This window comes from Carassius carassius, chromosome 5 (assembly GCF_963082965.1).
Source record: "Carassius carassius chromosome 5, fCarCar2.1, whole genome shotgun sequence".
NCBI classification, from domain to species: domain Eukaryota; kingdom Metazoa; phylum Chordata; class Actinopteri; order Cypriniformes; family Cyprinidae; genus Carassius; species Carassius carassius.
This window is the reverse complement of record NC_081759.1, coordinates 15,764,074-16,052,431: the sequence shown is the minus strand read 5'-3', so window position 1 is coordinate 16,052,431 and position 288,358 is coordinate 15,764,074. Positions and strand designations below refer to the sequence as shown.

Sequence of the window (288,358 nt, the reverse complement as noted above, 5' to 3'; positions counted from 1 at the left end):
GCTCGCATCCCTCCCTCCCTCCCCATTATAAGCATGAGCATATTACCGTGCACCTTCTGATTGTTGTCTTCTTTGTTTCAGATCACTAAGGCTTTCAAATCTTAGCAGGGCATGGACCTCACTGCTGAGAGACACTCATCTTCATAACCAGGCTACAGGATAGACATCCCACTGCCACATCTACATCTACATGATTGTTATCACTGTTTGCTTTAAAGACATTATTAAGAGTCTTAATTGTAATGCATTTCTAAGCTGATGGTTCCGGGGGGTTAATGTTTAAAGCTCTTGTATGTCCAATTATTCAGGGAGCAAGAACCCCCATAAGGAACCATACCGCCAAAGATAAATTGTATTCAATAAACTCAAGTAAACTTGCCAAAGTGGTTCCTGTCTGAAATGCTGTTGTTCTCTTATTCAAATGATAAATGATATAACTAAACAAATTAATAAATCTTTAGGTGAAGCTGTGTGCTTGAATTTGTCATTGCATCATACTATGCAGTGTGGTGAATTATTCTGGCTCATTATTGTTTATGGTCTATTTTATGGCGCGTTTCCACCGAAATTTCCCGGAACATTTGTACCAGGAACTTTTTTCCCCAGGAACTTTTTCCCCCCCAGACCTGTTGCTTTCTGCGTTTTCACTGCGGTCTAAAGTACCGGGAAGATTAGGCAAATAGTCTGGTGATGTAGGTCTGCGCCCATTTCTCAATACAAAGTACGCTGATTTTGGACAAATTCAGACTTTGCGCATTAAACTCGGGAGTGTGATGTCCGCGACGACACAAAGACCAAAGATTACCTGTTAGATTTACCCAAAATGAATTATATTTTATGTTAACCACTAAAGAGATATCAGAGCCAGCGGCACAAACCAGAAAGTCTAGCCGAGGTGAGGCTGCTCTCGGCGGATACATGATTACTGCACTCCTGCTGATCGTGTGGAGCTCACGTCTCCGAACTCGGCGAAACACATTTTTAAATAGGCGCTGTCTTTATAAATAAACCACAGATTTGAGTTTTAAACAACTACATTCTCGCCTGAAATACTTTTAAAATTACATTTCATGACACAATAATAGTAATATTTTAAAAATGATCCGAATAAATGGTGGTCGAAATCACAATGCTGTGTGAACTCAACCAATCAGGATGTTTAGTGCCCAAGTCCCGCCCCCGAAAGTTCCAGAACTTTAAAAAAGTACTACCTCGCCAGCAGGGACTTTTTGAAGTCCATTATTTTAACCCGGAACTTTATTTAGTTCCTGGTTCCTTTGGTGGAAACACACCGAGTACCGGCCCAAAGTCCCTAGTTCCTGGGTAAAGTTCCTGCGGTGGAAACGCAGCTGTAGTTATTTAAATAGCATGGGTTATCTTAATATATTGATTAAAGACATTGTATAATAATATTACACCACCAAATATTTAGGCTACTACCTTCTAATTTCTGTTGTCAGTGCAGGTACAGTACATTTATTCCTGAGGAAATACACAGAGCCGTAGTTGATCATGTCCTTGTGCATGAGGAGAGCTGACCTACAGGCTCATCTACAGGCTTTTAATACTAATTACAGATAAAATATAATGACAGAACAGTAGAAGTACTTCAGATGAGATAACTTTTACTTTTATATGTATGTACAGTAAATACTGAAGCAAAAGCTGAACACCTTCAAACTCATACTGTAACTGCTGAACTGATTTGTAGACAAGTACTTCTTGCATATACTGTATTTTGCAGAATTACAGTAAGAGATGACTGTATATTCTGTTGTGTTTTCATATGCAATTTCTTTGGTATTTGACATTTTTCTTTCTAGTGCTTTTCATCTACTGTACTGTAAGATCTCTTTACAGCAGTGTAATGAAAATAATCTTTGTTTTTTTACTGAAAAGCTTATTGTTGAATTTCCTTGTATCTGCTATATTTACTGTAACATCTACAGTATCTGCTCTAATAATGTTGCATACTGTAATAGACATTGAGTTGTAAAATGATACCTGATTGCCAAAAGGTTTTTATAACAGTGTTATGAATTTAGTTCATTAGTGTGTAATACTATGTTATAGTGTGTGTATATCTGAGGGCTTGTGTGTCATGTCTGAGGGCGAAGTTCGTTTTTTTTTTTTTCAGCAAGATTGAATAGTTTTGACCTGAAAATAGGAAGTATGGAGAATTGGTTGAGAAGTTATGGATTTGTGTTTAGAGTTTTGAGAAAAGGAGTCACAATTTCAAGAAATGTTGGCAGTTTTTCTTAAATGCTTGATTGAACACATTTTTGGGAGACAACTCTATTCTAGCACAAAACCTTATGGCCATGTCATACCTTTATCACACCTTTTGACAACATGATGGATAAATACTTTTACAAACATTATTGATTTTATGTGAGATATGCAAGTTAGGTAATGTCAGTGTATTTTCTAACATGACAATTATTACCTGTATTACTGTGATTTAAAACATTAATCTTGCATTGTTTGCTCTTTAATTAGCTGATTGTTGTTAAAAGTAAGACAATCATACTGTTGTGTTTTGCTGATTAATTCAAATGTACATATCACCAGGGCCGTCGCTAGTGGGGTGAAAGGTGGTGACGATTATAGGGGCCCAGGCTGAGGGGGGCCCCGGCAATCTCAACCGACTCAGCCAGCCTAAAAAGATGCTCAGGACAGTTGACGTGCCACTGCTGCGCATCGTCACAGAAGCTTATCATTTTCAAGTTTTTTTAAGACTTACACTTGTCAATTTAAACATTAAAGCATCCAAACCACTGATTTACGATATAGAACTGGATTGCTCATGACGTCATGAAAGTGAAGCCGCCGCGCCGCCATATTGGTAATCCCTAGTGTGCGTAAACGTTGTATTGAATTAATAGGAAATTGTATGATTTTAATTAGAAAACATAACCTAACAAGTCAGCGTTTATAAATCTGAAGTATTTCGGTACATTATTACAATGCAAACACCCTAGGCATGTAAACGGTTATTTTTTTAAAGGTCGCGAATTTCCCCTACTTATTAAAAAGCTACGTTCATTACAATAGTGAGCATCATGAACATGATAAACATAAGACGGAGACAACCTCAACATATATGACAAACTACAAACTGCTCAGTCTGAAATCTGAATTTATTCAGAGAAATAACTGACTATATACAGTACGGATTTAAAGACATAGAAGCTCTATTTCCCAGATTCATTTATAGAGCAATATTAACAACATAATTTTATTATCCATTGTAATATATTCAAATCCATTTCTGATATTAATACGTTCATGTTTAACAATTCCTGAAACAAATATGTTCATAAAGAAATAGGCTATATTTTGTGTTGGATCAGTTACCTGTGTCGTCAGTGTGCAGCAGACACACCCACCTAAATGATTTGAATATATCGCTTATACTGCCCCAAAAGACGGTAAACACTGCAGATAACATCTGAAGTAAAGATGAATTTGCATACACATAACATAAAAACGAACCCAATTTGACAGATTTGCTTCAAATAGAGTTAGTTTAGGACAGTGGTTTGAATGTAACTCAATGGTGCTCTCTGCTGGTAGGGATTAGTAAGATGGCGGATCGAACACTTCCGGTGGCTTCACTGTCTGTTGGCAGTTTAGAACGCGATGAGCGATCCAGTCATATATATAGATCAGTGATCCAAACACATGGCGTGGAAAAGCTTAACTGAGTAGCTGGTCACTCGCACGCTGTGTTCGGTGCGCACGCAGAAAGAGAGCCGCATATCACGGACAGCGACACTGAACCAAGCTCTCTTCTGCAAAGTTCTCCTCGAAGTCCCTCCTGCACCCGAACGAATAAATACAAATCGCAGTTTGAACAAAGAAGAAGATGTAAAAGAGCCCAATTCAGTTCCACGCTGTTCAGGTGTTCAGGGCTCACGCAGAGAGAGGCGTCTCAAAACACTTGAACACAGAGTTTGCTTCTTTTTGCTCTTGTGCCGACAAATACATACAAAATATGTCAAAATACCCGCCTTGGAAAGTATGATCGAAAAAACTGTTTTTTTTTTCAGTTATTTGTCAGTTATTTGAAAGTAAACAGTTGAGGGAAAAAAATATATTGGATGCATTCATCGTGTCTTAAAGTGACCGCGCCTAATTTAGCTACTAGCTGCTGTAATGTTAATCCAAGAAAATGAAAGAAAAATCACTCACTGCTCTTGACTGAATTACTATGTAGTTTTAACAAGAATTTATGCACAGTCAAACCAAAAATTATTCCGACTCCAGATATAATTTTTGATATGTATATTTTACTAGGTACAGGACACTAATACATTTATGTAAGTGAGTATAGCAAATTTAAGCGAACTGTGATATATTATACCCAAAGAATCTTCATACAGTGAACTACTAGTCAAATAGATAGATATAAAAAAATTATCTATCTATCTATATATAAAATTGGGACCAAAAATGATTCAGCACCTTATAAAGCACCATGCATTGCTTATGTGTTTTTTTTTTCTCAGAATTGCTAATGCAACCTTTTCACACCACAGTCTGAACAAAATGAAGCATTGCTTGGTAATTGGTCAACAAAGTATTGATATTTGTGTAAATATTGTCATAATAACAGTTGTCTGTAGTTTTGGTTGATTGTAATCCATTAAATAAATTTCCATCAAAGTTATGACATTATTAAGACAAATTTGTTCTGACACAGTTTAACTATAAGTCCTTGTCATATTTTATAACCATTTTAAAAGCAATAGCAAATAAACTGTAATAATGTGAGAAATGTTGAAGGTGTCTGAATTAATTTTGGTTTGATTGTATATTTAATTTTTACATTGAAGACTTCTTCAGTGCTATTTTACATTTAATTATTCAGTTTCTGTACCTGGACACCTACAATCTTGAAAAAAACTTAGACATTGTGTAAATAGCACAAATAAGTAAAAGTGAACGAACATACAAATTAAACAATTTCAAACAGGGCACACTAGTACACCTTCAGTGGGGCCCTGCAAACCCCAGCTACAGCCCTGCATATCACAATGATCTTGTATTTTGAAACAATGATTATAAGGAATGAAAATATACGCAACTACAATGAAATCATGAGATAAGGTTTTGAAAGATTGACTAGTGGTGTAAGTTTTGTACTAAGAGTTAAGAAAATGTACACCTTATATAAAAAGTACCACACCAATTTAAGAAACACTTCACACATGGTTAAATATGCTGAGTTCAATTTGTGATTCTTGAGGCAGTTATATTGTGTGTTGGTGTTTTCTAAATGAGAACATGGTTAAACCTGTGCAAAATTATGGTGTTTTTGTGTAGAGTTTTGCAGGAAACACTGAGCAAACTGGAACGTGTGTGAAAACAGGTAAATTGTGTTAAATGTTTCGTTTCGAACACTGAATGAATGGTTTGAAATACTGGATCAAATGAATCAGTTATAGTGTGTTAGCAATCGAGCATATTATCAATTACACATTTGTAATGATGAAATTGCAATTTTGTAAACTTAATACTTAATACATAATAATACATAAACTCTAAATGTAATTTCAGAAAACACTACAGTTAAATTTAGAATCAAGTACAAGTATATGTGCTGTAGTATGTTATTCAACAGTGTCAATGCTTTTATAAATCATGACAAAATATTATTAAAACATGATTTAAAATGTGCTTAATAAAGTGAAACCTTTAATTTTACATTATTGCAAAGTGCACTTTTGTGCACTTTAAAAAAATAAAGGTTAATTATTGGAATCAGTGGTTCCATGAAGATCCATTAAGATCCATGAAACCTTTTAATTGCACTAATGGTTCTAACAGTTTTTCTCAATCGATTTAACATTTTTCCAAACTCAGGTCATGGTTCTCAAAACAGTTAACACAGTGATCTGAAAACTTTGTAATTATCCTAAACAGATTGTACGTTTTCATGTATGTCCAGGTGGAGTGGGTAGACAAAGGGTTGTAATGAGAGAGAAGAAGAAGAAGAGTGGAACAGGTAGAAAGAGGTGAGAAGAGAGGGAGATGTGAGAAATGAGGAAAGGAGAAGGAAAGGGAGAAGAGATGAGTAGAAAGGAGGGCAATGGTATATATACACTGGGTGTGTGTGTGTGTGTGTGTGTGTGTGTGTTTGCTGTATGCAGTATTACTGATCTGTATTGTCAGTAAAGTATGTTTGCAGTTCTTGCTGATAAAGGTGACACAAACAGATTTTAAGTGATAGTGATAGGTGATTTCATGACAATGTTTATTTAGTTTAGATATACACAATATGTATAAAACAAAAGTCCCTGTTGAAGAATTGAAATAAATGTATTTTCATTAGCATTTGTGCATCTACATCTGAATGGGTTTTATAATCAATATAGAACACACCTATAGATTGGGTGTTAATATTCATTTTTAATAGCTGTATTAATAGAAAAAATTGCAGTGCTTCATTTTCCAGTAAAGTTGAACTGTTTAGTTAAGATAATTTGGTGTTTGGATTGCTTTGTTAAATGTTTTGAGAACAAGAACATTACATTGGAGAAAAGTGTCAAATGGATTGAGAAAAACTAATAGCAGAAAACAAAGGTTCTTTGGATTATTTAAATGTTCTTCACACTAAGACATTTATTTAATTTCAATAAACTGTTCAATAAAAGGTCATTTGGGGAACCCAAAATGGTTCTTTTTTGACATCACTAAGAAAACCCCCTCTTGGAACCATTATTTTTATAAATGTAGGAAAAATGGCCATAACAGTGTACTCATTAAGATTATGCTAGTATATTTTTGTTAATCCACATATAATTAAATACACTTCATTTTCACAAGGGAGTTCCCTTTTAAAATATGACCATGTGCAAAAATCTGAAATATGAAATATTTGTTCTTACTAGCTTTAAGGTTGTTTTTTTTTTTGGGCCACTCAAGTCCTAATTATGTCCTATTTCTCTTCCTATTTAAAGGGTTTGGATATGTTGGTGCAGGTGTACGTCAGCTGTAAACGAATTGATAATTTTGCCAGTATGAGCCTCTTCTGAATGTCATTATAGCCCTAGTGAACTAATATATACAGGGGTGCACATAATTTTTTCAGACTGGTTCTCATAAGAGAACCTGGAGATTTGGTTTGGTCCTCACACTGCATACCATTAAATATAACTATAAAAAATGAGTTAATAATAGTTATAATATTATTGCACTTTATTTAATTAGTTTAAAAAAAAAATAATAATAATAAAAAATAAACTAAATAATAGTGTGTGATAATATTATTAAAAATAAAAGGCAGTCCTAGTATTAAATACAAATACATTTATTTTATAGTAAACTTAAAAATAAAATGCTAATATTTACTACTACTTTCTTTGTTTGCCTTTTTAAGAAGAATCGCTTTATGTATTTCCCTATTTTAAGTAGCTTTGGATAAAAGCATCTACGGTAAAAATAAAAAAAATAAAGCGTTTTCATCATATTCAAACTTAAACTCAGCAGGCTTTTATTTTGGCAGGTTGCCGGCCAGTAAATATACGCGCTTCCGGATTTAGCACTGCTGTTGATTAAAGAGCGCCACTGGATGAATGTCACAGCTTTGCATTTGAAAATGGCATGGCATAGCCTAGATTTATGCTTTCATGTTGAAAATACAACTTATATAGTACAGTTTGTGATCTAAAATGGTAATTGTGTATTAACAGCTGTCAACTCAAATGCGCTGTCAGAACATATTTATATAACGCATTTTTTATTTTGGTTGTGCATGCGGACCTGTGGACCACTTATGTGCACCCCTGAATATATTTATCTTCAGCATTGTAAAACTACAGATACCTTCTAGAAGCTTCTGAAGAGCGCTGAAGATGAAGTTTAGAAGCTCCCAAAATTACATTGTTGTAAAAATGGCTTTATGAAAATCCAAGCAGATGGCATAAAGAATTAGCCAAAGCTCTGATATCTCTAAAGACCACCCTGTCCGAGGTGCTGGAAATTATATTTAAAGATGGAGGGAAATAATTAAAATAGGAACACAATATCTCTTTTGCTTTCACTTGTCAAATTTATCTTCTAAAAGCTTCTTTAAAATCTAAATTTTTAATTAAACTCTATACATTTTGCAGAGGCTTTCATCCAAAGCAAATGAGATTACATTAAAGGTATACAATTTTCCCATGCATTCCCTGGGAATTGAACCCAAGTTTTTAGTTAGTTGGCATTTCATTATGGTGAATTATTCTCCCAGTTTAAACCATCTTAAGTTTGATTTTTTAAATAAATAAATAAATGAATTAAATCCCCCACAACCGATATTTATGAGAAAATTCATACAGTGTAATATATAGGAGGACCGTTTGTAATAATAATAATAATAATAATAATAATAATAATAATAATAATAATAATGTAGCCGCACTGGGTTGTACATTGTAATTATCTCATATGATATATAGGGAATTTTAATAATTAATCAGGAATATGATTAATATATATATATATATATATATCTCATATGACAGTTACATTAAAATTATTGAAGATGAAAAATAGGTCAATTGTATATATCAATAACTCATTACAAGGCACTGTAATTTACTCATTAATATGTCAATATTCCATTCTTCATATCAATTATAGTGATATCTCTTACTGTAAATTACCACAAATCAAACAGGTTTGTCCAGCAAACGGCCATATGATTAACTTATCAACTTTCAATAAAGTCATCAATTTTTATAATTCAAGGAAAAAATATTCTCTGGCCATGAAAACATTATCCTATCATTATGAAATTTCGGTTAATAAAAAATAAAGAGCTTGTAGCTAAAGATCAGACATTTCATTGACTCGTGATGTGAGCGTTTTAGACAGAGGCAATCATGAATATATATTGGTTTTTAATAATTGAACTAATAATACATCAAACTACAAATCACACAGAGTAAATACGCGTATGACAATACAGACAGTAAACTTTGTACAAGACATAACGGAATCCAAATGAGGGAGAGAGAGAGAGAGAGAGAGAGAGAGAGAGAGAGAATGGGTGAGAGAGGATGACAGAGAGAGATGAGAGAATAGGTGCGATCACAGAATAAGCTCAGTTATGCAAACTCACAGACAGTAACCCTTGAAAGACAACAACGAATCAAATCACCTTGAAAAGGTAATAGACAAACTTTAAGCAGCATTTAAATCTCCATAGAAAATGATACTTGCATGTGGTCTTTTCGTGACTCGCCAGACCAGCGTGCGTGTGTGCGTGGTCCTTTGTAGCTAGGCGTGTTCTTTCGTGTCTTCCGGGACTGCTGCGGAATCGCGCAATATTTGAAAGGTCCAACAAACGTAATGATTCAGAATTCGTCTTCCTCGTGTAGAGAGGAACTTAGTAAGTAAAAGAAATCAAAACAACGGAGATGAAAGCTCCTGAAGGAGCCATGAGAATGGCTGTTCTCTCAGCTGCCATGCTGAGAGGGACTAGACAGGGACAAGAGAGTGAAGAAGAGCAAGAATGGCAAGACAGGGAGGAACTTCCTGGGTCAGTTCTACATATGGAGTGACTGGTTCACGCCTCTGTTTGCGCGAACAACCAATGAACGTCCGCGATCTGAAGCGGGAAAAGTTCATTTGTCTATGGGGAAACACCCACTTCTAATAAGTTATGGCTTATCGGATCTCAGCAGTGATATTCTAGCAAATTCGTAATTCCAGATTAATAAATTTTTCATTAATTTCCTTTATATAAGTGAGTCCGTCAAAGAATGTCGATTAAACTGAGACCAAAAATAACACATATAACTAATAGAAACACGACGTTACATTCATATGCAGAATTACACACATTTAAAGTTTGATTAACCACATCAACTCTGGGGACCCACCGGTGGGTCCAATATTGCATATGCCTAATTCTCAAAAAATCAAAATAACAGCTGAAGTGGTTAACACACGATAAACATTGTACTCCAATTTGATTATAGAAAACATCTAATGCACCAAAAAGGCAACACAGTCAATATGTTTAGAAATACGTTTTAAAAAGGCACCAGTGATCTGGCTTTGCTGTTCTGTCAGTTAGGTCATAAATTTTTACGACCTGGTCAGGGGGGTAGGGTTACAACTCATGATTCTATTTGAGAACATTAAAATTAGGAGAAACGTTTCCAATTTACAAGTCAGCAATTTATAATCCTCGCATAACAGGATTAACCACTTTATGCAACACACAAACCTATTCAAAATACATGTTATTAAGGACTTACATAAAGAGCGTAAATTGTGTGTATGTGTGTGTGTGTGTGTGTGTGTGTGTTGTGGAATGTGTTTCGTTTCTCCTTTGAGGCTGCTCACGTGACTGTGGAATTTCTCTTCCAGAGTGTCGTAAATAATTTACATCCAGCCAGGCTGGCGCCAGGCCAGGCATTTAGGTTAGAGAGAGTTGGGTTTATATGCCTGAATTCAAGATCTACAAGCTTTGGGTTTGCATTGTTTTAGATTCACCGAACCGTGATTCATTAGTTCAGAACCAATGAATCGATGAACTGCATATCCATTACAATAATAATGACAATAATAATAAAGCCCAAGTTGCACCCCTATAAACCCACTCCTAAACCCTCAGTGGGGCGAATCATACTAATAATGCAATTGTACAAAATTATATAAATTTGCCACCAATTTGCCAAAACACAAAATCATTATATGTTGTCATGAAACAGTGTTGGAATTCACATTTTGGCATTTTATTTTAAATTAAGCAATTTCAATATTTATTTGCTGAATGTTTTATTATGTTTTTACTGTCTGTATTTTGCTGAAAAGCCTATAGCTCCAATACAACTGAGAAACACCTAAAAAAGCTATTAAGCTAGATTCAGTTACACTCCTCATTTACACTGATATCTCTTCGAAATAAATTCTGGTGCTGTGGATAAAAAATAAAAAAAATCTCTACCTGAATTGTCGGTGAGGTTATATGAGGTGATTTTAAAATGAGGTAAGTAATCACTCTCATTAGTCTTTCTATTATAGAGCAGCAAATCATGCCCACTCACACATGATTGACCACAGTTGAGCATCTAGACCTCCATGTTCATAAACAACCTTTGGCAGCTCCATTTTCTTTACCTGATATGAACTAGATGATATTTCACTCACTTTCTCAAATAAAAATGTACTAAGCTGTCACTGGGGTCGTACACTAAAGTACAAAAGTTAAAATCTTTGCAGCTAATTTTTCCCTTAAATGGTACACATTAGTACCTTAATTGTACATACAGTAATAGTGCTTTAAAAGTACATATTAGTATCTTTTGAAAGTGTACCACCCCAATTACATTTTTGTATCTTTTTTTCCCCTGAAAGATTAGTTGTGAGATTTTGAGATTGAAAATTAAGAACCCTAAAACCTTTTTTAGTCCAAAAGTATGATTGTAGCTTTTAATGTAAGCAGGCCAAGGTTTAGAATCTGCTCTTATTGCTCTTTTTATGTTGTCCCCACATCTACAGCTGGCCTCCTTGAATGATTAATGTTTTCACGCCAGTGGTTGCTACTTTACAGAGTAAAGCATTTCACATATACTTTTTGAACTTTAATACCTTTTTGTCACCTGTGTTGCAATATCTTAAGTTGCCAGATGTGAAATTATGTTGCACTGCACCCTTGCATTAAAAATTAATTGTGTAGCCACATTTAGTGCACTTTCAGTTACACAACCTTGACCGGGGTGATAAAAACCACAGGTCAGATTTAGCAAATGTAATTGGTCACAGATGCCAGCATAAATCAGAATTCTCTCAATAATATATTATTCTGTAAATACCCTTAAATATCCACTGCCAGCACAGATTTCAATTAAATTGATTTGCAGACTTGTCACCTGGCTTTGTACACTGTAAATGGCTAAGATGGGTGGAAGATGGAGTCTTTTACAGACCTGTAATAGGTGGCTGTCGTACGGTGACAGTGATGATGACCTTTAATTCTCCTTGTTAATTCACAATAACATAGTCGCAACCCACTAAATCTAGTACATTTTTACGATCACTGGATTTTTTTCTAATTAGGGTTTGCTCAAATCACACCATGATCTTCACCTCATGCTAACTGGCATCCGAATCACATTAAAGATACCATTTGATTTCATTGTAGCTGTGCAAACACATGCATCTCCTGGAAACAGATTAGAATGGCTTCTTTTGCAGAACACGTCTCGTCATCAATCTTTTCTGTTGGCTGCAATTTGCGCAAGGCCCAGATGGGCAGGAGGGATGGAAACATGGGCTCTATTGACTAGAGTACTGAGTAGAACACCACAGAGATGGAAAAGATCTGTCTGCTGGGTGACACCACATGAATTTGGATTTAGATCAGGAAGCAGGTGAGGCTGGCTCAACAGACATATGGAGTACAGATTGCCAGACAACAGCATAGCCAATATTTTGAAAATCTTCAGTCTAGCTCTGAAAATAGTGTTGTTGTTTTTTCAAACCTGTTCTCTAGGATCCCCACTGCTGCATATTTTGGATATAATCTTACACACCTGACACCTGATTTCAACCTTTAGCTAATTAGTAAAAAGCTCAATGACTTGAAATTTGGTGTGCCTTGTAAGGGACAAAAAATCCAAAAATGTGCATTCAACACAAGTGACTTTTGTTTTGTCTAATTGTTTGGTTCAGTACAGTACGATACGATACGCAGTTATGTCCATTTCCATTGTCAGAAGCTGTGAATGATACCAAAATAGTGAACCGTTCTGTACTACTTTTTTTTACCTTTCCACTGGGGTACCTATCACAGTTCAAGCAAAACATGTGGTAGGGAGAACAAGGGACCATATTTATCAAACCTATGAGAATTACTCTCAAGACTGACTTGTGTAAATAAATTCTTGGCTCAAAGCTACACTTAAAAGGTAGTTGTCAAGCATCTCAGTCGTAATTTAAGACAAGTAAATGTACTGCATTTATATAGCGCTTTCAACAGACCCATGGCCATCCAAAGCGCTTTACAAGTTGCCTCACATTCACCCATTCAGTCACTCATTCATACACCAACAGCTGTGGTGTCAGCCATGCAAGGCTCTATCCAGCTCGTTGGGAGCAGCTGGAGTTAGGTGTCTTGCTCAAGGACACCACGACACTTGGTCAGTTGGAGCCGGGGATTGAACCACCAACCTTCCGGTTTGTAGACAACCTACATGAACCACTATTGTTAACAGAGATCACAGGTATGCCATGTTTAGTATATTTCAGCTGCATTTTTAAGGGTCTAAATGTTCATTTATATTATATGTTGATACCAATGTTAGGAATTAGTGTTACCAGAATCTTTAATAGTTTCTTCGTCAACATTCAATCAAAGTCCATATGCAAAACATATGCCTGAGGACAAAGGGTCATAAACTTTTGCCTCAGAAGGTACACTTTCTCATTGGCTCACTAACCTCCTGAAAGGTGGGACATCCTCACAGTTTAAAAGATCACAAGATCAGAGTTATTCAGAAGAAGTTTTCAGATGCTGAAACTCCAGGGCAAGATGCAGAGCTAAGAGTTCTCAAGAACCCGACCTAAGCTAGTGCCAGGCTTCGGCCTAGTCTATCCACTTCAAGATTCTTTGGTTCTTTTTCATCAGCCAACTTCAACAAAGATCAACTTGAGCCTTCAGATTGCATCAGGACTCTCTTTCAGACAGAAAAGATGTGCAAGTATCAAACTTAGATTTATTAATTGATACATTAAGTACCTTTGGCACCTTTTTAAAAGGTGTGTTTGGACTAAGAAACTGATGTGTCCATCAGGCTGTAGATCTGCTGAATATCAAATTTTACCATAACTTCATACTTTATTTATTTCTCTTTACTGCTTAAAGGAGTAGTTTACCCAAAAATTTAAATTTGATGTTTATCTGCTTACCCCCAGGGCATCCAAGATGTAGATGATTTTGTTTCTTCAGTAGAACACACACAGAGCTTTTCTTTTTAACACTAAACATTGCAGTCTATCAGTCTTATTATTGATGAGAATGGGAATCACAGCTAAAACATAAAAAAAAAAAAAATTAACCCCTGTGGCTCTTGACAATACATTGATGTGTAAAGACACGTTTGGTCTGTGCAAAAAACTGAATATATTTAACATATTTCTCTCAAGTGGACCATTGACACTCCTAATTGAGATTGTAGATAGGGTGTCAATGATCCATTTAAGAGATAGGTGGCAGTAATGCACTTAAAGCAAGAAGAAGAAGATACCTCACACGCCTGCTTTCAGGAGGACGTGCTCAGGAAAGTTGCGTGAATCAGAGTTAATAAACAATATATATACTGTTCAGTGTCTTCTGTTTCTGTTTTTACGCATCAATGTATCATCACAAGCCATGTTTTTTTTTTTTTTATTATTGTATGTTTTAGCCATGATTCCCATTCTCATCCATTATAAGACTGAAAGACTACAACGGTTAGTGTTACAAATCTCTGTTTGTGTTCTACTGAAGAAACAAAGTCACCTACATCTTGGATGCCCTGGGGGTAAGCAGATAAATATACAATTTTCATTTTTGGGTGAACTTTCCCTTTATGCTTTATGCTTTGTGTGTATGTTAGACTAGTTCAAATGTTTCCGTAGTTAACGTACTTGTATCACACTTGAGGTTGTTTATTGTTTGCTCATAACTGGAGTCCCTAATCATGCAGATTTTTGCTACATGCTCTGAGTAGTATTGTACAATAAGAAAACGTCTCGGTTAAGTATGGTAACCACTGTTCCCTGAAGGAGGGAGCAGAGACGTCACGTCAGTGACCGATGAATTGGGATATTGCTTGGATATACCAATCTACTTGAAGTGTAAACTAAATGAGCCAGTGCACATTGGCATGCAATTATTGCATCAAGCTGCTGCTGAGTATAATAAGGCAACAGGTGCAATCCATACCAGGTTTTCGCTGAGTATTTGTACCACATTTTAAGCAAAATTACACCAGTAAATCATGCCTGCCATAAAGCATGCAAATGAGGTGTCACAGGGACAAAGAAACACTTTCTCACCGAAACTATATGTCTTGTTACTGGTCAATCCATCCAAAATGGGTGTTACAAGGAAACCATAAAAAACTTCTTCCACACCCGAAAAGGAGGCTTTTCTTAACTTGTGGGTCCCTAGAGGCACCCATCACCTTGGAAACCTTGTGACTCTCCTTCCGGGGGAGTCCTATCTTCAGGCAGTTTTCACTCTCTCTCTCTCTCTCTCTCTCTCTCTATATATATATATATATATATATATATATATATATATCCAAATCTTGTGTTGGCATTTATGTTTAATGTGTGTATGTTTGTGTCTAGTCAAATGTTGCATGTTCCCCTGTAGTGTAGTTTAATAAACATCCATATGTATTCACACTTGGTTGTCTGTGTTTGCTGCTCATGGGACGAGGTCACTTTAACGATCTGGTTTTGTTACATGCTCTGGGAGCAATGTATTAGTAGTAAAATTATTTTTGGTGGCCAGAGAAATAATTTTACTTAGAGTGAAGAAATGAATAACACTGTCCGCCTTGCGGGCGATCAAATCCCTTTATTGTACTATAAATGCTGTAATGCTACAAGTAATTCCTGAAGATGAATGTTATTAATAAATAATAGATGTTATTAATATATAGTGTGTCTCAATGATTTTAACCACCCTAAATTGAGCGAAGAAACCCTCTTTTAGCAAAAAGAAGATAGCGAATGATGTTCCTTGTTTATCTTAAAATGAAGGCCCTAAGTTATGTATAGCTAGGTTGATGCCATTACCTCTTCCAGTGTCATACAACTAGACTTAAGTCTGACGAAGAAACCTCAGATTAGCAGCATGGATTAAACTGCATGGCAAAGAAACCCCACTGGCATTGATATTAAAACTGGGTGACGAAGAAATCTCGCTGCAGTATGTTGACTTTTAATAGTGATTTGAGTGATGTTCCTCATCTCCCTAAATTAAGGCTTTCCTTTAACCATCGCATGTCATTGAAGTCATTGAAGTGATGTAATAGTGAATAGTGAAGTAATGGTTTAATTCTAGACTATCTAACTAGTAACTTGACATTGTCTGTGAAGTGAATGTGCTGTTTTGATTTGTGAATTAAGTGATATGCGATACGTCATAACTGACAGCGAGTGAGTTTCCCATGCAGATTTACAGCAGTGCAAGTTCTGCTCCACTTGCAAGTGTTGTAAGCTTGCATCGGTCTCTTAGCAAACATCTTATCCGGAAGTTGAGAGCAGCCTCTTCTGGTTTAATCTGATAACACCACCCAAGTCACAGTCCCTTGTGTAAACAAACAACTGAGTGTAGCCAAAGCTAACTCAACTGTTAGCTGTTAGCATCCGACTAACTGACACTGTGAGAGTCTAAAGTGTGAATCACTCTATGACGAGTGGGACGGGGCCGAGAGCCGTGGGAACATAGCGAGGCCGGTGGAGTGATTGGAAATGAGCGACACCTGCTCGACCCACTGGTCTCGAGTCCCATGGAGGAGATGGAAGGATATAAAACAGGATTGACGACAGAAGGACAAGAGAAGACCAGGCCTGGATTTTAGTTTGTGTTTTGGTTTGTTTGTGCACGGCAGTCGTCCGTGAGGGGCTGTCGCGCTGTTTTGTCTTTATTTTATTATTAAAGTCTCATTGGATTGTCCGCCGGTTCCTGCCTCCTTCTTCCCGTAGTTAGTACGTTTGTACTTTGCTACACACTCCTCCCTCTCTCTCTCTCTCTCTCTCTCACTCCTGATTTCACTTCTTGTTTATACTATAACCTTCTGTATAGACTCAGTTAAGTTTGCCCCTCCTCACATACGTTGGTTCTATTTGTGTTATTTCATTTCATTCATTTATTTTTAGCTTGAAGGTACAAATTCAGCTAAGTTGATTTTAATTAAATCTGAGATGTTATTAAATCAATTTGTTTATTTTTATTATTTCTTTTAGTCTCCTAAATTTTCATTTTACCTTTACCCTATTTTAGTTATTTGACCATCACCATCTTCCCTCTCGGTATAGGTTAGAGCAGTTCTAGCAACTGTTGTCCCCTTAATGATACCTTCATAGTGAGTGAACCTGTCTGAACCATCAGAGAATACTTGGTAATAATGTTAATAAACCAAACAGTCTAAGTCATAATTACATACAGAAAATCACAGGAAACCAACAACGATAACATTAATCCAAGAACTGAGAAAACAGGGCAAAATACAGTTCTTAAATAATAGGTAAGGACAATTAGTGAAAAACAATAGGTTTGAAACTAATTCATAACCATGGATACTAATAACAAGAGAACTCAGGTAAATGAAAACACAGAAACTGAACCAAAACAGAATATAACCATGACAGACCAGCCCCTCCCTTGTTACAAGAAGTCCAACAGAGGAGGGAGGTAGTTGGCATGGGACAGGCAAGGATCATGCAATGGGAAAGGGGCATAGTTCATAGAGCCAGGGCGGATTAGATGGAGGGAGGAGCCAAGGAAGAGCCCAGAGAAGGAGGACCAAGTAAATGGTAAGGTAAATCACTGTCATGAATTGATTTGAAATGTTAATGAATCTAACAAGACTAAACCTTCTTAAAATGTATTTCAAGGTCCGATAAGAGTCCTTTGTGCAAACATGAAGATTTTAGATTAAGTCCACATAAGAATTTCTGCCACAAGCTGTTTGTTATATGTAAAAGTACGAGGGGGGGCAAATTTATTCAGAGTGGCTTTATGAAGTGCATCCTACAAAACGTCATTCATGCTCATCAAACAGTGACTGTCCTAAATTGAGAGAAATTTCCACGATGCCTACATTGCCATACTCTGCAGTCACTACAATTACACTAAAGCTAATAAAATGTGCAATTGGAACAGCAGAAAGCATCTCTAACTTCAGCTGTATGCACCTGGCAACCAGATAAAAAAGAAAAAGAATGAAAAGAAAATTAAGAATAATTTGAAAAGTAAAAGGACAATAAATCAGAATGCTGGTCGGTAGCACTCTGTTTCTTAGATAATATTATTCACAGCATGCATGTGAAATAAATTCATTATGTAAATATGACACAGAGGAATAGGAAAGAAAAGATTGATTTTCAACAACAAGTTCTCAGAAAAACAGCAGGGTGCTTTAGATCTTGTTCAGTGAAACAGGCACATATTATTCATGTATTTTCTGCCGTATTTTCCTTGGAGCAAACCCACAAACCATGAACACGGTTTTCTAGTTTATGCTCCAATACCAAATGCGGTCACAGATCCAGCATGGCCATGACTGAGATTTTGGTATAGCTGATTAGCACCATGATGGCAATAACCCTACGATGTTCTGATCTAACTCTGCTGCTGGTCCAAATGTATATCTGTGGTGACAATTGCATATTGACACTCAAATGACACTCAGTGGGGAATCTTACGGTATCATTCTGTGCTACGGGGAATGTCCCGTTCACCTGTTTTGTTTTGTCTAATATTATGCATATAAAATATTAACAATCCTAAATATTATAAAAATGTTGAGTTTAACTGAGGTAACTAAGCTATTATTTCACAAATCACCAGTAATTATTATTATTATTATTATTATAAGTATAGTAAGCAGTAGTACAGGGCCATGTACCTAAAATGCAGCAATTTCAATGCAGAGCTGGAAAGGGCACAAAAAGGAAAAATAAAATGTACATGAATGATAGACATGTTTCTCAATTTCAGGTGAGAACAAAAGAAGCAATTATTTAGTCAGGAGGTTGATTGTTTATAGCATTGCTGATCCAATAAAGAGTGAATTCACAACATGTTCTATTACATTCTATTATGTTCTGTTCTTTTCTATTATGTTAGAAAGACATCTCTTTGGCTTTGGGGAAGTACGATGTTCACACAGTAGAGACAAATTGATCTTTTATTTTCGTCATAAAATGTTATTGTATTACCATCCAAGGGTGTGTTGTCCTCATAACTTTGTAACGCTATGCCATTCTTAAGATAAAATTTAAAAGATAAGTTAACTTCCAAAATAAAAATTTCCTCATAATTTACTCACCCATATGTCATCCAAGATGTTCATGTGTTGTTTTCTTCAGTCAAGAAGAAACCAACAGCTTTGTCCTAAATCACTCACTCATTCACTCATTCACTGATCACTGTTTATAAAATGGTTAGTTCCAGACCTCATTCATGTTCGTCAGCAGCTGTATTGTACTCACACTAAGGCCCTGTCCACACAAACATGGTTATTTTTAAAACCACAGCTTTTTCTATGAGGTTTGACTGTTCGTCCACCAGGTCACTGAAACTGAACATTTTTGGAAACGTTCCTATTTATGGAAGCACATGGGTAGCGATATTCAATTTGGAATGTAATATGCAAAATGACAATGCAATATGTAAAATGACAATGCATTTCTGTATTTACATTTTCATTTTCCAATACATTTGTGCAACGTTTGGTGCAAAAGGAAAATGAAAATTAAATTACATAACTTTCATTTGCCATACACCAGTTTTAATATGTACAATGAAAACTAATTTTAACGCTTTATAAGTTGCAAAATTCAAATGAAAATGTATTACAGAAATGATTAGATATGTATAACATGTTCAAGCAAAAACTGTGACAAAATTATCATTTAAATGCTATTTTTCTTAAATGCATTAACACTCACAGTCAAGACACTTACGATTGCATTTTCATTCAGTGTCCCGCAATGAATGTAGCAAAATTCAATGTGCACATTGAAAATGCATTCCGAGCCGATCACATGTCCCGCCCCTCCCAGCATGTCAATCACTGCGTGAACATGGCGGGGTTTTGCAGAAGGTCTGAGACTCAAATCTTAAGAAGGATTCAAGTGAGAGAACATGGACAAGACCGTTGGTCCGTGTACGTTTTGATCTTTTCAGTTTATGGCTTTAATATTTCATTCGCACTGGTAGGCGGGGCTGAAACGCTGCTTTCATCTGATTGGTCGAATCGCTCCACCTTCAACTCGGTCTTTTCATTCTTTCAGGCAGAATAAGAGTCAGTGCGAGTGCGGCACTGTAATGTCTGAAACCACCGCTCAATGTTAATTAGCATAATATTTGAATCAGATGTAGCTGGGCACATAATTCGTGCTGCTGAGACCTGTAAATTATTTCTAGGTTGTAGTATTGTATGAATATTGTCCCACTGATAAATACAGTGCAAATAGTTCTGTCTCTTTGGAAAAAAGTGAAGTGGAAATAAAAATCAATAATAGACTGAACAGTTCCATGTCTGTAACATTTACCACTCTCATCTTTTAAGTCATAAGGCACTAGGTATGTGTGTGTGACATTAATAAATAATTGTAAAAATTAATATAGTTACATTTCTAAAAAAAAAATATTAAAATTAGCTCTATGCTGCTCAGTGCTCCTGAGCGCCCTCTCGCGGCTGTAGACGGTAATGTTTTCTCTTGGTTCTGAATAAATGCGACTTATATATGTTTTTTTCCTCGTCATGACGTGTTTTTGGACTGATGCAACTTATACCGAAAAATACGGGTAACATTATTATTATTATTTATTATGAGAGTAACTGACACAGACTAGAACTTTAATGTTTCACCAAATTCAGCTCAGATCTTCAGACTCGTCTGACTCGTATTGCTGTATAACTGGCCAGACTTACCTTCCCAAAAAATCCTATTTAATTTTATTTCATAAATTTAACTATATTTATTTCCACTTCACTGTTATCCAAGGAGACAGAACTATTTGCACTGTTTTTATCAGTGGGACAATATTTATACAATACTATAACTTAGAAATAATTTAACGGGGTCTCTTGCAAGTCGCAGCAGCACGAATTATGTGGCCAGCATCATCTTATTCAAATATTATGCTAATTAACAGTGAGCGGTGGTTTCAGACATTACAGTGCTTCACTCGCACTGACTCTTATTCTGCCTGAAAGAATGGAAAGACAGAGCTGAAGCTGGAGCGATTCGACCAATCAGATGAAAGCAAGTGCGAATGAAATATTGAAGCCATAAACCGAAATGATCAAAACGTACACGGACCAACGGTCTTGTCCATGTTCTCTCACTTGAATCCTCTTCTTGAGATTTGAGTCTCAGACCTTCTGCAAGCCCCGCCTTGTTCACGCAGTGATTGACATGGCGGGAGGGGGCGGACACGTGATCGGCACGGAATGCATTTTCAATATGCACATTGAATTTTGCTACATTCATTGCGGGACACTGAATGAAAATGCAATCGTAAGTGTCTTGACTGTGAGTGTTAATGCATTTAAGAAAAATAGCATTTAAATGATAATTTTGCCACAGTTTTTGCTTGAACATGTTATACATATCTAATCATTTCTGTAATACATTTTCATTTGAATTTTGCAACTTATAAAGCGTTAAAATTAGTATTCATTTTACATATTAAAACTGGTGTATGAAATGCCAAATGAAAATTATGTAATTTAATTTTCATTTTCATTTTGCACCAAACGTTGCACAAATGTATTGGAAAATGTAAATGTAAATACAGAAATGCATTGCCATTTTACATATTGCATTGTCATTTTGCATATTACATTGCAAATTGAATATCGCTAGCCATGTGCTTCCATACCTATTCACTGTTTTTATTTGAACTCCATTAGATGAGGCATGTTATATCCAGTGTTGGGGAGTAACTAGTTACATGTAACGGCGTTACGTAATTTAATTACAAAATTAATGTAACTGTAATTAGTTACAGTTACTAAGAGAAAATGAGTAATTAAATTACAGTTACTTATGAAATTTTTAACGATTACAAAGGGGATTACATTTGAATATTTACACACATCCACATACAGATTTAACTGATTTTTTTTCCCAAATTGCACTGACTATTCTGAGACATACCGCCCTAATAATTTCCGGGAAGCGGAAATACAGTCTGGTTCGTAGAATCCAGTCATAAAAACGGAATGCCTAACGCGGACGGAATATGCCACATTTTGGATGACTAAATCAAAAGTAGGTCAGTACACTTGAATCAAAACATGACATGGACTAGTATCTGTGAATATTAAGCCCCAAAAATGCAATATATGACTCCTGCACGTTCTGCGTGTCTGTGGAAATCAGGCGTGGACTGGACACTGGGACAATTCCCGGTGGCCTGGCAGCCGATTTTGCCCGCTATTTTAATATCATTATTGTATAATTGCCTGCCAAATGTACTAAAGCGATCATTTGCGAATCCGCCGTTTGATAATTAAATCTCTAATAAATCAGGAAGTCATGACTCGCGCGCTCTCCGCGCCTCCGCCAAACGGTTTGGATCAGACTCAGAGTAATCAATGCGAGAGAGAGAGAGAGAGTGGACTGTGGAAGCGCACAGCTGGAGCAGAGAAGCAGAACTACTGTTCAGGGTTTCAGGTCAGTTTCATCTGTAAAGATGCTTTTTTTTCTTTGTTTTTTTATTTAAATAATCAAGCAGCAGCACGTTGCTCATCAGTCATCACTCAAAATACTATATAAAGGACATCATTATTATCAGTTGTAATGTTACAGTAGTAATTTAGCTGAAAAACAATCAGATTTTTTTTTATAGGTTTAGGGGGAGCTACGACAGACAACAACACAACCCTTACGAAAATTAACGTTTTAATATATTTCTATAAATCCAGAGAAAATAGTTACTATTGTTTAACTGTGGTAACCAAAAATTTAAAATGATTTTACAAATTGAGTTATTTAAAAATAAATACAAATCCATTTGCAAAAAAACAAAACAAAACAAGGTTATTGTATATAGGCTAAAAAAAGCATGTTCAATTTTTGTAAGGAAAACATGACTCGTGTACAGTATTAGGATTTTTCTATAAAGATATTGTAGTATTGTAGAGTATTGTATTGTAAAGTATAGTTTTGTTCAATCTTGAGTATTAAAGTCATGAGAGAGATGGATAACAGGGCAAAATAAAGAGACTGAAGAGAAAAATGGAAGTGAAGGTGCAGTTCAGGAGAGAACTTTGAATTATTTAGCATGTCCCCAAATTAAAGATTTAAACCTTTTTTATGTCAGGTCCATACAAAAAATAGTTTTGTCCATGAATTTGTTTGTATGAGTTTGAATTTTCCAGTCTGATTTTTTTTCCCAGTCCGCCCCTCCTGTAAATTAATGGCAAAAACATGGTTTCATTTACTACACATAGGCCTACTGAAGCTCGCAGTGTTTTCAACCTCTGCCGCCTCAATATAGGAGTACACAAGCACATAAACATAATTTCTAGAACTGTTCTGTGTCACTTCATGTGCATTTTACTTATTTTGAGAAAACTATCATCATATCATATACAAAGAGACAGCAGTTTAAAAAAAACACCAATGTTTCAGGAGTTTATTACACAGAATACGTCACATGCTTATTAGATAACTGTATTTGAGTTGATGTATATGCTTTTATTCATTATTCTTTGATTTTCACAAATTTAGAAAAGTAATCAAAAAGTACTCAAAAGTAATTAGTTACATTACTTTAATAAAGTAATTGAAAAAGTTACACTACTATTACATTTTAAACAGGGTAACTTGTAATCTGTAACCTATTACATTTCCAAAGTAACCTTCCCAACACTGGTTATATCAGAACTTTCTCTTGCCTTTAAGTGTTACTGTCGGGGACTATTTTTTAGTGGAAGAACAGCATTTAATAAACTCGCTACAAAAAGTAATGTATCATTGCTTACATTCTTTGGTTGTAATATATTTTATTGTGTGGTAACCATTTCACTTTGTGCCTCACAACACCCGTGACTTATTCACAATACAGCATGGCCTCTTATTACATTATTGCTTATGTATTTGTTTCACGCCAGAGAGCTGGAGCTGTAGCAGAAATATCTTCGTCACATGTTCTACTATATTACATGTACCTTACTTTAGAAAATAAAATGAATAACAATGCTCACAATGACATTATATTATAATTATACATACCTCCGCGCCAGCTTTGTGGTTTCATAGATGGTATTAGACCTAATTAGTTTAATGTGTAAATGTGTAATAGCTTAATATGTTCATTCTTAAATTCTATTAAAATGCTGGCAACAAAAATAAACACATATTACACGTCCACATATAACACACACAATTTCATGTATTTATTATTTTTAGTATCTTGAAACTTTTAGCAGTGCTTAGCGGTCTCAGATGGTTTTAGAGCAGCCTCAGGTGCCTGTTAATTTTACATTATGCTAAATCCTGTGATTAATTAATATTTTTTTAAATCATCCACCAAATTGTCATCACATCTACACCATCTCTTGTGAGGTAACAACAACTCAACCACAGTAAATTAGTAAAACATTAAACTGCTTAAATGGCTATTTAGGCATTAAATGTGGGGTATGTATTTTTTTCAGTAGGGCTGAGTACCAAAACAAACTTGTAGCCAATCAGGAGTAAGGGGCGTGTCTACTCATGTTGGGGACGAGAGAGTGCTCAGTGCATAGGATGGACATTAGCCGAGAAAAGTGATGATAGAAAGATAGAAATGGAGGATTAAAAAACAAAAGAGTAAAATTTCTTCAGAAACAAAAGAAGGCTTACGATAAGGCAAGAAGTAGGACCTGTGTAAATTTCAGATCAGCTTTCCAGCGCTGGAGAGAACTCAAGGAACGTGAAGGCCTGCTATTGGATTCTGAGTTTGCTTTGTTTCTTCAAGATAAGTGAGTAACATTGGTTTTGCCTCGTTTCACAGAACTGTGCGGACTTCTGCTTGAATATGCTTGTGTGTCATGTTGGCTTGTTATTTAATCTGCAATTGTATTGCTGTTTGCTTCAGCTATGATAAAGACACATTAATTTCCACACCCTATACAAGCCTGGAGCATCTAAACCTCCACTGTCTTTTCAAGTGTCAGCTCCAAAAGTGTGTCCGAAAAGTAAGATAATATGTTTAATACAGCAGAAAATAATATAGCAGATTCCACCATAATCATTGCCTGGGTTGTGTACACATGTGTGGGGTGGAGCTATCAAAATAGGGTAGGGACATGTTTGTTTTGGTGATATGAAATATCAACATTGGCTACTAGAAATCACTTAGCTCACCTTTAATGGCTAAAAAATGTATTTTAATTAGTGTTGTCAAATTATTAATTGCATCCAAACGAAAAGCTTGTATGTAATATATGTGTGAGTACTGTATACTTACTATGTATACACACATACTCGTATATATTTAAGAAAAATATGTTATATTTGTATATTGAATATATTTATATATAATATAAATTATCAGTTTACATTTCCAAATATACATTTTTCAATTAATTGTCATAATACAGTGATATTTTTGATTGCATAAGGAGTCTGACAATAGAGATCTGATCCAGATCTGACATCATCCAGTCTGTCTGGACTGACATCAAGAAACAGAAAAAAAGAAAGAAAAGACAGACAGACTAAATTCAGAAGAACTGTGGCAACGTCTTCAAGACACTTAAATAGACCTACCTACAAAGCTACAGTAGTGTTAAAAGTTTCAGACATTTTTGTAAAAATGCTGTAAAATAAAAAGGATGCTGTCAAAAAATAATGTCATAAATAGATTTTATTTATCAATTCACTTGTATTGACTAAAATTAAAGCAACATTTGGTGTGACCATCCTCGCGTTTATAGCAGCTTTTGTTCTGTGTACACTTGCTCATAGTTTTTTAGGTAGCTTTGCAGTCTCTTGAAGCATCTTGGAGATCTTGCCATAGTTCATCAGGATGTAGTCTGTCTCAGTTTGAAAAAGATTAAACTAATCAGAACACAGGAAAACTAGGTCACAGGCAGATAGAACAGAAACACAGGGAAACCAAAACAGAACATAACCGTGACAACAGTACTGTATATAATATTAAAAGCAATGTTAAGGATGGAGGACTTCATCTACATTTTGGATAGTCAGAAGGTGAGAATTTTCATTGATTTTCATTTTATTGCTTTTAAGTTTTAATTTTTTTTTTTTTTTTACATAAATGAACAATTTTTTTTGATAACCTATATCAATATTTTTACTAATAAAAAAAATAAAAAAACACACATCTTCTATTAATACTGTAAAGACAGTTTTGACCACAGATGCAGAAACTGGATATCAAAATCTTACTCCCTGACAGCACAGATTTAAAAAGAGTAAGCTTTTATTTTAATAATCAAAGTTCTCACTTTTAAAATCACCTCTCTTGCAGGCTTTTGGTTCATTTCAACTCAAACATGTCCAAAAGCAGTTATACAGTTCTCAGACAAACACTCCTCTTCTCCATCACTCATACGCCCACTCTGCGTTCCAGTGAAATCATAAAATAATTCTAGCCTACCCAGACGCTTATGGATGCATATAGGTGCAGGGTCTATAGCAGACATTTACAATGTTGTGCCAGAGATACAGTTATGATTTTTTTCTGTGATGTGCTCTGACAGGTTTTGTCGCTAGATGCTTAATCCAGAATTCAAGGATGTCACTCTGTTCTGTATCAAAAGAATGCTGGAAGCTTTGACAGAAAGAGATCTCTTGAATGTAATCCTTTTGTCACTAGCAAGGAGTCATCCGTGACATTTTGGTCTATGCAATAGCTCCCATTTTAAAAGTGATCTCTATCTTGACTCTTGAAAATGAGAGAATGAAAGAGTAACTGTGAAAAACGATAAAATTATCTCCTGCTGCTTACACTGACCTTCACTTCCACATGAAGTGTTTTGTAGCAAGGCAAACTGCATCTACAGTGCAAAGAGTGCCACACCATGCTTAAAAAGGATAATTAAGGATAATTAAGCCAAGAATAAAATTCTGTCATCATTTGTTTTCTTTCATGTCATTCAAACCCTATACGACTACCTTTCTTCTATAGAAAATGAGGTCAAAACAATGAAAAAAGCACAATTAAATTGTCCCATAGGATTCTATATTTCATGGTTTATGAATCCATAGAATAAATAGTTCTTTCCTACAGATAGCTGTTAGCTCAAGAAATGCTTTAACTGGATCATTGAGACGTTGAATATTGGATTGCAAATGAATTAACCAAAAAGAGCAAGCTCAAAAGAACGATTTGTTCATTGATTATCAATTTAAATCAGGGTCTGTTCTTCACACAAATCTATCTTATAATGGTGGATCCATAACCTTGTGTGGAGAGATCCAACATACCGGTATGTTGCAGCTGCAGCCTGGGTGATCCCAGTTTGAGTGCCAACTTGAGGTATTTTCCCAGACCTGTTCTATTCCTTACTCTCTCATGTTTTCCTGCCTTACCTCCTACTCTTCTGTCTAATAAATGTGATAAAGCTTTTTTTTCTGTAATTAATTCTGTAATTAATCTGTTAAACCTGTTAGTCCATGTGTGAATTATTGTGTTTAAAAAAAATATCAAAATAGAGGTTTCAAATGACATGAGAATTAATGTTAACAGTTGTACTTTGTGAAAGGAATGATGGTCTGGTCAGTGCAGGATTATTGATGTATACTAAACTAAAAATATTAAAATATTGGTAAAACTTTGACTATAGAGGGCCCATTAGTTAAAGTTAGGTAATACATTAACATTAAATAACAATGAGCAATTAATTTGTTTATTGTTGATGCATTTTTGCTCCGGTCTATGAAATTATATTTATATAATAGTTTCTCAGGATATTAATTAATTCTTTTTCTAAAAGTTTATGCTTTCCCATTAATCCTCTGGCTCTATAAATTAAAACTTCATCCCTCCCATTTAATATATCCCAATCCAACTTTAAATACTTAGGAGTACATATTACTCAATCTTTTTCTATATAAAAATTACTTTTTACCCCATATAAATAAAATCAAAAGTTATATTTAAATATGGGACACATAATATCTACAGTATCTTTAGCAGGTAGAATAAATTGTATTGAAATGAATGTCCTACCTTAACTTTTAAACTTATTCCAGTTCCTCCCAGTTTTTAACCCAAAAGCCTTTTTTCTTAGATTAAATAAGCTTATAATCATCATAATTTTTATGGAAATGGAAGAATCCAATAATTAATAAAGACCTTTTGGAAAGTTTGCGATTCCAAGGAGGTTTAGCTTGAGTGATTTTTACATTTTTAACACTTTTGCTATTTCAACATCATTCTACAGAATTTTCAGCTGGCACAGTCTAATCCCCCCTTTCCTCAAATCTTGCCCTAGAGGTCTAATGCACTGCAGAGTCTAGCTCCAACCCTGATCAAAATTACCTGGCGGTGATTTCCAATGATCGCAAAGACAATGATTGGCAATGAATAGCATGCTCAGGTGTGTTTGACTAAGATTAGAGCTAAACTCTATAGGAAAGTGGATCTCGAGGTCCAGATTTGAGGGTCCCTGGTCTAACCAGTTTTGTTATTTTCAAATCCGACATTTTATTCAATCTCAAATTTCCACCTTCCCTAACCTACACCCTACCTCACTAATAGATAACATTTTACAGATTCCTGTAATCCCCAAAGGTCACATTTCTGCATCATACAACTGTCTTTTTGACAGTCTATATTTTTGGACAATAATGTTGCTGTATTTAGAGACTGTTTGGTCAACCAGACTGGACTAAATCTATTCATCAGGTATCACTTAGTGAGCTGAAGGTATGAAATCAGAAAAAGACAGACAGTTGGAATCAGCCGGTGAGAGAGGAGCTAGATGGGGACATAAATGGAGCTAAAAGCACTTTCTCTTTTGTGTGATTTTTCCCAAAGAAGGACTGCCACAGGCACAGCTCAGTATGTTGTGGCACAGCAGAATAACTCTCTCTGGATTCCTGCTCCACCTCAGGACACAAAACCCTCTGTGTTTATCTCTGATAGTGTGTGTGTGTGTGTGTGTGTGTGTGTGTGTGTGTGTGTGTGTGTGTGTGTGTGTGTTTACTTGTATTAAGGGATTTATGTCAGCACAGAGAGCAATTAAGAAGAAAGTTTATATGAAAAGTTTTTATTCAAAGTGCTTCCTGAAGGCCAATTTAAAAACATTTATTTTTTATTTAGTTAACATTAATAAATAATAGCTGCCTTTCAGAGCTATGAAAGCATGTTGACAAACTGAATTAATTGGAGTTGCATATTTATAATTTTAATAATTATATAACATTTTTATGTAATTATTTGAAGTAAAAAATTAAATAAAAATAAAAACTGCTTAGTGATTTTAAAATACAAAAACAATAGCACAATAGCCATTATGTAATATTAATATAGGACTTTTGGAACATTGCTCTTTTTTTATTTGACCATTTGAATAGTGCCATCCTCGACTGATTTGGTATTATAGCATTCATATCAGCAGTGAACCATACCGGTGTTCACATGAACTGAACCCTAGACCACTTGGAATCAGGTAGCCTCTGGTTCGTGGGTGTGCACCCAAGATCGGAAGACAGATGTCCACTTTCAGTAGGCTAAACAAGACCAGAAATATACTTCTAAAATGAAGACATCACTGGAGATATTTGTTGTTTTATATTGCTTACATACTGCTTAATTCTGGGTTTTACATTATCTGTTTAAGAAATGCCTACAGACTCTTAACAATGACCTCTATATAAAATGGTTTTGCAGAAGGGGATAACTGAATCACCTTGATGTGCTTCACTTCAACCTTTGCTGAACTCAAACGCTGAATAAAACATTAAAACACAGTGCTCCTCTGTGTGTTTATTGTTAGCGCAAGCATAAATTACCCAGGACAAACATTAGCAGTGTTTTCCCTGATGCTGCACTCACAGATTTTGTGATATACGAACAGTTCACATCAAACCTTACTGCAGGTGTTACACATTGTGTGAAAATGTACAGGCACATTTAGGTCACATTCCCATGTTGGTTGTTCCTTGGAGTTGGATTTGATGTCACAATCCTTACTGTTTTATCCAAGTAAAACAGATTTTTTCGTCTTCAGCCAGCAAATTTTAAACAGTAAATATTTTAATAATAAAAAGGTCAACACATATTGTAATTATATATATATATATATATATATAAAACCTCAGCACCAAAGGACCAGAGAATGATTAGTACAAAAAAAAAGAAAGAAAAAAAACACACACACAAAACAACCTGCCTTGTCTGTAGAAGACAGTCTAATGAAATAATTTGTGTTAAGGAATTAAACAAGCTTTCAAATGTCATTTTTATTCAAGGGATCCTTTCAACATGGAATTTGTTCAAGCTCAAAATATCTGTAAGATACTGAGGTTGTACAGGTCAACCTGACTGTCAGTGAAAGTTTACATAATGTGTATGAACATTTTTCACTGAGAGGAAAAACAAGAAGAATAATTCAACTTTATTTTATTCCAAAAGGGGCTGTAAAAAAAGGAACATAAACAAAATGTCATTGCCATAAAGTACAGCAGAACAAAAATGCAAATAGCTCTCATAAATGACTAGAATTTGGACAGTCGTTTAAACCAACTTTACTGCTGCCATAAATTTGGGATTTGTAAAATTTTTCTAGGTGACAGGTAGGACAAAATAGTTTTTTATTTATTTAGACAACATATATATATATATATATGTCAATGAAGTCAATGATTACAACAATGTATCAAACTATTTAAATTGCATATAAATATCAGTTGTCACTCCACACTGTGGAGTTTGCCTTCACAACAGCCTTAATTCTTTGCAGCATATTCAAGATGCTGAAAACATTTCCCAGAGATTTTGACATGACAGCATAAAAAATTAAAATCACCCATACCCCACAACTTCACCAGCCTAAACTGTTAATACAACGCAAGTGTTACAAACACGCCAGATTCCACCTACACTCACTCACAACGCACGCCCTCACCGGAATACTAATCACTTCCACCTGACCCTCATCACGATCCAATCACAGCAGCACTATAAATACCACACACGCACTCCCCTTACGAAACAAAAATATATTGCAATATACTAGAATTTATATTGCAATACATTAGAAAATATATTTCAATGTATCAAAAAACTTCCTCATATATTTGAAAATATATAGCAATATATGGATGGACAACCAATTGCTATATATTGATTCATATATTAAAATACATTGATATACAAACAAAACTGTATTACATTATTGCATGTATGTTTATTGAAACAAAGTATTTTTTTTATGAGTTAAGCAAGCTCATGGATAGGTTTACAGAGAGGTTGATTAACAATAGTCCAAATAAAATTTTTGCATTCACATTCATTATATTTTACATTATATATCCATATGGATGGACCATATATGGCTATGTATTGATTCATATATTGTAAAATGTAGATGAGAGTATTATAAAATAAATTATCATTAACAGCAGCAATTACAACATTTTTTTTTTTTGAGTCCACTTTTTATTCTCCCACATGACATTTCATCCTCAACATTTTATTCCTCCACATGACATTTCATCATCAACATGACATTTCAGTCCTCCACACTGCAACGTGGAGGTATACATGCATAAAGGTTGGCATAATGTGGCAGATCAACTAACATACATTTCCTGTTGAATTGCATCACATCAAAAACCTTTTTCCTGCCCTGTAACACTCTTTTCAAGCCAACTACATTTTCTAAATTTAGCACTGAACTGTGTGATTTGTCATACTCTCTTCCAACAGCAAAACATTTTCTGTCATCAAGTCTCTCTACCACAATGTAATAATATACAGTGATTATGTGTCCATTATCCAACAAAACAGTGAAGCTGTTCCTTTTCATTACTCTAGTGAACTGCTCTGAGTAATACAGTTCTCCTTTGACGAAAGTTCTACTGAATATTTTCACAATTGTATCCGTGGTAACTGAAAGTTTCTCTCTCATAGCCAGTATCTCTTCGTTAGTAAGTTTTCGTACATAGTGTAAACCAAGGGTCACAACTTGATCTGCTACTCTTTCAAACTGTTTCAGCTTTTTTTCACCAGTCAAGTTGTTATACAGCTGTATACATCTAGGCACAGCATTTCTCAGTGCATTGTTTTTCAAAAGAGGCAACACTTGTCTATATGTGAATTGTTTCATTATTTGTAAGGGAACACACTGGGTGCCATGAAACATCTTCAGTATCTCCCCATTAAAAGACTCAAAAATATATCCTGAATGTGCCCACAAAGGTCCCCAATTTCTCACAGAGTCCAGCAAATGAAGACATAAATGTACGTTAAATGACACATTTTCCTTTCCATACAGTGTTTCAAACTGTTTGACAAACTCAACAACTAGTTTTTCACATCTTTTTAACCCCTCTGATGTGACAGTGTCCTTACATAGCAAGAACATGAAGGTGACAAGGATTAACCAGTGCTGGTAAAATGCATGGGGTAGTATTCCCTTTAGCACAAAGATGCTATAAAAAAGTAACCAGTTCGGCCATTCACTGGCTTTCCAAAACTTCCTTTGCTGAAAAGAGCGGGGCACTCTTGTGATATTGCAAGGTGGTTTAATTCTCAAGAGTTGTTTGTCGAGCTCAGGAACACGATTACCAATATAGTATGGCTCCTCATGGTGTTCACTATCCAGCCACATGCTTGTCATTTGCCGAACAACTCCAAGATGTACATTATGCATATGGTCAGGAGGCATTCCAGATATGAGGTCAAAGTGTGGGATGTTGACAAGACATGTGGGCCCTTTAATGCCCCTCACAGATTGTTTGGTACGCACAGCCTCCCTTGCATCATTTAGGGTTGAAGCATGATCCCTTTTGGGAACTTCTTTGTATGGATAAACCCTAACAGTTCCATTTCCCTTTGGAACTTGTTCACCAGGATGTAGGCAGAGGCTGCACCCATAATGACCATTAAATTGGGTCATGTTTTGCAGAATGGGCCTGGCAACTGAATCACACATCATAACAGCTGCTATCACTCTACAATGATTCACAATGTTGTTGCTGTGTAACTTGAAGCCAACAGTTGACAGTGACTGACACTCTTTTGTGAATGGTTTTAAAAATGTATTAACATTTGGCTTTTTAGTACCAAACCATAGGCCAAAAAGTAAAACATTCTCTTTACAGACAAGATAAGGAAGCTCGTTTACCATCCCTTGTAATGGCCAAATTCCATACTGGGATGATTTGAATACTGGAACTCCATCACAATTTAATGTTAAGGAGAATGCATGAGGACTATCTAGTGGGCCGCCATTTTTGTTCAGATTATGATACATTTTACCACAACATATGTCATCATAATCGTCTGAATTACATGTGCCATTTCCTGACTTAAGACAAGATGCAATATCTTCTCTTTGAAGAAGATGTTCCAGTTGCGTTTGGATGGGTAAGTATAGGAAGAAATTTCCATTCTTCAGTGAGCTGTTTCTATCCCATGTAGAGTGACATATAGAACACTGCCCTTCAGTGACTTGGTCGCCGATGTAATATTCACAGTTGGGACAGTATATGTGACATTCTAGGTGACCTTGTATTGGTTTAAGCTCTTTTAAGAACAGATGCTTTGAAGTTAGAACATTTTCTGGACAGTGGATATTAATCAAATCTAAAAGATCAGACAGGGCCACACCAGTAAGTGAGTGTCTCAAAGCATATGAAAGGATAAGTAAAAAACTCTTTGAAAAAAACTTTGGTTAGTTGTGAGCCTGTGTAAAGTGGCTCATCATTTACTGGAGGAAACCTTTCATTAATGCCTACTCCCAAATGTGATTCTTCATTTACTGACTTGTCTGTGCTGTCTTCCATGGGAAATTCTTCTCCACTGCCAATGGATTCAGAGTCAGTAAAAGACTGCCATAGTGGTTCTAACACACCAAAATCAACACTGTCCTCAAAACTGAAGATTGATGACTCTGTTGTTTGGCTCAAATTTGGTGGTAGTTCATTGGATTCAGGGTCTGCGTGCAGGCTCTGTAATGGGAAAATACAGTAAGTCCAAGGCATAGTTGACAAGCATAAACACTAGGAATTTTGCACAAAATTAAAACTTGACAAAAATATTAAAGATGTGGCATTGTTGTATACAGGGTAAAAATAAGGCTTAGGTTAATTTTAAAAAAGGCTAGGAAAGCGAAATACTTAAAGTTTGAAGACACGAAAATCAGATGATTGCACTGTTAAAATTACTTACTGTAATGTCATCAACATCATGTGCATTTTCAGATCTGTTGTCATAGGAATCCTGATCCAGGTCCTGCTGTGTAAGAATAGAGAAGTCTTAGATGAAGTGCTTTCAGTGAAATAGTCAAACACAGAAAACAGTAGATTAGTAATAGTAGCAAATATTAGTAGATTACTTACAGTAATCCCACCACCATCATGTGCGTCTTCTGAGCCACGGTCAGAGTCGTGGTCGGAGGAATCCTGATCCAGGTCCTGCTGTGTAAGAATAGAGAAGTCTTAGAGGAAGTGCTTTCAGTGAAATAGTCCAACACAGAAAACAGTAGATTAGTAGTAGTAGCAAATATTAGTAGATTACTTACAGTAATCCCACCACCATCATGTGCGTCTTCTGAGCCACTGTCAGAGTCGTGGTCGGAGGAATCCTGATCCAGGTCCTGCTGTGTAAGAATAGAGAAGTCTTAGAGGAAGTGCTTTCAGTGAAATAGTAAAACACAGAAAACAGTAGATTAGTAGTAGTAGCAAATATTAGTAGATTACTTATAGTAATCCCACCACCATCATGTGCGTCTTCTGAGCCAGGGTCAGAGTCGTGGTCGGAGGAATCCTGATCCAGGTCCTGCTGTGTAAGAATAGAGAAGTCTTAGAGGAAGTGCTTTCAGTGAAATAGTCAAACACAGAAAACAGTAGATTAGTAGTAGTAGCAAATATTAGTAGATTACTTACAGTAATCCCACCACCATCATGTGCGTCTTCTGAGCCACGGTCAGAGTCGTGGTCGGAGGAATCCTGATCCAGGTTCTGCTGTGTAAGAATAGAGAAGTCTTAGAGGAAGTGCTTTCAGTGAAATAGTCAAACACAGAAAACAGTAGATTAGTAGTAGTAGCAAATATTAGTAGATTACTTTCAGTAATCCCACCACCATCATGTGCGTCTTCTGAGCCACTGTCAGAGTCGTGGTCGGAGGAATCCAGATCCAGGTTCTGCTGTGTAAGAATGTTATCTGATTTGTCCTTACCCAATTCAGACAACAAAACTTTGCTTTTACTGATATTTACTGAGAAGCACAAAAAACCCCCATCATTTTGGAATATTTTTGAAAATGGAAATATAGTGTTTTGGAAAATAACTCTTCATATTTTATATATTATATATATATATATATATATATATATATATGTGTATTCTGCTGGTGTATGTTTGATATGCATTATAATTAGGCCGTATTTCATATATCAATATTTCATAAATCCTAGCAAAAATGTACTCTAAGGAACTCTCTTAAAAAAGAGAAGACGATAAGTGTCCAATGCTGACCGCCTGCAAAGTGGATGGCAAGATAAGATTTTTCCACCAAATGCCTCAAATGGAGGGCTTTCCAATTATCCCACTCAACATTTGGTCTGACCCAGGACTACTTATTTGCTAAATTTTCTTAACAGATAGTAATCAAGAAGGATTACATTTCAATGAACTGGTTATAAAATGTGGCCATTTAGTGCAGCGTACTGTCTAGGTCTACAAAATACACACAAAAGGTCATGTTCATGACTCACCGTTTCCTGGTTTGACTGATGCATGTTGATGGCCTCAGATAAGAATCAAAGAATGTCCTTATTTTAAATAATATCTATTGTCAGAGGCTGTCCAGGGCGTAGGGTGTGGCAAGCATTTTTTAATTTACAGACATATATATTTTTTCTACTTCACTATAATTTCATTATTTTATTTCGCGACATACTCAAACTCAGCTTGTACTGAATCGTTTCAGAGACTTTGACATGTTTCCCAAATGACATCAGAATAATATCTGAAATTTCACTCACCAAAGCGACATTATCATATAGTCATTTAAAGGAATAGTTCACTTTAAAATGAAAATTCTGAATCATTCTCACCCTCATGTTGTTTCAAACCTGTATGAATTTCTTTCTTCTGCTGAACAGAAAGGAAGATATTTAGAAGAATATCAGTAACCAGACAGTTTCTGTCCCATTGACTTCAATAGTATTCCTACAGGTTTGAAACTCATACAGGTTTGAAACAACATGATGACAGAATTTTCATTTTAAAGTGAACTATCCCTTTAAGGAAGATTGTTCACGGCGCTTCCTCTGACTTTCACTTCACTTCTCTCTCTCCGATGACAACACTCCAGATAACGCATCCAAAGTCCAACTTTCCAAGAAATGCTCCGTGCTGCTGCCAGCTGTTTCATCAGATCTGCTCTCATCTGACTCTCTACCCTGCTCACACTGACAGCGGCGCAGGCGCGATCTGAATGCGCCACTTCTTCTATTGGATCTTACAGGTATCAGACAGTCACTACAGCACAATCAGTGATTGGTTCGGATCATTTTACTGACTCGGATCTTTGAATCTCGTTCAGCAAAATTAACGAATCTTTTTTCAAGTCATTTGGATCATTATAGCTGGATATAAATAAAATGTTACATGATACATTCCCCAACACATCTAGTACCTACCTATGCAAATGTTGATTATATATATATATATATATATATATATATATATATATATATATATATATAAAAAACTATTATGAGAAACAGAAATAATGAATTGCTTGGCTGGGTCTTAAGGCTGCAGATTAGGCCTAACGTAACTTAGTTCACCTCTCGTGTCATCGGGTGATATCGACGTTGATATCGTCCATCGGCACAACCCTATTTGCGAGCCAGTGTGCTACATGCTAGCTACGTTTAGCTAAGCCGCAAGCTTGTAAAAACCCACACGAAACTACAACAGTAAATACAGAACAACTGTTTAATAACGTAACTTAACTAGGCTGGAGTAAAACACAAACCTCCTTTTCCAGTATCTCCTTGTTCTTGATGGAATCTCATATTCTGAACCAGGGGCAGTGTATTTTCTTCTCCTTCCGTCCATGCCTCTCTTCTTCTGGAACGGAACCCTCGATCAATGTCGGTACCACTTTTCTGCTTGCACGATCCGTTATGCGCATGCGCAGAGATGATAATCCGGTTTACGACACTGCACGATCCCACGCTTGCGCGCCTTTGCACCGCACGAACATATTGCGCATGCGCATAACCACCGCTATTCTGCGTCTGTGCGTACGTGCCTCAGCGGTGAGAGGAGAAAAAAAAAAGATGAAGTTTGCGCTAGTGAGCTGGTCAAAGGGGAAGGATAAAGATGCTCTCAGTATAGTCCCCGTAAATTGGATTGTAGACTTCGATCCTGAAAACTCTAAAAAGGAGTATCTTATCGAGTGCCGCAGCATCGGTGGCAAGAGGCCTACAAATGGGTGGCCGGTTGAAACAGCACACATTTTGCAGTTGGCAGGCAAGTACAGTGCTTTTTTATATTGTTTTACTTGGTTAGTCATGCAACATTATTGATAGCAATTATCCTGTTGAGGTTTTGCATTATTGGCCAAGTAACGTTCGCTGTAGGCTAGTAGCTAGCTTCGGGACAGTGACGAGCTAGCTAACGGCCGTCACGTGAGTCCCGCGCTTAATTTGAACTTCCAAAGGGCCATAGTCACATGAGTATGAATTTTTATTTAGAAGTGAAACATTAATTAAACACATACTTTAAAAGTCCTAAATTGAAGATTGTCAGCTGAGATTTGGGTTAATGAGAATACTTAACTGTCAACATTGTCAGGGAAATTCAGTTTAGCGGCTGTAAGTTAAATGACAGCAAAATTTAACGTGTTAAAATGAACAGTCTAAACTTATAAAAAACCAGGGGGAAAACGATACAAAAAACTGTAAAAACAGCACAAAATTTGACAGTAAAATACAGTATTTAATGTAACGTAAGCCACATATTTTTGTTTCTAGCCATTAAATTCTGTCTTGCTACTACTTCTTACTAACAGAAAAGGAGTCTACACTTAAGGTTGCTGAGCAGAAACTCTTGCAAGAGGACCTACCAAAAAGCAAGAAGAGAAAGAGGGTACCCAACAAACTTTACCTTGACACACAGGAAGAAACTGTAGAACAAGTTCCAAAAAAGGTAATAGGGTTCTTTTCATGACAGCTATTTTGATAATATATTTTTACATTTCTGTCCGTATTTGTACATTTCTGACAATGGTTTGCACTGTCGCCTCACAGCAAGAGCCCAGCAAGCAATTTTGTGTTTAAAAGACGTCTAATAGCCATCCAAACACAGCCCAGACGTCTAGGCTAAAACAAGGCAAAATTTGGGCTGTCAGTGAAAATTTAATAGACCAAATGAAACCAAACACCTTGTAATCACTGTTGACTTTGCGTACATAATGGAATATCATACATATCACAAGTTATTTTGGCAGAAGCGACATGTAACCAAATTCAAGGTTATTTTGCCTAGAAGTGTTAATCATTGCCGGACTATATTGGGTCTATAGTTAACCTAGACGGTGAAATGACGGCTATTGCTTGCTGGGAGGGTTCTGGGTTCAAACCCGCTGGCTGGCTGGGGCCTTTCTGTGTGGAGTTTGCTATTCTCTCTGGGTACTCTAGCTTCATCCCACAGGCCAAGGGTTGCATGCATGTTAGGTTAATTGGTGACTCTAAATTGCCCATAGGTGTTTGTGTGTCTGTATATGTTAGCGCTGCTGGGTTGTACAAGAACGTTCCTGGCAAAAAAAAAAAAAAAAAAAAGGGAACTATAGTACTACAGCTATGAATTTAAACAGAGTCTATCCATGGAACCTATTAAACTTAATGATTCATTTTAATCAGTTTTTGGTTTCATTTTCCTAACTTTTGTGTGTATTGTTTCATACATAATTGATTTGATCATTTTTACCCAACAGAAAAACGTCCCAAGGTTACGTATGTAACCCTAGTTCCTTGAAGGAACGAGACACTGCGTCGAAACGCTTTTGGGGAACGTCCCTGACGAGACCGACTCTGAATATCGTATGCAATCAGTCCATCGGAAAGGCGTGACGTCACGGGCGGGGTGACGTAGCGACCAGGAAGCTATAAAAGCACGTGCCGTGCAGCTGGCTTCAGCTTCGAGTAGGGAAGCAAGCGCCGGCAGGGGTGCCGGGAGTATGGCTCTGCGACGCAGCGTCTCGTTCCTTCAAGGAACTAGGGTTACATACGTAACCTTGGGACATTCCTTTTCAGGAACTCGAGCTGCATCGAAACGCTTTTGGGGAACGATGTGCCCACGCTGCCAGACTTCCAAATCCCTGCCTAGTGTGTAGTCAAAGAGCACAGCTAAGACGAGAGAACAGAAGAGCCCGGCGTGGCTCGCATGTCAAGATCGTAAAATCGGACAAATGTGGAGGGCTTGGACCACCCCGCAGTGTTGCAGATGTCCAAGAGGGACACACCTGCTGAGAAGGCCTTGGAGGCCGCCATACCCCGAGTAGAGTGAGCCTTGGCCCCCAAAGGAGGGGGAAGACCAGAGGACTCATAGGAGACGTTGATAGCCTCGACTATCCAACGACTAAGGGTCTGCTTGGTGGCAGGAGAACCATTGTTAGAAGGACCGTAGCAAACAAGCAATTGGTTTGACTTTCTCCACAGGGCAGCTCTGTTCGCACTGGACATATACAGTTTAGCTTCTCTTGGTCTGGCTCCCGAAAGGGAGGAGGACAGAAGGCCTGCAGTACAATAGGTTGTGGTGTAACAGAGGGAACCTTCTGAACATAACCTGCTCGAGGGTATAAGAATGCTTTGGCCATACCAGGGGCAAAGTCTAAATAAGTAGGGGCCACCGAAAGGGCCTGAAGATCTCCAACTCTCTTTAGTGAGGTGATTGCCAGTAACAGGGCAGTTTTAAGTGTCAGATGTCTATCTGAGATATCTTGTATTGGCTCGAATGGAGCTTTACAAAGAGCCTCTAGAACCACAACCAAATCCCAGGGGGGGAACACGGGATCGTACTGGAGGTCTCAGCCTCAGCGCACCGCGGAGGAAACGTGTAACTAGGGGGTGCCTACCCACTGACTGATCATTGAAAGGGACATGGAAAGCAGCTATGGCTGCCACGTACACCTTTAAGGTGGAGTGGGATAACCCCGCAGAGAGCCTGGCTTGTAAAAACTCCAGAACTGTACCAACTGGGCAGTTTGCTGGGTCAAGCTGGCGGTCTCTGCACCATGAAGTGAAGCTTCCACTTCAGGGCGTACAGTTTCCTCGTAGAGGGAGCTCTGGATTGGAGTAGGGCTCAACAACCTCGGTTGAGAGACCAGCTGCTAAGAGTTGTTCCCCCTCAGGGGCCACACCCACAGCTTCCACAACTCCGGGCGAGGGTGAATTATCGTGCCCTGCGCCTGTGAGAGTCGGTCTGTCCTGATCAGTATCTCCCACGGAGAGCCGTCGAGGAGCGAGACTAGATCTGAGAACCATGCTCGGCCCGGCCAGAACGGGGCTACTAATAACAGATGGACCCCGTCCTGGCGTACTCTCGCCAGAACTCCCGTGGGAGCAGAGCGATAGGGGGAAAAGCGTACACACGAAGCCTCGGCCAGGTCTGTACCATAGCGTCCAGTCCCAGAGGAGCTGGATGAACTAGAGAGAACCAGAGGGGACATTGTGATGTCTCCTCAGTCGCAAAGAGGTCCACCTGGGCTGCCAAATACTCTCCATATCTGCTTCACCACCTCGGGGTGAAGCATCCATTCCCCGGGCCTCGGCCCCTGCCTCGACAGTATGTCTGCTCCCACATTCAATCTCCCAGGAATATACACTGCTCTGATCGAGAGGAGTTTGCCCTGGGACCACAGAAGGATCTGGTGTGCCAGCTTGTACAAGGGGCACGAACGCAGACCCCCCTGGTGATTGATATAAGAGACCACTGATGTTTTGTCGGTGCGCACCAACACATGGTGACCTATCAGGTCTGGAAGGAAATATTTCAATGCTCGATAGACTGCTAGCATCTCTTTGCAATTGATGTGCCACGTCAGATGGCGACCACTCCACAGACCGCGGGCAGGGTGTCCACTCATGACCGCACCCCAACCGGTGAGGGACGCGTCTGTCGCTAGCGTTACACGGCGACGAGGAACTCCCAGCACCGGGCCCTGATTCAAGAACCAAGGTTTCTTCCATATGTCTAAGGCACGAAGGCACCGCCGCGTGACCTTGATAACTCGAAGTGGATTTCTCCTCGGGGAAAAACCCTTGGACTTGAGCCACCACTGTAGGGGTCTCATGTGCAGCAGGCCAAAAGGTATCACGTTGGACGCAGCTGCCATCAGCCCTAACAATCTCTGGAATTGTTTGACAGTGAGTGACTGGCCTTCTTTGACTCTCTCGACTGATGTGAGGATCGACTCGATCCGAGCAGGAGACAGACGTGCCTGCATCGTGGTCGAATTCCACACTACGCCTAGATAGGTGGTTCTCTGAACTGGAGAAAGTACACTCTTCTTGGCGTTTAGTCTCAAACCCAGCTCCCCCATGTGTGCGAGAACGACATCTCGATGTCGAACCGCCACCTGCTCTGATTGAGCTAGGATCAACCAATCGTCGATATAGTTCAGAATGCGGATGCCCTGCATACGGAGGGATACCAGAGCCGCATCTACACATTTCGTGAACGTGCGGGGTGAGAGTGCGAGGCCAAAGGGAAGTACTCAATATTGGTAGGCTTTGCCCCCAAAAGCGAATCCTCAGAATCTTCCTGTGTTGTGGAAGGATGGATATGGAAGTATGCGTCTTTGAGATCTATTGTGACAAACCAGTCCTCGGATCTGATTTGAGCTACAATCTGTTTGACAGTGAGCATTTTGAACTTCAGTGACATTACTGAGAGGTTTAGATGACATAAGTCTAAGATCGAACGCAACTCCCCATCCTTCTTTGGAACTATGAAATACCGGCTATAAAACCCGGACTCCCTGACTAGAGGAGGGACCACCTCGATGGCCTCCTTCCTAAAAAGGGTATTCACTTTTTGTTCCATAACCAGAGCCTGCAGGAGGCCGACTATTGTCTTTCCACTGTGCGCAGGACCCATTGAGATACATTGGCAGTAGTTTCCACGCTGCTAGCTAATGTACTAAGGGAATCAGTCTCTCGAGACTGATCTCTGGAGTAAGAGGCCCCCGAAGGGGAGGCGAGCATCCCAGCTCTGCTACGCTCACGGGCGGAAATAACTGAGTAGTGCTCGCTGGAGGCCGCTGCACCCTGAAACTCCGGCAGGGTTGGCAGACCCACCTCCCGAGGGCACTGAGGTGAGACGGGCACCGTGTAATGAGGTGGACACCGCTCTACCCCAGTAGGGGCTGCCCTCTGTAGTCGTGACTGTTTGTACGCGGAGGGGGCTGCTCCCGCCCAGCAGTCCCTCCAGTACATCTAACTTCATGAGTCAAATAACTGTCATTATATTCCTCAGAATTTAATGAAATCAAACAATCAGACAAGTAAATACGGTCTGGATTGTGATACAATACACATTGAAGTGATATATTGAACTTCTCGAAGTTAGATAACAGTCATTAGATTCCTCAGAATCTAATGCAATCCAAATTCCTCAGAATTTAGTGAAATCAAACAATCAGACAAGTAAACACGGTCTAGATTGTGATAAAGTACACATATAGTGATATATTGACTTCTCAGAGTCATATTCCTCAGAATTTAAAAATAATCAAACAATCAGACAAGTAAACACGGTCTAGATTGTGAAAAAGTACACATTGAAGTGATAGAACCAACTCCTGCTTATTAAATGGAGTTAAAATAACCAGACACGCGGTCAGGTATGGAAAAATTCACATCAAAACTGAAAATGATGTAATACACGCGTTGCCTCGACAGCGCGCGAAAAGCTTAGTCACACAAACAATATTAATCCCCTCGGAGATTAAATAGCTGCTCACTAACGCTGCCCGTATAATGACACTGTTTGTTTTATACTGTGCTTATGCAACTTTGTTTGTGCAACTACAAGCTCGCCGACGCCCTCCGTGTCAATCTCCTCGGAGAAAGAAAGGCAGAGCGTCAAGCCCGACGCTCGGGGGGAAGAGCCGAAGCCCGGGCTTCCAAACCCCGGAATCAGGCAGATCTGGTGGGTACGGTAGGAGATAAGGACGTGCCCGTCTCCATACCTTCCAGCAGATCGATCTGCGAACCCAACGAATGCCGGCGCGGCTTCGCCTCGGCGAAAGCGGAACCGGCATCGCGAGGAACGTTTGCGAAGGCTCACTTCTCGAAGAGAGCCCTGCGGGATCGAAGCGTCCGCATTGGCATTCGTTCACAATGCGGGCAGTCGGCCCCCTCGAGAGCCGACTCAGCGTGCTTCGATCCCAGGCAAGCCACGCACAAACTGTGTGTATCCCCACTCGTAATGTAGCGAGGGCAGGGAGGAACACACAATCTATAACGTGGCTTGGAATCGCCCTTCATATGTTAGGTCTTTTGCTTTTGTTTTGGCATATTGAGCCGTTTTAGCGATCTTTTAATGGCTAAGGGACAGACAACAATAAATAGGACCAACAGGACAGACTTTTGACATGCACACACAGAGCGCTTGCTGACAGATTTGAAGCTGAAGCCAGCTGCACGGCACGTGCTTTTATAGCTTCCTGGTCGCTACGTCACCCCGCCCGTGACGTCACGCCTTTCCGATGGACTGATTGCATACGATATTCAGAGTCGGTCTCGTCAGGGACGTTCCCCAAAAGCGTTTCTACGCAGCTCGAGTTCCTGAAAAGGAACTACAGACTCATAGCTGCAAGACAGTCTGAATTAGAGGTTTTTCCTCAAGAAGAACCTATCCTCAGCCCAGTGGGGACTGCTTTAGAGGCACTTGAGGAGGAGATCAGGGCCCTCAGGGAAGAGAATGAAAGACTGCAGGACCAGCAGAGTGTAGGATCTTCTGCAGCCAGTAAAGATCTTGAGACCCAAGTCAAGGCTTTACATAAGGAGAACGCCAGGCTACGCAAAATGGCAGTTAAAGGCAACTATCTCTTGTAGATTAAAATAGTGATTCTTTTAGATTGAATAAATCTCTGTCTCCTTATTTTTGTTGTTATTGTTAGAGATGTAACATTTTTAAGGGATATCTACTGATGTAGTATAGGGTTTCCTGTAGGAAAAATTTAGCCTAGGGCTAAACACTGTAGCGCCACTGAGGCAAAATTGGTCTGGCAGAAACCCTGTAATGCTTTCAGAATTCCTCACTAACTCATTTTGCTACACTTTGAGACACCAAAAAATGAGCGGAGGTGTATTTAGATTTTTACATGTTATGTATTTACAACTTGTTTGGAGTCCTGTTGTGGTAAATTCGGTGGGCCATATTTTCCAGAAATTCCATCACTCTTAGCAGCTGTGAGGACCCTCATTTCGGACAAGATCACAGAGAGCTCAAGCAATGGAGTTGAAAGCGAATTTGAGGCCAGTGTTGCTCTACCATCACCTCCTCAACCCACATCTCCCAAACCAACATCAGTAAGTACATTTTTGTAATGGTCAATTAAAAACATAAAACATTGTGTCACTGGTGATTTTCTTTGTTTTTATTCTGGTTTGTCTTTCCTTCTTACAATTAATTAGGTGCAACTAGGGAATGATGACTCCACCAGAGTGTCTGCCCATTGTTGGGAGACTGCAAGAGCACAACCTACAGCGAAAGGAATGGCCCGCACCCTCCTGCTGGGCCTGTTCAGCATTGATGTCCTACTGAAGTCCAACCTGACGGGAGGGGTCAACAAGGTCAATCCATCTGCAGAAAGACGCCAGCCTCTGGACCCCAAGAAGCTTACAGCTTTACTCAGTAAGACAATAAGTATTTATTTTTAATGGATTAATATATTTTGCAAAGTTATTGTAAAGGGTAACGAACACTTTAGGACTGAAATGTACACAACTAATAGCAAAACAGATGGACGAATAAAAAGCTTTAACAGCTTTGATATTCTTTTAGATATAAAGCGATTTCTCTATCTAGTCAGAACACATCAAACATTTTTTAGCATTAAAATAGATCCCCTGTAGCAGCTTTAAAATCCCAGCACCAGCACCAATTCACCTCCCATAGGCATACGCTTGGCTACGGCAAAGTACAGTTGCTTTCACTGACCACAATCCTTCCTGGAAAACAAAGTGGATACAGTAGTATAACCTCCTCGCTCTAAAAGCCCCTTGGAGAACCTTCCTAACTCCTTCCTTGGTTCCTTGAGAAGCCAATTCTGATTTCAGACTGAACTATTTACAGGTAACCCACTGAAGAGCGAGGACTAGGCATATAAGAAAAATATTACCAGTATTAGGGTCCACCTCATCTTTTGCAACAATCAGAGGCTAACATTATGGATGTCTTTCTTATTTACAGATGCAGTTGTTCAGCAACACCCAGGGGCGAAGATTCCAGACATACGAACGGCCATAAACAAAAGGATCTGTGAGTTAAGACACCAGGAGAAGAAAAAGTCCATGGACAACTGAAGGACTGGCCAAGGCTGGCCAATCAGAGTGGGTCTTGATAAGTTAGCATGCGGGATCCATAACACTGCACTAAAGGATTGTTGTCCTGTTTTTTACCACTGAGGGATTGTTCTGTTTTTGTTGCACTGAAGATTGCACTTTATTTTATTACAATGAAGAACAGTTGTCCTTTAGGAAATGTTTTATTAATTCTTTTAAGTATTTTTGTTCATTTATAGTTATAGTTGTTGTCTATTGGATCTGTTCACATAAAAAAAAAAAGTATAGCCTGGAACTAATTATGATATGGAATATATGGCACATCCCTACCAGCAAACCAGCTTGCCATTTGTCAAGCACATTATGTACAGATGGAACCATGGTGACATGCCTTTCATTCTATTTGTTCTCAGGTCTTTTGAAATAAACCTCATTCAGTTAATGTGAACTATATTGATGTCTTATTCAATCTATTATATTTTAAAATATATGACAGACATTGTACATTAGATTATTTCATATTTACCATGTATACAATATATAATATGATAATTATATATAATATATTAGGTAATATAAATCAGTATATTTTTCAACATATTTAAGACATGTTCCCATATAAATCTGATTATATTATCTTGTACATTGAGGTATATTATCCCATATAATTTTACATATATATTTACATATATATAATGCCTCTTCCAATATATAATTTCATATAATGTGGGATATATTTCAATATACATAACAATATATTAAATAGTATAATAATATGTATTTATTCAATATATGAAAACGGCAATAATTGCAGTATTGTCCCATATATTCCAATATATAACTTGCATATATATAATATATTATTATATAATATATCATATGATATATTACTATGTAAATTTCACAATATATGGAGACACATGAAATATATTGTCACGTAATATATTGAGAAATATATTTTTGTTGCGTAAGGGTCAGTCAGCGTCCGGTCTCGTTCGTGACAAGGTCTTACATGTATGCTAACTCTAAGGACTAACTCTACCTCTACTTACCTCTCTACAGAATTTCCCCGAAGATCCAAGTCTCCATCGTGCATGTGTGTGGTACACCTCCCTCCTCTGATGTCTTCACCCAGCTATCACGGATCCATTCATCACTACCATTCATCACTCTACCCAGCACTACCCGCTCCTCTGCTTGTGCCTTTAATAAACTATCTTTCTATTACTCCTCAGCCTCCCGGGTATTCTGTAACAGAAGACCGGACCAACACCGCTTGGCACAAGCATGAGCCTCACGGACCCCTTTCAAGATCTGGTCGATGCACTCCGTAGGACACTCACAGCTCAACCCGCATCCCCAACACCAGCGAGCACTTCCGTCAACGATGGCAGCACTTCCTCACCTTCCGTTCACGCCAGTCCCATGGCCAGGCCGGCGCCCTACTCTGGTTCGGCGGAGGAGTGCAGCAGATTCCTCCTTCAATGCTCGCTGGTCCTGGAGATGCAACCGCACTTATACCCCACCGAGAGATCCAAGGTAGCATTCGTAATTTCTCAACTGCAACGTAAAGCACTACTGTGGGCAGATTCTATATGGACTCAAAATAACCTAGTTATCCAGTCTTATTCCAGCTTCATCTACCATTTCTGAGAAGATTTTGGTAGACCAGCTTGGGACTCGTCAATTGGTGAGAAGCTGTATAATCTCAAACAGGGGAAAATGTAGGAGATCACGTGACCCATCGACAGCGATGCCAGCATAGGTTTCGGCTCTGCTCGCATAATCTTATTTTTTTCAATAATCCTTTAAAACATTTGAAATACATCGACATCTATCTCATCATGAATCCTTCCCCAAGCAAAGAAACAAGGAAAAGGGAAAATGAACAATCGCCTATAAAGAAAAAATTTAAGGATTCTGCCATCTCCAAGGAAGAACTCGATGCAGCTATTGCTAATGGCATAAAGCTAGCCCTCCAAGAACAACAACGTGGTCTAGATTTGGCCGTAACCTCCGCTGTCAGGGAAGCTGTGGACTCCATTCTGGTCCCAGCACTACGTGACTTGCGAATGGAAATCCAAAAAACTAATGACACCGTGAAGGAAATCAGGAGTGAACTTGAGACGGTAGCCAAATCTAACAAACGGACTCAAGACCGTGTGGAATCTGTTCAGACGGCTGCACGAGAGGACAGGCGATCGGTTATCGAACTAAAGACACAGCTAGACCAGCTCAATACAAAGCTGACAGACCTGGAAGACAGGGGACGAAGAAATAATGTAAGGCTGGTTGGCTTACCAGAAACAGTGGAGGGTTCGGATGCAATCGGCTACTTGAAAGACAATCTTCCCAAGTGGATACCCTCATTGGTTGGCAGAAACATTGACATTGAACGGGCACATCGTGTGTATGATGGAGGAGAGGCTAACTCCAACAAGCCGCGCACCCTCATCTTCAGATTACTGCGTTGGCAAGACAGATCGGCTATCCTTAATGGGGCATGTCAAGTTTATCCAGTAAAGTACGCTGCTAATGGCGCGCGCGCATCATCCACTCACCTGCTCACGCCCCTCGCTCATTCTTCGGCGCCGACAGCCGGTGGTCAGAACACCGGCACTATCCTGTTCTTCCCCCGATTATAGTCCAGCAACAACAGCAAAGAGAAAGAGCTTCAGTTCTACCATGAAGAAGGCTAAGGGCATGGGCCTGGAGCCATTCCTCATTTATCCTGCGCGGATAAAGCTGCAGTATAAAGGCGAAAGGAAGAGGTTCGACTCCCCTCAGGCCGCCGAAGATTTTATCAACTCTCTTCCGCGGAGGTCCTCCCTTACACACGTACAGCGAGACGGTGGTTCTACTGACGCAGCGTCACACCCGACCAAAGAAATCAACAACGGTGATTCTCCTCATGCCAGAGAAGGCAATTTAGTGGACATGGCGGAATAATCTTAGATAACAAACTATGTAGCAATGATCAAACTCCGGGTCTTCGCTACAAGGTACGATCTAAGAACAAGTAATGTTACGCAAAATTGGCCTTATTTACCCAGTTCGAGAGTTGACGAATGTATTCATTCTAGATGTTAGGATTGTGTGGGTTTATCTGATTCTATTGCCATGCGTTGGGGTGGATTGGTCACGTATCAGGCAATGTTTTTGTTCTTACAGACCTACAGATTTCTTCCTGTGCGGTCTGTGTTTGCTTTTGTATAGTTTTTCCCACCCCCTTCCCTTTACAGACATATTCCTACTCCTTGATAGAACAACAGCTTTGGGGTATCCGTACGGTAATTGGCAGGATACGCTTCTGTTATATCTTATACTAGCACGTTCATATTTTAAGACAAATCTTATTGGTATATGTCGATGCAGTCACTGAATATATTATCACTCAATGTGAATGGCCTGAACTCCGCTATCAAGTGCACCCGTGTACTTGAGTATATATATCGTAAAAAGGTAGACATCGCCCTGATACAAGAAACACACCTAAAACAATGCGATGTGGCACAATTTCAAAATAAACATTACAGATTAATTGCATCATCATGCGCCCTAAATAAGACCAAAGGAGTATGCATACTTCTTAACCGAAAAATATCATGCAATATAAATATTACTGGAAATGATGAGAATGGAAGACTTGCTTTTGCCCGTGTTTGTATATTTAATCATAAATTAGCTTTCACATCCATATACTGCCCAAATGAGCCTGACAAAGACTTTTTTTCTTACATTGGAAACGTATTGTTAGAACAAAATGACTTTTCCTTAGTGGTGGGAGGTGACTTCAATGCAGTCCTTAATCCGTCTCTTGATAAATCTAATTCAGATGCAATAGGTAATCCTTCATCTATCTTATTGAAATCGCTTCTCAAAGATTTTAATCTTGTGGATATATGGCGTATACAGAATTCTACTGCTAGAGATTACACATTTTTCTCCAATAGGCATAAAACATTTTCCCGGATAGATTATATCTTTCTTAGCCCAACCCTTATTGAAGGACATACATCCATTAATATTCTACCAATTCTATTATCTTATCACTCTGCACTTTTATGCAACATCGATCTGCCCAACATTAAGACAAAGGCCCCCAGGTGGCGCTTAAATACATCTTTACTAACTAATTCTGGATTCCTTAGTTCATTAAAAGTACAACTAAAGGATTTTTTAGATACTAACACAAAGGAATGCTCTAATCCACAAGTTCTATGGGAGGCCACAAAGTGTTTTATTCGTGGTTTCTGTATTTCATTCTCCTCAGTTTTAGCTAAAACAAAAGTGTTCCAGATCACAACTCTTGAAAACAAAATAGAATCATTAGAGAATCTACAAAAACATAGCTTTTCAGATGACCAGTCTAAACTACTGGCCTCTCTCAAAGATGAATACAATACACTGGCCATATCAAAGGCGGAATTTATTTGGCATAGAACCAGACAAAGGTACTATTTTGAAGCAGAGAGGCCTAGTCACCTACTGGCTCTTATGCTTAAGGAATGTGAAACAAAAGCTCACATTCCAGCAATTAATACACCTGAGGGCAAAATTACCACTAACCCCCAGGCCATTAATAATACATTTTTAACATTTTATGAAAATTTATATAAATCCGAAATCTCTGATGATGATGCTACCAGTAAACATTTTCTTGACAGGCTAGAGCTTCCCTGCCTCAAGCAAACTGAGCAAGATGATCTGGAAGCTGCTTTAGAGCTGAATGAATTACATAGAGCTGCAAAATGTCTTAATAAAGGCAAATCACCCGGCTTGGATGGCCTCCCTCCAGAACTTTATTTAGAATTATGGGACATGGTGGGCAATTAAAAATGGGACATTCCATAGAGATCAAAAAACAGCACTCATCACTTTACTCTTGAAAAAGGGAAAAGATCCCTTCGAGTGCTCTAGTTTTAGACCAATATCTTTTCTTACAAGCGATCTTAAGATATATGCCAAAGTACTCGCTCTACGCCTGGAAAAAGTTATTCAGTCTCTAGTCAATGAGGATCAAACAGGATTTATCAAGGGGCGCTATGCATCTGATAACATGAGAAGGCTGCTACACATTATAGAGGCTGCGGAGACACACCCAAATCCTTGTGCCGTCTTTTCACTCGACGCAGAGAAAGCCTTCGATAGTATAGAGTGGAAGTATATGTGGGCAGTCTTGCAGCATTTTGGTTTCAAGCATAATTTTATAGCAATGATCAAGGCGCTATACCACTCACCCTTAGCATGTATTCTAACAGGTGACATAATCTCCTCTCCTTTTACATTGCAGCGTGGTACAAGACAAGGGTGTCCACTCTCACCACTTTTGTTTTGTCTGTCTCTGGAACCTCTAGCGCAAGCCATTAGGCAATCTACGGCTTCCCCTATGGAAATTGGTCATCATAATCATATTATATCTCTGTATGCAGATGATATAATTTTGTTCTTAGACAACTTTGACACCTCCATTCACCCAATTATTAAGGAATTCGATAATTTTAGCAGCCTGTCAGGCTACAAAATTAATTGGATGAAATCTGCACTTATGCCTTTAAATAATGTACACACTAACGTTCCTGTTCCCATCTATATTCAGCTCAAAAGCTCTTTTACTTATTTGGGCATTACGATATATAAAAACATACATAAAATTACTAGAGACAACTTCAACACTACGCTAAGTAAAATAAAATCAGACATTCATAGATGGAGAAATCTAAAAACATCTCTTCAAGGTAGAATTAATACAGTCAAAATGAACATATTGCCCCGTTTCAATTTCCTTTTCTTTATGTTACCACTCTGCCCCCCTTCAAATTACTTCAAAGACATTTGTTCCATGATTTCCAGTTTTATTTGGGATGGTAGACGGCCCAGGGTTCGTCTGAATACACTGCAACGACCCAAATTGGTGGGTGGTCTAGCAGTACCAAATATTGAGCTTTATTATTGGTCATTTCAGATCAGAGCACTCAGCACATGGTTGGACCCACAGTCTACCACTGCATGGCGATTGATTGAATCTGCTAAGATTTTTCCGCACAAGCTGCAAGAAATACTATTCTCCAGTGTAGCAAACAAAACAATAAAAAACAAATTTGGGCCCATCATTGCTAACTCTATTCAAGTGTGGAAGAAAGCAGAACGGTGGATGGGCGGTTCACCTAAGGTCTCTCAGAACACGCCACTATGGCACAACCGGAATTTATTATGTGGCAACAAACCATTTAACCAACCATCTTGGTCATCCCTTGGGGTGAATACATTAGGTGATATATATGATACTCAAGGTCTTTGCTCCATTCAGGATTTAAGAACACGCTTTTCCCTTCCTGCGTCCTGCTATTTTGTTTATTTTCAACTAAGATCAGCCTTAAAAACATATGGAGTTCCATGGGATTCTCCTCTCCCTGTACATCCCATGTTGCAATGGATTGCACCATTACTGGGTAGACCTTCTGTCTCTCTAATATATAGTATGTTGATTCAGCATAGCGCTAAGGTTTTACCAATTGAATCAATATGGAACAGGGAGTTGGAGAGTTTAAATATAAACTTAGATTGGGAGAGAATATGGTGTAATCTAAGCATGACTTCTAAGAACCTAGCTCACCAGCTAATTCACTTTAAAATCATACATAGAGCCTACATTACACCTTATAAGAGATTTCAGATGAAATTACAACCTACTCACAACTGTCATATATGTAACATTGCTTCACCTGGAACATTTTTGCACATGTTTTGGGAGTGTCCAGTTATCTCCAAGTTCTGGTTGCATGTTAATTCAGTTTAGCAGATATACTTGACATTTTTTATGTTCCCAATCCTGGATTCTGTCTCCTTAATGATAATTCAGATATAGATCTAAAGCAAATTCAGCTCAAAATGGTATATGCCGGGTTTACCTCTGCAAAGAAAACAATTTAGAAAAACTGGTTCTTTCCGGATATGTGTATGAAATCGTTCTGGATCCATAGTCTTGTCAACATTGTCAACCTTGAACATACAACTGCATGACTTAATAAGGCGCGACCAGCAACTGTACAAGCTTGGAACTCCTTTTCATCTAAGATAATCTCTTGGACCAGAGTCAACAGCTAGGCAATCATAGTTGTGATACATCTGCCGAACATGTCTCTGTGATTTTATGCACTGTTTTACCATTGTGATGGTTTTATTTATTTATTTTTTTTCCATATAGTTGCATATGATTTTGGATATGTCTGTAACCCCAACCCCCCCCCCCCCCCCCTTTGGAAAGCAATAAAAATGTTGATCACAAAAAAAAAAAAAAACAGGGGAAAATGTCTGTCAATGAATATGCCCTTCAGTGTAGGACTCTAGCGGCCTCCAGTGGATGGAACGAACAGGGGATTGGAACCTCGAGTGCGGTTGCATCTCCCTGCATACGAGGACACCATCGGGCTTGAACGGTTCATCCATCTTTTCATCCGCTTCGCCACCCGTATGCAGTCGTGCTTAGAAGAGCACCAGGGCCAGGCGTATTCCCCCTCGCCACTCTGCCGACCAGAAGCCGTCAGCTCCCCAGAACCAGCCAATGAACCCATGCTAGTGGACTCTCTTCCAGTCTCCGCCCTCCTCGATTCTGGGTCAGCCGGCAACTTCATCTCTGGCGCCCTCTGCTGTCAACTCAAACTCGCTACCACGGCAATGCCGTCAGCCTACCAAGTCCACACAATTACCGGCAGGCCGTTGACTAGAAGATGTGTGCGTCATAGTGTGGGTCCCATTTCCCTCCAAACCGGACTACTCCACCACGAGGAGATCCATCTGCTGGTTCTGGAGGAATCCACCGCTGACATCATTCTAGGGCGCCCATGGTTGGAGCAGGACAATCCTGTCATCTCCTGGAAAACGGGTGAAGTCCTGAAGTGGGGCGACTCCTGTTTCAAGAGCTGCATCTCTGGTTGACCTGTTCCAGCCAAACCTTCCCCTGCACCTCTTCCAGTTTATTCTACTTCAATAGAGAGCCCAGTCGAAAACCAATCCTTGTTAACGCCCCCTCCGTCTTCCAGGATTTTGTTCATGAGGTGCTCCGGGAGTTCCTCCATAAGTTTGTCCTTGTCTACATTGATGACATCCTCATATACTCCAGGAGCCTAGCGGAACATCGATGCCATGTTGCAGAGGTCCTGCAACGCCTGAGGGCCTTTCAGCTCTACCTCAAGGGCCGAGAAATGCTCATTCCATCAGCCCTCAGTGCAGTTCCTTGGGTACAACATCAGCAGCAGTGGCATCCGGATGGACGAGGGGAAGGTGAAAGCCGTTAGAAATTGGCCCACTCCTACCACCATCAAAGAACTCCAACGATTCCTTGGCTTTGCCAATTTCTATAGGCGGTTCATCCAGTACTACAGTACCATCACCAGCCCTCTCAGTAGTCTCCCCCGAAACAAACCAAAATCACTCTCTTGGACTCCTGCCGCCACAGAGGCCTTCAAACGCCCTCAAAAAGGCCTTTACTCGCTTCCGGCTTTGCTACCATTCGGATGTTCTAGCTTACTGCTCTGCGCTTTGCTTCTTATTTCTGTACTTTTCTCTGATTTTTCTAAGACTTCTACATCAGCAGATCAGCACAGTGCTCAAAAAACAGATTTTTTGGCACAAACGCTAAAACTAAAAACTCTTTGGGACTGGAATAATACTACAAAAAGAAAACTTTGCCTCCCACTGCCAGCAGCTTACATTCCAAAGACGGGAAAACAGCTGCCTACATTCAAACACAAGAGAGAGAAAATGCCTCCTGTTGGATCTACTTGTTGCATGAACTGCTGCAAACTTCTACAAAGGATTGTGATTCTTGAAACAAAGTTACTTGCTGGACTTCCAAAACAGACGGAACACTTAGCAGACCGTCGTCATGGACCCTCTCAGCAAACAGCCGGTGTGTCCCATGAATCTTATGAATCTCAACAATTTATACCACGTGTAGAGGAACAAGCCGAAACTGATCGCCACACTAATCATTGGCACAAACAGGGAGCGAGAACCAAAGGAACACGAAATATCAGATTGTCACGAGTTTCTCATACTGCTGCCGTAGCTTCCTCTACCCCAGATTTGACTATGACAAGGCTTGTGAATACTGGCATTCAACCACCCCCTGTACATCTTGAGAACAGATTTGAAGCATTAATGAATGTGGGTGAGGAAATTCCCAAATGTATTTAAACATGGATCTGATCAGCCAGCAGCTAACATCGCTACTAACAGGCGCTCAAGGACGAGCAGACAGCGGCTTTCAGCTCAGAGCGCAGCCGAGCCAAGGACTCTGATAGTGGGTGAACTTCAGAACATTCTGATGAAGCACAAGACTGCAAATCCTTAAGAAGGACTTCAGTGAACTCTTTGAAACACTTCGAAGACTCAAAGTTCAGTCGTTCATCAGTGGACCACTCCCAGCAAGGGGAACAAATATGTTTTCACGATTGCTTGGGCTGAACACATGGCTACAAAGATCTTGTAATATAAAAGGAGTGAATTTCATTTACAACTTCAATCTTTTCTGGGGCCATAGACAATTGTTTAAACCGGATGGCCTCCACCCAAACAAACTTGGTGCTAGAGTTTTTAAGGACAATATCTACTTTTCCCTCCGTCATCCTTCAGCAGAGTGTGTCAATCCATTCAGCACATACACACCGGGTCCGAGTCATCATGTGGTTGACATATCCCACAAGGAACACAAAGCACAGCCATCAAGTTAGCATCTTTAAACATTCGCTCACTAAAAAATAAATTGTTTCTAATCAATGACTTTATAACCACAAACAATCTGGATTTTATGTTTCTAAACGAAACATGGCTTAAAGACAGCTGCAATGCTACAGTCCTTAATGAAGCAGCCCCTCCTAACTTCACTTACATGAGTGTCTGCAGGACTGTTAGGAGAGGTGGGGGTGTAGCTGCTCAATTTAAAGATGTCTATCAATGCAAGCAAGTGTCATTTGGTCAGTACTTGTCTTTTGAATATCTAGGGATTGTGCTGAAAGGTGCTCCATGAATTCTGTTTAATATTATTTACAGGCCTCCAAAATACTCTCCAGCCTTTGTTGAAGAGGTCACAGAAATGTTATCAATGATTTCCTCAGAGTTTGACTGTTTTGCTATTGCAGGGGATTTTAATAATCACATAGATAATGCAGAAAACAAAACTACAAAAGAAATGATAACGGTTCTAAACACTTTTGACTTGACTCAGCATGTGCATGGACCCACACACAAAGGTGGACACACTCTAGACTTAATCATCAGTAGGGGTCTAAACATTTCATCCATTGTTTTTAAGGACATAGCACTATCTGATCACTTCTGTATTTTCTTTGATATTTTGATGTCTGCTACAACTGAATCTAGATCGGTCTCTGTCAGAAGGAGATGCATTAACGAGAACACAAGTGTACTATTTATGGAGGCTATATCTTTAACACCAAGCATTTCTGCAGACTCTGTTGATATTCTCCTTGATTCCTTCAACTCAAAAGTTAAGAATGTTATTGATGATATTGCTCCAATAATAGTCAGTAAGAAAACAAACAGACAGAAATCAGTTTGGAGAAGATCAACAGCAGTTCAGACTATGAAAAGACAATGCAGAAAAGCAGAGCGGATGTGGCGGAAGACAAAACTTGAAATTCACTATAGCATCTATAAAGACAGCCTTCATGCTTTTAATGTGAAACTAGCCACAGCTAGACAGAATTTCTTCTCAAACCTTATAAACAGTAACTTAAATAACACTCATACTCTTTTTGCCACTGTTGAGAGACTGACAAACCCCCCAAGTCAGATTCCCAGTGAAATGCTCTCAGACAGCAAATGCAATGAGTTTGCATCCTTCTTTTCTGAGAAGATCATCAATATCAGGAAGGCGATTAGCACATCCTCAAATAATGCAGAGGTCAGACAGATTAGGCCACAATATCAAAAAGATACTATGTCTATTTTTGAAGCAATTGATAGCAAAATTCTGGAAGACATAGTGCAGCACCTTAAATCGTCAACCTGCTATCTTGACACACTTCCCACATCTTTTTTCAAAAGTGTGCTTAACTGCTTAGAAGCAGATCTTTTAGAAGTGGTGAACGCTTCACTTCTTTCTGGGACATTTCCAAACTTCTTAAAAACTGCAGTTGTTAAGCCCCTCCTGAAAAAGAGTAATCTTGATAACACCATTTTGAGCAATTTTAGACCAATATCTAATCTTCCTTTTATAGGCAAAATTATAGAAGGTCGTTTTTAATCAGCTGAACAAATACTTAAACTCAAATGGATACCTGGACAATTTTCAATCTGGTTTTCGACCTCATCACAGCACAGAGACAGCATTCATTAAGATAATAAATGATATTCGCTTAAATTGTGACTCTGGCAAAATATCGGTGCTGGTATTGCTAGATCTCAGTGCTGCATTTGACACTGTCGATCATAACATACTACTAGAGAGACTGGAAAACTGGGTCGGGCTTTCTGGGATGGTACTCAAATGGTTCAGGTCATACTTAGAAGGGAGAGGCTATTATGTGAGTATAGGAGAGCATAAGTCTAAGTGGACGTCTATGACATGCGGAGTCCCACAAGGGTCAATTCTTGCACCGCTCTTGTTTAGCCTGTATATGCTCCCACTAAGTCAAATAATGAGAAAGAACCAAATTGCCTATCACAGCTATGCTGATGATACCCAGATTTACCTAGCCTTATCTCCAAATGACTACAGCCCAATTGACTCCCTCTGCCAATGCATTGATGAAATTAATAGTTAGATGTGCCAGAACTTTTTTCAGTTAAACAAGGTAAAAACTGAAGTTTTCAAGGTGAATGCATACCTTGACTCTAGGGGTCAAACAACTAAAAATCAAGTCAGGAATCTTGGTGTGATTCTGGAGACAGACCTTAGTTTCAGTAGTCATGTCAAAGCAGTAACTAAATCAGCATACTATCATTTAAAAAACATTGCAAGAATTAGATGTTTTGTTTCCAGCCAAGACTTGGAGAAACTTGTTCATGCCTTTCAGGGTGGACTATTGTAATGGGCTCCTCACCGGCCTTCCCAAAAAGACCATTAGACAGCTGCAGCTCATCCAGAACGCTGCTGCCAGGATTCTGACTAGAACCAGAAAATCTGAGCATATCACACCAGTCCTCAGGTCCTTACACTGGCTTCCAGTTACATTTAGGATTGATTTTAAAGTACCTTTACTCGTATATAAGTCACTAAATGACCTAGGACTGAAATATATTTCAGATATGCTCACTGAATATAAGCCTAACAGACCACTCAGATCATTAGGATCGAGTCAGTTAGAAATACCAAGGGTTCACACAAAACAAGGGGAGTCCTCCCTTAGTTACTATGCCGCCCGCAGTTGGAATGAGCTTCCAGAAGAGATCAGATGTGCTAAAACACTAGTCACATTTAAATCTAGACTTAAAACTCATCTGTTTAGCTGTGCATTTATTGAATGAGCACTGTGCAATGTCCGAACTGATTGCACTATATTTTCACTGTTTATTTTATTTTATGTAAAATCATTTTCTAACTTTTTTAAATTCATTTTAAATAAGTAAATTTTTTTATAATTTTAAAAGTTTTAAAATTGCTTGTTTTATTCTTGTTATTATTTTTCTTCTTTATTATTTTACTTTCTTTTATGTAAAGCACTTTGAATTACCATTGTGTACGAAATGTGCTATATAAATAAACTTGCCTTGCCTTGCCTTGCCTTTACGACCGCTCCACTCCTGGTCCATCCTGACCCCGACCGACCCTTCGTTGTGGAAGTCGACGCCTCAACTACCGGAGTAGGAGCGGTCCTGTCTCAGCAGCAGGGGAATCCTAGTCGCCTCCACCCATGCGCCTTCTTCTCCCAGAAGCCCAACCCGGCGGAGGTAAACTATGACATCGGCAACCGCTGTTGGCCATCAAGTTTGCCATCAAGTTTGCCATCAAGTTGGCCCTGGAAGAATGGAGGTATTGGCTGGAGGGAGCCAAACACCCCTTTCTGGTTCTCACGGATCACAAAAATCTGGAGTATCTTCGAGTTGCCAAGAGGTTAAACCTGAGACAAGCCCGCTGGGCGCTATTCTTCACCCACTTCCACTTTACCATCTCTTATCGCCCAGGGGTAAAGAACGTGAAGGCTGACGCCCTGTCCTGGTGTCACGCCCCCGAAGAGAATCTCAAAGAACCCGAAACCATTTTCCCAGAAAAGGTCATCATCTGCCCCATTACCTGGTCCGCTGAGACCCTTCCTCCAACCGATCCTGCTACAAACACCCCGCCATTTTGCCCAGTACAAAGCGCCCTCCACTCATTCACTCCGCTCACACATCTCTTGGCACTGGTCACCCGGGGGTCAATGAAACCCTCTCATTGCTTAAGGAACGCTTCTGGTTGCCCAACATGGCCTCGGATGTAAGAAGGTACGTGAACGGATGTACAGACTGCGCCATCTCCAAGAGCCCACGTCATCTTCCATCAGGCAAGCTACATCCTTTGCCCGTCCCCAATCGCCCGTAGTCACACCTAGTGGTGGATTTCATTACTGATCTTCCTCCTTCAGATAATAATACCTGTATTTTTGTCATAGTGGATAGATTTTCTAAATCATGTCGTCTTCTCCCCCTGAAAGGTCTTCCCACGGCCATGGAAACGGCCGAGTTATTATTTAACCATGTCTTCAGGTACTTCGGCATCCTAGAGGACATCGTCTCGGACAGAGGTCCTCATTTCATCTCCCGGGTATGGAAGGCTTTCCACTCACTCCTAGGTGTGGCCATCAGCCTGTCCTCCGGATACCATCCCCAGTCGAACGGGCAGACAGAGAGGAAGGTCCAGGAGATTGGACACTTCCTCCATACCTTCTGTCACGGCCACCAGAACTCCTGGAACCAGTTCCTAGGGTGGGCCGAGTACGCACAAAACTCCCTTTGACAACCTACCACCGGACTCACTCAATTCCAGTGCATACTCGGCTACCAACCTCCACTCTTCCCCTGGTCAGGTGAACCCTCGGATGTCCCCGCCATCAACTATTGGTTCCGGGAGAGCGAGAGGGTCTGGGACGTGGCACACCACCAACTCCAGCGGGCCTTACGCAGACGCAGAACGACAGCCGACCTTCGCCGATCCGAGGCCCCCACTTACCAACCCGGTCAGAAGGTCTGGCTGTCCACCCAGGACATCCGGCTGCACCTGCCCTGCCGCAAGCTAAGTCCCAGATTCATTGGCCCATTCACCATCCTTCAGCAGATCAATCCGGTCACTTACAAACTGCAATTACCTCCTGAGTACCGGATTCACCCCACTTTCCATGTGTCTCTCCTGAAACATCACCATCCCTCTGTCTCTCCTTCCACAGAACCTGGCGAAACCGAAGCCCCCCCTCCACTCCTGCTAGAAGATGGTGCTGCCTATGAAGTGAGAGACATCCTGGACTCCCGGCGGCATGGTGGACAACTGGAATATCTAGTGGACTGGGAAGGATATGGTCCAGAGGATCGTTCATGGGTCCCACGCAACGACATCCTGGATCCGAACTTACTTAACACCTTCCACTCCAATCATCCTGACCGACCAGCTCCCAGGGGAAGAGGACATCCACCACGTCGTCGGGGTCCTCGGCCCTCAGGAGCGGGCCGTGGGGAGGGGGGTACTGTTACAAACACGCCAGGTTCCACCTCCACTCACTCACAATGCACGCCCTCACCGGAATACTAATCACTTCCACCTGACCCTCATCACGATCCAATCACAGCAGCACTATAAATACCACACACACGCACTCAGTCAGCGTCCGGTCTCGTTTGTGACAAGGTCTTACCTGTATGCTAACTCTAAGGACTAACTCTACCTTTACTTACCTCTCTCCAGCGTTTCCCCGAAGATCCAAGTCTCCATCCATGCGTGTGTGTGGTACACCTCCCTCCTCTGACGTCTTCACCCAGCTATCACGGATCCATTCATCACTCTACCCAGCACTACCCGCTCCTCTGCTTGTGCCTTTAATAAACTATCTTTCTTGTGCCTTTAATAAACTAACACAGGCTCTAAGGCTATACCGTGGACTATACGCATACGAGTACCGCTTAGGTCTCAATATGGAACCCAGCTTTCCATGGTTCTCACGGATTCATCATGAAGGCCTGGTGCCAGACGTTCTGCCGTGTCAAGCTTCCTAGGGTGATGGAGGATCTCAACAGTGTCTACAGTATGGACACTCTGGAGCAGTTTTAGCAAGCCGACACTAACCGAGGCCTCTATGTGCCACTACCCATTTGAGGTGAGAAGACAGGAGGATACCAGCTCTACACTAAGGCTATAGAACCAAGCGAATGTGTTAGGGGTCGCCCAGCCCGCAGCTCTACAAATATCTGTCAGCGAGGCACCACGAGCCAGCACCCAGGAGAATGCAACACTTCTAGTTGAGTGAGCTCACAACCTGAACAGGCAGGGCACAACCTGTGCCTGATAAGCTGGGGTTATGGCATCCAGTCCACAATCGTCGACCTTGTCGGTGTCCCTTATGTCTGCCAGACACAGCCTGAGATGGCACTCCTTGACCACTAATGTGGACATCGCACGACCCAGCGAATACACGGTGACCTTTGCCACTCGAAGTGCAAGGTCAATGGCGGTTCGGAATTCTTCCAGAACCGCTGGATCGTGACCACCCTTGTGCAGGTCCTTCAGTGCCTGAGTCTGGTGCACCTGACAATAACGGCATGGCGTGTAAGACGGAAGCTGCTCCCCCGCAAGCCGCATAGGCACAGCCGCTTAGACCCAACGAATGCCTACAGGCCCAGGAAGGCATTATTGGGTCTCCACGCAAGAAGGAGGTGGACTAAGGACACAATTGCATTGCTACTGCACGCTCCACCGGCGGGATTGCCAAATGGTGAGGATGGAAGAGCTCATCGGCCGGTTTCTGGCGGTAAAAGGTGCCTTCCATGACTTGGTGAGTTCATGCACTTCCGGGAAGAAAAGCACTGGGGTAGGGTGCTAAAAACCAGCTCAGGACACCCCGAGAAACCAATCATCCAGCCTTGATGGCTCGGGACACGGTGGAGGATTCCACTCGAGCCCTACCATCTCAGCGGCCTGGGAAAGCATAGCTGGCATCTCTGGATCCGACTCAGGCTTTGCCACCGTCCCGGGGAACTGCAGCACGGCCGAATCTGCATCAGACAGCTCTCCCTCCGATGCTGAGATCGACATCTGGTCAGGGGGAGTCCCACTGGATACCGCTGGTACGCTCTTTAAAGTGGGTTCGCAGCTCCAAAATGGTCATCTTCCCACAGTGGGAACATGACTCATCCACGAAGGTTACCTCAGCGTGCTCGACGCCCAGACACGTGAGGCAGCGATCGTGACCATCACTCATTGCCAGGTTACGACCACACTCAGAAACCCACGGGTGAAATGGCATCCTTATAAGGACGATCCGTCATCTTTACAAAGACGCACCCGTGAAGTGCTCTTTTAGTACTGAGGTGCACAGGGGAATTGACCGCTTGCAACACGACAGGGGGTAGTGCAGCCTGGAGTGCACAATCCACTCGACACATGAACAACCACCGCTGAAGCGCCATCTCGCCAACACACGAAGCTTCCGAGAGCATGCTGAACTCGTAGTTCTCAGCAGACACATTTGAGCAGAACGATACTAACACTCGGCTCCGAAGCAAAAAGCTTCTATGCATTGCATCTGCTGCCTTCTTATAGTCACACTGTGATCAGCGGCAGCTGATAATTGCATGCCAATGTGCATTGGCTCGTTTAGTTTACACTCGAAGTAGATTGGTCTATCGAAGCGATATCCAATTTTCGTCTGTCAACGACGTGGCGTTTGTTTGGAGATGCTCTACTTTTACCTTGGTTATAAGTAACAAGTGTTTATTTGAGTTACTGTTACCTTTCTATCAGCTCAAACCAGTCTTGACATTCTTCTCTGACCTCTGGCACCCACAAGGCACAAAACTGCCTCTCACTGGATATATTTTTATTTTTCAAACCGTTCTCTGTAAAAGCTAGAGATGGTTGTGAGTGTAAAACCCAGCAAATCAGCAGTTTCAGAAATACTCAGACCAGCCTGTCATGGCACCAACAGCCATCACCTTTCTTCTCTGTTCTGATGCTCAGTCTGAACTTCAGCAGGCTTGACCATGTCTATATGCCTAAATGCTGTAATGTATATGCAGCCAAGATTTTAAATCAGATTTTAGGCAACGTAAACAAAGGAATTATGATCCATATTGCAACGTTATTGCTTCATTGAACTAAATGTGCTCCATGGGATGTAGTTTAGTGGACCCTTACCTTTCTAACTAAACCGGGATTTACAGCTGTGGATGTGTTTATGACTCGTTATTACGACGGATCTGGTATGTACCATTATTTATGTTTTTATGTGTACTGCTTACACAAATGCAGCAAATACAGTCTTTATAAGCTTTCCATTGAAAAACAGCGATCTGTCTTCGATGCTTGAGGCTTAGATCTTTATATTGATATATAGTTTGTCAAGATTAAATTTGTCCTGTTTCATTTAATCTATAACACTGACACGTGTGAGTTGAGGGGTGTTGAGGACGCCCGCGTCAGGGTGCTGGCTAACAGCTTTAATGACCGATATCTCACAAATCCCATTTCGTGTTCCGTCCAATTTTTTAAGCATTCCCACATGAAATGCTTTGAGCACATCCCTGACCTTTCTCTTCCTCGAAATGTAAAAATTCGAGCCATCTGGACTTTAATGAGGGAATTTTAGGGAATGGGAAAAGTGTTTCGTGAGTGCCACAACCAGAAATGCACCTCCTCGCCATCTCTCCTTTCACACGCAGTCAATGCTTGCAAACACACAGGCAGCCTGCCTACTGTCAGTTGGAGGGGCGTGGTTACGGATGCTAAGCAGACACCCAAACCATCTTAAGTGCCTAAATGTCAAAATTAGTATAATATATTTATTGAAAATTTTGAATACTGAACACACTATAGCGTTATTAGGCTGTGACTATTTTTGTGTTGCTGTCTGCTCTAGCTCCCTCCCTCCCTGTATAATAAATCTATGTGAATATCTGTCTCTGCTAAAATTCTTAATGTTACTTTACAATCAATATTAATGTCCTTTAGCACAGTTTTCTAAATGATGATAATAATGGGGTGCTATAGCCTACTGATACTAGCAGTTTAATACTCAATTAGGTTAATAAAGACAAAACTATCTAACGTATTTACAGATTAAACTGATCTGCACTTGAAGCCCTGAACAGGTTCGTGATGTTGCTACATTTCACTGCTTCTTCTGGCCACTTTCTCTCTCATTCTCCCGGTGCTCCCGATGGCCATTCCGGGCGTGTAACAAGTCATCTCTACAATTTCTTCATTGCTACAGACTGGTACAAATGTTCTTTGCACATACACACACATGAATTCTTCACTGATACAGACTGAGCTAAACTAAGAACATGAACTAAAAAATTTAACTGGGTTTAGTTTGAAAATTTAATCATCTGATGAATTACAAGAGTTTTTTCTGAGTTTATTTGAAGTGAACCATTGGTGAATTGATTGTTATTCCAAAGTTGTTAAACACAGGTATGCCGGTTAAACAGTTGGTGGTGCACTGCAGGTAAAGATTATTAGTGACAACTTTATTTGAGTAACACTGTTTTATTTTTATTTATTTTTTTTTTTTTTTACATTTCATGTGTTGTTCGGATCTTCTATATCCTGCTAAAATGCTGCAGAAAAAAAAGACATCCTAAAAAAAGAAAAATATATCTGATTAAATTAGGTACCAGGGGGTGGGAATGTGAATTTTTACTGTTATATTGCCTTACATATTTACACTTCAGAAAGCCACCGAATTAATACAAGTATTTGCAAACTTACCTGAAGCCACACTTTCTGGTCCCTTTAGTATATTATACTACAGAGTAAGATAACAACTATACGTAACAAATGCAATGAGACTCAAAGCACTGAGGTGGGGGACCAAGATCCTTTTTTCCTAAAGTCTTCCAAGGTAACATTTATTTCCCCTACTAAGCTGACCCTAATGCTCCCATTATAATTACATACTAGAAAAGTATGAACTATTAATCAACAGACAGAAAGAATGTAAAATATTGTGTACAACAGGTTTTTATAACAAGTGTCATGGGGTGAATGAGAACACAGACTCGGTACTGCTGGTAAGTGCCCTGGAGGTGCAGTTAAACACGTGCTCAGGTGACAGGTGCAGGCTTCCACTGTGTGCTCGTGGGGTGCGGTGCTGTGGTGAATATCGTTCTCCTGGGGTGCCGTCTGAGTCTGTAAGTTAGCAAAAAGAGGTATGTTAGTGCATTCTGGAGCTTCGGTGCAACTCGCCCTGAAAGCCTCTTCTTCTGGCTTTTGTAGCCAGTGGGAACAAGCTCCAGGTGCGCCACTCATCACCCACAGGTGTTGTGACTGTGTGATCAGTGTGTGAGCAGCGTTTCCAGGGCAACAGGTGTCATCCTTGTTCTGTGGGGAAACACAGATCTTGTTGTGGGGGTATTATGGGAGGGGAATTTGATGTTGCCTTGCCGGTCCAGGAGCTCATCCACATTTACATCACATTACATTTATTCATTTAGCTGACGCTTTTATCCAAAGCGACTTACAATTGCTATATATGTCAGAGGTCGCACGCCTCTGGAGCAACTAGGGGTTAAGTGTCTTGCTCAGGGACACACTGGCGGTTCACAGTGGATTCGAACCCGGGTCTCCCACACCACAGGCATGCGTCTTATCCACTGCGCTAACACCACCCCATCCACCCGCGGCATAGGATACCTGTCGAAGGTGGAGACTTGGTTGAGCTTCTGGAAGTCGTTACAGAACTGGAGGGTGTTGTCCGACTTTGGTACCATCACAATTGGGCTGGCCCAGGGGCTACGGGAGAGCTCGATGATTCCTGATGATTCCTAGGTGGAGCATCTTCTTTACCTCCTCCTCTATAGCCGGTCGGTGAGCTTCTGGTATTTGGTATGGACGCTGCAAGATTACGACTCCTGGTGGTGTGCAGATTTCATGCTCAATGGTGGTTCAGCCCGGGGTTTCACTGAACACATTCTTTTGATTGAGCTCCTTTTACATAATAATCCTCTACGTCCACTACGTTCTCAAAACTCAGGCAATTTGATAATACCTAGAATATCAAAATCAACTGCGGGCGGTAGATCCTTTTCCTATTTGGCGTCTAAACTCTGGAATAACCTACCTAACATTGTTCGGGAGGCAGACACACTCTTGCAGTTTAAATCTAGATTAAAGACCCATCTCTTTAACCTGGCGTACACATAACATACTAATATGCTTTTAATATCCAAATCCGTTAAAGGATTTTTAGGCTGCATTAATTAGGTAAACCGGAACCGGGAACACTTCCCATAACACCCGATGTACTTGCTACATCATTAGAAGAATGGCATCTACTCTAATATTAGTCTGTTTCTCTCTTATTCCGAGGTCACCGTAGCCACCAGATCCAGTCTGTATCCAGATCAGAGGGTCACTGCAGTCACCCGGATCCAGTACGTATCCAGACCAGATGGTGGATCAGCACCTAGAAAGGACCTCTACATCCCTGAAAGACAGCGGAGACCAGGACAACTAGAGCCCCAGATACAGATCCCCTGTAAAGACCTTGTCTCAGATGAACACCAGGACAAGACCACAGGAAACAGATGATTCTTCTGCACAATCTGACTTTGCTGCAGCCTGGAATTGAACTACTGGTTTCGTCTGGTCAGAGGAGAACTGGCCCCCCAAATGAGCCTGGTTTCTCCCAAGGTTTTTTTTCTCCATTCTGTCACCGGTGGAGTTTCGGTTCCTTGCCGTTGTCACCTCTAGCTTGCTTAGTTGGGGTCACTTCATCTACAGCGATATCATTGACTTGATTGCAAATAAATGCACAGACACTATTTAAACTGAACAGAGATGACATCACTGAATTCAATGATGAACTGCCTTTAAAGGTGCCATGTGCAAAAATGGAGGTAAAAATATACAAAAATTGACCTACACGCATCAAAAGTATAAGAAATAAGGGCGATGATGTCATTAAAAAAATGTCAAGTTATAGTGCTGCAGAGATATCAACCTTAATTAGCAGTAGCATTACTAGCCCCGGCCCGACAGGTGTCGTAATACCAGTTTCGGCCATGCGAGGCGGTATGCGGGCAACATAACCACCAGCCAACCTGCAATACACGAATAACTCGCACGGCTTGTGGGCGTACCTGAACCTGATGTCAATCGTGTGGAAAGTACAGCCCACTACTTCATTTCAGCTCAGGGAAGAGAGCGGAAGGATGACTTAAGCCTTTGGCAAGAGACCACCACCCGCTACAAGGAAACAACCGCGCTCGGAATCACAAATCAAATCCGATAAGAAAAGGAGCCGAACCAGAGTAAACATCGGCACTGCTTTCAATCGCTGGAGACAACTGATGGACCTGAAAGAAATGAGGTTCGACGCCGAACTTGCAACATTTCTTTTGGATTGGTAAGTTAGATGCTGTTAGTATTTCTATAGAAGTTTGTTTTATATGTTTGTGTATTTTTTTTTCGGGAAGTTATAACATAGAAATGTATCGAAGGCTGTTCTATAAACGTGCTAATGTTAGCGATGGCTAACCGTAGCTGCGTTTGATAATTAGCTAGCTATAACTTACCCATTTTTTTATATCATAAGTTACCTGCTCTGTCTAGTCTGTTGGTCTCCGTGTCCTCTTTGCTTCGTAGTTTTTCTGTACGTGAGAAAATTGATGTGTTGCATGAAAGCGTGTGAAAAGAGTCAATTGCATGTGTCTCACGGTAAATGCTTGAGAGTTGGCAGCTCTGGTTACGTTGGTTGGCGCTAGCTTGGTCAACATCAGCTGTCTGATGTTGACCAATGATGTTGACAGAATGCTGTCTGTCAAATGAATTTAATTCAAATAATGTGTATATACAACTCAATGTAATATGAACAAAAGGAATATGAACATATTCACTTGTAAAGGTGAAGGGAGTAGCTTGAAGGTGTCATGTTTCAAAATCACTTGACATCACCCAACGTTCCTCTGGGGGCAAAACGTCCTCTTATAACAGCGGTTCTCAATTCCAGTCCTCGCGCCCCACTGCTCTGCATATTTTGAAGTGAAGTGACATTCAGCCAAGTATGGTGACCCATACTCAGAATTTGTGCTCTGCATTTAACCCATCCGAAATGCACACACACAGAGCAGTGAACACACACACACACACACACACTGTGAGCACACACCCGGAGCAGTGGGCAGCCATTTATGCTGTGGCGCCCGGGGAGCAGTTGGGGGTTCAATGCCTTGCTCAAGGGCACCTAAGTCGTGGTATTGAGGGTGGAGAGAGAACTGTACATGCACTCCCCCCACCCACAATTCCTGCCGGCCCGGGACTCGAACTCACAACCTTTCGATTGGGAGTCCGACTCTCTAACCATTAGGCCACGACTTCCCCGTTGCACGTTTCTCTTTGTTAACACACCTGATTCAGATAATCAGCTCGTTAGAAATGAACTCCGTGCATGAACTGTTTTTCAAATGTTCATTGCTCCCTACTCTCTGAGCAGGGGAAATCTGTTGAAGGTTACCTCACATCGAAACATTCATTCACTGATTTGTGCTGTGCAGCGTCTTTAAACATGGACAACTGTGACATCATATACCTCTGTAAATCAATACAATTTAAATTCACGTCTTGCACACTTCAATGCACTTTGATTGGAACATATAGCTACGTTCGCTTCGAACTGGAATCATGGCTGAATATCCTGTGATGTCCACTTCGCAGGGCACTTATGTTCGAATAGAACAAATGTCTGAAGCGCTAAGAGAAACGTTCAAAATGTGCAGAGCAGTGGGGCGCGAGGACTGCAATTGAGAACCGCTGTCTTATAGGCTTCAGCTATGCTCTAGGGTTGTTGTGAAGGTAGGGGTGGAGCATAGAGACTGCCGTTTCTCGTTTGTTACTCTAGAGTAGACCAATTCACTTTATTGAGGCATACTGCCCCCATCTGGTATGGAATGTGGAGTATGACTTGATTTTTTTGCCAGATATGACAGATGGCACCTTTAACTGTTATTTTGCATTATTGACACACTGTTTTCCTAATGAATGTTGTTCAGTTGCTTTGACGCAATGTATTTTGTTTAAAGCGCTATATAAATAAAGGTGACTTGATTTGACTTGACTTAAACTGCTGGACCAGGGCTTTGATCTCAGTCTTCTGGGCCGCCGACAGCTGTGGGTCCATGTCCATGACTGGAGGGGGCGAATGCTGTGAGTTGTTCTGGCTGGGGAACCCATTTATTGAGCAGGTTCACGTGGTAGATCTGCTCTGTTCTTCGGCGGCTGGGCTGCTGCACACGGTATGTCACCGGCCCCATTCGTTCCACCACGGTGTAGGGCCCCTGCCAGGTTGCCAGGAACTTGCATGTCGCTGTCGGGACCAGAACTACCACCCTTTCCCCTGATAGGAATTCGCAGGCTTGTTCCTTCACTAAGGGGATGGCTCGGTCGAATCTTTCCATCATTTCCTGCACATGCTTGACCAGGCTGCGCAGTGGGGCTGGCTCGTTCTTCGATGCTTCCCGTTCGACATCAAGAAGGCCTCTGGGTTGCCTTCCAAACAGCAGGTTGAAGGGGGTGAAGCCGGTGGAAGCCTGGGGTACCTCTCGGACTGCAAAGAGCATGTACGGGATCAGGAGGTCCCAGTCGCGCCCATCTTCTGCCACCACTCGTTTCAGCATCCGCTCTAGGGTTTGATTAAACCGCTCCATGAGCCCATCTGTTTGCGTGTGATAGACTGACGTCCTCAGTCTTTCAATCTTGAGGAGGTGGCAGAGGTCCGCCATGACCCGAGACATAAAGGGGGTGCCCTGGTCTGTCAGTATCTCCTTCGTGATCCCAATCCGGCTTGCCAGCAGAAACAGCTCTCGGGCAATGTTCCTGGCATTGGCAGTGCGAAGGGTGATGGCCTCCGGGTGCCAGGTAATCTATGATGACGACGATGTGTTCGTGACCCCGAGCAGACTTTGCAGCGGTCCCACCAGATCCATCCCGATCTGCTCAAAGGGCACATTGATGATGGTGAGTGGAATGAGTGGTCCGGGGGGAGGTCGATGGGGCTCCGTCTTCTGACAGGTAGGGTGGCTTCAGCAGAACCGTTTTACTTCAGCATCCAGGCCTGGCCAGTTGAAACGGTCCTGGATGCGCTGGACTGTGTTTTTAGCTACCAGGTGTCTCGTCATCGGATGGGCTTGTGCTAGTTCCATGACTGTGTCCATCTTGGTCTTTGGCACGAGCAGAAGCAGCCAAGCGCCACAGCACAAGATGGCCGCTAACCCAGCGCCAATGCCCAAATTGGCCACCGTTCCAGCGCCACAGCCCAAGATGGCCGTCAGTCCAGTGCCACAGCACAAGATGGCCGCTAACCAAGCGCCAATGCCCAAATTGGCCACCGGTCCAGCGCCACAGTACAAGATGGCCGCCAGCCCAGCGTCAATGCCCACATTGGCCACCGGTTCAGCGCCACAACCCCAGATGGCCACCAGACCAGCACCACAGTACAAGATGGCCGCCTGTCCAGAGTCATGGCCCAAGATGGCTGCTTGCCCAGCGCCGCTGCACAGGATGAGAGTCTCAGCTGACCCTCCGGAGTCGAGTCAGGTTCCAGTACGTATCCAGACCAGATGGTGGATCAGCACCTAGAAAGGACCTCTACATCCCTGAAAGACAGCGGAGACCAGGACAACTAGAGCCCCAGATACAGATCCCCTGTAAAGACCTTGTCTCAGATGAACACCAGGACAAGACCACAGGAAACAGATGATTCTTCTGCACAATCTGACTTTGCTGCAGCCTGGAATTGAACTACTGGTTTCGTCTGGTCAGAGGAGAACTGGCCCCCCAAATGAGCCTGGTTTCTCCCAAGGTTTTTTTTTCTCCATTCTGTCACCGGTGGAGTTTCGGTTCCTTGCCGTTGTCACCTCTGGCTTGCTTAGTTGGGGTCACTTCATCTACAGCGATATCATTGACTTGATTGCAAATAAATGCACAGACACTATTTAAACTGAACAGAGATGACATCACTGAATTCAATGATGAACTGCCTTTAAAGGTGCCATGTGCAAAAATGGAGGTAGAAATATACAAAAAATGACCTACACGCATCAAAAGTATAAGAAATAAGGGCGATGATGTCATTAAAAAAATGTCAAGTTATAGTGCTGCAGAGATATCAACCTTAATTAGCAGTAGCATTACTAGCCCCGGCCCGACAGGTGTCGTAATACCAGTTTCGGCCATGTGAGGCGGTATGCGGGCAACATAACCACCAGCCAACCTGCAATACACGAATAACTCGCACGGCTTGTGGTCGTACCTGAACCTGATGTCAATCGTGTGGAAAGTACAGCCCACTACTTCATTTCAGCTCAGGGAAGAGAGCGGAAGGATGACTTAAGCCTTTGGCAAGAGACCACCACCCGCTACAGGGAAACAACCGCGCTCGGAATCACAAATCAAATCCGATAAGAAAAGGAGCCGAACCAGAGTAAACATCGGCACTGCTTTCAATCACTGGAGACAACTGATGGACCTGAAAGAAATGAGGTTCGACGCCGAACTTGCAACATTTCTTTTGGATTGGTAAGTTAGATGCTGTTAGTATTTCTATAGAAGTTTGTTTTATATGTTTGTGTATTTTTTTTTCGGGAAGTTATAACATAGAAATGTATCGAAGGCTGTTCTATAAACGTGCTAATGTTAGCGATGGCTAACCGTAGCTGCGTTTGATAATTAGCTAGCTATAACTTACCCATTTTTTTATATCATAAGTTACCTGCTCTGTCTAGTCTGTTGGTCTCCGTGTCCTCTTTGCTTCGTGGTTTTTCTGTACGTGAGAAAATTGATGTGTTGCATGAAAGCGTGTGAAAAGAGTCAATTGCGTGTGTCTCACGGTGAATGCTTGAGAGTTGGCAGCTCTGGTTACGTTGGTTGGCGCTAGCTTGGTCAACATCAGCTGTCTGATGTTGACCAATGATGTTGACAGAATGCTGTCTGTCAAATGAATTTAATTCAAATAATGTGTATATACAACTCAATGTAATATGAACAAAAGGAATATGAACATATTCACTGGTAAAGGTGAAGGGAGTAGCTTGAAGGTGTCATGTTTCAAAATCACTTGACATCACCCAACGTTCCTCTGGGGGCAAAACGTCCTCTTATAACAGCGGTTCTCAATTCCAGTCCTCGCGCCCCACTGCTCTGCATTTTTTGCACGTTTCTCTTTGTTAACACACCTGATTCAGATAATCAGCTCGTTAGAAATGAACTCCGTGCATGAACTGTTTTTCAAATGTTCATTGCTCCCTACTCTCTGAGCAGGGGAAATCTGTTGAAGTTTACCTCACATCGAAACATTCATTCACTGATTTGTGCTGTGCAGCGTCTTTAAACATGGACAACTGTGACATCATATACCTCTGTAAATCAATACAATTTAAATTCACGTCTTGCACACTTCAATGCACTTTGATTGGAACATATAGCTACGTTCGCTTCGAACTGGAATCATGGCTGAATATCCTGTGATGTCCACTTCGCAGGGCACTTATGTTCGAATAGAACAAATGTCTGAAGCGCTAAGAGAAACGTTCAAAATGTGCAGAGCAGTGGGGCGCGAGGACTGCAATTGAGAACCGCTGTCTTATAGGCTTCAGCTATGCTCTAGGGTTGTTGTGAAGGTAGGGGTGGAGCATAGAGACTGCCGTTTCTCGTTTGTTACTCTAGAGTAGACCAATTCACTTTATTGAGGCATACTGCCCCCATCTGGTATGGAATGTGGAGTATGACTTGATTTTTTTGCCAGATATGACAGATGGCACCTTTAACTGTTATTTTGCATTATTGACACACTGTTTTCCTAATGAATGTTGTTCAGTTGCTTTGACGCAATGTATTTTGTTTAAAGCGCTATATAAATAAAGGTGACTTGATTTGACTTGACTTAAACTGCTGGACCAGGGCTTTGATCTCAGTCTTCTGGGCCGCCGACAGCTGTGGGTCCATGTCCATGACTGGAGGGGGCGAATGCTGTGAGTTGTTCTGGCTGGGGAACCCATTTATTGAGCAGGTTCATGTGGTAGATCTGCTCTGTTCTTCGGCGGCTGGGCTGCTGCACACGGTATGTCACCGGCCCCATTCGTTCCACCACGGTGTAGGGCCCCTGCCAGGTTGCCAGGAACTTGCATGTCGCTGTCGGGACCAGAACTACCACCCTTTCCCCTGATAGGAATTCGCAGGCTTGTTCCTTCACTAAGGGGATGGCTCGGTCGAATCTTTCCATTATTTCCTGCACATGCTTGACCAGGCTGCGCAGTGGGGCTGGCTCGTTCTTCGATGCTTCCCGTTCGACATCAAGAAGGCCTCTGGGTTGCCTTCCAAACAGCAGGTTGAAGGGGGTGAAGCCGGTGGAAGCCTGGGGTACCTCTCGGACTGCAAAGAGCATGTACGGGATCAGGAGGTCCCAGTCGCGCCCATCTTCTGCCACCACTCGTTTCAGCATCCGCTCTAGGGTTTGATTAAACCGCTCCATGAGCCCATCTGTTTGCGTGTGATAGACTGACGTCCTCAGTCGTTCAATCTTGAGGAGGTGGCAGAGGTCCACCATGACCCGAGACATAAAGGGGGTGCCCTGGTCTGTCAGTATCTCCTTCGTGATCCCAATCCGGCTTGCCAGCAGAAACAGCTCTCGGGCAATGTTCCTGGCATTGGCAGTGCGAAGGGTGATGGCCTCCGGGTGCCAGGTAATCTATGATGACGACGATGTGTTCGTGACCCCGAGCAGACTTTGCAGCGGTCCCACCAGATCCATCCCGATCTGCTCAAAGGGCACATTGATGATGGTGAGTGGAATGAGTGGTCCGGGGGGAGGTCGATGGGGCTCCGTCTTCTGACAGGTAGGGTGGCTTCAGCAGAACCGTTTTACTTCAGCATCCAGGCCTGGCCAGTTGAAACGGTCCTGGATGCGCTGGACTGTGTTTTTGGCTACCAGGTGTCTCGTCATCGGATGGGCTTGTGCTAGTTCCATGACTGTGTCCATCTTGGTCTTTGGCACGAGCAGAAGCAATTTTTCCTCCCCCCGTCTGTGGGCGACACAGTACAGCAGACCATTTCATATGACAAAGTAAGGGAGGGGATGTGGGCCCAGCAGCGTACTTTGTCTCAACAACACCACAGGCAGTCCTCCTCGCTATGAAGAACAATTATATGAAGGTTGGTTTGATTGTGGAGTACAAATGGGCTTTTTTAAGCTACAGTTTTGTTTCCCTTGCTATGATATCTATGGAAAGGGTCAAATTTTGTGAATCCTCTTTGTCTTTTGGGGGGATTCACATTTTTCTGATGGGCTTGTCATGCATTAGGTTAATGTTTAAATTTTGAATCATTACTTAAAGTTTTAAAGCTGACAATTTGTTTATGTTGTCTAAATGGCTTATAATTTCAAATGGCAGTACAATTGAAATACATTTAAGATTGTTTAAAAGAATGGTTAAAAAAAAAATCCTTTTTAAGGACTCGTCAGCCCCATGCCACTCCAGATTCAACAAGGATCCAGCTGAAGCCCTGTTTACACTACAAGCGACACGCAATGACAAAGCAACACAATCCTATTCATTTCAATGGAGAGCTGGCGTGATCATTCTCCTCTCAGCCATAGATAAACATATGCAGTGGGAAAACATAGGCTCTGCTTCTCATTCATTTTTGTTTGTATCTACGGATTTAATCTGTATTTATGTTATATTTAGTGTTTTGCCTCCAAAATGTTTGTATTTACTGACAAGAAACCTGATTCACTGTGAAGGAAACCAGAAGTAAGAATGCCCACTAGCAGCTTCATCGCCAGCCCCAGTGACTGCAGCTTTACTGGCCATTTGGACGGGAATCGTTCTTTAACTGCTACACTGCACTGTCACTTCTTGTCACAGTGTCTGGGTTGTGTTCCCTGGGTGTCCACTAGATGTCCTCTTTTCCCACGGTGTCTTTCACTTCATTAATCACATTCCTCACATCCCTGCTTAATTATTGCACCTAGCTGTCACTAATTACCTATCATCACACCCTGTCAGTTTCCCATTAGCATTTGTCTCTCCTTGTGTATATAACCCGGTCTGTCTTAGTATGTGTCACGGAGTCGTTGTGAATTCATGTCCGTCAATCTGTCTTGCCCGTGCCTTGTCTTCTTGTTCTTGTTCTTGTTCTTGTTCTTGTTCTGTTTATGTTTGGATGGATGTTTTGGTTTCGACCCCTGCCTGGACTGTTATTCTTTTGGATTAACCCTTGAATAAAGACTTATCTGCAATTGGTTCTATCTCCGTGCCTCATTGGATCCCTGCCATGACAGAACGACTCCGTCATGCAAGCAACCAGCGGTATGTCTTTTTCCAGCTCCCCAGCCAGGATGGCGGAGCGGAGGGCAAAGTATCTGAAGTTGATCGCCCTCCACCAAGAGGGCAATGCGGTGGGTGCCCTGGCACAGGTGTTCTGGTCCCTGGCCGAGGGCATGGGATACAATGACGCAGCCCTTAAAGATTATTTTAACAGCGGGCTGGATGATCCAGTTTCTCAGGAGTAGATGGCGCATTTAGAAACTTTGGAGTTCTGGGAGTTTGTGTACTATTTGCAGCATCGGCTTCTGTGGGATGCCCCAGCCACTCCTGTCTCTTCCGGCGGGGTGGTCGTCAGCCCAGCACCACTGCCCAGGATGGCAACCAGCCAAGCGCCACAACCCAAGATGGCCGTCAGTCCAGCACCACTGCCCAGGATGGCTACCAGCCAAGCGCCACAGCACAAGATGGCCGCTAACCCAGCGCCAATGCCCAAATTGGCCACCGTTCCAGCGCCACAGCCCAAGATGGCCGTCAGTCCAGTGCCACAGCACAAGATGGCCGCTAACCAAGCGCCAATGCCCAAATTGGCCACCGGTCCAGCGCCTCAGTACAAGATGGCCGCCAGCCCAGCGTCAATGCCCACATTGGCCAACGGTTCAGCGCCACAACCCCAGATGGCCGCCAGCCCAGCACCACAGTACAAGATGGCCGCCTGTCCAGAGTCATGGCCCAAGATGGCTGCTTGCCCAGCGCCGCTGCACAGGATGAGAGTCTCAGCTGACCCTCCGGAGTCGAGTCAGGTTCCAGTTGACCCTCCGGAGTCGAGTCAGGTGCCAGTTGACCCTCCAGAGTCGAGTCAGGTGCCAGTTGACCCTCCAGAGTCGAGTCAGGTGCCAGTTGACCCTCCAGAGTCGAGTCAGGTGCCAGTGAACCCTCCAGAGTCGAGTCAGGTGCCAGTGAACTCTCCAGAGTCGATTCAGGTGCCAGTGAACTCTCCAGAGTCGAGTCAGGTGCCAGTGAACTCTCCAGAGTCGAGTCAGGTTCCAGTGAACTCTCCAGAGTCGAGTCAGGTGCCAGTGAACTCTCCAGAGTCGAGTCAGGTGCCTGTGAACTCTCCAGAGTCGAGTCAGGTGCCAGTGAACTCTCCAGAGTCAGGGCTAGTCATCGCTGATCCTCCAGAGTCAGGGCTAGTCACCGCTGATCCTCCAGAGTCAGGGCTAGTCACCGCTGATCCTCCAGAGTCAGGGCTAGTCACCGCTGATCCTCCTGAGTCAGGGCTAGTCACCGCTGATCCTCCTGAGTCAGGGCTAGTCACCGCTGATCCTCCAGAGTCAGGGCTAGTCACCGCTGATCCTCCAGAGTCAAGTCAAGTCACCGGTGATCTTCAAGGACTGAGTCAAGTCACCGGGGACCTTCATGAACAGATGCAAGTCACCAATAATCTTCATGAGCAGAGCCAGGTCAGCACCGATCTTCTGGAGTCCAGTAGAGACACCATGGAATTACCAGAGTCTCGTCCTCCCGTTGATCCGGCCGCAGGAAAGTGGTGGGCTTCTGCTCCGCCCTGGGGAACTCTGGTCTCGACCACAAGGTTGTGGTGGTCTTCTGCTCCGCCCTGGGGGGCTTCCGCCTTGACCACAGGGGTGTGGTGGTCTTCTGCTCCGCCCTGGGGGGCTTCCGCCTTGACCACAGGGTTGTGGTGGTCATCTGCCCCGCCCTGGAGGGCTTCCGCCTTGACCACAGGGGTGTGGTGGTCTTCTGCTCCGCCCTGGGGGGCTTCCGCCCTGACCACACGGTTGTGGTGGTCTTCTGCTCCACCCTGGAGGGACGTGAAGTCCTTCATGGACTTAGGTTTTTCATTTTCTGTTGTGTTTTCTGTCGGTTCCCCTCTGTTAGCCTGGCCCTCTGTCCCTCCCCCTGGACCTCCTCCGGTCCTCCTCCCTCCTGGTCTCCCTGTTTTGTGTTTACACTTCTGGTGTCTGTTTCCTATGTTTCCTTTCTGGACCTCCGTCCCTCCCCCTGAGCCTCCACCTGTCCGCCTCCCTCCTTGTCTTTCTGTGTTGTGTCTTGTCGTGGAGCGTCTGGGAGCCGCTCCGTAGAGGGGGGGGATACTGTCACAGTGTCTGGGTTGTGTTCCCTGGGTGTCCACTAGATGTCCTCTTTTCCCACGGTGTCTTTCACTTCATTAATCACCAGAGATGGGACCAAGTCACACATGTGCAAGTCTCAAGTAAGTCTCAAGTCTTAACCTTCAAGTCTCAAGTAAGTCCCAAGTATTTTTTTCTTGGGCAAGTCAAGTCAAGTCAAGTCACAAGTTATGTCAAGTCAAGTCAAGTCAAGTCCTGTAGTAAGTCAAGTCAAGTCCAAGTCAAGTCACCTTATTATTGTAATTTTACCTGCAGAATCCGATCTTAATAAAGTTAAAGACAAGATATAAGTAACAGTAAATTAAAATAATTTGGATTTGCATTGTAAATACTCATGTTCAGTAAAATACATCATGGAATCAAACAAAATTGTAACCTCATAAAATTATTTATTTTTCACTTCTGCCAACAGAAATTTTCAACATTGAGTCCATAAAACAAATAACAGCTAAACATCCAACAGACTCCTCTCTGAACACCCCCCCCCCTCTCTCTCTCTCTCTCTCTCTCTCTCTCTCAAACGACGTGACGTGACATGACATGACATTCGGCCAAGTATGGTGACCCATACTCAGAATTCGTGCTCTGCATTTAACCCATCCGAAGTGCACACACACAGAGCAGTGAACACACACACACACACACACACACACACACACTGTGAACACACACCCGGAGCAGTGGGCAGCCATTTATGCTGCGGCGCCCGAGGAGCAGTTGGGGGTTCGATGCCTTGCTCAAGGGCACCTAAGTCGTGGTATTGAAGGTGGAGAGAGAGCTGTACATGCACTCCCCCCACCCACAATTCCTGCCGGCCTGAGACTCGAACTCACAACCCTTCGATTGCAAGTCCGACTCTCTAACCATTAGGCCACAACTTCCCCTCAAACACAGTTTACATACAACATTAAACTTTCTTACATTTCTCCTCTCTCTCTCTCTCAAGTTCAAGTTCAAGTTGCTTTATTGGCATGACATTTGAGTTTCAGTCTTGCCAAATTTAGCATTTAGATACAGAATAAAATATGATTACAATAAAATACAATAAAAATAGCAGCAGCAGATAATATTTCTAATATTAATAATAGTAATTATATAGAATTAAGAATATAAAATAAAACAGTTGAATACAATAAATTATCCCTTTCGTATGGTGTGTATGGTGTATAAATATTTAGCAGCTATTGTGACTGCCGTCTCATTCTCTCCAAGTATATAGAGTAGTTTCTCTGAGTCATTTAGAGACAAGAATGAACGATTCAAAGCTTCAAACTGTGGGAAGAATGTTTCTCTTGTAGTGCTGTATTTGGGACAGACAAGAAGGAAGTGTTTCTCATCCTCTGTTTAATTCAGCTCAGTGTTTGCTGTCTCTCTTCTCTCGGTAGCCAGGATCTTTTATGTCTACCAATCTCTATTTCCAAATCATGATCACTGAGTCGATATTTTGAAAGGATTTGTCTTTCTTTTAATTGCTTGAGTGATAAGTAATTTGCCAGTTTTGTGGTTCTGTTTAGGGCCGAATAACACTGGAGTTTGGTTTGGAGCTCAAATTCATTTTTTTTTCATTTTTCATCATAATTATACTTCAGATTTTTGTCAATTAGTTTCTGAATGTTGGGGTTGTGATTGGAGTCAGACTCAGTTTGGGTTTTCTTCATCAGGTGAAGCACGAGTGTGTTTCTCTCTCACTCTCTCTCTCTCTCTCTCTCTCTCTCTCTCACTCTCACACACACACACACACACACACACAATCTCTCTCTCAGAGTACATCCGTAAGTCATTACCTCTATTACAAGGTATTGCACTTGCAAAATATAAGATTTGAGAGTCTTGTCTGAAAGCCGAGCACAATGTGGCCTATCCCACCATGTATGCGCCACCGGTATGCTCGCTCATAATGGAAGCAAGGCGGTCGCGACGCGCACGCGGTGCGACACGCTCGACGCCTCAGGGGCGCAACTGCCCGAGCGCTTTGGAAACAATGAGAAAGCGGCGCGACTAGCGATTTCCACACGTTTTTAGGCGCGAATGTGATATCAGATCTAAGTGGGCGTGGTCTGCGTAAGGTAGAGAGGGCATGACTGATGATGTCATGACATGACAACGCGATTCTCAGCCTGCGCTCCAGCTGAGTAATCAATTTTGTTTTTTAAAAATAATTTATATATTTTATATTCAAACTGAAAACATAATGTGATTAACACTCAAGTCATTCAAGTCATCCTGTCTCAAGTCAAGTCAAGTCCGGAGTCTTTAACTTCCAAGTCCGAGTCAAGTCTCAAGTATTTTATTTTTTGTCAAGTCAAGTCACAAGTCTTAAAAATAGCGACTCGAGTCGACTCGAGTCCAAGTCACCAAGTCACAAGTCCCCATGTCTGTTAAACACATTCCTCACGTCCATGCTTAATTATTGCACCCAGCTGTCACTAATTACCTATCATCACACCCTGTCAGTTTCCCATTAGCATTTGTCTCTCCTTGTGTAAATAACCCGGTCTGTCTTAGTATGTGTCACGGAGTCGATGTGAATTCATGTCCGTCAATCTGTCTTGCCCGTGCCTTGTCTTCTTGTTCTTGTTCTTGTTCTGTTTATGTTTGGATGGATGTTTTGGTTTTGACCCCTGCCTGGACTGTTATTCTTTTGGATTAACCCTTGAATAAAGACTTATCTGCAATTGGTTCTCTCTCCGTGCCTCATTGGATCCCTGCCGTGACACTTCTGGTATGGATTCACTGACCTTTTGCGATATGTGAGATGTTTTGATTTTACTAAATGTAATAATTTTATTTAATTTGTTTTTAAATCATTTACTTAAAGGGACAATTCAGCCCAGAATGAAAGTTATACCATCATTTACCCTTCATCACCCATATGTTTTTCCAAACCTGTATGAATTTTTTTATTCTGTTGGAGACAAAAAGATATTTTGAAGAATGGTGATAACCAAGCAGTTCATAGTAGCTATTAACTTCCTGTCAGGATGACTCGGGAGACAGAGGTAGGTGAATTCAGAACAGTGATTTATTGAGTGATATATATATACAAGTGTGCGGTGAATCCTTATCCTCAAGTGCGCGGTAAATCTCCAATGAAGAGATATGGGTAGTCTGAGAATCACATGGGTTGGTCATGCAAACAGGTGAGTTCGCCGGGTTCTTGTAACGTCAAAACCACAGTCACTGATCGCTCAGTAATGTTCTCTTTCTCCTTGGGTGCCAAAGACAGTATCAACTCAGGGTAATCATAGGAGACTTCAGCGACCATTGAATCACTGGTACTGAACAGGTGATCCGCGGTCCTGAGGGCAGCAGAACAAAGACACAGGTTAGTGTAACACCAAAATGTGAGTATACGTTACGCTTGGCTTGTAGGAGCTCTGGAGACAAGAGGGATGAGACTGTTCCTGTTGGAGGCTTGAACCGGAACTGAGGTACGGATGAGTGTTTTTATACTATGTCTTGATGAGATCGTTGATCAGCAACAGGTGTGGGTGCTTGGCCGGGCAGGATCCTGACACTACAACCTCCCCCCCCCCTCCAAACAACATGGTGGAGCCGACAGTGGGAGGAACCGGGGGGAGCTTTGACAGGGGGATCTTGCGACATCCCAAGGCCGATCCACGGAGATGGAACCAGGGTACACAACGGAACCAGCGGAATGGAGTGCTCGATGGGTCAGGTCGACATCGCCGGTCTGGAAGCCCATGGCGGAGTGGCAGGCTCGCGTGCCTGAAGTGGAGCCGAGGATTCAGCTGACCAGAATCCTCGAAGTGTAGCAGGGGACTCTTCGCAATCTTTAGCTGGTGCACTGAAAACCTCTTCGGGGTCTGACGGGAAATCAGGAGCCTCTTCGGGGCCTAATGGGACATCAGGAGCCTTTTCGGGAACTAACGGGACATATGGAGCCTTTTCGGGGACTGATGGGACATCAGGAGCCTCTTCGGGGCTTAACTGGGTATCGGGAGTCCATCCTGGGCTTAACGGGGAATCGGGAACCCATCCTGGGCTTAACGGAGGATCAGGAACCCATCCTGGGCTTAACGGGGGATCGGGAACCCATCCTGGGCTTAACTGGGGATCGGGAACCCATCCTGGGCTTAACGGGGGATCGGGAACCCATCCCGGGCTTAACGGGGGATCGGGAACACATCCCGGGCTTAACGGGGGATCATCTGTGGAAGAGTCGTCCTTTATAGGTTCCCCAAAAACCCCTCTGAAATGGCGGATGAAGTTCTGGAAGGACGAGGTGACCACAGTTTCTTGGAACCACAATGCTTCAGCCCATCTTAATGCAACCCCCGGATAATTGCAGTATGATAAAAGAGATTTTTGATCTCTCTGTAGGGTATTAGGGTGGGTGGTGCTCCAGGATGAGCAAGCATTGTGACAGAAATTCGTTGCAGTCCTCCTCCAGGCCGGAGAAGGGCGCTGGTCGAGAGACTAGACTTGCCATATACACCATCGTGGAAGCGCTGTCCTCGGGATGTGCTGAATTCCCTTTCGGTTTGCGTCAAGCCTTCTGTCTGGATGACTCGGGAGACAGAGGTAGGTGAATTCAGAACAGTGATTTATTGAGTGATATATATACAAGTGTGCGGTGAATCCTTATCCTCAAGTGCACGGTGAATCTCCAATTAACCAAAGAGATATGGGCAGTCTGAGAGTCACATGGGTTGGTCATGCAAACAGGTGAGTTCGCTGGGTTCTTGCAACGTCAAAGCCACAGTCACTGATTGCTCACTAATGTTCTCTTTCTCCTTAGGTGCCAAAGACAGTATCAACTCAGGGTATTCATAGGAGACTTCAGTGACTATTGAATCACTGGTAGTGAACAGGTGATCTGCGGTCCTGAGGGCAGCAGAACAAAGACACAGGTTAGTGTAACACCAAAAGGTGAGTATACGTTACGCTTGGCTTGTAGGAGCTCTGGAGACAAGAGGGATGAGACTGTTCCTGTTGGAGGCTTGACCCGGAAGTGAGGTACGAATGAGTGCTTTTATACTGTTGTCTTGATGAGATGACAGAATTAAAATTTTTGAGTGAACTATCTATTTAACACAATGTATAATTATGATTCTCAATTAATAGTAGGATTATCCTTGAACAGTCCATTTCATTAAAAGAACCCAACACCGCATTCCACCGTTCAGAACGATTCCCCATCGAACCATTAGTGCATCATAAAACACAGACATGGTGCCAAGATGGCTAAAGGAGATGTCACCTCCCCCCTTCCCTTTTTGTGCCTGTCTAATCTTATACAGGTGATGCCAGGACAGCAAGGAAATAATTCTCGTTGCTCCCGAAACTTAAGACCAAATGGCCAAGAAACCCTGTGGTGACCCCAATGCATAAATCCCCAGCCTTATCAGGAAAGGAAGGATGTTAAGGCATTTCCTTTTGACCAGGATCACCAAAAACCTTAAACCAGGGAACACCTCCTTTCTGCAGCTGTAAATTCCAGAGACTTTGTCTCCAAAACCAATAGACTGAAATTTAACCCACTTGTGGTTTAATACAAACAACGGTCTCAAAATTGCTTCCAATAAGCTGAATTGATTACCAGTATTTACCTCACATATATCTTAAGTATCATGTATGCTTTATATAACCTGTGGAATTATTTCTGTGCGTTTAACTTTCATTACAGCCTATTTGTAGGGTTTTTTACCTCAGTTATAGGAACTAATCACCAGAAGTTGCCTCATACATGTGTATTCCCTGTATTATGCATGCTTTATATTAAGTTTAGTTTGTGTGTTAAACACTTATCACGGCTAAATCCTTATATACTTCCACCTCAACTATGGGAAGTATATGTATTTTGGTACCTACTTAATGGGTAAATTATTTCTAGAATTTTGATATAAAGTACAGTCGTGGCCAAAGGTTTTGAGAATTACATAAATATTGGAAATTGGAAAAGTTGCTGCTTAAGTTTTTATAATAGCAATTTGCATATACTCAAGAATGTTATGAAGAGTGATCAGATGAATTGCATAGTCCTTCTTTGCCATGAAAATTAACTTAATCCCAAAAAAACCTTTCCACTGCATTTCATTGCTGTCATTAAAGGACCTGCTGAGATCATTTCAGTAATCGTCTTGTTAACTTAGGTGAGAATGTTGACGAGCACAAGGCTGGAGATCATTATGTCAGGCTGATTGGGTTAGAATGGCAGACTTGACATGTTAAAAGGAGGGTGATGCTTGAAATCATTGTTCTTCCATTGTTAACCATGGTGACCTGCAAAGAAACGCCTACAGCCATCATTGCGTTGCATAAAAATGACTTCACAGCAGAGATGTATAAAGTACTAGAGACCCAGACTTGAGTAAAAGTACAAGTGCTCTATCAAAAAAATGACTTGAGTAGAAGTTGAAGTGCTCTTTAAGCACCACACTTAAGTAGAAGTACTAAAGTATTCAACATTTTTTGTACTTAAGTATTGCAAGTAGTCTATTTGAAAATTTACTACTCAAGTGCTGAAAGTAAAAGTACAAGTATTGTGTTATGTAGTTATTAAAGAAAGTAGTCCAGAAAGGTAAGAAAAACATTATCATTAAGTAGTCCATGTGACATCAAAGGGTCAGTTAGAATTTTTTGAAGCATCGAAAACACATTTTGGTCCAAAAATAGCAAAAACTACGACTTTATTCAGCACTGTCTTCTCTTCCGTGTCTGTTGTAAGACAGTTCAAAATAAAGCAGTTTGTGATATCCGGTTCGCGAACGAATCATTCGATGTAACCGGATCTTTTGAACCAGTTCACCAAATCGAACTGAATCGTTTTAAACGGTTCGCGTCTCCAATACGCATTAATCCACAAATGACTTAAGCTGTTAACTTGATTAATGTGGCTGACACTCCCTCTGTGTTACAACAAACGAATATTCCGGAGTAATTCATTTACTCAAACAGTACACTGACTGAACTGATGTGAAGAGAGAACTGAAGATGAACACCGAGCCGAGCCAGATAATGAACAACAGACTGACTCGTTCACGAGTCAAGAACACTGATCTATATATATAACTTATATTATAGATCAGTGGTCAAGAACCGTTTCTGTCAGACGCGTCCGATTCGAGAACCGAGGAGCTGATGATACTGCGCATGTGTAATTCAGCGTGAAAGCAAACCGACACACAGAGTGTCTGAACCGAACTGATTCTTTTGGTGATTGATTCTGAACTGATTCTGTGCTAATGTTATGAGCCCAGGTAAACCGAAGGCTTGCAGTCAACGCCAATGACGCCATTACGTAGAGCGCAAAAGAACCGGTGAACTGTTTTCTTCAACTGGTTTATTGAATCGAACTGTCAGAAAGAACTACTGGTGATTTGAAAACCGATGCAACCGGTTCTTGACTCGTGAACGAGTCATTATCTGGCTCGGCTCGGTGTTCATCTCTCTCTTCACAGCAGTTCAGTCAGCACGCGCAGTCTTCTTAATCGCTTTATTCGCTCAATGATGTGCCAGCTTCATCAAACCTGCCATCTACAGTTCTGTTTGTAATGGAATGATTCGTAACATTTTTATAATTGTAACGAGTAACGATGCAGCACATAAAAAAAATATCGGAGTAAAAGTATTAAACTCATCGAAAATATGTACTGAAGTAAAAGTGGAAGTAGGAGAAAAAAATAATACTCTAGTAAAGTACATATACCGCCTTTTAGTACTTAAGTACAGTTGTCTTTTGGAAGACTTCGAAGACTTTTGGAAGATGGCCCGGTGTCAAGAAGGGCAGCAAAGAAGCCACTTCTCTCCAAAAAAAATTATCAGGGACAGATTGATCTTCTGCAGAAAGTATAGTGAATGGACTGCTGAGGACTGGGGCAAAGTCATATTCTCCGATGAAGCCCCTTTCCGATTGTTTGGGGCATCTGGATAAAGGCTTTTCCGGAGAAGAAAAGGTGAGCGCTACCATCAGTCTTGTGTCATGCCAACAGTAAAGCATCCTGACACCATGCATGTGTGGGGTTGCTTCTCATACAAGGGAGTGGGCTCACTCAAATTTCTGCCCAAAAACACAGCCATGAATAAAGAATGGTACCAAAACACCCTCCAACAGCAAATTCTTCCAACAATCCAACAACAGTTTGGTGAAGAACAATGCATTTTCCAGCATGATGGAGCACCGTGCCATAAGGCAAAAGTGATAACTAAGTGGCTCGGGACCAGAATGTTGAAATTTTGGGTCCATGGCCTGGAAACTCCCCAGATCTTAATCCCATTGAGAACTTGTGGTCAATCCTAAAGAGGCGGGTGGACAAACAAAAACCCACTAATTCTGACAAACTCCAAGAAGTGATTATGAAAGAATGGGTTGCTATCAGTCAGGATTTGGCCCAGAAGTTGATTGAGAGCATGCCCAGTTGAATTGCAGAGGTCCTGAAAAAGAAGGGCCAACACTGCAAATACTGACTCTTGGAATTAATGTCATGTAATTGTCAATAAAAGCCTTTGAAACATATGAAGTGTTACGTTTATGAACTTTCTGTTTCCTTATTTGGTCATCTTCCTTTTCTTGTTTTGTTAATTGATTGATCCCCACCTGTCTCCAGTTCCCTCATCACCTGTGTGTTTAAATACCTGGTCTGTTCAGTTCTCCCTTGTCTGTGATTGTATGTTAATGTGAATGTTAATTCTGTTATTTGTTATATTGTATTGTCAGTAAAATCTTCATTTGATCCCGATCCTCCTCTAGCACTTTGTCTTTCGTTTAGCACACACCTATTTGTAACAGAATCACAGACCGAAACAGTTTAGTTAGCGGCGTTTTTTTTTTTCGTTTTGGTTTGTTTTCTTTCCTCTCCCGGAATGGCCATTCCAGTAGTCCATCTCCTGTGCCTGGAGCAACTGGACAGATCGCTGGAGGACCATACCAGGGACTTTTTAGATCTGGCATGCCTTACCCACTTCCCCGACCGCTCGCCCTCAAACTTCTTCTACACCGGCCTGGTGTAAGGCACGCCTACCAGCGAACGGTCCCCGAGAGGATTTCGGCGCTTTCGTGGAGTGGGTGCTGGAGAAAAATGGGTCTTCTTGGACCATCTGCACCGCCGAGGAGAATATCTCCAGCCCTACTCCCGACCCAGAGACCAGCCAGCCACCATCATGCCTCACGGAGCCAGAGCCCACCGCAGCCACAGAGCCCGAGCCAATTACCGATAGGGTGCAGGATGTCGAGAGCGCGACTGACCAGGTGTGTGAGCCGGCAACACCGTGCATCGTGGGAGTCTTAGTGGAGATCGAGGGTGTGGAGGAATGCCCTGCCCACACTTCTGCGACTGAGGGTGAGCTGTTTTCGGTCTCGGGAAAGGATATGGAGCAACTTATGGATCTTATGGACTGGTCTATGGAGGTAATCCCTGAGTTTTCTGTTTCTCCGCTGGTTCCGTCCAGCCCTGTTCCCCCTGTATACCCTCTCAGTCTCCCACTCCCACCTCCTCCAGTCAGTTCCTCTGCTCCATTTCCGCTGGTTCTGTCCAACCCCTAAATCTTCTGTTTCTCCGCTGGTTCCGCCCAGCCCTGAATTTTCTGTTCCTCCGCTGGTTCCACCCAGCCCTGAATTTTCTGTTCCTCCGTTGGTTCCGCCCAGCCCTGAGTTTTCTGTTCCTCCGCTGGTTCCGCCCAGCCCTGAGTTTTCTGTGTCTCTGCTGGTTCTGCCCAGCTCTGAATTTCCTGTATCTCCGCTGGTTCCGCCCAGCTCTGAATTTCCTGTGTCTCCTCTGGTTCCGCCCAGCTCTGAACTTCCTGTGTCTCCGCTGGTTCCTCCCAGCTCTGAATTTCCTGTGTCTCCTGTGTTCCCTCCCAGCCTCCCTCTCCCACCTCCTCCTAGACCTACCAGTCCCTCTGCTCCACTTCCGCTGGTTCCGTCCAGCCCTGATCCTCCTGTGTTTCCTCCCATTCTTCCTCTCTCTCCTCCTCCTAGACCAGCCAGTTCCTCGACGTCATCTCTGCTGGTGCCAGTCAGTCCCGCAGCTCACCCTCAGTCCGCGCCATCTGGGCGTGATGGTTCGCCGCTGGACTGCCAGTCTCCAGCTCCCCCTTGGCGTGTTAAGGCCCTGTCTCCGCCTCCAGTCTCTGAGCCCTGGACTCCTCCTCGGTCCTTCGACCCAGCGGCTCCACCTTGGCTCTTAGCTCCCTCGTCTCCACCGTGGCCTGGCATCCCACCTGCTCCGCCGGGCTCCCTCGTCCCTTCGGCTCCACCTTGGTCAGTCGTCGACCATCCGCCGCCTCGGGACTCTATCCTCTGGTTTCACCTCTTCACTCCATCCCTCCGGCTCTGTCAGGCTCCTCCTTCCCTCTGGTTCCACCTCTATCCTCAGTCACTCCGGCTCCACAGCGGTCTTCCAGGACCTCGCCTCCGCCTTGGTCGCCTGAGCCTTCTGCTCCACCTAGGCCCTCCGGATCCTCGATGTCACCCTGGCTCTGCGGCTGTGCTGCTCCATCTTGGGCTCCTTACCCACCGGTGCAGTCTCCGCCTGTCGGCCCCCTGGTGTCGTCGGCCCATTCTCCACCATGGCTCCTCCTGCCATCGACTCGACCATGGATCTCCGTCCTGGCTGGTCTCTGGAGGACCATCTGGCTCCTCCTGCTCCGGGCTCCTCCCTGGCTCCTCCCTTCATCCACTCCGCCCTGGTCCCTACCTCCATGCTCCCTCTTCACCTGCTCCTTGCCTGCTCCTCGCCCGCCTCCAGAACCCCCACCCTCCCTCTGCTGGTATTCCTCTTGCGGTGCGAGGACGCACCGTTCCGGGAGGGGGCGAACTGTTACGTTTATGAACTTTCTGTTTCCTTATTTGGTCATCTTTCTTTTTTTTGTTTTGTTAATTGATTGATCCCCACCTGTCTCCAGTTCCCTCATCACCTATGTGTTTAAATACCTGGTCTGTTCAGTTCTCCCTTGTCCATGATTGTATGTGAATGTGAATGTTAATGCTGTTATTTGTTATATTGTATTATCAGTAAAATCTTCATTTGATCCCGATCCTCCTCTAGCACTTTGTCTTTCGTTTAGCACACACCTATTTGTAACATGAAGTGCTTGTAATTATATTTCAGTACATCACAGAAACAACTGAAACAAAGATCTAAAAGCAGTTTAGCAGCAAACTTTTTGAAAAGTTATATTTATGTAATTCTCAAAACTTTTGGCCACGACTGTAGATGTGTGTAGGATTCACCATATTTAAACTATTAAGTTTGCTTATTAAAGCGTTTAAACTAAACTCTCAGGACTTTGGACACACGCGATCATATGGACATTACGCTAATTACATGCAAGAAACGGAGAACGGGGCATAGGTCCCACCCAAGACAATATCTGATTGGCTGTCGCATAAAGAAGGACGGGTAAGATGTACACGCTTATAACCCAATGACAAGCTTTTTGCCTTGCTTTTAGTGACTTAGGCTTTTGCCTATGTTTTGTGCTGACCTTTCCATCGTCCAGCGTGTACTCTGGTAACCACCAAGAGCTCACTCAAAACTCATCAACTCTTCCGCAAGATCCTTCGTTGAACTTCGTCAAAGAAAAATCCTCTCAGAGTCGCTCCAGACTGGTGAAAACTCCGTTGCATAGCAACCCGCAATCCAGGAAATCTCGCGAATCAAGTGCTGTTCCTCAGAACGCGTCATCGACCGACTGCCAGCCAATCAGCGGTAGAGATTCCCTCTCCAGCAACTTCGTTACAGAAGGGAACGCACCCAAAGCCATAAGGAGCATCCAAACGCAAGTACACAATATCACCTAATTCTGGCTGAACTTGTGCAAATCTTATTAAGAAAACGAACTAAGATTAAAGTGCTAGTAGATTGATTCTCTCAGGTTGCGGTCAAGAAATAGTGTCTAACACTAGACACTTGGGACTCCATTCACCCATTCACCCATTCCATTCACTTAGGACTCCATTCACCCTCCATCATATTAACTAACTATCTATTTATGTTGTTACTGATGCTTATATGTTTTTAGTTTGTTTGTGTAGGTTGTTGCTTTGTAGGTTGTTGGAGCTTGTATTGCAAGACAAATTTCCCTGTACACGGACAATAAAGTGCTATCAATCAATCAATCAATCAATCAATCAACATCACTTTTCTCTGTCACTGTTTGAATGAATGTTTGTGTGTTTTCGTTAGTTTAGTATGTGTGTATTAGAGTAGCTCAATAAAGCCTTGGTTGATTTTAAATACCAGTGTCTTGTGCTGTGTGCTTACAACTTACGGCCTTAAGCTGTTACCTTGCTCATAATCAGTTATCATAATTTCATGATATTATTACCGTTGGCCAAGGGATAATATTTTGTCCAGAATTGATATAATACCCTAATCTCAATTTATCAGGGGACGAATAGTTGATAAAGTTTTAAATATTAATTCTGAATAATTTGCATAATTCGGTTCTTATTCACTGTAATTCAATCCCCTTTGAGTTATATTGATTTTAATTCCCTTATTAATCTTACAATAGTGTAATGTTTCTCTAAAAACATAATCACAAATATATGGAGACGCATATAATATCAGAAATTAGAGCAGCACTATTAATCATTAAAAGATCATAATCTAGATCCAAATCTCATTTACTCTTATTCCTAAATGACAATGATTGTTGTTGTCGCATACTAACGCCGCGGCACAACAGCTAATGTCTGTCTACACTTGATGCTTCAAAGCGACCGCTGAAAATCATTTAACTATGTGTTAGTACGTCATAAATAGAAAAAAAGCATCCGTTTGCTGTCAGGGATTTATCATGTCATGCCGCATCCAGTGTAGACAAGAGTCACTGATTATAATGGGTTCTATTGTATTTAGGCGCGCCGTGCTGAGCCTGTGCCACACCGCCCTGCTTGCGTCTGGTGTTGACATGGTGTAAACATCTATTTGTTTTAAAAAATAAACTTAACATTCGTCTTTTTCTAAGTTTAATTAGGAGATCACGAGCACACAATGCTTTGTGCTGTGCTGGTCATACTAACCAAGCAATAAACAGCCCTTCCCATGCTTGAAACAAGGTGTCTGCAGATCAGAGTCCGAAACAGTCACTTGTGGGACAACATTGTCCTACACCACTTCACAGTCAATAAGTAGAAAGAGAATTTTAGATAGATACATCAGTCATTTATTATATTCTTTAATATAATATTACAACAACATCGTCTTATTTTGTGCATCAAACATCATTTCTACTTCAATACACATGCGCAAAACCTTTCTAGTTCAGTTTTCAATTTGATCAAGTGTTTACATGTTCTATTTAGTGGATTAGAAAAGGTTTATCCCACATTTCTAAAGAAATTGAAATTGTAATTTGTTTGAGCATTTTTATTTCAATTCATTTGTTTACATGGATCTTTTTCAGAATACTAATGACTCAATGCACTGGTCCAGACAGAGAGGGCAGTTGTCATGTGTATGTATGAAACAGTATCACAAAGATTTTCAACAACACTTATCTTTTTTTTCTTCATTATTCTGTGTTAGAATTACTCAAATGATCACAGAATTACTGTGGTAAAAGTTTAGCTTGGATATAAACACTTATGTCTACAGTAGCAATAAAAATAGAGCAAATCATTTGAAACAAAGTTGACACTTTAGATCAAGATTATATCAGTGATGTTACACCAGTAGTTGCAGACAAGTGACTGTTAAACAAATGTATTTGTCATTAAATCATTCAAGAGATTCATTAAAAAAAAAAAAAAAACAGATTCATCAAGTATTTATTAATGAGTCATTTAATCAATCATTCAGACTTATTTTTTTTTATTAATTCAAGATTAAGCATTTTAAATAGATTGCAGCCATTAACATTTAGTCAACTAAATTTTCTTTTTAGTTGTCTGTTAAGAATTGTGATGTCTGTTTGAAACAACAACAAAAAATGGGATTCTCTATGTATCCAGAATCATGCAGCTAAAACTGTGACTTTTAAAGGAATAGTTGACAAAAATAAAACAATTGTCATGTCATCATTTACTCACCCTCAAGTTGCTCCAAACCTGTATGAATTTCATTATTTTGCTCAACACAAAAGAACATATTTTGAGGAATTTTTGTAACCAAACCAAATTTTTGTCGGTCTGTTCCATCCATGTCAGAGAATCTGAATGTGAGAAACTATAGAATATCTAAAATGAAAAATTCATGGAAATTCATGTCAAACAGCTGCTCCACCAACACTGGTGCCCCTCAGGGATGTGTTCTCTCCCCTCTGCTCTTCTCCCTGTACACCAACGACTGCACCTCTAAAGACCCCTCTGTCAAGCTCCTGAAGTTTGCAGACGACACTACAGTCATCGACCTCATCCAGGATGGTGATGAGTCTGCTTACAGACAAAATCAGACATCAGAAGACTACAGAGAACTGTTCGGACTGCTGAAAGGATTATTGGAGCTCCCCTGCCCACCCTTCAAGAACTGTATACATCCAGAGTGAGGAAAAGGGCTCAGAAAATCACTCTGGATCCCTCACATCCAAGTCACCCCATCTTTGAACTTTTGCCATCTGGCCGGCGCCTCAGAGCCGCAAATACCAGGACGGCAAGGCACAAGAACAGTTTCTTCCCCCAGGCAATCTACCTCATGAACAGTTAAATGCTCCCCACTTATGCGTATGCAAAAAATGTGCAATATCCATATATTTATTTGTTACCCCTCCATCCTAGTACATCCCTGCATCTTACTCAGTCCTATGCCATTATCATTTATAGCACAATTGTTTATACACTTATTTATTTGCCAAATTTTATTTTATTTTTTTGTCTGTGTGTTGTTGTCTCTGTGTACTGGAAGCTTATGTATTTAAATGTTCTTCTATTCTAATGTCATGTATGATTATTTGCATGTACCAAGAGCTCCTGAAAAACCAAAACAAATTCCCTGTGAATTTGCATACACTTGGCAGATAACGCTTTCTGATTCTGATTCTATCATAAAACTGTTGAAAGATTCAAGTGAATTTCTTATTAAATATGAAGTAATGAACAAACTTGATTACTTGACTCACAGAATGACCATAATCAATTTAGCATGCTGTAACTGCAAAAGTAAGAGTTATTTGAAAGCTGTGTAAGTTCAAGAAAAATAGACAAATATGCTTGGGAAGATACTGTCTTCTTTGGTTCCTATATGCTTACCACGTTTACATTTTTCATCTAATATGGATTGAGCTCTCAAAAGAGGCCTCTTTGTGTTTCATCACATTTGATTGAATTGTCACATGCACTGTACACCCATGAATGTATTATTAAATATTCGCGTTTGTACAGAACATGGGCGTCACTAGGCCATTTTTAGGGGGGCTATAGCATAATATAAATGAATACACTCACCAGCCACTTTGTTAGGTATACCTGTTCAATTGCTTGGTAACACAAAATGTCAGCTAAGAACAGGAGACAGAGGCTACAATTCGCACAGGCTCACCAAAATTGGACAATAGAAGATTGGAAAAAACATTGCCTGGTCTGATTAGTCTCGATTTCTGCTGCAATATTCAGATGGTCGGGTCAGAATTTGGCATAAATAACATGAAAGAATGGATCCACCCTGCCTTGTCTCAATGGTTCAGGCTGGTGGTGGTGCTGTAACGGTGTGTGGGATATTTTCTTGGCACACTTTGGGCCCCTTAGTACCAATTGAGCATTGTTTAAATGCCACAGCCTCTCTGATTATTGTTACTGACCATGTCCATCCCTTTATGACTTCAGTGTACCCATCTTCTGAAGGTTACTTCCAGCATGATAATGCACCATGTCACAAAGCTCAAATAATCTCAGACTGGTTTCTTGAACATGACAATGAGTTCACTGTACTCAAATGGCCTCCACAGTCACCAGATCTCAATCCAATAGAGCAGCTTTGGGATGTGGTGGAACTGGAGATTTGCATCATGGAGGTGCAGCTGACAAATCTGCAGCAATTGTGTGATACTATCATGTCAATATGGACCAAAAATCTCTGAGGAATGATTCCAACACCTTGTTGAAGCTATGCCATGAAGAATTAAGGCAGTTATGAAGGCAAAAGGGGGTCCAACCCAGTACAAGCAAGGTGTACCTAATAAAGTGGCCAGTGAGTGTGTATATATACTGTATAGTGTACAGTATATACACTTAGCCACCCTAAAATAAAAAATCCTGTAATTAACCCGGTACAGAACCCCTGTTGTGCACTCCAGTTTTCTTGTAGCTATCCTGCTTGGTCTGGTTTATAGTCAACATTCCAGGACATGTATCATATAAAAATCTTCATTAATTCACAGTGAAGGCTTTTGTGTTTTGGCTTTGAGAGAACAACATGAATAATCTGCAACTGCAAAGCAGTAAATCAGCTCTCCTTAGCATAAAACAAACTTCTAAGTCAATTAAAGTGATTCCTGGAGGGTTTTCTTGATGACTGCCGTGGCAAGGTGGGCGTGGGAAGCCGAAAAAGCTGCAGCGGGAGAAAGAATGTGGGGACGAGCGGTAATAAGGAGGTCAAATGATTAATGATTAACACCTGTTTGTAATTCCAGTGATTGGGGAGAGAGGAGTTATAAGCGCCGAGCAGACCGGCGAAGGGGAGTTCGTTGAGAGAGCCAGAGCTGAGCAGTGTGTGTGTGGATATAGATGTGTGAAGGCAGAGCGCCGAGCCGCAGTTTACTTTTGTTTATTCTGTTTATTTTTGGAGTTAATAAAGAGCCTTTGTTCGCCACCCCTGACTTCCTTGTCCATCATCTTTCCGAACTGTATTACACTGGTGCCGAAACCCGGTACAAGGAAGCCGGCACGCCGCCATGCAGCCAGCAACAGCAACGCCACTTGCGGAGCTGGTGAAGTCACTCGCCGGGCTTCACCAAACCCAACATCAGGCGCTGATGGACCTCAAGTTGGAGCAGGAGGATCGCTTCCGGCTGTTGGTCCAAGCCCAGGATGAAGACCGGCGAGTCCTCCTGAGCTTTCTTGGCCGGGAGGGCACCCCAGCAGCAGTCCCTTCTTTAGCGCACGTCCCACTGATGAAGATGGGTCCACAAGACGATCCGGAGGCATTTGTTGACCTCTTTGAGAGGACAGCGGAGGCGTGTGGCTGGGCGCGCACCCAATGGCCGGTGCGCCTCATCCCGCTGCTGACTGGGGAGGCACAGGTGGCGGCCCAACAGCTGCCTGTGGCGAACCTCCTGGCCTATGACGACCTAAAGCGGGCCATCCTTCAGCGAGTCGGCCGTACCCCCGAACAACATCGACAACGCTTCCGGTCAAGGGAGCTGGGGGACAGCGGCCGGCCCTTCGTGATGGCCCAACAGCACCGGGACGCTTGCCGCAGGTGGTTATTGGCGGAGGATCGCGATGTCGAGGGAGTGGTCGATCTGGTGGTACTGGAACAGTTCATCGCTCGGCTACCTCGGGGGACGGCCGAGTGGGTCCGGTGCCACCGCCCGACATCGCTGACGCAGGCTATCCAGCTGGCTGAAGACCATCTGGTGGCGTGCCCGGGGGGTGGCAAGCCCCTTTCTAACCTCTCGCTCTCTCTCTCTTCTCCTTCCCTTCCCTCTCCCTCTGGCCCTATTCCTGTTCCCAGGTCGCGGAGTAACGTGCCCCCTCGAGTCCCACAGCGGAGTGGGGCCTTCCAGGGGAACAGACCAGGGACACGGGAGGGCGCCGGGGCTACTGGTCCATTCGTCCCTTTTCCCTCTCTCCACCAATCTTTTGGCCATCCTTCTGCCGCTGGGGCGGCGGGAAGGCCTGGGCCGGCCTGCTGGAGATGCGGGGACCCTGGGGCATTTCCTGGACCGCTGCCCAATGATGGAAGTGGGAGCATTGATCCGGGTTCCCGACTCCCCAGCGGCTGCCCCCGATCAAGCTGGGCTGTACCAAATACCTGTGAGTATCGAGGGGGGTACATATCAGGCTTTGGTGGATTCGGGCTTTAACCAAACCTCCATTCATCAAAGCCTGATGCAACAGAGGGCATTGGATACAAGCCGCAAGGTTAAAGTGAGGTGTGTACACAGGGATGTGGTGGACTACCCTCTAGTGCCGGTTAGTACTCAGTTTCGGGGGAAAACGCATAGAATGAAGGTGGCGGTTAATTCCCACCTTAGGCATCCGCTGATTTTGGGGACAGATTGGCCAGCTTTTACACAGTTATTGGGGGTTTTGTGTGCGGATGCTTCTTGGGAGACAGGGCAGGGAAACAGAGAAGCGGTGGCGCAGGCTGGCGATGCAGTTGCGGGACCTTCACAGGCTGACTCAGAGGAAACGAGAGCGAGGGCGGACTTCATGTCCCCTGAGCTAGATGACTTTCCGCTGGAGCAGTCTCGTGATGAGACGCTTAAAAACGCGTATGACCGGGTCCGCACCATCGACGGACGGCTTCTCCAGCCTGATCAACTGCTCTCTTTTCCTTATTTTTCCATGATAAAGGATAGGTTGTATCGGGTGACCCAAGATACCCAGTCAAAAAGGAATATAACCCAGTTATTAGTCCCAAAAAGCCGTCGGGAAATGCTTTTCCAGGCGGCTCACTGTAGTCCCATGGCAGGCCACTTGGGGGAAGCAAAGACACGTGAGCGGCTCATGGCCCGTTTTTTTTGGCCGGGCATTCACGAGCACATCCGCCGGTGGTGTGGGGGGTGTCGGGAATGTCAGCTGGTAAATCCGCCGGCCACTTCTAAAGCGCCATTGCGTCCCTTACCACTGATGGAGGTCCCCTTCGAGAGAATTGGTATGGACCTCATCGGGCCATTAGAACGCTCAGCACGCGGGCATCGTTTTGCATTAGTTCTCGTGGACTATGCAACACGATACCCAGAAGCAGTGCCGCTACGCACAATCTCTGCAAAGAGTGTGGCGGACGCACTGTTTCGAGTGATCTCCCGAGTGGGGATCCCCAAAGAGATCCTCACAGACCAGGGCACGGCGTTTATGTCACGTACAGTAAGCGAGCTATACGAGCTACTGGGCATTAAATCGATTCGCACCAGCGTCTATCACCCACAAACAGATGGCTTGGTGGAACGATTTAATCGCACATTGAAATCCATGGTTCGTAAGTTCGTTAAGGAGGACGCCAAAAATTGGGATAAATGGCTCGAGCCCCTATTGTTCGCAGTGCGGGAGGTTCCACAAGCCTCCACAGGGTTTTCCCCATTCGAGCTTCTCTATGGTTGTCAGCCCCGTGGGGTGCTTGACGTCATTAGGGAGGCTTGGGAGGAGGGGCCTTCAAACAGCCGTAGTGAAATTCAGTATGTCATGGACCTTCGAGCAAAACTTCACACTCTGGGGCGGCTGTCGATGGAGAATTTGCTCCAGGCCCAAGACAAAAAGAGTCGGCTGTACAACAGGGGTACGCGAGCGTGTCAATTTACACCGGGAGAGAAAGTGCTTGTGTTACTTCCAACATGGCAAGGACCGTTTGTGGTTACACGGCGAGTGGGGGATCTCGATTATGAGGTGGTGCGATCGGATAGAGGGAATTCACGTCAAATTTATCATCTCAACCTTCTAAAACGGTGGAATGAGGTGACCTCAGTTGAGTAAGCCGTGACAATTTCGGCAGAGGATGATCTCGGTCGTCCCTATCGTTTACCGGAACACAAAAAAAGGTGGTTCAAGATGAATTAACGGCCATGCTAGAGTTGGGAGTAATAGAAGAATCGCATTGCGACTGGGCGAGTCCGATAGTTTTAGTCCCTAAAACCGACGGCTCGGTCCGTTTCTGTGTTGATTATAGAAAGGTGAATGCAGTGTCGAAATTCGACGCTTATCCAATGCCCCGAGTTGACGAGCTGCTTGATCGGTTAGGTTCGGCTCGCTTTTATTCGACACTGGATTTAACAAAAGGGTATTGGCAGATCCCCTTGTCGCCATTATCCAAAGAAAAAACGGCCTTCACCATGCCGTTTGGGTTGCACCAATTTGTCTCCCTTCTGTTTGGGTTATTCGGGGCTCCCGCCACCTTTCAGCGTCTTATGGACAAAATTCTCCGGCCCCATTGCGCGTACGCCGCTGCCTATCTCGATGACATCATTATACACAGTAATGATTGGCAGCGAGATATGGAACATCTGCGTGCGGTCCTGAGGTCCTTAAGGGCGGCTGGACTCACGGCGAACCCACGGAAGTGTGCAATTGGGCGGGTGGAGGTACGGTATCTGGGCTTCCACTTGGGGCATGGGCAGGTGCGTCCCCAAATTGACAAGACAGCAGCAATTGCAGCTTGCCCAAGCCCCAAGACCAAAAAGGAAGTGAGACAGTTCCTGGGGCTGGCGGGATATTATAGAAGGTTTATTCCTAAATATTCGGAGCTCACCAGCCCGCTGACTGATCTCACCAAAAAGGAAGCACCAGATCCGGTCCAGTGTACGGAGCCGTGCCAACAGGCCCTAACCAAGGTAAAGGCTGCCCTGTGCGGTGGGCCGCTCTTGCACTCTCCTAACTTTAATCTCCCGTTTTTATTGCAGACGGACGCGTCGGACAGGGGGCTGGGTGCAGTCCTGTCTCAGGTGGTCGCAGGAGAGGAGCGGCCGGTGCTGTATCTAAGTCGAAAGCTCTCAAAGAGAGAGACTAGATATAGCACCATTGAAAAATAATGTTTAGCCATTCGGTGGGCAGTCCTCACCCTGCGCTATTACCTCCTGGGATGGGAATTCACCCTTTGTTCGGACCACGCGCCCCTCCAGTGGCTCCACCGCATGAAGGATACCAACGCGCGGATCACCCGTTGGTACCTCGCTTTACAGCCTTTTAAATTCAAGGTGATCCACAGGCCGGGGGCCCAGATGGCGGTGGCCGACTTCCTCTCCAGGAATGGGGGGGGGCTGCTGCAGGCCGGAGTGCTCCCCGGCCTGAGTCGGGCGGTGGGGGTATGTGGCGAGGTCGGCGTGGGAAGCCGAAAAAGCTGCAGCGGGAGAAAGAATGTGGGGACGAGCGGTAATAAGGAGGTCAAATGATTAATGATTAACACCTGTTTGTAATTCCAGTGATTGGGGAGAGAGGAGTTATAAGCGCCGAGCAGACCGGCGAAGGGGAGTTCGTTGAGAGAGCCAGAGCTGAGCAGTGTGTGTGTGGATATAGATGTGTGAAGGCAGAGCGCCGAGCCGCAGTTTACTTTTGTTTATTCTGTTTTTGGAGTTAATAAAGAGCCTTTGTTCGCCACCCCTGACTTCCTTGTCCATTATCTTTCCGAACTGTATTACAACTGCAAAGTAAATTGAAAACAAAACAGCAGCTGTTTGGCAGCTCTTTGTAATTCGATAAAAATCAAAATGAGATAAGAGTGTTAAACAAATATGATAAAACATTTCAGAACAATATGTTCCAACAAGCTGTCCCTATGCAGCTCCTGCGGATTCATCCACAGTGTATCCTTAGCATCTACAGTGTATCCTTAGCATGCAGACAACGGTCGAATTCAGGAGTCGGTATGATCCTGTGTGTCGCAGGCTTTTAAAAAGTTGAGCTCCCTTTTCACTGTCTGGTGCCTGTCCTTGTACAATGACTCATCACTTTGATGACAATGATTAAAGTAGTTTAATAAAGTTATGTTCACACTGTGCTGTGTGAGTTAGGAGCAAACCATCTGCTTATAACATGACCTTTGGCCTAAACACTGGTGCTTTATCTACATTTTCTCACTTCTGTACCTAGTCCTGATGTGTTCCTATGAATTGGGCTGGGGCAACTCATGCTGTGGAAGGTGAACAGTAAAGTTAATACTGCATCATAACCAGGGTTCTAAATTAACACCCTACAAATGCGGGTTAAAATTCATTTTGGCGGGTGTTAATTAAAACTTACTAGCCAGTTTGGCTGGTGATGCATGACATGAGGCTCTGTTCTCGGTCGTTTATCCCCCTGGCAGCACTTCCTACATTTCCCATGAACACTGTGCTGTAATGCTTCGTGATGACGTTTCATATGCCCATTGGCTGCACGCAGTTTGCAGTGAAACCAGCGCGAAAAAACATGGAAACTAATAGAGCGTCCATCAGAAAACACAAGGAAGAAGAACGAATGGAGCCAGAGCAGGGAGCATAGACTGAAAGAGGAGGGAGTTAGCTATTAAAGAAAAAAATTAAGATTAAACTAAATGCGGCAGTGGTTGGGACAGATTTCTGGGGGCGAAAAGAGGAACGAGGCAGGGGATGAGGATATCGACAGAGAAACAAAGAAAATAAAATTTAATGACAAATGGCTGATGGGTCATGAATGGCTTGTGTTTGATCACAAGAATGTCGTAATGCTTTGTCAGGATTGCCGCATGTAAGTTACGCGAAAGAAAAAAACAAAACAAGCAATTTCGTGGTGGGAACTAATAATTTTAAATTTGAGTCAGTGTATATTTTGTTGTATGCATTGTACTTTATATGTGTTTTTCATGCCAACAATGTTAATAAAATGATCAAATGCATTCAGTGGCACTCAAAATTTGTTATTTTTACCGAAAAAAAAAATGGCTAGTGGAAATTCTGATTGGCTGGTAACTTTAGAAAGTTACCAGCCACATTGGCTGGTGATCAAAAAAGTTAATTTAGAACCCTGATCATAACCTCTCATTCCAGCTAACTTCATTATGGTAATTTGCCCGAGTGGACAGTTACTGATAATAACAAGAGTTAAAAACAAAGCCACATTGTCTGTGAAATATGAATCATCAAACTGTGGATTATCCAAATTCTGAAAATGCTGCAGTAGTTTATATTCAAAAGTTTTTTGCAGTGAAAAAGCAACTCTTTGTACTGGAAATGCCTCACAAAAATCAAATCCCAAAATAAGAATTACATAGAAATAAGTGAAGAACAATTTATATTTTGTGTAAATAAAATTCTAATTTTAGGATTATTAGGAGTAAAATCACAGTAAAATGTAATTTTTTTGTTATTAATTAATGAAAATAATTAAAGACAATAATAAACTGCTGTGATTTTTGCATTATTGCAATATGATTTTTGGGGGGTTGCAGGTTTCATTCAAAATGTTATAAACAGACACATGTAAGAATTTGAAACTGTCTTAACATTTTATCCCATCAAATAATACTACGGAAAAAGGTAATATGACTGTGGCCATGTCAGAGTGAAACTTGTAGATTGCATTTGTTCTTCTCCAGTTATCAAACACTTTCTAGTCAAATTTTTCATAGTGTGAAGAAAATGTGAAAAATTACGTGAAGGACAAGAGTATGTGAACAAAACCAAGTAAACATTGCTGTTATATTGCTAATGTTGACAGTAAGGAGCTTAAAAGAATTAGGGAAAACTTTGATAATCCCAAAACAGTTTTAAATATTTAAAGATCCAGGTTTTCAAGCTGTGCAGCTGAATTTGACTGGACGAATGACATCACCCCACTACCACAAAAAAAAAAACTGTCATGTGACATGGATGCAATCCCAGTTGCTAAGACACCTTGAGAGATGGGGTATGTGTAGGCGCTGTCCCTCCATCCAGAACATGTTGTGATCAACAGATAAAGCCTTTCATTATGGAGGGCTCAGTGAGTATCTGATAATGTTTCCCAGGCCAGATGTTCCAGCCACGGCCTGTGCGGAAAATCCAAAAGAGCTTTTTCACACAGTAGGCCTATTGTGCAATCTATTTATACTGTTTAATGTGTTACTTGTTTTTCCTTCCACTATAGGATGAAAAAAATAAAAATAATTTACCAAGCAGCCCATATTCATATAGCTCAGGTAACACTTTAGATTAGGGAACACTACAAACTGTTAACTAGTTGCTTATAAACATACATATTACTAGCATATTGGCTTTTAATAAGTACTTCTAAGGCACAAAGTATTAATGCATTATCCTGCATAACCATATTTTAGATCCCTTAAACCTACCCCATACCTAAACATACAATAACTACAGTACTACAACAACTACTATCAATTAGCAGAAAATTAGTATCTTGAAAAACATTTAAAACGAATAAGAATTCGGTTTTCTAGGTACAACCCTTTGGGGCACATGATTAGGCCCTAACACAATTAAAAAAATACTTCTATAGGTATAGTCAGTATTTACAGCTCTTTTGTTCTGGTTTAGGTATGTAAAAGGAACTGTCAAAAGATTCAAAAATCCTCTGCAGTGTTGCATGAATCTCTTATGATCTGCACTCAGGACATATACACACTGCTGTGTGTCTGTCTGCTGTATGCAGCTCCTCACTGAGTAATTGATGTTATGTATTTATGATTTCTGAATTATACATGGATTTCTCGGCGACGTCATCACTACTTGCGCACGCAACCAAGGGGCAAAAGACCCAAGCTCTTCGTACCGGAGTAAATGGTTTAGGTGGTAGTGTTGTCGCTAGTCAAAATGCCAAGGAGTTGTTGCGTTGTCAATTGTACCAACTGAGCCAGTGCTGGGTGTCAGATGTTCAACGTGCCACAGTATGTCCGGATTTTGATTCGTAAACAGTTGGACGTTTTACATAATGTTATATTAATAATATATTAATATGAAACACAAACAAACAGATCCAACTCTGAAATTGCAATTTATTATTGAGTCAACAAGAAATTACAAACAATGCGAAATCTACGTCAATTACAATGTTCTTTTACTGAACTCGGCATAACAGATAGCGGTTTTCTGCCTCCTGGATGCGCGCGCATCCGGTATTGTTTGTATACAAGAAACCCGTGTATACTTGTCAAATAAAAAGGTATATTGATTTATTCTGTATTCTTCTGAAATCATTATTTCCCGTAGATTAATTTATTGGGTACTGCAAATCTGCATTCAAGAGAGGTCAAACTGAAAGAATGAATGAAGCATGTATTACATCATTTGGACCTTTTGATATTTGTCTAACACTGACTTAGCAAGTTGTATGAACAGGACAAAGCAAATTACACATTATTTTATAAGCAAGCATGTGGCGGCCAAATGAAAGGCCTTAGTTAACCCTGCATCCCTTGACTAAGATCAAAAGTGGCAAGTTTGTGTCTGTGAGATCCATGACCTGGCCAGCATGGGACTGTGTGACATCACGTCACTAATGAACAAATAATTGAAGCGTAAGAGAATACTATAATATTCAGAAATCCAAATTAGAAACAGAACTAAACTGATAAATACATCTAATGCACACCTTAAAATATAACAATCTTAAAAAAAAAAATTTGGATTTTTTTGGAAAGTTATCTTAAAAATCTTTAAAATTTAAACGTCTAGATTTTAGAAAAAAAAAAAATAATAATTGTTTAGTTTTACATTTACAAAATCACTAAATTTGAAATACTTTTTTTCAAGGTTTACAAAGATATGGTTCTCAACCTTTTTGATTTCCCTTTGTTCAAGACAATGTTTTTCTAATTTCTTCCTATCTAACATGATACTGTATGTGCCTTTTGTATTAAATTTGTAATTATAATGTAGCTAAATGTTTATTTTCAAGTATAAATGTTCATGTAAATAAGGCCCACCCTCTGTGAACTGTTGTATATGGATAAGTGAACCTGAAAAATTCTTCAAATTGTATTTTTTTTCTGTGCAGCACAACAGCATATTGAAATAGCTTAAATGTCAGGAAATAAACACTTTTAATTCTGACTTTGAATTTTTTACTTTATTCAGATCTGAATTCCTGTCTTTGAATTGATCTGTATTCAGGTTTCTCTCTGGCTCAACAATGAGTTTACTGACAAGGCTGAGGTTATCTCACTCACTCATCTATGTTTTCCATTAACAAAACCCCCAAGATTTACTCCATCCGACATCTGGATCTATCAAAAACAGTATCTCATTTTTGCTCCTTACCTTTCATTAAATCAAGATGAACTACAGCCAAGGAGTCTTTACTTTGTATTAACCATCTTAGACACGGCTGCTTTATTTTTGTTCTAAGATAATTCCCTGAGCTGCTGCTGTCTGACATGATTGATCTGCTCATTGAGTAGCCTTTGCTGTTTTGAAGGGCAACATAGCTTGCAAGAGAGTTTAGGGGAAACAGTAAATATATTGTACAGATGTGTTAGAAATTATATACAGTTCACATCCTGTCACACATTTGAAAAGTATACATGTTAAGATGAGTGTTGTTACATTATCATCTGCTACTGTCACAGGGTCTTTCTTTTTGTCTTTTTGTTAAGTCTATAAACATTTGGGGAACACCTGCAATAGTGTATTACTATTTGAAGTTTCTCAATGTGTTTCTCAATAGTTGGCTCTGCTATGATACGGTCATAAACAAAACAAAATAAATAAACTAATGAATGAATGAATGTCATGCAATCAATGCAAAACAAATAGGAAATAAAAAATAAGTAAAGATAAGCATACATGTTTTTTTGTATCACTGTTCTAATGACATTCCTTGTTTATTTGACCTCAGGGTCAGACAGAAAAAGTTGTATAAACAGAAAGAGAAGTGTATAGTCTGTTAAAACAACTTGCATTTTAAAATGTGTTCTTCACATTTTTTGAGCAGTGATGTCTTACTTTTATTTCCATATACCATTTTCAGAGGTCTATCGATTGGGATAGGAATAAATATGCGCTGGAAACAGAATCGTTTAAAATTGTCTGCCAAGGGAAAGCAGGAAAAGTTATTTTTAACAGAGTCTCTGCAGTTACTTTGCATCCTCTATGTTTCTGTTTTCAGCTCTTTCAAAAATCTATTACACTCAAGGTCAAAAACTTGATGATGATCATGACTTGGATGAAGAAATTTAGTAAAATGCTGAAGAATAAATTATCATATTAATATATTGTTGTTGGTGTTATTTAATTAATTGCAACTTGAAGCCTGGCTTCAGGCTAATGCAAATTAGCAATAAACCAATAAGTCAATGCTTTTTGGAAATTTGTGAAGATAGCACTGCTTCAAAACTCACACCATCAGTTAAGTCAAATATTGAAAGTGAAAGTGACATGACATTCAGCCAAGTATGGTGACCCATACTCAGAATTTGTGCTTTGCATTTATCCCCTCCAAAGTGCACACACACAGAGCAGTGAACGAATGAATGAACACACACACACACACACACACACACACACACCGAGCAGTGGGCAGCCATTTATGCTGCGGTGCCCAGGGAGCAGTTGGGGGTTCGATGCCTTGCTCAAGGGCACCTAAGTCATGGTATTGCCAGCCCGAGATTCGAACCCACAGGAGTCAAACTCTCTAACCACTAGGCCATGACTTCCTCTATTGCTCTGTCAATTTAGATTGATGCTCAAACAAACAGAGCGATGTTTGATTGGGCCACAGTGTTTAAAATTATCAGGGAATCAAACTTCATTATGGTCTCTGAATATTCAGATGGGACATAACACACTTCACATATAGGCATGAAATATGCTTAATTCCAATAAACTGTCTAGTGCTGCTTGTAGAAGGCTAGTCTATAAAAACATTGTGGTTTTTAATTTCTTTCTAAACATCTTGAAATGTGCCATTGCCTGTTGCTCTGTTGTACTATAATGCACAGTGGGATCTTGTGTTATTTTTGTGCTGTCCCATTCTGGAGAATCCCCAGTGGTGATTCTAAACACCAAACATTCCATACCAAGACACCCCTTTATATATATATATATATATATATATATATATAACACTTGCCACTTGTTGTGACTTCAATTTAATATGACATATTTTAGTATTAATTAATAACTGTAAACTTTGTAATTAGCATTTTTTTTTCTTCTTAAATGACTCACTCTTTCCTTTAATGTGTGATGGTCTGCTATCACCAATCTCTGACTTATTCTTGTTCCACTACCTATTTTTATTATAAATACTGTAATTATATTGTTGTTTTTCTAGAACATACAGTATTAATGTTATTAAAAATAATGTGTTCTGTGAAGGTCCCGGTAAAGCACTTAACATATTCATAATATGTAAGAGTCAACCAATGTACATTTCTTATTATGATCACATCACACTGTTTATATACTGTGCATTTAATCTTAATATTTATATACATTCAGTAAAAGCACAAGCCATTTTTGGAATGTGTGTGCGTGTGTCAATGACCATATTTCTGTGTGTATATATATAGAATAGAAAGATGGTAAGTGACAAAAAGCCTAATCCCACAACATGCTTTTCTGTATTCTGTATATCTACTAATAAAAATAAAATAACGTAGCATCCATATGAACCTGGAATGATTGATTGAGGCCAGGCTGCATTAAGACTGGTGTGTTTGGGGCGCTAGAGAGCAGCACATGGAGTAGGACGCGTTTTCACTTAGCTCCGTCACACTTGGCGAAATAAATCATCTAAAACTTCGTTATCCCTGCTAAATTTGATAGTTGTGCATAATTAACAAGCCAATGATGAATAAATCTAAAAAAGCTATCAAAAAGGCTCCGTCCCCGGCTGCCGATTCCGTGGAAGGCTACCCAGCAAGTCTGAAGTTGGCTGATACAAACACGTACGGTCAAGGTAACGTTAAGGTTACTATGGCCACAGACATCGATGTTTCTCAAACTCTGGAGAGTGAAGACGAGCCTTCGCCTAGGGCTATTCTTTCGGCCATTAGGAAAATGGACAGTTCCATGACTACGCGATTTAATGACTTGGAGGCATCCCTGTCAGGAGTGAAGTCAACACTAGCGGCCAACTCGTCACGTATCGTTGACCTGGAAGAGGCTAGCACTGACTATGAGCGCCGCATCTCTCAGCTGGAGCAGCTTTGCTCCAATTTATCACAGGAGAATACGTCTTTGAAGTCTAAGGTAACGGACTTAAGGCTTAAGGCCAGATCCTGCAGGCAAAATATCAAGATCGCCAGTCTTCCTGAAAACGTTGAGAAGGGTAACCCTACACAGTTTGTATCTGACTTGTTACCTTCGCTGTTGGTTGAAGCTAACTTTCCGCGTGGTGTAAAGGTTGACCGAGCTCACCGCATTGGCCCCGTCGTGAACAACAGGCCGCGAGTTATGATTGCCAGGATTCATCATGATACTGTTAAGACTGAAATACTGCGGCTTGCCCGTAACCAAAGTCCGCTTTCTTTTGACGGGGGTCGAATCAGTATCTTCCCGGATTTTCCAGCAGAGGTGTCCTCCCAACGGAAGCAGTTTGACGGTGCACGGGAGAAACTAAGAGCTAAAGGAATAAAATATGGTCTGTTGTATCCTGCCCGTCTCATCTTCACTCATGAGAAGACGAAGAAAATATTTTCGTCCCCGCAGGAGGCCGAATCATACATTGACAATCTCTCACGGTGATGGATCGCGAAGCAGATTAATGTTACGGTGGTACATCATGGTAAGACACTGTTCCTATAGCTACGTTACCGATAGCTTGCGCAACCCATGGACTTGTTAATTTTGTCATTAAGGAGGACTAAAAAATGACCAGGACAGTAATGTCTGAATATTGTTCAGGTGTTTATGCTTTGGTGTGTGTTTATTGGTAACGTTAACGTTATAATGTGCATTCGTTTATACGCAAAGTCTTTTTTTTCCTTACTATTATGAGTGGAGACGGAGCTTTGTGTTGTTAGGTTAGGTTAAAAGCAGTTAAGTCGTCGATCGATTTTTGTTTACTTTTTCGCTTTATCCTTTTCCCCCTCCTCTTTGTGTCCTGTTCGGCTGTCCCACGTTTAAATGGGGTATTTTGATTCTCACGGGGGTTCGAGATGCGGGTTTATTGGGTTAAACTTATGCCAGTTTATTTTTCTGTTTATTAGTTTTTTTGTTTGTTTTGCACATCTTACAATGCCTATGCCTGTACTTAATTGTCACTTATTTTACCCTGTGGTTTACCACAAACTACACTTAAATGAGCTCCCTTAAGAAGCATTTGAGAATATTCTGAGCTGGAATGTGCGTGGTTTAAATGATATTGATCTAAAGTCTTCACGCATTTAAATTCTTTGCATGCAGACATATTGTTCCTGCAAGAGACTCATATTAAGCATTCCTGTGCTCACAGGCTTAGATGTAGGTGGATAGGCCAAATGTACCACTCTACTTTCTCTTCGAAGGCCCGTGGTGTGTCTATATTAATACGCAAGAATATTCCTTTTCAACATTTGTCCACTAAACAGGATATCAATGGTCGTTATCTCATTGTGACTGGCACAATTTTAGAGAAACATGTTACATTTGTGAACTTGTACGCTCCGAATTTCGATGACCCGCATTTTTTCCGATCTGTTTTTAATATCATTCCTGATGTCAACTCCACTTATCTTATTATTGGAGGGGACTTCAATTGCATCTTGGATCCTTTTATAGATAGGCACTCCCCCAGCCCTCCCAAACCTTCTAATTCAGCTACTGTTCTTAATAATCTCATTCATTCACTTAATATACTTGATATTTGGAGGCTTCAGCACCCTACTGACAAAGATTATTCTTTCTTTTCTAATGTTCATAATTCATACACAAGGATTGACTACTTTTTAACAGATTTTAAGTTAACCTCCAAGATCTTATCCTCTAAATACCATAATATTCTAATATCTGATCACTCCCCGGTTTCTATTGCAGTAGACTTTGGGATTGAAAACTCCCCTTACTCTTGGCGTTTTAGTCCCACTCTATTAAATGAGGACCGTTTTAAGGAAACTTTTGCCACCCATATTACTGAATTTCTTACTTTGAATGATAAGGGGGATGTGTCTGACTCAACATTATGGGAAGCTCTTAAAACTGTCATTAGAGGCCAAATTATAGCTTTTCAAGCAGAATTGAAAAAGCAGAGGGGCAAAAGACTTTCAGAAATTGAGACGGAGCTGCCAGTGCTAGAGCATCAGTTCAAACTCACATCGTCCAATTTAACTTTGGCGAGTATTATGAAGCTAAAATATGAATATAATACACTCTTATCTGCCCAAATTAGTACCCTTTTATCAAAGATAAAGCAGAGACAATTTGAACTAGGTGACAAACCCAACCGCTTGTTAGCTCGTCAACTTAGGGGCATACAAGCTAGTAGAGCCATAAAAACCATCAAGCTTAAATCCGGGGCCTTGACCAACAAACCAACAGAAATAAATAATGTATTCCGTGAATTCTATCAGGAATTATATTCCTCTCAAAGTACTGTAGGCTCAGTTGATATTACAAAATTTCTCCACTCCCTAGGACTTCCTAAAAACAGTGAAAATGCGAGGGAAAACTTAAATTCAGACATCACATTGGAAGAAGTCTTTACAGCCATTAGAAGTTTTCCCAATGGGAAAGCGGCTGGTCCAGATGGTTTCTGCATAGAATTTTATAAAGCTTTTTCTAATCAAATTGGCCCCTTGATGTTAAGGATGTTTAAAAATTCTATTGAAAACAAAAAATTACCAGAAACACTTTACTCGGCCAATATTGCACTGATTTTAAAGAAAGACAAAGATAGTACGGACCCTTCCTCTTATAGACCCATTTCCCTCCTTGGTAATGATCTTAAAATATTTACTAAAATCTTAGCAAACCGGTTAAGTAAATGTATCAGTTCAATAATACATGAAGACCAAACAGGCTTTATTCCTGGGAGATTCTCTTTTCATAATGTACGTAGGCTCATGAACATTGTCTATAGGAGTAAAGGAAAACATGATAAAATAGCCATTCTAGCCTTGGATGCTTATAAAGCATTTGATAGTGTGGAATGGTCCTACATATTAAGCACCATCAAAGAATTTGGACTGGGACAAAATTTTTCTTCGTGGGTTGAGATGTTGTATCTTTGCCCCTCCGCCTCTGTTCTCACAAACAACAACAGATCACCCTCTTTCCGCCTTCATCGTGGTACCCGTCAGGGTTGCCCACTGAGCCCTTTACTTTTTGCTATCGCGATGGAACCCTTAGCGATAAGTATAAGAAATCATCCGCATATTTCTCCTGTTATGATGGGGGGTGTAAAACACCAGATCTCATTATATGCGGATGATGTTCTTCTTTTTCTTTCAGATCCAGAGAGATCTCTGCCTTTCTTGTTCGACCTAATCAGGGAGTTTGGCACCCTCTCTGGATACACAATTAACTGGCAGAAAAGTGAGTTTATGCCATTATATGATACAATGGATCCAGTTTTTGTTAATAACCTCCCCTTTAGAACTGTAAGTGAATTAAAATATCTTGGTATCACTGTTCCTAGACATTTCAAAAGTTTATATGAAACAAATCACAAAGTTATGATAGACAAACTGAAGAGAGATGTAGAGACTTGGCGAGTACTCCCTTTAACAATGATTGGTCGTGTCAACGCAATCAAAATGGTTACCTTACCCAGGTTTCTCTATTTGTTTCAAAATGTCCCAATATTTCTAACCCAATCATTCTTTAAGACACTTGATTCGGTGATCATGCCATTTATTTGGGGGTATAGAGCCCATCGTATATCTAAAGCTCATATCTGTAAAGCGAGAGATGTAGGAGGCTTAGGCCTTCCCTGTTTTCAACACTACTATTGGGCAGCCAACTTAAGGGCCTTAATGTATTGGCGTAGTGCATATCCCTGGGTATTGACTACTACTGTTCCTGCATGGCTCGTTATTGAGCGGGATATTCAGGACTCCTCCCTCCCTGCTTTACTTTTTGCAGAAAATAAACCTATTAGAAAATTTAAGAATTGTAACCCTATCATTGTAAATTCTTTAAAGGTGTGGTATCAGCTTAGGAAGGTCTTTAAACTCCCTCAAACTTGTTCTCTTACTCCTATAGCCTATAACCATGCATTTCCTCCCTCGCAGACGGATACAACTTTTTTATCATGGAAAGAAAAAGGAATTGTATTGATAGGTGATTTATACATTAACAACGTATTTGCTTCTTTTGCTCAGCTCAGACAAAAGTTTGAACTACCCCCCGCTCATTTTTTCAGGTATTTACAAGTACGAAACTATGTTAAAAGTAATATACCTAATTTTGAAACCTATAACCCTCCTGAGCATCTTTATTATTGTATGACCTCTGAACTTGACATAAAGGGTCTGGTTTCTAAATTTGTTGAATGCTTAAATAACTCCAGAGTAGCTCGTACACAATATTTAAAGATATCCTGGGAAAAAGACCTGGGTATAGATATTTCAGAAGATTCCTGGGCCGAGGCCCTCCGAGGTGTTAGATCTTGCTCCATCAGTTCTAATTTTCAACTGATACAATATAAAGTTATACACAGACTGCACTACTCTCGTACAAAATTACATTCTATATATCCCTCTGTCTCACCTTTGTGTATTAAATGCAAGTCTAATGAAGGTACATTGGCTCATTTATTCTGGTTCTGTCCAAAAATATGTAAATTCTGGTCCGAGGTTTTTTGTTTTTACTCAAAAGTACTTAAAACTGATTTTCCTCATGATCCCCTTGTTGCGATATTAGGTTGGGCCCCTTCTTTAGAGATCTATAACCTTAATCAAATTCAGTTGATACAATATGGGATGACAATAGCGAAGAAGACAATCTTGTTGACGTGGAACAAAGAGTTTGTACCTAAATTTGAGTTGTGGCTTACAGAGTTTAGCAGTGTGCTGCATATGGAAAAGATCAGATATGAAATTGCTGGTAAACCAAAGAAATTCTTTCAGATTTGGAAGTCCTTTATGGAATTTCTAGAAGGGGATCATGGAATTTAACAGACTGGACATATATTCTAATAGGCGTGGTACTGTAGATTATATAGCATCTTGCAGGGTGCAATAATTATTTTTTCTTCATAATTGGGTAAACATTTGTATTGGCATTCTCTTTTAAGTATCTTTTAATGTATGTATAGAGGTTTGCAATGTGTTTATGTATACATATATGTATGGATATTGTATGTTTCTGTGTGTATATGCACTTTTGACAGGCATTTATCATTATTGATTTTTTTTTTTTTTTTTTTTTTTTTGCTGGCATGGGGTGGGGGGTTGTTCTGTAAAAAATGTGAAAAGCTTTAAATAAAATATGAAAAAAAAAAAGACTGGTGTGTTTTGCAATGCTTGTTTGAGGGTATTGAAGCTGGCTTGGCATTCGGGTGTCTAGTCCCATCTCACTCCCTTCTTTTTCAGGTGATATCAGCAAAATTGGGTTTGAATTTGTGGTACCACCTCGCCAACCCCAAGAAACGTTGTACGGCTTTCAGGTCATTGGGGGGAGGATATTGGGGGACGGCTTGGTTCTTTGCTGGATCAAAGTCAACTCCTTTTGCTGAAACTATGTGTCCAAGGAATATCAACTGCTGTTTGAAGAAGTGACATTTTTTCATATTCATTGTGAGGTTTGCCTGGGTGAGTCTCTGTAGTATGATGTTTAGATGTTGAATATGTTCGTCTAGGGTTTTTGAGTAGATGATGATGTCAAAACAGAATTCTGCCCTCAATTCTGCCAGGACCCTTTCCATCAGTCTCTGGAAGGTGGCAGCGGCATTCCGTAGCCCGTACGGCATGGATCAGAATTGGAATAGGAGAAAAGGAGGGTTCAATGATGTGGTCTCTGAGCATTTGATCTACTTGGTCTTCAATTATCTTCCTCTTGAATGGTGAGACTCTGTATGCTCTGGATTTAATCGGCATTTCATCAGTCAAGATTATTTTATGTTTTTCTACCGCTGTCTTTCCCAGGACATTTAAGGTGTCCACTACTGCCTCCACCTCCCTACCTTTTATCATTACAGGCACCAAGAGGAGAGATGTCAGTAAGTGAGGTTGCGCAATAGATAACCCAGCCAAGTCCTTGGAGGTAGTGCATTCGGTTGATATCCTATTAACTTTCTCTTTATTGGTTTGACCACCCACCTTCTGCCAGTAATCTTTTGCTCCCATCTAGTCTTTTCAACCATGGAGCCCACTTTCACCAGTTGTTCCACTGTCTTTACAGTTCCGTTTTAAAGTTCAGATCGGTCTCACCGGTAATGTCTTTATATTCCGGCAGCTCTTATCCACCACGTGCTGGCGATGTAGATGATCCTTAGGTAAGTATTCCCATTCACAAAAAAAAAACATCAAAAAGGGAAAAAATATATAAATATTCCCCAAGATGTAATACACTCAAATAGGGAAAACACAGCCAAGCAGAAAGGTAATCCTTTTGTCCGATCGTCAGAAATAAAGAAACTTGTGAGCAACGTCGCTCTCGAACGCCGGTATGCCGGTATGCCGGTGTTGTGCCCAATTCTGACCCCCCGCCAAATAATTACCCCCCTAGTATTGGTAGATTTAGGAGTAGGTTTGGGGGAGGGGTTAGGATTAGGGGTGGGGTTAGGATTAGGCAATCAGGTAGCGATTTGAACGAGGGGGGTGATAATTTGGCAGGGGGTCAAAATTGGGCACAACACCGGCATTCTATAAAGAAAAACAAATTTCCCACTTCCCGTTTGGATGACGCCACATAATGTGATCACGGGGCATGAGATGAATCTCGCAATACAATAGTTCTGGGTCATTCACAGCAATACCACAGAGAGAAAGCAATCAACAAATTACTGGCAGAACACTGCAATTGGCACCTCCAGCCATAAATAAACTTCTCCTTATGTCACAGTGCTACACCATATCTGTTTCATTAGCTCTAATAGAATATGATGCCAACAGATGAGAAATGATCCACAAAGGAAAAGCAAGAGCTGAGAGATTCATGATAAATTTACTCTTAATACAATATTTGTTGGTGCATTCACTCTGTCCTTGAGTTCGCTTTCAGTCGGTCACTCTCGATGTCACGTTGGTGACCGACGAATTGGGATATCACCTCGATAGACCAATCTACTTCGAGTGTAAACTAAATGAGCCAATGCACACTGGCATGCAATTATTTAATCCAGCTGCAGCTTATCACAGTGTGAGTATGAGAAGGCAGCAGTGCATACCAGCTTTTCGCTTCGGAGCCGAGCGACAACATTGTTCTGCTCCATCCAGTATCTTCAAGTGAGCTGCGTGTTCAAAGCACTCTTGGAATCTTCTGGTGTTGGCGGTATGGCGCTTCAGCTATGGTCGTTCTGTGTCTGTACACTTCATGCTGCACTACCCCACTGTTGTGCTGCCAGCAGCCAATTTCACTGTGCGCCTCAGCACTAAAAGAGCAATTCTCTGAAAGAGCAATGTTCTCAAAAAGAGCTTCACGGGAGCATCTTTATAAAGATGACAGATCATCCTTATAAGGATGCTGTTACACCCATGCGTTTCTGAATACAGACATTATCTGGTGCCGGGTTGATGGTCACGATCGCTACCTCACGTGTCTGGGCATTAAACAAACTGAGGTGGCTTTTGTGGATGACTCATGCTCCCACTGCGGGAAGATGACCATCTCAGATCTGCAGACCAGGCTTCGCTACCTCCAGGGGTTCAGAGTTCCACTGCCTCTGCCGTGATCTAAGGTTTGTCCTGGCGGCTGCCAGGTAAGAACTACTTCTGGCAGTAGCACAGGGGGTTTGAGGGTCACAGTGGTGGCTAACCCCTCAGGGAACCAACCCTCAGGGGCACACCACTTCTCTAGCACCTCCGATCCATTTGAGGAGCCAAAGTAACACTCTGGGCCCTCTTCAAAGAGCATACCAGCGTTACCCTGTGAGGCTCATCCCCATGACCAGATGTCGATCACTGCATCAGACGGAAAGCTCTCTGAGGAAGATTCAGCTTCGCTGCCGCCCTCTAGGATGGTGGCAAAGCCTGAATCGGATCCAGAGATGACAGCTATGCTTTTCCAGGCCACCAAGAAGGTAGGGCTCGAGTGGAAACCTCCACCACATCCCGAGGCTTCCAGGCTGGATGAGTTTTTTCTTGTGGTGGACCATGCTGGTTCTCAGCCTTGGCATTACTGGAGGTGCACCAGGCCCAGGCACTGAAGGACCTGCATGAGGATGGTCACAATCCAGCAGTTCTAAAAAGAGCACCGAACTGCCACTGACCTCGCACACTGAGTGACAAAGCTCATCACAAGTTCTCTGGCTGTGTCTGGCTGACATGAGGGACACCGACAAGGTATATACAGACGGAAGTAATCCTACACATCGTGTCTCCACAGCAGCCTCCAACCAAGCAGCATCGTGGAGCCGGGCATAGGCAGGCTGCCCTGTCTGTCCAGCTGTTCACCAACTGGCAACAGAGGGCGGTTCGAGAACGTCAACAAAGGCCCTACTCATGCACCCTCTGCCAATACTGGGGAAGGACACAATAGAGCTTTTCCCTCCTGCAAATATGAGGACGGCGTTTTACAGCTGGATCAATTGGGAAAAGAGCAAACTCTCCCTGAAGCAGATGGTCTCTTTTCTCAGTATGGAGTTGGACAGGACGCCTCACAGAGGAATGTGTGCGGTTGGTGCTAACCTGCTTGAATACATTCAATGGCAGGACAGCGGTCACACTGAAACGATTTCAGAGGCTCCTGGGGCATATGGCAGCTACAGCGGCACTTACTGCTAGGGCTATTGCATATGAGACTGCTTCAGCACTGGCTTCATGGCTGAGTCCCAAGATGCACTAAAGGTCCCATGACATGGATTATTTCCTTTTCTTTAAATGCTTTTTAATGTTTCCTTAGGTGTATATTGTTAGTATGATTTTTACATTTAAAATTTAGAAATAAAAAGCATTTTTATATCCTGATATTAACCCTCTGGCTTGAATGCTCTGTTTGAAGGGGCGTGTCTGCTGTGAAACTCCGAGTAAATGACAACTGTTGTGATTGGCTGACATCTTTGCATTCGAAATACGTATTACATGTGGAACCCCTCTCAAATATATATATATATATATATATATTTTTTTTTACTATTACAGCTGTCGAGAATAACGAATCGTGGAAGTGTTGATTATATAATTATTTTTTCGATCTTTTCACATCACATGAAAGGCTGCGGTGATGAGGATTGAGTAAACAGAGTCTGTTTATCGCGTGAATGCAGTGATCTTGTCATTATTGCAACACGTTTTCTCTCACAAAATGCTTTCACCACAACTAACAGCAAACACATGAATGCACCACATGAATACAGTAAGAGCTTTGTTGTGCAGCATAACAGCGTCATTCATTGTAACGGCAGTTTAGGCAAGAGTGCAGATATACTCGCGATGTGTGACAGCTCCGAAAAAAAAGGAGCGTTCTTTGATCGCTCTCTGTAGTTAAATCACAATTTAAATATCAGATTTGTTTCATGCTAATAAGAGAAACAACGTGAAGTTGATCGTTTAGTCACTGGCTTGATTCACTGATGCATAAACAGTATTAAACGATTTAGAAAGAAAGTCTGTGTGAACTTGAATGATTAGCTACACATTAGAAATCACTGATCACAGATCAGGCATTCATGAACACTGTTAATCACTGTTTGTGGCGGTGCTGTCGAATCCATATCATAAAAGTCTGTTTGTAACGCCTGTGCTGACATTGCGACTGAATTATATGTAAATATTTGGGCGGGCAGAGCAGAGAAAGGGGAGGTAACATTTTCTGTTTATAACGTCACAAGGAGGTGATTCAAGATCAGCCCGTTTGAGCTTCCATTTTCTCAAAGGCAGAGAAAGATAGCAGAATCTCGATTTACACCGATTAAAATTTCTAGAAACTTGGGGACCATATACAGGCTAGGGGAACTCATTATAATGTTAAAAAAACCTCAGAAAGTGAAATTTTCATGTCATAGGACCTTTAAGAGCTGGGGGTGAAAACTTTTGGAATTTGAAGGTTAAGGTAAATTGTACTTAATTTATGTTCCGGGAAGCATACAAGTATCTTCTGTTGTTTACGAAGGGCAGAACTAAACGAAAAAATATATATATATATTTCAACAAAATAAGAAAAAATTCTCCATCTCCAAGTTTCTTGCAACTCTTAATGCATCTTGTTTCCTTCTGAAGCATCAGTGAATGCTTGAATCTTTTTAATAGTTGTGTTTGAGTGCCTGAATTGTCCTCAGTGTGAAAATACGTATCTCAAAATCATACAGTCACTGCTGGAAAGGGTTCAAATATGCAAAGATGCTGGAAAACTGAAGAATCTGCAGGACCTTAAAGTTTTTCTGAAGAACAGTTCTCAGTTTAACTGTTCAGAACAAACAAGGGACTCATGCACAACCATCACAAAACAAAAAGACAGTAGTGGATCATCCAGGTAACAGCACAATGTATTAAGAACCAAGGGTTCCCAAACTTTTGAATGGGGTTATTTTAATAATTTCAGCAATTTTTTTGTCTTGTGGACTAAATGTAAACATCTTTTATGTACAATATCTTACTCAGGACAGTACCAAATAAAAAATAACATGCATTTAGCATGATCTCTTATTTTTTGAAAATTATTCACATTTTCACAGATTCTGCAAGGTGTGCCCAAACTTTTGAGCACTACTGTTTTTCTCTCTACCGCTTTCTCCTTCCTGAATATTATATATATATATATAATCTCTTTTGGTGCACTTTTGTCAAAGTAGACATGGGGCTGTTTTTATGGTGTTGTCTCCAACACCCTCCTCAAAGTACTATACCTCCCTGTCTGTTGATAGATTGAACACAATATGATGAATCACATTTTTTTTTGTGCATGTTATGGAAGGTATTGATACATCACATGGGGGTGTACTGCTGACTGTGAGAACTGATTCACAGCCCTATTATGTGGGTCAAGGGGAAGAAATTGTTCTAAAGGTAGGCAGTTGCATAAAGAGTGATGATGACAATAAAGTGCCATTACATCATTTCAAGAAGCTTTACGCACATGAATACATTCACATGTCTACATGTAGACAATTTGTGTAAATGCCCGCTGATTTAACAAAATGATGATTAATGGGAAGACTAATTAAAAAGAAAGTCAACAATTCACACACTACTTTCTCACTTTAAATAGCTCTTGAAATAATCTGAAAACATGATCTGTGTTTTTTTAGTGAGCAATCAGCTTGGAGAAATTAAAGCTATACCTACAGCTTGTGACTGTATTCTGTGTTAGTTCAATGACAATAAATGACACTAAAACACCAGAACCACACACCAAATCTGCATCTTAACACTAACCAATCATGGCTTTAGAATAGGCCTATAAATACACATCTACACAACTACACATGGTTTATGTATTTATTTTCTTTCATACTGTGTAATACTACATTCACAAACACAAATGCTTACAGTAAAAAAAAAAAAAAAAAAATTGTATTCAATCTTGCTTTTTTGTATACAGTGAATTTTTCAACATTTCTCTGCCAATTACTTTCAATCTTGTACAGAAATGTACATAGGATCTCGCAGATTTTGTGAGGTTTAAGAGCTTTAGGTTTTGAATAACTGTGTATATATGATATTAGATGTGAGACATTTTGCATTTTGTGTGTGCAATTCTTGTATTTGTATGTGAAGTTTTGTAAAAAAAAAAAAAAAAAAGATGCAAAGTTTTGAAAATGTGTGTAAGCAGTTGAAAGAAAACTGTAAAAAAAAATAACAATTTATAAATAAAGTATAATTTAAATTTACTGCCTTGTACTATTATTTTGATATAAATGTTTTTGAAAATCTAAAAATACAGAAAGTTTCCTGTGATGGGTAGGTTTAGGTATAGGGTTGGTGTAGGCAGGGTGATAGAAAAAATAGTTTGTACAATATAAAAACCATTAAACCTATGGAATGTCTCCATAAAACATGGATGAGGACACATCTCTGTATAATGACATGGGTATGACACAGGTTATACGCTGTAACAGCTTTAACTCTGTTACCTTAGTGGTTATATTTTTCCACAACATTAGGGGGCGCTAATCATCTTCATAGATGAGTATTTAGCCAGGTACTATACCTGAAGAAGTAGGCAAGCAGGTGGATAGAGGAAGCAACGGCTTCCTTGAGCTATTCCATTTGACTTTTTAAGGTCCTATGATTGAGGAATGTGTTTCCTTTTTGGTCAATCAGTAAGTAGTGTTTTTTTCTCAATATTACCAAAAACAGAGTGTACATTTATTTAATGTATAGCTATGATATGGAGTGTGTTGAGGGTTGGTCTATTCATGCTAATTGTGAATGTGTCGTCTATTTAGATGGACCTTTTTATTCCTGTGCTTTCTTACATGGGTGAAAGTACTTGCTTCAGCTAACGTTCTGCTTTATGGTTGGATGCTTGAATTATGATGCCTGGACATTTAACGTGAGCACTAGAGGGTTTGGATTGCACTTGTGGAAGACAGGAGGACACTTTTCCTAGTTGCAACATTGGGACTATCTACTTAAACGTGTGGACTTTTGCAAGGACATTTCATCCGTTATCAAGCTTTGTCGGCTTCACCATCAGCTAAGTTTTGTAATTCATTTTTCCAGTCAAGATTCCCAAACGCTTAATTTTCTTGTTAGATGTCTGATGTAACTGATGTTTTCCTGTTTTCTACCTTGTTTATTATTTTGTTTTGTTTTTGTATAATACAAATGTTTGAGATTTTGGGTTGGTGAATACATTATAAGCAAAGTATTTCTGAGTAAACCAGAGCAAACTAGTCTTTCTTTTACCTAAGTTAATATCAAGCCTTGCCATCTTTACTCTGATATATAACTTAAGTCCAAAAAGGGGTAAGGGTTATATAAATGGCGCCCGAACAGGGACCGGGAAGGCTTTAAGGTACTTGTTTGCTACTGATTGGTTTCAATTAAATCATGTCTAGTTCAAAGGCTTTCGAAGGGGATGTTCCTGTACCCGACCCAGACTTTTCAGCATCATCGTTTAGAGCACATCGAGAGCCATTAAAGGAGCTGATCAATACTTTTAGCGATTTATATATTTCAGATGAGCAATATGGAGCTGATGTGGAAGATCCTGAAGTTTTTCAACTACCACCCCCTCCACCCCCAGAGGTCTATGAAGATCCTGAGACTACAGAACCAGAGTCTAAATCAACCATAATTAAGGAGCTTAGAAATCGCATTGATGCTTTGGAAAGAAATGTCAGTAACCTTCAACAGCAGGTGAGAGAGCAAATGTCCGTACAGGATTGTGAGGAACGGTTTAGATCTACTGAGGAAAAAGTGTCATATCATCTTGATCGTGAGTGTGGAAGGGTGAAAAAATATCTAGAGATGCTTGTGCAAGATCTGGGCAAATCTATGGTGGATTGTCTAAAAAGGCGAGACAAGCAGATAGATCGTAAACTACAGATGTACCACCCAACAAGTTCAACCCCTCATCAATGTACGAGTAGACCTGTTATACACAAGCCTGCCAAAGACATCCATTCTCATACCTACTGTACTGCTGATATTATGTCAGGAAGCCAGTTTAATCCACCTGTCAAGCTTGAATTCCCTAAATTCAGCAATCACCCCGAGGAAGACCCACTTGCTTTCATTGAACGCTGTGAGGAGTATTTTGCTGTCCGCCCATTAACAGATGAAGAAACGATAGCTTCCCTTACTGCTGTTTTGAGTCTTACAGCCAAAGATTGGTGGACTGCGGAGAAGAAAAGAGTCCATGATTGGCAGCAGTTTAAAGAGTCTTTTCTTCAAGCCTTCTTAAATGAAGATTATGAGATAGTGGCCATGAGAAACCTCATGGAAAGGAGGCAAGGTGTGAATGAAAGTTTTAGAGACTACGCTTTCCTTTACCGTGCCTTGTGTTTAAGGTGGAAAAAGGGAATGCCTGAAAAGGAGATGATTCAGGCCATATTGAGGAACTGCAACATATCCACATAACATAACATCTGTTATAACATAACAGAGCATATCCACAAACTCATAGAAAATAACCAAAACAATCCAAGGTTTTTATTTAGCACAGTGGCTAAGTTAACAAATTACCAGACGCCACCTGATTCAAATATTCCACCAACGTTAAATAGTAATGACTTTATGAATTTCTTCACTGATAAAATAGATAACATTAGAAATACAATAGCGAATGTAGATTCTACAGCATCTAACACTTCAGTTTCATCCATCGCACCCAAAGATAAACTGCAGTGCTTTACAACTATAGGACAGGAAGAGCTAAATAAACTTATCACTGTATCTAAACCAACAACATGTTTATTAGATCCTGTACCCACTAAATTACTAAAAGAGCTGTTACCTGTAGCCGAAGAACCGCTTCTCAATATCATTAACTCGTCGTTATCTTTAGGTCACGTCCCAAAACCATTCAAGCTGGCGGTTATCAAGCCTCTTATTAAGAAACCAAAACTAGATCCTAGTGTACTGGCAAATTATAGGCCTATTTCAAATCTTCCATTTATGTCTAAAATTTTAGAAAAAGTTGTGTCTGCTCAATTGAGCACCTTCCTGCATAAAAATGATCTGTATGAAGAATTTCAGTCGGGTTTTAGGCCCCACCATAGCACAGAAACTGCACTTGTTAAAATTACAAATGACCTGCTCCTTGCGTCAGATCAAGGCTGCATCTCATTTCTATTCTTACTTGATCTTAGTGCTGCGTTCGACACCATAGATCATGACATACTCATAGATCGATTACAAAACTATACAGGTATTCAAGGGCAGGCTCTAAGATGGTTTAGATCCTACCTGTCCGATCGCTACCATTTTGTTTACTTAAATGGGGTGTCATCTCATTTATCATCAGTAAAATATGGAGTGCCACAAGGATCCGTCCTAGGTCCCCTTCTATTTTCAATATACATGTTGCCCCTTGGTAATATTATTAGAAAATACAGAATTACCTTCCACTGTTATGCTGATGATACTCAGCTATATATCTCAACGAGACCAGATGAAACTTCCCAATTATCTAAGCTAACAGAGTGTGTTAACAATGTAAAAGATTGGATGACAAATAATTTTCTCCAATTAAATTCGGATAAGACCGAGATATTAATTATTGGACCAAAAAACACTACACAGAATCTTGTAGATTACAATCTGCAACTAGACGGATGTACTGTTACTTCCTCTACAGTCAGAAATCTGGGTGTTATATTAGACAGCAATTTGTCTTTTAAAAAGCATATTTCCACGCTGGACTTTTGGTAGTTCCTAGGATAGCAAAGTCCACTAAAGGAGGTAGAGCTTTCTCACATTTGGCTCCAAAACTCTGGAATAGCCTTCCTGATAATGTTCGGGGTTCAGACACACTCTCTCTGTTTAAATCTAGATTAAAAACACATCTCTTTCGCCAAGCATATGAAAAATGTATCTTTTAAATTGTGAATTGCATCTGATCAAATGTTTATTTTTATTCTTTAGCTTGTGTTAAACTAATTTTACTTGTTGGAACATCAGCTATGTTAATGATGTCTCTATTTTGTTTCTATGTTTTGCCACGGGATTTACATCCCGTGGTAACTAGGATTCACACAAGCTCCAGTCTGGATCCAGAACACCTGAGAAGAGATGATGCTGACCCTCAGAGGACCCCAGATGATCCTAACCTTGAATCAACAACAGAACTAAATAATTATTGCTACATCTGTGACTGCATCATATGATAACTATTAATTAATAATATTGATAGTTCATCGTCTAGCTGACTACGTCTTGTATTATTATTATTATTTTTTATTTTTTCTAAAATCCTGTCAAACGTGCACAAACTACTAGCTACTACTAAATATTGTAGAAACATAATTTTCTGTAAAGTTGCTTTGTAACGATTTGTATTGTTAAAAGCGCTATACAAATAAACTTGAATTGAATTGAATTGAATTGCAACCCTCGGCTTGCCAGTCTTTTAAGAGGGAACCTGCAGTCAGTCCACGAACTGGTTCGGGTTGGAATGCAAGTTGAAAGAGACATTGGTGAGTCAAAGAAGTACTGGAACATGATGAACGCTGATGAGCAGCGGAAGAAGAATGTCGTGGGTCAGGAGTCACAAAAGAAACTCTCCATCCTATACTAGAGTGGTGCAAAACATTAAAGAGGATTGGCAACCTAATCCCAGAAATCTCACCATCCCGCTTAACATTCAAGGTAAACGGATAGCTGCACTTGTTGATACTGGAAGTACTTTGTCTTTAATGCAAATGTCCCTTTGGAAGCAGTTGTGTCAGGAGGAAGTTTTGTTATCAAGCGGAGGGCAAACTTTTCTTCTGGCCAATGGCCATCATCAAGCTGCCGTCGGGAAAGTACTCTGGATAACAAAATTGCATGATGTTCCAGTAGAGGTTGAATTCTACATAATGAACGATTCTGACTTGGCAGTACCTGTTATATTGGGAATGGACTTTTTGTTAAAGTCAGGAATGGTGATAGATTTCCAGCTTGTTCAGTATACCTTACCCACAGACAGAGACGTGGTGGTTACCCATCCCTTTATCTGGCAGGATACTCTTCTGACGACCCATACTGTCCATTTCTACCTTGCCCTGTCTTTACCATCACGCAATGAAGAGGATCTTCAGGCTATCCATAGTCTGACTGCCCAAGCAGACACTAGCATACAGGGGCAGATTCAATTGGAAGGTCTGATGTTGGGTTAGCCCACAGTTTGTACTCATGACATCGGTCATACAACATTGGTTAAGCATCGAATCCTTACCACTGATGAGGTGCCTGTAAGGAAAAGAGCTTATCGAGTGTCAAAGGAGAAGCAAGCTTTCATTGATGAACCGGTAAAAGAGATGTTAGATAAACATATCGTACGTCCATCTACCTCGTCTTGGGCTTCACCGGTAGTTGTGGTACCAAAGAAAGACAGTGGGACACGTTTTTGTGTGGACTATCGGGGTCTTAATGCCAAGACACCGTTGGATGCGTACCCAATGCCTCAGATTCAAGACATTCTGGAGTCTATGCATGGGGGCCTCCGTGTTCAGTACCCTTGATCTGAAAAGTGGGTATTGGCAACTAGACATGGATCATGACAGCATTCATAAAACAGCCTTTGTGACTTCATCAGGGTTCTATGAGTTCCAACGTTTACCTTTCGGCCTCAAAAATGCGGCAGCATCTTTCCAAAGATTAATGGAGCATGTGCTTAGAGATCTGAAGGGGAAATGCTGTATGATATACATTGACGATGTGGTTATCTACTCCAAAGACGAACAAGAGCACTTCAAGCACATCCAGCAGGTATTCCATTGCCTATCCAAAGCTGGTCTCACCCTCAATATGAAAAAATGCAATTTTATTCAGAAATCTCTTAAGTTTCTTGGTCACCTAGTTTCAGGAGACGGAATAAGAACTGATCCGGACAAAGTTTCAGCTATTCGATCATTTCCCACGCCTCAATCCCTGAAAGAAGTACAAAGATTCTTAGGATTAGCCGGTTGGTATCATAGATTCATTCCCAACTTCTCAGAAAAAGCAGCACCCCTTCATGCATTAAAACAAAAAAATACAACCTGGATTTGGTCAGAGCAGTGTCAGCAATCGGTGGATCTGCTCAAGATGGATTTAACCCGAGCCCCCATTCTGGCAGCACCTGATCTCGAGAAACCTTTTTGAGTCCAGACGGATGCGAGTGAAGTAGGTTTAGGAGCTGTACTTACCCAGGAGGTAGAGGGAACTGAGCGTGTCATTGCCTATGCCTCACGGTTATTGAGGGGGGCAGAAAAAGCCTATTCAGTGTCAGAAAAAGAGTGTTTGGCAGTTGTGTGGGCTGTTGAAAAGTGGCGACCCTATTTAGAGGGAAGCCTATTTGAAATTATAACTGATCATGCAGCTTTGACGAGGGCCTTTAACCATCCCAAGCCATCATGTCTGATCAGGTGGACCATTCGGCTCCAAGGGATCCACTTTGTTGTTAAGTACAGGAAGGGTCAGTGTAATATAGTACCAGATGTACTTTCCAGAATCTCAAACGTCGACAGCTCACCAAATCTCGTTGCCCTTAATCAAGTACCTCCATCTGCCAGCATGCCAGTCGATCTAACTCAGATTGCTGTTGCCCAAAATAATGATCAAGACATACAAGACATAGTTTCTGCCATTTGTGACCAGTCCCAATCTCCTGATACTTCTAGAGTACATCATATAATTGAAAATGGATTTCTTTTCAGAAGTATTCCTGATGGACAAAACAGGCAGAAGCTTCAACTCATCATTCCACCAATACATCGTCGGGCTTTTATCCAGTATGCACATGATAATACACTTAGTGGTCATCTTGGTAAGCTCAAAACTCAGAAGTAAACTGTGTGCCCCATCGAGATTTTTACTCGATGGGGCACACCAGCATACCTAGTGTCTGATCGGGGCACACAGTTTACTTCTCAACTTCTCAGTTTTGTGTGTAAACAGTGGGGCGTTGTTCAAAAACTAACAACTGCTTACCATCCCCAGACTAACCTTACTGAGCGGGTTAACAGAAATCTGAAGACAATGATTGCCTCATATGTTGGTGACCATCACAAATTATGGGACAGATGGATTCCTGAATTCAGGTTTGCCCTCAATACTGCCTTTCATGAAAGCACTGGATTCACTCCTGCGGAAATAGCACTAGGAAGAAGACTTAAAGGCCCAATGGAGCGTGATCCTAGATCCTAGTCACCCTGCCTATTCCACACTTGACAAACAAAGTGAACTTCTTAACATTGTCAAGTGTAACGTGGAATGAGCTCAGGCAAAACAGAAGAAATACTATGACCAGCGTCACAAGCCAACTCATTTCCAGGAAGGAGATATGGTCTGGGTACGGGCTCATCCCCTATCTGGAGCTGAGGAAGGTGTAATGGCTAAATTATCTGCCAAGTGGAAAGGTCCGGCAAGGGTTAAGAAAAAGTTGGGACCTGTAAACTATGCAGTTGTTTTTATCTCAGATCCTGATAAATGTGACACCTATCATGTACAGAATCTTAAAATTTGCCATGGTTATGACAAATTTTCCTCTGAGCGGAGGGGTATGTAACAGCTTTAACTCTGTTACCTTAGTGGTTATATTTTTCCACACCATTAGGGGGCGCTAATCATCTTCATAGATGAGTATTTAGCCAGGTACTATACCTGAAGAAGTAGACAAGCAGGTTGATAGAGGAAGCAATGGCTTCCTTGAGCTATTCCATTTGACTTTTTAAGGTCCTATGATTGAGGAATGTGTTTCCTTTTTGGTCAATCAGTAAGTAGTGTTTTTTTCTCAATATTACCAAAAACAGAGTGTACATTTATTTAATGTATAGCTATGATATGGAGTGTGTTGAGCGTTGGTCTATTCATGCTAATTGTGAATGTGTCGTCTATTTAGATGGACCTTTTTATTCCTGTGCTTTCTTACATGGGTGAAAGTACTTGCTTCAGCTAACGTTCTGCTTTATGGTTGGATGCTTGAATTATGATGCCTGGACGTTTAACGTGAGCACTAGAGGGTTTGGATTGCACTTGTGGAAGACAGGAGGACACTTTTCCTAGTTGCAACATTGGGACTATCTACTTAAACATGTGGACTTTTGCAAGGACATTTCATCCGTTATCAAGCTTTGTCGGCTTCACCATCAGCTAAGTTTTGTAATTCATTTTTCCAGTCAAGATTCCCAAACACTTAATTTTCTTGTTTGATGTCTGATGTAACTGATGTTTTCCTGTTTTCTACCTTGTTTATTGTTTTGTTTTGTTTTTGTATAATACAAACGTTTGAGATTTTGGGTTGGTGAATACATTATAAGCAAAGTATTTCTGAGTAAACCAGAGCAAACTAGTCTTTCTTTTACCTAAGTTAATATCAAGCCTTGCCATCTCTACTCTGATATATAACTTAAGTCCAAAAAGGGGTAAGGGTTATAACGCTTATACACTTATAAATTACCGTATACAGAATGAGTTTTTTTTTTTCTGAGAAAGTAAAAATTCAAAAAGTTTCCTGTGGGTTAGGTGTAGGGTTGGTGTAGGGCCATAGAATATACAGTTTATACAGTATAAAAACCATTACACCTATGGGATGTCCCCACTTTTAACAAAAAGAAACGTGTGTGTGTGTGTGTGCTTTGCATAAATGGTAGCTTTATTATTTCAGAGAGTGTATGTGGATAAGTGTGTTTGTACTGTCACTTAGTTTGATTTTACCTAATGACATTCATGCATTTAATTTTATGTGTAGCCTATCTTAAAATGTTGAAGGGACACTGTACATTTGAAAGATTTATTTTTTTATTTCCGGAACCGGGTTGTATTGAACTTTGTGTTCGTCTGTCATTGGATCCTCTGGGCATTTTCCCTTGTTGAGATCAGTCAACTCCGCCTCCTACCTGCCACGCGCTCACAGTTACTGCTGGATAAGAGAATCGATGCTCCCGGTATTCGCGCTCTTCTGTTGACAGCACGCACTAACTGGCTTTTAAAGTTAGAAGTAAGACCAGTAATCTAGTATTCTTTGCCAATACAAGAGATACGCTCACGTTTCACGATTCACGATTCAGTCAAGTGATATTCTTTAGCATCGTGAACACTAAACGCTCTGGCAGAAACGAGTATGGACAGTTTGAGACTGTGCGGGGAAAAGATGCTAAACATCAAGAAGTTGTGGATATAAACGGACAGGAGAACAGAGCTTATTCCTAATATCCTATGGCTTGAAGGTGAGGTGCATGTTTTAAACAAATGTATTCAGTTGTTTTTCCTCTAAAACAAGCTCTGCTTGAATAAAACGATGAGAGAGATTAATTGCCTTTTTAGGCAGGTGCTTGCCATTGCTTCTGTATGTACAAAAATAAGTTAGTACAGCTTAACTTTTGGTTGGAATACATAAAAATGCGTTTTCTGATTAGTGCAACTGAAGTAGGCTAGACTGAGCGATTTCATGTCAAATCTACGGGGGAAAACAGCTTCCAGAAATTAAGGTATTATTGTTTGCCATTTGGTGCCTGTATATTTTAAAGGTCAAAACCATATATAACATATAATGTTCATATTTAAACCTACACGAACTACAAAAATATGTTTGTATTTTAAAATACACAGAAAGAACAGTAATAACAGCATTAAAATAATGTAATGAAGACCAACTAAACTTCAGAAAATAAAATGTAATTTAAACACCACAACGTGAAATAAAACAAGCATAAATATAAGCAGCATGTAATAAAATATTATCAGAATAATTTTGTGTTTCACTATAGATTATGACTACTCCTATTTTTGCTGAATGCATTAGAATAAAACATGTATTACCTTTTTGAATATGGTATTGGTTTTTATAGTAGCCTAAATTATAAAATTAATTCGCTATACTTAAAAAAAAATCGAAAAAAATATTTTATTTTACAGTAAAGTTCGATTTAATGTCCTTTGATCTAATGTTTCACAAAAAAAATATTTAACTGTTTTTTTTTTTGTTGTTTTTTTTTATCATGTATTAAGCACATAGTAGGATTGAGTTAATGGATGTGTGAGAAGAGCATAGATTAAACATTGTTCAATAAACAGAGAGGTAAAGAGCAGTTTATATGAACCCAGACATTATTCCAAGAGCTTTTCCAGAGGGAAAAACACATTCAAGTCTGTTTGCTGTATGTTGATTTATTCAATTACATAATCACTTGTTAATTATCTCTATATATTAGCAACTAACACGCAACTGGAGCATAATTTTTCTTGTTTTTTGTTTGTTTGTTTTTTTACATTTTGGGCCCTTTACTAGAGTACACGGACAGACAATCAATGTGTCTTGATGTCCTTCTTTTACTAATCTACTAATCTACAGTAAGTCGCCTAATCTTAGACAGTTGGCAAAGTGAGTCCATTGGCTGCCCAGAAAAATCTGTGCTAAATAATTTACATCCATCCAGTCAGGAGGGATGGTGTTCATATGTTTATATGTGCTGTTCTGTGTACAGATCATAATAATATTCTAGAACCTGCCGATTTTCTGTAATATTCATTTTAGCAAGCGAGGAATGTGTGAAACTGACTTGGTTTGACATGAGGAAGAAAATATGATGAATGCAATTGTTTGCCTCTGCTACAAAAACTGATCTCTCGATTAGAACAGCCTTGCATTGAAGAATTCAAAGCATGCATAAAGCACATGAGAAATACTGTGCTTTTATGTGGAAAAATGAAAGTAAACGAAAATATCTATGGGAGACTGTCTCCCCTGGGGCTTCCTGCGTGGAGAAGTGTGGCTCTGAGAGCATTTTCTTGACATTTCCATGGCGGAAGAGGCAGACACCACAGACTGCCCTTTCGTTATTTAACAGAGCCTGTCTTAGGGGCTTGTAGAACAGGGGGTAGTGTTTTACAACAGCTTTAAACAAGACAATTTTAAACCACTGAGAACAAGAAATGCAGGTAATGAACCACATTCATCTGACAATTAGTTATACTGATTAAAAATATTCCTGGCATTGATGCAAGATTCAGCTAGGATTAAAGACATGGCAACAGATATCAGAGGCTGATGACCATGTTGTGTATCTCCATGCCAGATGCTGGGCTCGGCTCTGACAGCAACATTTAGTATTGAGTTTAGTGTACAGACTGAAAATACAACCTTGAAGGCAAGCCAATAAAATCTCTCATTTTATGTTCTTTCTTTGGAAGTAGTAAACTCAGACAGACTATTGTGGAAAAAAGGCAGATTTTAACATAGCACATTATGATCTAAATATATTTGGTAGCAGATGGTGGAATAGACATTAGAAATGCTAAACACAAGACATCTCAGAAAATTGGTGCCCTGGAAATGCCACTGCTGTGATTTTGGTTATAGCTGTACAGTTCACAGTAGGTTGCAAATTAAGGACTAAAATGAACAAGGATCACAGTGTAATGCAAGATACCTTTAAACCTCTGATTATGACATCTAACTCATGGGAAACCCCATTTTAATAAGTAATTTTTGACTCAGACAAAATCTTTCATGACATTTCTAACTTTATGTTTACCTTGCTGTCTACTATGTGATTTTGTTTAATCAAGAGGACAGGACAGAGACCATGACTAATGTTATGGATCATTATTACCATGGGCAAACTTAAATAAATTGTGCATAAAATGTGCATGCTTCAGCAAGTGCAGGCCCAGCTGGAGAGTCGATTAGTGACGTGACATTTTGCCAAGTATGGTGACCCATACTCAGAATTCGTGATCTGCATTTTACCCATCCGAAGTGCACATACACAGAGCAGTGAACACACACACACACACTGTGAACACACACCCGGACACTGGGGGCTCGATGCCTTGCTCAAGGGAACTAAGTCGTGGTATTGAGGGTGGAGAGAGCACTGTACATGCACTCCCCCCACCCACAATTCCTGCCGGCCCAAGACTCGAATTAGACATTTTACGGCAATGTTAAACTCAAAACTATTATGCACATTTCTGGAAGAAACTTCTCCGCAGGTCAGGTCTAGGACAAACAGCTCTCAAGTTACATCAGAGGAAATTTTGAATTCAAAATAAAGTATGATTATTATTTCAATTAAAATGATAACTATTAAAAGTATTTAATAGTGTGATATATGTCATTTAAGCAAAATCAAATGTCTTTTACATAAGTGACATTTGACATCAGTGCAGATTTTCAGTGAATAACTGCTGAATTTTCATGCTGTTAAGGCCAGTTCACACCAAGGAAGATATCTATAAAGATAACGATAAAGATATAGTTCTAAAAATCATTCTCAATATTAAAGAAAAGCAGAGTACACACCACAGCTATAACAAGTAAGGCACAGAGAAACAATATTGTTGGAATCACTTCTAAAACTATTTTGTTCCAGCTGATGAATGATAAAAACATTGACAGCCAGTCTGAATCCATCCTGCTGTCTTGAGCTGGAGAATTTAAAGCACGCTGAGTGTGCACTGAGAATAAACAGACAATATCGTCAGCTGGTGTGGATGCTAATATTGTTATCTTTATAGTTATTGTTCTTGGTGTGAATAGGGGTTTACTCACAAAAAGCTATAATAAGACCTCAGATGACTTGAAATGCTGTGTATAAGTCATATTGACTAATTTATTTATGATTCAGGTACAGTCACTGTGAGATGAAATAACAGAAAATAAAAAACACACTTTTACACTGTTTGAAAATATTTCATATTTATTTATTATTATTTTACAGCATTAACTTTTTGATGGTAGGTTAATATGGTACATTTGTATAAAGGCATTTTTATAAAATTAAAAAATTGCAAATGTCTTGCAGTATTTAACCATGCATTTACTGTATGCACTGGGGCTTTCATATTTCTGACATTTTATAACAACTGCTATGTTGTATCTCTGAAGAGAGGAAAGATTTTCATCACGCAACTGTACTTAACTTCTGGTTGAATTTGACTTTGAACTAATTTCATGGAGTTGAGAGATTCAAGAGATTTAACAAATGTGGAAAATTTAAAGAAAAAAAAAATAATTTCCTTAATCTTTGAGGATTCATATTTAATGGGAATTTTGGGTAACTACTCCTTAATCCTTATTGGGTTAGTTCACACAAAAATGAAAATTGTATCATAATTGATTATCTCTCATGTGATTCCAAACCCGACAAACGGGAATTAATGTCAAACTATTTCGCGGGGAGCAGGGTTTGGATTGGTTTCCACTGGAAGAGCCCATCTGCAGCCGCCTGGATGAATAGTTCTTGCCGGGGTACCATCAAGCCCCTCGAGAATGAGCTTCACCCAGAGGTCCATGATGAGATCACCATTACTCCTCTTCATCCGTCCTCACAACGGTCGACAGCGCTGAAGAAACAGGGTATGATATCCCCTGGATGAGTCAGTGGCCATGCATCTCTACACACCCACGGCCATTGGCTGGAAGTCAAAGGCCGCCCATCCGTCAAAGCCGTGTAGGATGACTTCAGCGCTCGCTGGACGAGCCTACTCATTAGCGGGACCATCAGCCTCGGCGCTCCACTCTATGTCTGTCCTACAGGTCCTTCTGGCCTAACTTCTCCAGAATATAGATGAGTCTGGACCGGACCCTGCAGCTTTCGAGGATCTAGGATGAGGATAAGGACCCCTTCCTCGACTCCCCGGTCTCCCCCTCTGGCCTGTTTGGATCTGCAGTGGAAGGTTTCTTTGAGTGCTTCACTGCTGCACCGAAGGCAATGTGTGTGTGGTACAAGGCGGCCTGTCACTCAAACCAAACCAAAACAGCATGCATTTCTTTGTTATTCGTTACCTGTCCTTTATTTTGACAGATAATTACTTTGGAAAAATATATTTGTACGCCCATTAGGAAATTGTTTTGTGTTTTATGATTCCTTTCCTTTTTTTTTTGTAAAATGTGAGGCACTGTATAATTTCACTCCCATTATTTAGGCCTAACTAAAACAAGAAAATAATAAATTAAACCTGGTCAAGATTTAGCTAAATCATTGAAACTGAAAAGAAGGGACAGATTAATAAAACATCCTCACATATAAACTTAGGTTCTCTCATTATAATTAACAAAGTGCAATGATGTAAAAAAAAAAAAAAAAAAACTTCATTATTTTTTAGCTTCAGGGGTTTTAAATGGAGCTTTCTTTACATGCTTTCATACAATTTATGTAAAAAATAAATAAATAAATAAATAAATAAATAAATAAATAAATAAATAAATAATAAATAAATAATAAAAAATTGCAGCCGAATTTAAATGTAGGGTGCAAGATTTATGCAGAGCACAAGATGCTGAGTGTGACGCAAACTAACATTGTAATATGCTTTAAGTGTTTTTAATATTAATATTAGCATTGTAATATGCTTTAATCTAGTGCAGATCTAGATCGTTTATTTTAAGTAAATCGGGAGCCCACTCAACAAGAGGCATTCCCTTTTCTTGGACTTGGTCTAGTGGTGTGTCCATTGTAAAAATTTGTGTGGCGGCCGGCTGGGCCTCGCCGTCCACATTTACCAGGTTTTATAATCTGGATATTCCGACTTTACAGGCTCGGGTCCTTTCTGCCTAAACAGACTTACTCTGGTAGTACGGCAAAACCATTGCTTCAGGCATTTGCGTTCCCTACAAAATACTTGGTTCCTTTGGGCCCCATTTGATACTCAAGGCAAGTTGGAAGTATTAGTTGTTCCTCTAGCATAGCACAGTGGGATTATACTGGTTCCCTATAGCGTCTTAGCAGACACAGTATGAGTGAAGTATCGAGAGTGAAAGTACTCGTTTACTAACGTAACCTCGGTTTCCTGGGATATTGGAATGAGTACTGCATTGCTGGCCATGTTATTTAGCTGCACAACTCAGCCGTCGCTTCAGTCGAAGTAACATGAGGATATTATGACAAAGTGCCCACTTATATAGCCAGATGGCCCACCCATTCTGGAGGGCTCTGGCAGGCTTTGTCGCCATAGGCTTGTGCAGATGCACTGTCGAGCCATTGGTTCATTTTTTTATTCACTGCAAGAACCAATGGCCGTGCAGTTACACTCTGATATTGAAAAGGCTTCAGTATTCATAGAAAAGTGAGCTTCCCCACAGCATCTTAGAAGACGCAGTACCCGTTACGATAGTAACCAAGTATGTTTTTATAAATAGATCAAGTTGCTTTACCCATGAAAAAAAAAAACCTTAAAACACTGGCCAGGAAGTCGTCAGGGGTGTTCAAGCCCCATATTATCATTTGTTTCATGCTGTTTCCAATACTCTTGTAGCAAGAGAGGTCTTGGTTGACCCTTGACGCTAGAAGACACCATGCTATATGGGAAACAGTCAGAGGCTGCTCAAGACATGGTTGTTTGGATACAGCATGGGTACACAGTTCTAATGAGCTCATCTGAGGCTTGTTATATTGCTTCTCCTCTGCTGCTCTCCAAGAAGCAGATATATCTACAGTTTCCCCAACGGTTGCTGGTCAGAACTGGAATACTGAAATAATGTAGGTTTGACACACATTGATGTTATCTAACAAATACAGCATTACTCTTAGTGTGTTTATTCAATTCAGATTATGCCTCCTTCATTACATTAAACCTTTGATTACTTGAGGGTGGTGCAGACACTGTGACCTTTGGGATAAATTGATTTTTTCATCATGAAATGCCAAAGTAGTAATTGTAGAATGAAGCATAAAAATTAAATCACAAAACCTTGAAAGTTAATTTTCAATTTAGTCTAAATATAATGACTTTTGTTAATTGCTTTTTACAAAAGCTCTTAATAGAGTTTTTGTGTCACTATAAACTGCAAATGTTTCCATGTGGCTCAACTTATGTATCTTACCCCACTCTACAAACTACATGTACCTTAAAATTACATTATCATGAGCATAATTTGAAGATCTTTTCATGTTAGTGTGAAAAATCTAAAAATAGAGTTTTAAGTTGATTGTGCCCTGCTAATATAACTGCACAATGACCATTATCATAATATCATGCTTCCAACAACCAATTCAATGGAAATAAATTTATTTTAACCTCCGTGTCTAGGTTGCTGAATTGAACCTGGCAAAGCACTATATTTTCTTGGCTAGTAATCCAGCTAGGACATACGGCAAAACAGTGTGGTCAGTGTATTCTTTTTTTTTCTCTTCTTTTTCAGAAGCACTCTGCTACTCATACACAGTATTTATACTGAACTTTTTAAACTAAGAGATGAAGAAAATTCCTTACTGATTTGTACTTTTCAACACTTACAGTGCATGTTTATCTAGCTTCAATTATTTTTTAAGATAAACTGACAACATGAAGTTTAGAAAGTCAGTTGTACCGTTATATAAATGCAGTTTGGTATGTGACTTAGCAGGGTTGTTAACAGAGAGAATAAGTAGAAATTTAAATATTATTTAAAATCACTGAGCCAACCTATATACATACAGTTTTATGAGTAGAACAATTTTTAATACGTTAAATCAGGTATAAATAGCTTTTAATGTAACAATGCTACTTTTTTTGTATACTTTTAATAGTGTAGTTTCTTTTTTTTCTTTTTTTGGACAAAATATGTGTTTTTTTTTTTAGTATTATTAAAACCCTTGTATAGGTGTACAGCATGTTAATATCATGGCACAATGCTCATTATTATAATCTCATTATTCCAACAGCTTGTTAAATGAAAATTCTATTTAAATTAACCTTCTGTGTTGAGGTTGCTTTGTTGTATCTGGCAAATATCTCAACAATTGAAGAGAACTAGAGAGTCATTATGTCTCAGCGTGACGTGCAGGGTCAGCAGCAGAGGTGACATCTCTTACATCGAATGAAACTGACTGGTGACGGTTAAATGTTAAGAGATTTCCACATTTTCACACAGGTCATTGTGCTTCATTGTAGATTGAGGTGCAGCTCCTTGTTCAACATTAACAGTGAAAGATACATATGTCTATGAATTCATCCAGCAGCTTGAATGCAGCCATACCTCTTGCACAGATGCCAAAAGGAATGATCTGATGTCAGAGGTGCAGGTGGTTTTTCAAGTTAAATTTCAATATCAATATGCTGAAAGGAGCCATTTTCAATATGCATTTCTGTTGTAGTGTGTCTCATCATATATTGCTAGTAAGGATATAATATATTTTATCTTTTTCTTGAAATGTATAATGAAAACCCACTTGTTCTAATTGTATTGTTTTTGAAATCCATATGTTTGTTTATTTTTTGTACACAGACCTTTGGGAGTGAATTCATGTATCTGTGTACAGAATATTTTGTATAGATCTAAGTGTTTGAGATACAAAGTATATCAGCTAAATGCAGGAAAACCCATCACTCATGATCTTTCATCAAGGTTTAGCACCTGCAGATTTATCTGCGTATCTTGATTTGAACAGTGAATTTTGCAAAGCCTTGTCATTTTAATTGGAAAGACTGTCAGTCAAGAGCCTTAAATATTGAATGGACTGGCAACTCAATACACCAAAGGAGATACAGAGGAAAATAGTGCTGTCAGTTGTTTTTCAGAAACTCTACACTAATGTCCTATACACAATTTATAAGGATGTTTTTATACTCAAAGTTTAAAAAAATTGCTTACTGATTTTGATTTTGTAGTACTTATAGCCCCCATTCATTTCTAGCTCTATAGAAAACTGAAATGTACTGCAGATTGAAGTCATTTTGTTAGGGTGTAAATCGTCTTCTTTTATCCGAAAAACTCAAAAAGGGAATGTCTAGCAGAATTTTTACGCTGCTCGTTTCCATATAAAGATGCTAAATGCTTGTAATCATTATTGTCCCATTATTCCATTATTATTCTATTATACTAATCTAATTGTCTGCTGTTTAAATAACTAGCATGGTTATTAATTGTAATCCTTACTTGTGAGCTTTAAAGTCATGATGAAACAGAAGCAGCAATCTTTTCTTGGGTATTGTGACATATATCCGAGAGTAACGGATTATCAAAAAATAGGAAGAAATGTAGGGTGAGGACTTGGTTCTATACACCACTTGTACCAACTGTAGGCTGATTTTTTATTTAGTAAGTGAGCATGGACTTTGCTGTTTTATTACTTTCATTTTTATCTTTTTAATGGGATGTTTACATAATTTAACGATATTTGAAGGCTATATGCTAATTAATAATTAACGTTTTAATTATTATATATATATTTTTAAAAATCATTTTTAAAAGCTAAATAAAATAGTTTTACAATAGTTCTTATATGGTACCCAAATTAGTATCAATAACTGTGGAATTTGATAGGTATTTGGTATTCATATTTTACAAAACAAAAGACACATACTTTATTAAAGGGGTCATATGAAATTTCTAAAAAGAACATTATCCCGGCTCGACAAGACAAAAACATTCAAAACAATAAAACCCATTATAAATGAGGATTAAACCATGTCTGCACTTGTGATCGGAGAATGCATCAAGAGCTTTATACACTCCAAAGTAGAGGTTGACCGATACAGGTTTTTCACTGTCCGATGCCAATATTTAGAAATCAGGGCAGCAGATGGCCGATATATAATGCAGATTTTTTTTTTTGCCACTGTGTTTGACCGATTTTCTTTTTCTTTTTCCTTCATCTCAGAAAAGTGAGTTTGAGCATATTATTATTGCAGGGTACAAGATGGTAATAGTAGTGTTAACCCAATTTAGAGTAATAATACATGACTCAAAACTTAAACACCTTCTCAAAACAGTTTTGAAGCACGCATTTTGTTTACGTTTATTGACAGACACCAGTGTTTCCCACAGACTGCAAATTAATTCTCTGCCAGCAGGAGGCGCTGTGAGAGCTGTTTCCCCAGTAACGGCTGTAATCAAATAAGCGCAGCTCACAAATGCTACTTTATAAGGCATTACAGGAAAGACAAAATTAAAATGACATCAAAGATTTTCTGAAGACAGTCGGTTCTTTTTAAAGATACATTCATATGCAAACACCCACACTTCATTTTAATTTTGAAACGTGAAGCACTCATTTTATTTAACAAAATATAATCCTTTTGGAAAATCTATTTGTGGTGGTCAGTTTTGATATAGTGACGAGCCGTCACAAATAACTAAATGTATACAATGCTATTAGTCAAATGGCCATAGTGATAACAAAAATAAAAGATGACATCGTGGAGGATAGTGTCGGACATACATACACATTTCAAGTGGAAAGTTAATGTGCATGTTCTAATCAGCCCAGAAGTTTCGTCTGAATTGAACGTGTTTTTACTTTCACATGGAATAACTTGTTGCACTTATGTATATGATAACTTTTCGGCATCAATTCCAGTAGGGTAAGACATATTTTTTTTTTGCCATTAGCTGAAGCTGTGTGTGTGAACAAGCCTCTGCTGCAAAGTATGAGCTGCTCCGTCTCTCACGCAGCCTCAGAAGGAGTTTCGCAACAACGCTTAGCTGCCCACAGGTGCGCCTGCCTATAAATCGGCCTAATTTGCAGCACAGTCCCTCTACTTCAAAGAGAAAGTAAAAATTTAAATAGCATAATTTGACCCCTTTAACATATACGTTGAGACTATGACTAGTGAATCTGGGGTAGACTCAGTGCAGATTACTAGATATCACTAATACAGAACCTGACAAATGGCGGCCATGCAAACTTTTTACTCCAGTGAATTTTATTTTATATGGTGAATGTGCAGTTAATAGCAGTTCTTTCAGTATTAATTGTGTAAATAAATAGTGTTTTATATAGGTATTGAATTTTATATTCATCATTGTGTATTTTATCGTGTATTTTATATTGTGTGCGTGTGTGAAAGCGGTTAATGATAACTTCAGCAACATGGTGCGGTGCTTTGTACCTGACTGCAATCACCACTCAGTCATCAACACATGTCGTTGCCATGAATTATTACACAAATGTTCAGTAAATGCACGAAGAGGTATGCCTAGCCTAAATATTGTTTTGACAGTGGTGTGGCAACAGGAGACCGTACTTTGTGGGGCACTAGGGCCTAGCTATTTAGAATAGAATAACTGCAACTTTAAGAAAACCGACTACGCCACTCTGACATCACAGAGAATGATTGATACCCTTTATCTTAAGGCACACAAGTTCGTTGCACAAGTAAGGAACAGAGACATGCAAATCATACAAAAGAATTCTTTATTAATAAAAGCACACAGGAGTAAACCGGGCGTACCAGGCAAGACTCCTCACGGCATCTGACCATAAAATATATATGTTATAAAGGCAAAGGAGAAATACAGTCATTCAAAAGTCAGTCACTACAAAATGAACATACAATAAAACCTTACACTCAAAAGCTTTTCAGCTGAGGGCTAAAGAACAAGGAACCCAACCACACACTGTAGAGTAAACTCTTATCACTCACACGCAAAATCTGTGAGTCTCACTGCACATAGCACCCAGTGTTCAAACCACTACCAGCACGCTGAGGAAACAAGGGAGGATTCCTGACTGAAGCCCCCGGCATCTAGCAGAAGGGGTTTACAGTTGCTCACACAAACACAAAATCAAGAAAAGGATCACGATAAGAATGAATCACGACTGAATCAAGTCAATATAAACAGCAAAATAAAACAATAATAACAAAAATAATAATACTAACAATAATAACAAGAATAAACCAAAAACACACTTAACTGGAAACTATAATTCACACTAGCACAATCTCAAAACAAAGAAACAAAAGAAAAAAAAGCACATTACTAGCAATGTCATTCAACACACATAACAAACCACACTTACAAATCAGACTAAATAAAACAGACAAGAACCACAAAACCGTAGGTTGTAGGACAACGGCGATTCCTCGCATTAAATACTGACAAAAAGGCAGAGAGGAAAAGATATCAGACACCTTAGAAGGGAAACACAATAGTTAAACTCCCACCCGAATGCCCAATGTTCTCGACCCAATCAGGAAAAGACTCACCCGCCGATAGAACCAGGTCAATCACTTGGAACAAACCACTCTAGATCGCTCGTTGATTCATTTTGATCCTGCAGCGCTGCATTAACTGGTTTGCGTATGCCTGAAACAAGCTAAAAATCATACCCACTTTCCCAATCAATGCTTAAGTACACAGAACCTATAACTTCCGATGATGAAAACTTACCCGACGATAGAATCAATCAAACACTCTGAACCGTATCACTTTTAGATCGCTTGATCTCGTTTTGATCCTGCAGCGTCGCACAAGTTTGTTTACATATGCCTGAAATACACTAAAACCCATACCCACTCGTCAGAATCCTGACCAAACAGTTGGTTCCCACAACTTACTGCAATAACAGCTTACCGAAAGAAATAATTTCAGGAGCACGCAAAAGCTGGCATACAGCCGTAGTCAAATCACCCGCACATTGGGGGCAATGGGAACCCCCGAGTCAATCGGAGGTGACGTATGTCTCGACAGGAATGTAAATATGCTATTTATAGCCTAATCGGAAATGACGCATCACCCCGACTAAAAGGAAATTTGTAGGCGGCAAACTCTAATTAAAGGTGCCATGTGCAAAAATTGAGGTAAAAATATCCAAAAAATGACCTACATGCATAAAAAGAATGAGAAAAAATAAGGGCGATGATGTCATTAAAACAATGTCAAGTTATAGTGCTGCAGAGATATCAACCTTAATTAGCAATACTAGCCCCGGCCCGACAGGTGTCGTAATACCAGTTTCGGCCATGGGAGGCGGTATGTGGGCAACATAACCACCAGCCAACCTGCAATACACGAATAACTCGCATGGCTTGTGGGCGTACTTGAACCTGATGTCAATCGTGTGGAAGGTACAGCCCACTACTTCATTTCAGTTCAGGGAAGAGAGCGAAGGATGGCTGAAGCCCTTGGCAAGAGACCACCACCCGCTACAGGGAGACAACCTCGCTCGGAATCACAAATCAAATCCGATAAGAAAAGGAGCCGAACCAGAGTAAACATCGGCACTGCTTTCAATTGCTGGAGACAACTGATGGACCTGAAAGAAATGAGGTTCGACACCGAACTTGCAACATTTCTTTTGGATTGGTAAGTTAGATGCTGTTAGTATTTCGATAGAAGTTTGTTTTATATGTTTGTGTATTTTTTTTCGGGATGTTATAAAATAGAAATGTATCGAAGGCTGTTCGATAAACGTGTTAATGTTATCGATGGCTAACCGTAGCTGCGTTTGATAATTAGCTAGCTATAACTTATCCATTTTTTTATATCATAACTAACCTGCTCTGTCTAGTCTGTTGGTCTCCGTGTCCTCTTTGCTTCGTGGTTTTTCTGTACGTGAGAAAATTGATGTGTGGCGTGAAAGCGTGTGAAAAGAGTCAATTGCGTGTGTCTCACGGTGAATGCTTGAGAGTTGGCAGCTCTGGTTACATTGGTTGGCGCTAGCTTGGTTAACATCAGCTGTCTGATGTTGACCAATGATGTTGACAGAATGCTGTCTGTCAAATTAATTTAATTCAAATAATGTGTATATACAACTCAAAATGTAATATGAACAAAACGAATAGGAACATATTCACTGGTAAAGGTGAAGGGGAGTAGCTTGAAGATGTCATGTTTCAAAATCACTTGACATCACCCAACGTTCCTCTGGAGGCAAAACGTCCTCTTATGCTTCGGCTATGGCTGTAGGGTTGTTGTGAAGGTAGGGGCGGAGCATAGAGACTATGGCGTTTCTCGTTTGTTACTTTAGAGTAGACCAATTCACTTTATTGAGGCATACTGCCCCCATCTGGTATGTAATGTGGAGTATGACTTGATTTTTTTGCCAGACATGACAGATGGCACCTTTATATAATTACTATTCATACAAACATGGGAGGAGAGCATCTGGTCACAATCTACCCTTGACATTTTCATCGTCGGCCCGACGATGAAAATCGTCGGTCCCCTCCGGCAACTCCTAATGGGGTCTCAACTGGTGGCACTGACCTCCGCCCCTCCTGAGGCGTCTCAGGCACCACTACAAACCAATGTCCAATCTCCTCTTCTTCCTCAGTGGGTGCTATTGGCCCCAACATACTACACTTAGGGGGGTCAACCAAAGGACTTTTACCAACCCATGGCTTTATTGCAGAGCGATGTACTTTTCTCACTTTACCCAGATTATCCACTGACGCAATAGAATATACCTGCTCACGTGCTCTTAAAATCTGGTATACTAATGGGCCCCAGAGATCGTGTATCTTATGTCTACCTCTCACATTAAAAGCTCGAAGGAGCACCAACTGACTCTCCCGTAAGGGTTCCTCCCGGACCTGTCCATCATGACGGGCCTTGCGGCGTTCCACTGCAGTCCTTAGCTGCTCTCTCACCCCCTCGAAAGCTACTTTGAGCCTATTCTGGTGTTCTAAGACCCACCTCTGCACACAGCCAGCCTCCGGCTCCTGGACTCTCCCAAGCAGAAAATCCACTGGGAGCTGAGGTTCCTGGCCAAACATCAAAAAGTGTGGGGATTCCCCTGGTACTGATTCTCTGGTACTATTATATGAAAATAACACCTGGGGAAGACACAGCGGCCAGTCGCCCTTCTGAGAGTCGAGCAGAGAACGCAACAAATCGTGCAAGGTCCTATTAAACCGCTCGCACTGTCCGTTACCAGCCGGATGGTACGGAGTAGTGCGAGACTTCTCAACACCATACAAGCACCGCTGATCTCTGGTAGCCACACCCCACGTATATTTAGAGAATACATCAGTCATGACCATAACGTTCTCAATACCAGACTGGGAAGGCTCCAGAACGGTAAAATCGATGGCCAGACCTTCATTCGGCCGGGAAGCCATCAAGTGCCCCATGAAACTACTGTTTGTTCGAGGGAAGGCCCTTCGCATGCTGGCACCTCTCACATTGCTGGCACCAACGTGCAATCTCAGAAGACATGTCTGGCCAATAGCACCGTTGTCGCACCAGCTGAGTCGTCCGTTCCACACCCTGATGTCCGTGCTGCTGATGTAACTGTGTCAAAACTTCCTCCTTCATAGCCATAGGCAATAAAACCTGCAGGGTTTCTTCCCCACCGTCTGGGCGCCTCACCCGACGGTACATTACACCGTCCCGCTCCACCAATCGGTCCCACTGCCGAAGCATCGTGACCACTGGTTTTGGCAACTGCTTGCGCTCCTCCGGTGTTGGGAGTGCCTGTCGTCGCCAGAACCTTAACAGTTCTGCAATATGTAGATCGGCCCTCTGACCTGAACACATATCTACAAAGGGTGGACCTGGGAACACTGTTACCTGGCTCACCTGGGCCACCGGTCCCCCATGGGCTAATTGAGCTATCCTTTCGGGGATAGCCTGCCCCGGAACTAGACTTTGAATGTTCTCCCTTGTAGGTGGATTCTGTCTAGACAAGGCATCCGCATTTCTATTACAGCGACCGGACCTATACCTAATCTCAAAATCGAAAGCAGCCAACTGAGCAGCCCAATGCTGTTCGGTGGCACCAAGCTTGGCTGTAAGAACATGACTGAGAGGGTTGTTGTCTGTAAATACCAGACATTTATGGCCCAACAGGTACTCCCTAAATTTTTCCGTCATGGCCCACTTGAGCGCCAGAAACTCCAGTTTCATAGAGCTATATTTGTCCATATGGCGCTAAGTGGGCCGAAGACCACGACTAGCATATGCTATCGGTCGTACCTTTCCTCCCTGCTCCTGGGACAGTACTGCCCCCAAACCCCCATAGCTGGCATCAACCTCCAGGAAAAAAGGCAAGGAGAAATCGGCATAGGCCAGCACCGGGGCCACAGACAGTCGCTGCTTCAACTCCTCAATGCTCTGTTGACACTGTATAGACCAGGCGTCGGCAAAGTCCTGCTCCGAACACCTCCGACGTTTTGGATTGGTCAGCCTTGCTACTAGCCCATGTAACGGGGCAGCTACTTTTGCAAACCCCTCCACGAACCGACGGTAGTAGCTGGCAAATCCCAGGAAGGAACGCACCTCACCAGCAGTAGTGGGACAATGCCACTGGGTCACTGCCTCAACCTTACTTGGGTCTGTAGCGACCCCTTCAGACGAGACCACATGACCCAAATACTTTACCTTCCTCTGGAAAAATGAACATTTCCCCAATTTAGCTTTTAATCCCTCCCTCTGCAGGCGATTCAGGACCACCTCCATCCGAGAGAGATGTTGATCTACTGAGGCCGAAAACACAACTATATCATCGAGGTACAAAAGGAGGGCCTGTCCCTGTTGATCACCAAACAGTCTTTGCATCAAACGCTGGAAGGTGCTAGGAGCGTTACACAGCCCAAAGGGCATCCTGTTCCATTCAAACAAGCCAAATGGAGTACAGAAGGCCGTTTTGTATCTATCCCCCTCCATAACAGGTACCTGGTTGTACCCACTGGCGAGGTCCATGGTAGAAAACCATTGGGCACCTGTCAGTGAGTCCAATGTCTCCTCAATACGAGGTAACGGAAAAGCATCCTTCCTTGTGCTCGCATTCAGACGGCGGTAGTCTACACACAAGCGCAGACTACCATCCTTCTTTCTCACGAGCACGATAGGTGATGCATAGGGACTACTGCTCTCCCTAATTATTTGTGCCTCAAGGAGCTGATTTATGTGCGCTATCACTACCTTATACTCGGACGGAGGTATCCGCCGATGTCGCTGCCTAATGGGAGTATGGTCTACAAGGGGTATGTCGTGAGAAATGAGGTCTGTGCACCCAAGGTCCTCCTCATATGTGGAAAACACAGACTCATAGTTCAACAGCAAAGCCCAAACTTTCACCTGGTCTGCCATTGGCAGTACAGACAGATCAAGGGAATCAATCTGATCCCGCACTGGAGTAACTCAAGCCGCCTGTACGCTTGCTGACACTGCCACCGGCTGAACCTCGCTAACCTCAGAAGGCAAACTCACCACATCCACGTATCTTAACGCACCAATAGTAACTCGTGGATACAGAACGATATCAGTTGTACCGACATTTACTACCAGTATATATACTGTTCCTCGGACCACTCTCACCAAGGCAGGGGATGCTAACAAACCTGCTGGGAGACCTACCTCTGGTGGTTCAAATAAGACTGCCCCACTGGAATACTGGGTTGAACAGGTAGCAGCTACTAACTTTAATGTCCCCCCGGGAATACGATTCACATGGCGACCTCGTACCCTGACTTGACCCCTAATAGTTACGACAGGCTTAATGTCGGCCTGATGACAGTGTTGCAGTGCCTGTGTAATGAATGAAGGAGCCTGTGACACAGCCGGTAGCTCGAAGAGAGCGGAGCCATGCCGGCCAAAGAGCTCCCGGTAGCAGCCGCCCAAAACATTCATCCCCAAAACCCCAGGGACTCGGCCGGCCAAACCACCAGGAGGATCCCGGACCACCAAGACCCCACACCCCAAGAGCAACCGACCACAAAGTTCAATAGCTAACTCCAGGTACCCTATATACGGAATCGACAAACCGTTCGCTGCTCGCAATTGCAACCACTGGCATGAAAGGAGACGTTCTGGTCCCCAAGGCTTAAAATAAGTAGTAAAACAACTTTCTGTGACAGTCGTCACCATAGAGCCAGTGTCCACTAGACAAGACACAGGAACACCTCCCATGTGGACAACGAGCTGCGGACAAGACGACACCAGACGAGCAAGTGAGTCTGGGCTAATCAGGTGACTTGAGCCCCTCCCTTCCCCAACCGAGCAGTGGCTCAACTGCTCGGTGGGTATTAGTTTTTCCGGCGACTGGCTGGATGGAGCTGATCCCCCTCCCTGGGTTGGACCTGCCGGCATGGTAGACTGAAAACGGGTAGCTCTACGCTCCCCCTCGCACTCTCTTGCGAAATGTCCCGGTTGGTTACACCGCCTGCAAATAATATGACTAAATCGCTGTACTCCACCCCCCAGTTGAGTTCTCTGAATATGGGCTAAACTTTGAGTAAGTTGATTTAATTGTTGTTGTTGCATTTTCATCATCTCCTTTAATTCACGCAACTCAGATGACCCTCCTGGAAGGTTACTGCCCAGCAGCTTGGAACAGAATAGCTACGTCCCCTTGGGGTCCCCTCTCGCTCCCAACGAATTGCCTCACTACGCACTTCAAGCAACGTACTATCAGGGCTACGTCGAACTAACTGTTTTAACTCACGCCTAAGTGTATTATCGCTTACATTTTCAACGAACTGATCTTGTAACAGGGCACCAGCATTAGACATTTCATGTGGCGCCTGTTCTTTAACTTTTTCCCATAGGCTCATCAGGGCCAGGGAGAATTCCACAAGGGTCTCTCCTTCCTGCTGCCGCCTAGAGAAGACCAGTTCTTGTAACGCTACATACGATCGCGTACAGCCGTACAATTCGCGCAATGCCGCAATAATTTGGTCTGGGTGTCGCCGCTCTGCCCCCGAACGATAACAAAGCTCTTCACGCGCCTCACCCTCTAAATGATCGATTAAAAAGAAGGCTTGGTCAACGGTAGACATATGGCGTGCCCTCATACAAGCACGTGCCTCCTCTACCCATTCATTAACATCAATGCCAGTCCTGCCATTAAATTTTGGGCACTTACGATCCCTCGGAATAAACACAAATCGCTCGGGTGGGCGGGTATCAGGGAATGAGGGACTAACTGCTGGAGGAGTCGCAGCAACGGGTGGATCAGCACTATGAGGTGGCCGCACAGCTGGTGGCCCCTGTCGCAACTGCTCATTATCAGTCCGCAGCTGGGCCACCAACACCCGGAGCTCCTGCAATTCATCCTCCATACCAGAGTTTTTAACTTCTCTCCCACGTTTTTTATTATTTTTTTTACCTGAAAGGGTCAAAGCCAAAATCGAAGAAAGTGGCTACACCGCCCGAGCACTACTGGCCGCGCAGGGTCGCCGTTGTCCTGTTCCTACAAAACGCAAACGAAAAAACACCCTTCCACACAACCAAAGACAAGGGAACAAAGCAAAAATATAACAAAATAAACCCTATATAATTCACATCTCTGTCCTACACCAGTGCAAAGATCCTGCCGACTACGCCACAATGTGGCAACAGGAGACCGTACTTTGTGGGGCACTAGGGCCTAGCTTTTTAGAATAGAATAACTGCAACTTTAAGAAAACCGACTACGCCACTCTGACATCACAGAGAATGATTGATACCCTTTATCTTAAGGCACACAAGTTCGTTGCACTAGTAAGGAACAGAGACATGCAAATCATACAAAAGAAATCTTTATTAATAAAAGCACACAGGAGTAAACCGGGCATACCAGGCAAGACTCCTCACGGCATCTGACCATAAAATATATATGTTATAAAGGCAAAGGAGAAATATAGTCATTCAAAAGTCAGTCACTACATAATAAACATACAATAAAACCTTACACTCAAAAGCTTTTCAGCTGAGGGCTAAAGAACAAGGAACCCAACCACACACTGTAGAGTAAACTCTTATCACTCACATGCAAAATCCGTGCGTCTCACAGCACATAGCACCCAGTGTTCAAACCACCACCAGCATGCTGAGGAAACAAGGGAGGATTCCTGACTGAAGCCCCCGGCATCTAGCAGAAGGGGTTTACAGTTGCTCACACACACCCAAAATCAAGAAAAGGATCACGATTAGAATGAATCACGACTGAATCAAGTCAATATAAACAGCAAAAAAAAAAACAATAATAACAAAAATAATAATACTAACAATAATAACAACAACAAGAATAAACCAAAAACACACTTAACTGGAAACTATAATTCACACTAGCACAATCTCAAAACAAAGAAACAAAAGAAATCAAAGCAAATTACTAGCAGCGTCATTCAACACACATAAAAAACCACACTTACAAATCAGACTAAATAAAACAGACAAGAACCACAAAACCATAGGTTGCAGGACAACGGCGATTCCTCGCATTAAATACTGACAAAAAGGCAGAGAGGAAAAGATCTCAGACACCTTAGAAGGGAAACACAATGGTTAAACGCCCGCCCGAATGCCCAATGTTCTCGACCCAATCAGGAAAAGACTCACCCGCCGAGAGAACCAGGTCAATCACTTGGAACAAACCACTCTAGTTCGCTCGTTGATTCATTTTGATCCTTCAGCGCTGCATTAACTGGTTTGCGTATGCCTGAAACAAGCTAAAAATCATACCCACTTTCCCAATCAATGCTTAAGCACACAGAACCCATAACTTCCGATGATAAAGACTTACCCGACGATAGAATCAATTAGTGTTGTCACGGTACCAAAATTTCAGTATTCGGTACCGATACCAGTGAAAATCCACGGTTCTCGGTACCAATTTCGGTACCAAAGCAAAACACAAAATATGCTAATTAAAAAAAAACTTTTTAGCACTAAAAATAAAACCAATGCCATTCTTTATACTTATTTACAATTGTGTTTAAAGTTTTTCTACAAGTTATATAATTATGAAAAACAGTAAACAAGTTTCACCCAAATTTAATTTGTCTTTTAATTTATGAAATTTAAACACATTTTATTTCTGGTAAATAAAGGGGATTTTCTATTGAAATTAAAACATTTAAGAAATATTGTGATTTATTTCTTTAAAAAATAAAGGTTTATAAATTTTTTCAACAGTAGTAGCAGTATCACAAACATTTTACTAAATAATAGTAATATTTCTAGCACAATGCCTTTATGTAAAAATTAACTTTTAGGCCTAATGAATGCATATTTGTCATTTTAACTGAACTTAAAACTGGTGGTGATGCTTAAGATATTTTTGGTCATTGATGGTTTCTGTAAAAAAAATAGTAATAGATCATATTAATTAGTATTCATATTAATTATTATTAAAAGGTAATACTACTACTAATTCTACTATCATACTAATGTATATACAATGCACTATGAATTGATGCGCTGCTGGGTTCATGAATATTAATCACGTTGTCTGTGGTCGGTCAAACTGATTTGCTGAAATCAAAACAGGGACGGTACAAAATCAGCGCCAGCCAATGAAATTGCCATTTGCGCATTAGCTCCGCCCACTACCAGAGAAACCGGTATGTCTTCTGCTTGTTCAAAAATGAATATGAATAATTCTAAATGAACTCCATTACAGGAAAAGACAATAAAGAATAGTTTACATATAGCGTGTCGATTCAGCGTGGTAAGACTCTCGCTCTCTCTCTCTTTTGCATGTGTGAGAAACTGAAAAGATCGCTTGATGGAGAGAGAACTCTGAAGCTCAGATGCTGAAATTAATGCAAGCGCCATGCGCTTCAGTCTATGTAGTAAACAAACCCGCACGTCTCTGTCATTCATTAATTCACACAGAGACGCGCAGAACACGGATTCATATTTCAAGCAACATTTGCGGCTTAACATTTACAGATACTGGTCCATATGGAGATTTGGTTAATTTATGCTAACTTTGACAAATTCTATGACTGTCCATATTAAAATATAAGTTTCATTTTCATGACTGGATTTTGAGATTCCGTCCTCATTTTCTGCTTCGCGGAAATCATAGCGCTGAACCGGGTTTGAACAGGACCTCGGTACTACCGGTACTTAAAGAAACCTGGTACCGTCACATTTAAAAAATTTTAGTACCGACTTGGCACCGAAGTACCGGGTCTTTTGACAACACTAGAATCAATCAAACACTCTGAACCGTATCACTTTTAGATCGCTTGGTCTCGTTTTGATCCTGCAGCGTCGCACAAGTTTGTTTACATATGCCTGAAATACACTAAAACCCATACCCACTCGTCAGAATCCTGACCAAACAGTTGGTTCCCACAACTTACTGCAATAACAGCTTACCGAAAGAAATCATTTCAGGAGCACGCAAAAGCTGGCATACAGCCGCAATCAAATCACCCGCATGTTGGAGGCAATGGAAACCCCCGAGTCAATCGGAGGTGACGTATGTCTCGACAGGAATGGAAATATGCTATTTATAGCCTAATCGGAAATGACGCGTCACCCCGACTAAAAGGAAATTTGTAGGCGGCAAACTCTTATTAAATAATTACTATTCATAAAACATGGGAGGAGAGCATCTGGTCACAGTGGCATCATAAAATGCTTGATATGACTCATACCATATGAAGGCTACAGTTAGCATAGCTAAAGGGAACAATAATGCTAATTAACGTTACCAACCTTGATCGGATATTGCTTGCCTTAGTTACAGAAACTTCCTTTTTCACTGCCTTGGTAGAATGCTTTAACACTTAGCTAAGTGTTGCAAGCATGTTTTATTATGTTTCTAGCATGTTGCCAGCCTATTTAACACTTTTTGACACTTTTTAATTTGTTCCTAGGAGTCCATAACAGTGTTAACCTTGTCACTTCCTGTTACCAGCAGGTGGCGCTATGACTATAACTGAATTTGGTCATGGGTGTTTGTTCAGAACAGAACACCTATCACACGTGTGAAGATTGGGGAAGATCGGACATTGCTTGCCTGAGTTACAGCAACTTCCTTTTTCAATACATTAGTAGCATGCTTTAACACTTAGCTAAGTGTTGCTAGCATGTATTAATATGTATCTAGTATGTTGCCAGCCTATTTAACACTTGTTGATGATTATTAATTTGTTCCTAGGAGTCCATAACAGTGTTAACCTTGTCACTTCCTGTTACCAGCAGGTGGCGCTACAACTATAACTAAATTTGGTCATGGGTGTTTGTTCAGAACAGAACACATATCACACATGTGAAGTTTGGGGAAGATTGGACATTGCTTGCCTGAGTTACAGCAACTTCCTTTTTCACTACATTATTGGCATGCTTTAACACTTAGCTAAGTGATGCTAGCATGTTTTATTATGCTTCTAGAATGTTGTCAGCCTATTAAATACTTATTGTTGCTTTTTATTATTTTGTAAGGAGTCCATAACAGTATTAGACATGCCACTTCCTGTTGCCATTAGGTGGCGCTATGACTAGAATCGAATACGGGCATATTTATGTGTTCAGGGCAGAACTCTCATCAAACTTGTTCAATTGGGGGCAGATTGGACACTGTATGCCTGAATTACAGTAACTTCCACTGCAGCAATATGATGCTTTAGCATTTAGCCAACTGTTGCTAACATGTTTAAGTATGTTTCTAGCATGCTACCAGTGTATTTATCACTTGCTGGCACTTTTTAATATGTTGCTAGGACTCCATAACATTGTTACACATGCTAGGAGTCCATAAGAGTGTTACACATGACACTTCATGTTGCCAGTAGATGGAGCTATGACTATAACGGAGTACGGGCATGTTGATGTGTTCAGTACAGGACTCTTGTCAAATGTCTGAAGTTTGCAGCAGATCGGACGTTGCTAGCCTGAGTTACAGCAACTTCCTTATTCAATGCATTAGTTGCATTCTTTGACAATTAGCTAAATGTTGATAGCATGTTTTATTATGTTTCTAGAATTTTGCCAGCCTATTTAACTCTTTTTGACACGTTTTAATTTGTCCCTAGGAGTCCATAACAGTGCTAACATTGTCACTTCCTGTTACCAGCAGGTGGCGCTATGACTATAACTGAATTTGGTCATGGGTGTTTGTTTGGAACAAAACACCTATCACACGTGTGAAGTTTGGGCAAGATCGGACATTGCTTGCCTTAGTTACAGCAACTTCCTTATTCAATGCATTAGTTGCATTCTTTGACACTTAGCTAAATGTTGCTAGCATGTTTTATTATGTTTCTAGAATTTTGCCAGCCTATTTAACTCTTTTTGACACGTTTTAATTTGTCCCTAGGAGTCCATAACAGTGCTAACATTGTCACTTCCTGTTACCAGCAGGTGGCGCTATGACTATAACTGAATTTGGTCATGGGTGTTTGTTTGGAACAAAACACCTATCACACGTGTGAAGTTTGGGGAAGATCGGACATTGCTTGCCTTAGTTACAGTAACTTCCTTTTTCACTGACTTAGTAGAATGCTTTAACACTTAGCTAAGTGTTGCTAGCATGTTTTATTATGTTTCTAGTATGTTGCCAGCCTATTTAACACTTGTTTACACTTTTTAATATGTTCCTAGGAGTTTGTAACAGTGTTAACCATGTCACTTCCTGTTACCAGCAGGTTGCGCTATGACTATAACTGAATTTGGTCATGAGTGTTTGTTCAGAACAGAACACCTATCACACGTGTGAAGTTTGGGGAAGATCGGACATTGCTTGTCTGAGTTACAGAAACTGCCTTTTTCACTACATTAGTAGCATGCTTTAGCACTTAGCTAAGTGTTGCTAGCATGTATTAGTATGTATCTAGTATGTTGCCAGCCTATTTAACACTTATTGATGTATTTTAATATGTTCCTAGGAGTCCATAGCAGTGTTAGCCTTGTCACTTCCTGTTACCAGCAGGTTGCGCTATGACTATAAATGAATTTGGTCATGGGTGTTTGTTCAGGACAGAACACCTATCACATGTGTGAAGTTTGGGGAAGATCGGACATTGCTTGCCTGAGTTACAGCAACTTCCTGTTTCACGGCGAAACATCAAACTTTGTCAGGCCGCCAGGGACACACCCCTTGATGAAAACTCAAAACCTTCGCAATTTAACATCACAAAGGTCTTTTGATGACCCATCAAATTTTAAGATAATCCGATTAAAACTGTATGAGGAGTTTGTCCAAGTTTTTCCAAGTACGAGGCATGGAAATGGCAAAAACTGCACAAAAATCATACAGGAAATTAAAAATAACTTACTTCCTGTTGGGTTTTGGATTTTTTACCAAGAGACTTTTTTGTAGGTAATGGTATGTTACATGTGTGTACCGATTTTCATTAATGTACGTGAAACACAGCTCGAGGCGCACTCCGTTGAAATTTAACAGGTGGCGCTATCGAGCCATTTTGCCACACCCACTTCTGAAACCTATATCAGATGTAAATTTTCGCCAGTCCTGATGCGTGTGCAAAGTTTCGTGAGTTTTAGAGCATGTTTAGGCCCTCAAAAATGCAATTCATTTTGGAGAAGAAGAAGAAGAAGACGAAGAAGAAGAAGAAGAATAAACAGAGCAGTTCCAATAGGGTCCTCGCACTGCAGTGCTCGGGCCCTAATAAACGGAGCAATTCCAAGAGGGTCCTCGCACCATCGGTGCTCGGGCCCTAATAAACGGAGCAGATACAATAGGGTCCTTGCACCACGGTGCTCGGGCCCTAATTAAGGCTGCAAGCAGCGATGAACGGGCCCTCGCACCCCGGCTCACCGGCAGCGAGTGGCTTTAGTAAATAGGTGAACGGTGAGAAATATGCGTTTAAACTCATAAATATAAGTAAAATATATCAATGTTTATTCCATATATGTGCCAATCTTCCTGTTGATAGCAGGTGGCGCTATCATTATAATGGAATATTGGCCTTCAGATGTGTTCAGGGCAGGACTCTTATCGGACATGTGAAGTTTGGGGAAGATCGAATATTTTATGCCTGAGTTACAACAACTTCTCTTGCTGTGGCGAGATATCAAATTTGTCATGGCGTTATGGACACGCCCTTTAACAAAAACTCAAGATCTCCACAATTTAACATTGCACAGGCCTTTAGATTAGACTGACCACAAAAAATACATTAATGTCAAAAGATTTCTAGGAGTAGTTTGTCGCAGCGTAAAACACGTCACTTCCTGTTGCCAGCAGGTGGCGCTATGACTATAACTGAATATGGGCATGTAGATCTGTTGAGGGCAGAAGTCTTATCTAACATGTGAAGTTTGAGGCAGATTGGACATTGTATGTCTGAGTTACAGCAACTTCCTTTTTCATGGCGAAACATCGAAATTTGTCAGGCCGCCATGGACACACCCTTTAACAAAACCTCAAGATCTTCGCAATTTAACATCGCAAAGGCCTTTAGATTTAACTGACCAAATTTGGTGTTGATCTGAATAAATCTCTAGGAGGAGTTCGTTAAAGTACAACCCCTGAAAATGGCAAAAACAATGCCAATTTTTGCAGAGAAAATTCAAAATAACCGACTTCCTGTTGGGATTCGGATTTTGTACCAAGAGACTTTTTCATAGGTATTGGTGTGTTACATGTGTGTACCGATTTTCGTACATGTACATGAAAACATAGCTTGAGGCGCACTCCGTTGAAAGTGTATAGGTGGCGCTATCGAGCCATTTTGCCACACCCGATGGAATATTGGCTTCAGATGTGTTCAGGCCAGGACTCTTATCACACATGTGAAGTTTGGGGAAGATCGGCCATTTTATGCCTGAGTTATAACATCTTTTATTCCCATGGCAAGACATCGAACTTTGTAACGGCGACATGGACTCGCCCTTTAACAAAAACTCAAGATCTTCACAATTTAACATCGCACAGGCCTTTAGATTAGACTGACCACAAAAAAGAAATTGATGTCATAAAATTTCTAGGAGTAGTTCGTCGCAGCGTAAAATATGACTATAACTGAATATGGGCATCTCAATCTATTCAGGTCCAGAGTCTTATAAACCATGTGAAGTTTGGGGCAGATTGGACATTGTACGTCTGAGTTATAGCAACTTCATTTTTCATGGCGAATCATCGAAATTCGCCAGGCCCCCACGGACACGCCCTTCGACGAAAACTCAAGATCTTCGCAATTTAACATTGCAAAGGCCTTTAGATTAGGCATACCAAATTTGTTGTTGATCTGAATAAATCTCTAGAAGTTCGTAAAAATACAACGCATGGAAATGGCAAAAATGACACAAAATTTGTTCATAAAATAAAAAATAACTGACTTCCTGTTGGGTTTAGAATTTTACTCCAAGAGACTTTTTTGTAGGTATTGATGTGTTACATGTGTGTACCATTTTCATACATGTACGTGAAATGTAGTTCGAGGCGCACACCGCTGAACGTGTATAGGTGGCGCTGTCGAGCCATTTTGCCACACCCACTTCTGAAACCCATATCAGACGTAAATTTTCACCAGTTCGGAGGCATGTGCAAAATTTTTGACTTTTTGAGTATGTTTAGGCCTTCAAAAATATGATTCATTGGGGAACGGAATAATAATAATAATAATAATAATAATAATAATAATAATAATTATAATAATAAAAAACGGAGCAGATACAATAGCTTAAATATTACATAACATTGTCTTCGAACGAGCGTGTGCCTAGGTTGAGGTCTTATAACAGGCGGGCAATGTCCATACCTGAAAAAGCTGCTGGATCCCTGTGTGGCCGGGTATTCTGTTACAGGGTCGATGAGACAAGAGTTGTTTAGATCCATTTGCGGGCTTTATTGGTAAACAAGGTCAAACACAGGCAGTGTCGAATCAATAGCAAACTGGTATGGCATGGGCAAAACACAAGAATAGTCCTTGGGTGAATGTGGATCGATGATTGGTGAATAGTATCAGGAGGGCAAGACGAAAGGGGAAATCCTGGAACACGAGCAATGGTCAGGGCGGGGTGCAATCACAATCCGAAACAGTAAGCAAAGGGTTAAATCCAAAGTAAACGAACAAGAATCAAAACACGGGAAGACAGGCAAGGCTAGGCTAGGCTAGGCTAAGAACACTGACAATGGCTAAGAAGAATAGCTACACCAGAAGTGTGATACACGGTATACAATACTCAGCCTTGAGTGGGCGAAAGTCCGTTGATTGGCTGCAGCTGTGTGATCAGGTGAGAGTGTGATTAGGGGAGTGGCTGATGGGAAATGTAGTTTGAGGTGATACAGTCTGTGTGTTGTGAGAGTCTGCATAGTGTGAGAGTGTCCATGTGGTGGCTAGTGACCTCTGGTGGTGCCTGGACAGAAAGGCAGGTACCGGATTCCTAACAGATGGGATGAATGATGGAATTTGTTCCCCTTCAAAAGAAGATTAGTATGAGGAAAAATTTGTACAAACACACAGGTAGGCTTACTCTCTCACTCCCATGCTGTCTGCATTCACAGGGAGACTGAGTGCGAATGCTTAAATGAGAGTGATATAAATTGCATATTTGCATGTAGCAACCCTCTACATTGCAAGTAAATCACTCGAATATGTGACAAAATTTTACTCTGGGCGACTTAATGATGTCTATCATTAGCCATTGGCTAATAAACTCGCCAGTGTGTGTGTTCGAGGCTATTATAAGATTAGCACATTTTCACTCGCTGAACACTGACTGAGTGCTTCAGAGTTTCACTCTTTATCAAGTGATCTGTACCTTTTCAATTCATCTAAACTGTTGCTGAATTTGCCGTCACTTTGCTGATAGCGCTGTTTCTCGCACATGCAAAGAGAGAGAGCGAGAGTCTTACCATGCTGAATCAACGCGCTACATGTAAACTAGGGGTGCTCCGATCACGATCGGCCGATCGTTATGCGCATCTTGTCAGTAAAGCCGGTTCTCTAATCAGCGGTAAATTCCATCAGGTGCGTGATTTCACATAGAGCAGCTGTTACTACACAGAGCCATTGTTAACTGAGAAGCTGCGCAAATCCACGTTCATTTACAGCGTTTATTTGCGCATCTTCTCATTTTACAACGGCTCTGTGTAGTAACAGCTGCTCAATGTGAAACCACGCACCTGAGGGAATTTACCGCTGATTAGCGAACGGGCTTTACTGATGAGATGCGCATTAACGATCGGCCGATCGTGATCGGAGCACCCCTAATGTAAACTATATTCTTTGTTGTATTTTCCTGTCAAAATAATGGAGTTCATTTAGAATTATTTAGCTTTTTAGAAGAAGTTGAAGATATGCCGGTTTCTCCTGTAGTGGGCGGAGCTAATGCGCAACTTGGAATTTCATTGGCATGTGCTGATCTATTACCGTCCCTGTTTTGATTTCAGCAAATCAGTTAGACCGAACGCAGACAACGTGCAGACAACGTGATTAATATAACCTTTAACCCTTAAGGAGTGGATTCCAGACACTCCAAAGTTAGAAATCACGGAGGGAGGCAGAACGGAGGTGGATCAGTGGAGGGCCAGGCCTGTGTAGTGGAAGAGGGCTTGGAGAAAGAGGTAGAAAGGTTCGCCCCAGGGGAACCGAGACCACCGCCGCCACCTCGGGTGAACTGAGAGCGAATGCCACGCCACCTCGGGGGAACTGAAAGTGGACGCCGCGGCCGCCTCGGGGGAATTGACATCGGACACCGCCACCTCAGGGGCACTGAGAGCGGACGCCACCACCGCCGCCACCTCGGGTGAACTGAGAGCGGACACCGCTGCCAACTCGGGGGAACTGAAAGCGAATTCCGCTGCGGCCGCCTTGGGGGTACAGAGAGCGGAAGCCGCCACCACCTCGGGGGAACTGTGAGCGGACACCACCGCTGCCTCTGGGGAACTGAGAGTGGACGCCGCAGCCGCCTCGGGAGAACTGAGAGCGGACGCCGCCGCCACCTCGGGAAAACTGAGAGCGGACGCCGCCGCCCGGGAGGGTAGTGAGTGGACGCCGCCACCTCTGGAGCTTTCAAAGTGGCCACCGGCGCCTCCTGGGAATGGTGAGTTGCCACCGCCGCCTCGTGGGAATGGTGAGCGGATACCGCCACCTCGGGGGCATCATGAGTGGACACCGCCACCTCGGGGGTAATCCTCCATGGTCCGATCTCCCTGGCGGACATCAAGAAACCTCCCTGCTGGACCCATGTTGCTGGCTGGATTCTGTCACGGGCCGGCAAAGAATGAACAGGGTCTGGGTCCAAATGCAGGGAAAATATATTTGAATGAAACAAAAGGCCAACACGGCAAAAACAAAACAGATAACCAGGGCAAGGGCAGAAGCAGTAGAAATGCAAGTCATGAGTAACAAGTAACAATTAACATTAATCCAGCCAGACAGAGTGGTTTGAGAGAGGAGAATATATAGCCAAGGGCAATGGGCACCAGGTGTGTGTGTGTGAGTGGGTGAAACAGGTGTGCGGAGTGAAGGTAATGAGTTCGGGAGCAAGGAAGAAACACAGGTGAAGCAACTAAATAATAATGTGGTAACAAGTTGGGCGGGGTCAGAAAAAGACAGGAAAGAGCACATGGCACCAAACAAACACAACACTCACAGAAGACTGTGACACTAGTACTGAGCCTTGAGGTACTCCATACTGCTCTTGTGATCGATATGATACCTCTTCATTCACTGCTACGAATTGATGGCGGTCATATAAGTACGATTTAAACCATGATAATGCACTTCCATTAACGCCAACAAAGTGTTCAAGTCTATGCAAAAGAATGTTGTGGTCAATTGTCAAACGCAGCACTAAGATCCAATAGAACTAACAGAGAGATACAACCACGATCAGATGATAAGAGCAGGTCATTTGTAACTCTAAGGAGAGCAGTCTCAGTACTATGATACAGTCTAAATCCTGACTGGAAATCCTCACATATACCATTTTTCTCAAAGAAGGAATATAATTGTGAGGATACCACCTTTTCTAGTATCTTGGACAGAAAAGGGAGATTCGAGATTGGTCTATAATTAACTAGTTCTTTGGGGTCAAGTTGTGTGGTTTTTGATGAGAGGCTTAATAACAGCCAGTTGAAGGTTTTGGGGACATATCCTAATGACAATGAGGAATTAATAATAGTCAGAATAGGATCTATGACTTCTGGAAGCACCTCTTTTAGGAGCTTAGATGGTATAGGGTCTAACATACATGTTGTTGGTTTAGATGATTTAACAAGTTTATACAATTCTTCCTCTCCTATAGTAGAGAATGAGTGGAACTGTTCCTCAGGGGATTTATTGTGCACTGTCTGATGGGATACTGTAGCTGACGGCTGAATGGTTACAATTTTATCTCTAATAGTATCGATTTTAGAAGTAAAGTTCATAACGTCATTACTGCTGTGATGTTGGGAAATGTCAACACTTGTCGTTAATTTAGCCACTGTATTGAATAAATACCTGGAGTTATGTTTGTTTTCTTCTAAAAGAGAAGAAAAGTATTTTTCTTCATGACGATTTTTAATGCTTTTCTGTAGGATAGGTTACTTTCCCACCAAGCAATATGAAATACCTCTCGTTTTGTTTTCCTCCAGCTGCGCTCCATTATTCGGGCTGCTCTCTTTAGGGTGCGAGTATGCTCATTATACCATGGTGTCATACTGGTTTCCTTAAAATTCCTTAAGCGTAGTGTCGCTAGAAAAGAGAGAGTCCATAGTTTCTGTTACATCATCATGTTGTTCTGAGGTTTTGGATATGCTAAGGAATTTGGATACATCAGGAAGATAACTTAAAAAGCAGTCTTTTGTGGTAGAAGTGATGGTTCTACCATACTTATAACAAAAAGTAGAATTTACAATTTTGGCTATATGAAGTTTCCACAAAACTAAATAATAATCTGAGATATCATCACTTGGCTGCATAATTTCAACACTATCAACATCAATTCCATGTGATAGTATTAAATCTAAAGTATGATTTCAACAATGAGTAGGTCCTGAAATGTGTTGTCTAACCTCATTAGAGTTCAGAATGTCTATAAATGCTGATCCCAATGCATCTTTTTCATTATCGACATGGATATTAAAATCAACAACTATTAAAACTTTATCTGCAGCCAGAACTAACTCGGATGTAAAATCACCAAACTCTTTAATAAAGTCTGTATGGTGGCCTGTATACAGTAGCCAGTACAAACATCACAGGGGATTCTCTGGATAATGTTATATGAAGCACCATTACTTCAAATGAGTTATACTTGAAGCCTGCCCTCTGAGAAATCCTGAAAACGTTGTTATAGATTGAAGCAACACCTCCCCATTTGCCTTTTAGACGCGGCTCATGTTTATAACAGTAATCTTGGGGGGTGGACTCATTTAAACATTTAAATTAACCTGACCTGGGCCCCAGTTAGTCAAGTATAAACTGTAAGACTATTTGCCATATTTCTAGAGAGAAGAGCGGCGCCACCCCAGGAGGGATGAAGACCATCTCTTTTCAACAGGTCAGGTCTTTTCAACAATAATAATAATAATGATAATAATATTAACAATAAATGTTTTTTTTGTAGAAAATAAGATTGTTAAAAGGATTTCTGAAGGATTGTGTGACTGGAGTAATGATGCCAAAAAATTAGTTTGAAAGTCAGCTTCGATTGTTCTAATAAACTGTTTAACTGCTCCCCCAAGTGGATATTAAATTATGTTGTGGGATAATTAAATATATTCTTAATAAACTACAAACATAAAATTATATACATTTATTTTGTTCTCACATTCTTTCTTGTAACTCCTCCCTCACAGTGGCACAGCTGACTGAAAGGCTCATTATGCAGCTCATTATGCAGGCCTTTGTCTATTCAGGTGTAAATCACAATGATATTCATGATAGTTGACGCCTTACTCGCATATGACTTTTACCAACAAAAAGTGTCTTAGAAAATTTAAATCAAAATATTGTTTTCTGTAAGTGAGTTAGAGCTGTAATCGGGCCTTAAAAGTTAGGCCCAACAGGACCCGAGCCCGACAGGTTTTGACCCGAGCCCGACAAGTACATTTTGATTGACAGCTTTTTTAAAGCCCGAATCCGTTTACAGCCCGACATTATTCAAAAGTGCGCACACACACTGCTCTTTTGCCTTTTGTCAAGAATGAGTCATTTATACATGTTTTAACATAATTTATTCATAACTAGACCACTAGACTAGACCACTTGGAAGTTGGAATAAAGAAATTAAATAGAGCTGAAACAACGAATCGATTTAATTGATTAAAATCGATTATTAAAATAGTTGTCAACTAATTTAGTCATCGATTGGTTGCTAAATATCATTTCGTGCGTATTTCAAATCTGCGGTGACCAAAGTGTGGCAGTAATGAGCCACCGGAGGTTTTACTCAGCCAGTACAGCAGGAGAAGTAGCGAATAGCCAATAGCTGGCCTCGTTTTATGTCACGTGCTTCCCGAACAGCGTCTCTGCAGCATTCCGCGTGATGTCGGAGTACTTTACTTTGAGCCTTCAAAAAAGAAGAGTAACCTGTAAACTCTGCACTACTGAACTGTTTAAGGGGCCGCTCACATATCACGTCTTTTGCGCGCTCAAGTTCGTTATTTCCAAGACTGCACCGCATCGAGTTAAAAACATTTAAACTTTTCAGAATGCCGCAAACGCACCGCGGGTCATGTGACAAGAACTAACCAATCAGCTTCATCCTTTCCCGTAACAAAGTTAAAAGCTCAGTCAAGATGAAAGGAACAGCTGATCATAGTTGTATATGGATTTCCATTTTGAAATAAATTTAGTAGCAGAGCTACTGCAAAGCGATTTTTTGAGCTGCAAATCTATTTATCCTTTGCTGAAATTTCCGCGTCTTCAAGGAGAGAGCACATCATGGTTGCTTAGCAAAGGCAGACGCCTCAGGGGCGCTTCTGCCCGAGCGCTTTGGAAAGAAGGAGAAAGCGGTGCGCCTAGCGTTTTCCACGCGTTTTTAGGCGCGATTTGTGAACGGCCCCTAAGACTTTCATTTGTGCAGATTCTCCAGTACAATGTTGTTTGCAAATGTTTAGTCGTAAAAGCTGATAACATTGCTTTTTAACAGTTAACATTTAAAGCTTTACAAACATGTGATCAGTTTGTCGTTTACCAGTTCAAAATTCAGTCGTGCAGCCTAATTATGACTGAATGAGAGGGGTAAATGTTTAAAGATATTTGAAATGCACTTTTTTTCTAAGTATTCACTGCTATTTTTCACACAGCAGGTTTTTTGTGTGTGTCCGATTTTTTTTTTCTGGACAACCTTCTGATGGATTTTACTTTAAATTGTGAGTTCCATTCAGGTTTCATGCCATTGGCACATTTTTCGAAGGATTGTTTACAATTTCACAGCAAAAGCTATAAAGCTGTTTCCCAGTAAATAATAAAATACAATGCACTGCAATCTTATTCTGTTTTATCCTTATTCTTCGTGAAAATATGTTCTGAAAGATTCCTTAATAAGCTTTGTTCGGGATGTTAAACTACTTTAGGAGCTCTAAGGACTGCCATGGTGAAAACATTATTTAAAATCTACTTGTGAAATTTGCTAGAGTATGGGTCAGTGTTCTGATTGCAGAAGAGTTCGACAAAGGATTACTAACACAATAAAACAACTCCAGGTATATTTTTGATGAGGATATGACAGTGCAAAATGGTTAAAATCTCTTAAAAATCTATGCTGAAGGATAAAGACCATTTATTAATAATTTACTTGGGGAGAAAATGGAAAAAACTAAAATATAAGTACATAAACCGATTAATGGATTAATCATAAAAATAATCGACAGATTAATCGATTATCAAAATAATCGTTAGTTGCAGCCCTAAAATTAAATAAGTCCTCTGTAACATCGTAACATCTCAGCATTCTAGACATAGGCTCATTTAGCCTATAAATAGACGCACCTATAAAAACGAGTCATTTTTAACAAATTAAATTAAGATAAATTTGAAATTAAGATGGGTATTTGGCAATAACGAAATTAAGATAAAGGCTCTGCCAGATTTGCTTCGCACTAGCAGCTGACATTTAATAAAAGAATAATGCCAACATTAGCATAAATACTCTGTCCACATTATGCATTTAAGACTCAATGAATATTTAGTTATCATTTAAATAACCTTTACTCACAGAGATTAGGCTAGGTCTACATGTTTTGTGGAGGAAAATGATTGAATCCACTGTAAGATGTCTTCCGCGCGTTCCTGCGCTCACTGATGGTGCGTCATTATTCACTCATTATTCTCATTATAAACATGGTCAAAACTTTTCCACACCTCAGACTTTGCTTTAGTTGCTGGTGCAACCAAAAGTTACACCTACTCCGCATCCTTTTTCGCATCTTTCTTGCACTAACGAAACACATCACATGACCGCTCGTTTACCTCGTAAACCGGAGCGCAAGCCCGAGCCCGGCCCAAGCCCGCGTAAGATGATATAAATTAAGCCCGAACCCGACCGAAACCGTTGGGTCCCATCGGGTCCCATCGGGTCCCGTCGAGTTCGGGCAAAGATCTTCAGCTCTAAAGTGAGTAAACAAGATTATTTGACATAATTTAGAAAGAAAAATTCTAGGCTACAAGCTCCAGTTCTCAAAAATCCCAGGAACCATTGTTCTGTATGTGTTATATTGTCTTATTCAAGTGATTTAACATTTTTAGTTTTTCACTAACCACGCATAACATTTTTTTTCTCAAAAACACAATCATGTACATACATGCATTTCACATATTATTATAGCCCAGTTTGTGCTGATTACAGTGAGATTAGACTTTACCCATTTAGATATTTATAAGAAACTGAAAAAAACTTGTGAAAAATGGAGCTACGATCAGCTGCAGCAAGGCCAGCAGGCCAACAGGAAGCAGAGAAAACACTGTACAACAGCGACACCCGCAGTCAGGGAGGGGTAGAGCAACCTGAAACAGACTGTGTAGAGGGTTGATGTAGGCAACAAAATAATACAGTATTTTACAAAACATAACAATGTAACATAACAGTTAATACAAATAAACACTCAACATACTTGCAACATTCCATCATGCAAATACTTAATGAAAAAAATTTAAATGTGTCAGTATTGTGTCAAAGAAACTTCTTTTGATACAATCATGCTGTGTCACTGAATAAAACTGCACCATATGGTAATTAACAATATCTAATTAATACAGGGTCCTTAGTTATCATATAAGTCACCGCGAGTGTTTATGCCCAATGTAGACCAAGAGGGCTGGACAAATGGCCGATTTCCACATAAAAAATGTAAGTTGTGCCATAAGGGAGTGTTTTTACAAAATTTGAAAGGTCCTCCATCAGACATTCCACCCTTTTCCAGATCCTAATAGAACTGGCCACAACCGGGCCAAATTTATATTTATAATTTGTATTTTTATTTCCTGTGCCAGCAAATAGAATATCTTGGAGGATATGTGGTTTAACTTTGTCAGCTTTGATTACTCTCTATGAAACTTTAGATTGAGGATCGACCCAAGTATGAAAGGCCTTAAAGCGTTAGTTCACCCAAAAATGAAAATTATGTAATTAATAACTCACCCTCATGTCGTTCCAAACCAGTAAGACCTCCATTTATCTTCGGAACACAGTTTACGATATTTTAGATTTAGTCAGAGAGGTCACAGTTCCTCCACATGAATACGGTATACGGTCCATGTCCAGAAAGGTAAGAAAAACATCATCAAAGTAGTCCATGTGACATCAGAGGGTCAGTTAGAATATTTTGAACCATGGAAAATACATGTTGGTCTAAAAATAGCAAAAAATACGACTTTATTCAGCATTGTCTTCTCTTCCGTGTCTGTTGTGAGAGAGTTCAAATCAAAGCAGTTTGTCATATCTGGTTCGCGAATGAATCATTCGATGTAACCGGATCTTTTTGAACCAGTTAACCAAATCGAACTGAATCATTTTAAACGGTTTGCGTATCCAATACGCATTAATCCACAAATGACTTAAGTTGTTAACTATTTTAATGTGGCTGACACTCCCTCTGAGTTCAAACAAACCAATATCCCAGAGTAATTCATGTACACAAACAGTACACTGACTGAACTGCTGTGAAGAGAGAACTGAAGATGAACACCGAGCCGAGCCAGATAATGACTTCTACACGAGTCAAGAACTGGTTGCATCGGTTTAAGGATCACCAGTAGTTCTTTCGGACAGTTCGATTCAATAAACCAGGTGAAGAAAACGATTCACCGGTTCTTTTGCGCTCGACGTAATGGCGTCATTGGCGATGATTGCCCTTCATTCAAGCCTTTGGTTTACCCGTGCTCATAACATTAGCACAGAATCAGTTAAGAATCAATCACCAAAAGAATCAGTTCGGTTCAGACGTTCTGTGTGTCGGCCTGTTTCACGCTGAATCACACATGCGCAGTATCATCAGTTCATCGGTTCTCGAATCGGACACGTCTGACAGAAATGGTTCTTGACTCGTGAACGAGTCATTATCTGGCTCGGCTCGGTGTTCATCTTCAGTTCTCTCTTCACAGCAGTTCAGTCAGTGTACTGTTTGAGTAAATGAATTACTCTGGGATATTGGTGTGTTTCAACTCAGAGGGAGTGTTTGTCACATTAAAAAAGTTAACAGCTTAAGTCATTTGTGGATTAATGTGTATTGGAGACGCGAACCGTTTAAAACGATTCAGTTCGATTTGGTGAACTTGTTCAAAATGATCTGGTTACATCGAATGATTCGTTCGCGAACCGGATATGACAAAATGCTTTGTTTTGAACTCTCTCACAACAGACACGGAAGAGAAGACAATGCTGAATAAAGTCATAATTTTTGCTATTTTTTGGACCTAAATGTATTTTGCATGCTTCAAAATATTCTAACTGACCCTCTGATGTCACATGGATTACTTTGATGATGTTTTTCTTACCTTTCTGGACATGGACAGTATACTGTACACACAGTTTCAATGGAGGGACTGAGAGCTCTCGAACTTAATCTAAAATATCTTAAACTGTGTTCCGAAGATAAATGGAGGTCTTACTGGTTTGGAATGACATGAGGGTGAGTTATTAATGACATAATTTTCATTTTTGGTTGAACCAACCCTTTAAGTTGGAGTGACCAATAATATAATTCAAAATTTGGCACAGCCCATCCTCCTATAAGTATAGGATGCTGCAATGCGACAAGTTTTATTCTGGGTCGCTTATGCGAATAGGCCCTCTGGGAGGCGAAAGTGGTGAAAGTTGTTGAGGAGGAATGTATGTCATTTCTGTCTGCCCACAATCTCTCCTCAGGACCATACCCCTCGCAGTCTATGAGATAGTGAAGCCGGCCAGCTCTCAGCCGGGAGTCCAGGATTTCTTTGACTATGTAGATGGTTTCATTGGAGACAACCTTGGGTGGAGGAGGGGGTACCTCATGTTCTGTGGCGGGAGGGAGAAGAGGATTAGTGAATGGTTTTAGAATGGAAACGTGGAAGGTGGGTAAGTTCCGGTACTGGTCAGGCAGGTGTAACTGGTAGGTGACTTAGAAAGTACAGTGCCCAATACATCCAGCAAAGCATCTGTTGATAGAATGAACAGGCGATTGAATTATTTCTTCCATCATAAGATCTGTTTCAGTCATTGCTTTATCAATATGTACTCCTTTGTCATTGATCACATGACCTAGAAACCGTACACTCCGATGTAACAAAGTGGCATTTCTTTGGAGCAAATTTTAAGCCATGAGCTCTCAGATTGCTGAACAACAGCTCAAGCCTCTTTAATCCCACACTCTCATTCGATCAAGTCAAGTCACAATACAGTACAATACAGATTGTGACAAAGCAACTAAACACCATTAAATAGGAAAATAATGTGTCAATAATGCAAAAAGGCAATTCATGCAAACACTAAAAGGTCATCTAGATAGCAAAGTATGGTCAAGAAGTTCTCCGAAAATGTGCATCATGAGCTGCATAAAACTTGAGGAAGCCTGTTTAATTCATAAAGCCCCATAAGTTTTGTAAATGCAGTATTTTTTTCCTCAGCCATCTCTATATTAAAGAAATCTGAGGTGAGATCCATGGCACTTAATATGGCATTGTCTCCAGGTGCAGCTAGACAATCTGCCTGGTGTGGCTAGGGATGGGCGTCTTTAGTAGTGCGGGCATTCAGCGTCCTATAGTCAACACAGATGCGCAGATCTTCGCTCTTCTTCCAGACGAGCACCAGTGGAGAGGCCCAATCACTGGAGGACTTAAGGATGATCTAACATTCCTCCATCTGTCTGAGAAAGGACCTGTCTGAGCTTGTGGTAATGTGCTGGTGGCATGCGTATTCGATGGAAGAAATCTTTCACACTGCCATACAGTTTGTTCTTCCAGAACACGTCTTTATACTTGCATATAAGCTGCACAAGCTGTTCCTTCTAATGAAGAGACACTTTCACAAAACTAGTCCAAAACAAGCCCAATCATGTTGATTTTTTGCACAGCCCTATGTGGAGGCTAGACAACAAGTCCACTTTGTAATCTCATAATTTTCCGAACTTTCAGTTCGACTCAGGACATGCCAGTTCCCCTTGTACATTCTTCATCTGGCTGATAATGTACTTGACAACATCAGTACCTAGAATCATTTTGTCGCGCTGATCAGGAACAACTAAAGTGGGAACACTGACTGCATGTCCATTCACTTCCATCTCAAATAGTGCATGTAATATAACTTTGGCCCCCTACAATGGAAACATCAATGTAAAACAGACTGTTGGCTCTTTCCAACTTCATCAAATTTTGATATAGGACACTTTTATCGGGAAATGCTAAGGGTTTCACTCTTCCTTCTACATTGTCCCCTCTCCAATGCGAGCATTCTCATTTCCCTGAGAGTAAGATGCACCAGTTGGTTGAGAGCCTGGTTCCACAGCACTAGGACAGTCTTTATGCTGCTGTCCAACCCTCATGCAGATGAGACAATGCTCCTTTCGCATGCTGTGTGAACGGGTGGAATGTGCTTAATCTCCACAAACATGGCAAGATGAGAAGCGAGCCCTGTGTGTCTGAAATAACCCTGAACAACTGTGTGTGGGCTGACTGGTTCGCTCCAACATGCTCTCCAACATGCTAAGGACATACGCCAATGCATCAGAATTAAATGGGACTGTTTTGGCTGCCTCAGCACAGCTACTAAAGATGCATGCTGCGTTAACTACAGTGATTTCACCTTCCACAACTTCCTCTGAGCCTAGCCTTAGCTGTCGATACTTGGAAGATGCGGGGCTTAACTGTACTGGGAGCTCTGCGACATTGACTCTTTCTCTAAAGTTCATCAATAGCCTTCTGAATCTCTTTGATGAACCATCTGCTCATGGGGTTGTACTTAAACATACTGGAGCGTTCAGGGTCAGGACAGTTTCATATAAGCATCATGGACACTTTTGAACTCATGTTCTCCATGTTACTCCCATTGTGTTCTAAAGGACTATTGGCTCGCTCAGTAGCAGAGTTCAATCTCATCCAATAATCTACAGGGTTTTCCTTAGCTTTAGGCTGTGTTGCACAGAAATATGCCAGTGGCTATAGTGACACAGGGTAATCTCTAGAGTAGTGTTTTAGCATGTCATAAATTCTTGCTAAACGAATGGAAGCAGTGATTTTTAACCCAACTTTAATTATAAGCTTAGCTCTTCCCAGGAGATGACTAAAGAGAGTGTCTGCTTTATCCACTTCACGGCAGCTGCTTTTCTGCAAGTACAGTTCTATAACATATATCCACTCTCGGACAGTGTACTTGTCACTATCGTCTCCTCTGAAAATGGGTGGTTCATTGATATCTGACCTCACTATGAAATTGACTTTAGAAGAATCAAGTGCGGGCTCTGACTTGGTTAACCCTGGTGTCATTGCGGGTAATGGGCTGGTCACATTAGCGGCAGACTATGGATTTGCCAATCTAATTACCCAGCTCCCCTATTAATTCTCGTAACTGCTGTGTAGCATTGTTATTACTGTTGGAAGACAGTAATAACAGGTGGGGCGCTTACCTCTGGGGCTGACAAAGTAACTGTCACGGAAAAGAAGACTGGATGCAATTGCAAGTTAATATCTCCTTTAATAGAGCTTAACGCTGAATAAGTCAGATGTACAATAAATGACAAGACAATAAAGCAGCAGGAGAGATGGCAACACAGGGACCTTGATGGGCGATGGTGTCCATGGTGAGTGAAGTCCGTGAAGTAACCGAGGCTGAAGAGATGAACGAGGAAATCCAGAACTAATCCACAGGAACAGACAGGCAACAGGAAACAGCGACGAGAAATCCTGAGCAGGAACAACAACACGAGAGACACGAACAAACACCAGGACTCCAACAAACGATCTGACAAACATGAGACGAAAGACAAGGCGTTAATATAGGCAAGAAGTAATAAGCCGCAGCTGCCGCTGATCAGTAATCAGCGGCGACGCCCACACAGAACAATCAGGTGATACACCCCACAACCTACACACAGACAACAAGATGACACCATATATCTGAGAACCGTGACAGTACCCCTCCTCCTAGGAACGCCTCTCGGCGTTCCCACCACCCCTTACCGGTCGATTGTAATCATCGATAAGGAAGTGATCCAGAATGTCCCGGGCAGGTACCCAACTTCTCTCCTCCGGACCGTAACCTTCCCAGTCCACCAAGTACTGGAATCCACATCCCCTCCGCCTCGAGTCCAGAATACGGTTAAGCGAATAGGTTGGTTCCCCGTCTACGAGTCGCGGCGGTGGAGGAACCGGGGCAGGCGGATTAAGTGGTGAATGAAAAACTGGTTTAATTTTGGAAACATGAAAGGCGGGATGAATCCTCCTGTTCGCTGGAGGCAATTTGAGGCGGACTGCCACCGGACTAATGATTTTGGTGACAGTAAATGGGCCAATGAATTTGGGAGCAAGTTTATTAGCAACGGAGCGGAGCGGAATTTTCTTGGTAGAAAGCCACACTTTTTGACCAACGACGTATACGGGTGGCCTTGACTGGTGGCGATCGGTCTTAGCCTTGGTGCGCGCCCTCACCTGCAACAGAGTCTCACGGGCTCTGTTCCAGGTGCGGCGGCACTTCTGGACAAAGGCGTGGGCAGAGGGAACCACAACTTCGGATTCCAGACTGGGAAAAACAGGTGGCAGGTAACCTAAGCTAGATTCAAACGGGGAGAGGCCCGTAGAAGACACTGGTAACGAGTTATGTGCGTACTCAATCATAGAGAGTTGTTGACTCCAGGAAGAAGGATTCTTGGACGCCAAACATCGCAACATACGCTCTAAATCCTGGTTGGCTCTCTCCGTCTGACCATTGGTCTGGGGATGGAAACCAGAGGAAAGACTAACCGTTGCCCCCAGCAACTAACAAAACTCCTGCCAAAATTTGGATACAAACTGTTGTTTGTGTCTGTTCCCGAGAGGGAGGCCATGGAGAAATACATTTCTGATTCTCTGGCAGCCAAGATCATTCGCCCTTCCTCTTCTCCAGCGGGGGCGGGGTTCTTTTTTGTGGGGAAGAAGGATGGTTCCTTGCGACCTTGTATTGATTACCGGGGGCTGAACAACATCACAGTTAAGAATACCTATCCTTTGCCGTTGATGTCTTCGGCCTTCGAGAGGTTGCAAGGACCATCCGTCTTCACTAAATTGGACTTGCGTAATGCTTATCATTTGGTCCGCATCAGGAAGGGAGATGAGTGGAAGACCGCTTTTAACACCCCCAGAGGGCACTTTGAATACTTGGTTATGCCCTTCGGGCTTTCCAACGCGCCTGTGGTCTTCCAGGCACTCGTCAATGATGTGTTGAGAGACATGGTTGATCAGTTCATATATGTCTACCTGGATGACATATTGATATTTTCTTCGTCTCTCCAGGAACATGTTCAACACATCAGACGAGTACTTCAGCGGCTGTTAGAGAATGGTCTTTTTGTCAAGGCGGAGAAATGCGAATTTCATGCACAATCTGTTTCCTTCCTAGGGTACATCGTCTCGTCTGAGGGAATTCGCATGGATCCTGAAAAGGTTAAGGCTGTTGTGGATTGGCCAAGTCCAGATTCCCGTAAGGCCCTACAGCGGTTTCTGAGGTTCGCCAATTTCTACCGGCGTTTTATTCGCAACTTTATACTCCTTGGGCACGTTAGACAGATCCACAGTCTCATCCTGCAAGACAGAAACAGACACCGTGGAACAAGCAGACAAAAGACAAGACTTATGACAACGGGTGCTCCACTCAGTGACAGTACCCAGAATCCAGTTAATGCGGGGATTGTGCCTCCTGAGCCAGGGGTGGCCCAGGACGATGGGAGCGTGAGGTGAGTCCATAAGAAGGAACTGAGTCTCTTCGGAGTGATTACCAGAGGTGATGAGTGTGATGAAATCTGTGATGTGTGAGAGAGTAGGTAGTGACTGTCCATTGAGTGCGCTGACGGAGATGGGGTGCTCGAGGGAGGAAGTGGAGATGCCATGTTGCTGAGCGAAGTTGTAATCCATGAAACTGCCCTCGGCCCCGGAATCCAGAAGTGCACTGCAGGTGACATCGTTGGTGGCCCATCTCAGTCTTACCGGAAGGAGGGTAGATGGTGAGGATTTCTCGGCAGAGATCCCGCCCGATAGTAGCCTCGAGTTTACTATCGAGCCTGGTCTTTTACCGGGCAGTTTCTAACAAGATGACCAGAGGTTCCACAGTAGAGGGACCTCCGCCGTTCCCTCTCCTCCCGGGAAAGCCGTGCTCTCCCCACCTTCATGGGATCGGGATCGGATGCTGGGCTGACCGCATCCACCGGACTGGCTCGAAGACCGCTGCATCGTTCTCCAAACTCCTCCATAGCCTCCACTCATCGAAGGCGTGAATCCACACGTAATGCCAGCTCTACCAGGCCATTAAAAGTCTCAGGTAAGTCCAGGGTGTAGATTTCATGGTGGATGCGATCAGCCAGCCCATGCAGGAAAACGTCCCACTGCGCCTCCTCGTTCCACCGACACTCCGCCGCGAGGGTGCGGAACTCGATGGCGTAATCAGCGTAAACACCCTCCTCATCTCGGTGGCGAGTGCTGTGAACGAGGAGCAGCAAGGATCACGGTTCTCCCAAACTGCCGTTCCCCACAGCGCCGCCCTCCCCGTGAGTAGCGTGAGCACGAATGCTACTTTGGACTCCTCCCTCTCGAACGTACGGGGCTGTAAAGTTAAGTGAAGAGAACACTTGTTGAGGAATGCTCTACAAAAGTCAGGCTCACCGGAATACGTCTGTGGCACGGGGAGGCGGGGCTCCGAGATATCCCGTTGTTCTGAAGGCGGTGGGGAAACGGTCGGCGGGGCTGGCGCAGTGGGAGCACGAAGTTGTTGCATCTGTTGGGAGAGCTCGGACACCTGTGTTACCAGCGCGTGGACGGCGCGTCCGGTGGAAGAGATGCTCTCCTGCTGCTGATCCATTCGAGTTATGCTGTGGCTGATGAAGTCGGTGAGAGCCGCTGAACTCGCTGCATCCATGATGATGGTCAGATCATTCTGTCACGGAAAAGAAGACTGGATGCAATTGCAAGTTAATATCTCCTTTAATAGAGCTTAACGCTGAATAAGTCAGATGTACAATAAATGACAAGACAATAAAGCAGCAGGAGAGATGGCAACACAGGGACCTTGATGGGCGATGGTGTCCGTGGTGAGTGGAGTCCGTGAAGTAACCGAGGCTGAAGAGATGAACGAGGAAATCCAGAACTAATCCACAGGAACAGACAGGCAACAGGAAACAGCAACGAGAAATCCTGAAAAGGAACAACAACACGAGAGTCACGAACAAACACCAGGACTCCAACAAACGATCTGACAAACATGAGACGAAAGACAAGGCGTTAATATAGGCAAGATGTAATAAGCCGCAGCTGCCGCTGATCAGTAATCTGCGGCGACGCCCACACAGAACAATCAGGTGATACACCCCGCAACCTACACACAGACAACAAGATGACACCATATATCTGAGAACCGTGACAGTAACAGTGGCTTTGGTATGGCTGGTGTACTTTCCCCAACTCTGTACAGACCTTTACCCCTCCCAACTAATGGAGTGAATAAATCTGATGTATCTTGATCCCTTTCAGCCATTTTGTATGGTGCCAATTCTTTAATTATGTATAAAACAACTCAAACTAAGAGATATGTAAATATATAAACTACACATATGTACAATGTAGCCTTATGGGGAAAAATAGTCCAAATATCCGATATGTGCAAATATATGAAATGTGTATGAATGTAAAATGTGTGTCATAGTCTATAGCAGTGGTTCCCAACCTTTTTCAACTCGTGGCCCACACAACCAAACACATATGTTTGTGTAGCCTACTGCAAAAAAATTAACTGACCCCGCTATTGTTGGATTAATAACTCAGTACTCAGTAGCTAGATTGTTAACTGTCTTCATTGAATGAACTGGCAATGAACAGAAAATAACTCGGGCTGGCACCACTTGGCACAACTGCTGTTGTTCTGTAGCAAATGCAGCAAAATATATAAGATAAATTAGCGGTTTATTCTTAAACCAATCAGCAAGCTCGATTAGTGGAAGCATAGTTACAGTTTAATATTTAAACAATTTAATATTTTTTTATTTAATTATATATATATATATATGAAATGATGTTATTATGTTATGTCCCGGAGACTTCCCGGAGAGTGATATACATTGCACATTTGCATGTAGGCAACAAAATCATATATTATTACACAAAATATAACAATGTAACATATTAGTTAATACAAATAAACACTCATCATACTTACATTCCATCATGCAAATACTTCATGAAAAGATTAAAATGTGTGTAAATATTGTGTCAAATAAACTTCTTTTGAAACAATAATGCTCTGTCACTGAATAAGACTGCACTATATGGTAATTAACAATGTAAGTTTAACAAATACTACAGCTTAGATCAGTTACGCACTAATTACTGATTACATAAAATAGTTATGCAATCTCAGTCAATGCCATGATTGTTACAGCAGCATTTTGGTTGTTTATAATGTACACAAATTACAATTACAATCCTCAGATGCCATGTTTGTTACAGCAGCATTTTGGTTGTTTATAATGTACATAAATTACAATGTGGAGAAATCTGCTGACTGAATGAACAACATGTAATTTGGAGTAAACCGTACACTAGTTGCATACTGCATGTTAACATGTTTAAAAAATGAATGGCTTTTTGTTATTCAGGATAAATGAATAGAAATAATCTGATATTAATTCCAAAGTTAAATAAATTAATAATCAGAATTTATTACTCCACTACCTCCATGTTACATCAATAACAACAGTTCTATATTGTTGAACCAACAGGGTTAAAAAAAAAAAAACACAGCGGTGTGACCATGCTACTTTGGTTTTGGGATTAAGAGGCATAAGACCGCACACTCATCCATGATACCTTAACAAAGGCGTTGAAATGAAACGAGGATTCAGCCTCCTTGCATCCCTAAGGAACCTGATGATCGTGCTTTCCAACACACTTGCAGCCTACTGCATTGTGATGTGCAATGATAGAGGCAACATACACTTTAAGGGTGGAGGGAGACAGCCTTTGCTCCACCCCTTCTTGCAGAAAAGCATGACGGTAATCAGTCTTCTACGGGGTTCTTCCCGCCTGGAAGAAAACCAATTGAGGAACAGTTTCCATTTAAGCGCGTAGGTGTGCCTCAGAGGGCGCTCTAGCTGAAGTGATGGTATTTACTACCACTAAAGGTAGATCACCTCGAAACTCCATGTCCCATTCAGGAACCACATGTGGAGATTCAACAGGTCTGGGTGCGGGTGCCAGAGGGTGCCCCCTCTCTGAGCCAGCTGTTTGCCATCACGTCCATGCGGAGGTTCCTCTCAGACAGGTAGTAGAACAGCTGGCAGTGGGATGCAAATAGGTCTGGACCATCTCGGGGTGGAGTCGCCATTCTCGAGGAAAAGCGGGCTGGCATGATAGCTCGTCGGCTGCACGATTGAGCCTGCCTGGAATGTAAATGGCACGAAGCGACCTCAGATGCTTGTGACTCCACAAGAGGAAATGGCGAGCGAGTTGCGACATGCTGCGGGAGCGTAGACCACCCTGACGGTTGATCTATGCTACGGTCGCAAACCAATCAGCAAGCTCGATTAGTGGAAGCATAGTTACAGTTTAATATTTAAACAATTTAATATTTTTTTATTTAATTATATATATATATATATGAAATGATGTTATTATGTTATGTCCCGGAGACTTCCCGGAGAGTGATATACATTGCACATTTGCATGTAGGCAACAAAATCATATATCATTACACAAAATATAACAATGTAACATATTAGTTAATACAAATAAACACTCATCATACTTACATTCCATCATGCAAATACTTCATGAAAAGATTAAAATGTGTGTAAATATTGTGTCAAATAAACTTCTTTTGAAACAATAATGCTCTGTCACTGAATAAGACTGCACTATATGGTAATTAACAATGTAAGTTTAACAAATACTACAGCTTAGATCAGTTACGCACTAATTACTAATTACATAAAATAGTTATGCAATCTCAGTCAATGCCATGATTGTTACAGCAGCATTTTGGTTGTTTATAATGTACACAAATTACAATTACAATCCTCAGATGCCATGTTTGTTACAGAAGCATTTTGGTTGTTTATAATGTACATAAATTACAATGTGGAGAAATCTGCTGACTGAATGAACAACATGTAATTTGGAGTAAACCGTACACTAGTTGCATACTGCATGTTAACATGTTTAAAAAATGAATGGCTTTTTGTTATTCAGGATAAATGAATAGAAATAATCTGATATTAATTCCAAAGTTAAATAAATTAATAATCAGAATTTATTACTCCACTACCTCCATGTTACATCAATAACAACAGTTCTATATTGTTGAACCAACAGGGTTAAAAAAAAAAAAAAACACAGCGGTGTGACCATGCTACTTTGGTTTTGGGATAAAGAGGCATAAAACCGCACACTCATCCATGATACCTTAACAAAGGCGTTGAAATGAAACGAGGATTCAGCCTCCTTGCATCCCTAAGGAACCTGATGATCGTGCTTTCCAACACACTTGCAGCCTACTGCATTGTGATGTGCAATGATAGAGGCAACATACACTTTAAGGGTGGAGGGAGACAGCCTTTGCTCCACCCCTTCTTGCAGAAAAGCATGACGGTAATCAGTCTTCTACGGGGTTCTTCCCGCCTGGAAGAAAACCAATTGAGGAACAGTTTCCATTTAAGCGCGTAGGTGTGCCTCAGAGGGCGCTCTAGCTGAAGTGATGGTATTTACTACCACTAAAGGTAGATCACCTCGAACCTCCATGTCCCATTCAGGAACCACATGTGGAGATTCAACAGGTCTGGGTGCGGGTGCCAGAGGGTGCCCCCTCTCTGAGCCAGCTGTTTGCCATCACGTCCATGCGGAGGTTCCTCTCAGACAGGTAGTAGAACAGCTGGCAGTGGGATGCAAATAGGTCTGGACCATCTCGGGGTGGAGTCGCCATTCTCGAGGAAAAGCGGGCTGGCATGATAGCTCGTCGGCTGCACGATTGAGCCTGCCTGGAATGTAAATGGCACGAAGCGACCTCAGATGCTTGTGACTCCACAAGAGGAAATGGCGAGCGAGTTGCGACATGCTGCGGGAGCGTAGACCACCCTGACGGTTGATCTATGCTACGGTCGCAGTGTTGTCCGTACGGACCAGAACGTGCTTGTCCTTCAGCAGGGCCCTGAAGCGGTGCAGAGCAAGCTGTACTGCTAGCAACTCGGGGCAATTGACATGCCACTGAAGTCGGGGTCCTGTCCAGGAGCCCGACGCAGCATGCCCGTTGCACATGGCACCCCAGCCCGTGGCAGAGGCATTTGTTGACACAACAACATGTCTGGACACCGGTTCTAGGGACATGCCGGCCCGTAGAAATGAGGGGTCCAACCACGGGGTGAAATTTCGGCGGCAGGCCGGAGTGATGGTCGCTTGGAGCATGCCCTGTTGCCATGCCCATCTCGGGACTCGGTCGTGAAGCCAGCGCTGAAGCGGTCTCATATGGAGTAACCCGAGCGGTATGACCGCCGCCGCGGACGCCATATGCCCCAGGAGCCTCTGAAACAGTTTCAGTGGAACCGCTCTCTTGCACTCGAATTGTCTCAGGCAATTCAGCAGTGACTGCACGCGCTCATTCGTAAGCCGCGCGAACATGGTGACCGAGTCTATTTCCATACCAAGAAAAGAGATCCTCTGCACAGGGGAGAGCTTGCTCTTTTCCCAGTGGACCTGAAGACCCAGTCGGGCGAGGTGTCTGAGCACCAGATACCTGTGCTCGCACAACCGCTCTCGAGAGTGAGCTAGCATCAGCCAGTAATCGAGGTAGTTGAGGATACGGACACCTTGTTCCCTGAGAGGAGCCAGGGCTCCCTCCGCGACCTTCGTAAAAACGCGGGGAGACAGGGCCAACCCAAATGGGAGAACCTTGTACTGATATGCCTGCCCCTCGAATGCAAACCGAAGAAACGGTCTGTGTCGAGGAAGAATGGAGACAGGAAAGTACGCGTCCTTCAGGTCGATTGCTGCAAACCAATCCATCATACGAATGCATTCGAAAATGCGCTTGGGCGTTAGCATCTTGAATGGGAATCTGTGCAGAGCTCGGTTCAAGGCACGCAAGTCCAGGATTGGCCGTAACCCATCTGTCTTCTTGGGTACTATGAAGTAAGGGCTGTAAAAGCCGGACTTCATGTCGGCTGGAGGGACCGGCTCTATCGCGCCCTTTGCCAGCAGGGTCGCATCCCCCGCGCGCATGACAGGGGCATCTTTGCCTACCATCGTCGCGTGGACACCCCCAAACCTAGAGGGAAGCCAGATGAACTGAATCGCGTAGCCGAGCCTGAGCGTCCGGATGCGCCAGCGGGAAGGCCTGGGGAGCTCTAGCCAGGCTCCCAGAAACCGAACCAGCAGGGTCAAGGGGACTACAGGCGTACCCACGGTGGGGCAGCGTGGTGGAGCAGACAGCCCCGGCATGGGAGGCATAGCGTCCCTTAGCGGGGGCGGAGTGTGGGCACTCGTCTGACTCCAAGTAGCAAAGAGGGCATGAGAAGGCGAAGCGTTCTCGGGCCGGCTTTGCATGGAAACTGGCAAGGGGAGAGGAGAACGAGAGCGGCGAGGAAGCACGTCGCCAACTGTCGTTTGTGGCCTCTTGGGACCCGGAGGTAGAGGAAACTATGCAAGGCCAGTGGCGGAACAAAAAGAAAACGAGAACAAAGGATTCTCCCCCGGCCCTCCTCCGGGGGAAGGAGTGGTCCTGCTACCATCTCCTGACGATCTGACGTCCCCAACTCTGGGTCGCCCATCTCAGTAACGCCGCTTGGCCTGGCATTTGGCAGGCTTAGGGGCAGAGACGGGTTGCGCCGCCCTTCTGCGGAGTGGAGGAAGCCACAGGGGGGCGCCCTCGGCAACAAGCAGGCTGAGGCGGCTGCGCCGGCGGCTTGGTGGAGGCAGCAGTCGGCCGCCTGGGCAGGATGTGTCTGATGGCCTCAGACTGCTTCTGGGCGGCAGAGAACTGATGGGCAAACCTCTCTACCGCGTCGCCGAAGAGGCCATATATATATATATATATATATATATTATATACGCAATGAATCCTCGTAGAGCAGCACGTCCTCTGAGGTAAATATCCTCAAAACAATGTTTATTCATGATTCAGTTATATAAATTATATAACAACAGTTTATATATATTGTATATAACAGTTTTATCTCAAAAATATCTCAGTTTTGTCTCGAAGTAATGGTAGTGCTGAGGTGTCATGTATTGTTTCTGAGGATGCTAGATTTTTCTTTCTGCTAGGTCTAGCATTGGACCGTAGCTATCTTGTTGACTGAAATCTTCCATGGTTTCGTTTTGACGAGGATAATGAATTTAATGCACAAAAATAGCATGATGTTGACTTAGTTAGCCACTCTGCATTGGTTTTGTCATCATGTTTGGTGAGATAGCTAACGTGATTTTCTTAGGGCTTAAAAAAAAAATCTTGACCACCACTATTTCTGGCGCTTGACTGAGGATCTGAACTTAGTTCAAGACAATCCACTTCAATGCAGACTAAACCCTATGCATTGCAGATAAAACAGGATTGTATCTTACAATGTCAAGGCATGCCGTCATGTTCAACAAGTAGCTGCCTTAGCCATGTTGTTCATCACTTTAAGCAAGCTAGCTGGCTTCTTGCCTCGTTATAATTCGTAAACATGCCGTATAATTTAGGGGAATTATTATTTTACTTTTATTAATTTTAATTTTTTGCAGCAACCTTGTCTGTGTCCTTAGAGGAACTCTGTCAAATGTGGCCTCTATTCAGACCACCTAAAGATCAAAGAGCTGAAATTCAAGATTTTATGAAGTTTAGGAAGATTTATGTAACCACAATCATTTGCTTTGATTAGCTCGTAAAGCCTCGTCTCTTGTCAAAAGGCTCAACGTGACCACAGACTTTGATGAACACTGCTGGCAGCAGCGTTGTCTGTGTCCATACCATTCTTATCAATGACGGCGGAAACTCGTATCTCCATGCTTCCAAGTCATAAAACTTGTATCTCCAATACAACATGATTTTGGGGAAATGTTGTGTTAATGTTGGTACACAACAGTATATGATAGCAATATAAGGTATAATACCAGCTTTAACAATACAATGTTGAATAACTAAAAAAATATGCTGTTTTTTTAATATCCTGAAAGTTATTTGGAGATATGAGGATTCCGCCCGACAGTGACAATATACAGTGTCCTCCATAAGTATTGGAACAGTAGTTTGAAGACAAAAATACTTTCTTTGCTGTGGAGTCAAGACATTTGCAAATATAATTAAAATATTAATGTGCGACAAAACTACAGGTCACATTTTATTATTAGGTCTTTCGACACATACATGTTTTACCAAATAAAAAGGACAGCACTTTTAGAGTTCATCCCACTATTTCATGTGAGCATAAGTATTGGAACAGTTGAGTTTAAGGCAGATGTAAAAGATTAAAAGCTAATATTTAGTTGCAGATCACTTGCATGCAATCAGAGCAGTGAGTCTGCAACCCATATACATCACCATACTCTTGGTCTTATGCTTTGTAATGCTTTTCTCCAGCCTTTAAGGCAGCCAATTCCAACTGTTGCTTGTTTTGGGGAGTTTCTGTCTTTAGTCTCCTCTTAAACTGGTGAAATTAATGTTCAATCGGATGTAAATCTGGAGATTGATTGGGCAATCTAAGACTTTACAATTATTTGCCCTGATAAAGTCCTTGACTGAACTGGCAGGATGTTTTGGGTCATTGTCCTGATCCAATATGAAGTGCTTTCTAATGAGTTTGGTGGCATTTTCTTGAATATTGGTAGCCAAGATGATTTTGTACCCTTCCAAATTCATTCTGCTACTGCCATCTTACATTAAGTCATCATTAAAATTAAGAGGTCCTGTTCTAGAGACAGCCATCCATGCCATGACATTACCTCCACCAAGCTTTACAGATAAGGTTGTATGCTTAGGATCATTTGCAGTTCCCTTTTTTCTCCACACTTTTGCTTTCCAATCACTTAGATAAAGGTTAATCTTTGTCTCATCGGTCCATCCAAAACTACTGGCTCACATTTGTGGTGCTGATCAGAGGTTAGCATCTTGCTGTGTGGCTTCTGTAATTCTGCATCAAATTCTCCTGTGGACTGTAGATTGACAGAGCATCACCCCAGCTTTCTGGAGGTTGTTGTGGTGGTTTTACAGACATGTATTTTAGGGTTCATTTTCACAGCTTTTATGATTTGTCTGTCATCAACTACTGTTTTTTTCTCAGCCAATCAGGTCGTCGTTGGTTGCTGATGTCGCCGGTAGTTTCCAAACTTTCGATTTCACCATGCCCTTTGTTTTTCCTATAGTTCTAATTGACTTCCTCTTTACATTTAGCATCCAAATTGCTTGCTTGTCTTTCAGAGTCGGCTTCCTCATCTTTATCCTTGTTTGTGTATGTCATCATCGAATGCAAGACTTAGAATGCAGAAGCAATGGATAAAACTGATAAGACACATTTCCTGCTTTTAATATCTGAAGAATTAATGCAGCAGGTCACAGCTGAACACTTAGAAATACCTGAGGCAACTGTTCTGATACTTATGCTCACATCAGATAGGGAGATGAAACTCTGAAAGTGCTGATCTTCTTAACTGGTAAAACATCTTTGTGTTGAATCACCCAATAATAAAATGTGATGTTCTGTAGTTTTGTCTCATATTCATCTTTTAATCATATTTACAGATTTCTTGACTCCACAGCAAACAGAACAATTTTGTCTTTACTGACTTAGTCAGTACTTAGTTTAAAATGATGACTCTCTTGAGGATTCAGTGCTTTAATCACACGCTAAATATTCTAAAGCTCAACAGCTTTAGACTTAAAGAGGGCAAATGTTAGAAAACCTGTGTAATAGAGTGGATGAGCGTGAGGAGGTTGGTGACATGCTGGATTAGATAAACTGTCATTCACAAGTCCTAAGCATGATTGAGTATGAACACAGATCAGACTTATTTTCCACACCAAAATGCATGTCTGATTCAGGAGGGTGGTGTGTGTTCATTTACACCTTAACCAGCAGCATAGTTTAATACTTTTTATACTCCAATGCATATTTTTCATCATTAGTCTATTTTTGAAATTTAAGAAAGAAAAAGTTAATTAAACATTCATTGACACATTCACAATTTTGTTGTCCCTTTATATGATGTATGGTTTGGTATACTAATAGTCTGTTAGAAGCTTTTCAGAGAAAATATACAGCAATTTGCAAAACAATCCACAAAAAAAAAAACTATATATATATATATATATATATATATATATACAGTGTTGGGGAGTAACTAGTTACATGTAACGGCGTTACGTAATTTAATTACAAAATAAATGTAACAGTAATCAGTTACAGTTACTAAGAAAAAATGAGTAATTAAATTACAGTTACTTATGAAAATTGTAATGATTACAAAGAGGATTACATTTGAATATTTACACACATCCACATACAGCTTATTTCTTTCCCAAATTGCACTAAGACATATGGCCCATAATCTCCGAGACGCGGAAAACACATTCGTAGAATCCAGTCATAAAAATGGAATTCAGCCTATAATGACGCAATATGCCACATTTTGGACGAATAAATCAAAAGTAGGTCAGTACACTTGAATCAAAACCCGATATGGACTAATGTCTGTGAATATTAAGCCGCAAAAAGACTGAATATGAATCCTGCACATTCTGCGTGTCTGTGGAAATCAGGCGCTGACTGGACATCGGGAGAACCGGGACTATTCCCGGTGGCCTGGCAGACGATTTGGCCTTCTACTTTAATATTGTTATTGTATAATTGCAGGCCGAATATACTAAAGCGATTATTTCCAAATCCGCCATTCGATAATTAAATCTCTAATAAATCATGGATCGGTTAGTCGTGACTGGCAATGGTTCTCCGCGCCTCCGCCGAACGGTTTGGATCAGACTCCGAGTAATCAATGCGAGAGAGAGAGACCGGAGTGGACTGTGTAAGCGCACAGCTGGAGCAGAGAAGCGACACTTCTGTTCAGGGTTTCAGGTGCAGGTCAGTTTCATCTGTAAATATGCTAATGTAGTTTTGTCTTTGTTTACTTAGTCAAGCAGCAGCACATTGCTCGCAATCACTCAAAATACTGTATAAACGACGTCATTATTATCTATTGTAATGTTACAGTAGTAAGTTAGCAGACAAATCATCATATGTTATCATAGGTTTAGGGAGAGCTAGTGGATACAAAAACACAACCCTTAGGAAAATTAATATAGCCTATGGTATGGCACTAACCGTGGTTTAACTATGGAATTTGTAGTAAAAATAAATACAAGTGGTAATTAATTTGCCAAAAAAACAAAATTGCACTTACAAAACATGGTAAAAGTCAAATAAAAATCTTCAGTATTAAAGTCATGAGAGAGATGGATGGATAATGGAAGTGAAGGTGCTGTTCAGGAGAGAACTCTTACTTGCGTTGCAAAGTCCCCAACCTAAGGATTCAAATCTTTTTCATGTCAGGTCCAAAAAAATAATAATAGGGTTGTCCATGTTTCAGAATGGGTTGTGGCTGTATGAGTGGGAGATTTCCCAGCCTATTTTTTCCCCAGTCCGCCCCTCATGGAAATTAATCTCTAGAACAGTCACTTCATGAGCATTTTTTACTTATTTTGAGAAACTATCATCATATCATATACAAAGAGACAGCAGTGTTTCAAAAAGACACCAATGTTTCAGGAGTTTAGTACACAAAATAGGACACATGCTTATTAGATAACCGTATTTGAGTTGATGTATATGCTTTTATTTTTTTATTAACTATTTTTCCCCAAACCATTGTTAGATGCAGTTAAATGCTTGTAGTTATGCAAAGATTTGGTTTCAAAAACAGTATCTATAAACTATTTCTTTTGATTTTAAATCTGCATTGAACTTCAGATCAATCTCTAAGTAAAGTCTGATTGTGTGGTGAATGTGTTCAAATGTGATCATCTTAATTTAAGTGATGAAGGATGGTGAAAGTCTGACAGTATTGAGCTCTACTTTAAGGTTAAACCTGCATGGTGTAAAATGGTTGAAGATGATTAACAGTTGCAAATTAATATTCATTAGAAATTTATAAAAGTAATCAAAATGTACTCAAAAGTAATTAGTTACATTACTTTATTAAAGTAATTAAAAAAGTTACACTACTATTACATTTTAAACAAGGTAACTTGTAATCTGTAACCTATTACATTTCCAAAGTAACCTTCCCAACACTGTATATATATATATACAGTACAGACCAAAAGTTTGGACACACCTTTTCTTTATTTTCATGACTTTGAAAATTGTAGAGTCATACTGAAGGCATCAAGGGCTATTTGACCAAGAAGGAGAGTGATGGGGTGCTGCGCCAGATGACCTGGCCTCCACAGTCACCGGACCTGAACCCAATCGAGATGGTTTAGGGGTGAGCTGGACCGCAGACAGAAGGCAAAAGGGCCAACAAGTGCTAAGCATCTCTCGGGGAACTCCTTCAAGACTGTTGGAAGACCATTTCAGGTGACTACCTCTTGAAGCTCATCAAGAGAATGCCAAGAGTGTGCAAAGCAGTAATCAAAGCAAAAGGTGGCTACTTTGAAGAACCTAGAATATGACATATTTTCAGTTGTTTCACACTTTTTTGTTATGTATATAATTCCATATATAATTCCACATGTGTTAATTCATAGTTTTGATGCCTTCAGTGTGAATCTACAATTTTCATAGTCATGAAAATAAAGAAAACTCTTTGAATGAGAAGGTGTGTCCAAACTTTTGGTCTGTACTGTATACAAATATATATATATATATATATATATATATATATATATATATATATATATATATATATATATATATATACACAGAAATTTTATTTTTAAATAAGACAATACTGTAATTTTATATTTCGATTTGAGCAAAGAATTTAGAAACCAACATACCAACATACAAAATAATAATTTATTTAATTAGATTTCTGACTTTATAAATACGGAAATGTCAATACTTACCTTTTGATACTTTTGAACTCACCTAAAGGATTATTAGGAACACCTGTTCAATTTTTCATTAATGCAATTATCTAATCACAACTAATCACATGGCAGTTGCTTCAATGCATTTAGGGGTGTGGTCCTGGTCAAGACAATCTCCTGAACTCCAAACTGAATGTCAGAATGGGAAAGAAAGGTGATTTAAGCAATTTTGAGCGTTGCATGGTTGTTGATGCCAGACGGGCCGGTCTGAGTATTTCACAATCTGCTCAGTTACTGGGATTTTCACGCATAACCATTTCTAGGGTTTACAAAGGATGGTGTGAAAAATGAAAAACATCCAATATGCGGCAGTCCTTTGGGCGAAAATGCCTTGTTGATGCTAGAGGTGAGAGGAGGATGGGCCGACTGATTCAAGCTGATAGAAGAGCAACTTTGACTGAAATAACCACTCGCTACAACCGAGGTATGCAGCAAAGCATTTGTGAAGCCACAACACGCACAACCTTGAGGCGGATGGGCTACAACAGCAGAAGACCCCACCAGTTACCACTCATCTCCACTACAAATAGGAAAAAGAGGCTACAATTTGCACGAGCTCACCAAAATTGGACAGTTGAAGACTGGAAAAATGTTGCCTGGTCTGATGAGTCTCGATTTCTGTTCAAACATTCAGATGGTAGAGTCAGAATTTGGCGTAAACAGAATTAGAACATGGATCCACCATGCCTTGTTTCCAGCAGGATAATGCACCATCACAAAGCTCGAATCATTTAAAATTGGTTTCTTGAACATGACAATGAGTTCATTGTACTAAAATGGCCCCCAGAGTCACCAGATCTCAACCCAATAGAGCATCTTTGGGATGTGGTGGAACGGGAGCTTCGTGCCCTGGATGTGCATCCCACAAATCTCCATCAACTGCAAGATGCTATTTCTAAAGAATGCTTTCAGCACCTTGTTGAATCAATGCCACGTAGAATTAAGGCAGTTCTGAAGGCGAAAGGGGGGTCAAACACAGAATTAGTATGGTGTTCCTAATAATCCTTTAGGTGAGTGTGTAAATATATATATATATTAGGGATGTGAGATCTCGCGAGATCCAATGTGTCAGTCAGATCTCGCGAGAACGTGACGATATCCTTTACAGTTTTACAACCGCACATCATTTCTGTGTTACAGACATTTAGATAACAGAAGTACTGATTTAAAAGTTTATAGTTTGGGTATAAAAACTTATTCTCTCTACACTAGTGATCAAACAAAAGTATCTAAAGTATCTAATCCATTTAAAAAAGTATTTGTCATTGAATCGTTCATTCAAAAGATTCTAATTGAGAAACAGGTCTTTATTAATTGAGACATTGACTCAATTTTTATTTTCAAATGAATATATATTTTTTTAAAGTATATATTATTTCATGGAGGAATTGAATTTGAATAAATATTGTATATTTTTATAATATATGATAATTTCCTTAAACTTTAGTAGCTTGTATTCTCAGTATCACTGCTATTCCCTGTTGGTTTGAGATGTCGATTGTTTTAATAGATCTTGCTGTGTAAATTCCAAATCGATACAAGATAGCTATTATGCCACTATTAACACAGAAAAAGATCAATCATGTTTCAGCAGCTATACAATGTTCTGGAGCTTAGAGGAGAAATTGGAGAAAGGATAGAAGATATTTTCTGTAATGTGTGTCTTTCAAATATTGTACATAGCAAATGAAGATGGGTGTGATTGTGTGAGGATCAGGTGAATGCCGTGATTGTGCTTATAGTTCTTTTACAATGCTCAGTGTCACCCATAGTGTGCAAGAATGTTAATGATTCCCCATCGCCTCTTTTGTAACTGTATCAATTTTAATCTGTCCTCATACAGTCACAAATGACCTTTTACTAAATGACTGTTTAATCCATTAATTCTGTTAAGATTATTACTGTTCCAATTCCACAGTTTAAACAGAGATTGCAGTAGAAAGAAAAAAAAGAAGAAAAAACATAAATGAAATCTTTTTAATATCTCAATTATTTTTCTTAGACACTGTGAGAATAAATGCAAATGAAGACTTTTGTTTCTCATTTTTGTCCTGAGAAATATAATGCCTCTTTTTTTCAGGGTTTTTGAAAATATCACAAACTTGAAGTGCTATGATGCTAATAAAAGTCTGAGATGTGTACAGTGTTTAAACTCAATCCTTTCTTAAGTTAAGAAAGGTAACTGCAACTTTAAAAACTCATAATTGTTAGAAATACATTCTAAATTGTGAGATATAAATGTGCAATTGCTATTTTTGGTTCACTTTATTTTGATTGTCCACATTCTACTAACAGTGTAACTTTGCAACTAGATGTCAACCCGCAGTCATTAGAGTATATTTGTGTCTCAAGTCTAATATACATTTGTATTTGGTAAGTTGTGGCCTAATGGTTAGAGAGTTGAACTTGCAATCTAAAGGTCGCGAGTTCAAGTCTTAGGCCAGCAGGGATTGTAGGTGGGGGGAGTGGATGTACTGTACAGTGCTCTCTCCAACCTCAATACCATGACTGAGGTGCCTTTGATCAAAGCATAAATGGCTGCCCACTGCTCCGTGTGTGTGTACTTTGGATGGGTTAAATGCAGAGCACGAACTCAGAGTATGGGTCACCATACTTGGCTGTATAACACGTATTTGCAAGTATATAGCTTATTCTACTAACCCTAAACCTAACGTAACAGTCTACTCTGAGTTAATAGACATGTAGTATCAAATTAATGAGAAATAGTTGGCATATAGTTGCAAAGGTATTTATAGTTAGTAAAATGGACTAATTAGTAGTGGATTATCAAAATAAAGTGTAACCCTATTTATTATGGCAGAAACTAAAAAAAAAAAAAAAGAATTGCAAGATGCAAACTAATATGAGATGTACTGTAGGTTCAGAATTCTCATGGGGAAAAAGTCAAAATTGTAAGATATAAACTCTGTGTTTGGGAAAGCTGTTTGAAAACAATCCTAATTTTCGTTCTATTTGGTGATGAACATGGGCTATAAATTACACACGTCTGCTATGAATGAAACATAACTGAAAACTCTGCTGAGATATGATAGAGCAACATCTGATCAATAACATTTTCTTGTTGGCATATTGCTTGGTTTCGTTCCATGTTTGCAGCTTCACTGACAGTGAATTATGTCTCTCAGTTTCAGGCTTCTTTCCTGGCACATGGAATTCCTCACAGAGTATCCCTACAATGACACTTATTATGACAATGGGACCGGGTCCCTCAACAGCACAAGCTGTGAGGCCAAGCATCAGTATAACTACTATGCCCTGCTCCTGACTCTCCTCATCTTTGTCATTGTCTTCGGCAATGTGTTGGTGTGTATGGCAGTCTCTCGAGAGAAAGCGCTGCAGACCACCACTAATTACCTCATTGTCAGCCTGGCGGTGGCAGATCTTCTCGTGGCCACATTAGTTATGCCCTGGGTGGTGTACCTTGAGGTAAGAAACATTAATTGTGTCATATGGAGCCACATTTCTGTATGTCTAAAAATGACAACCTTTACTTTTAAACACTTTAAGGATATGAGGCATGATTCAAAGTGCCTCGCTATTGTTTAAATATATGCTATTGAATTAATTTAATTGGATAACCAGCTAACAACACCTTCGGGACATGTCCCAGGGGCTTCTGTAAGCTGGCACCTTACAGCTTTTGGGTTTATAATGCACTCGGCCCCACACAGCTTCAGTGTCGGCTGTGTGATTTCCAACTCCCAGATAGCAAATTGATCTTAGCTGTTACAATCTGTATAAGACCACAAATAGAACCCTGCAAGTGCTATTTTGGAATTTTGATACAAGATATTTTAACCTTTGACCCAAGCATCACATACAGATAAAATTATTAACTTTAGTATAATAATTATTATTATTATTATTAGTAGTAGTAGTAGTAGTAGTATTTAAATAAATAAATAAATAAAAGGGTCACACTTCAGTTTGGAGATCAATTCGCACTATTAACTATGGATTTTCCCGGGGGGCGCTGCTAAGGTGCACATGGAGTAGACGTGTTTTATCGAGCTCCTCCACACCAAGTTTCTTCAACGAGTGAAACTAAATGCCGTCTTCATTTTTATTTCATATACGTGTGTTGTAAACTTTATTTAGTTTGTATCTCTCAATTAGTAAACACCTGGATGCGCAAAATGCCTTTAAAATCGGCAAAAGCCTCAAAAAGTTCCGGCCCTCAGCCGTCGGCTAGTTGTGACGAAGCTAATCCCGCCGCTAGCCAAGCCTCTGTCGACGACGATACACCGTCGATGTGGGAAAAGATATCAAACAGGATTCTTGCGACAATAAATGAAAGATTTGACAAGTTTGAGGAAGACTTTAGGTCTCTACAGACATCGGTACGGGATTTCGCGGAGAGAGTGGAGACTGTTGAGGGTCAAACACGAGACCACGAGGACCGCCTGTGCTCTCTCGAAGCGACTTTGACTGATTTGCAAAAGACCAATAAAGCTCTTAAAGCGAAGGTCAACGACTTAGAAGGGTGATCTCGGTGCAACAACATAAAAATAATTGGTATCCCGGAGGGAGAGGAGAAAGGGAGACCGACCGAGTTTGTCGCGGCGCTAATTCCAAAACTACTGGGAGAGACTCACTTTCAAAGACCGCCGGTCAGAGTGTTTGCACATTTGAAATCACTTAAGGCTGATATAATATTTCTCCAGGAAAGCCACCTCAGTATAACTCATCAATGCAGACTCAGGACCAACTCGATATCACAAGTCTACCAGGCTCCATTCAATGCCAAAGCAAGAGGTGTAGCTATTCTTTTTCGTAAGAATGTTCCTTTTCGACTTTCATCCATGGTTGCTGATCCCCAGGGTAGATATATAATGGTATATGGGCATATTAATGCTTTCCCAATAACTTTGCTTAATATATATGGCCCCAATTTTGATGACTCTGACTTTTTCCACAAAATCTTTAGTGTAATCCCTGATGCAAATTCTTCAAATGTCATAATAGGTGGAGATTTCAACTGTTATTTAGATCCTTATACCACCACCTACAACCACCTCCATACAAACACTTAACAATTTAATCAAATCTAGAAACATGGTTGACATTTGGAGGCTTCAACATCCGAACGATAGGGATTATTCCTTTTACTCCCATGTTCACAAATCATACACTAGAATTGATTACTTTTTGGTAACATCTGAATTGATTTCCAATATTAATAATACTAAATATCACAATATATTAATATCTGATCATAGCCCAGTTACACTCCAAATTAAAAGTGTTTTGCCAAAAGGAAACTACTCGTGGCATTTCAACCCAATGCTAATCAAAGATTCAACTTTTATTTTACATTTAAATGAAAAAATGGATGAGTTTTTTGCGACTAACGACAATGGCGAGGTTTCAGATTCAATTTTGTGGGATACCTTTAAGGTCGTAATGCGAGGCCATATTATATCATTTGAGTCGTCTAAAAAACGGGCTTTAAATAGTAGGCTTCGGAAAATAGAGGAAACTTTGCCGGTACTCGAACAAGCTTATAGAGTGTCACTCTCAAAGTCTGATTATAATAAAATATTAAAACTAAAATATGAATATAATTCTATCTTAAATGGCCAAATAGGTAACCTCCTCCTCAAACTCAAGCAGAAGAATTTTGAGTTAGGGGATAAACCTGGAAAGTTGCTTGCTAGGCAATTGAGGGTTGAACAAGCCAAGAAGGCAATTCACATGGTTAAATCAAAAACAGGCATCCCGATAACTAATCCTAATAAGATAAATTAATGTTTCAGGGAGTTTTATTCTGAACTATATACTTCTAAAATTAAAGATGCTGACCTTAATTATGATAGCTTTTTTTCTAAACTTAATCTTCCAAAACTTAGTAAATCCAATAGGTCTGATCTAGAATCTGAACTTTCAATTGAAGATTTGTTAGAGGCAATTCATGCTTTTCCATCTGGGAAAGCAGCAGGCCCGGATGGGTTTGGCTGTGAATCTTTTAAAGCTGTTAGTAAGAAGCTGGCCCCTTATATGCTGAGAATGCTACAAGATTCAATGCAAAGGAAAAGGCTGCCTGATTCTTTGTATGAAGCAAATATTTGTGTAATTCTGAAAAAAGGAAAAGCTGAAACAGATCCAGCTAACTATAGACCCATTGCTCTTTTAAATTTTGATCAAAAAGTTTTGACTAAAATATTGGCTTCCAGATTAGCACGACATATCTCAACAATTATTCATCCTGACCAAACTGGGTTTATTCCAGGAAGGTTTTCATTCTGTAATGTCCGCCTACTACTTAATATTTTATATTCTGATCATCAGTTAGCCGACAATTCTGCAGCCGTTATTTCACTAGATGCCCAAAAAGCCTTTGATCAGATTGAGTGGCCATATATGTTTGAGACTTTGAAACAGTTCGGATTTGGCGACAAATTTATCAACTGGATCAAAATTGTTTACTTCCATCCGTCCTCATCTGTATTGACCAATGGTATTAGATCCAGCTCTTTTGAACTGAACCGGGGTGTACGACAAGGTGATCCTCTTTCACCTCTACTTTTTAACATTGCGCTCGAGCCATTAGCGGTAGGAATTAGAACTCATCCACATATCCATGGAATCTCTTTGGGCAATGCTGAAATTATGATAAGCTTATATGCAGATGATCTCTTACTGTATATCACAGATCCTGTGGTTTCTGTCCCGAAAATCTTAGATTACATTGACACTTTTAGTAAACTTTCAGGATACACCATAAATTGGAGTAAAAGTGAATTTTTGCCCCTAGCAAATAAATTAAGTGATACTTTTTTGAACAGCATACCATTTAAAATAGTGGATGATCACTTTACATATCTCAGACTGAAAATTTCAAAGAACCCTAAGCAGCTGTTTAATTTAATTTTTTTAGACATGATTACAACGAAGCATTGAAAGCTGGAAACTGCTCCCTTTATCGCTAATTGGCCGTGTGAATGTGATAAAGATGATTACTCTTCCTAAATTTCTATATCTTTTTCAAAATCTCCCAGTTTTTTTGCCGGCAACTTTTTTTAAGCAACTTGATTCAATAATTCTTTCATTTGTATGGAATGGTAAAACACCTCGCATAGCAAAAGCCCACTTGCAAAAACCTTCTGATTGTGGAGGCCTGGGCCTTCACAACTTTAAGCATTATTATTGGGCAGCAAATGCCAGGGCTCTCACTTTCTGGCAAAGGGGTATTCTGGATGATATGCTACCTGAGACTTCTCCTTTTTGGGTACATGCAGAGGCGATGTCAGTGCCAGAGTCTTCTCTCCCAGCTTTACTTTTTACAGAGTGTAAATCTATACATAAATTAGCTAGCAATAATTTTGTATTAAGAAATTCCCTCAAGATTTTGAATCAGATCAAAAAAATCTATAAACTACCAAAAGTCTCAGTCAATACACCAATATCATGCAATCCTTCGATTGAGCCTTCTCGGATTGATGGAGCTTTTTCAGGATGGAGAAAAAAAGGTTTATGCTGTATAGGAGATCTCTATATAGCAGATCAATTTGCATCCTTTTTGCAGCTTAAAAATACATTTGTACCTGCAAATTAGAAATTATGTAAAGAAAAATATTCCACAATTTATAAATAAACCTGAAAGCAATGTTATTCACACGCTTTTCTCCTCTAATCCTGAAACTAGACATTTGGTATGTCGTTTTGTTCATGCTTTTACAACACCTATAAGCACAAAGCACCTTAAAATAGCCTGGTCTACTGAATTAAGCAACGACGTGTCTGATAAGATCTGGGAAGAAGGTCTGTCGAGAATAAAGAGTTGTTCTGTAAATTCAAGATATAAACTAATCCAGTTTAAAGTTATGCATCGTATTCATTACTCCAAAACTAGATTGAACAAAATATTTCCCTCAATTTCTTCTAAATGTGATAGGTGCAAGATGGCAGATGGGACATTGGCACATTTATTTTGGTTTTGCCCTATTCTTTATGATTTTTGGTCTAACGTTTTTGAATTGTTTTCAAGCGCATATGGAATTAACATTCAGCCCGACCACAATCTGGCCATTTTGGGCTATTCTGATGTTATGGATACTATCCCTCATACTCATCAGCACGCGCTAATGGTAGGCTTAATCGCAGCCAAAAAGATTATACTCCTCAATTGGAAAACCTCACAAGCTCCTTGTTTTCAGAGATGGTTAAATGAGATGCTTCATATCATTCAAATGGAACAGCTATGTTTTGGTGAGCTTGGCGCACTAAAAAGATTTGAAGCCACTTGGGGACCTCTCTTGAGTCTTTTGGAAGTTCAAAAATAACATACTCTGTAATCATATCCTTTATTTTATTTATTTATTTATTTTTTTAATTCGTACCAGTTTTATTTACTTCTCTAATGGTGATATTACTTATTTACAACACAACTGTGAATATTGTCACTTATGCCTACTCTCAATAATTATTATGTATATATATTTGCTGACTGAGGCAATCCAGATGTTTTTTTTTTTTCTTTTTCTTTTTTTTTCCTTGTTGTCTACTGTTGGTTGTTTATTTATGTTTCTGTGTTTGTTAATGCAACTTTAAAACTTTAAATAAAATATAAAAAAAAAAAAAAAACTATGGATTTTCCCGTAGTATACTCCTAATTCGCAGCTTATTAATAGTAAGGTAGTTGTTAAATTTAATTATGGGGTAGGATTAAGGGATGTAGAATATGTTAATGCAGAATAAAGCATTAATATGTGCTTTTTAAGTACTAATAAACAGCCAATATGTATGCATCCTAATACATGTTATTAAGTAAATAGTTAATAGTGAGAATTGGTCCCTAAACTAAAACACAAGATCTTGCTTGACATCTTGTAACATAAATACAGTATATCACTTCTAAGGTTTTCTGTAAAAAGACACAGAAATCCATTGTTAATTTTGACAGCAAGTCAAATCAAGTTTAAATTATCATATCCCTTTGACTAAAATGACATTTAGTTGTAGTCATCTGTATGGTTTTTTTTAGTGTACTTTTAGTCGACTAAATATACATTAGATTTAGTCAACTAAAATTTTACAGATTTAGTTAATAAAACTATATATTATAATAATACTTCTAATAATGATATTTCTTCAAGACGCTTCAAGAAACCTGCCTGCAAAGCTACCTGAAAAAACTATGTGCAAGTGTACCTAGAGCAAAAGCTGCTTCAAATGCAAAGGATGGTCACACTAAATGCTTATTTTACATTATACACTATTTTTGAAAGGATCCTCATTTTACAGCATTTTTACACAAGTGCTGAAACTTTAAACAATTCGATAGCTTTGCAAGTAGGTTTCTTGAAGCATTCATATATATAAACTAATATTGTCTATAATTTATGCATGCCTCAGTGCATGCTGGGAACTTAACCATTAACAAATCAGCAACATTGTTCAATATAAAAAAAAGGGAAGCTGGGCCATCATCAGTTAAAATATTATTGTTAGTCTACCATGCATATGTATATATGATGTCAGCTTTCTTCTATGACACAAAATTAAAGTCTCTTCCATGGTTTAAAGTATGAAGCATACATACAAAAGAATGACTTATGTACATGTTTGTAAGTCTAAATAGGCTAAATGCTAGCTCTTGCTGGCCAAACAGTATGAAGTCCCTCCCTTCCCAGAAGGATTGCAACTGCATGTCATAATCTTCCACTCCTGTATTTGCATTTGATTTAATGAGTATTATAGAGATAATGTTATAATTTATATTGACATTATTGATTTTATTTTCTTATTTTTCGTTTCCATTTTAATTTGAATTATTTTTCATAATTTTGATGTTTTCATTATTCTGTACTGTGTATGTTGGTGTGTAAATGTTTCATATAGCACTATGTTAAAGTGACCGTGACCTATGTAATATAAATAAAAATTCTTCTTCTTCTGTTCATTTACTTAATAGGTCTTTATAGCTTCTATAAGATTTTATTTAAATGTTAGTTTTAGTTCATCAGGTTAAACTAAGATAGAAAGATAGAAATGTGGTCTTTGTAAATTTCTGAAATTACAGATGCATCTCAATAAATTAGAATGTTGTGGAAAAGTTCATTTATTTCAGTAATTCAACTCAAATTGTGAAATTTGTGTATTAAATAAATTCAATGCACACAGACTGAAATAGTGTAAGTCTTTGGTTCTTTTAATTTTGATGATTTTGGCTCACATTCAACCAAAACCCAACAGAGAGGATCCAGGGCACCTTGTCTCCAAAAATTTGATTGATGAGGGTCATAAAAGCCATCTGTTCTGGACACCTGTTTTTACACCCCCCTCCCCTCCCTGTACACCCTCCAGTGACCTTAATATGAACTTATGAACCAAGGAGGAATTTCGGAGGAGGGAGAAGTTGTGGGAAGCTATGTGCTTTTTTTAAACTTTGAAAAGGGGCGAAATCATGAAAATGGTGTAAGGGAAGATTTTATTAAGGTTTTAAATAAACAGTGTATTTCAAGAAAAAGGTTATAAACACATAGCAGCAATGGAAACAATGTAATGATCCTTTTCGTAGTTGGAAAAGTGTAACAACGTTGTTAAAGTTACGAGTCAAAACTATCAGATATGTTTTCGTTAAGCAATACGTGAAAAAGATGTGAGAGCTTGTAGCATTACAATTTAAAAATGGTGTTTTGTTACCAGTTAGAAAATAAAGAAAACTAGGTAATAGAGTTTTAGCATTTGTACCTTACCTCAAACTGAAAAAAAGAAACGAATGTAAAGCAGCAATACAACCCAGAAAAGTAGGCGTTTTGTCACGAGGTTAGAGAAAATTTAAAACAAAAGAAAAAAGATGGTAGACATTACGTGGATCTAAAATAAAATACACCAGACCCCGTCTTTAAAACACCAGCACAAGATACTTGTCAAAACTATTCTGTACTTTACCACTAACTAAAATTTTACTGACAAGAGTTAAACAAAAGAAAAAAAAGATCTCACAGCAAAGTGTTATGACGTCTCCGGTAACGTTAGCTCGACTCAAACAAAACAAAAAGAAGCGAACGTAAAGCAATGTTATAAACCAAGAAAGTAGGCGTTTGTCACATCGGGTGAAATGTTAAAACAAAAGAAAAAAATAGGTAACTTAGGCATTTACGCGGATCTAAAAGAAAATAGCCTACATCAGACAAGATACTTGTCAAATCTATGCAGTACTTTACCACTAACTACAATTTTAAAAAGCGAGACTGTTAGACGAAAGAAAAAAAAAAAAGATCCTCCGGCAGAGTTGTGAAGCGTCCGTAAAACAACCTCCCGGCACCGATGAACAGTTAGAATGAGGCTCGGGAATGCTCCGGAAAAAAAACCACGCCTCCAGCGCTAGAGAGGGCCGGGCAGGAGGCGTGATAGCAGCATTAAATAGAATTAAACGTTACAATAATTAAACTAAGTAGTTTTTAATAAATAGACATCAGTCCTTAATTAGTGAAAACTTTATATCCGTTTAAACATATGGTCAATTTTTACTTTTTAAATGATGTAGACCTATACGATTTTTATTTACTTTTAGGCTAGTCTTAAAAAAAAACATAGTTGAAAAAGCGTTATTTGTTTTTAATGTGTTAAGTTAATTACTTTAATCTATGACTAGTCTAAATTTAGACTATCTCCGTCGATATATTTTTTTATTTTTGTCAAGCTTAATTTCTCAAGCTATGTCAATTAACACACACACACACACACACTTTCCTTCTGTCAAGCTTGTGTCGCGTTATCTAGTAAATAAACCAGACGTCATCTCGGTCATCTCAAGCACCGAAACCCGAATGTGTCGGTGTCTGTGTGATTACAGGCGTCTACATATCAGTTAGACATCAAGCGGTTGTAAAAACATCTAACAGGTTTTGAAATGCTTGTAACTGGCTTGTGAAACTAACTAATTTCAAAGGGTGTTTTATATATATATAAAACACACACACACACACACACACACACACACATACTTTCCTTCCCCCATGCTTATTCTGTGAAACATTTCTATAGCCACATCTTTATTTAACAAAATCTAAAATGAGATCTGATTTATTGCTATATTAAATGCTTCTGTAAGTTGTAATCTTTCGTTGTCATATCTTTTACATTTTATTAAAATAGGTTCAACTGTTTCACAATATCGCATTTAACACAAAGTCCAGACACATGTATTTCATCTTATAAATAATGACTGATTAAGTGCAATGTGTCCAATTCTATGGCGAGATCTTCTCTTCTATTCCCAAAAATTCTCCATTCATTTCCAACTGGTCTTTGAATATTATATATATGCTGGCATTTATTCTAACCAACCCATTTAATTTGACACGTATCTTTTTATTTTTATTTATTTTTAATTAGACCTTTTATTTCTAATTTACTCATTGGAGTATTAAATACGATGTCTGACATTTTAATGGTCCACTTTTATCTGGTCCACTACTTTCATTAACTAAATGTGTGGGTATCCATACAAAATAAATCTTTGTTATTGCTTGTATTCTGAACAAACTCTGTAAAATGCCTGACAAAATGCTTTGTCTAGTAGAAGCTTCACCACTCTTTAAACTTGATAGTACTGAAAATGAGTCTGAACATATGACTACTTTAATGTGTTCAACCCAACTGAAGAGCCAAAAATATGACAATCATTTCTGTAGTATAAACGGACGGATGATTAGATGTTCTTTCTGGTATTCCATGCTCTTTATTTTTAATCTAAACAAAAGACCTTGATGTTTTATTTTATTTTAATAAGCCACTCACACTTACTAACTTCTTATTAACTTATTAACTTCTGGCACGAAATTCTAGATTCATAAATGTATGTTTTTCAAAATTCCCCCACGTTTAGTGGCGTTTAAAGTGGAATTTGTGATGTATTTGGGGGGCGTTAAAAGGCATGAAAAGTCCCAAACCAAGACTTTTGTATTCTTCATTAGAGGACTTTGGTTTCTTAATGTGAAAATCTGTTACTCCCCACTACATTTTCTTTATCATTATATTTTTATTTTTTCTTAAGTGTTGTTTTATATATTTTACATTTATTTTGTTTTATGATGTACAGAGTGTGAACAAAAATTGAGTGTAATCTCAGACCGTATTTGTAAATCTACCAGTAATGGACGTCTTTATGTTTTTAATGTTTAAAGCATCGAATAAAAAATAAAAAACACACACTAACACTTCCCCAACCACCCTAATAACGTTGGTCTTAAAGGTTTAAATGTATGTTAAAAGAATTAAACAAAGAAATGTTTTTAATAACAACACATCAGTTCTCATTCGATGAAAACATTCTACCTGGTTTTAATATTAGACCGATGTTTTAACTATAAAATTAGGTTTACATATACGATTTAATTTTTTAATCTCAACAAAATTCCTTGTTGGAAAAAGTGTTGTTTTATTTAATTTTAATAAGTCACTCACACATACTTTAGTAGTCTAAACCCTTGAATACGTCTTTTATGTTGTCAATATTAACTTCTATCATTGCTATATCATTGCTATATCAATTAAAACATGCGTTTAGGCAAACACAAATATTAAACAGGAATGAATGTGATATGTCAAGATGGGCTTTTCTTGCCAAAGAAACTTTTACAACATTACAGGAAAGGCTAAATATTTCATCTCTAGTAGTGCGTAGAAACGCGTCTGGCGTCTTTGTGTTAACTTTTACGACCATGTCAGACTTTAAAACATCTAAAGGTTTTTGGAGGGGAGGGGTGGGGGGTTTGCAACTCAACTGTAATCTAATTAGTTTTCCGGGGGTTCTGGTGTTTTCCGTGATCAAAGGGTGACAATTTCAACTTTATGGGTTAGACCTGGATAGTAAGTTTAGCTGAAAGTTCATCTACTGGTCAAAAGGATGTGAAATCTTTTAACAAGTCAGACCATAGAAAAATGTAGTTTAATTCGAATTAATTTAGTTTATTTTAGTTACATTTATAATTTTATTAACCCCTAGATCTTTCAACCTCAACATAGACGTACTGAGAATGCAAACAAGTACACAAACACAACCATACAATCATAAACACACACACACACACACACACACACACGCACACACACACACACACACAGATACAAATTTAAACATACAGAAAACATGAACATGTAACCAAACAAATACAAATATACACTCAAACAGGTACATAAATACACAAACAAACAAGCGTAGTCTACCTTGCTTTTTTCAAGTCTCAATACACCCACACCCACACCCACACACACACACACATACTTTCCTTCTCCCGCGCTTATGTCGTGTTATCTAGTAAATAAACCAGACATATGTAGTTAAAAGTATCCCCATTTAACAATATAACAGGAAAGAAATATATCGTCTCAAGTCGTGCATCGAAACGTGACTGTGTCCGGCGTCTGGTGTTGTCATTTAACCGCCAAAACCATCCAGTCATACATCCCAATGTTAGGATTAACAAGACAGAGGGTGTTTTATATAAATATATATATATATATATATATATATATATATATATATATATATATATATATATATATATATATATATATATAAGTAGTATATATTCTACTGCTTATGTCATGATGATTTATGACTTTGACCTTTGACCTTTTGACAGGTTGAACTTCCGGTGACCTTATGATGGATGGGTTGAACTTCCGGAATGAGTTCAGGGGCTAACCTATGACCGTTTCCCACGCATCGATCATGTGGTTTTGACAGAAAGTTTTACCCTATTGACCTAGTTAGTTCTAAATCATGGTTTTTGACGGCTAGTTTAAACGGTAAAGGAAACACTCCCCACGCATCGATCAAGTGGTTTTGACAGAAAGTTTTACCCTATTGACCTAGTTAGTACTAAATTATAGTTTTTGACGGCTAGTTTAAACGGTAAAGGAAACACTCCCCACGCATCGATCAAGTGGTTTTGACAGAAAGTTTTACCCTATTGACCTAGTTAGTTCTAAATCATGGTTTTAGGAAACCCTCCCGATGCATCGATCATGTGGTTTTGACAGAAGCTGTTTGAACTTTGTGTCAGTTAGCTTGTTTGAAGTTTGTGCCAGCTAACTTGTTTGAACTTTATCCCAGTTATTATGGCTTCTCCCCCCTCCCATTACATTCCTGAGCAGTGTATAAATGGGATCGGTGTGTTCTACGTTTGTATATAAAACATTCTATAATTTATATGATATAATTAATTATCATGCTAAAGTTGAAAAAGAAAAACATTTAAGTTATTTCACATTTATATATAAAACATTCTATAATTTATATAATATAATAATTATCATGCTAAAGTTGAAAACATTTTAGTTCTCTTACGAGAGCTCTCTCGTACTGCGTCTTAGCTAAGACGCTACGGGAAAAGTCTCTTTTCACGAAATACTGAAGCAAAAAATTATCCTTAATTTTGTATTTTTGTAAAGCGCATTTGCAGCAGTACACAGCCATAGGCGAGACGGCTCGCTCGCTCACTGGCTTGTTCTGCGGCAACTGCACAGCCTATCGAGCGCAGGCTGATGCAACATCAGACCAATAAGGGCGCTTCGCGCCCTTCTTGCCACTTCCCGCCGAAACGGGTGTGGCCCAACCTATAAAAGGAGCTCGAAAAGGCTGACTCACCTGATTTTTCATCTCTTCAGCGAAGCTCACGCATCGCTGGATCACGAGGAAGCAAGCGCCGTCTGGAAGAGCATATCAGCAGGACGAGCCATCCTGAAGCCGCTGGCACCGCCGCCTTCCACTGCCGTTCCTGCTGCGCTATCCGGCGCCCATATCCTTTATAATCCTTGTTCTGTGATACTCTGTGTGTGTGTTCGCCCTGCGACGCACATTCACAAAAGAGCTGCGTCTTTTTAAAGATGCCTTCGTGCGGCTCGTGCAGAACCCCGCTCAGCGAAGGAGATCGTCATGTCATCTGCGTCTCCTGTCTGGGTGAAGACCATGCAGCGCTCGCGCTCACTGATGGCGGATGTCCTCATTGCGAGCTGATGCCTATGGTGACTCTGAGGACTCGCCTGGCATCCTTCTCGAAGCCTGCATCATCCGCTGCGCCGCAGCGCCGTAAGAAGCGCCGCTCGCAGCGCCTACCAGAACCGCCTCCAGCTCGGCCGAGCTCGCCGGTTCCCTCCGCTTCGCCGGTCTCCCCTGCATCGCTTCCCGATGCTCAGTGTCCGCTGCTTGCCGACGCGTCATCGGAGGAAGTGGATCTCAGGCCCGCGTCGGAGGAAGAAGACACGTGCTCTCTGCTTGCTTCGGGCAGTGAGGGTTGGACGAGCTCCGTGGATCTCGCGCCAGCTGCTCAGAGGCCCAGCAGACGGGGGGATATCGATAAGGAGCTGATGCGTGTACTCTCGTTGGCCGCGGCGAGCCTCGGCCTCGAGTGGTCTGCACCAGCGCCCCCTTCGCGTTCCCGGCTGGATGGTAGCTATCTTCCGGATGAGCGCTCTTCCTCAAGCTCAAAACACGCCCCTTTTCTTCCTGAGCTTCACGAAGAAGTGGCGAAGGCTTGGGACGCTCCATTCTCGGCGAGAATCCGCTCATCTGTTTCGCCAGCATTCTCCACACTGGACGGTGCTAAGAACAGAGGCTACCTGTCACTTCCGCCGGTGGAACAGGCTATAGCAGCGCACCTTTGCCCGCCCTCTGCTGGACGGCGGACTAAGGCGGCGTTGCCATCCAAAGCCTGCCGCATGACGTCATCGCTGCTCACACGGATATTCTCTGCTGCTGGGCAGGCTGCGTCTGCGTTACACACCATGGCGACGCTACAGATTTTCCAGGGCGATCTTCTCCGCAAGCTGGATGAGATGGGACCTGAAGCGATCTGTCTCGCGGATCTGAGGAGTGCTTCGGATCTCTCCCTCCGCGCTACTAAGTCCGCTGCACAGGCCATGGGACGGGTTATGGCTTCCGCTACGGTGGCTGAGAGGCATTTGTGGCTGACGCTTTCTGACATCAAGGAGTCTGAGCGCGCTGCGTTTCTTGACGCTCCGCTAACTCCTGCCGGCCTCTTTGGATCTTCCGTAAACGAGTTTGTGGAGAGATTCGCCGAGGACCAGAAAGCTTCACAGGCGTTCAAGCACTTCTTGCCGAAGCGCTCCAGTTCTGCAGCTAGCCGCTCTAGACCGGCCCCACAGAGCTCTCAGTCACGCCCACCGCCTCCTGCTGCGCCATCACGACAGCGTCAGCAACGCAGCTCGGGACCCCGTTCTCGCTCTTCGAGCCGTCGCCCCGCGCCGCGCTGTTTCTGTAAAAACGAAACCCGTGCACGCTCGTCCGGCCACGGCCGATGGTGCTTTAAATGCAGTGACGATGCCCACTACCCAGTGCCCATCCCCGCATGTAAGCACAGCCCTGCACACAGGGCTGGCGCACATAAGATCGACACAGATCGGTCGAGCGAGCCGCATAGTAAACGTGCCCACTTCCCAGTGCCCACATACACTATGTCACTTACGGCGCGGGGCTTCTGTAAAAACGAGGCCCGTGCACGTACATTCTGCACAGGCAGACGGCGAGTTGGAAGTGGTAAAAGTGCACACATGCAGCCCACGGTTACTCGCAGATATATTGAGTCCCACGGGACCCGCTCAGCCTCCCTCCAGTCGGTTAAGCGCCGGAACGGGGTCGAGGATGAGCGATCTGCCCGCTGTGATCAGCGCGCTCCCCGCCTCAGATGCGCAGCACACTCGAGCGCCGCCGTTGCCCAGTCAACAGAGCGCGTGTCACATCCAGCCCTTAGCCATTCATGCAGATGCATGGTCAGCGCTTCCAGGGGTTTCGGATTGGGTGCTAGGCATTATAAAGAGAGGCTACTCGCTACAGTTTTCTCGACGCCCACCGCGCTTCTCAGCGCGCGTCGAAACTACGGTCAAAACAGAAGTAGCACACATACTTCGGGCCGAAATATCGAAACTGTTGAGCAAAGGGGCTGTAGAGCCTGTGTCTCAAGCTCTAAGCGAGGGGGGGCTGTACAGCAGATACTTTCTGGTGCCCAAGAGAGACGGGGGTCTCAGGCCCATACTGGATCTAAGGCAGCTGAACAAGGCATTGATGAAACGCAGTTTCAAAATGCTCACGACCAGGAAGCTCCTCGCGCAGATTCGCGGAGGGGACTGGTTCATGTCAATAGATCGAAGGACGCGTATTTTCAAATACAGATAGCGTCAAACCACAGGCGGTTTTTGAGATTCGCCTTCGAGGGCCAGGCATACCAGTTTGCAGTCCTGCCATTCGGCTTGTCCGTAGCTCCTCGTACGTTTACGGGGTGCATGGATGCAGCGCTCGCTCCTCTCAGACTCAGAGGCATACGAGTGCTGAATTATTTGGACGACTGGCTGGTTCTGGCCCAATCACGAGCGGAGCTCGTGGACCACAGGGCTGTTTTACTCGATCACCTCGAGAAGCTCGGCCTCAGTGTCAATTGGGCGAAGAGTTCGCTGAACCCCAGTCAGACGATCCTGTTTCTGGGTATAGTTCTGAACTCGTGTTCCATGACGGCGCGACTGTCACCACAGCGCACGATGGGCATTCAGCGCGCAGCGAGTTCTTTCCGCTGCGGCGCGACTGTGTCGCTCAAACACTGTCAAAGGATGCTGGGTCTCATGGCCTCAGCATCTCCGGTTCTGCGGCTGGGCCTGCTCCGCATGCGCCCCCTGCAGTTCTGGCTGAAGGCTCGGGTGCCGCGCAGAGCGTGGGCGTCTGGCCGGCTGCATTTCAAGGTCGATCAGAGCTGTGTTGCGGCTCTAGCACCTTGGACAGCGAACGGCTGGTACCGATCAGGTGTAAGCCTGGGGACTTCCCCGAGTGTGAAAATGGTGTCGACAGACGCCTCCACTTCGGGATGGGGAGCGCTGCTCGAAGGCAGACCGTCCTTTGGCCTATGGTCAGAACGGGAAAAGCTCCATCATATCAACTGCCTGGAAATGCTGGCAGTGGAGAATGCGCTGACGCGCTTTTGTCCCCATATCAAGGATCACCACGTCGTAGTCCGTTCGGACAACATGTCCGTGGTGTCCTACATAAATCGCCAGGGCGGTCTCGGGTCCCGAAACCTGTACAGGCTGACGGAACGCCTCCTGATTTGGGCTCAACGCAACGTGCGCTCGCTGAGAGCAGTGCATGTGCCTGGACTGCAGAATCTGGGTCCAGACAGGCTGTCCAGAGGCAATGTCCCTACGGGCGAATGGTCTCTACACCCGCAAACAGTTCGGCTGTTGTGGGAGAGATTTGGCATGGCGGAGGTGGACCTCTTTGCGTCCCACGAAAACGCTCACTGCCCCGCATTCTTTTCCAAGAACGAAAGCGCGCTGTCACGGAAATGGCCGTGCTGCCCGCTTTATGCGTTCCCTCCCGTCTCCCTCCTTCCGCAGGTGATAGAACGGGTGAGAGAAACGAGATGTTCAATACTGCTTGTGGCACCTCTTTGGAAGAACTAACCATGGTTCCCAGATTTGATGCAATTAGCAGATGTCGCCCCATGGCCGGTACCGTTGAGGAGAGATCTCCTCTCGCAGGCCAGGGGCTCGATTTGGCACCCTCAACCGGAGTTGTGGTCCCTCCATGTATGGGCACTCAACGGTTACCCGCTGATCTCGCAGTGGGAGTGCTAAATACCATCACTCAGGCTAGAGCTCCGTCGACACGACGTCTGTATGCCTCGAAGTGGTCGGTGTTCTCCAGCTGGTGCACAGCTCGAGGTTATTCACCCCTTAGTTGTGAGGTGACGGAGGTCCTCTCCTTCCTACAGGAGCTGTTGGATAAGGGCAGAGCCCCATCCACGCTCAAAGTTTATGTGGCGGCCATCGCGGCGTTTTCTGAAACGGCGTCCGGTCAGTCAATAGGAAGGAACGATTTAGTCATCCGGTTCCTCAGAGGAGCTAGGAGGCTGAATCCTCCCAGACCTCCGTCAGTCCCTATGTGGGACCTCGCGGCGGTTTTGGAGGCCTTGAAGGGTCCCCCTTTTGAGCCTATCCAATCGGTTAGCCTTCAGCATCTGTCGTTCAAGACAGTATTCTTGTTGGCTCTCGCTTCTGTGAAGCGTGTGGGTGATTTGCACGCGCTCTCGGTGAGCCAGTCGTGCTTGGAGTTTGGGCCCAATGACTCAAGGGTCATACTCAAACCTAGGCACGGTTATGTGCCGAAATCCCTCAGCACACCGTTTCGGGCTCAGGTTATTGCCCTGTCTGCCCTGCCGGTGTCAGGGGAGGATGGAGACTCGAGTCTTCTTTGCCCTGTCAGGGTTTTAAGAGCTTATGTGTCTCGCTCTGCTGCCTTTCGGCAGACGGAGCAGCTATTTGTCTCATTCGGTGGACGTTCCAAAGGAATGGCTGTTTCGAGACAGACTCTATCCAGATGGATAGTTGACGCCATAGCGTTAGCTTACGCTTCCAGGGGCCTTCAGTGCCCGTTGGGCTTCAGAGCACACTCCACAAGAGGCGTCGCCTCATCGTGGGCGTGGTCTACTGGGATCTCCTTGCAGGATATATGTATGGCGGCGGGTTGGGCCTCGCCGTCTACATTTATCAGGTTCTATAACCTGGAGGTTCCCGCCTTGCAAGCAAGGCTGCTGTCGGTATAGAAGAATCAGGGCCCTGAGGGGAATTCTGAATTCATGAGCGCTAGGCGCTGCCGACTGTTATATGGGCAGTATTGCGTAAGACCCGCATTGCCACATTGGTCAGGCCTTGCCTCGGCTGTGTGATGTCATATTGCCGCATCTACGGATGCTGCTAGATATGGGACGGAGGGTTTTTCCCCCTTTTTTCTGTCCCGGACTCTCTGTGAGTCCCTCAGGTGACTGTGCACTGTAAATCCTGGGCGTTGCTTCAGGTTTATCGGTGTGTGATCCCTGCGCGCACGGCGTTTTACATCGGGTTTCCGTAGCGTCTTAGCTAAGACGCAGTACGAGAGAGCTCTCGTAAGAGAACGTACTCGGTTACTAAACGTAACCTCGGTTCTCTCTAGAAGAGCGAACGAGTACTGCGTTCTCTGCCGTGCGTACGATTCACTCTGGTTCGCTTCGGCGATGAAATAAATCAGGTGAGTCAGCCTTTTCGAGCTCCTTTTATAGGTTGGGCCACACCCGTTTCGGCGGGAAGTGGCAAGAAGGGCGCGAAGCGCCCTTATTGGTCTGATGTTGCATCAGCCTGCGCTCGATAGGCTGTGCAGTTGCCGCAGAACAAGCCAGTGAGCGAGCGAGCCGTCTCGCCTATGGCTGTGTACTGCTGCAAATGCGCTTTACAAAAATACAAAATTAAGGATAATTTTTTGCTTCAGTATTTCGTGAAAAGAGACTTTTCCCGTAGCGTCTTAGCTAAGACGCAGTACTCGTTCGCTCTTCTAGAGAGAACCGAGGTTACGTTTAGTAACCGAGTACGTTATTTCATATATGTGCCATTGTTATTTCACATATATATATATAAAACATTATATAATTTATATGATATAATTAATTATGCTAACGTTGAAAAACATTTCAGTTATTTCACATTTATATATAAAACAGCCTATAATTGATATAATATAATAATTATCATGCTAAAGTTGAAAACATTTTAGTTATTTCACATTTATATATAAAACATGCCGTTCTTTATATTCTATCTTTTATATAATATACATAATCTAAAAGCAATTTAACTAAGGTTGAAAAAAAAACATTCTGTTCTTTTAAAAAGGTTATACATGAAACGTTTATAAACTGAAACCGACTGTTTCAGATAAAACAAGATCCATTTTTTACGGGGCAGAAGAAGCTGTTTTCACATCAGCTTTGATCCTGACCCTCTGTGTCCCACTGTCTACGTCTGCACGCTACAGTGCACACTCGTCCGAATTTACTACAAAATCACAATATCTTCAAAGCCATTGCTAATTAAAACTAACGTATCTCACGCAGGAGTACCGTGTTTTGACAGTTTTCTGACGGTTCACCTATGAATTACGGTTGGTGCGCGGCTAGCATCTCTTGTACCCCTCTCTCTCTCTCCCTCTCATACATTCATTCGTCTCCTAGGCTTATTTTCTTCTTTTAATGAATATAAACACATTATAAATTCGCAAACAATATAAAACAAAACATTTACATTAGTTTTAGTCATCACTAAAAATATACATTTTACCAGGATCGGGGAAAAAATATATAATTAAACAGAACAAAGAATATGGTCTATTGAGGAACCCGGATGTGTCGTTGACACAATTCAGTTAAATTCATTTCACATTAATCGTTGCAAAACATTTTCTATATTATATTTAAAACCTTTTATATCCATCTTCATATCATATCTTTTTCAAAAAGCTGTTTAATTATTTATTTTAACCGTACACCTACAGTACCACCACACACTAAAATGCTGCATGCACGTACATTTTTTTAATTAAATTTAGTTTTTAAGCGATCTGAATTATGACTACCCTATACATTTAATCATAAACCACACGTACCCTGATATATCACTATAATATCCATTCCACTATACAATTTTGTATTCTGATAAACCAAATAAACAAGCGGACATACGCATGAACATATCAAGTTAAAAAGAGACTTGTCTCTATTTTAAAAAATATGAAAAAATAAATAAATACAATTATATATGACAACGTGTTACTAAACCAGAACACACGTTTTAAACAAGTATTCATCGTGTTTATAAAACACATCGCAGTAACAGACATGTTACTAAACCAAACCAAATCATTTATCATACATTTTTAATCATGTATTCAACATATACTTATAACACCAATGTCTGGGGGAGGCCAAAATACCTCCAGTCACCCCAAAACCCACTCTGACTCCAGGGGTTAAAGAATATGGAAATAAATAATTATATAATGACATCATCATCCTAAAGCAATTCATTAAACAAAAAAAAGTATAACTTAAAAAAAAGATTACTTATTTTAAATGTGATAGCATAGTATATAAAATAAACATTTCTGATGATACATATAAAAAATATCCCTTACATTTTTTTAGACCGGGGAGAGATGTCCAAACATGAATGAAATATCCCAAAATAAAATAATACGACTTAAAAAAATAAAGTAAAATGTTTAAATCATAAACAGAATCTCACAGGTCCAAGTTGGGGTATTCTCCTGTATGTGAGACCTGAGGGGGTGCTTCACACACCCCGCGCGCGGCGAGGGTGGAGTTCCAGACCGCATGATCTAAGCCAGAGGGGTACATTATTTCAAAGATAACATTAATGTAATGTTTGAATAATCAGTACCCTCACTACATCTGATGTAATTCATTACATCTGTTTAAATGTTTCTTAATTCAACAAAATGATGATATATATTACCTAAAATATTTAGATTTTTATATAATATTATATAATAATTATTTATATCATATCATATATATAATTATATTATATTAGATGCGTTATGCATTAATCACTTTAGATTCTTTAAAGTTCTTATTTTTTGCATGATCTTCAAAGTTTTTAATACCATCTTTCTCTCTCCCTCTCCCTCTCCCTCTCACACGGACACACACACACACACACACACACACACACACACACACACACACACACACACACACACACAGACAATGAAACATGATGCCAAAGTCTTTCTGTATGTTTTAAAAATAAAGCTAAAAATATTGATTTTGCTTTAAATGTATGCTACATTTGTTTGTCGCAGCATAGACTGTGAAGTTTAGATGAAGTTGATTGATCTTTTAGAAGAATTCTTTCAGAGAAAGACCCTCGATCGTATTCACCCATTAAAGATGGTTCAGGAGAGATGGGCTTCTGGACCCACGCATCCTAGAGATGTAATTTATGTGCGTTGCTACGGTCGTAAACCTTTCACATATCTACGGTACTTTCAGACAAAGAGCAGGAAAGACATTTGCAGGGCCTCTGTTTAACCGTTCCAAAATACCTCCATTTAAAAGCAAAATTAAAATATAAAAATGAGCGCCTGTACAGCTGTAGTTCTATTTTATATTAAAAGTATCCTTACTATCCATATTATATTCTTTATTTAAAACGATATATTTAACCGGCAGTATCCCCCCAACATGTTTTCCATCAGTTGTTTGGCCTTCGGGCTTTTTACGTAGTGTTTTTCAGTTACTGTAAGATCGCTTTACACTAGTGTAATGAAAGTTAACTTTTCTTAAAGTTTATAGTTGTATTTTACTGTATCCGCATCCTTCTATCCTGTAGATTGTATGCGTCCTGTAAAATAACAAATATACATTTTGCTTAAAGTCAGTAAAATAATTACACCTACAATTTAAACACATTGTGTGTCACTAAAGCAAGGCACGCCATCTATCGTCTTATTTTTTTTAAATAACCTGATGACCAGCATTGTTTCTTCATATAATTTATGCCCCCGAGTGCTTTTCTCCCACGAGTAGAAAACTCTTTCTCTTTGGATGTGTTTGGCAGAAACATAATTTCTACATCAGAAAATTTTTTAAATGTACGACTGAACTTTTCTCATTCGAAAGAAATACTATTTTCAAATTATTTACCCGGCCTATGACACTCGGTGTAAATGTTCTTACCTAGAACAGAAAACATCCACTTTGATTATTTTGTAGGCATCGTGTAATGTTAAATGGTTTACTAAAAAAATTAAAGCACCGGCAGCTGTGATTTTCAAAATGAAAGACATGTACGAGCTAAGGATGTGTCAACTATTATCATCATTTCCTTTTGACCCGGATAATACGGTAATTAATTTTCTATGCGAGTGACACAATATACAGTTCTCATACTATTGGTGTAATTAGCCGTGCTAAAACATTTATGACTATTTTTGCAGGCCAGCAGATCATGTCAAGGGTGTTTCACATCTAAGAATCACAATGTTTTGTAAATGACATTTTTCTTACACATCGAGATTTAACCGTATCAAGATTTTGGATGGCCGTTCGCAATTTGTTTGTCGGACCGTACGTTTTTAGGCAATCTTTGTGCGGCGTCATCGTAATAGGAATAAATGAAAATTAAGAAATTAAGTTAAATTTTTTCTCTTCGAGATATTTCTTTTAGCGCAACTTCGTGTCTGTCCAAAAAGTGTGATCGCATGAAACATCGACGCAAAAATGAAGTCTAGCTGTTTTACACTTAAAACTATTACAACATCAAACGTTACACTCGTTTAAGTTTCCACACTCTTGTTGAGATACATTTTTTTATCCATAACCTTTCGTGTATTCGAGCGACCAAATCACTAAGAAAGACAGTATAGCAAGAAAACTAACGTTTACAACGCATATAGAATTCAGAATACAATCGTTAAAGTATTTATTTATTTTTTTTGTTTTGTAAATGATTTTTTTATTACTCCGTTAGATTTAGTCATCGTGTTCGGATAGCCGATGACACAATTCACATTCTGTTTTAAGACTCCTGTAAGTTCATGCTAACTCTCGCATGGGAAAGAGAGCGGGGTGAGCGCATTCTATTCATTTAAGAAAAATTATTAAACATTTGCCCAAACTTTTTTTTTATTTTGACAAAACACAACACGACGACATTAAAGAATGTTATCAGTTCCTACGGCCATCTTCTTTGATTCAAATAAAGCAACATCTCTGGTGTACGTGTGTATGTGCTAAACATCTTTGCTTCTCCACTTCTGACAGATAAAAATATCACCCCTACATCTAGAGCTCTTGTTCATATAGCCGATGACGACGTTCACATTTTACTTGTCGTACTCGTTTCAACATTTCCGCTTGACATTAAAGAGTAGACCTATGCGTACGCCCCTTCGGTCGTAAGCATTATCATCTACCGCGTGCTGAGATTTTTCTGCTTTGTCCACTTTTGACGGATTTGCTAGAGGGACTATGTCACCTCGTTGTAACGTGATTACGTTTAAGATCCATAAGATTGCACTACATTCACCTGAAAAGGTTATAGACATACTCTTTTATACAGGAAACGCGTATCAGAATAACAAATACCTAATAGTGAAATCCAGTATTCTAAACTATTGTGAAAGTTTTAATGCAACTCTGTAAATAGCTTTTTTTTCTACTACTGTATACATTATTGTTTGGTTGTCTTTGTACGGTACTTCAATCAATAAACCACTGTTGATAAGTCGTTCATTTAAGTGAGAGACGGGATGATTTTGACTGTTTCAGTCATTCATCGTGTTTAAGGTCTGATCCGGAAACCGCGCTACGACTGGAACTGCGCTCTGTCACGTCTAAATAACCCGTTGTTCTTTAAGAAAACACGAGGCGAGCAGTTTCTGACATCTATTAATTCACTTCATTTTTTCACAACCGCAAATGTTTTGTTTAGCATACATATTAGTTTTAGTCAGTTACATAGGCATCACGCATTAAGTTTATAGTTATTTTAAATAATTATGATAGAGTTACAGGTTTAGGTTAGTGTGGTGCCTGTAAGCGGTGAAAACTTCAAGCATCGTAGACGACGGTGTTACTCAAACAGCCCATAGCGTTATCTTTTAACAAACTATTGTATTGCGCGTTACTAAGACAAAATCTGTAACAGCGTTCATTAATATGTTGAAATGAAAATAAACATACAAAACTTTATAATGACCGCGAGTTTAGTATAGCCTAACACCGCATAGACAAATGTTTGTTCTAACTCTTTCGCCCTAAAATTGCGAGATTTCTTGACTTTGCCGTGTTTAACGGACTCTAGATCTCATCACGCCGCAGCGAACTGTAAACCACACACTTTCTCATCGCATTACGCTAAGAAACTGCACATGGTTAAAGCTATTACACCATAAACTGTCTAAAGTTGTTAATGTACAAGCCGAGTAAGCTATTTCTACAAAAAATATCATTGCACTACAGTTTTTTTTTTTTTTTTTGCGTATGATACATCGTTCAACAATACTTTTGCACACTCATTCGACTGTATTTATTACCACCGTTCTCACGTTCCTGCTGTTCATAATGTATATATAATCCTTCAATGCATTCATATTTATATACTGTATATACTCCGATCGATATTGTACGTATATAGCAACTACACTGTACTTTCTGTATGTCATAGCTTTACTTACTCTGCACTTTTATGAATATAAAACACTATATTCTCACGCTTCTGGTTAGATGCTAACTGCATTTCATTAGCTCTGTACTTGTACTCTGCATAATGACAATAAAGTCGAATCTAATCTAATCTAAACAAGTACAATCGTACGCTTCCAGGACTTTGCTCATTCTTTCTGTTTAAATTTGTTTAAACGGACTTTCACATTCTTATTTTCACCAACTAAGTGTAATTTCCTAGGCCTCGCGGATTGTTTTTCTAGTTTTGCCGTCAACCCCTTTGTTCATACGCAGCGATATCTCTGTGAATCTGCTTGATTTCATAAAATATTTTATCTCTTACGTTATATCATTATACTATCCTAGTTTATATCATTTTTCTATAAACGTTACAAAAGTGAGAACATCGTAGTTCTCAAATGTGTTTGTATTACAACGGTAGCCCATCTAACAAATCTGTCAGAAGTGGAGAAGCAAAGATGTTTAGCACATACACACGTACACCAGAGATGTTGCTTTATTTGAATCAAAGAAGATGGCCGTAGGAACTGATAACATTCTTTAATGTCGTCGTGTTGTGTTTTGTCAAAATAAAAAAAAAGTTTGGGCAAATGTTTAATAATTTTTCTTAAATGAATAGAATGCGCTCACCCCGCTCTCTTTCCCACGCGAGAGTTAGCATGAACTTACAGGAGTCTTAAAACAGAATGTGAATTGTGTCATCGGCTATCCGAACACGATGACTAAATCTAACGGAGTAATAAAAATATCATTTACAAATCAAAAAAAATAAATAAATACTTTAACGATTGTATTCTGAATTCTATATGCGTTGTAAACGTTAGTTTTCTTGCTATACTGTCTTTCTTAGTGATTTGGTCGCTCGAATACACGAAAGGTTATGGATAAAAAAATGTATCTCAACAAGAGTGTGGAAACTTAAACGAGTGTAACGTTTGATGTTGTAATAGTTTTAAGCGTAAAACAGCTAGACTTCATTTTTGCGTCGATGTTTCATGCGATCACACTTTTTGGACAGACACGAAGTTGCGCTAAAAGAAATATCTCGAAGAGAAAAAATGTAACTTAATTTCTTAATTTTCATTTATTCCTATTACGATGACGCCGCACAAAGATTGCCTAAAAACGTACGGTCCGACAAACAAATTGCGAACGGCCATCCAAAATCTTGATACGGTTAAATCTCGATGTGTAAGAAAAATGTCATTTACAAAACATTGTGATTCTTAGATGTGAAACACCCTTGACATGATCTGCTGGCCTGCAAAAATAGTCATAAATGTTTTAGCACGGCTATTTACACCAATAGTATGAGAACTGTATATTGTGTCACTCGCATAGAAAATTAATTACCGTATTATCCGGGTCAAAAGGAAATGATGATAATAGTTGACACATCCTTAGCTCGTACATGTCTTTCATTTTGAAAATCACAGCTGCCGGTGCTTTAATTTTTTTAGTAAACCATTTAACATTACACGATGCCTACAAAATAATCAAAGCAGATGTTTTCTGTTCTAGGTAAGAACATTTACACCGAGTGTCATAGGCCGGGTAAATAATTTGAAAATAGTATTTCTGTCGAATGAGAAAAGTTCAGTCGTACATTTAAAAAATTTTCTGATGTAGAAATTATGTTTCTGCCAAACACATCCAAAGAGAAAGAGTTTTCTACTCGTGTGAGAAAAGCACTCGGGGGCATAAATTATATGAAGAAACAATGCTGGTCATCAGGTTATTTAAAAAAAATAAGACGATAGATGGCGTGCCTTGCTTTAGTGACACACAATGTGTTTAACACGTTTCAAATTGTAGGTGTAATTATTTTACTGACTTTAAGCAAAATGTATATTTGTTATTTTACAGGACGCATACAATCTACAGGATAGAAGGATGCGGATACAGTAAAATACAACTATAAACTTCAAGAAAAGTTAACTTTCATTACACTAGTGTAAAGCGATCTTACAGTAACTGAAAAACACTACGTAAAAAGCCCGAAGGCCAAACAACTGATGGAAAACACGTTGGGGGGATACTGCCGGTTAAATATATCGTTTTAAATAAAGAATATAATATGGATAGTAAGGAAACTTTTAATATAAAATAGAACTACAGCTGTACAGGCGCTCATTTTTATATTTTAATTTTGCTTTTAAATGGAGGTATTTTGGAACGGTTAAACAGAGGCCCTGCAAATGTCTTTCCTGCTCTTTGTCTGAAAGTACCGTAGATATGTGAAAGGTTTACGACCGTAGCAACGCACATAAATTACATCTCTAGGATGCGTGGGTCCAGAAGCCCATCTCTCCTGAACCATCTTTAATGGGTGAATACGATCGAGGGTCTTTCTCTGAAAGAATTCTTCTAAAAGATCAATCAACTTCATCTAAACTTCACAGTCTATGCTGCGACAAACAAATGTAGCATACATTTAAAGCAAAATCAATATTTTTAGCTTTATTTTTAAAACATACAGAAAGACTTTGGCATCATGTTTCATTGTCTGTGTGTGTGTGTGTGTGTGTGTGTGTGTGTGTGTGTGTGTGTCCGTGTGAGAGGGAGAGGGAGAGAGAAAGATGGTATTAAAAACTTTGAAGATCATGCAAAAAATAAGAACTTTAAAGAATCTAAAGTGATTAATGCATAACGCATCTAATATAATATAATTATATATATGATATGATATAAATAATTATTATATAATATTATATAAAAATCTAAATATTTTAGGTAATATATATCATCATTTTGTTGAATTAAGAAACATTTAAACAGATGTAATGAATTACATCAGATGTAGTGAGGGTACTGATTATTCAAACATTACATTAATGTTATCTTTGAAATAATGTACCCCTCTGGCTTAGATCATGCGGTCTGGAACTCCACCCTCGCCGCGCGCGGGGTGTGTGAAGCACCCCCTCAGGTCTCACATACAGGAGAATACCCCAACTTGGACCTGTGAGATTCTGTTTATGATTTAAACATTTTACTTTATTTTTTAAGTCGTATTATTTTATTTTGGGATATTTCATTCATGTTTGGACATCTCTCCCCGGTCTAAAAAAATGTAAGGGATATTTTTTATATGTATCATCAGAAATGTTTATTTTATATACTATGCTATCACATTTAAAATAAGTAATCTTTTTTTTAAGTTATACTTTTTTTTGTTTAATGAATTGCTTTAGGATGATGATGTCATTATATAATTATTTATTTCCATATTCTTTAACCCCTGGAGTCAGAGTGGGTTTTGGGGTGACTGGAGGTATTTTGGCCTCCCCCAGACATTGGTGTTATAAGTATATGTTGAATACATGATTAAAAATGTATGATAAATGATTTGGTTTGGTTTAGTAACATGTCTGTTACTGCGATGTGTTTTATAAACATGATGAATACTTGTTTAAAACGTGTGTTCTGGTTTAGTAACACGTTGTCATATATAATTGTATTTATTTATTTTTTCATATTTTTTAAAATAGAGATAAGTCTCTTTTTAACTTGATATGTTCATGCGTATGTCCGCTTGTTTATTTGGTTTATCAGAATACAAAATTGTATAGTGGAATGGATATTATAGTGATATATCAGGGTACGTGTGGTTTATGATTAAATGTATAGGGTAGTCATAATTCAGATCGCTTAAAAACTAAATTTAATTAAAAAAATGTACGTGCATGCAGCATTTTAGTGTGTGGTGGTACTGTAGGTGTACGGTTAAAATAAATAATTAAACAGCTTTTTGAAAAAGATATGATATGAAGATGGATATAAAAGGTTTTAAATATAATATAGAAAATGTTTTGCAACGATTAATGTGAAATGAATTTAACTGAATTGTGTCAACGACACATCCGGGTTCCTCAATAGACCATATTCTTTGTTCTGTTTAATTATATATTTTTTCCCCGATCCTGGTAAAATGTATATTTTTAGTGATGACTAAAACTAATGTAAATGTTTTGTTTTATATTGTTTGCGAATTTATAATGTGTTTATATTCATTAAAAGAAGAAAATAAGACTTGGAGACGAATGAATGTATGAGAGGGAGAGAGAGAGAGGGGTACAAGAGATGCTAGCCGCGCACCAACCGTAATTCATAGGTGAACCGTCAGAAAACTGTCAAAACACGGTACTCCTGCGTGAGATACGTTAGTTTTAATTAGCAATGGCTTTGAAGATATTGTGATTTTGTAGTAAATTCGGACGAGTGTGCACTGTAGCGTGCAGACGTAGACAGTGGGACACAGAGGGTCAGGATCAAAGCTGATGTGAAAACAGCTTCTTCTGCCCCGTAAAAAATGGATCTTGTTTTATCTGAAACAGTCGGTTTCAGTTTATAAACGTTTCATGTATAACCTTTTTGAAAGAACAGAATGTTTTTTTTTCAACCTTAGTTAAATTGCTTTTAGATTATGTATATTATATAAAAGATAGAATATAAAGAACGGCATGTTTTATATATAAATGTGAAATAACTAAAATGTTTTCAACTTTAGCATGATAATTATTATATTATATCAATTATAGGCTGTTTTATATATAAATGTGAAATAACTGAAATGTTTTTCAACGTTAGCATAATTAATTATATCATATAAATTATATAATGTTTTTTATATATATATATGTGAAATAACAATGGCACATATATGAAATAACTAAAATGTTTTCAACTTTAGCATGATAATTATTATATTATATAAATTATAGAATGTTTTATATATAAATGTGAAATAACTTAAATGTTTTTCTTTTTCAACTTTAGCATGATAATTAATTATATCATATAAATTATAGAATGTTTTATATACAAACGTAGAACACACCGATCCCATTTATACACTGCTCAGGAATGTAATGGGAGGGGGGAGAAGCCATAATAACTGGGATAAAGTTCAAACAAGTTAGCTGGCACAAACTTCAAACAAGCTAACTGACACAAAGTTCAAACAGCTTCTGTCAAAACCACATGATCGATGCATCGGGAGGGTTTCCTAAAACCATGATTTAGAACTAACTAGGTCAATAGGGTAAAACTTTCTGTCAAAACCACTTGATCGATGCGTGGGGAGTGTTTCCTTTACCGTTTAAACTAGCCGTCAAAAACTATAATTTAGTACTAACTCGGTCAATAGGGTAAAACTTTCTGTCAAAACCACTTGATCGATGCGTGGGGAGTGTTTCCTTTACCGTTTAAACTAGCCGTCAAAAACCATGATTTAGAACTAACTAGGTCAATAGGGTAAAACTTTCTGTCAAAACCACATGATCGATGCGTGGGAAACGGTCATAGGTTAGCCCCTGAACTCATTCCGGAAGTTCAACCCATCCATCATAAGGTCACCGGAAGTTCAACCTGTCAAAAGGTCAAAGGTCAAAGTCATAAATCATCATGACATAAGCAGTAGAATATATACTACTTATATATATATATATATATATATATATATATATATATATATAAAACACCCTCTGTCTTGTTAATCCTAACATTGGGATGTATGACTGGATGGTTTTGGCGGTTAAATGACAACACCAGACGCCGGACACAGTCACGTTTCGATGCACGACTTGAGACGATATATTTCTTTCCTGTTATATTGTTAAATGGGGATACTTTTAACTACATATGTCTGGTTTATTTACTAGATAACACGACATAAGCGCGGGAGAAGGAAAGTATGTGTGTGTGTGTGTGGGTGTGGGTGTGGGTGTATTGAGACTTGAAAAAAGCAAGGTAGACTACGCTTGTTTGTTTGTGTACTTATGTACCTGTTTGAGTGTATATTTGTATTTGTTTGGTTACATATTCATGTTTTCTGTATGTTTAAATTTGTATCTGTGTGTGTGTGTGCGTGTGTGTGTGTGTGTGTGTGTGTGTGTGTGTGTGTGTGTTTATGATTGTATGGTTGTGTTTGTGTACTTGTTTGCATTCTCAGTACGTCTATGTTGAGGTTGAAAGATCTAGGGGTTAATAAAATTATAAATGTAACTAAAATAAACTAAATTAATTCGAATTAAACTACATTTTTCTATGGTCTGACTTGTTAAAAGATTTCACATCCTTTTGACCAGTAGATGAACTTTCAGCTAAACTTACTATCCAGGTCTAACCCATAAAGTTGAAATTGTCACCCTTTGATCACGGAAAACACCAGAACCCCCGGAAAACTAATTAGATTACAGTTGAGTTGCAAACCCCCCACCCCTCCCCTCCAAAAACCTTTAGATGTTTTAAAGTCTGACATGGTCGTAAAAGTTAACACAAAGACACCAGACGCGTTTCTACGCACTACTAGAGATGAAATATTTAGCCTTTCCTGTAATGTTGTAAAAGTTTCTTTGGCAAGAAAAGCCCATCTTGACATATCACATTCATTCCTGTTTAATATTTGTGTTTGCCTAAACGCATGTTTTAATTGATATAGCAATGATATAGCAATGATAGAAGTTAATATTGACAACATAAAAGACGTATTCAAGGGTTTAGACTACTAAAGTATGTGTGAGTGACTTATTAAAATTAAATAAAACAACACTTTTTCCAACAAGGAATTTTGTTGAGATTAAAAAATTAAATCGTATATGTAAACCTAATTTTATAGTTAACACATCGGTCTAATATTAAAACCAGGTAGAATGTTTTCATCGAATGAGAACTGATGTGTTGTTATTAAAAACATTTCTTTGTTTAATTCTTTTAACATACATTTAAACCTTTGCGACCAACATTATTAGGGTGGTTGGGGAAGTGTTAGTGTGTGTTTTTTATTTTTTATTCGATGCTTTAAACATTAAAAACATAAAGACGTCCATTACTGGTAGATTTACAAATACGGTCTGAGATTACACTCAATTTTTGTTCACACTCTGTACATCATAAAACAAAATAAATGTAAAATATATAAAACAACACTTAAGAAAAAATAAAAATATAATGATAAAGAAAATGTAGTGGGGAGTAACAGATTTTCACATTAAGAAACCAAAGTCCTCTAATGAAGAATACAAAAGTCTTGGTTTGGGACTTTTCATGCCTTTTAACGCCCCCCAAATACATCACAAATTCCACTTTAAACGCCACTAAACGTGGGGGAATTTTGAAAAACATACATTTATGAATCTAGAATTTCGTGCCAGAAGTTAATAAGTTAATAAGAAGTTAGTAAGTGTGAGTGGCTTATTAAAATAAAATAAAACATCAAGGTCTTTTGTTTAGATTAAAAATAAAGAGCATAGAATACCAGAAAGAACATCTAATCATCCGTCCGTTTATACTACAGAAATGATTGTCATATTTTTGGCTCTTCAGTTGGGTTGAACACATTAAAGTAGTCATATGTTCAGACTCATTTTCAGTACTATCAAGTTTAAAGAGTGGTGAAGCTTCTACTAGACAAAGCATTTTGTCAGGCATTTTACAGAGTTTGTTCAGAATACAAGCAATAACAAAGATTTATTTTGTATGGATACCCACACATTTAGTTAATGAAAGTAGTGGACCAGATAAAAGTGGACCATTAAAATGTCAGACATCTTATTTAATACTCCAATGAGTAAATTAGAAATAAAAGGTCTAATTAGAAATAAATAAAAATAAAAAGATACGTGTCAAATTAAATGGGTTGGTTAGAATAAATGCCAGCATTTATATAATATTCAAAGACCAGTTGGAAATGAATGGAGAATTTTGGGGAATAGAAGAGAAGATCTCGCCATAGAATTGGACACATTGCACTTAATCAGTCATTATTTATAAGATGAAATACATGTGTCTGGACTTTGTGTTAAATGCGATATTGTGAAACAGTTGAACCTATTTTAATAAAATGTAAAAGATATGACAACGAAAGATTACAACTTACAGAAGCATTTAATATAGCAATAAATCAGATCTCATTTTAGATTTTGTTAAATAAAGATGTGGCTATAGAAATGTTTCACAGAATAAGCATGGGGGAAGGAAAGTATGTGTGTGTGTGTGTGTGTGTGTGTGTGTTTTATATATATATAAAACACCCTTTGAAATTAGTTAGTTTCACAAGCCAGTTACAAGCATTTCAAAACCTGTTAGATGTTTTTACAACCGCTTGATGTCTAACTGATATGTAGACGCCTGTAATCACACAGACACCGACACATTCGGGTTTCGGTGCTTGAGATGACCGAGATGACGTCTGGTTTATTTACTAGATAACGCGACACAAGCTTGACAGAAGGAAAGTGTGTGTGTGTGTGTGTGTGTGTGTGTGTGTGTTAATTGACATAGCTTGAGAAATTAAGCTTGACAAAAATAAAAAAATATATCGACGGAGATAGTCTAAATTTAGACTAGTCATAGATTAAAGTAATTAACTTAACACATTAAAAACAAATAACGCTTTTTCAACTATGTTTTTTTTTAAGACTAGCCTAAAAGTAAATAAAAATCGTATAGGTCTACATCATTTAAAAAGTAAAAATTGACCATATGTTTAAACGGATATAAAGTTTTCACTAATTAAGGACTGATGTCTATTTATTAAAAACTACTTAGTTTAATTATTGTAACGTTTAAATCTATTTAATGCTGCTATCACGCCTCCTGCCCGGCCCTCTCTAGCGCTGGAGGCGTGGTTTTTTTTTCCGGAGCATTCCCGAGCCTCATTCTAACTGTTCATCGGTGCCGGGAGGTTGTTTTACGGAAGCTTCACAACTCTGCCGGAGGATCTTTTTTTTTTTTTCTTTCGTCTAACAGTCTCGCTTTTTAAAATTGTAGTTAGTGGTAAAGTACTGCATAGATTTGACAAGTATCTTGTCTGATGTAGGCTATTTTCTTTTAGATCCGCGTAAATGCCTAAGTTACCTATTTTTTTCTTTTGTTTTAACATTTCACCCGATGTGACAAACGCCTACTTTCTTGGTTTATAACATTGCTTTACGTTCGCTTCTTTTTGTTTTGTTTGAGTCGAGCTAACGTTACCGGAGACGTCATAACACTTTGCTGTGAGATCTTTTTTTTCTTTTGTTTAACTCTTGTCAGTAAAATTTTAGTTAGTGGTAAAGTACAGAATAGTTTTGACAAGTATCTTGTGCTGGTGTTTTAAAGACGGGGTCTGGTGTATTTTATTTTAGATCCACGTAATGTCTACCATCTTTTTTCTTTTGTTTTAAATTTTCTCTAACCTCGTGACAAAACGCCTACTTTTTTGGGTTGTATTGCTGCTTTACATTCGTTTCTTTTTTTCAGTTTGAGGTAAGGTACAAATGCTAAAACTCTATTACCTAGTTTTCTTTATTTTCTAACTGGTAACAAAACACCATTTTTAAATTGTAATGCTACAAGCTCTCACATCTTTTTCACGTATTGCTTAACGAAAACATATCTGATAGTTTTGACTCGTTTGGTTGTATCAGATAAATAACCAGTAACCTAGTTTTATTTCATTTGTAACAACTTTAACAACTTTTTACACTTTTCCAACTATGAAAACGATCATTACATTGTTTCCATTGCTGCTATGTGTTTATAATCTGTTTCTTGAAATACACTGTTTATTTAAAACCTTAATAAAATCTTCCCTTGCACCATTTTCATGATTCCGCCCCTTTTCAAATTAAAAAAAAAAAAGCACATAGCTTCCCACAACTTCTCCCTCCCTCCGAAATTCCTCCTTGGCTCATAAGTTCATATTGAGGTCACTGAAGGGTGTACAGGGAGGGGAGGGGGTGTACAAACAGGTGTCCAGAACAGATGGCTTTTATGACCCTCATCAATCAAATTTTTGGAGACAAGGTGCCCTGGATCCTCTCTCCCAACAATCTCAACAAATTAGAATATGGTAACATGCCAATCAGCTAATCAACTCAAAACACCTGCAAAGGTTTCCTGAGCCTTCAAAATGGTCTCTCACAATCATTGACACCCTTCACAAGGAGGGTAAGCCACAAACATGCATTGCCAAAGAAGCTGGCTGTTCACAGGGCGGTGTGTCCAAGCATCTTAACAGAAAGTTGAGTGGAAGGAAAAAAGTGTGGAAGAAAAAGATGCAAAAGAAAAAGTTACTGCATCCATTTTCCAATAAATTTTGGAGCACTTCATGCTTCCTTTTGCTGACCAGCTTTTTGAAGATGCTGATTTCATTTTCCAGCAGGATGTGGCACTTTCCCACACTGCCGAAAGCACCAAAAGTTGGTTAAATGACTGTGGTGTTGGTGTGCTTGACTGGCCAGCAAACTCACCAGACCTGAACCCCATAGAGAATCTATGGGGTATTGTCAAGAGGAAAATGAGAAACAAGAGACCAAAAAATGCAAAAGAGCTGAAGGCCACTATCAAAGAAACCTGGGCTTCCAGACCACCTCAGCAGTGCCACAAACTGATCACATCGATAGCACTCCGAATTGAGGCAGTAATTAAAGCTAAAGGAGCCCCTACCAAGTATTGATTACATGTACATTAAATTAACATACTTTCCAAAAGGCCAACAATTCACTACAAATGTTTTTTTTTTCCATTGTTCTTATGAAGTATTCTTATTTTTTGAGATAGTGAATTGGTGGGTAAATGTGAGCCAAAATCATCACAATTAAAAGAACCAAAGACTTAACTCTACTTCCATCTGTGTGCATTGAATTTATTTAATACATGAGTTTCACAATTTTGAGTTGAATTACTGAAATAAACTTTTCCACGACATTATAATTTATTGAGATGCACCTGTAGTATTAATATTAGAATTTTTTATTTATTTTATAAGGGGAAGTTGTGGCCTAATGGTTAGAGAGTCGGACTCCCAATCGAAAGGTTGTGAGTTCGAGTCCCGGGCCGGCAGGAATTGTGGGTGGGGGGAGTGCATGTACAGTTCTCTCTCCACCTTCAATACCACGACTTAGGTGCCCTTGAGCAAGGCATCGAACCCCCAACTGCTCCCCGGGCACCGCAGCATAAATGGCTGCCCACTGCTCTGGGTGTGTGCTCACAGTGTGTGTGTTCACTGCTCTGTGTGTGTGCATTTTGGATGGGTTAAATGCAGAGCACAAATTCTGAGTATGGGTCACCATACTTTGCTGAATGTCACTTCACACTTCACTTCTAAAGTATATTTTATTTTGACAAACGCATTTTTATGATTTTAGTTTTAGGTTGGCAGAGACCTGGTGACTCCTGATGTTTGTAGCTGAAGCCAACTGTTGGATTTATTCAAATTCAACAGGCATTCTCTGTCAAATTGCTCTTCAGTTGCACCATTAACCATATATAATGATAATAGTGCTGAGAATGTAGTGGAATTTGTGCTTTTGGTAGCACAAATAGAGAATTTTAATGTACTCTCTTTGAGTCCATTTAGTATTTTTGAGATATCAATGAAACAACCAGCAGGCATTCTGCTATACTGAAAAAAAAAAAAAAAAAACCTTCCAAACTCTCCACAGAAATGTTCATGGAATATCAAACATCAAATATCATCCATATTAAGTTTCAGGGTAACCTCAGATGTGCAAAAAACCTCATTGGTATTTTTAAAGATCCATGAAAAGCCCTATCATGGTTAAAATAAAAGCATGCTGACATTTTCATTCAATGGTAAATTCATGTACGGCAGGTCAGGAGAAAAGGAGAGACCCACTTTGCATCATTGACATGTCTCTAGCCAGTGTTCAGTTACTCCGCCTAACCAGTTACTCCGCCTCAGTCTGTGGAACTTGCCTTTGGCTGCAATTCGCAGGGTCAGCTCTGCTGGTCTTTCAAACTCCTTGAAAAAAAAAATGCGGCCACCATATTTTTCCCCGTGAATGATTAGATTGGTTTATGCAATAAATTATCTTACCATAAAGTAGCTCACATCTCATTCCAGAAGCATAAATGATGTTATCTACCATTCTTGAACAGAAAACTCTTTTTATATATTTACTTAAATAAAAAAATCTATTTAAATTATAATACACAAAGAGAACTAGAAAGGACTGTATAACATTTTGCATGTGTCAACATGTTTATTGTCTTAAGAGAGCCATATATATTATATTATATTATATTATATTATATTATATTATATTATATTATATTATATTATATTATATTATATTATATTATATTATATTATATTATATTATATTATATTATATTATATTATATTAATCATTCAGTATCATGGTAAAAGTACCATGGCATTACTATCTGATTCCAGTACAACACTGCCACAAAATGCACAATGTAATGACAGTTTCAGAAGATCCCAACATAATTGTAAATTATATTGTTTCTAATACATTCAAATATGCAATATTTGTAAGGATGCAGGTAGAGATAATTCATTTTAAACAAATTAATCATTCCACCCCCATTCCAATCCACACTCATCCCAGGCCAGAAGTGAATCCATTAATTGCTCAAATAAATTAATAAATGAAAAATCACCACAGGATTATACTGAAGTAATAAATATCTACACAGCAATCACTGTGTGTTTAAAGTACACATGTATAGTAACATATTAATGATTTTACTTACTTTATGATCCTTACATGATGTACACAGTCGTAGAATTTAACGTGACATTTTAACTTTTAGCTTTAGTTGAAGTTAACTTAATGTTATATCTTTTTGTCTATTACATATTTTTGCATTCTTAAAAATAAAATAATAATAATAATAATTGGCGGGCCCCCTGTAGTACTACCACGGACCCCCTGTCGAATAGCCTGAATTAGGCCCAGCCTACAATGAATGTGGTTACAGCGGCAGCTACTTTAAGACTTAAAGGTAGACAGATCTTAGATCACTGTAGAGTTTCGTGACAGTGTTGCAGACACTGTATTGAGCTGTCGACCGAAATAGAGTGTCTGGACATGTAAAGGAAGTGTCGTCTTGTCACCGTTTACCTGTAAATAATGAATAGCTTTATAAAGACATTATCTCACTGTGATTTCTCCATCTAATGATGGAAAGGATGGAAAAAGGAAAGGCTGATGAATTATGCCAGCACTGATTTATAAAAAAAAAAAAAAAAAAATCACGTTAATAGGATCTATGTTGAGAAGAACCAAAGACATAGCAATGAGGGAAAGAACATTGAGCAAATTTATGCTGAGTTATGTTGACAGTTCCAGTTGACAGGACATGATTTAGTAGGATTTGAATATAGGCTGATTATATTGCACAAATTTTTCTAGAGAGTTTTTGAAGGTCTTGAAGAATGAGTTAATATGATAATATAAGAATATTCATTGCAGTGTATAAAATAATAATAATTAATAATAAAAATAAATAAATAAAGGCCCACGTTTCCTACAGCTAAAATTTTGGAAGACAATACAATGACTAATTTACAACAACAGCTGTGTCATTACTGCATGTATTGGTAGAAAAAAGAAATGTATTCACTAACCACACATGAACGGTCCGTGTACGTTTTGATAGTTTGTTTTCCAATTTGAAATGAAATAAGCAGAAACGAGAAAACGGCACCTTTATCCGTTTTTTTTTTTAAACGAAAAAACGAGATTTCGGCTTGATTTTTTGTTTTTTTAGTTCAGAGGCATAAAACGAATAAATGACTTTTTACAAAATTAGTTTTTCACATGTGGGCAGTCCTGAGACGGCCCCTTCCGCCGATTGGTCAAGCAAATCTGAGCATGTGACGTCATCAGTAGTCGCTCAGGTCTGTTCAACAAAATAATAGTCCTCTAACGTTACTGTGGCTACCAATTCTTAAACTGTACAGGGCAGGTCCTGTTGGGCTTTCTTCTGTGCAACTTTACGCGTTTCACAGAAATCTTTACATCAGAAATATTAAATTAGTCTGCCACCAGCCCGTTTTATTTAGCTGTGCGGAGTTAAATCTGTGTGGTGAAGCTGCGCTAGACAGCGCCGAGCGGGAGAGGATCACCGACCAGTGTTCAGTCAGCAGTCAGAACGTTGGGTACCGATGATGGTCAAATACATTTTTACTGAAAATGACCCACAAGTATGATTGACAGGACGATAGCAGAGGCAATTAAAAGCTCAATATAACTTCTGTTAACAAAAACATAAATATATATTTTTTTTATATAAGTGACTTTGTCTTTGTTTTAATCAAATAATTGTGAACCACAAACCGAGCCTTCGTTTTAAAGGGCGATTTCCAAATATATTTTATTTATTTGTAATAATATTTTATGTCACCCGTCTTATTAGTTTGATTATAGTAGGCTATACGCAAGTTTTTTTTTATTTTTTATTTATTATTGTATTATTTTACTGTTGTTTTTTAATTAACAATATATCATAACAACTTCTAAAGATCAAAACCTACAGAAGAGATTAACAAATAACATTGGTGTTGTCATAAGTTAACTAATCAATGGGAAAATTTCCCCACCGGCACAACCCTATTCTTAATGTTGGCTACATGTTACAGATTTAATGTTGAGCACATAATGTTAAAGGCTTCTTAAATACCATTACACTCGGTTGAAGAGTCAAGAAGGATGTGTTAATTTACTGTAGATTTCAATCTGTCATTAGTTGGTGACCCGGTGTAATTATAATAGCATAAATAAAAACAAATACACGTAATAGGCTATGTATGCCAATAGGCAAAGCACATCTGCTTTTCCTCTAGATCACTTTATAGTGTGATGGAAATAAACTTTTCTTAAAGCGTGTTGTATATCTTCACAGCTTTATTGGCACCCTTTTATATGTGTTGTATACTGTAATAGACAATTGTCCTGCAAAATGATGAGGTTTCGTAAAAAAAACATTGCGAGCAAATGTCGAATTGTGTTTTGAAATTTAAATAAACAACGTAAGAGGCTTCAGGCTGTCGGATGAACTCTGTATGAGCAAACACCCAGCTTTGCAGTATAGGTGGCACAGAAACAGCATCTGACCTGGCATTTAGATGTACTTTACACACTGTTTATTGCAGCTCAAAGGAGGCACTGTGAATTTACATAGCAATTTCATTCTAAGGGACCGTTCAGTATTTATGGAAGGGGCCACCGGAGGAAAATAGGGGAGGGTCATGTCTTTTTATTCTTTGTTGAGGGGAGGGTCATCCAACTTTTTTTAGTCTAGGGGGAGGGTCACCCAACTTTTGTGAAAACAGCAACATTTCAAAGTGGCTTTTTTGGTGCATATTTTTTTTTTACATGTAGCTTCATGTAGCTCTCGCGGTCTCGGCCCCCCATCGCTATCAGATGCGTCTGACCCAACAAAAATCCAGTTTGGCGCTGTTTGACATTGCGCGTGCACTTCAGAGCTCAGAAAAAGTGCATCATGTCAGAACAGAATGCCAATGAAATGTTTTCCCGGCAAAGCTTTAAAGCACGAGCAAATAATGACCTTTTATGATTGCGAATAAGTGCAGTGTCCCGTGAGTGTAACCTTACTGCTGCATTAACATGTGATGTGAATGTACGTTGAGTTTTACAGTATTGGGACTGAGGCGCCAGAACTGCAGCTGATAGAATGTGCGCTGTTGCACGATACTATCATATTTTAGTTTCCATTCTTATTTTGTTTTCACAATAATGTTAGTGAGTAAATCTACTGAAATTACCACCATGACAGTGGAGTGTGATGTGTAAGATGTAGGGCTACCACATCTTTAAATTACTATATTAGTATTATTTGAAGTTAACAATAAAATACGTAGACCTACCAAAAAAAGTTGAGGGTAAATTCGTTAAAATTGGGCAATTCCAGCGTTATGGACGTGACATTTGCAGTCAAAACTTGAAATATAAATTCTCAGAAAATGCATTTAATACCAATATATTGAAACGTCTGTTTATATCATACTCCCTTAATAAAGGAGTCAAGACATTAGAAAAATATCAGTCTACACATGCGTTTTATATTTAATATGAGTGAAATACACATGTGATGTGATGTGACAAAAAAATCTTTAACTTTTAGGTGGCAAAATATTTTTTAGTAATTCTATGAATTACACTGCGCAAACCAAAAGTAATATAGCCACCGGATGAAGAAGGGTCGGCCTCCACAGAACATAAAATATTCTTTTTATTTTATTTTTCGTGTTCCCATTTATGAGGGAAAAAAAACAATGTTATGGACGTGACAGTTCTCCATTACGGACATGACCGTTCTGAGAGCGACTTTAAAACTTTCACCTCAAACAGAAAGCACAAAGCCTTTCTTTAAAGGGAATTTCGTTTTTTCATTAATTGTATCTTAATTTTAATCAATGTTTCATCAACCAATTGCCTGGATTTAATAAATAAGAAGTAAATATAGTAGAAAATAGATAATCATGACACGGAGGTGCCGGCGAGTGAACTGGACTCTCGTCTCATGAACCGAAACTCAGCGTAAGGTACTTGCCTCACAGACCTGAGAAATATATAGAAAGCTTGAAATGTCTACTTTTAAACAGAACAATTCAAAACGAAAGAAAACAGACTGCTCTCTACTTATGTAGGCTACTCCGTATGAAATGTGCATTTCTTTCTGGCGCGTTCACTACTGTGGAGATCGCGAGTCAGCATCGACAGCGGTCGACACAGAAAACACGTGTTTATTAATAAACAATTAAAATGTCTCCTTGCTATATTTGATTCATAATCATCACTTTTGCCGGTTCTTTGTGACAGCTTTTAGATGCTTTATTGGCAGCGTCACACATGTTGAACGAGTCACACCGCATCAGCAAAAACAAGATTTTTTTCAAATCTAAAATCAAAATCGTTATACGAACCGAATCGTAGGTTTGGTCTATCGTTACAGCCCTAGTAAGATGAGAAAGCAGGAGTTTATGGTTGTAAATAAAAAAAACAATGGCTATCTGAACATCTTTGCCAAGCGCAAACCAGAAACAATAAATTATCGGGGAGGGTCATGCCTTTTTTCATAATCATTTTGGAGGGTCATAGAAAAATTTATTGCTGGCGAAGGGAGGGTCATGTATTTTTTTACTACAGATCTCAAAACTCCTCCGGTGGCCCCTTAAAGGGTCATGAAACCCCAGACTGCTTATTCTAAGATTATAGCAGAGGTGTTTGTGTTGTACATCATAGAAGACAATGTTAGCATCCACTAATTTTAACTGTTGGAGAAAATTGGTTAATTTTAATCTTTTTTGCTCTATTTTCATCCTCCGGATTTAAAATCTACATTGTGTTGACGTCACGATTTGTGACGTGGCAATGGACTATAGTACATTGATGAGCGTCAGTCTCTATTCAATTATTAATGAGATTGCATGTTCTTATCCTATGAGAAGACGCTTCGCTTAATTATTCACAACAACATGTGTTGATTTGCTATGAAAGACGCATCAGACTGTGAAATGACATCGCACACATTAACAGAGAAACATTCATGGATCGCAGAGTGTTTTTTCTTTGTAATAAGAGTTCGGCACAAATGCGATTCATTCACTTGGTGAGTGTAACCGTTTTTGTAGCTCTGTGACACAACCTGTCAAAATGCTTATATAAATGCCACAGAATAATATATATGTCTCATTTGTGAGTCGCTTTGAATAAAAGCGTCTGCTAAATGACTGAATGCAAATGTAATATGTTTTCGATGCATGGTGCAAATGGCTGTGCATTTATTTGTGTTTCTAACTCGATGGTAGCGAAATGAAACTGTCTGAACGCAAAGCTGTGTGTGCTGTCTGTCTTCCCTCGTCCCCCTCGCCGCTGCACACCACGCCCACTTTTTTAGCATTTTTTAAAACTGTGGTGAGAACTAACCAGTGCAGAAATGGGGGGTTTCATGACCCTTTAAATAAAAAAACGAACAGTCCCTAAGAGGCTATTAAATGTGAAGTGACAACATGAAACACTACTTTCAATATATTAAAAAAAACACCAGCAGTTGGTGGCAAGTCATCCTGATAATGATTAAATACCAAATACCAATAGGCTCACAATAGGCAGATTACATAATTATACCATGAAAAAAAAAAATATATATATATATATATATGTGTGTGTGTGTGTGTGTGTGTGTGTGTGTGTGTGTGTGTGTGTGTATGTGTAAAAGCAGGATCACCTACTGGCTGGAAACCAAACGGAAGTCCAGTCCTGGCTGTATAATCAAACAATAAAAACGAGAAACAATGCATGCCATCAAGAAGATTTTTTATTCCACAGGAACTTGATCCAGTTCACTTGTTAAAGGATACTCCACTTTAAAATAAATTCTGTCATCATATACTCACCCTCATATTGTTTCAAAACCTGTACGAATTTCTTTCTTCTGCTGAACAGAAAGGAAGATATTTAGGAGAATGTCAGTAACCAGACAGTTTCTGGTCTCATTGACTTCCATAGTATATATTTTCCTACTATGGAAGTCAATTCATTTTTTCGTTTAACAATTTTTTATTGAAATGTTTACATAATAATTCTGCGTTCCAGATAACTCGGATATAATAACAATTATATTATATTATATTATATTATATTATATTATATTATATTATATTATATTATATTATATTATATTATATTATATTATATTATATTATATTATATTATTATGGTATAGTGTATCCCCTCCTTGAACTGCCACCTTAACGTGGTGGAGGGGTTTGAGTACCCGAATGACCCTAGGAGCTATGTTGTCCGGGGCTATATGCCCCTGGTAGGGTCTCCCAAGGCAAACAGGTCCTAGGCGACGGGTCAGACTAAGAGCGGTTCAAAACCCCTTATGAGAAGAATAAATCAAAGGACCGTGACGTCGCCCGGTATGGCGCAGCCGGGGCCCCACCCTGGAGCCAGGCCCGGGGTTGGGGCTCGTATGCGAGCGCCTGGTGGCCGGGCCTCCCCCCACGGGGTCCGGCCGGGCTCAGCCTGAAGGAGCGACGTGGGGCCGCCTTCCCGTGGGCTCACCACCTACAGGAGGGACCGTAAGGGGCCGGTGCTTAGACAATCGGGTGGCAGTCGAAGGCGGGGGCCTCGACAGCCCGATCCCTGGACACGGAAACTAGCTCTAGGGACGTGGAACGTCACCTCACTGGCGGGGAAGGAGCCCGAGATTGTGCGTGAGGTAGAGAGGTTCCGACTAGCGATAGTCGGACTCACCTCTACGCACAGCTTGGGCTCTGGTACCACACTCCTCGAGAGAGGATGGACTCTTCACCACTCTGGAGTTGCCCATGGTGAGAGGCGGCGGGCTGGTGTGGGTTTGCTTATAGCCCCCCAGCTCAGCTGCCATGTGTTGGAGTTTACCCCGGTGAACGAGAGGGTCGCTTCCCTGCGCCTTCGGGTCGGGGATAGGTCTCTCACTGTCGTTTGTGCCTACGGGCCGAACGGCAATGCAGAGTACCCAGCCTTCTTGGAGTCTCTGGGAGGGGTGCTGGAAAGTGCTCCGACTGGGGACTCCGTCGTTTTACTGGGGGACTTCAACGCCCACGTGGGCAACGACAGTGACACCTGGAGGGGCGTGATTGGGAGGAACGGCCCCCCTGATCTGAACCCGAGCGGTGTTCAGTTATTGGACTTCTGTGCTAGTTACAGCTTGTCCATAACGAACACCATGTTCAAGCATAAGGGTGTCCATCAGTACACGTGGCACCAGGACACCCTAGGCCGTAGGTCGATGATCGACTTTGTGGTCGTTTCATCCGACCTCCGGCCGTATGTCTTGGACACTCGGGTGAAGAGAGGGGCGGAGCTGTCAACCGATCACCACCTGGTGGTGAGTTGGATCCGATGGCGGGGGAGGAAGCTGGACAGACTCGGCAGACCCAAACGTACTGTGAGGGTCTGCTGGGAACGTTTGGCCGAGTCTCCTGTCAGAGAGATCTTCAACTCCCACCTCCGGCAGAGCTTCGACTGGATCCCGAGGGAGGCTGGAGATATTGAGTCCGAGTGGACCATGTTCTCCACCTCCATTGTCGAAGCGGCCGCTCGGAGCTGTGGCCGTAAGGTTTCCGGTGCCTGTCGAGGCGGCAATCCCGGAACCCGGTGGTGGACACCGGAAGTAAGGGATGCCGTCAAGCTGAAGAAGGAGTCCTATCGGGCCTGGTTGGCTTGTGGGACTCCAGAGGCAGCTGACAGGTACCGGCAGGCCAAGCGGACTACAGCCCGGGTGGTTGTGGAGGCAAAAACTCGGGCCTGGGAGGAGTTCGGTGAGGCCATGGAGAAGGACTATCGGTCAGCCTCGAAGAGATTCTGGCAAACCGTCCGGCGCCTCAGCAGAGGGAAGCAGTGCCCTACCAACGCTGTTTACAGTAGAGGTGGGGAGCTGTTGACCTCAACTGGGGATGTCGTTGGACGGTGGAAGGAATACTTCGAGGATCTCCTCAATCCCGGTGTCACGTCTTCCATTGAGGAAGCAGAGGCTGAGGGCTCAGATGTGGACTCGTCCATAACCCAAGCTGAAGTCACCGAGGTAGTCAAGAAACTCCTCGGTGGCAAGGCACCGGGGGTGGATGAGATCCGCCCTGAGTACCTCAAGTCTCTGGATGTTGTGGGGCTGTCTTGGCTGACACGCCTCTGCAGCATCGCGTGGCAGTCGGGGACGGTGCCTCTGGGATGGCAGACCGGGGTGGTGGTCCCTCTTTTTAAGAAGGGGGACCGGAGGGTGTGTTCCAACTACAGGGGGATCACACTTCTCAGCCCCCCTGGGAAAGTCTATGCCAGGGTACTGGAGAGGAGAATCCGGCCGATAGTAGAACCTCGGATTCAGGAGGAACAGTGTGGTTTTCGTCCAGGCCGTGGAACACTGGACCAGCTCTATACCCTCTACAGGGTGCTGGAGGGTTCATGGGAGTATGCCCAACCAGTCCACATGTGCTTTGTGGATTTGGAGAAGGCATTCGACTGTGTCCCTCGCGGCGGCCTGTGGAGGGTTCTCCGGGAGTATGGGGTCCGGGGCCCTTTGCTAAGGGCTATCCGGTCCCTGTACGAACGGAGCAGGAGCTTGGTTCGTATTGCCAGCTGTAAGTCAGACTTGTTCCCGGTGCGTGTTGGACTCCAGCAGGGCTGCCCTTTGTCGCCGGTTCTGTTCATGATTTTTATGGACAGAATTTCTAGGCGCAGCCAGGGGCCGGAGGGGGTCAGGTTTGGTGATAACACGATTTCGTCTCTGCTCTTTGCGGATGATGTTGTCGTGTTGGCCTCATCAGGCCAGGACCTTCAGCATGCACTGGGACGGTTTGCAGCCGAGTGTGAAGCGGCTGGGATGAGAATCAGCACCTCCAAATCCGAGGCCATGGTCCTCAGTCGGAAAAGGGTGGCTTGCCCACTTCAGGTTGGTGGAGAGTTCCTGCCTCAAGTGGAGGAGTTTAAGTATCTTGGGGTCTTGTTCACGAGTGAGGGAAGGATGGAACGGGAGATTGACAGACGGATCGGTGCAGCCTCTGCAGTAATGCGGTCGATGTACCGGTCTGTCGTGGTGAAGAAAGAGCTGAGCCGCAAGGCGAAGCTCTCGATTTACCGGTCAATCTACGTTCCTACTCTCACCTATGGTCATGAGCTTTGGGTCATGACCGAAAGGACAAGATCCCGGATACAGGCGGCCGAAATGTGCTTTCTCCGCAGGGTGGCTGGGCGATCCCTTAGAGATAGGGTGAGAAGCTCAGTCACCCGGGAGGAGCTCAGAGTAGAGCCGCTGCTCCTCCACATCGAGAGGGGTCAGCTGAGGTGGCTCGGGCATCTGTTCCGGATGCCTCCTGGACGCCTTCCCGGGAAGGTGTTCCGGGCACATCCCACTGGGAGGAGACCCCGGGGGAGACCTAGGACACGCTGGAGAGACTATGTCTCCCGGCTGGCCTGGGAACGCCTCGGTGTCCCCCCAGAAGAGCTGGAGGAAGTGTCTAGGGAGAGGGAAGTCTGGGGTTCTCTGCTTAGACTGCTGCCCCCGCGACCCGGCCCCGGATAAGCGGTAGAAGATGGATGGATGGATGGTATAGTGTATAATATTATACTTTACATAATAATAATAATAATAATAATACATATATATATAGAGAGAGAGACGTGATTTTCAGGTCCAGTACATATAGCTGTTTTTCTAGCACTTCAGCAAGTTATTGACAGAACGCCCCCCCCCCCCCCCACAAAGCATATTTCCTACATTACTTATTTTATTCATTTTTTGTTCAATCATTTAATTTAGATGTATTTCTATTTTTTCTGCCCTTTTTAATTGTTTAAAGGAGCATTGCGTAGGTTCTGAAGTTTCTAACCGTTACTGACACCAGTGGGCGTTAGAGGAACTGCAGCCAGTCTCATGCTCGTTCTCAGTGTGCACGCTCTTTTTTTTTTTACTTACGAGGAGTGTCCGTGGGTGTCTGAATTGTGCTGGAGGCTGGTCGCTTCTTTCCATCCACAGAGTCCATTTGAAAATACTATTGCCGCTGCTTACTATAATGGCTGGCGTGCCGTACGGTTGTAAGCCCAAGTAGACGAGAACGCGCATGACGTCACATTTTGTGAATTTTTGCGCCAATTCGGGCCCGACTCCTCCACACACAATTGAGCCTACAGGCTGATGGACAGTCGAGGTGTCATTCTTTTTTTTACATCATGGTTGGCTCATACATGTACAAATGAAAACTCTATCTTAAAGATTTTTTTTAAGTTAAAACCTCCCAAAAAAACAAAAAACAAAACAACAAAAAAACACAGTAATAACAGTAATAACATGCATTGTAAGAAGAAAGATGTATGCGGTCGCCTGCAGGCCAATCAGCAGATTAGAAATTAAACTTTATTCAAGTGCAATGTGATTATAAGGATTTGATTGTACTTTATTGTACATTTTATACTCGTTTTTTTTTTATTTTTTTATATGAATTCTTAAATGAAAAAATTTAAAAAGGCAGAAAAAATAAAAATACACATCTAAATTAAATGACTAAACAAAAAACAAAATTAATGAAATAATGTAGGAAATATGCTTCAAAATTATACATTGATAATCTGTAAATGACTTGCTGACTTGCACGGAAACCAGCAACCTATTGGACCCCAAAATAACTCTCTCTCTCTCTCTAGGCTATATATATATATATATATATATATATATATATATATATAATTATTATTATGTAAAGTATAATATTATTCATATAATGCAATATAATATAATAAAAAAATATATTATATTGTATCCGAGTTGTCTGGAACACAGCATAAGGTAAACATTTGGGATAACAACCTATGGTTTCCGAAATGTGCATAAAGTGCTTTATGAATAAAACTCAAAATAGAAAAATAATAAATGATAGATGTGCTGATTTCTGTTCATATCTGTCATTTTATTTAAGTTCCCCCATAGTCCACAATGCAGCATATTGTCTAAAACAAAAGTTATGACTACATGTTCACAAAAATCCCTGTGCTGCAGTGCGTTGCGCAGCTTTGCCAGACAGATTTTGATAGGTGGGTACTATAATATAACAGCCGTGTGCCAAAGGACCAAAAGGCTCTGCCTCTGTATGGTTTGTGTCAAGCTATTCTTTGATCTGGCTGTTTGATGAAGAGAAAGAGATCAAATGTAGTAGAAATAAACACGTTAAGAAACCGTAGAAGCGTAGGACTCTGATTATATTTTTAGGACTATTATTATGTTGTAATGTTTGTTTGACCAATCAGCGGAGAGGGGCGTTTCATTCCCGCCCACATGTAGGGATCGAAAATTCAAATTGTTTATTCGTTTTCTGTCCTTGAACGTAAAAACGAAAAAATGAAGCCGATTTCTTGATTTTTCTTTTGTTTGGACAAATGAAAAAAAGAAAAACAGATTTCAATATTAAATTAAAAAACGAATTATACGAAGGTACACAGACCATGAACCATGAGCTGTATGCATTTTAAGTCAGAATTGACTCCTATTAAATTTAAAGAAATTGTACTATAGGATGTTATTCCACGGTCCGTGTACCTTCGTATAATTCGTTTTTTAATTTAATATTGAAATCTGAAAAATGAAAAAACTGCACGTTTTTCTTTTTTTCATTTGTCCAAACAAAACGAAAAATTAAGACTTCGGCTTCGTTTTTTCGTTTTTATGTTCAGGGACAGAAAACGAATAAACAACTTGAATATCCGATCCCTACATGTGGGCGGGAATGAAACGCCCCTCTCCGCTGATTGGTCAACCAAACATTACAACATAATAATAGTCCTAAAGACATAATAGGAGTCCTACGGATTCTTAACGTGTTTATTTCTACTACATTTGATCTCTTTCTCTTCATCAAACAGCCAGATCAAAGAATAGCTTGACACAAACCATACAGAGGCAGAGCCTTTTGGTCCTTTGGCACACGGATGCTTTATTGTAGTATCCACGTCTATCAAAATCTGTCTGGCAAAGCTGTGCGCCTCTTGTAGCGAAGTGCAGACCGCTTTCAGTTTATGTGAATATCTAGTTATAAATTTAGTTTTAGACAATATACTGCATTTTGAACTATGAGGGAACTTAAATAAAATGACAGATATGAATAGAAATTAGTACATCTATTATTTATTACTTTTCTATTTTGAGTTTTATTCAAAAAGCACTTTATGCAAATTTCAGAAAACATTGGTTGTTGTCCCAAATGTTTACCTTATGCTGTGTTCCAGACAACGCAGATACAATAGTATATTTTTATTATATTATATTGCATTATACGAATAAGATTATACTTTACATAATAATAATAATGATAATAATAATAATTATTATATAGCCTAGAGAGAGAGAGAGAGAGAGAGACATTATTTTGGGGTCCAATAGGTTGCTGGTTTTCGTGCAAATCAGCAAGTCATTTATAGATTATCAGTGTATAATTTTGAAGTATATTTCCTACATTATGTGTATTTTAATTTTTTCTGCCTTTTTAAAACATTTTTCATTTATGAATTCATTTAAAACAACGGCAAAAACGAGTAAAAAATGTACAATAAAGTACAATCAAATCCTTATAATCACATTGCACTTGAATAAAGTTTAATTTCTAATCTGCTGATTTCCCTGCAGGTGACCGCATAAATCTTTCTTCTTACAATGTTTTTTATTACTATTATTAAATAATTAAAAAGTGCAGGAATAAATAAAAATACATTAAATTAAATGATTGAAAAAATAAAAAATAAAATAAGTAATGCAGGAAATATGCTTGGGGGTTGGGGGGCGGTGGGTTCTGTCAATAACTTGCTGACATGCAAGAAAAACAGCTGAAAATCACGTTTCTCTCTCTATATATATATTTATTATTATTATTATTATTATTATTAATATTATTATTATTGTAAAGTAAAATTATACACTATACCATAATAATAATATAATATAATATAATATAATATAATATAATATAATATAATATAATATAATATAATATAATATAATATAATATAATTATATATAGATTGTGTAGGCCTACTACAATTCCGAGCCATTCTATAAGGTGACATTTCATCACTTGAAAAACGGATAGAGACTCCTAAGTAGCACTTAAAGCACAGCTACGTGCGACTGTGTTAACTGTGTAAAGTGCATTTTTGGGAAACGCACATGAAACAATAACGGACGATCGTAAAATGACTCGTAGAAAACGGTCTTCAGCGCTTAAATCGATCGTTATCGAGAAACGCAGCCCAGATTAACGAATGGCTTGACACAAACCGTACCAAGGCAAACCCTACAGAACTTTCTTTTTTGTAGGCATAAATTATGCAACCTACCAGTGAAACATTTAGTTTATCAAGTAAATATCAATTTACTTCGCACCTGCACTATACTTTGTGCACTGCAGCGCGGCGAGAATGTATTAGACAAGCACAGACCACTATTCATTTATGTGAACATAGGTAGTTTTAGACAATAGGCTGAGTTTATTTAATTCATATTGGGTACTGGCCATCTAACTGATAGCATAGATTTTTTTTATTTTCGCTGCCCAAGTAACACAACAGCTGTGTGACTCACAGTAGGAGTAAAGAATGGTATATAGTTCCTTAAAGAATCACAGTCTTTGAAAGATCCATTATTATAGACAACAATTCACTGACCAATTATCATAGACAGCAACTTTTTTTTTTTTATCTGAGACAGATTTTATTTCTGAATCAATGAATGAAGCATTTTGAACGAATAGATGGAATAAAAGGCTTCTTTATTAACACAATGAAATACCGCCACCTAGTGGTGATATTACTTTCATAATTCAAGTATCATTTTCGTTTCATTAAAAAAAAATTGTTCATATTTATGTATTAAAAATGTTGTATTAAACATTAATCTTAAATCATTATACATTTGTAATTGCTATGTAAATGCACGTACAGCTGTCTGATCAGCATTAAACTGTAAATACATCTATAAAAGTATCATCTCTGAATACTGATTTAATTGGTAACAGCCTATTGTTATATTATTCTAATGTTTTTTTATGTAAAAATTTAACATTAAATATGACATACAAAAGGTAAAGTGTAAAAAAAGTAAAAAAAAAAAAAAAAACCCGGAAAATCAGGTGCCCTTTATGGGAATGGTAATATCTGACACTGATCTATGGTTTATTGTTCGAAGTGTTATTTCAGGGTTTTGATATGTTCTTATAACTCAAATGAGTTTACATTCAAATCATGACGTCGAATTCACATTTCACTAAATTCAATCACTGGAACAAGCACTCTGACGAACCATTAGTCCCATGCTAGTGGGAAAACAATTTCCGAAATTTGCATAAAGTGCTCTATGAATAAAACTCAAAATATAAAAATAATATATGTGCTAATTTATATTCATATCTGTCATTTTATTTAAGTTCCCCCATGGTTTAAAGTGCAGCATATTGTCTAAAACAAAAGTTATGACTAACGTTACATGTTGACATAAATCTGCTCTTCGCTACAATAGGCTATATTCTCCCCTGCTGCAGTGAGTCGCGCAGCTTTGCCAGACAGATTTTGATAGGTGGGTACTATAATAAAACAGTCGTGTGCCAAACGACCAAAATGATGAAGAGAAAGAGATAAAATGTGGTAGTAATAAACACGTTAAGAATCCGTAGGACTCCTATTATGTCTTTAGGACTATCATTATGTTGTAATGTTTGGTTGACCAATCAGCGAGGGGGGGCGTTTTATTACCGCCCACATGCAGGGATCGAATATTCAAGTTGTTTATTCGTTTTCTGTCCCTGAACATAAAAACGAAAAAACGAAGCCGAAGTCTTAATTTTTCGTTTTGTTTGGACAAATGAAAAAAAGAAAAACGTGCAGTTTTTTCATTTTTCAGATTTCAATATTAAATTAAAAAACGAATTATACGAAGGTACACGGACCTTCCACCCTGATCTACAAATGTTGTTTTGTTAAATATGATCAAATAAATACACATTTCTATAACATTTCTAATGCCATTCATCCATCCATCAATGGCCAATAAAACAAGGCAAGTCAACATGCAAATTTTGCATTGTCTTTTTGTCTTTTTTTTTAACAATTAAAATTCCAATTCAACATCCTGTTTACTACCTGAATTTAAGATTAATTCTCAGTTCAGTTTTGCATTTTACATAGATTGAGGTAGTCTGCTGAATTCACCCCACAGAGCTTTGCATGAGTTACGATACTCTTTTGATGTATTTGCATGTCTCTAAAAGTATAAAAGTTTGCGGACAAAGCGTACATGAGGACTATAATGAAGTCAACTGTCAATTCCAAAGATTCCTTTCATTTTTGCTGTGTGTTGTCGGTGAAAATGACAGGTAGATCAGATATGACAGGCTGCAGTGATAAGAGATGGATAATTATTCTATATGTCTCCTGAGATAAAGAAGAAAGCAGACAGAATTAGAGGACTCTCATTGTTACTCTATAGAGTTGCTCTTTCTATTAGCTTTCTATTAGCTCATTCTGTCCTGTTCCCTTGGTACCAGCTACTGCTGGCTAATGTGGTGCCAGATGAGTACTAATAAGTTCTGAGTTGTAAAGGGCATCCAACTCTATTAAGAAAAAAAACTGAAAAAGTCTGATGAGGATAATTATTTAATATAAGAAAAATGACATTTTTAGAATAACCTACACAATTTGATTTGTATGGCCAGATTTGTTTTATGTGACATGAGGCAGGCTAATGCTACTGTCATATAGAGGAGTGCGGAGCACAAAACTAATGTGGGGTTAGCTGTAACACACATGGTTTAAATATTTCCACACATTCTAGAATAACAAAATTTATGGTATTTACTAGTTGCCATGTCAACACTATATAGAGGAAAAACATGAATGAACCATCCACAAATGCGTCTTCAGCGTGGCTCAGCATGCAAAATCCACAAACCAATTTTCATTGGCGTTTTCTCTTAAACTCAAGAGACAATTGGCCTCCGAAGTGAGACCCCATAACTACATCACTCGTAGCAACCTAGTTAGGGAACCAAGGTTAACGAATGAAACCTTAATATAAAGTGTTACAGTTTTATATGATACTTCTTTTTCCAGAACCAATTTTGTATTCAGTTTTTATTTTATTCATTTCATTTGCATTCTATTTCTCTATCCCTCATTATTTATTTATTTATTTATCTATCTGCCAGTAAAGTCTTATTGTTGTCCACAGTAAATAACAGAACTTTTCTCAAGAACTCTTTTCAAGTCTGAGTTTGAGTTTGAGTTTATTAGTTTATAATAACGTGGACAATCCCTTTTAATGAAAAGAGCAGCTTTAGCCTCTACGGCTAATTTCCAGCTGTAGTCCCCGGCCAGTTGTTAAAAGGCATACAACAAATAAAAAACAATACAATTATATTTACAACAGGGATAAGCAAGATGGAATAAGACATACAAACATGTGGCACACAAATGAGACAAGCACAAACAAACCAGCAGAAATTGCAAAGGCATATAAGCAGTTCATGCATTAAAACAGTACAAAACAACATACACGATAATAACACAGACAAAACCTAACATTGAAACAGACAGCAGAAAAATCTAATGGCAGCAGCATGACCATGTCACATCAAATACACATCACAACTTTCAGATTAATGTATGCAGTTATAATTGTCGGACAGCCAGTTTTTAAGGTGTGTAGCAAAGGTGGAATATGTATGTATGTCTTTAATTATAGTGGGCAGTGAGTTCGAGTTTTGTATTGCTGTAACAGAAAACGATAATTGACCAAATGTGCTTTTCCTGAATGGGATTAGAAGGTCACCTCGTGTGGTGCTTCTAGTGATCTGACTGCCATTATTACGTCGGATTACAAATGAATTAAACGGAGCAGGAGCGGTATTATGCAAAATTTTGTAGACCAGGCAGATGTTTTTATATTTGATAACATCTTCCCAGCTTAACAGTTTATGGTTTTTAAGAATAATGCAATGATGTGAACTGTTAGGCTTCTGGTCCAGGACTTTGAGAGTTTTTTTTATAAAGAATAGCTAATGGCTTTAGTGATAAACTGTTAGTTTGTCCCCAGCTTGTCAGACAATATGTTAGATGTGACATAATCATGGCATCCATAAATAATTTGGCAGCATTAAAAGTAAGTGCATTTCTAATATATCTAAAATTAGCTAAGCTGAACTTGACCCTATTGCATACTTTCTTAATATGTGCTTTAAAAGAGAGATTAGAGTCAATAATGACGCCCAAATACTTAAATTGTGTCACAATACTAATGTTTTGACCTAAAATCGTTATATTTGGCACAATGTTACATTGTCTCTTTGTAAAAAACATTCCCACAGTTTTGTCTAGATTTAGTTGAAGGCATGAACAATTTAGCCAATTGGTGATCTTATCCTTAGCTATGGTCAGTTTGGCAGCAGCCAGATGTTTTGTCTTGGCATGCGCATTAATTACAGTGTCGTCTGCATACATTAATGTATTGATATCAAGGCAAACTGATGGCAGATCATTGATATATAGACTAAACAAAAGTGGGCTAAGTATCGATCCTTGTGGTACCCCTGTGCATAGATTAAGAGCTAATGAACAATGGTTGTTTACAGAAACATATTGTGTCTGATTGTGTGTTTGTGCATGTGTTGCAGGTGGTGGGGGAGTGGCGTTTCAGTAAAATCCATTGTGATGTGTTCGTCACCCTGGACGTCATGATGTGTACAGCCAGCATTCTTAATCTGTGTGCCATTAGTATTGACAGGTAGGTTCTTCTTTCAGTTCAGGAAAAGTGTAATGATTCTTTTAAATCCCAAGAATACCATATATCAATCACATATTTTTGTGGGCATTGGAATGGTGAGATGTTATACCATATGAAATAGGCATCTTGTTGTTTAGACTACAGTTGTGTTAGTATGAAAAAATAATTTAAACCCAATTGTCAAACCCAATTTGGCAGGTCACTCTGATTTACTGATTACTGATTGTAAATCAACATTCACAAAACACTGTTATTTTTAACTAAAAAGTAAGCAGCTGCTGAGTGCATAATTATAATTAAGTGCATTTTAATGCAGTTGACTGATTTGCTTAATTTTGAAATTACAATGTTTTATTCTGTATGTTATCATTTAACAACTATCATGCAATATTGTATTTATCTTGTTTATCTTGGGTCACATAATATGCTGCCACATCTTTGCCCGATTTGGGCCACATATCACTGGATTGATCTGGGCCACACTCCTCCCACCAACAATCGGCCCTCATATTGTTTGCCGTGATCCACGCCATGCCATCATTGCCACACATGGCCCAGCTCTGGCTGAAAGGGTACATGCCATTGCCGACAAAAGGCCAGCAGTGCCAGTCTGTCTGCTATGTGGGGGGGAGGTAAAATTGAAAGACAAAGAAAAGGGATCGTTAACTCAAAAATGTTTATACTCAAATTTATTTATGAAGCACATTTTAAAACAAACAAGTGTTGACCAAAGTTCTGTACATAGTTAATAGTATAAAATATACAAAAACAGTACAGTAAACATTTAACCCAGCATACTTTTTTTAAATAAATAAGATTTAAGCATTGATTCAAAAACAGACAAGGAAGGTGCTGTTCTAATGGCAACAGGGAGATTGTTGGGCCGTCAATAGCAAAAGCTCGGTGACCACAATGTTATTTTATGGAGCAGGAAGAAAAATGTTTCATCCATATAAGGAAAGTCAAAGGTTACCAACATTCTTCAAAATATCATCTTTTGTGGTCTGCAGAAGAAAGTAAGGTTTGGAATGTCACGAGGGTGAATAACTGATGACAGAATTTTTATTTTTGGGTGAAGGTGCATAACACTAAAGAGTTTAACTTCACTAAAGAGTTTTTTAGGGCAAAAAATGCACGTCTTATTGACTAACCACATGTAATTCAGTTTAATCAGGTGCTAAATTTCCTTCTGCAATTAAAACTGTGCCATTCTCATCCACAGAAAGCAGGTGGTATACTGAATATTAGATTAAAAAAAAAATGTTTATCTACATTTTTATTGATTATGGCGGCAAAAGTTCATCAAATGATGTCCATTTGATGGAGAAGGACATTATGAATGGGTAATTTGGGGATTCTGAAGAGTCCCAGTAAAGCATGTCAGATTACAATATTCCGCTGAAAAGAACAGATAGTTCTGTCATGAATTCAGTCAAACAACGCAGACATCAGAAACAAAAATCACATTCAGTGCAACCCATGCTTAGTGACGTCTCCCAGAATGTAAAAGCTTTTTGTTTGAGTAGGAAGACCACTGAAAGCTTTGGAAATGATAGTGATGATCATGATGAAGTTTAGGTTTATTACAGTTACAAAAGCAAGAGTGTGACCATCATTGTTTACTTCTCTGTTTGTCTGACTGAATGCAAATCCACCCCAACCCATCCACCCCCTCTTCATCTCCTTCCCTCTGGGCTTCTCATGCAGGTACACGGCTGTTGCTATGCCGATGTTGTACAACACACGCTACAGCTCCAAGAGACGAGTCACGGTAATGATCTCGGTGGTTTGGGTGCTTTCATTCGCTATTTCCTGCCCTTTGTTATTTGGATTAAATAACACAGGTAAATGTACGTTTTTTCCTTATATTCATAAAGCAACAGTTTACACAAAAATTTACATAAGGGTATTTACTCACCATCATAGCATTCAAAACAAATATTTTGTGTTTTTGTTTTGAATACATATATTTTTAATACATATATTCTTAAAGTATAAACAAAAGAGACAAAACACCACAATGACAAATAACATTTTATGGCATTCATGACATTATCCCTATGAATTTGTCACATGTATTCCACAATAAAACAACAACATAGAGATTTGCTAAAAATTGAGCTTTGCCATCACAAATTTTTTTATATTAAATTAAATATTTAAATAAATGTTATAAAATTAAATATACACGTCACGTGTAATTTTGATGAATTGGGATCTCGCCAGAGATACCAACTAAACTATATATAGCAAATCCTCCTGGGCCTTCCTCCCTGCCCTCTTGGGATTTGGCATTGGTGCTACAAACTGCCCCCTTCGAGCCTTTGCAGTCAGTCGATTTGAAGTTTCTTTCTATAAAAACCTGCTCCTGACTGCATTGGCCTTGATCAAGAGGGTGGGGGACCTGCAGGCATTTTTCGGTCAATGAATCTTGCCTTCAGTTTGGGCTAGCTGATTCCAGTGCAACACTGAGACCCCGGCCCGGCTATGTGCCCAAGGTTCCTACCACTCCCTTCAGGGACCAGGTGGAAAAATCTTCAAGTGCTGCCCCTGGAGGGTTTAGGATTTAGGGTTTTGAGCTTTAGGACCTCAAAACAGCTCTTTGTCTGTTACGGTGGACAGCAGAAGGGGAAGGCTGTCTTCAAGCAGAGGATGGCTCACTGAATAGTGGATGCCATCACTTTGGCCTACAAAGCACAAGGTGTGCCCTGCCTGCTCAGGTTGCGTGCTCACTCCACATGGGTGTTGCATCATCCTGGGTGCTGGCTCGTGGTGCCTCGCTAGCAGACATTTGTAGAGCTGTGGCCTGGGCAACTCCTAACACATTCACTAGGTTCTATAGCCGGTGTGTCGAACCGGTTTCCTCCTGTGTTGTCAACTCAAATGGGTAGTTGCGCCGAGAGGCCCTGTTCAGAGTTGGCTTGCGGCGCCCTGGACGCCTAGTTCTCCATAAAGCCCCCTGACTGTAGAGTCCTCCAGCACTCTGGTGGCTATATGTGGTGGAGCATCCAGCACCAGGCCTTTCAGCCAGTGAATTCCTGAAATCTGGTATAACCCTCGTTACCTGAAGGAGGGAATGGAGACGTCATGTTTCTTCACAACTGTTGCTGTATCACCGCTGAGTCACCGTCACCGTCTCAGCTCCTCAGCGAGAGCATGAATGAATGCAGTGCACCTACTGCCTCTTATCCTCACGCTGTGATCAACGGCAGCTGGATGCAGTAATCACATGCCAATGTTCATTTGCTCATTTAATTACACTCAAAGTGGATTGGTCTCTCTGGCGAGATCCCAATTTGTCGGTCATCACCAATGTCTCTGTTCCCGCCTTCAGGGAACAAGGGTTACATATGTAACCTAGATGATTTTTTGTATTAAAATATATTAAATTAAAATAGACAACGATGGCTATTTTATTGTTAGCATCATTTAAAATAATTTGATGGCCCAAAGTAGTCGAACACGATGCAATACAATTCCAGCAACAAGCAAATTGTCCATCCACACCAGATGCTATACGGCTATGGGACACAACAAAGTCAATAAAAAAATCACTGCCAATCAGAAATACGCATGGGTGGCCTCTTTCTGCAAGTCGACAAGAACATAATTGAATTAATAAATATTAAACCATTTAAATATGATTAACCCTTATGTGGTCTTCAGGGTCTTTTTGACCTGCAAATGACATTTGCCAAAATTAAAAAAGTGTTCTCTTTGTCCAAAGTGCATATGACTTTGTACAGTGGTCAACACTTTCTAAAATCATGAATCGCCGATCTCGGACAGTAATCGACTTAAAACGCTAAGAATCAAATGAATCACGATTTCTATAGCGATTCAATGCTTTCAAAATATATGCACATTAAGTCACTACATGCACAAATTAATGGAGACCTTGAACAGTGTTTGTGCCTCACATCAATCCTTCACACGCTCCTCTTTTACCGGCCGAGACTGTCACAGGATTGTGCTCGCGCTTCGTTCGTCTCTGACGCAGCTGATGTGTGATCTCTCCTTGGGACTTGTGGCCAGTAATACTAAAGTGAAGTAGCTCTACTTTTCAGTAGTTTGTCAATGGCTCTCTGCATCTTACCATTTCTAAATCATATGCACAGTTCCATTGAATGATAAATGTGTTTTAACAATGCTGATGAACCGAATGTATGAAGGAAACTGTTAAAATAACCACAGCATTAACAATGACCTTGAAATAAGAGCATGGGGTTTATCTGATTATCAGATGCATGAAAGTAGCGTTTGTTGCTTTAGCAAACAGACATCTGGCGCGTTTTCTCTCAGAATCATCATTCGCTGAAGGAGAGGAAAAGTTGAATCGCTACTATAGCATATTATTTTGTATATTATTTTATTTTGTGAAAATGAGATAAAGAAGTTTTCACACTGAAAGTGAAGTGATCTCGCTCTCATAGACGTGCCAGGCTATATCGGCAGCTAAACTGAATAAAAGCAGAATGAACTGATGAAACGTTAAGGGAAAAAAACACAATAAATAAATATAATTTATGAATGATGTAGTGCTAATTGACATCATTTATTACAGAACAGAAAGTATAAAGTATATTTACTACCTTATTCTGTGCACTTATTCTGTGTAATTTGCCCCCTGACTAAGCATGTAAATAATTTAAGGGAAGCATTTAAATAATCCTGTGAATACACTTAAAGAATGCAGAATCAAATTGAATTTTATTGTGAATCGAATAAAATTTAATCATTATAAATGTGCAAAAATCGTTCTTGAATCGATTCGAAAACCTATGAATCGTGAATCGAATTGCTGCTTACCCAAAGAGTCACAGCCCTAACAAACAGCATATAGTGGAGTTCTGCAGCCATCTAGTGGTAAAAGTGATCATTTTTCATTTTTAAAACTAAATTTGCCAAAAGATGAGCAAAAATCTTACACTGAACCATGTCAAATGATCCAGGTTATCCCCATGAATGAAAGTTAGAAATGTGGGTCTTTTATAGGGTGGATTTTACATAAAAACCTATTTGAAAAAATATATTTATTTATATAAATGTAAAAATATCATAAATCCTCCAAAAATTGAACAAATGTGGAGTAAAAAACATTAATAAACAGATAAAAAATGTTTTTGTTTGTTTTTAATAATTATTTTGTCACAAAATTCCATTTTGTTGCCTAGGGTCTCTAGAGACCCCAAAGACCATAAGTGTACACCCCATACAGGCATTTGCCAGTGTGTCAGAAAGCGTATTAGTTTTACACTCATAATTAGTTGTGTAACCATATTTTACTCTCTCTCTCTCTCTCTCTCTCTCTCTCTCTCTTAGCTACACGGGATGATACCATGTGTGAAATTGCCAACCCCGCTTTTGTTGTCTATTCCTCCATCATGTCATTCTACGTGCCCTTCATCATCACCCTTCTTGTGTACGTGCAGATCTATGTGGTTCTTCGTAAGCGTCGAAAACGGGTCAACACTAAACGGAGCTGCCAGAAGACAGACGCTGATGCTAAGCCCCCTCTCAAGGTGATATACACCATGTGAGACAGTAGCCTCAGGGAAAATACCCAGCATTCCCCACTGGACAAGACATGGTGTCAGTGTTGTTTTACAAATCAAGTTGCCCTTTTTCTAGAAAATATGGGAAGCAGCTTTCAGTGTTAATTATAGAATTTGTGGGACCAGGACTGCAGGACACCACCTTAAATATATTGACCCCAAAATCTTTACTCACCCCTGGAATCAGTATTATGTTACAGTGTTGTTAGATTCATTTAATTCTTGTATGTGGCTACTGGTAGACAGATGTCTTAATGATGTTGATGAAAATTATGGTGGTTTTATCTTTAAATAGTCTGATTCCAGCATATCCACTGTATATTTGGTATGTGGTTATGGGGGTACTGCCTTAGCCTTTGTTGAATATGCATTACCTACTGGATAATGTGAAAGTAAAGCCGTTAAAGCAAAAGAAGCCATTGGCATTTTTTTCAGAGCTGTAAGGTTTTTTAAACATAATTCCCTGTGGAATGTATGTGTTAGAAAAGATTGTGAATGCGATATATACCCTTTATTCATATTCTATTTTCATCACAATACTGAAGAGCTACAAATTATTTCTTTTTTTTCTGACATTTGTGCCCGTTCATCATCAATTTCTTGCAACGGCTGTTATTAATGTCCACTCTGGATCAATGGGTTCAGCTGTCTAGTTTTAAAAGGTCCTAAGGACTTTTTGTGGTACTTATAAATTTCTGAAGCAAATTCTTTTTCATTCAGCTTTTAGTACTAGAGAGGCTTTTTTTGTGTTCAGTGGATTTATTTACATTGTGTTTCATCAAGAGGCACCAAATATACCTATGAATGATTTTCAAGGCTCCATGCTATCATTGGAATTTAATGTGGACCACATGCTGAATCAAATTCTTATTACTTTTGCCACAGGAAAAGTGCACACATCCTGAAGATGTGAAACTGTGCACAGTTATCATTAAGACCAATGGAGGTTTACCTGCCAAAAACAAGAAAGCAGTAAGTGCAATTCACTTATAAAACAAGTCATGAATGTTATGTAAAATATAATGTTATTCTGTAGATTCAGTATATGTATGCAGCTGCCTCTACATTTACACTATTACATCCAATATGTAATAGTGTAAATAGTATTACAGAAGCAACTTAAATATAATTTTTGCAAAAAAGTCGTCAAAGGCATGTAAAACAAATGACATAAACATGACATAAAAAAAAAAAATATATATATATATGTATGCCCGCTTAATATACAAAGGCAAGTGAATAATCAACCCAGGATCATGAAATATACATGCCTTTGACGACTTTTTTGCAAAAATTATATTTAAGTTGCTTCTGTAATGTTATACCAAGTGACCTACTGACCAAGCTTACTATGACAGAAAGGCCATTAAATTATGTTTTAATAACAAAGTTTGGGAGGAGCACGTTAAGATAATTAACCCGGCCAATTCATCATCAGCAATTACACCATCTATCCTATCAGTTTGAGAGAGAACTGGCCCAAGCCATCTTACTTTCATTCTCTCTACATTATTTTAGCATTTGTTTTGCTCCTTTTGCCATTTTTATCACAGACCCAATTTTTCCTGTCCAATAATGAGACCTATACTGGGGATTTTTCCGGATCCTCCTCCACAATTTGCCGGCCCCAGGATCACTCCTTCCCCACCAGATACCGCCGCTGAGCACCAGTTTTCATCACAGCTGCCGCTCTGCTCGACCAGCCACTCACTCTCCACAATGCAGAGGCTTAACCTCACCTCCACCGGCAAGACTTCCAACTTCCCCAGCATCCTCATATTGTTTGGTTGTGCCAACAATTCCTCTGATCGGAAAGCAAACAGTATTTAAAGGAAAACGTCACCGTTTTGCCTTGTTCCACTATGTTCTTCCCTTAACTTAGACGAGTTGATACGTACCGCTCCCATCTCAGTGTGTGCACTCAGTTGCTGTAGCGTGCGGCGCCACTATGCTAGTGTTTATCTTATGCTGGATACACACCAAAAGATAATCCGGCTGATTTTGGGGCCCGATTATCTTCATGGTTCTACAGATTATTTTATCAGATTTTTCCCTGGTCTGAGGTGTGTTAAGAGTGTCCGAACATGATCGGAAGATCGTCGGAGCCGCCCCCATCGCGAATTGTAAATATTCAACATGTTTAATATTTACGATCAGAAATCCTGATGTGTGGGAGGAACCCCGAGGAGATTACCATGTGAAACGAAACAATATCCAATCAGAAAGCGAGATGACGGAAGACGGAAGCAATCATGGCGCAGCACAAAGTGAAATTGATGAGGACAGCAGAGATGGAGGATCAGCTTGTTGATTTGTGGCAACAGCACAAATGTTTATATAACGTGTCATGTATAAAATCATTCCAAACAATATCATTGCAATTTCTTCCTGCATATCGTCTGCCATGCTTATTCTGAAGTCTTGCGAGATTTTACAAGATTTCCTGTATTCACAGTCAAGACTCTGGTTGAAAATCTGTTTGTGTGTGGTGTGCTGTCTTTGTCACATCATGGCACAACGGTTAAATCTAGGATTTTTTATCCTCATGTTAGTGGTCTATCACATTTTGAAAATCTTATAAGATGTAAAAAATATTTTGGTGTGTACCCAGCATTAGTACCATTCAATCCTTAGGATCCAAACAGGATGAATTTAGAAGCTACCAAACATTTCCATGTTTTACGTATTTAAAGAGGGTTACATGAGTAGTTACACGAGTAAGTATGGTGACACAAAATAATACGTGGCAATTTTCTAAGCGAATAAAAAATTATAACTATAATGTATGGCGGAAGAGCACTTTGCATCACTCCTGAAACTCCTCACATTGGCTGTATTGACGGAAGTTAGAGGGAGAGGGAGGGGGGGAGTTTTCAGAAGACTGACTCCAAAACTTGCCCATTAACTAACAGTACTGAGATTACAGAAAATATTTTAACATCAAATTAACTTAAACAGTACTATAACTTACAAAATCCATCAAGCAAAGTGACTGCTGCTAACACAGCTGACTGACATTTCGTCCTTATTTTGAGCTGCTCATGTTCATGACAAAGTGTCCTCATACAACTAATGATAATTATATCTTCAACAGCAATTAATAAAGGAAGTCCTGCACCAGGGTGGTGATGTGAGGGTGGACGTTACGCCAGGCACAAGCTCTCCAGAGAAAAAGAAATTGGAATCCACTCTGGTCGTTGACCTGCTGGCCAACCCAAGACCCATCCATGGCCCGCTCTCCCACAGTGAATGTCAGTCAAATGGAGATGATAAAAATGGGCATGCCAAGGAGGTCCACACCCCTAAAGAAGCCAAACTTGTTGAAACACAGGCACTGCACAATGGCAAAACCCAAACTACAGTGACCAAAACCATGAGCAAGAGAAAGATGTACCAGCATAAAGAAAAGAAGGCTACACAAATGCTGGCTATTGTTCTAGGTGAGGTCACGATACTGTCATTTGACAGAAGTATTACTCAGCCATAAGCCCAAGCACAAGTTACATAAAAGTCCTAGATTGAGTTTTTGTCCTCAGAATACCTCTGCTTTATTTTCTCTGTTGCAGGTGTTTTCATTATTTGCTGGCTGCCCTTTTTTATTACTCACATTTTGAAAACTCACTGCACAAGTTGCGTGGTGCCACTGGAAATGTACAATGCCTTCACTTGGCTGGGATATGTGAACAGTGCCGTCAACCCCATCATATATACCACTTTCAATGTGGAGTTCAGAAAGGCTTTCATAAAGATATTGCACTAATGAGGACATTATTCACTGCATGCATATAGGAGGAAAGATGGAGGATTTCACAAGAGGTTAGTGCCATCTTTCACCGCCATGGGAAATGAGGGATTTACAAAGCCATGCTTTTAGGGCAGAACGGATGAATTCATTTGAGAAAATGGAAGTTCAAATTAATGTAAAGTACAGTTTTATTTGTGTGTCTCCATTATTTCTGGCAGTGGAGTGCATGTGCGAATGTGTGTTTATTCTCTCTGGAACTACAGTGTGAATGTAATTAATTGTAGAATTGAAGCAAATTTGAGATGGTGAGTAATTGGATCTCACCACAGAGACTTTATGCAACCAGGGACCTGAATGTCATAATTACATCGTTATGTTAAGTTAGTGGGGAGCATCTGGTAACAGAATGCTTACAGCTCTGTTTGTTCACGTATTTATTTAATCACCAATCTATGTATTTGTTTAAGAACCTGTTAATAAAGAGATATCAACTGTAAAGACAAATAAATAAGGTGAACATGCCATTTACGGTTTTATAAAGCCATACTAAAGGTGCACTCAGTAATGTTTTGTTTATGTTGAACTTGTCATTTTAAACATATATTGACACCCAGGAACTGGATCACAAAATAATACAATTTAAAAGAACAGTAAATCCAAAAGATAACATTCACTGAAAATGTTTTCACCCTCAGGCTATCGGAGATCGGTTCCTATATTGGAACAGATTTGGAGAAGTTTATTAGCATTACATCACTAGCTCATCAATGGATCCTTTGCAGTGAATGGGTGCCATCGGTATGAGAGTATAAACAGCTTACAAAAACTTTATGATAATCCAAAGCAGGACTCCAGTCCATCAATTAATGTCTTGTTCAATTCAAGTTTATTTGTATAGAGCTTTTTCGATACAAATCGTTCTAAAGCAACTTTATAGAAAACTATTTTTATAATATTTAGTAGCTTAGTAGTAATTTCTACATATGGCAGAAATGTATGGAAAAATCAATTAAAGACATTATCAAACAGACAATGAATTCTATTAACAGCAATTATTATATCATGTAATCAAACTTATAGCAAAAAATCTGTAGGGTGTAAAGTTATTTTAAATTAAAACTGCCACTTCTGTCCAAAATACAATAATCTATAATAATGCTTTGTTCAGTTAAAAAGTCTATCCCCTGTTGTCCTCTCACATCAAAATTTTACTGTTCTCCCTTGTGTGTGTGTGTATACACACACACACACACACACATATATACATATATATATGTATATATATATATATATATATATACATATATATATATATCGCCCAAAACAAATAAAAGAAACATACAGCTATTGCTCTTCACAAACTGTTCAAAGTGAGGATTAAAAGAAGATTACTCAAAAAAGCACCCCATCTAATACACATCAGCCATGCCCGCAGCTGCTTACTTCCTGATTTATAAGTCATCTGCAGTTTCTTAAAGAATCCATTAGATGAAAGTTCAACAACAAAATGAACTAAAGTACTATTAAATGGGAACAGAACACTCCCCACCTTATGTCATTAGACATCACTGTAAATAATTACATTTATTCCTTGCAAAATGACCTGTGAGATCGGTATGTAGAACCTTTTGGTTGTACCTTAAGAGGTTCTCAGGGCTCATATGACGTTGTAAAAAAACCCATTATTTTGTGTATTTGGTGTAATGCAATTTGTTTATGCGAAAAAAAAAAAAAAACATTTTACATATATTGTACATTATTGTTTCTCCTCTATGCCCCGCCTATCTGAAACATGTCGATTTTTACAAAGCTCATCGTTCTGAAAAGCGAGGTGTATGCTGATTGGCCAGCAATCCAGTGCATTGTGATTGGCTGAATACCTTGAAGCATTTGACAGAAATGTTACGTTCCTTACCATATTGTGATGCCGTGTCCCAGCGTGATGAGACAAACAATAAGACCCATTATAAACAAGGCATTTGTTGCATCCAGTGGGGACATGATTACTGATTATAATGACTTATAATGTCTTCTATTGGTGATCATGGCCATAGGCCAATCATTGCAAAAAAAGTATACTGTCTTTCAAGAGAACTATACCTCCAGCCTGAAGATTAGCGCATAATTCAGTCCATGTGCACCTTTTTGGCAAGATGAGAAGGTATTCTTATTGCCAGTGGGCCCAAAACTGATTTTCAAGGGCCTGAACTTTTCTCCATTGTCTTTCTCTGAGAAATCGCATGTTGGAACTATAAAGGGAAATCCAGTCTTTTGGGTGAGCACAATGTTAGGGGTTAATAACAGTGGGATTTCTGGATCAGAAGACACTGGAACTAGTGGTCTGGAATTGATTACTGTGGACACTTCAGCCATCAAAGTACACAGAACTTTGTGCGTAAGTTAGATTGATTTTGTTTTGCAGCAACATACTGTCAATGATTCTGTGTCATCATTCTTTCCCATGTGCGATGCATGAGAGGGATTAAATTGCCAAGAACAGCCTTGATCACTTAGATACTTCTGGACTGTATGGTCTGTCAAGAAGAGTTCTTTGCATGCTCTGAAGAATGTTTGGCTGGTCACCTTATAGCAAAGAAGCAATGTAGTGCATTGATGCAGCTGGATGTATCCATGCTCGATTACTTCCATATGTACTGCTCTAGTGCTCGTGCATGTGAAAAGTTTTGCCCAACATTTACTGTTTGCAGAGCCTCCTCTTGTGAATCGAATCACAATGGTCCATGGGCCATATACGTCCAAACCCCAAGCAGTGCAATTGATCTCAGTAGTGCTTTCCAAGAAAAGAAACGTTTAAAGCGTTCTGCAGTAAGATGCCTGTGGCGAGGGGGGCGTGGTTTGGCGGAGTCTGTAGCGGGAGAGAGAGGACGGAGCAGAGCGAGGCGTAAGTAGGTCAAGTGCAGATGATGAACATGTGTGTCTGATTTCAGTAATTGGCTTGGAGAGACCGGATATAAGCCGGAGCACGACAGAGAGAGAGAGAGACAAGCTGGGACCTCGTTGGCGCTGCTGGGAGTGATTGCAAGAAAAGAAGTCTGAGTTATTGGTTATTGATGTGCATGAGCACGCTGATCGCGCTTGGTGCGCACCGTTGATTTTTGGTTAAAGAATAAAAGAGAGATCTTCCAGTCGCTCGCCGGTCTTCACCAGGAACAACATCAACATATGCTGGTGATCAAGGAGGAGCAAGACAAAACGCTCCTCCGAGCCCAGCATGAAGACCGCGAGCTGTTCCGTAGCTGGGTAGACCGGGAGGTTCGGGCCAAGGACAGCACATATCCTCTGCCGCTCAACAAGATGGGGCCTCACGACGATCCGGAGGCCTTCCTGGATCTATTTGAGAAGTCGGCAGAGGCTCGAAGATGGCCCACCGGGGACTGGCCCATGCGGCTTATCCCCCTGCTGTCAGGAGAAGCGCAGGTAGCCGCCCACCAACTGCCAGTCCAAAACCTCCTGGTCTACCAGGACTTCAAGCGTGCCATCCTCCAGCGGGTCGGTCAGACACCGGAACAACATCAACAGAGGTTCAGGACCCTGACCCTGGAAGAGTCTGGCCAACCCTTCGTGATGGCACAACAGCTCCGGGACTCCTGCCGCAAATGGTTGATGGCCGACAGTAGCGACGTCGAGGATGTGATTGATCGTGTGGTACTGGAGCAGTTCGTGGCCAAGCTGCCAAGGAAGACGGCGCAGTGGGTCCAGTGCCACCACCTGACGTCGCTGAACCAGGCCATCGAGCTGGCAGAGGACCAAATGGTGGCATGCCCAGGGGTCGGCGACCCCCTACCATCGGCGTCTCTCTCTTTCTCTCTCTCTCCCCCTCCCCTCTCTCTCTCCAAACCTGTTCCCCTTCCTAGGTCCAGTGGAGGGCTCCCGCCGAAGCCAGCACCCAGGTGGAGGACGGGTTACTCGGCGGAGCCAACAGCTGCACCCCGGACTCCTCCCAGGGGAGGGAGTTCGACCACGGGATCCTTCACCCAGCCCATGCCCTCTCCGCTCTCTCCACGCCAATCACTTGACCCACTTCCTACCGCCAGGGCGGCGGTAAAGTCTGGGCCAGCCTGTTGGCGCTGCGGGTACCCAGGACATTTCATTGACAGATGTCCACTGATGGAGGTGGGGACATTGATCCGGGTCCCCGACGCGCCACAGGCTGCCCTCGATCAAGCTGGCCTATACCAAATACCAGTGAGTATCAAGGGGGGTACATATCAGGCTTTGGTGGACTCAGGATGTAACCAATCCTCCATCCATCAAAGTCTGATTCATCCTAGGGCGTTGGATAATAGCCGCATGGTTAAGGTTCGGTGTGTACACGGGGAAGTGGTGAATTATCCTATTTTGCCTGTGGATATTCAATTCAGGGGAGAAAAGCATAGAATAGAGGTGGCAGTTAATCCGCACCTCCGGCATCCAATAATTTTGGGTACTAATTGGCCCTCATTTAATAAATTATATGGATATTTATGTTCGGATGCCTCTTGGGGGAAAAGAGAGAAGGGTAGAGTAGCGGTTGCACAGTTGGGAGAGGCTGAACCGGAACCTCCGGAGCCTGTTTCAGGGGAGCAGAGTGCTCTGGAGTGAAACATCCTCCCTGAGCATGATGATTTTCCCCTGGAACAGTCCCGGGATGAAACGCTGAAAAACGCCTTTGATCAGGTTCGTTCTATCGACGGTCAGCTTCTTCATCCTGATCAACCGCTCTCCTATCCTTATTTTTCAATTTTAAAAGATAACTTGTATTGGGTGACCCAAGACGCCCAGACAAAGCAAGATACAACCCAGTTACTGATAACCTAGAAGCAGTCGGGAAATGCTTTTCCAGGCGGCTCATTGTAATCCAATGGCCGGGCATTTAGGACAAACGGCTACACTAAACCGTCTCATGACCCGGTTCTTTTGTCCGGGCATTCACGAGAAAATGCGCAGGTGGTGCGCGTCTTGTCGTGAATGTCAGTTGGTGAATCCACCGGCCACCCCAAAAGCACCATTGTTCCCCCTACCATTAATGCAGGTCCCCTTCGAACGAATTGGTATGGACCTCATCGGGCCATTAGAACAGTCAGCACGAGGACACCGCTTTGCATTAGTTCTGGTGGACTATGCAACGCGATATCCTGAAGCAGTGCCTCTCCGCACTATTTCTGCTAAAAGTGTTGCGAGTGCACTGTTTCAATTAATCTCCCGGGTGGGGATTCCGAAGGAGATCCTCACCGATCAGGGCACAGCGTTTATGTCACGTACTATTCGCAGGCTTTACGAGTTGTTGGGCATTAAATCGATTCGAACAAGTGTCTATCACCCACAAACAGACGGGCAGGTCGAACGATTTAACCGCACGTTAAAATCCATGATTCGTAAGTTCGTACATGAGGATGCCAAAAATTGGGATAAGTGGTTAGAACCCCTCTTGTTCGCTGTATGGGAGGTCCCGCAAGCCTACACGGAGTTTTCCCCCTTCGAGCTTCTCTACGGACGTCAGCCCATTGGACGTTTCAGGCCCAAGATAAACAGAGTCGGTTGTACAACAGGGGGGCTAGACTACGTCAATTCGCACCGGGAGATAAAGTGCTTGTATTACTCCCTACTTCTAGTTCAAAATTACTCGCGAAGTGGCAAGGACCCTTCGAGCTCACACGGCGAGTTGGTGATCTCAACTAAGAGGTAGCTCGAACGGATAGGGGCGGAGCACATCAAATATATCACCTCAACCTGCTTAAAAAATGGTCTGAGGCAGAATCAGTGATGCTGGCGACGGTAGTGAGTGGGGAGGAGGATCTCGGTCCAAAAGTGAGTTCAAAGTCTCTATCTCTCGCTCTGGCCCCTGGAGGAGACCACCTTTCACCCTCGCAGCTCACTGATATAAAATCAATACAAGCAGATTTTGCTGATGTGTTTTCGCCCCTGCCTGGTCGAACGAATCTCATTCAGCACCATGTTGAGACTGAGCCGGGCGTGGTGGTTCGCAGTCGGCCGTATAGATTACCAGAACATAAGAAAAAAGTGGTTCAAAGTGAGTTAAAAGCGATGCTAGAAATGGGAATAATAGAAGAGTCCAACAGTGACTGGGTGTGCCCGATAGTTTTAGTTCCTAAAACGGACGGCTCAGTACGGTTCTGTGTGGATTACAGAAAGGTGAATTCAATGTTTGTTACTCTTCCGTTCGAATTGTTCGGGGCTCCGGCCACCTTTCAGCGTCTGATGGACAGAATTCTCCGGCCGCATGCTGCATATGCCGCCGCATACCTGGATGATATCATCATCTACAGTGGTGATTAGCAGCGACATATGCAGCATTTGCGAGCTGTCCTGAAGACGCTGAGAAGGGCCGGGCTCAGGGTTAATCTGAAGAAGTGTGCAATTGGGCGGGTGGAAGTAAGATATCTGGGTTTCCACTTGGGTCATGGTCAGGTGTGTCCACAAATTGACAAGACGGCAGCGGTTGCGACTTGTCCAAGACCAAAAAGGAGGTTAGACAGTTCCTGGGGCTGGCAGGTTATTATAGAAGGTTTGTACCTAATTTTTCAGACACTGCTAGCCCGCTGACAGATTTAACTGTCAAAGTTAAATCTGACGGAAGCACAAGATAGGGTCCAGTGGACGGAGCCGTGTCAGCAGGCTTTCACCCAGATAAAGGCTACTCTGTGTGGCGGTCCACTCTTAAATGCTCCTGATTTTTCTCTCCCCTTTATCTTACAGACAGATGCGTCGGACAGGGGGTTGGGCGCTGTCCTGTCCCAGGACGTGGAGGGGGAAGAACGGCCGGTGCTGTACATCAGTCGTAAGCTCTCTAAGAGAGAGACGATGTACAGCACCATAGAGAAAGAGTGTCTGGCAATCAGATGGGCTGTTCTCACCCTCCGATATTACCTCCTGGGGTGGGAGGTCACCCTCTGTTCGGACCACGCTCCCCTGCAGTGGCTCCACCGCATGAAAGATACCAACACGCAGATCACCCGTTGGTATCTCGCTTTACAACCTTTTAAGTTTCAGGTGATCCACAGGCCGGGTGTACAGATGACTGTGGCTGACTTTCTCTCCAGGAGGAGGGGGGGGGGGGGTATGTGGCGAGGGGGGTGTGGTTTGGCGGAGTCTGTAGCGAGAGAGAGAGGACGGAGCAGAGCGAGGCGTAAGTAGGTCAAGTGCAGATGATGAACACGTGTGTCTGATTTCAGTAATTGACGTGGAGAGACCGGATATAAGCCGGAGCATGACAGAGAGAGAGGGAGAGAGACAAGCTGGGACCTCGTTGGCGCTGCTGGGAGTGATTGCAAGAAAAGAAGTCTGAGTTATTGGTTATTGTTGTGCATGAGCACGCTGATCGCGCTTGGTGCGCACCGTTGATTTTTGGTTAAAGAATAAAAGAGAGTCCCAGCCTCAAGCCGACCCCTGTCTTCTTCCTTCCTTATCAAAACTGATCTGAACCACATCACAATGCCTTTCTTCCGTGAGAGTTGCAAAGCTTGTGTCATGGCACTGGATTTCTTCATCCAGTTCTGGCGTTACTGACTCAGATGTCTTTTGCGTCTCTTGTTGAGTTGAGAGGGGTCTGTGCAGAAAGTCTGGACCAGTAAACCATTGCATGTCAGCAAGCTGAGATGTAGACACTGACCTGTTGGCAATATAAGCTGTGTTTTGGTTTGTTGGTACGAAGTTCTGTAACTGTACTTTGAAGGATTCGCAGCACTCTGTACATACACAAAGTAACGTCTGGTCTCATTGAATATGTAGCCCAGAACTACCTACTACCAGAACTACCTACTGTCGCAGAAGAAATTTAACTGCATCTGGTTTGAAATCAATTTCCTAGAGTATTGTTTCTGCCATTTCTACAGCCAATACTGCTATGCACAATTCCAAGCGTGGGGGCCAGTTTAGCCTTGCCAAACACAAATCCCACATGACTTAGTCCTTCTTCAGTGATAACAAGATGATAGGCCAACACAGATATAGCCATGTTGGATGCATTGGAGCAGAGTAGATAACCCCTAAGATTTCTGAGCCAAGTATATTTTAAATGGAGATTCCAAAAGACAAAAAATGGCCTAATAATATATTTTTTTTTACATTTGATACATTCACACCAGTGTGATTAGATCGTTCAGTGTGGCACAGCATCAGCTGCTAAATTCAAATCAGCATTCACACTTTGGCTGTCACTGAGCCAGAAACAAACGCATTTGTACAGTGCTGCATCATCAATCAATCAATCAATCAATCACACATGATTCTGTTGAGCTTATTAATGCAAAGGCCAGTCAGAGACATTCAGCATTGCTGAAATGCTGTGTTTTGTTCACTTGCTCACTGACTGTGCAGATGTGCATAGAAGTGTAAGTAAGATATTAATTTTACAGTGTAAACAGCTTCAGTGATTTAAATGGGAGTTTTTGAGAGTGCTTGAACTGAAGTGAAAATGTTCTTTGATAATGTAAATGTTTTTGCTCTCTGTAAAATGAAAATGTCAGGCCTATAATATAGTAACTAGGGCTGTTCGATTAATCAAAATCGAATCAAATCGCTAGTAGAATCAAAGCCTGTCTGGTCCGTGTACGTTTTGATCATTTAATTTCCTATTTAGAGTTCAATAACAATTTTTTTTTTTCAAAAAAAAAAAAAAAAAAGTCAAAGCTCTTTACATTCTTTGTATGTGATTTATCAACACCTAGTACATCTTAAAATATACAGCTCATGAAAAATAAAAGTTCCAGATGGACAAACATTAAATGCATAAACCAGTGTGAATAAACTATATCTTAAAATAAATTTGGAGGTAGGTTGAAAAAGCCAGATTGGAAAGTTTTAAAAAGTTGTACAGCTTGAAGTGTGAAGTTTATTCTTGTACACAGATATGGCATATTCATGGCAGTACACATGAAATTCATGTATATATTTGTCACTTAAACTATTGTAAACAGAAATCCTGTCGCCCCCTCTAGTGGACATTAAGTGTTAAGGCCTTCATTGCTTGGGTAACAAAAGTCACTAGGATTTTTTGGGAAGTCAAGTCTGACCAGTTATACAGCAACACGAGTCAGACGAGTCTGAAGATCTGAGCTGAATTTGGTGAAACATTAAAGTTCTAATCGGTGTCAATTACTTTTATAATAAATAATAATGATAATGTTTAAATATATGTTGGCTTTCTCAAGCCCAACAATTAATACTCAATTTAGAAACATCATTCAATTTAGTATGTAATAAAACTAATATTACTAATTTATTTCATAAAAGTAATAAATGTAACAGACATATTATCATGGAACTGTTCAGTCTATTATTGATTTTGATTTCCACTTCACTTTTATCCAAGGAGACAGAACTATTTGGACTGTATTTACAGTGGGACAATATTGATACAATACTATAACCTAGAAATAATTTAAAGGGGTCACTTGCAAGTCACAGCAGCACGAATTATGTGCCCAGCCACATCTGTTACAAATATTATGCTAATTAACAATGAGCAGTGGTTTCAGACATTACAGTGCTTCACTCGTACTGACTCATTGCCGAAAGAATGAAAAGACTTGCGGAAGGCGAGCGACTGGACCAATCAGATGAAAGCAGCGTTTCAGCACCGCCCACAAGTGCACATTAAGTATTGAAGCCGCATAAACCGATTTGTAAACCCCAAAAGACAAAATGAAATATACAGCCATAAACTCATTTTCCGTTTAAACGGAAAAACGAATAAACGAGCCATTTTTCCATTTCTCGTTATTGAATTCTAAATAGGAAATTATAGGGCTTTGGTTCTACTAGCGATTTGATTGGAGACCAACAGACAATCACAATTGACCTTTAATTTTCCGAATGGTTGATTTTGTGGCACACTTGTAATGCTGTTGTAAGTTGAGCTAGCGTGTGTCAAGAGTTGAGCGCGTACAGTATTAAGAGGTTGAGAGAGAGGGATTTGACAGGAGCGCAGAGAATAAGTTTGTGAGAGAGCACCTGAGTAAACTGCGTGAGAGGAGTTATTACTGCACGTTAATAGCAAACAAGCAAATACATTTATTGAGCATGGAATAGTTTTTTCTTTGCTCAAGCGAATTTTTTTTTTTTTTTGCGATTGTTAATTTCTGTTCAAAATATAATGTAATGTGCTTGCAAAATATAGTTCTCTGTGCTCAAAACTTACAATTACTCACTCAGGATTGTGGCACAAAAATAACGCCATATTTTTGTAGCTAGGTTAGCAGCGTTAACTCATTCAATTGCAACTTCGGGTGACTATTCTAATTTTAACCCTTTAAAACCCATAACGGCTATATGGCCCTTCTCTAGAAAAACTTAAATGATGCCATTTGATTATTTTAATTATTACTCCAAATGTCTGCGTAATGGCGCCCATGACGAGTTACACGTTGGAAAAGAGGTAATGCATGATATTTTGGGTTTAAAACCCGCCTTTTATTTTTAAAGCAGTATATTTTTGTTTAGCTGTATATTCAATGAAGAAGATATTTTCTCATGTTTCTAATTATTTTCCAATATCATTAATATGCAAAATTGTTTTTCTTTTTTTATGGGAAGTATCTCAACAGTGAGAGGTAAATGTTGTTTGGTGTCATATTAAATATGGTTTGTGCTCTTTAAAAAAAAGTAGCCTAAACTTGCAATTGTAAACTAGTTTTTCTGTTGTCTGGTTCATTGAAAAAGAAAAAACATTTCTTTTTAAAATTAGCAGTATTCTACATCCACATTCTATTGTGCTCTAAAGGATTAACTAGCCTTTTTAACATGGATCACATTGTCCATCTAGAAATCCTGCTCTTCAAGAATACAGGACTATATAAACAAAATGGATCCTTACTAAGTGTACTTTTAATAACTCTACCAAATAATTGTAATCATCTCTCTCTCTTTCCTTATGTATAGTCAAGCCAGGTTGAGTTAGCAGTGGAGAAGAGGTAACTTACCCGTTATGTATGGAAGCATATGGGTAGCAATATTCAATTTGGAATGTATTATGCAAAATGACAATGCAATATGTAAAATGGCAATGCAGTTCTGTATTTACATTTACATTTTCCAATACATTTGTGCAACGTCTGCTGCCAAATGAAAATGAAAATTAAATTACATAATTTTCATTTGCCATTTCATACACCAGTTTTAATATGTAAAATGAATACTAATTTTAACGCTTTTATAAGTTGCAAAATTAAAATGAAAATGTATTACAGAAATGATTAGATATGTATAGCATGTTCAAGCAAAAACTGTGGCAAAATTATCATTTAAATGCTATTTTTCTTAAATGCATTAACACTCACAGTCAAGACACTTACGATTGCATTTTCATTCAATGTCCTGCAATGAATGTAGCAAAATTCAATGTGCACATTGAAAATGCATTCCGAGCCGATCACGTGTCCGCCCCCTCCCGCCATGTCAATCACTGCGTGAACAAGGCGGGGCTTGCAGAAGGTCAAGAGACTCAAATGTCAATTAGAGGATTCAAGTGAGAGAACATGGACAAGACAGTTGGTCCATGTACGTTTTGATCATTTCAGTTTATGGCTTCAATATTTCATTCGCACTTGTGGGCGGCGCTGAAGCGCTCCTTTCATCTGATTGGTCGAATCGCTCCACCTTCAGCTCGGTCTTTTCATTCTTTCAGGCAGAATAAGAGTCAGTGCGAGTGAAGCACTGTAATGTCTGAAACCACCGCTCACTGTTAATTAGCATTATATTTGAATCAGATGTAGCTGGGCACATAATTCGTGCTGCTGCGACTTGCAAGAGACCCCGTTAAATTATTTCTAGGTTATAGTATTGTATAAATATTGTCCCACTGATAAAAACAGTGCAAATAGTTCTGTCTCCTTGGATAACAGTGAAGTGGAAATAAATATAGTTAAATTTATTAAATAAAATTAAATAGGATTTTTTTTGGGAAGGTAAGTCTGGCCAGTTATACAGCAACACGAGTCAGACGAGTCTGAAGATCTGAGATGAATTTGGTAAAAACATTAAAGTTTGTGTCAATTACTCTCATAATAAATAATAATAATAATGTTACCCGTATTTTTCGGTTTAAGTTGCATCAGTCCAAAAATGACTTATGACTTAAAGGATGAGAGTGGTAAATGTTACAGACATGGAACTGTTCAGTCTATTATTGATTTTTATTTCCACTTCACTTTTATCCAAAGAGACAGAACTATTTGCACTGTATTTATCAGTGGGAGAATATTCATACAATACTACAACCTAGAAATAATTTGCAGGTCTCAGCAGCACGAATTATGTTCCCAGCTACATCTGATTAAAATATTATGCTTATTAACAGTGAGCGGTGGTTTCAGACATTACAGTGCTTCACTTGCACTGACTCTTATTCTGTCTGAAAGAATAAAAAGACGTGCTGAAGGTGGAGCGATTCGACCAATCAGATGAAAGCAGCATTTCAGCTCCTCCCACAAGTGGGAATAAAATATTAAACCCATAAACCGAAATGATCAAAACGTACATGAACCAACTGTCTTGTCCATGTTCTCTCACTTGAATCCTCTTCTTGAGATTTGAGTCTCTGACCTTCTGCAAGCCCCGCCTTGTTCACGCAGTGATTGACATGGCGGGAGGGGGCGGACATGTGATCAGCTCGGAATGCATTTTCAATGTGCACATTGAATTTTGCTACATTCATTGCGGGACACTGAATGAAAATGCAATCGTAAGTGTCTTGACTGTGAGTGTTAATGCATTTAAGAAAAATAGCATTTAAATGATAATTTTGCCACCGTTTTTGCTTGAACATGTTATACATATCCAATCATTTCTGTAATACATTTTCATTTTAATTTTGCAACTTATAAAGCATTAAAATTAGTTTTCATTTTACATATTAAAACTGGTGTATGAAATGGCAAATGAAAATTATATAATTTAATTTTCATTTTCATTTTGCACCAAACGTTGCACAAATGTATTGGAAAATGTAAATGTAAATACAGAAATGCATTTTCATTTTACATATTGCATTGTCATTTTGCATATTACATTACAAATTGAATATTGCTACCCATACGCTTCCATAGTTATGTGAACGAGTCAGTCTTTTGTTCGTTATCTGGCTCGGCTCGGTGTTCATCTTCAGTTCGGTCTTCACAGCAGTTCAGTCAGTGTACTGTTTGAATAAATGAATTACCCCGGGATATTGGTTTATTCTGACTCAGAGGGCTAATTTGACTAATTGACTAATTTGTGGATTAACCCTCTGGGGTTTTTCTGTCATTTATGACCCAAATTTTTTTTTTTTAAATGTTAAAAATCGTAGCTTCATCGGAATGGTCCGAAACTTGGTGACTTTATTGGTACTTGGTATATGAACACCCAATAAATTGGGGAAAGGATTTGAAAAGTCTAAGTGGTCGTAAAAAAAATAGTCAGACTCAGGGTCTTAAGGTCAAAAATGACCCGCCATAGGAAATGAATGGGAAATTGGCAAAAATATGAAAATACTGAGTTTTTTTGTGTGTACAATCTACAAATCAGCCACGATGCAGAAAAAAGCACACAACAGTGTAGGGGTGAATCTCTAAAACATCAAGAGTGCAAAACAGACAAAAAAATTCACACACACAAAAACACACGCACACACAAATGAACGTGTGTCATTGCAAAAGCTAATTTTGGGAAATGTGTGAAATAAAAGCAATTATTCATCAATGTAAGAAATAAAGTGCACAGGAATGAAAGCATGAGACTGTAAGCCATCAAGGTTGCAAAATAGACACACTCACACACACACACACACATAGGGAAATATGAGACTGGTGAGTATGTGAAACAAAATCAATGAATCAAATAAAGGGGAGACATTGGATCCAAAATGCAAAAGTCACACACCATGTCTCTCACATTCCAATTTGTAAGGGACACTCTATTGTGATGTGTGACAACTGTGATCGGTAATTAGTTTGTAAATAATATATAAATACAGAATTATTTTTTTATTTCTCTAATTTACTGTTGATAATTTACTGTTTTGATCATTTTTAGTTTATATTTAGTATAATTAATTTAGTTTGATAACTGTTAGTTTAGTTTTGTTCATAATTGCCGTTGCCAATTTTGAATAAGAGTTACTGTTCATTCAATGTAAATAATATGCACATAATAATATGTAAATATTTAGTTATGATAATATTTAAAACACTTTTTTTTTTCTATTTTCCATTTACATGTACTGTTTGATAATTATTATACGTTTGCTGTTATTTTTGTTTTTTGTTCATAATTGCAATTTTGAAGAGTTACTGTTCATTGAATTGCAAAAAATAATTTTAATGGAAATGATTATTATAAAAGGTTAATAAAAATATGTTATGATTGAAAGAAATGCATTTTTATTAAGTTGGCACTTGAAATTACCGCTTAAACCAACCATACAAAAAAAAAAAAAAAACTTGACAGAAATAGTCTCTGAGAATCTGTGATTATATATTAAAATCCATATTTTTGACCCGAAGGTCCTGAGTGTGACTCATAAATGAGGAACCCCAGAGGGTTAATGGTTATTGGAGACGTGAACCGTTTCAAACGATTCAATTTGATTTGGTGAACTGGTTCAACCGGTTCACTAAATTGAGCGATTCGTTCGCGAATCGGACATCACTACTATGAATTATGGTGTCTACAGGGTCAGATCAATAGTTAGGCAAATTAAAACAAAAAAAAAAACGTTATGTAACTTAAGCTTTGAAAAGACAGACAAAAAAATAAATAAAAAATTTACAAGAGCTGCGTCTCACTGGATCAAGAGCATATCTTATTGCATGTTCGCTATTCCCAATTCAGAAGACCGCACACACAGACTATGTCTCTGAATGCTTCTCATACTCGCCCTTCTCTTCCCCACGTGGCACGAATCCCGCATCACGGACGAGCCGTTCACACTTGTCGCACTCACGCAGTCTGTTTCGTAACGCTCGGTTATATTCGCGCGCGGCCCTGCACCTCTCCATGACCGCATCTGGCTCCGCGTTTAAAACAAGTCACGTATGCGTTTACCATGCATGCGCTTGTAATTTGCTTTGCGTGATGACGTTGGTTGTTTTCGCGTCGTGCGTGCATTAAAACGATGCGCATACTTAACAGAAAACTCTAATAAAATGTTAAAGTATTAAAGAACATTAAGGTGTAAAAAAAGACGGGAAAAACAACCATGTTTAACCATGTTTCATCTGAGGTAAAATTATACGTAATTAAAGTTTATTCTGTAATATCTGTGTAGTATCTTACTTACAATATATTAACCTTCTGTTGCACTTTACTTCACTATGTATATTGTAATATTACACTTTAATGGCACCTTATATTTCTTATTGAGCTAGTCAAAATTACAACAGATAAAGTGCAGTCATCGGCTCTAATAGTGCAGATGGTAAAAAGTCAGTTGTTCACAATTTGATGCAATCGATCCGGGTCCGAATCTGCCTTTTGACAGTTTTTTTCTACCTTTTCAAATTTCAAATCACATCAGAAAAGCATTTATTTTAAATAATAACGAAGGAAATAATCAAAAAGTTGTGAGGGAGGGCTTTATTGTCCTAATATGGTGGCATCCATTTAATAATTTGAATTAAAATTATAATTTACACTCAGTAATTATTGGATACTTTTTTATAATGTACTACAATACTGAGGTGCAAATAATTGCCACTATTTGCAATAAGTAATATAAATAGCAGAAAACCCTGCTATTTTAAAATAGTATAAATAGAATCTATAGCCATTTGCACTTAGTGTAAATAGCCACTGCCTTTCTTATGCTATGGTTCTTGTTTATCTATTTTTTAACTATAAATTTGGACATTTTGCTTTGGCAATTCTGCATGTGAAACATTTAAGCCAATAAAGTAGTTTTAAGTTCAGTTGACTACATACAGTATATTTTCAGTGTCTGCATCCCATTTTATGCAAGGTGCCTCCAAAAAAACCAAACTGATGACAGTGATCTTTTTTATTTATTTCAAAGAACAAAACAGAAAATATAATTGTATATACAAATATAGATTAAGACTATAGACATGACACAAGAAAAACAAATCTGAAATTCACCTCCATCACTGATAAAACAGTAAGTCAAGCAGTAGCCCTCAAATTCTTTGAATGGATAAAACCCACACAGGACTCTCCTCCTGCGATTCCTCACACAGCCAGGTGGACAGTCTTTAAATATCTCACTGCACCGTACACACTGGGTCAGAGAACATGACGCCTGGAACTCAGGTTGTATTGTTCAGACAATGCACTCCAGTTCATGACACCTAATTTACATAAAAGAACAAACAATACTAAAGGAATATTAAATCATTTTGAAGAAAGGCAGAAGAGCCATACAAGGAAAATATTTTAAATGTATTTTTAATTGAGATAAGATAATTAATTTTTAATATATTATAGCATAGTGTTAGAAAAAGTGTTATTTGCTTTGTCTGTAAACTACCTAAGAGATTTAATTTATGTCCAGCATTAAGATAAACTAAATTAATAAAGTTTGTCAAGTCAAATTTTAGGTTGGCTTGGCTTGAGAAAGCGTGGCCTGAAAGTTTGAAGTTTTTTTCAATTTGAAAATTTTACAGTTGAGTGCTATACAGTCTTTCAGAGAAAGAAAAACAGATAATTACTGTACTCTAGCCACATGAAGTGGGTCTCTTCTCTGAATTTCTTCTCACTGACAATGTCCCCAAAAAGTCATATTAAGACATATGAAGGTCAATTTAATAGGTAACACTTTACAATAAGGTGTCATTGGTAAACACTAGTTAATGTATTAATTAACATCCGGAAGTGAATGAACCTGGATATGCGCATTAATGACAGTCAGTACGGTGCACAATCGTATTTACGGTAAATACATTTACCTTACTGCGCATGCGCAGTAAACACACGTCACGTACATACGTGACGTACATACGTGACTTACATACGTGCAGTGTTGGGAAGGTTACTTTGGAAATGTAATAGGTTACAGATTACAAGTTACCCTGTTTAAAATGTAATAGTAGTGTAACTTTTTCAATTACTTTATTAAAGTAATGTAACTAATTACTATAGAGTACTTTTTGATTACTTTTCTAAATTTGTGAAAATTAAAGAATAATAAATAAAAGCATATACATCAACTTAAATACAGTTATCTAATAAGCATGTGATGTATTCTTTGTAATAAACTCCTGAAACATTGGTGTTTTTTTTAAACTGCTGTCTCTGTATATGATGATAGTTTTCTCAAAATAAGTAAAATGCACATGAAGTGACACAGAGCAGTTCTAGAAATTATGTTTATGTGCTCGTGTACTCCTATATTGTGGCAGCAGAGGTTGAAAACACTGCGAGCTTCAGTAGGCCTATGTGTAGTAAATGAAACCATGTCTTTGCCATTAATTTACAGGAGGGGCGGACTGGGAAAAAAATTCAGACTGGAAAATTCAAACTCATACAAACAAATTCATGGACAAAACTATTTTTTTGTACAATTACCATGCTTTTATTAGCCTATATAAAAGTAAAATAAACTTGTTTTTGTTTTTATTGCAAATGGATTTGTATTTATTTTTAAATAAATACATTTGTAAAATAATTTTACATTTTTGGTTATCACAGTTAAACAATAGTAACCATTTTCTCTGGATTTATAGTTAAATATTAAAATGTTAATTTTCGTAAGGGTTGTGTTGCTGTCTGTCGTAACTCCCCCTAAACCTATAAAAAAAATCTGAATTTTTTTCAGCTAAATTACTACTGTAAGATTACAACAGATAATAATGATGTCCTTTATATAGTATTTTGAGTGATGACTGATGAGCAACGTGCTGCTGCTTGATTAAATAAATAAAAAAAACAAAGACAAAAAAGCATCTTTACAGATGAAACTGACCTGAAACCCTGAACAGTAGTTCTGCTTCTCTGCTCCAGCTGTGCGCTTCCACACTCCACTCTCTCTCTCTCTCTCGCATTGATTACTCTGAGTCTGATCCAGACTGAACCGTTTGGCGGAGGCGTGGAGAGCGCGCGAGTCATGACTAACACTTCATGACTTATTAGAGATTTAATTATCAAATGGCGGATTCGCAAATGATCGCTTTAGTATACAACAATGATATTAAATAGTGGGGCAAAATCAACTGTCAGGCCACCGGGAATTGTCCCGGTTCTCCCGGTGTCCAGTCCGCGCCTGATTTCCACAGACACGCAGAATGTGCAAGTCATATATTGCATTTTTGGGGCTTAATATTCACAGACACTAGTCCATGTCATGTTTTGATTCAAGTGTACTGACCTACTTTTGATTTAGTCATCCAAAATGTGGCATATTCCGTCTGCGTTAGGCATTCCGTTTTTATGACTGGATTCTACGAACCAGACTGTGTTTCCGCATCCCGGAAATTATTAGGGCGGTATGTCTCAGAATAGTCAGTGCAATTTTGGAAAGAAATCAGTTAAATCTGTATGTGGATGTGTGTAAATATTCAAATGTAATCCCCTTTGTAATCGTTAAAAATTTCATAAGTAACTGTAATTTAATTACTCATTTTTTCGTAGTAACTGTAACTAATTACAGTTACAATAATTTTGTAATTAAATTACGTAACGCCGTTACATGTAACTAGTTACTCCCCAACACTGCATACGTGACATCACCGCGCTACACTCTGCAGCGAGGAGAACTTGGTAACATGAAATACTTTATTAATTGACTAAAGAAATACAGTTCATTTATATTAAAAAAAAATTATATTTCCTGTGAAATTCATTCAATTCTTTAACATTAGTTATACCATTATAATCTTGTCTGCCCTGAAAAAAATTCAGGGTTATAATGGGATAGAAGATATTGTTGTATTGGGATAGTTGTATTGGATAGTACAACAGTAATTCCTATTGGAATAATGCCAAAAACAAAAAGGAATATTGTAATGGATTCATGGAAACTGTTTTTTTTTTTTTTTTCAGCAAGGTAATGATACTCATAATGTGCTGCACATTATTGACAATATTGAGATGAAGCTTGACTTTGCAAATTTAAAATCGCAAATCAAATCGCAATATCTGTCAAAAAAATTCCAATTAGATATTTTTCCCATATCCATATCCCCCCATTTAACAATCTGGTGCATTTACTTACTCGAGTTTGAGAATCAAGGTATTTCCTGATATAGTTAACACGTTTGGAAATTTTTTGGAATAAAAATAAAAATTATTAATTTAAAAAACATTAGCATAATCAGTTATAGCCTGCAGTGCTATTCTGGCTGCTGTGTCACATGACAAGCATGAATAATCCCCCACTCGTGCCCCCTCAAAAATCATGAGCACATGATGCCCCTGCATCTGAGAAAAGACATAAATCTGTGTATTTTGAACTGTAAAGTGAGAATGGGACATAGGTATGTGATGTAAGGAATTTTTCCATACATCCCATTCCTTTTCCTTGGCTTCAGAGAGTGGTATGTCCCAGTCGCTTATGTCATGAGATATTTCTTCCAGTAAAGCTCTTCCTCTTATGGTCACTTTTGTAACTAAACCAAGTGGGTCATAAAGGCTGTTGACGACAGACAACACTCCATGATGAGTGAGAAGTTTCTCAGAGGTTGTGACTTTGGAAAGGTTTCTTTGGTTAGATCTAGGTCTTTTATGCATTTGATTAGATCCTCTAACGGAAGCGTGACAATACTCCAAGGAGGGAATTGTTCATGTCAGGTCCTGGGAGAAGGACGCTGTTCAAAGTGATACCAGGATACTGTGCACTGGAATCGAAGACTACTCTTATTTGGTCTGGTTTTTGTGGATGCCTTATCTTTGTTAAAGTCCTTCTCCATGCAGGAGGCTTGGTCTTCAAAGAAGAGAGCAGACTTGTTGTGTCTTTCGAACACTGTCGGACCAATGTCATTAGATGACTTACTGACCTTTGTGGCTGCATTTGGTCGAAAATGTCGGCTGGTGCTTTGCCTTCTCTCTCAAAGAAATGTGACCTGCACAAGGAGTAAGGAAGGAGGGTCTGCCATTTTCTAGCACATTTGTCCTAAAGCTGTTAATATTCAGCTTATGTGCATTACCGAAGCAGAAGTTGCTGATCAGGACTCAGCCTGTCTTTGGGCGAATGAGGAATTGTGAGGACCGCTGATTTCCAGCCTTACCTTGTGCACTCTGATGAGATCTCTTCCGAAGAGAAGCGGGATTTGCGCATTCAAATCTAATTTTGGAATAAACCTTGCAATAGGTTTTAAATGGGTATGACAAAGTGCTACCTCTGGAGTTGGTATTTCTGAATTGTTGTTGGGGATTTCATTGCATTCAATTAGTGGAGGAAGATCAATGCTCACGCCTCCGCTATCTGGAATCATTGCACTTTCCTTCCTATCATCTCCATGTCGCCTGCACAGGTTCTGAGTGGGTAAGGATGTGGGCTTCTTTGAATGCATTGCTCAATGGTCATCGCTCTGAATCCTCTGCACTTGGGAAGGGGGTGGGGTTTGTTATGGATAGGACAGATTTAGGTTAGATCATCTCTTTTCTCTTTTTATCAGTTTGAGATTCCAGTGAAGTGGTTATGTCTGTCTTGTGTGCAGATATGAAGACTTTCGACACTTTGTTCCTAAGTGAGGGCTTCTCATACCTGAGAATTTGGGATTCAGATGGTTTTGTTATCTCACCCATCTTTGCCTGTTCATCGGTTACAACATATGGAGTGGTGTCATTGTTGCGTGAATAATTCACCTGAGTGACACTGTGTTGCTGACAGATTCGTGTTGTTTTGCGATGGATTTCTATGGATGCTGTCTATGGTAATCCATTTGCTTTGATCCAAACATACTCATTTGTTCACTCATAGAAAATTAGAGGTGTGACAGAACTGCTTTTGGACTCACTGTGATATTCAGCCACCTCTGCTGCAGCCTCTAGAATTTTAGCCTCAGCCTGGGCAGCTGCCACCTCCTTTTCTGCTTTTAATTCTTCCAATGTAGCCTCCAATGTGGTTTTCCCTGCTTCCAACCTTGCTTTTCCTTTTTTATTCATTGCCAGCTCTTTCGCTGCAAATGATGCTCATGTCCGTGCCACTTTAGCCACAGCCCTTGCCCTACCTGCTGCATTACTGGTTGAAGATCTTGAAGAGGTGCTCCTAGAACTAACTGACGAAGCTTTCCCAGATTTGTTGGGTTTATCCTCAAAACAAACATAAAAAATATAGTACTGTAATAAGAAACTGTCCTGAGACTTTATGTAGGCCTAATCATTTTTAGTTTCATTATTGGGTGTTAAGGATGTGACATTCGGAGTCAAAACATGAAATATAAATTCTCACAGAATATATTCATTACCAATATACTGAATCATCTCTTTATGTTTTTCTAAATCCCAAATAAACTATGAGAAATAAATAAATCAGAAAAGTATCCAACAATAAACTAGTTTTATAGGCTATTTTGGATTTGGGAAATACACGTGTTACAGACAAAAAAAAAAAAAAAGTCCTGTGTTTTGGGAGACAATATATTTTGTAGACTTTCTGTGATTTACAATGGACAAACCAGAAGCAACAATACCTACAGAATGGAGAAGGGTTGACCATTCATAAAATATAAATTTTATTTCAATTTTCATTTTTGTGTTTCAGAGGAAAAAGCAAGGTTAAGGATGTGACATCTTTTTGTTAGAGACCGTTCTGAAAGCATAATTCAAACCCGTATAAATGCTTTAAAAACTTTAACAGAGTAGCCTATTCAAGTCAAGTAAAGTCTGCTTTACTGTCAATTCTTCCACATGTACAGTACATACATACAGAGAACTGAAATTGTGTTACTTTCAGACCCCCGGTGCATACAAATAAAATTAACAGTAGAGGGGAGGGGGGCAATTTTGGGAGGGAGTCTCCTCCCTGATGGCAGCAGGCTGAAGAAGCTGTGAGACGGGTGGGTCAGATCACCTGCGATGCAGAAGGCTTTGCGAGTAAGACGGGTTCCGTAAATGTGCTGGAGGGAGGGGAGAGAGACACCAATGATCTCTTCAGCTGTTCTCACTATGCGTTGCAGAGTCTTTCGGCAGGACGCGTTGCAGGCGCCATACCACACAGTGATGCAGCTCATCAGGATGCTCTCGATGGTGCCTCTGTAGAAGGTGTACATGATGGGGGTGGGGCTCTGGCTCTCCTCAGTTTGCGGAGGAAGTAGAGACGCTGTTGTGATTTCTTGGCCAGTGCTGCAGTGTTTTCAGCCCAGGAGAGGTCTTCTGAGATGTGCACACCCAGGAACTTGGTGCTGCTCAGTCTCTCCACAGTCACATCGTTGATGGTCAGAGGAACGTGCAGAGTGTTTGCTCTCCTGTAGTCAACAACAATCTCCTTCGTCTTCTCCACGTTCAGAGAGAGATTGTTGTCACTGCACCACTCGGCCAGGCAGCTCACCTCGCTCCTGTAGTTTGTCTCATCTTTATTGCTAATGAGACCCACCACAGTCGTGTCATCCGCAAACTTAATGAAGAGGTTGGAGTTGTGTGATGGTGTGCAGTCATGAGTCAGCAGAGTGAAGAGGAGGGGGCTCAGCACACATCCTTGGGGGGCACCAGTGTTCAGTGTGACGGTGCTGGATGTGTTGCAGCAGACCCGTACTGCCTGAGGTCTTCCAGTCAGAAAGTCCAACAGCCAGTTGCACAGTGAAGTGTTGGGGGGGGGGGGCAGACTTGATGTGGTGCATGACTAGCCGTTCAAAGCACTTCATGAGGATGGGAGTAAGTGCAAGAGGACGGTAGTCATTGAAGCAGGATTGAGATGGCTTCTTCGGAACTGGAATGATGGTGGTAGTTTTGAAACATGTGGGAACAACAGCCTGACTCAGTGAGATGTTTAAAATGTCTGTGAAGACATCAGTGGGTTCTGCTGCACAGTCTCTCAGTACACACCCAGGGATGTTGCCAGGACCCGGAGCTTTGCGTGCATGGATCATGCTGAAGGATCTCCTATTGGATGCGCCTTTAAAGAGAAATGCAAACTTCATTCAAATTATATAATCAGGGAGTATTTGCTTTCATTTTCAATTGGTCCCTTTAAAATTACAAAATGTTCTCATGTAGGCTATGTGAGGTACCCTAGATTTTCATTATTTTCATTATTAAATTCAAGTGATCACGTGGGCGCTTCCCTGTCATGCATGCACATGAATACTTTTCCGCACAAACACTTAAATATGAATAGTAATTGAGCACATTTATTTTAGGTTAACGCTACAGTATGGGATCCGCTTTAAAATAAAGCTTTACAAGTCTACATCTGAGACAGGTTCAGTTATAACCTGTAAACTGAAGGCTATTAGACATAAAATGATCTGCCGCACCTATTCGTTGATCATTAGTGTTCTTGTCGCAGTCGTAAACATGTTTTAATTACTCCCTTTTTTTCTTCTTTTTTTATAAATCACTTATGCATTAAATAATAAAGAAACAAAGCAAGTTTAGTTAAATTGTACAAATAATTATAAAATGCTATAGACTGTGAAGATTGTAGTTTCACATTTTGCATTTGCATAAGAAAGTGGATTATTTTTTTTGTATATGCAATGATACAAAATAAAAAAAACAGTATTTGTAATGAAGAAAAATGAGAAGTAATTATGTAACCCCTCAGCACATCTCTTAAAGGGATAGTTCACCCAAAAATATAAATTATGTCTTTAATAACTTACCCGTTATGTGAACGAGTCAGTCTTTTGTTCGTTATCTGGCTCGGCTCAGTGTTCATCTTCAGTTCTCTCTTCACAGCAGTTCAGTCAGTGTACTGTTTGAGTAAATGAATTACTCCAGGATATTGCTTTGCTTGAACTCAGAGGGAGTGTCAACCACATTAAAAAAGTTAACAGCTTAAGTCATTTGTGGATTAATGCGTATTGGAGTTGCGAACCGTTTAAAACGATTCAGTTCGATTTGGTGAACTGGTTCAAAAAGATCCAGTTACCTCGAATGATTTGTTCGCGAACCAGATATCACAAACTAATTTGTTTGGAACTCTCTCACAACAGACACGGAAGAGAAGAAAATGCTGAATAAAGTCATAATTTTTGCTATTTTTGGACCAAAATGTATTTTCGATGCTTCAAAAAATTCTAACTGACCCTCTGATGTCACATGGACTACTTTGATGATGTTTTTCTTACCTTTCTGGACATGGACAGTATACTGTGCACATAGTTTCAATGAAGGGACTGAGAGCTCCCGGACTAAATCTAAAATATCTTAAACTGTGTTTTCTGAAGATAAACGGAGGTCTCACGGGTTTGGCACAATATGAGGGTAAGTTATTAATGACATAATTTTGATTTTTGGTTGAACTATCCCTTTAAGCATCGCACTCAGCAGCATACATTCTGAACAACCAAATCTTGCTCTCTCAGAGCAGATAGCGACACAGGTTATGTGAAACACATCTAAAATATGGTATAATACTTAGCTTAAACGTAAATATAAGCACAGGCTCATAGACTAGATATTTGCTTCAATTTGTTCTAAATGAGAAATGCACATAATTTCTCAAGTACTAAATGTGCATCTGTGAAAATTGTATCTAGGTCTACATGGTTTTTCTACCATTTTCCACTAACTGGAGCCGTCAAATGTAAAACCGCCAAGGCAAAGCTGACAGCTATTAGTGAAAATGCACTTTAAAGTGCTTGCTTGATAACTTGTGGTTAAAGCACAATTCTGCGGTCAAAAAGTGAAAATGCATTTTGCAGATACCGCGGCGGACACAGTGGTAAAAAGCACATTCTGGTTGGCCACCTACTGTACATCATTTATCAATTATCACTTTATTTATAAAGAAATATAAAAAAATAAATGTATTAAAAATATATAACTGAGTGCACCTTTAATAAAATTTAATAGAATTTAGTGCCTTTGACTTACTGACTACAAAGGACAATGTAAATATGGTTTAAATAATACATTGTATTGAAGCCCATGACAAAAATTATGCATGTTACATTGGTACTTCACATAACATTGAGGCAATGTATGTATATATTTTTTGTGTACATGACCTTTACACAAACTTATCTAAGCTATGAAGTTTTGTCTATGTTTTTTTGTCTAGTATGTTCACTGACGTAGGGGTTTCATTTGAAATGTGACAGTTCATTTTTGGGGTAGGAAAAATCTCCACTAATAAAAGCAGTGTTACATTTTAAACTTGGCCATAGATATCCACTGCTGGATCATCTCTGAATAATCAAAATGTAAAAAAAATTAAATAAATAAATTCAATCATGCTTTGTGGAAGAAAGATCTTATTTTCACACATAGTTTCGGTACAGAGTGCTTTATCGTACAGCATTATAATGACCATTAACTATGTTGCAGGTGAAGGTTATATTTCTTTTTTTCTTTCTGTTGAGAAAGATGTCATTACTTGTGTGATTTATAATATTTGATCCAGCGTAACCACACTTTCTTTCTCAGTGATCATTTGAGAAGCAGTCAGCAAAAAGAAAAGTATATTGTTAAAAAAATAGCCATGGATGTAAATCATTTTAATGCTGAAATGTGTATTTTTTCAGTTTTAAAATACTTTATCTTATCACAGATTTTGCAAACTATAAGTAAATTATATATATATATATATATATATATATATATATATATATATATATATATATATATATATATATATATAAATAAAAATGTATGCCAAGCACACAGCATTTCCAACCCAAGAATCGCAGTATGTTGTTTTACAACTTTTTTTTAAAGAATGGCCAGTTTCTGAGCAGAAATTAATACTTTTATCATTTACTCATGCAAATATAATGGAATGTAAATGCTGTACAGTTATCACAATAACTCCTGCTATATGTGTTTTTCATCAAGTCCTAGTAACTTCGAAAAAGAAAATAAAAAAATAAAAACATGCAGTGGACACCTTTTACATAAGTAAATGTAAGTTTATGGTATGTCAGATATTTTGTAATAGCCATGTAAATATTGAATGAATAAAAATACATGTCATGCATTGTGAACTGTGATATTTTTCCACTATATTGATAAGTCAAAGGAAATGAGTATTAGGAGTGGTATTAATAGGCTTCTAATAATGTTTGAAGGGGCAATCTATCGTACATTGATCATATGCTAGCTCTTAAATAGTGTGACATTACTTTAGAATAAGGCTAATGCAAGAAAAGGTCAATGTTTGACAGATAGTGGGGATGAAATGCAACTGGCATTCTGGGTAATCTGCAAACATAGTGGCAGAAAGGCTTTTATTAGCCCAGTGAATTCAGGACATCTTTGGGAAATGCACATTGGATCGTGTAAGCTGCTTCAAGGTTTTTTTTTATTTTATTTATTTATTACCACCATAATTACAATCAGAACCTTATTGATTTAAAAAAAAAAAGTGAGATCTGCAGTGAGATGTGACAAGTCACAGAGACAGCTTTTAATTACGGCCCACTATCCATGATGGATTTAAGCTTATTACAGTGAAGGCCTTGAAACTAAAAACAGTCACTGATTATTCTCACTGATTATTGACAACTTTGGGACAGTGGGATCAACAATGTGTATTTGCAGATCTTTGATAAATTTAATTGTTGAATCAAAAGAGTAAAAAATAAGACAGAAGAGTTTAATTAGCATATAAAGCAGGCCCAGTGTCAAGGGGGGACTTAGCTCCAGCACCCCGTTTTTCCGTTAGAAATATAAACAGAAACAAAGAAAGATTATCTAGTTTCAGTTGTCAGATTTCAGTTGTGTAGGTGGTAAAGAGTACATCACGCTTATTTTGACGCAATCGACCTGGGTTCAAATCTGCTCTTTGGCAAAAATTTTTTTCTCCCTTTTCATCACGACCACACACCATTGGCTAAACATCTGGGGTCTCATTTATAAAACGCTCCGTAGATTTCATCCTATGAGATGGGGACTATAATGCCATTTGTCGCATACACATTAATTTTTATTGCTAAAAATTATCCAGTATCCTTGTTATGTTTTATAATAAATATATGAAAATATCCATAAAAACAAAAGGGTTTAAAGTTGTTTACAGATATATTTTACAATAGAGTTTATCTCATTCTTTTACACTGGCCTGATAGTATTTCAGTTGTTTTAAACAATACAAATAAAATTAAATGTATGCAGTTTTGCTGATGAACTTTGTTTAGCTATTTTTAGTGGAAACCGATAGGCACATATTTATTGCAGTTTAAATACAATATTTATTGCACTTTAAATACAATTGTCTGGTTTGGCAAGTCACAGACAAAGTATTCTAAAAAGGAAACATGCAAATATTACAGTTTAATCCTAGTTATTGTCACACACCTGGACTCATTTTGTGTGTTTTTGCCCCTGTGACCCAGTTTCTGTCTTCCGTGTGTGGTTTGATTAGTTCCCAGGTGTGTCTAGTCATTTCCGCATGTGTTCCATGTCCCTGTTAATTTAGTCATGCCATCCACCTGTGTGTCCCCATTATCCCTTGTATAAAAGCCTTGTCCTTTCAGTTCTGTTTTGTCGGGTCTACTCGTCTACTTGTCTACCTGTCCACTTGTTATCTGTTACTTGCCACTTGCCACCTGTTATTTACTACTTACCTTGTTTATGTTTGATTTAATAAATCCTTGTTTCGTTTATCCCTCGGCTTCGTGTTCCTTCCAGCAGCGTAAGCCGTGACAGAAGACCCGACCTAAAAAGTTATAAACTGCGTGTTTTCCCTCCGTTTTGTTTTCCGTTTTTTCACAGTCTTTTTTCTTTCCGTAGTGTGTCATGGATCCCCTCTATCGCCCCGAATACCTCCTCCTCCTGCTGGAGCAGGAGGGACTGTCTCTCGAGGACCATACCAGACGGTTTCTCTGGATAGCTAATGCCACCAGCTACCCGGACCACGCGCGTTGTCGCCCGAAGATGGTCCTCGGGAGGATTTCGCCGCCTTTATAGAGTGGAATCTGTTGAGAAATGGGTCACCTCTCACGGTCGGCCCAATGGAGGATCTCGCCAGGTCCACTCTGGACCCAGAGCCCAGCCTACAATCTCCCCACGGTACGAGGCATAAGCCCGAGCCCACCGATGACGGAGAGCCAGAGAGCAACCCGTCAGACCAGGTGCGAGAGCAGGCGACACTGCCCACCACGAGGGAGCAAAATGTGGAGCGCCAAATGGGTCAAAATGAGGGGGTTTCCAATGCACCTATGCCAGATCCTCCTTTAAGCCCAGGACGGGCTCCTGATCCTCTGTTAAGCCCAGGACGGGCTCCTGTTCCCCCGTTAAGCCCAGGACGGGCTCCTGTTCCCCCGTTAAGCCCAGGACGGGCTCCTGTTCCCCCGTTAAGCCCAGGACGGGCTCCTGATCCTCCTGTAAGCCCAGGACGGGCTCCTGATCCTCCGTTAAGCCCAGGACGGGCTCCTGATCTTCCGTTAAGCCCAGGACGGGCTCCTGATTCTCTGTTAAGCCCAGGACGGGCTCCTGTTCCCCCGTTAAGCCCAGGACGGGCCCCTGTTCCCCCGTTAAGCCCAGGACGGGCTCCTGATTCTCTGTTAAGCCCAGGACGGGCTCCTGTTCCCCCGTTAAGCCCAGGACGGGCTCCTGATCCTCTGTTAAGCCCAGGACGGGCTCCTGATCTTCCGTTAAGCCCAGGACGGGCTCCTGATTCCCCGTTAAGCCCAGGACGGGCTCCTGATCCTCCGTTAAGCCCAGGACGGGCTCCTGATCCTCCTTTAAGCCCAGGACGGGCTCCTGATCCCCCGTTAAGCCGAGGATGGGCTCCTGAACCCCCGTTAAGCCCAGGACGGGCTCCTGAACCCCCGTTAAGCCCAGGACGGGCTCCTGATCCTCCGTTAAGCCCAGGACGGGCTCCTGATCCTCCGTTAAGCCCAGGAAGGGCTCCAGCCCCAGAGCATACTCCAATGCCTGCTCCTCCAAAATTCCCACCCACTCCTGCCTCCTCCTCCGCTTTCGTCTGGCTGCCCCTCTGCTCGCCCTCAGCCTACCATCATTGTGGTGCGAGCTCAGCAGGACCGCCATCCTCCAGCGACGCCTTGGTCGGCGTCTCCCTCACCTCCGCCTCCAGCCTCTGAGGCCTGGACTCCGCCTCGGCCCGTTGACCCGTCGGCTCCACCATGGCTCCTAGCTCCTTCCTCTCCGCCGTGGCCCGGCAGTCAGCAGGCTCTGCCTGGCTCCCTCGTCCCTCCGGCTCCGCCTTGGTCTGGCGTCGTCCATCCTATGCCTCGGGACTCCACTCCTCCGGCTTCGCCTCATCCCTCCGTCCCTCCGGCTCCGTCAGGCTCCTTCATCCCCTCGGCTACACCTCAGTCCTTGGTCACTCTGGCCTCACCGCGGCCTTCCGGATCCACATCGCCGCGTCAGTCACCAGAGCCATCAGTTCCGCCTAGGATCTCCGGCTCCTCCCCGTCACCCTGGCTCTTCGGCTGTCCGTCTCCACCTCGGGCTCCTCCTCCACTTGCTCCGTTGCCGTGGGTCGAGTCCCTGGAGTCGGTGACCATTCCTCCTCCATGGCTCCTTCCACCGTCGGCCCCACCTTGGGCCGTTATGGCTGTGGCCTGGGTCCTGCTGGGTACCTCCTGCTTCAGATCCTTCCTGTCTCCTCCCTGGCTCCTCCCTCCGTCATCTCCTCCCTGGCTCCTTCCTCTGTGGTCCCTGTCTGCTGGCCCCCTCCTGGGAGGCTGTCCTCCACCGGAACCTCCTCCCAAGTTCCCACCCACGCCTCCCTTTGTTGTTTCTACGGTGCTAGGACGCACCTACCGGGAGGGGGGAGTACTGTCACACACCTGGACTCATTTTGTGTGTTTTTGCCCCTGTGACCCAGTTTCTGTCTTCCGTGTGTGGTTTGATTAGTTCCCAGGTGTGTCTAGTCATTTCCGCATGTGTTCCATGTCCCTGTTAATTTAGTCATGCCATCCACCTGTGTGTTCCCATTATCCCTTGTATAAAAGCCTTGTCCTTTCAGTTCTGTTTTGTCGGGTCTACTCGTCTACTTGTCTTCCTGTCCACTTGTTATCTGTTACTTGCCACTTGCCACCTGTTATTTACTACTTACCTTGTTTATGTTTGATTTAATAAATCCTTGTTTCGTTTATCCCTCGGCTTCGTGTTCCTTCCAGCAGCGTAAGCCGTGACAGTTATATCCTTCACATAGAGTGGTATTCTTTATAATGTTGTGGAGATGCCTTTACACAACATCAACACCTCCGTGCAGCTGCTGTTGTACAGTAAGCTATTATTATTGGTCCTATGCCGGAAAATGGACTGTTCAACCTATAAATCCAGCAGTCTCTGCCATAATATCGAAGTAAGTGCGCATCACTGATCATTGTTCTAGCTTAAATATTTATCATAACATGTGATCTGTAGTTTTAAAGATTAATTATTGTGCACTTATAGCACTTTTCGCTGTCATTAAAACATAGCATGCCACCAGAAAATTATGTAGCCTTTTGTTAATAAAATTATGTAATTATGTTTTTTGTAAAATTATGTAATTATAGTGTTTATCTCCATTAATGTGAGTTGTGTATTTAATGTAAATGTGTATATCGACATGAAAACAGAGTTTAAAAATCGTTGTTTACTTCATTACTTTTCTCACACCAGGAAAAAGAGTTTGTACGCATGGTCTAGAATGTCTGTACGGTTCGTACAGATTTATGCCAAGTTCATTTTTTATAAATCACGATATTTGCATGGAAAAATGCCTATGCAACGTTCAGGGCCGTAGCTGGGGTTTGCGGGGCCCCGGTGCAAGTTGTACCAGTGGGCCCTGTTTGAAATTGTTTAATTTGTATGTTCGTTCATTTTTATTTATTTATGCTATTTAAACAATGTTTAAGTTTTTTTCAAGTTTGGTCAAGTAGGTGTCCAGGTACAGAAACCGAATAATTAAATGTAAAATAGCACTGGATAGTCTTCAATGTAAAATGAAATATACAATCAAACCAAAATGTATTCAGACACCTTCAACATTTCTCACATTATTACAGTTTTATTTGCTATTGCTTCTAAAATGGTTTTAAAATATGACAAGAACACAAATTTGTCTTGATAATGTCATAACTTTGATAGGAATGTATTTAATGCATTACAATCAACCAAAACTACACACAACTGTTTTTATGACAATATTTACACAACTATCAATATTTTGTTGACAAATTACCAAGCAATGCTTCATTTTGTTCAGACTATGGTGTGAGGTTGCATTAGCAATTCAGAAAAAAAAAAACATAAGCAATACATGGTGCTTTATAAGGTGCTGTTTTTAAGGTATAATTTTTGGTCCCAATTTTATATATATATGTGTCCTGTAAAATATACTAGTATATAGTAATATACTAGTAATATATATAAATATTATATAAATATTATATCTGGTGTCTGAATAATTTTTGGTTTGACTGTGCATAAATTCTTGTTAAAACTACAAAGTAATTCAGTCAAGAGCAGTGAGTGATTTTCTTTCTTTCATTTTCTTGGATTAACACTATAGCTAAATTAGGCGCGGTCACTTTAAGAGATGATGAATGCATCCAAAATGATTTTTTTCCTCAACTGTTTACTTTCACTTAAGAAATAACTGACAGTTTTTTCGATCATACATTCCAAGGCGGGTATTTTGACATATTTTATATGTATTTGTCGGCACGAGAGCAAAAAGAAGCAAATTCGATGTTCAAGCATTTTGAGACGCCTCTCTCTGCGTGAGCCCTGAACACCAGAACACCGCGGTGCTGAATTGGGCTCTTTCACATCTTTTTGTTTGTTCAAATTGCGATTTGTATTTGTTCGTTAGAGTGCAGGAGGGACTTCGAGGAGAACTTAGCAGAAGAGAGCTCGGTTTAGTGTCGCTGTCTGTGATACGCGTCTCTCTCTCTTGTGCGCACCGAACACAGCGCGCGAGAAACCATCTACTCTGTTAAGCTTTTGCGCGTCTTGTTTTTGAATGCTTTAATGTTTAAATCGACAAGCGGTAAGGCTTGAAACACGTGAAAAAGATAAGCTTTCGTGACGACGCATAGCAGTGGCCTGTCAACTGTCCTGAGCATCTTTTTAGGCTGGCCTCAGTCAGGCGGTTAAGATCGTTGTGGGCCCCCCCTCAGCCGTGGGCCCCTATAATCGTCCCCACCTTTCACCCCACTAGTGACGGCCCTGGCAACGTTTATAAATGAGACCCCTGATGCATATGGAACACAGAAGTGGAAACACTTGAAGTCGTCATCAGATTGGATGAATTCTATGAGACGTGTTTCGCGTTTTTTAACATAGCTGTCGAGTTTACTGTCTTGACGAGTGCTTATCAGAATTAACTAGACGCTGTATTTTCAAAAGTATGTGAAATATATAAAATTTGCAGGATGGAATCTTTAAAATATGTCAGAGAGTTTTACACACCAGTCTGTTATTGTGGCGACATTTCCCCGCCCCGAAATGTGATGATGAATGAAACGAACTGTGAAGAATGAATGAAAAAAATTAACCTTTAGGGGTACAACAGCTTTTCATTGGTGCAGTATCCTCAAATTGATACCTGTGTACATTTTTGACCCCTAAGGGTTTATAATAGTACCATAACAGAACATATTAATTCCTTTACTACCCATATTACTTCTTTAAGGTTCTAATATGCACCCTTTAGGGGTAACGAAGGTGCCCCTTGGAGGGTACTACCACAGTGAAAAGCTGTTTTAACCCTAAACGTAAATTTTATTATTTTTTTATTTTATTTTATTTTATTTTATTTTATTTTATTTTATTTTATTTTATTTTATTTTATTTTATCCATTTGCAGGCTTTATTAAAAGAGTCAAGAATTGTCAAAACAGGCAGGGTCCAGAAACAGCAGACATTAACAGCAGAGATAAGGCAAAACAGTGAACCAGATAAACAGTTTTCTGCTGCTGCTGCTGTGACAGAACAAGTACAGAGATAACAAATATTTTTTACTGCCAATACATCCACAGACATGCTGCTGAGAGCATGTAAGAAATACTGCTGCTGTACATATAACATACAGTGGCGTCGCTAGGCTGGGGCTTGAGGGGGCTATAGCCCAATCAGAAACTTGCTTAGCCCCGGCAGCCCCCCAAAGGATTTTTCTAATGATATGTTCCTATTTTTTGGTGTCACTTTAATTATTATTATAATTATTTCATTAACACTGAAAAATAAACATTAAAAGCCTAAAAAATTTGCCTAATACGTGGCCTATAAACATTTGATTTATGGGGGAGGGGTCAAGCAACACATGCAAGCAACGCGCAAACTGTGTGCAAGAGTTATGCAAAGTCAGTCAATTTTCTATAGAGGAAATAAAAGTAAAAAAAAAAACTGATGGAGCTTTCGAATGCTGCATTAAGCCACATATTCTCTGAGACAGACAACAAGAGATTAAACCACTTCAGCATATGCTGATAACGGTATATAACTATACTAAACATGAGAAGAAACTTATTTCATGTTAAACTGGTTGTTTTTGAAAGTTGGTGCATGAAATAAAGCCGCTCTTAATGTTCATTGATGATTGCAGTGTTAATAACTTTTAATTATAGGCCTATAATTCATTGTATAAATTAATAGACTTGTTTAAAAAAAACAACAAAAAAAAACATCTTCAATCAGAATCAAAATGAGCTTTATTGTCAGGTATGTTTACACATACGAGGAATTTGTTTTCGTGACAGAAGCTCCGCAGTGCAACAGAATGACACCGACAGAACAAAAAACACATAATAAAAGAATAAAAAATACAAATAAGTAGGTAAGGAATAACTATATAAAAATTGACAATTGTATGTGCAGGTATATTGCAATAGGCAGTTTTGTATGTACAGGTATATTATTTGCAAAATTTGAAGTGTACACTAAGTATGTGTGTTAGATAAATAAGTGTATGTGTATATAAATATAAATAGTGTTGTGTGTTCCACGGTTATTATCAAGTGTTCGGATTGCCTGTTCATGTTCCTGTGTCAGGTTGTTCTAGTGCTCAGAGCTCTGCAGCATCGACCAGATGGCAACAGTCCAAAGAGGGAGTGTGCTGGATATGAGGGGTCAAGAGTGATTTTGCCAGCCCTTTTGCTCACTCTGGATAAGTACAGTTCTTGAATAGAAGGGAGGGTTGTACCGATGATTCGCTCAGCAGTCCGGACTACCCTCTGTAGTCTTCTGAGGTAAGATTTGGTAGCTGAGCTGAACCAGACAGTTACTGAAGTGCAGAGGATGGAAGGAAGTACAACCACTGCTGGGCCTTTTTAACATTGGTTAGATCAATGTGAATGTCCCACTTCAGGCGCCTCATGTATAAAACTTTGCGTAGATTTCATCCTTAAAGTGTGCATACGCACATAAGGCAGAATTTACGTGCACACAAAAGTTTTCAGATTTATAAAACCGTACGTACGCCAGAACCTGCGCAAGGTTCACTTTATAAATCACAATTATCTGATTATTGTGTGCAGGTGCACGTGCTTATAGCTTACCCCAATCTCCTCCCGCAATAACCATAGTTGGAGGTTAAGACCGCCTATTTTGAATATGTATGATCTCCCTGCATATTAATACGACCGATAATTGTCATTGATCTGTTTGGCTAAAAATGGACGAACAGAAATGAAAAGCAAAAAAAAGAAACTATACTGACTGCAAGATGGAGGTACTGCTGTCTGAGGTGGAGGGCCGAAAAAAAGTTTTATTTGGTGGGCTCTCTGCAGGCATTTCAAATAAAAGAAAGATATTAGAATAGGAGCAAGTAACAGAAGCAGTCAATGCTGTTACCTCGGTGCCTCGCACAGTCCAAGAAACAAAAAAAAAAAAAATGGTCTGACTTAAAAGTAGTCGTAAAAAAAAGAATATGTGCACACAGGCGCAGTGTCGTAACAACTGGTGGTGGTCAAGGAATCACTGACCTCTCAGCCTTTGATGCAAGGGTGGGTGCGATTATAGGGGAAACAGGATTAAGTGGAGTTCTTCCAGAATTCCAAGGTGATACGGATGTGATTTGCGGTGACGATGGTAAGTAATTGATTTATCTACACATATAAGTTTTTGTCTGTTTAAAATTCTGCTTTTTTATTGTGGATAATTTAAATCAACCAATTCAAATTCCGTGGAAGTGGAAAGTCCTAAAATATCCAAGTGACAAATCTAGCAATAGATGCAGCTGCCCTTAAGATATACGTTTATTAAAATAGTTGATTTTCCTGTTTATTCATATGCTAAAAATGTAACTTAAAAAGACAAAAGCAAGTCATCAAGTGCACATTTTATTTCACACATTTACAGATATGCAATGCAACCTTTATTTAATTAAACGTTTTTTAATGATTAAAGGAACAGTTAATCCTGGAATGCCTTCAAGCCCGGTGAGTGGTCCAAGTGGGGTAGACAAGGGATGTAGGCTTAGATCCTACGTGCCACCGCCGCCGCCATCCTATGTGCCTCCACCACCATCCTGTGTGCCACCACCGGAATCTTGTGTGCCTCCACCAACGTCCAGTGTGCCGCCATCATCAAATGCCCAAGCAACCCCATCCTGTGCGCAATCCAGTGCATCATCATCATCATTATCATCATCATCATCATCCTTTGTGCCACCACCAAGCGCTGTTAACTCAAGGCGTGTACTGACGGAAGAAGTCATGCAGACCCAACGTCACATGGTTAATGCGGTTAATGCGGGGTGTTCCGAACTGAAAGAAATAAAAACAATTTTGTCAGAAATAAGTGGTTCACTTATAAAAAATAAAAAGTTTGAATTTACTTGCCTTTTTACATTCCATTTATTTCATTTATACGCCGCTGTATTGCCATAGCATTATGCACTGCATTAGGAGGGCCAGGGTCGGGTTCATTATCTTCAGTATGGGCGTTCGATGGAACAGATATACCATTCTTTTGAGCAATGTTGTGCAACACTGCGCAAGCCACCACAATGTGGCAAACCTTTGTAGGGATGTACAATACTGTGCCACCAGACCTATCCAAGCACCTCCAGCATCCTTTTAGCAGACCAATAGTGCGTTCGACCACTGAACGCGTCCGGCAATGCTTCTCGTTATAACGCCGTTCTTGTTCGGTTTGGGGTCTAGTTAGTGGAGTTAGCAGCCACGTTCTAAGGGGATAACCACTGTCTCCTGAGAGGTAAAACATTTACATTTTTTTAAGAAAATATAACAAAACAATGAATGTAAATAGAATGGGACAATTAATATAACATTTCAAGTGCTAGACAGAGGTAACAATTATAAACAATATTATAAGAATACTTTAAAGAAAGTACATGCTTGTAAAATAGCCTACAGATAGCTTTTTGTTTTTTCCAGGGCAATATTGATTCAATATAACATTTCACTTAATTTTTAAATGCTATAAAACATGTTATGTTTCCTGAAAATTTGCATTGATTAATGTGAAATTTTGCTTTAAAAAATATTAAAATAAGTGTGGGTTTATTTATCATTGGAGATTATAATTATACCTAAAAGAAAAAACATTTTAAAAGGTATGCTTTAAACACATTTGCATCATTACTCAATGCGCATTCCTACCAACTTACCAAGAAGCCATCCATCACGCACAGCTCCTGTTTGCAGTCTGTTCCCTACACTGCTGTTGGACAAAATGTAGGAATCATGAGTTGACCCAGGCCATCTCGCAACTACATTTGTCAGAGACATATGTGCATCACATATGATCTGCACGTTCAAAGAATGAAAATGTTTTCGGTTAACAAAAGCAAATTAATTCTCAGATGGCGCCTTTATTGCAACATGAGTGCAGTCAATGGCACCGATTACATTGGGAAAACCGGCGATTGCTGCAAATTGCATTTTGATGTTGGCCTGTTCAGCTTGCGTGTAAGTCAAGTCAAGTCACCATTTATATAGCGCTTTAAACAAAATGCATTGCGTCAAAGCAACTGAACAACATTAATTAGGAAAACAGTGTGTCAATAATGCAAAATGATAGTTAAAGGCAGTTCATCATTGAATTCAGTGATGTCATCTCTGTTCAGTTAAGCAATCAAGTCAACGATATCCCTGTAGATGAAGTGACCCTAACTAAGCAAGCCAGAGGCGACAGCAGCAAGGAACCGAAACTCCATCGGTGACAGAATGGAGAAAAAAACCTTGGGAGAAACCAGCCTCAGTTGGGGGGGCCAGTTCTCCTCTGACCAGACGAAACCAGTAGTTCAATTCCAGGCTGCAGCAAAGTCAGATTGTGCAGAAGAATCATCTGTTTCCTGTGGTCTTGTCCTGGTGGTCGTCTGAGACAAGGTCTTTACAGGGGATCTGTATCTGGGGCTCTAGTTGTCCTGGTCTCGGCTGTCTTTCAGGGCAGTAGAGGTCCTTTCTAGGTGCTGATCCACCATCTGGTCTGGATACGTACTGGATCCGGGTGACTGCAGTGACCCTCTGATCTGGATACAGACTGGATCTGGTGGCTACGGTGACCTCGGAATACGAGAGAAACAGACAAATATTAGCGTAGATGCCATTCTTCTAATGATGTAGCAAGTACATTGGGTGTCATGGGAAGTGTTTCTGGTTTACCTAATTAATGCAGCCTAAAAATCCTTTAACGGATTTGGATATTAAAAGCATATTGGTATGTTATGTGTAAGCCAGGTTAAAGAGATGGGTCTTTAATCTAGATTTAAACTGCAAGAGTGTGTCTGCCTCCCGAACAATGTTAGGTAGGTTATTCCAGAGTTTAGGCGCCAAATAGGAAAACGATCTGCCGCCCGCATTTGATTTTGATATTCTAGGTATTCAAATTGCCTGCGTTTTGAGAACATAGCGGACATAGAGGATTATAATGTAAAAGGAGCTCATTCAAATACTGAGGTGCAAAACCATTCAGGGCTTTATAAGTAATAAGCAATATTTTAAAATCTATACGATGTTTGATAGGGAGCCAGTGCAGTGTTGACAGGACCGGGCTAATATGGTCATACTTCCTGGTTCTAGTAAGAACTCTTGCTGCTGCATTTTGGACTAGCTGTAGTTTGTTTACTAAGCGTGCAGAACAACCACCCAATAAAGCATTACAATAATCTAACCTTGAGGTCATAAATGCATGGATTAACATTTCTGCATTTGACATTGAGAGCATAGGCCGTAATTTAGATATATTTTTGAGATGGAAAAATGCAGTTTTACAAATGCTAGAAACGTGGCTTTCTAAGCAAAGATTGCGATCAAATAGCACACCTAGGTTCCTAAATGATGACGAAGAATTGACAGAGCAACCATCAAGTCAGTGTTCTAGGTTATTACAAGCAGACGTTTTAGGTCCTATAATTAACACCTCTGTTTTTTCAGAATTTAGCAGTAAGAAATTACTCGTCATCCAGTTTTTTTATATCAACTATGCATTCCATTAGTTTTTCAAATTGGTGTGTTTCACCGGTGTGTATACCATTTTTCTCTAAGAAGGAATATAATTGTGAGGATACCATCTTTTCTAGTATCTTGGACAGAAAAGGGAGATTCGAGATTGGTCTATAATTAACTAGTTCTTTGGGGTCAAGTTGTGGTTTTTTGATGAGAGGCTTTATAACAGCCAGTTTGAAGGTTTTGGGGACATATCCTAATGACAATGAGGAATTAATAATTAAGTTTGTAAGTTTGAAAGCGTTTAGCTTAAATTATTAATATGAATAAACAGTGCTCATAAACAGCTGCTGAGGTCATATTCTCAAGTGAAGCAAGTTGAGGCCTGGACCCGGAAACAGCGCTTCTTACGTCATCACTTAACAACCGAATACTTTCACCACCATTAAAAGGCAGCAGGTGCATAAATACACTTTTGTTTTTTCCATGTAGTTCTGAGAGCTGAGGTGTACATTTTGATTTTCTCAAATACATCAATGTAAGTGCGCAAAGGTCTCTCTCTCACACTCTCTCTCTCTCACACACACACACACATACACACACAATATAATATGCTGTTATACTCCATATAGCTTCATTTACAAGTCAGAAACTAAGCTTTTTTTGCACAGGCCTATCTAAAGGGTTAATGGTCCCACCTAGTGATCAACCGTGAAAATAACAAATGTTACCTCTTCCCAACAGGGAAAACCACCAACAATCAAGAATCTCTCACACACACAAGCACTATAATTTGCTGTTATACTCCATATAACTCCATATACAAGCCAGAAACTAAGCCTTTTTTTGCACAGGCCTATCTTAATAAGGGTTAATGGTCCCACCTAGTGATCAACTGTAAAAAAAATTTTTTTTAAAAACAAATTTTACCTCTTCCCAAAAGGGAAAACCACAAACAATCAAGAATGCATGATTATATGGTGTCATGGCTTTGCAATCAAAAAATGTCGTTATAATGGAAGTCAATGGGGCAAAAACAGCCACGAATAGTAAATGAGGGAGAAAAAATTTTAATCTAATGCCGCACAAAAACAAAAAATGCATCAAAGCCAATGTTGTTACTAATCTTTGACATGCCCAAGACTGTTATAAAAAGTAAAAAAAAATCCAGCCACAATTACTTTTATATTGAAAAGAAGTCATTTTTTGTGTTTTTTTTCCCCCAGTGACATCATTTATTAAATTGGCAATTAAAGAGTTAAAATCTTGGATTTTTTAAAAAAACATTTGGTAGTTTTGATCAAGACAAAAAGGTTTGATCAAGTTGATTAACTGATTTATGCAAAAAAACAATTTTTTAA

The 288,358-nt window shown here is 40.3% G+C and overlaps 1 protein-coding gene across 1 annotated transcript; it reads left to right on the top strand.

Annotated features, from left to right (window-relative positions):
• The first annotated feature begins 126,105 nt into the window (after positions 1-126,105).
• LOC132140861 (D(2)-like dopamine receptor) lies at positions 126,106-249,032 on the top strand. Its single transcript, XM_059549893.1, has 8 exons — positions 126,106-126,401; positions 185,347-185,647; positions 239,225-239,334; positions 241,042-241,178; positions 244,657-244,856; positions 245,775-245,861; positions 247,984-248,329; positions 248,456-249,032. Exons 2-8 carry the CDS (start codon positions 185,369-185,371, stop codon positions 248,647-248,649), a joined length of 1,353 nt encoding a protein of 450 aa, XP_059405876.1. The 5' UTR covers positions 126,106-126,401; positions 185,347-185,368; the 3' UTR covers positions 248,650-249,032.
• Positions 249,033-288,358: the final 39,326 nt, after the last annotated feature.

Coding starts and splice junctions, on each gene's coding strand:
- LOC132140861 (XM_059549893.1), top strand. CDS start 185,369: ATGGAATTCCTCACAGAGTATCCCTACAATGACACTTATTATGACAAT. Junction 185,648..239,224: donor CCTGGGTGGTGTACCTTGAG/GTAAGAAACATT, acceptor CATGTGTTGCAG/GTGGTGGGGGAGTGGCGTTT. Junction 241,179..244,656: donor ATTTGGATTAAATAACACAG/GTAAATGTACGT, acceptor TCTCTCTCTTAG/CTACACGGGATGATACCATG.